The sequence below is a fragment of the Somniosus microcephalus genome, chromosome 2, assembly GCF_052327205.1.
Source record: "Somniosus microcephalus isolate GS21.2 chromosome 2, FLI_Smic_1.0, whole genome shotgun sequence".
NCBI classification, from domain to species: domain Eukaryota; kingdom Metazoa; phylum Chordata; class Chondrichthyes; order Squaliformes; family Somniosidae; genus Somniosus; species Somniosus microcephalus.
Window position 1 is genome coordinate 127,212,908 of NC_140988.1, and position 286,184 is coordinate 127,499,091.

At 47.1% G+C, this 286,184-nt stretch overlaps 2 protein-coding genes and 1 pseudogene across 3 annotated transcripts; 1 reads left to right on the plus strand and 2 right to left on the minus strand.

Moving 5' to 3' along the window:
- The first annotated feature begins 21,876 nt into the window (after nt 1-21,876).
- Nucleotides 21,877-183,801, plus strand: ap1ar (adaptor related protein complex 1 associated regulatory protein). 2 transcript variants are annotated; one of them, XM_085962221.1, is made up of 10 exons: nt 21,880-22,215; nt 78,546-78,594; nt 80,644-80,670; nt 82,918-82,943; nt 86,479-86,575; nt 91,537-91,635; nt 94,246-94,310; nt 107,130-107,206; nt 147,609-147,731; nt 181,612-183,801. In XM_085962221.1, exons 1-10 carry the CDS (start codon nt 22,082-22,084, stop codon nt 181,875-181,877), a joined length of 963 nt encoding a protein of 320 aa, XP_085818347.1. In that variant the 5' UTR covers nt 21,880-22,081; the 3' UTR covers nt 181,878-183,801. The 2 variants fall into 2 exon arrangements, with proteins under 2 accessions (XP_085818348.1, XP_085818347.1); XM_085962222.1 differs by lacking the exon at nt 91,537-91,635 and having other exon boundaries at nt 21,877-22,215.
- LOC147122941 (uncharacterized) lies at nt 159,830-166,085 on the minus strand (annotated as a pseudogene).
- A 32,814-nt stretch (nt 183,802-216,615) lies between the features above and the next one.
- Nucleotides 216,616-221,661, minus strand: LOC147122942 (TRAF-interacting protein with FHA domain-containing protein A-like). Its single transcript, XM_085962223.1, has 2 exons — nt 221,503-221,661; nt 216,616-217,858 (listed from the first exon to the last, which is right to left on the minus strand). The coding sequence occupies exon 2, from the start codon at nt 217,836-217,838 to the stop codon at nt 217,275-217,277; it is 564 nt and encodes a 187-aa protein (XP_085818349.1). The 5' UTR covers nt 217,839-217,858; nt 221,503-221,661; the 3' UTR covers nt 216,616-217,274.
- Between the last annotated feature and the right edge of the window lie 64,523 nt (nt 221,662-286,184).

Here is a 286,184-nt window from a genome sequence, read left to right on the forward strand (position 1 = left end):
GGTGGCCCGATGGACCCTGCGAAGGAAGAAGGTAAGCTCTCCCACCCCTTCACTCTTTCCCCTCCCTGTCCCACCCCTTCACTCTTTCCCTCCCTCACCCTCCTCCCATCCCCCCCCCCCTCTCCCTGCCCTCCCCCCTCTTCCTCCCCTCCCCCCCACCCTCCCTCGCTCCCCCAACCCCTCTCGCTCCCCCACCCCTCTCTCCCCCTCCCCCCACCCTCTCTCCCCCTCCCCCCACCCTCCCTCGCTCCCCCACCCCTCTCGCTCCCCCCCACCCTCTCCTCCCCCTCCCCCCACCCTCCCTCGCTCCCCCACCCTCTCGCTCCCCCCACCCTCTCTCCCTCCCCCTCTCGCTCCCCCCACCCTCTCTCCCCTCCCCCCACCCTCTCGCTCCCCCCACCCTCTCTCCCCTCCCCCCACCCTCTCCCCTCCCCCCACCCTCTCTCTCTCTCCTCCCCTCCCCCTCCCTCTCCTCCCCCACCCTCTCTCTCTCCTCCCCCACCCTCTCTCTCTCCTCCCCCACCCTCTCTCTCTCCTCCCCCACCCTCTCTCTCTCTTCTCCCTCCCCTCTCTCTCCTCCCCCACCCTCTCTCTCCTCTCCCCCACCCTCTCTCTCTCTCCTCCCCCACCCTCTCTCTCTCCTCCCCCTCTCCTCCCCCACCCTCCCTCTCTCCTCCCCCACCCTCCCTCTCCTCCCACCCTCCCTCTCCTCCCCCCCACCCTCCCTCTCCCCCCCACCTCTCTCTCCTCCCCACCCTCTCTCCTCCTCCCCCACCCCCTCTCTCCTCCCCCACCCTCTCTCACTCTCCCCCACCCTCTCTCTCTCTCCTCCCCCCCACCCTCTCTCTCTCTCTCTCCTCCCCCACCCCTCGCTCTCTCTCTCTCCCCCCGATTTCCCGAGGCTCTCTCCACCCCCCGCCCCCCCGCGATTTCCCGAGGCTCTCCCCCCCCCCCGCGATTTTCCCGAGGCTCGCACCCCCCGCGATCTCACGAGGCTGTGTGCTGGCGTCACGGGGGCCGTGCGCATGCGTGCCGGCGTCAAGGCGGCTGCGCAACGGCCCGTGCGCATGCGTGGTTGCCGTTTAAAAAAAAAGCCAGAGCGGGCTCTCGCGGGCGGGCGGCGCATGCGCGGTCAGTGCCAGCACCGCGAGGCGGCCCGCGGGAGTAGGCAGGGAAACCCCGCGGGCTGGCGGGCCGTTAGAGCGGCTCACTTCGGGCCCCGACACCGTCAAACTTGAGAGGGGGAAGTAGAGAGAGACAGAGAGGGAAGAGGAGAAGGAGAGAGAGAGAAGAGAAGGAGAGAGAGGGAAGAGGAGAAGGAGAGAGAGAGAGGGAAGAGAGAGAGATAGAGAAATTTTTGGAGCTTCAGGCCTGCCTGCAGCGGGCCTGGAGACCAGCACCGAGTCCCCCCTGCGCGAGGGTGAGGAGGAGGGAGGGGGGGTTGCTAAACACAATATAAAACTGAAATAAATTGTTAATTAACTCCCTAACACATAATTCAAATATTTACCTTAGTTCCCTAACACACAGAAAGTGGGGAAAAAAATCGTGAAAAATCAAGATGGCGGCCACTCACCTCGGTTCAGAAGGATAAGGCCCGCCCACACATGCACCGATTGGTCGACCGGTCAGGTCACCGAAGCGTAGGATTGGTCAATCGTCGAGTCACTCGACACTCAACTGTAGGAAGACCTCGACGTCACACGGTCGCTAATGAGATGCTAATGAGCGGAACGCTGAACGTTTTTGGGATACCGCGGGCGGGATTTTTGTCCGGCCGAACGTAAATAGGCGATGACCGGTCCGGAATCGCAAGCTTTCTTTTGAGGCGACGCGCGCGTCGGTACGCTCTGTAACTTCCAAACGCATCGAGACCAGGCGGACAGACAGACAGACAGACAGACAGAAGAGCCGCTTTATATATATAGATGTAATTTGTGTATGCCTTTTTCTTTAGATTCAATTTTATCCTCACCTCGTTATTTATCCATGACATCTCTTTGTTGGCTAGTTTGTTCTTTTTGCAAGTGGAATATATTCTCCTGCATTCCATTGAACTCCCCTTTCTAATATTTCCCACTGTGATTCCATCTCTTTGTCAATATTTTCTCCAGTTTACCTCCTTAGTTCCATCCTCATTCCCTCATAGTTATCTTTTCCAATCTAATTATTTGGTATTTTTACTATCTGTATCTCTCTCAATTGTTATCTTAAACCTTACCATATTAGGATCACTACTCCCTAGAAGTTCTCCCACACTTACTTCTTTTATCTGGTCTAGTTCATGTTGCATTACTAGGTCTAGCAGTGCTTCCTCCCTTTTTCTTCAGACACGACGGGCATTCTTACATATTCGATCACTTGCATAATCACGATGTAAAATGTTCCATGAACCAGTGCAATCAGGCAACATAATAGAACATAATTGTTTCTTTATTATTCCTTGCATTAAAAAATGTTTTGATGTATTTAAGAGTGTTAACCTGGTGCAGTTTTATTAAAACAGCTGAAAATAGGTTTATCACAAAAAATAAGCATTTTTTAATAAGAGTGTCAAATCCACCACCTCTGAGTAAACTGATTTTAAATAGCTGAAAATGACTTTAAAAAACTATACAGAATCATTTAATAGTTTCATACATAGATACATAGAAGATAGGAGCAGGAGTAGGCCATTCAGCCCCTCGAGCCTGCTCCGCCATGCAATGAGATCATGGCTGATCATCCAAATTCAGTACCCTGTCCCTGCGTTCTCCCCATATCCCTTGATCCCTTTAGCCTTAAAAAATATATCGAACTCCTTCTTGAATATATTTAATGAATTGGCCTCTACTGCCTTCTGTGTAGAGAATTCCACAGGTTCACCTCTCTCTGGGTGAAGAAATTCCTCCTCATCTCTGTCCTAAATGGCCTACCCATTATCCTTAGACTGTGACCCCTGGTTCTGGACTCCCTGGCCATCAGGAACATCCTTCCTGCATTTAGTCTGTCTAGTCCTGTTAGAATTTTATAAGTTTCAATGAGATCCCCTCTCATTCTTCTAAACTCCAGCGAGTATAAGCCCAATCGACCCAATCTCTCCTCATACGTCATTCCTGCCATCCCAGGTATCAGCCTGGTGAATCTTCACTGCACTCCCTCCATGGCAAGAACATCCTTCCTCAGATAAGGCGACCAAAACTGCACACAATACTCAAGGTGTGGTCTCACCAAGGCCTGTACAACTGCAGCAAGACATCCTTGTTCCTGTACTCGAACCCTCTTGCTACGGAGGCCAACATACCATTTGCCTTCTTAACCGCCTGCTGCACCTGCATGCTTACCTTCAGCGACTGGTGCACAAGGACACCCAGGTCTCATTGCACTTCCCCTTCTCCCAATCTATTGCCATTCAGATAATAATCTGCCTTCCTGTTTTTGACACCAAAGTGGATAACCTCGCATTTATCCACGTTATATTGCATCTGCCATGCTTCTGCCCAATCACCCAGCCTGTCCAAATCATATTGGGGTTTCTCGGCATCCTCCTCACAGCACACACGCCCACCCAGCTTTGTGTTGTCTGCAAACTTGGAGATATTACATCTAGTTCCCTCGTTTAGAACATTAATATATATTGTGAATAGCTGGGGTCCTAGGACCGATCCCTGCGGTACCCCACTAGTCACTCGGAAAAAGACCCGTTTATTCCAACTCTTTTCTTTCTGTCTGCCAACCAGTTCTCTATCCAAGTCAATACCTTGCCCCCAATCCCATGTGCCTTAACTTTACACGCTAATCTCTTATGCGGGACCTTATCGAAAGCCTTCTGAAAGTCCAAATACACCACATCCACTGGTTCTCCCTTATCTATTTTACCAGTTACATCCTCAAAAAATTCCAATACATTAGTCAAGCACGATTTACCTTTTGTAAATCCATGTTGAGTTTGTCCGATCCTGTCACTGTTTTCCAAGTGCTCTGCTATTACATCTTTTATAATGGACTCGAGCATTTTCCCCACTACTGATGTCAGGCTTACCGGTCTATAATTCCCCGTTTTCTCTCTACCACCTTTTTTGAATAGTGGGGTAACATTAGCTACCCTCCAATCCATTGGTATTGTTCCAGTGTCTATCGAATTTTGGAAGATGACCAGCAATGCATCTACTATTTCTAGGGCCACTTCCTTAATACCCTAGGATGTAGATTATCAGGCCCTGGGGATTTATTGGTCTTCAATCCCATCAATTTCCCCAACACCATTTCCCTACAAATACTGGTTTCTTTCAGTTCCTCCCTCTCATTAGACCCTATGTTCCCCGACATCTCTGGGAGGTTATTTGTGTCCTACTTTGTGAAGACAGAACCAAAATATGTATTTAATTGGTCAGCCATGTCTTTGTTCCCCATTATAAATTCCCCTGATTCTGACTGCAAGGGACCTACGCTTGACTTCACCAATCTTTTTCTCTTCACATATCTATAAAAGCTTTTACAGTCAGTTTTTATGTTACCTGCAAGCTTACTCTCATACTCTATTTTCCCCTTCTTAATTAATCCCTTTGTCCTCATTTGTTGAATCCTAAACTGCTCCCAATCCTCAGGTTTACTGCTTTTTCTGGCCAATTTATATGTCCTCTCCTTGGATCTTATGCTATCTCTAATTTCCCTTGTTAGCCACGGTTGAGTCACCTTTTTTGTTTTATTTTTATGCCAAACTGGGATGAACAAATTCTGTAGTTCATCCATGCGATCTTTGAATGTTTGCCATTGCCTATCTACCGTCAACCCTTTGAGTGACATTCCCCAATCAATCCTACCCAACTCGCGCCTCATACCATCGTAGTTTCCTTTATTTAACTTCAGGACCCTAGTCTCTGAGTCAACTACTTCACTCTCCATCTTAATGAAGAATTCTATCATATTATGATCGCTCCGACCCAACGGGCCTTGCACAAGAAGATTGCTAATTAATCCTTTCTCATTACACAATACCCAGTCTAAGATGGCCTGATCTTTAGTTGGTTCCTCGACATATTGGTCCAGGAAACCATCCCGTATACACTCCAGGAATTCCTCCTCCACGGTATTGTTACTAATTTGGTTAGCCCAATCTATATGTAGATTAAAGTCACCCATGATAACTGCTGTGCCCTTATTGCATGCTTCTCTAATTTCCCTTTTAATGCCATCCCCAACCTCCGCATTACTGTTTGGAGGTCTATATACCACTCCCGTTTTCTGCCCCTTGGTATTTCTCAGTTCTACCCATACAGATTCCACATCATCAGAGCTAATATCCTTCCTTACAATTGTGTTAATCCCCTCTTTAACCAACAATGCTACCCCACCTCCTTTTCCTTTTTGCCTATCTTTCCTGAATATTGAATAGCCCTGGTTGTTGACTTCCCAGCCTTGGCCACCCTGGAGCTATGTTTCCATAATCCCAATCATATCATATTCATTTACCTCTATTTGCGCAGCTAATTCATCCACCTTATTATGAATGCTCCTCACCTTAAGACACAAAGCCTTCAGGCTTGTTTTTTTAACGCTCTTAGACCTTTTAGAATTATTATTTACTGTGGCCATGTTTGATTTAAAGGCTTGATTTCTCTGACTGCCACCTTTGTTTTTCTCCTTCCTGTCTTTTGCTTCTATCCTTGTTTCCCTTTCCTCTGTCTCCCTGCTCAGGTTCCCAATCCCCTGCCATTTTAGTTTAAACCCTCCCCCAGAGCACTAGCAAACACTCCCCCTAGGACATCATTCCCGGTCCTGCCCAGGTGCAAACTGTCCGGTTTGTACTGGTCCCACCTCCCCCAGAACCGGTTCCAATGTCCCAGAATTTGAAACCCTCCCCCTTTCACCATTCCTCTAGCCACGTATTCATCTGAAATATCCTTCTATTTCTACTCTGACTAGCATGTGGCACTGGTAGCAATCCTGAGAGTACTACCTTTGAGGTCCTATTTTTTAATTTACCTCCTAACTCCCTATATTCAGCTTTTAGGACCTCATCCCGTTTTTTACCTATATCGTTGGTACCTATATGCACCACGACAACTGGCTGTTCACCCTCCCCTTCCAAAACGTTCTGCAGCTGCTCTGAGACATCCTTGACCCTTGCACCAGGGAGGCAACGCACCATCCTGGAGTCTCGTTTGCAGCCACAGAAATGCCTATCTATTCCCCTTACAATTGAATCCCCTATTACTATAGCTCTACCCCTCTTTTTCCTCCCGTCCTGTGCAGCAGAACCACCCCTGGTGCCAGGAAGTTGGCTGCTGCTGCCTTCCCCTGGTAAGCCATCCCCCCCAACAGTATCCAAAGTGTTATATCTGTTTGAGAGGGGGATGACCACAGGGGACTCGTGCACTACCTGCCTGCGCTTACTACTCTGCCTGCCGGTCACCCATTCCCTTTCTGCCTGTGCAGCCTTTACCTGCGGTGTGACCAACTGATTAAACGTGATATCCACGACCTCCTCAGCATCACGAATGCTCCAGTATGTATCCGCTCACAGCTCCCGCCGAAATGCAGTCTGCCAGTAGCTGCAGCTGGATACACTTCCTGCACACTTGGTGTACAGTAGTCAGTTTCTTAGTAAATTTAATATTTTTTAATATTTAAAACTTTTAAAACGTGCCTACTATTGCCTTTGCATTAAAAAAAAAGAGATTCATTTGAAGAGCCTTCTTGAACAGTCGCAAACAGGTGTAATTGGCGGAAACTCACCATGTTCATTATTTTGATCTGGGGTCGTGACCAGTTTTGTGAGCGGGGCCGGATTTCAGCATGATGTTTTTTAAACCAGTGTTAAAGATTGCAGAAAATCGATTTACACTCGACATAACTTGCGCTTAAAATCCTATGATCTTTTATGCTGGTTAGGCTGATTTCAGGTGAATTGCGCTGTTAAAACAGCGCAAACTGGTGGAAACTCTAGACGGATAATTTTATCTCCTTTTGTACTCTGACCTTTGCTCTCATCCCTTTTCTTATCTTTAAATTACTATTATGTCCACCACCCCCCCTTTTACTAGTTTAAAGTCCTTTCTACAGTCCAATTTATCGTTTCTGCTAGAACCTTAGTCCCAGCAGTTAGCACATGGCTGGGGTAGAAATCCAGAGATTACCAGCCACGAGGTCCTGTTTTTTAATTTAGCTCATAGCTCATTGTCCCTCAGCAGACCCTCCGCCCTGTTTTTTCCTATGTCGTTGGTTCCAACATGCACCACAACAACTGGTTCTTCCCTCTCCCCTTCCAAGTTCCTTTCCAGCCGCTTTGAAATATCCCTTACCCTAGACAACACACACTGCTGGACTCTCAATTGCAACTGCAGCGAATCCCCAAAGGCTACAACCTTTCTATTCTGCTCCCCCTCCCCCTTAATTGGCAGCATGTATTTGCAACATCAAAGTTCTGATTGGTCCCCTTGGATGACAAGACCAGATTTCTGATTGTTCCTCTTGGAGGACAAGATACACCTAACAGTTTATCTGGAAAGTGCCTGCCTGAGTAATCAAGATCTTTGCAACGTGTAATTTGATCCATTCATTGTGACAGCCAGGCCCCAGACAGAGCTCACAGTGCTAACACTACTGCTTTCAGAGAACAGACAGGGTGCACCCTCCCAGGTTAGGATCCTCTCTCCACCCCCCGGGTTAGGACCTTCTCTCCCCCCACAACAGGTTTCTGACATTCTCCCCCCCAACAAGTTCCTGACCTTCTCCCCCCCGCCGCCGCAAGTTCCTGACCTTCTCCCCTCCAGTCCCTGACCTTCTCTCTGCCCCCACAAGTTCCTGATCTTCTCCGCGCATGTTCCAGACTTTCTCCCCCCACCCCCCGAGTTCCTGACCTTATTCCCACCCCCCTCAATTAGTTCCTGACATTCTCCCCACCAATCCACTCCGAGTTCCTGACCTTCTCCCAGCATGAGCTGGGATTACAGCCTGTGAATGGGCTCCGGGGTTTGCCCTGGGCCTACAGGAAAAGTAGGTGCAAGAGTGGTTGGAACGATGGGTGCACATGTGCGGCTCTGGTGGGAGGGCAGAATGGTCTTTAGGCTCCGCCCCCATATGGTGCACATGCGCAGAATGACTCAAGTTTGTTCGTGCAAACAATCACTCCGGTTTTGGTATTGAAAAGCTGGCAAGCCAGATGTACGGGTTCCCTGGAGTGCTGTGTGACCGCTTACAGGGAACATTGCACAGAACACACTCTCATTTTTTAAAATTCATTTATTTATTGCCTATCCCTAGTTGCCCTTGAGAGGCTGGTCGAGAGCTGCCTTCTTGAACTGCTGCGGTCTGGGTGGTGGGGGGGTGGCAAGGGGGAAGGAGAGGGAGAACGTGGTGCAGGTGTAAAGGGGGTAGGGGTGGAAGAACGTGATCCAGGCCAAACAGAGGACAGAGGAACGTGATCTATCTTCCCATCTGGATCACGTTCTTGCTCTCGTGCACCCCCTGCTCCTTCAGACCTGGATCATGTTCTTTCCCCCTCTCCACTGTTCTCACCATGTTTCTCCCAACAAGTTCCTGACATTCTCTCCCTGAGTTCATGACCTTCCCCCCTTGAGCACCTGACCTTCTCCCTCCCTGAGTTCCTGACCTTCTCCCCTGAGCTCCTGGCCTTCTCTCCCTGCCCCAAGCTCCTGCCCTTCTCCCCCCTCCGATCCCCTCTACTCTCCCCTCTTTAATCCCCTCTCCTCTTTCCCCCCTTAGATCCGCTCTCCTCTCTCTCCCCAGTTCAATCCTCTTTCCTCCCTTAGATCCCCTCTCCTCTCTCTCCCCCTTCAATCTCCTCTCCTCTTTCCTCCCTTAGATCCCCTCTCCTCTCTCTCCCTCCTTCAATCTCCTCTCCTCTTTCCTCCCTTAGATCCCCTCTCCTCCTCTCTCTCCCTCCTTCAATCTCCTCTCCTCTTTCCTCCCTTAGATCCCCTCTCCTCTCTTCCCCTTCAAACTCCTCTCTTCTCCCTTAGATCCCCTCTCCCCTGTCCCTCCTTCAATCCCCTCTCCTCCCTCTCTCTCCACCCGTTCTGTCCCCCTTCGATCCCCTCCCCTTTCCCCCCTTCAATCTTCTCTCCCCTTCGATCCCTCTCCTCTCTCCTTCGATCCCCTCCCCTCTCCCCCACTCCCCCCCCAGCCACCAAATGATCCCCTGACCTTCTCTGCACGGACCCGAGGAAAGCGTGGCGGTGCAGACCGCAGTTGTTGCGTTTGGTATTGCGCAAGTGCGACCGGATCAAACGTGTGCGCATGTGCAGAAAAAAGGGGTGCAAATAATCACTCCGCCCTTAAATTGCCTCCTGCTCCACTGTGCCTTGGTTAGCAATTCAATTTTTCCTGTCCTTGTTTTGTATGATTTTTAAAAATTTGTTCATGGGATGTGGGCATCACTGGCAAGGCCAGTATTTATTGCCCATCCCTAATTGCTCTCGAGAAGGTGGTGGTAAGCCGTCGTCTTGAACCGCAGCGGGCAGTTAAGAGTCAACCACATTGCTGTGGTTCTGGGGTCATAGAAACATAGAAAAATAGGAGCAGGAGTAGGCCATTTGGCCCTTCGAGCCTGCTCCGCCATTCAATACGATCATGGCTGATCCTCTATCTCAATACCATATTCCCGCTCTCTCCCAATACCCCTTGATGCCTTTTGTGTCTAGAAATCTATCTGTCTCCTTCTTAAATATATACAGTGACTTGGCCTCCACAGCCTTCTGTGGTAGAGAATTCCACAGGTTCACCACCCTCTGAGTGAAGAAATTTCTCCTTATCTCAGTCCTAAATGTCCTACCCCATATCCTGAGACTGTGACCCCTCGTTCTAGTCCCCCCAGCCGGGGTAAACATCCTCCCTGCACCCAGTCTGTCTAGCCCTGTCAGAATTATATATGTTTCAATGAGATCCCCTCTCATTCTTCTAAACTCTAGTGAATACAGGCCTAGTCGACTCAATCTCTCCTCATACGACAGTCCTGCCAGCCCAGGAATCAGTCTGGTGAACCTTTGCTGCACTCCCTCTATGGCAAGTACAGGAAACTTTGTTATATCCTGCACCGACGGGACCGAGCTGTTGCCGATCTATCAAAACTGCCGGACATACAAAGTTAATGTTGAAGCATACGGAGGTTTTCATCTCCGTATCTGACAACAAACACTGTTGCTTAGCAACAGCTTGTAAACAGTCGGCCCGTACCTTGGAAGCGTCTCTGTAGCTTAGCAACAGCTTCAGAGAGACTTTCCAGAGCCCGACTGTTGAAAACAAAACCACGAAGAAAAAAAAACAAACAAAATGGTTCCTGATTTCTGTCGGTAGATCGAGGTTTCCGGACATACAACCTCCGGATAAACCAAAGTTTCCTGTATATCCTTTCTTAGGTAAGGAGACCAAAACTGCACACAGTACTCCAGGTGTGGTCTCACCAAGGCCCTGTACAACTGTAGTAAGACATCCTTGCTCCTGTACTCAAATCCTCTTGCAATGAAGGCCAACATATCATTTGCCTTCCTAACTGCTTGCTGCACATGCATGTTTGCTTTCAGTAATTGGTGTACAGGACACCCAGGTCACTTTGTACATCAACATTTCCCAATCTATCATCATTTAAATAATACTCTGCCTTTATATTTTTCCTACCGAAGTGGATAACTTCACATTTATCCACGTTATACTGCATCTGCCATATATTTGCCCACTCACTCAACTTGTCTAAATCGCCTTGAAGCCTCTTTGCATCCTCCTCACAACTCGGAATCCCACCTAGTTTCATGTCGTCAGCAAACTTGGAAATATTACATTTGGTTCCCTCATCCAAATCATTGATATATATTGTGAATAGCTGGGGCCCAAGCACTGATCCTTGCGGTACCCCACTAGCCACTGCCTGCCAACCCGAAAAAGACCCATTTATTCCTACTCTCTGTTTCCTGTCTGTTAACCAATTTTTAATCCATGCCAGTATATTACCCCCTATCCCATGTGCTTTAATTTTGCATACTAATCTCTTATGTGGGACTTTATCAAGGCCATATAAGCCAGGCCGGGTAAGGACGGCAGATTTCCTTCCCTAAAGGACATTAGTGAACCAGATGGGTTTTTATGACAATCCGGTAGTTTCACCATCTATGTTGAAATTCGGTGATTGATGGCTGGTGCCATCACCAATAAGACAGTAAGCAAGTGCACCCTTTTAACGGGGCACAACCAATAAACCGCAAATTAAACCAAATTTAAATGAAACTTAAATCAAATCAAAATTTTGTTTCGTGGGGTGATGAAGCACTCCAGTTCCTCCGGTGCCCACCAGTCGCGGAAGGCCTCAAGTGTACCAACAGACACCATGTGCTCCTTCTCCAGGGACACCCGGGTGTGAACATAACCATGGAAGAGAGGCAGGCAGTCGGGGCAAACGACCACCTGGACCGCCCGCTGCCTGGATCTGTTAATGGCCACTTTGGCCAGGCCCAAGAGCAGTCCTATGAGGAGATCCTCCGATCTGCCTGCTCCACCCCCGCACCGGGTGATCAAAGATCAGGAGCATGGGACTGAAGTGCAACCAAAAATCAAGGAGCAGCCCCTTCAAAAATTGGAAGAGAGGCTGCAACTTCTCACACTCAATGTATACATGGAGCATGGACTCCTCCAGGATACAGAAATTGCAGGCAGCTTTGGTAGTTTCATGGTCACCATTACTGCTACTAGCTTTTTATTCCAGATTTATTCAATTAACTGAATTTAAATTCCCCAGCTGCCGTGGTGGAATTTGATCTCATGTCCCTTGGATCATTAATCCAGGCCTCTAGATTGTTATGTTCATAAATAAATAGACGTTTTCATTATGAACAGCTAGCTTGAGCTAGTCATTTATTCAGCCATGTGGACTAGTGTACAGGCATCCATCTTGACTACTGCCTTGTGGGTAGCCCACTACTAAACATACAGCTCCACCTAGTGTACCATTCTAGAATGACATGTTACTGATCATTACACCCCCCTTCCTTAGAGGTTAAACAAAATCAATATCAATCAATCATAATGACATAAACATCTTCACAACAGTCAACACATTTTCAAAGCTTTACTTTATGAACTCTAAACTTTTCATTCTTTTATTATAGTTTTCTTTGTACTCAAAGATTAAGTCTATCAGGCTTTTTTACTTCACGTGTGGATCTTCTCAGCACAGGTAAGTCTGATGTGTTTTCATGAGAGCCTGTATGTGTGTTTGTGTTAGATTGTTCTGGTGGTGAGTGACAAGATTCAGTTGCGGCATTGTCATCGATTTGCTCTTGGATAGTTTCTTGTGTTTTCAGGAGGGAACGGCAGTTCCTCCTGAGAATCTGTCCTTCCTCAGTTCTAACAGTGTATGACCTTGGTCCTACTTCCTCAAGAACTGTAGCTTTCCTGTTCCATGCATCTGGATCCTCAATCCTGACAACATCATCCCTTGTCAATGGTTTCAGAGTTTTGGATGACTTGTCATAGTGTGATTTTTGTTTCAGCTTTAACAGTTGAAGTCTCTGTCTCAGTTCCTTACTCTGCTTTTCTTTTGCACAGCAGGGTAGCATGGTGCGCAACTTGCGACCCATTAGGAGTTCAGCAGGTGAAGAACCACAGTCTAAAGGGGAGGCTCAGTAGCTCAGCAGGGCGAGATAAGGATCAGACTTGCTTTCTGTTGCTTTCTTCAGTAGCTGTTTGAGAACTTGAACACCTTTCTCTGCCTTACCATTCGACTGAGCATACAGAGGACTGGATGTGATGTGTTGAAAGTCATAATGTGCTGCAAACTGTTGCCACTCCTTACAGTTGAAGCACGGACCATTGTCACTAAAGGCAATCCTGGGAATTCCATGTCTGGCGAAGATGGATTTAACATGCATTATGACACTGCTTGCTGATGTGCTTGAGAGCAACGCCATCTCAGGATAGTTAGAATAGTAGTCAATCACTATTAGATAGTCTTTACCATTCAAATGAAAGAGGTCCATACCAACCTTTTGCCATGGTGCTGTTGGTAAGTCAGCAACTATCATTGGTTCCTTTGCTTGTTCGTTTTGGTGTTTCTGACATGTCTCACATTTGCCTATCATGTTCTCAATGTCCTTACTTATGCCAGGCCAATAAGCAGTGTCTCTTGCTCTCCTTTTGCATTTTTCAATTCCGAGGTGTCCCTCATGAATCCTTTTGAGCATGTCTTGACGTAGAGCCTGTGGAATGACTATTCTGTTCTGTTTTAGTAATAGTCCACTTGCGACACTCAACTCTGACCTGATGTGATAGTACTTTGGACAGGAACCTTTTGGCAAACCATGATGAATGTTCTCTATTACTGTTTGTAACACTATGGCCTAGAAATTGGGTATAGGCCCGCTTGGGGTGTTAGAATTGGTGGAGCGCAAATTTTATAGCCAGACGCAACTTATCGACACCTCGTGCGATATTGGGTTGCAGCGCTCCAAAGGTGATTGAGGCGCGAGTTCAGGCATTACACGGGGCACCTAAGGCGCTAACATGCCGGCGCAACCCAATATCGGGGCGTCCAGCCGCAGCGCAGGTGCTCTCAATTACCCATGACCACGAGACTTCCAGGCACCGGCCAGCTCTTAAAGGTGTGGGTCAAGCAGCTCCAGCATCCACACTCTGCGCCTTGTAGACCTGCAAATCGGCGCAGGCCCTTCTCTGGCGCAAAAAACTTGGAGCACATGGAGAGGGTGAGGCAGAGAGCAGAGCGCTTCACCAATGAGTCTCTGGAGGAATTGATGGCCGCAGTGGAGCGCCAGCGAGATGTCCTCTACCCCGACAGTGGCAGGAGGCCTAATCATAAGGACTACCGACGAGCTTGGAGGGATGTTTCTCAGAGGGTCAACTCCAGCAGCATGGCGACCAGGAGCCCTGTGCAGTGCAGGAAGAAATTCAACGACCTCACTCGGGTCGTGAGGGTGAGTGGAGTTAATGTAAACTTATGCATCCCTCCATTAGCACCTGACTTTATGGCTACAGGGTGTGCTATGCCCCACTGGCCATCTGTCAGCAAGCACCCATGGCCCTTTCTGGACACACGCATGCACATTTGACTCAGGGCATCATGTAAGGGCTGGTCCACCATGGGGGGGCATGAGATGATAACCCAGGGCATCATGTAAGGGCTGTTCCACCATGGGGGGCATGAGATGATAACCCAGGGCATCATGTAATGGCTGTTCCACCATGGGGGGCATGAGATCATCATTCAGGGCATCATGCAACATCACTTCCCGTCCTTTGCCCTGCAGGCCAAGCTGGCGAGAAACCGCAAGGAGCAGCTTCGCACCGGAGGAGGCCGTCCTCAACTGGAGCCTCTGACGGATCTCGAGGAGAGAGTCCACCAGATTGTGGGAGGACGTCTGAGTGGTCCTGTCACCACTACAGCTGCCGTAACCCCATTGTCCACAGCGATGGTAAGGTTCTCTACTATTACAGCTGTCACCTTCCAGTTGTTTCCCCCGCCAGCATGCTTTCTCAATGTGGAGCCATGTCATAGCATTGCCGCACTGTTGCATCCCTTGCTGCCAAACTGTCCTTTTGCTAAAGCCACTCTTCAACCTCCCTGCTTTCAGATGCTGCATCACCAGCTCGGGAGCCAGCCCCTCAAGCTGCCAGTGCCAGTGCCTCCGGAGGTGACGACCAGGAGGAAGCCGGACCATCCGTGCCAGCCTCAGGGGAGCCACCGCATCTGGAGACTGGGGATAGTAGTTCCCTTGAGGGGAGCGGGGGGGCTCTGATGATGAGCCAGTTGCAGGAACCAGCGGCCTGCAGCAATGCGCGGGGGGTAGGGACGTTCGGGGGCCGTCTCCCCGGAGGGCGAGGCAGGCCACCATGACTGCTGCACAGAGTGCAGAGGAGGTGCGTAGCCTTGCCGAGATGAGCGCCCAGGCCCGGCTCAGGCACACTGAGTTGATGGCTGCAGTGGGGAGGATGCCTGAGTCGATCGACACACTGGCAAAGAGTGTGCTGGACTTTGGGGCAGCAATGGAAAGGACTGTCCAGGGCTTCGGCCCAGCAATGGAAAGGTCTGTCCAGGGCTTCGGCCCAGCAATGGAAAGGTCTGTTCAGGGCTTGTCCGATGCAGTGGAAAGGTCTGTCCAGGGCTTGTTCGAGGCAGTGGAAACATCTGTCCAGGGCTCGTCCGAGGCAGTGGAAAGGTCTGTCCATGCCTTGTCCGAGGCAGTGGAAAGGAGTGCTCCGGCCTTGTCCGAAGCAGTGGAAAGGACTGTCCATGGCTTATCCAAAGCACTGGCACCTGCCACGCAGCTCCTCACTGCTGCCACGCAGTCACTTGCTGGCCTCATCCACACGCAAATTGAGGCCACGCGAACACTCTCTGCTGCCACCCTAGCTGCATCAGGCAGGATCACCCCAGGCCCTTGCAGCACCACAGCAGGCCATGAATCTGTGGAGCAGTCGATTGTGGCGTATGATCCTGTGCGGCCCCGTCAGAGTGCTAGTGTTTCAGCCGACCACGGTGCAGGTGTCCTCTCTCTGCATGTGAGCAGTCCTGATGCCACCGCTGGCACGTCAGCAGAGCAGCTGCCACCACCTGCGCGTCAGACTGCTAGCAGACATGCCCAGTTGGAGCAGCCTGCTTGCGGGACCTCCAAGCCCAGAGGTCGTCCAGGCCGTCCCTCAGGGGCTTCAGCGCTTCCAGACACTCAGCAGGCGTCCCCCAGCCTTGACGCAGCCACTGGGGTCCAATTACGGAGGAGCTGCAGGGAGGGAAGGGGCCGACCTCGTAAGAGGAGTCGGTCTCCATCAAGGGGTCACCAGTAGAGGGAGGTGCTAAGACGTCTCTTTTTCCGGATTTAAGGCCGTCCATACCTGCTGTGTTTGTTTGTTATGGTTTGGTTAGTTTCGCCGGGTTGCCAGACAGTTATCTGTTAGTTTGTTAGTTATGATTTCTATTAGCATTACGTTGTCATGCTGGAAGGAAGCACTTGTTTGAAAATAAAGAAAACTTTTTATTTACAATCATCGAGGCCTTCATAGGCTTACAGCGAACCGGAGGGCGCTGTTCGATTCACAGCCACCATTCCGTCTGAGGGGCCTAGAACCGAGTCCTTATGAGCCTCTGACGAACGGTCCTTCCAGTTTCTGGAGCCCTCCCATCTTCCTCCTCCTCCTCCTCCTCCTGATCCTCCTCGCCCGCATGCTCCTCCTCCTCCTCCTCCTCTTCGTCCACCTGCTCTGCTGGACCTTGAGGGTCGGCTGGCATTGGCTGGGTGCGTCGAATGGCCAGGTTGTGGAGCATACAGCAGACAACAACAATGCGCGCCACATGCTCCGGCGAGTACTGTAGGGCACCCCCCGAATGGTCTAGACAACGGAAACGCTGCTTCAGCATACCAATTGTGTGCTCCACAATGTTCCTGGTGGCCTGATGGCTGTTCTTGTAATGCTCTTCTGCCGGGGTGCTGGGCAAATGGAGTGGGGTCATGAGCCATGGGCAGAGAGGATAGCCCTTGTCGCCCAGAAGCCAGCCTCGTGGGTGAGCCGGGGCCTCAAAAAGGTCAGCCACTGAGGTCTGCTGCAGGATGAACGCGTCATGGCTGCTGCCAGGGAATTGTGCGTTCACCGCCATGATCATCTGCCGGTGATCACAGACCAGCTGTACATTAAGGGAGTGGAACCCCTTTCGGTTACGGAACTCCTCCGGATTCTGTAATGGCGCCCGCAAAGCCACGTGTGTGCAATCAATGGCCCCCTGCACCATGGGGAAGTCCGCAATAGCCGCGAAGCCCTGTGCACGCTCCCCCTGCTTCTCCAGGGTCACAGGGAAGGTGATTAAATCGCGCCTCCTTTTGTAGAGGGCAGCTGTCACTTGCCGGATGCAGCAATGCACCGCAAATTGAGAAATATTTGATATGTCCCCAGCTGCTGCCTGAAACGATTCGCTGGCGTAAAAGTTGAACACAACAGTGACTTTCACGGCCACCGACAGAGAGGTCCTGCACCGTATCCACGGCTGCAGATACTCAGCAAGCAGGTGGCACAGCTCAATGACAACATCCTTACCAAATCTGAGCCTTCACAGACACTGCTCCTCCGACATGGTAAGGTAGGAGACCTGCTGCCTGAAAACCCTGGCAGCGTATGGTCGGATTCGGCGACGTCCATTGGCCCTCCTCCTTCTGGCCAATCCCGGCCCTCTCTCCCTCCATCTCTGTGCCCTTGCCAGTTGTTCAGCCAGGATGACGTTCCCCTCCAAAGCAGCTCCCATTATCCTGGCCGACGAGTAAGACGCAGTCAGCTTTCTGGATCCAACTGTTCTGGACAGGGCTGAAGGTCCCAAGGCTCCTCTGGCTCAATAAGAACAAGTCTGTGTAGCTGAAGGCCTGCAACTCTCTCCAGCAGCGAGCAGTGTGGCCAGGCCAAATGGCTGCCGCTTTTATACTAGTGCTGTCCCCTTTAAAGAGCGCCCCCTGAGTCCGAGAAGGACCTGGTAACGTTCCATCCAACTGTCACTAATAGTGCCAGGCGGAACGGAGGGGGGCGCCACTGAATTTCCGGTGCGGGGCACCAAAAAGGCGTTGCACAATGAAATGATGTCATTATCTGGCTGCGCCCGCAAGCGGGCGCAAAGACTTAGCGCCGGCACTAACAGGCTACTCAATATGGCTGGATGTGCTAGGATCACTGCGTACGTCTGAAAATTGGGTAACGCCCCAAATCTCGGGCTCTTTAGGCGCTAATCGCTGGCGCAACCAACCGAATTTCTAGGCCTGTATCTTTTACTGTTTCTTCTGCTATTTGCTTTGATTTTGTGTCTGACACGGGCAGCGCAGCAGCGACCATACTCACATGAACATCCACGTCTTCCTCAGTAGAGCTCACATGACTCATTGTGGGTGCTCGGGATAGTGCATCTGCTAACACTATGGGCTGGATTTTGCTATGGGGGCGGGTTGGAGGTGGGAAACCCACATTCGGGCTTGTTGTCCCGCCTCCATGGAGATGTGGCCAACCCACTGGATTTTCCTCTGATTGACCTTGTTGAGCCCGCCCTGTGGGCTCAGCAGGCCAATTAAGGGCCACCCGGCAACAGGTGACGTCAGAGATGGACATTTCATCTGTCAAAAGCTTTTGGCACATGAAATATCAGTGTTTAACAGCTGTTTGAAGCTGTCAAGCACTGAAAAACTGCTAATTCAGCCTCAGTCCTTTCTCAGGATAACTTTAAAATCATTTTGCTGTAGAAACAAAGAAGCTGATTTTTTTTTTAAATCGGAGCTTCTGTGGTTCTTGCAGCCGACTCCCGACATCGGAATGCAGGACTCCTGTAAAGGTAAGTAAAAGTAAGTTAAACTTATTTAAACACTTGCAAAACACTTACCTTTGCACTCCTGCACCCCTCACTCACCTGAACACTGGGCATCTCGACCCCTCCAAGACCTCAGACCCACGTCCCGCCTCGAAAACTTTTTATGGTTTGGAGCTGTCGGGAAACCCACAAACCTGCAATAAAAATCGCGAATAGGCAAAAAACTACCTGTTAACTACCTGTTAACAGGCAGTTTAATTGCCTTTAATCCCTTCCCGCCTCTGGGAGTCGGGTTCCAGCACTTGTCGGGAACCCGACTCCTATGAAATTGACATGGTGGTGGGATGGGGTCGGGACCCCCGGATCTCCGATTTTTATCGCCCGCACGCCTCCAACCCGACTCCAGGGGCTTAGGAAAATCCAGCCCTATGTGTTTGCCTGGTGTGTAGATCAGTTCAAAGTCATATCTTTGCAGCTTCATCATGAGTCGTTGAATCCTTGGAGACATCTCATTCAGATTTTTTTTTATGATGGCAACCAGTGGGCAGTGGTCTGTCTCAACTGTGAAGGTGGGAAGTCCATATATGTAGCCATGGAACTTTTCTAGTCCAACTACCAAGCCTAGACATTCCTTTTCAATCTGGGCGTATCGACACTCATAATCAGTCATAGACCTGGAGGCATAGGCAACAGGTTTCCAATCTTCACCCTCTGTTTGTAGCAAGACCGTGCCTAGGCCATCTTTTGATGCATCCGTTGACACTTTGATTCTCTTTGTTGGGTCAAAGAAAGTGAGTACAGGTGTGGTTGTCAGCACTGTTTTGAGGTTCATCCACTCTTGTTCATGTCTTTCTGTCCATGCAAACTCATTTGTTTTATGTAGCAGGTCTCGCAGACAGGCTGTCTTGGCTGACAAGTTAGGAATGAACTTTCCAATGAAGTTTATCATCCCCATGATGCGTAGCACTCCTTTTTTGTCAGTGGGTCGGGGCATTTTGAGTATGGCGTTTACTTTTTCCATATCTGGCTCTATTCCTTTACCAGATAGATTATTTCCTAGGAAAGTGACTTCCTGGACGCCAAACTGACACTTGGCTTTGTTGAGCTTCAGTCCATTCCGGCGTATGCTCTGTAGCACTTTAGTCAGTCTCTCATTGTGTTCTTTCAGTGTGGAGCCCCAGATGATGATGTCATCAACATAGACCCGATATCCTTCCAGACCTTCAATTATGTGTTCCATCGCTCTATGAAAGGTTTCAGATGCAGATATTATCCCGAAAGGCATTCTGAGGAAACAATACCTGCCAAATGGTGTGTTGAAGGTACAGTATTTGGTGCTCTCTTCATCCAGTTTTAGTTGCCAAAATCCTTGTGAGGCATCGAGCTTTGTGAAGTATCTGGCACCTGACATTTCACTGGTGATTTCTTCTCGCTTGGGAATCTGGTAGTGTTCATGTTTTATGTTTGCATTTAAGTCCTTTGGATCCATGCATACTCTTAGGTCATTGTTCTTTTTCTTTACACATACCATGGAGTTAACCCAGTATGTTGGCTCTTCGACTTTCCTGATGACTCCTAGTGTGGTCATTCTGTCCAGTTCTTTCTTGAGCCAGTCACGCAGGGGTGCTGGAACTCTCCGTGGAGCATGTACCACTGGCTGAGCATCCTCCTTTAGCTGGATCTTGTAAGTGAATGGTAGAACTCCAAATCCTTTGAACACATCCTGGAAAAATATTCACTACAGAATCCACCGAGTCATCTGGTCTGCTTATGGCACAGTTTATACGGTAGACTCTCTTGACCAGTTCTAAGTCCTCACAAGCTTTGTCACCTAGTAGTGAATCAAGTCCTTCAGCCACAACAGAAAACATGAGATGATGCACTTTGTCTTTGACTGTCACTTTGAGTGTGCATACACCTAAGCTATCTATTTTCTGTCCATTATAGTTCTTCAGTAGTACTTAGTTTTTCTGTATTTTGGGCTTTTCTTTCATATTTTTAATGTCACTCATACTGATTAAGTTTGTTTTTGCCCCAGTGTCTAGTTTCAATGTAACTAATGCTCCATTTACCTGCAGTGGCATTATCCATTTGTCCTCTTTTACTGCATTAACTTTATGTTCAGCATTGTCCATTCCTGAGGGCTGCACATTTTCTGTATCCTTTTCTGTTTGTCACATGACACCATTCCTACAAAAAATGTCTCACTTAAATCAGTGTCCTCAATCACATTGACTTGTTGCCCTTTCTTTGTTTTTACTTTTGAAAAGCATTGTTTGGCAAAGTGATTCTTTCCATTACATTTTGTGCACATTTTCCCAAACGCTGGGCATTGTCTTGACTGGTGCTGGTAACCACAGCGTTTACAATTAAAAATTCCATCCTCCAATTGCTTTGCATTTCTGTTCTGCCCATGTTTCTTCCCCTTGTAGGACACAGCACCGACAGCAGCACTATCACTTACTACAGTCGCATTATTATTAATTTAACTGAAAGTATTTGCGTGCTGTTGAGCTAGCTCACTGGCATGGCATATTTTCACAGCTTTCTCCAATGTTAGTTCAGTTTCTCTCAACAAACGTTCCCTGACCTTTTTATCATGAATACCAAACACAATCTGGTCACGAATCATGGATGATTTCAGTTCAGAGAAATTACATGTCTGTGCTTTCAGTTTCAGATCGGTCACAAAGCTACCAAAAGTCTCATTTTGCTGCTGTGTCCGTGAACGGAACATGTACCTCTCATAGGTCTCATTCTTTTTGGGAGAACAATGTGTATCAAACTTCTTTAGCACATCGTCCATTTTTTTTCTGTTCTCCTCTTCATCAAATACAAATGTATTAAATACATGATCTCATTGAATGGCGGAGCAGGCTCGAAGGGCCGAATGGCCTACTCCTGCTCCTATCTTCTATGTATCTATGTATCTATGTACCTCTATCGCCTGCGGGCCTGCAACCGTGAGCAGTAACGCTATTTTCCTTGCATCTGGCATCGTACCGAACCCGATGGCAGCAATATAGAGTTCGAATTGTTGTTTGAAAGTCCGCCAATTGCAGTCGACATTCCCCGTGAATTTCAAACCCTCCGGTGGCTTCAAATTCTCCATGTCACGTTTCACAATATTCAGCAGATATTACCAATCCTGGTACCATGTTATTTCATAAATAAATAGACGTTTTCATTATGAACAGCTAGCTTGAACTGGTCATTTATTCAGCCATGTGGACCAGTGTACAGGCATCCATCTTGACTACTGCCTTGTGGGTAGCCCAGTACTAAACATACAGCTCCACCTAGTGTACCATTCTAGAATGACATGTTACTGATCATTACACTAGATTACTAGTCCAGTGACATAACCACTGTGCTACCTATTATTTTGAACTGTAGTGAACAATATGTTTGTAACATTCTGAAACATGTGAAAGAATGCATTTGTCCGGGTCCCCCTGCCACACTTGAACTGGTGAAGAGCAATCATTGGAAGCTGTGGGGAAGGCGAGCCCACACGCTGTTGTCCCACGCACTGCCGGGAGAGGGAGCGCTGGGGCGCGACTCCAGGAGCGCGGCAGCTGCAGCGCCCTCTCCGGCCCGGAGGAGGAGTTTGGGGGCGGGGTTACTCTCACGGTGCCGGACGTGAGCCGCTGGTGTGGTGGGGCTGCCGGAAGAAGGTGCGCGAGCCAGTGACGGGCAGGTGCGCTGGGGTCCCGGGAATGCCGCCGCAGCTGCTGTCTGGCGTCCTGTGGTGCTGACTTTATTTTACGTCCCGCTGGTGGAAACCCTGGCGGATGGGCTTATCCTATGGATGCGGGTTTGCGCTTCCTTTTAGCCCAGCGTCTTGTTGATGACCGAAGAGTATGTGCCATGGGGAATTGCTGGACTCAGTGCTTTCGGTTGTTTAGGAAAGAGGCCAACAGGATCCAGCGGGGTGGAGGGTGAGTCTTTTAATCATTGTTCAGAATGCAGCAAATTCAGCTCTTGTGTTTTTTTCATGCGGCACGGTTAAAAATGAACACGCGGCCAGCTCATGAAGCACGGTCGTTTAATAGTTAAATTGTTTAGTGCATGCCTACTTAATTATTTTTAGTTCCAGTTATCAGAGATTGAAAGGTGTGCTACTACTTAAAACTACTTGTTTGTAAAAAAAGAAATGCAGTTTTTATACTTTGTCACGGAGGTCCTTGTGTTTGTAGTGCAGAATGAGGACAGATTGGATAGGCTGGGGTTGTTTTCTTTGGAACAGAGGAGGCTGAGGGGAGACCTTATTGAGGTGTATAAAATTATGAGGGGCCCAGATAGAGTGGATAGGAAGGACCTATTTCCCCTAACAGAGAGATCAATAACCAGGGCGCATAGATTCAAAGTAATTGGTAGAAGGGTTAGAGGACAGTTGAGGAGAACTTGTTTCACCTAGAGGGCGGTGGGGATCTGGAACTCACTGCCTGCGATGGTGGTAGAGACAGAAACCCTCATCACATTTAAAAAGTACTTGGATTTGCACATGCAGTGCTGTAACCTACAAGGCTACAGACCAAGAGCTGGAAAGTGGGATTAGGCTGGATAGTTCTTTTTTGACTGGCATAGACATGATGGGCTGAATGGCCTCCTCCTGTGCTGTAAATTTCTATGATTCTTTGAATGTTTGTTATATCATGTAGGGAGGGGGTGCAGGTTTTTTCCCCTTACTCTCTCCCATCATTTAAAAAGAAAGAAAGACAGTGGTGTACCCCAGGGGTCGGCTCTAGGACCACTGCTTTTCTTGATATATATTAATGACTTGGATGTGGGTGTACAGGGCACAATTTCAAAATTTGCAGATGACACAACACTTGGAAGTATAGTGAACAATGAGGAGGATAGTGATAGACTTCAAGAAGATATAGACAGGCTGGTGAAATGGGCGGACACGTGGCAGATAAAATTTAATGCAAAAAAGTATGAAGGGATACATTTTGGTAGAAAGAATGAAGGGAGGAAATATCAACTAAAGGGTACAATACTAAAGGGGGTGCATGAACAGAGAGACCTAGGGGTATGTGTGCACAGATCATTGAAGGTGGCAGGGCAGGTTGAGAAATCAGTTAAAAAAGCTTACGGGATCCTGGGCTTCAGGAATAGAGGTATAGAGTACAGAAGCGTGGAAGTTATGATGAACCTTTATAAAACACTGGTTCGGCCTCAACTGGAGCATTGTGTCCAATTCTGGACACCACACTTTAGCAAGGATGTGACGGCCTTAGAGAGGGTGCAGAAAAGATTTAAGAGAATGATTTCAGGGATGAGGAACTTCAGTTATGTGGATAGACTGGAGAAGCTGGGGTTGTTCTCCTTAGAGCAGAGAAGATTGAGAGGAGATTTGATAGAAGTGTTCAAAATCATGAGGGGTCTGGACAGAGTAGATAGAGAGAAACTGTTCCCATTGGCAGAAGGGTTGAGAACCAGAGGACACAGATTTAAGGTGATTGGCAGAAGAACCAAAGGCGACATGAGGAAAAACTTTTTTACACAGCGGGTGGTTAGAATCTGGAATGCACTGCCTGAGAGGGTCGTGGAAGCAGACTCAATCATGGCTTTCAAAATGGAATTGGATAAGTACCTGAAGGGAAAAAAAAAATTGCAGGGCTACGGGGAAAGGGCGGGGGAGTGAGACTAGCTGAAGTGCTCTTGCAGAGAGTGGCACGGGCTCGACGGGCCGTCTTCCGTGCTGTAACCATTCTATGATCCTATGACTTCCATTTATATAGCTCCTTTCACGACCACCAGACGTCCCAAAGCGCTTTACAGCCAATGAAGTACTTTTTTGAAGTGTAGTCACTGTTGTAACGTAGGAAACGCGGCCCAATTTGCACACAGCAAGTTCCCACAAATAGCAATGTAATAATGACCAGATAATCTGTTTGTGATGTTGATTGAGGGATAAATATTAGCCAGGACACAGGGGATAACTCCCCTGTTCATCTTCGAAATAGTGCCATGGGATCTTTTACGTCCACCTGAGAGCACAGAGGGGCCTTGGTTTAGCGTCTCATCCGAAAGATGGCACCTTCGACAGTGCAGCACTCCATCAGCACCAGAGTGTCAGCCTAGATTTTGTGCTCCAGTCTCAGGCTTGGGACTGGAACAAACGACCTTCTGATTCTGAGGCAAGGCTACTACCAACTAAGCCATGACTGACACAAAATAAAACTCTGCTTCAGTACAGCATGATGCCACTTTTCACATCAAATGTCTCCGCTCTATATCTCACTTTGGAAATTTACATGAACAAAAATAAAGAGAATGTCATCTGAAGCTTAGAATTAAGACTGGATAAGTTTTTTAAAAAACAAACAAATTCACCTCTTGGGTCCATTGATCAGTGGTTGTACAAGCCTGATTGAAATGTTGAGGCATTTAAAAAAAAAAAAAATTCTTAGATACATTAAGTGAAGTTGCTATGTATGTAATGTGTTACATGGTATTTTCAGGAGAATACAATAACACATTGCAGTTGTCAGTACAGTTAGAAGTAAGTTGAGGAATGTTTCAATGTGTCAGTCTGGGGAGTCGGGACTTGAAACGTTCTTCACAAAAGTAATAGCCAAAGTTCTGTTTTTAGTATCGAGGCAGCTAGGGAGGGGGTACATTTAATTTGTTATTTATAGGTAAGAACATTGGTCCAATTGTCTAGCTTAACCCTGTCTCCCCCCCCCCCCCCCCCAAAAAAAAAAGCTGAGTTTGTAACTTATATCAATATAAATGAACAACTTCTGGTATTACTAACTCATTGGTTGTTCTGGACCATGTATCCCTTACTGTATACAAATATACGGTTTGTAATGCTGCATCTGGGCAGCTCATGTGCATTCTGGACAATGGCAACGCAGTGGACTCAATGCTTGTAGTATTTCCATAACATTTTCCACATCATTTCATTTAAAAAAAAGTCATCAGTCCATTAAATGATTGCAATTTTTTGTTTAATTAGGTAATTTTAATGCTCATCAGTTCAATGATGCTATTACTGGAGAAAGGAATGAATCTGTTCCATTATCTCTCCGTAGTCTCAGTGCAGCATCAACCATGCACAGATTTAGTAGCACAGATCAGGTACAGGGTAAACCACACTCTGCACTACCATAACCTCCTGAAGGATGTTCTGTACTGTGACATTTCCATTTCTCATACAAGCCAATCTTTGAAAAAGCTACCGAATATGGCCAGGAATATTCTGTGAACTTGTCTATTAGGAGATTGCATAGCCACTACAGATGGAGTAGAATTTAAGGATCTTAATCTACACTAGATTTGAATCCAGACCCCTAAATGAATGTCGATTCAATTATATTTTTTAATGTAACCAATATGATATTTCTTCTGCGGTCAGTATAGTTCTCAATATTTTAAAGAAATTTGAGACTGGTGGAGACTCGGTAGGAAGTTTGGGGGCTTTGCTTGTTAAAGGAATCACTGGACACTGATGAAGTTCTGAAGCATTGGAAGCCAATGTATGCACCTATACTGGATTATTAAAAAATGACATCTGACCCATGGAACTACAGGTTATAACATCAATAATAATTTGTCAAATAATGGAAACTAATCTAAGGAGAAGCTGGAAGAATATCTGTACAGCAATAAGTTAGCATTAGCTAGTAAAGATTTAGGTGAAGATTCTGCCCAACAAACCTTGACTTTTTTGAGACTGACGGATAAAGTAGTAGTGGAACTCCTTGGATGTGTGTGTATAAGATTAAAAACTTCAAATGTTAGAAATCTGAAATAAAACAAAAAAATGTCAAATATAGTTCTTGGATGTTAGCACTTCATCTCCCTATGACCTGGTTTATTTGGACTTTCAGCAAACTTAAAGTTCCACATGAAAGGCATCTACAACAACAACAACTTGAATTTATATAACCCCTTTTAATGTAGTAAAACGTCCCAAGCTGCTTCACTTGGGTGATTATCAAACAACATTTGATACCAAGCCACATGAGGTATTAGGACAGTCAGAGGTAGGTTTTAAGGAGCATCTTAAAGGAGGAGAGAGGTAGAGAGGTTTAGGGAGGGGATTCCAGCACTTTGGGCCTAGGCAGCTGAAGGCATGGCTGCCAATGGTGGAGTGAATATGGAGGCCAGCCAGGAGAGCGTTGGAATAGTCAAGTCTATTGGTACCAAAGGTATGGATGAGGGTTTTAGTAGCAGATGAATTGAGGCAGGGGCAGAGTCAGGCAATATTACAGAGGTGGAAATAGGCAGTCTTGGTGGTGGCGCAGATGTGTGGTCAGAAGCTCATCTTGGGGTCAAATATGACACCAAAGTTGCAAACAGTGTGGTTCAGCCTCAGGCAGTTGCCAGGGAGAGAGATGGAGTCGGTGGCTAGGGAACGGAGTTTGTGGCGAGGACCGAAGCCTTCAAGCCTACACTTTTCTCAAGACAATAATTAACTAAAATTCATAGGAATCCGAGGTATCAGATGGGACTTGATAAGAAGTTGGTTTAAAAAAAACGTAGGAATCGTAGTACCTGTAAAAAGTGTAATGTTGATTAGAGCCTCTAGCAGGGTGGGGCAGTGTTTGGGCCCTGGTTTCTAATCTATCTCAATTGGGTAATGAAAGCAAATAAGTATAAAGTTAATGCATTTGTTGACAACATTAAAGTAGGAAAAGCAGCAGCGACTGAGGATGCAACAAAATATTACATTCAATTATGAAATTGGACAAGCACAAGGTAAATTAGATTTAGCGCTGGAAAAATTAAAATGTTACATTGGTTGGAAAAAATGTTCATCTTAAGAATACAATAAGTGGAATTTGATTGAGGATAGGGGAGAGAAAAGAATTACCTTCTAACATGTAACCTAGTTCTATACTTTTGCAATTTACATGTATCTCCCCATGTCCTCTCTAACCTATCAACCTAATTGCTTGTCTTCTTGGACTGAGTCTAATCTTTCATTATTTTAAAACCCTCAATCAAATCTTCTTGAAGTCTACACTTTTCTAAAGTACAAAGCTCCTGCTTTCTTAGCCTATACTGGTAACAGAGGGCCATTAAATTAGCTATTTATCAAGTGGCACTCCTCTGAACATTTTCCGGAGTCTCTATTATCCTCCAGCATGTGCGGAGACCAAAACTGGGCACAGTATTCTAGTTGTGTCCTGACCAAGGCCTTATACAGACCAGCTGGACGACTGATAGGATGTACTGCCACTATGATTACATCCAAACGCCTTGTGTGCTTTTACAATAGTCTTGCATCACTGGTCATGGACTTTTAATGACTCATGCACAATAACCCCCAGATCCTTCTCCCATACAGAAGTGTTGAGCATGCAACCCTGAATGGTGAACACGTGCTTGGAGTTCTCCATACCCATATCTATTTTTTTCTCTAAAGTCCGTATACCCCCACAGACCATTCCCCGATGCCGCCTTCTGGATCATTGATGCACATGGTGAAGAGCAAGGTCCTAATGCTATAGAAAAGTATATAACTCAAACTAGTAAAGAAAGAAACAACTTTCATTTATATAGTGCCTTGTCCCATTCTCACGATATCCCAAAGCTCTTCACAGCAAATTAATTACTTTTGAAGTATAATTACTTGTTACGTAAGCAAATGTGGCAGCCATTTTGTATCCATCCTGAGAGGGAAGATTGGGCCTCAGTTTACTGTCTCCATCAGAAAGATGGTACCTCCAACAGTGCAGCAATCCCTCAGTACTCCATTGAAGTGTCAGCCTAGATTATGTGCTCAAGTCTCTGGAGTGGGGCTTGAACCTACAACCTCTGACTCAGAGGTGAGCGTGTACCATTGAGTCGAGGCTGACACCTTAGTAATTGAATAAGATGAGACTGGTGGAAATGTTCCATCAACGTACATGTTTACGTACAAGTGTTTCCTCACGGGCACATATTCCAAGCTACAGGAATTACATTTTTCAGATGCTATTCCTGAAATGAGTTTAAAGTACTGGTGAGAAATCAGTATTATTATTTTTTACTATAATCGAGTGATGGTTGCATTTATGTTTAATTTTACTTAATAAATCTGACTCACTGTGTATAGCCTAAGACACGGAATGAGTCATTGTTGTTTGTCAGTTAGTTGAAGATACTAGGGAAGTACTAGGTACTTCATATTTCAAATAATCTTGGTGTCGGCATAAGGGGTTTATTGTTAGAACATAAGAAATAGGAGCAGGAGTAGGCCCTTCGAGCCTTCTCCGCTATTCAATGAGATCATGGCTGATCTTCTACCTCAACTCCACTTTCCTGGAATCCTCCAGTATGATTTGGACAGGTTGGGTGATTGGGCAGAAACATGGCAAATGCACTATAATGTGGATAAATGTGAGGTTATCCACTTTGGTGGCAAAAACAGGAAGGCAGATTATTATTTGAATGGCAATAGATTGGGAGAAGGGGAAGTGCAAAGAGACCTGGGTGTTATTGTGCACCAGTCGCTGAAGGTAAGCATGCAGGTGCAGCAGGCGGTTAAGAAGGCAAATGGTATGTTGGCCTTCGTAGTGAGAGGGTTTGAGTACAGGAACAAGGATGTCTTGCTACAGTTGTACAGGGCCTTGGTGAGGCCGCACCTTGAGTATTGTGTGCAGTTTTGGTCGCCTTACCTGAGGAAGGACGTTCTTGCCATGGAGGGAGTGCAGCGAAGATTCACCAGGCTGATACCTGGGATGGCAGGAATGACGTATGAGGAGAGATTGTGTCGATTGGGCTTACACTCACTGGAGTTTAGAAGATTGAAAGGGGATCTCATCGAAACCTATAAAATTCTGTCAGGCCTGGACAGACTAGATGCAGGAAGGATGTTTCTGATGGCCGGGGAGTCCAGAACCAGGGGTCATAGTCTAAGGATAAGGGGTAAGCCATTTAGGACTGAAATGAGGAGGAATTTCTTCACCCAGAGAGTGGTGAACCTGTGGAATTCTCTGCCACAGAGGTCGGTGGAGGCCAGTTCATTAAATATATTCAAGAAAGAGTTGGATATATTTCTTGAGGTTAAAGGGATCAAGGGATATGGGGAGAAGGCAGGGACAGGGTACTGAATTTGGATGATCAGCCATGATCTAATTGAATGGCGGAGCAGGCTCGAAGGGCCGAATGGCCTACTCCTGCTCCTATCTTCTGTGTTAACCCCATATCCCATGGTTCCCTTAGTATCTGAAAATCTATCGATCTCCGTCTTGAATATACGCAATGACTTAACATCCACAGCCCTCTGGGGTAGAGAATTCACCTGGGGGAGCTGCACTATCAACTAATTTGCATATAACAACACCAACTTGCATTTATATAGCGCCTTTAACTTAGTAAAACATCCCAAGGTGCTTCACAGAAGCATTATCAGTTAGATAAAACTTTGCATTAAATGTCAAAGCATATATACAAAGAATTGGCTCTGGAGTTGCATGATGTGTGGAAACTGGTTATAGGAGGCAAATGTAGTATTGGACAAAGAGATCAGCCAACTTATGTTGCAAGACCAATTCCTGGGGGCTGTTTCAGACTAAAGATTATGGTTGCTTGATCAGGAGTATAAGATCAACTGGACAAGCAAGATAGCCATTTTGTGGCCTCGTAATCATGGGGAAGCCATTGAGCAGGTGGGAAGACAAATACCCATGCTGATAGAATGGTGGTAAACTCGATGAGCTGGGCGATCAGCTTGTGCTAGTGCAGAGAAGCAGAGCATGGTGTCATTGCGAGGCAAGTTCCATATTTTGAATGAAGCAAGGTGAAACACAACAGCCAATTGGCATTCAAGAGAGGCTCCACAGTGCGGTTGCAGAGACAGACTTGGACCATATGTTACAAAGCTTCTGGGTGTGCAGGAAACGCGTGCATGGAATATGGAGCCATTCTTATACCTGGTGAAGGTGAACATGTGTTCAAAAGACTTGCGCGATACAGGATGTGATTTGATGTTAGTACAACCGCATATGGTGCATAAAGTGTAATACTGCGCACATTCATGGTTTATAGGGGGGGACAATAGACGTACCCGAGGCAGAGTTTGACTGGGATATCCTTTATTTTAATATGAAATAAAGGAAGTGGGAGTTTGATATCCAGGCCATTTGAGGTGTTATTAGGGAATGATTGGGATCATGTGGAAGTTATGGCCACTTGACTTGTTAGGAAGGACTGGGCTGGAAGAGGGAGCCCAGCTTGCGCTAAAGCAGCACCATCAGCTGCAGTGGCTATGTGTAGAGTCAGGTTACCAGTCCTTGTACAACAGGGGGACCTGTTCTACCTCCAAGCACAGCAGAGATGTGTGGAGCAGCAGCAAGTCCCCTGCAGTGTGTCGCTCAGTATACTGCTCTCTCGGGAAACCTGGGTAGTGCCAGTCAAGCAGGACTGGGAGAGTTATGGCATAGGGAGCTGATGTGAGAGACCACGAGGAGGGCGAGCACATTGGGCTAACATTGGGTTATTCCATCCAGGGAACATGTTATCGATTTATCAGGGATGCCCAGTGCAGCACTATAATTGAACACTACACCCGGTGCATGATGAGGTAGCTCTTTGTGCCTTGTCTCCCAAGGGGAGGATGCTGGAGGCCGCATAACTAGCACTTCAGCATGGACCAGAGTGATCTTCAGCTAGGCAGCAGTCAAATAATTGTGGGCAGCTGTTTGTGAAGCCAGTGGAGAACATTAGGCCACTGTCACTGGCAGAGTTAGCTGTACCAGGTGGTTTGTCTTTTGGGCAAAACCAAGCAATGAGGTACTGTAATAAAAAATCATTTGCTTTTGTAACGCTTTCATCACGAAGCCAGCAGCCCTACCATAGTTTGCAAGGTTTTTAATCGCCATCATAGGCTGATCAGAGAAAACTTAATACCCAGCTGCCCTCAAACTGTCTCCTGTAGTGTCAGGTTGTGTATTAAATGAAGAGCAGCTTCAAAACTTACCTCCAAATAGGTAATGCAAAGAGAAAAATGGTGGTATTTGTTCTTGACTATTGTTGGTCACCTCTAAAGATCATTTTACCAATTTAGCTCTGTAAACTAATCCTGTTGATTTACCATGCTGAAAGCTGTTGGTGTGGTGGCCTAGCAGTAGCTTTAATGAATCGATTCAAAGAATCACCAGGATAGAGTCTGAAAGGAAAGACAAAGACAAACCACTGTAATAGAACAAAAATACAGGAAGAGAAACAAACCCAAGTCATTCATTGGCAGTGAAGTCCTTTGTGACCTTCCGAGCACAGGGTAAGGCACTATGTAAACGCAAGTTTGTTTGTTCTTTCTATGTGCTGGTAGCATTTTCTGACTGAAGGATGTTGCTAATGTGACTGATACATTGGCCAGAACTTCGGGTCCCCACGGGTGAGTACGCGCTGGGTACTCACGCGTAGGCCCAACGAAAGTGCCGGTTTTGTGTGATGCCATCATGAGCTTATGTTGTCGCCATTTCTCCCTTTCCTCCATCACGTGCTTGTGTACATTGTCCATGTGCAGATCCTCCATGTGCAGGTCCAGATACTTGTTTACTTTTAAATGTAGATTTACACAGAATCTACTTACTGCTCCTCAAAGATCCAGTGAATCTCCTTTTTAAGCCTTGAACCAAAGCCATTCTTTTTTCTCCCAGTACTGGCGCTGCCTCTAGTCTAAGCATTTCTAAGCACGTTCTTTGTCCTTTTCCTCCACAGCAAGACATGCTAATTCTAGCTGGCGATCCATGACTTTCACACCTTTGTACTCATTCTCAAATACTGCTGTTTGTTTCCAGTAATTTACTTAGATTTAACTTTGAACAGCCTATTTTGGTCTACAGGTAGAATTTGATGTCACCTACGCTAACCACCAACTGTTACAATTCCGGCTTCCACCAGAAACTTTCTTTGGGCTCAGTGCAAAAGGCTGTTCCCATAAACCTTATCAACCAAAGTGTTGACATCAACCTTTCTCACTGACCTACACTGGCTCCCAGTCCGTCCATCAACGGCTTGATTTTAAAATTATCATGGGCCAGAACTTCGGGTCCCCACGGGTGAGTACACGCAGGGTACTCACGCGTAGGCCCAACGAAAGTGCCGGTTTCGTGCATTTACTGCACATGCGCGGGAAACCGGAACTTCCGTTCCCTTAAAGGAAGGGGTTCACAGGTCGAGCGCGTGCGCCGGAGAGGCAGCGCGTACGCCTGAAACTTACGTTTTTTTTGCAGGTTTCTCCGGGAGGGTAAGTCTCCAGGAGCTACGCTTTTAAAAAGCAGTCGCAAGGCCTGCTTTTAACAAGGGAAATGGTGAATTAAGTAAAATTAAAACATTTTTTCCACAGGTTTATTATTTTTAAATACTTTAAAGAAAGGTAAGTTTATTTTTAGCCCCATTAGAAACTGTAATTAATTTTTTCAAAAGTTTAAATTATTGTTTAAAATAGTTATTTTATGTAATTTATAGTTATTTTAAAAATTTGGTGTTTTTAAAAAATTTATTTGAAGTTTTAATTATGTTTTGGGGCTGAATTGTATTCATAGATTTGACAGGTCTTCCTGTCAAATCTATGAATACAGATTCCCTGCTACCATTGGCTCTCCATGGCCATGTGATCCCAGGGGACGCTTCGAACTAACTGCGCCCCTGGGATATGCAAGCACTGCGTGCCGGCAGTTGGAGCAGGCCCAGGATTGGAATCCCACGTGGGCCCACAGCACAACGGCCGGCGCGCTAGGTAAGTGCAGGTCAGAGGCTTGCACCCACGGGAAGCCTCCGACCTGAATTTCTGGGCCAATAATTTTTTCTTTCAATAGTAAGTGCTTTTCATCACATGCAGAGTTGATCTGTTTAAATTCACGACAATTAAAGAGGATGCACGTAGGGATGAAACATAATGGCCCAGAAATTCGGGTCGGGGGTTTCCCGCGGGTGCAAGCCCCCGAACTGCACTTACCTTGCGCGCTGGCAGTTGAGCTGTAGGGCCCCGTGGAATTCCGCTTCAGTGCCTGGCCCAGCTGCCGGCGCGCAGTGCTTGCGTGTCCCAGGGGCGCAGTTAGTGCGATGTGTCCCCTGGGATCACGTGGGCCATGGGCAGCCAATCGGAGGAGGGAAAAGCCCATTCATCAACACTTATAAATACTACGGGCCCCAAAATAGTAGTAAACCTTCAAATAATTTTTTTTTTTAAATCGCACTTTTTAAATAAACTATAAATTACATTAAATAACTATTTTAAACAATTTAAATTTTTGAAAAGAAGAATATAAAATTATAACGGGGCTAAAAATAAACTTACCTTGCTTTAAAGTATTTAAAAATAATAAACCTGTGGAAAAAATGTTTTAATTTTAATTAATTGACCACTTACCTTGTAAAAGCAGGCCTTACGCCTGCTTTTTAAATGTGTAAATCCTGCAGGCTTAACCTCGCATGAAAACCTGCGAAAAAAATGTAAGTTTGATGCGCACGCGCAGCCTCCCCTGCGCGCGCGTTCGACCTCTGAACCCGTTCGTTCAGAGGATCGGAAGTGCCGGTATCCCGTGCATGCGCAGTGCATGCAGAAAACCGGCACTTAATTCGGCCTACAGGTGAGTACCCCGTGCGTACTCACCCGTGGAGACCCGAATTTCTGGGCCAATAGTTTAGTCCGTGAACTTGAAAGTGGGCTATGGAATGCTTCTTCAAGATTGTAATTTTATGTTTTACGCTGTTGCCCATTGTACAAATAAGTGCGACACGTGTGAACATAAGCAGTAGAAAAATGTTTTTTTTTTAAAGTTTGTGGAAATTGCAAGTATATAAAGTACATTTGTACTTCTCAATATGTCATATGAGCTCCATCTCTCTAGATGTGATTGGTCCCTGTCTTTCAAATTGGAAAGAGTATTAAATTCAGGTGGCTATTTCTACCCCAGGTATTGCTGTTTTCACAAGTAAGCCATGAAGCTAATAGTTGCATGATCCTGTGCAAAGACACAATTATTAAGTGTTGCTGAGTTCATCGTTGGCTGCTAGGCAGAAATAAACACTTCTTGGGGTGGAATTTGCTGGATCAGGGCATCTTACGGAGTGCCCGGTTAGTTAGACCTTTTCCTGCACCCTTCAGCTCAAAATTGTTTTGCCTTGTAAGTTGCTGGAAGCGGGGCAAGGGCAACGGGGCATCTGGGATCTTGGTGAACAACGGGACCAACAGTTTATCTCCTTAACCAATGAGATTAAAGGAGTAAGAAATAAACACGGCAAGGACCGAGAAGGAGGGTGAATTGGAATGGGTGAATTCAATGTCAAATCGGGTACCAAAAGAAAAATAGAGGCAAGAAATATTGGATTCAGAGAGGAAAAAAAGGATTTAAAGGAAAAGTTAAAATTTTGTAATTTTTAAAACAAAAGATTAACATTTTTAACAACTCCAACAACAATTCACTACCTGAAGGAATGAGACTCCACAGTTTAAATTGTTCACTTTCTGGGCCAGGTAGGTTGATTGGCAGTTGTTAACATGTCATCATGTCATTAAAGGGATACTTGCATTATTAATTACTAGACCTGACATTCTGTGGCGAGTTTAATGGGCAATTGATGTGCAAATGCAGCAACTTCATGAAACGCACGGGGAGATTAAGGGTGAGATGCCGTTTTCACGAAACGTCCAGCAACTTGTGGCGATTTGCAATTCATGGGGTATCTCTTCCTCACCACAAGCTGCTGAGCAATTTTCACATTAATATAACAGCCATTATATTTTCAGCAAATTCAGGCCCATTGTTTCACTTACGTGTAATTAGCAATAAGTGTGCAGTACTGCATCTAAGTAAAACAAATTTTAGCAATATTCATCGAGTGCAAAGTCAAAATATACCTTGTACTTAAATCGTAATTTAAGCCATCTGTTGTATATTTTCTTCAGTGGTTGTATGATCTGAGATAGCCCAAGATAATATAATTGATATAAAAACAAACCCCTTCAGAGTTGCGCATTTATTAACGCACTGCTCTGTGGAGAGGTACGGCATGAGTGTCTAACTTTAGATGGGACATTGAGAATAGAATTAGGTTACACCTGCTATCTCCCGCACTTTGATACGTTCTGATTGCTTTGTCAAGCACGACAGTCAAAGCCCTGGAGGCAGGTCACTGGCCCACCATCTTGGATATAAACTGTTGTGTAGTTAGATGAACCTCACCTGAAAAAGGAAGCTGAGCCATTCAAATCTTGTGTAATTATAAAACATTGTGTTGGTCTACTTAAAAATATATCTGAGAGGTAACCAGCACCTGATATCCAGGTGTGTCTTAAGATTTGGAATGTAGATGGTGAATCCTCATTTCTGATTTTCTTGCTACCCGGTTGTAAAGGTTAAAAAATTGAGAGCTAGGGTTTTATAGCACACACTGAAGGAATCGAACTTTGCTGGTGACCCAGTTTGTTATAACCTACAGCTCAGGTTGCCTGCTGATTGCTGTCTCAGCTTGGCTTTCAGTTATAAAATTTTCATTGTTACCTGAAATGTTCTTTTTTATTCTGCCAGCCGAGCCTTGTACTTGTTCCTGTTCATAAGCTAAGACCCAGTAGCTGTACTAATCGCTGTAAAGGGCATTCAATTGTGCAAGAACAGTGGAAACAGCCACTGTGATGGACTTGTTTAGGGAAAACTTTAGCATATTAATATTGATATTATTTCAATGAGTTCTGCAGAGCTATTGGTGAGCTTCTGGTAATTTCTAATAGGATCTGGCTGTTTTGTAGATTTATCACCGTTACACACTTTCTGGTTTAGTTATTGCTGTGGAGCATTGCATTAAATAAATGCAGTGCTGCACATTCCACTGTCAGTTTGTGGTTCCCATAATACAGGTGCTGAAGATCATCTCCAGTGTTATACTTCAACAGCTACAGTACTGTGTACTGTTCAGTAAACATCTGTAAGATAAAGGTCCTCTACCAACCTGCCCCCGCCACAGTATTGCTCCCCAATTATCAAAATCCACGACAAGGCCTTGGACAACGTGGATCACTTTCCATACCTCGGGAGCCTACTGTCAACGAGGGCAGACGTTGATGACGAAGCCCAACACCGCCTTCAGTGTGCCAGTGCAGCCTTCGGTCGCCTGAGGAAGAGAGTGTTTGAAGACCAGGACCTCAAACCCAGCACCAAGCTCATGGTCTACAGAGCAGCAGTGATACCCGCCCTGCTGTATGCCTCAGAGACATGGACCATGTACAGTAGGCACCTCAAAGCACTGGAGAAGTACCACCAATGCTGCCTCCGCAAGATCCTGCAGATCCATTGGCAGGATAGGCGCACCAACGTTGGTGTTCTCGCTCAAGCCAGCATCGAAGCTTTGACCACGCATGATCAGCTCCGATGGGTGGGTCACATTGTCTGCATGCCCGATACGAGATTCCCAAAACAAGCGCTCTACTCAGAACCCCGACATGGCAAGAGAGCCCCAGGTGGGCAGAAGAAATGCTTCAAGGACACCCTCAAAGCCTCCTTGAAAAAGTGCAACATCCCCACTGACACCTGGGAATCCCTGGCCCAAGACCGCACAAAGTGGAGGAGAAGCATCTGGGAAGGCGCCGAACACCTCGAGTCTCTTCGCCGGGAGCAAGTGGAAGCCAAGCGCAAGGAGCACACGTCAACCCAAGCACCCTAACCACCCGCCCCTTCAACCACCATCTGCCCCACTTGTGACAGAGACTGTAGGTCCCACATTGGACTCATCAGTCACCTGAGAACTCATATTTTTAATGTGGAAGCAAGACACCCTCGGTTCTGAGGGACTGCCAAAGTAGAAGAAGACTGTGCACTAGTTTTGAAGACTAGCCTATAAAGAAGAAAAGGAGGGTTCTGCCAGACTCCAGATATTGGTATACATGTTATCAGAATCATTTTGGACAGTACATTACTTTTTTGGGATATGTGTAGTTTCAATTAGTGGAGGGCTCCCTTTGTCTGATATCTTACTGTCGTAAGAAGCTTTCTTATGTTGTAAGAGCTGAGATCATCTGACCAGTTCCTCCGGTTTCTCCACTGTTGGTCAGTGACGCTAATCCTCATCAAGTGCATTACTGATGGTGACTGGGGAAGACTTTTGACCAACAGTCTGCCAATCTCACTATCATTGGCCGCATGACCTCAAAGTACAGGTAAGCCACATCCCAGTTAGCACCTGCGACTCAAAAGCCATCCTGTAGCAGTGAGCGGATCATCTCTCATCGTCCTCCCCCAAGCGACCTTGCACCCGCCACGGCCCGACAGCCTGCAGCTGCAGCCGGATCCTTCCCCCACCCGCCTCACCGTCAACGCGGCACCCGCTATCGTGTGACACATCCGCTTTCAAAATAAACACAATCTTCTGCCCCCGCCAAAAGCTGACACACGATATAAAATTCTGTAATTCTTTTATTATGTATATTAATCTAAAATACCACATACATTTAAATCATATGTACAAGTTGTATAAAAAGTATTGGGGCCTATTTTTCCATAGGTTATACCCGTCACCCTGCACATAACTCCAGTGGGCAGGGAATGGTTTGGGCAGCTCCCAAAAACAATTGCATGGTTACCCGCCTGCAGTGATGTGGGGCATTCAATATGTCTGCCCAAATACAAGTGGGTATATTGTAATGTTGAGCAAATTGCGAGAATACATACTGGGTCGGATTTTGCTATAGAAATAATGGTGAGGCTAACGGCGTTCACCGTTATTTACTTTGAAATTGGGCAGCAACGTTGAACAACTGCAAATGCGCAGTTAAACGTGGAAATCTGGAAGTTGCTGTCTGAGATGCCCTTCTCCAAAGGTTTCTGAAAACGGCATCTTGCCGTCAGACTCGCCATTCAAATACATTGAACAGTGTGAAGTTGCTGTACTTACCTCCATAGATATGGACTAAACCCGCCAGAAAAAGTTGGGGCTTGTCCCCTCCAGTGTAAGTGCCCTTTTAATGGCGTGGTAAGTATTAATTACTGCCAAACAACCTCCCTGGCACTGAAAATTAACTTTCACAAGCGTGGAGTCTCATTCCTTCAGATTTTAATTATTGTTGGAGATCTGGAAAAGTTTTTTTTTTATTTTACTTTTTCTTTCTGCCTCTTTTATATATCTCTCTTAATCCAGTCATTCTTTTCCTCTTTATTTTGCTTTCTGTACCTGATTTGACATTGAATTCAATATTCTAACTTGCACTTCCTGGTACAGTCTCTGCGTTGCTCATTAACGATTCTTCAATCTGATTGGTTAAGGAGATGCACACTTGCTTGCCTTGTTCACACAGGCCCCAGATGTCCTGTAGAGGGTGACGCTCTTTTTGGATAGTCGGTTTATGGGAACTTCCAGTGCAAAAGCCCATACATAGTAAGTCTATGGGCAAGTGCAACGAACGCTGGTATCATTCGTTCGCCGCTGAGGGCAAAATCGAGCCCCATGTCTTTCCCGCTGTTCATGCCATCGCTATGCTGGACACTGGTTATACATGGGTTTGTGGCGTGTAATGCTGTTATGGTTTGCGGATTGAGATATGTAAATTTTAAGTACCCTGAAAGGAGTTGAATCAGTTTGGGGGTGGCACAATCAAATCAACTCCCCAGCCTTGCAAAACTATTTTTTAAAGAAATCCCAATGACAGAAGTTTTCCTTTCTCTCCCAAATTGGAGCCTAACCCCAGGAAATTGGCTAAGGTCAAGAACAGAGGCATGTGGTGGATGGAATAAAATTTTTGCGTTCTTTTACTTTAATTCGCTCTCCTTTTACATAAGAACATAAGGAATAGGAGTTGGATTAGGCCATTTGGCCCTTCGAGCTTGCTCCGCCATTCAATACGATCATGGCTGATCTTCTACCTCAACTCCACTTTCCTGCACTATCCCATATCCCTTGATTCCCTTAATATTTTATTAGTAACCCTATCCAATTAAAAAGAAAAGAGAAAATACAGTGTAATTTCATGTAATTATTCAAATACATTTCAATTTCTATATACATTTTCTCAACCATTTAATCTATTTTACATTAATTGCTTTCTTCTAAGCAATTTTCATTTCCAAAACATCTTAAAAATCGGCCACCACAAAATGCATTCTCCATTATTACAATATATAATCCTCCTCCACAACTTATCAAGCACACCATCCATCTTGCCTTGAGCAACGTTACGACAGATCCACTCTGTGCATGTGAATATATTAAGATCATTGGTGATATTGTCATGCCACGAGTACGTTTTGATCACTGGGTATTACCTGTCATTTTCACTTGCTGCCGAAGTGGTGCTGTAACCTCTCTCAGCTGTTAGGACAAACACAGCTAAAAGACACACCATTTCCTCTGAAGAGTGTGAACACTGCCACAGGAGATTAACACACATGCGCGTGTGTTATATTTACACTTAATATAACATTAAAATTTTTTGTCATTTTACATTCATTTCTTTTTCACTTTTCTCGATGGAAAAACCCCATGACAAGCTGCTGATATATTTCCGTTCTTTGGGCAGACGTAGCCATGACCTGCTCAGTCCATGTCCTGTCAGTTAATGGGGTAGCAGTGGTGGTTGTAGGCTCGTGTTCACCCAACCTTGTTACCAACAGTGAGAATCAGAGGTAAACAATAAATAGAGGTAAATGGCACTTTAAATGACCTTTTAAGTGGACTGTTGCTGGAGTATGATTCTATGGGAGCCAGCTGCCCTCCAGGACCTTATTCATATACCTGTTCTTTGTATGTGCTTAGGCAGTGGGTGGCAACAGGCTATTCAGCTGTGGAGGGCAGACACTAAATCCTACTCTCACTCGAGATCCCCAGTTACACACATCTCCAGCATGAATAACTTGACAGCCATCCTTTGGGTTGGGAACCCTGGTTGATTTATCTCCTTGGGCCCAAGGACACTGACATCATTTGTAGCACTGCTCTTGTCACACAGCTGAAATCAGACAACTCGGCACAGCCTGAAGACTTCCTTGATTTGTGTGACTCAGTTCACCTAGGCATGCAGTTGCCAATAGAATCTTCAGAAGTGCATATGTAGCTGTTTAGTTTAAATTACAAACACTTGGCAATGTAACAGTTAGATTTGTTTCCCAAGAAGGTTAAAAACAAGTATCTGCAGAAAGGAAGTAAAAATATGAATTGCTGTATGTCTCAAAATTAGATTCCTCTTTCAGCTACTCAGTTCACATTTTAGAGGTTGTCAACAATTTCTGTTTCCTGTAGATTTGCTGATGATTTCTCTATTTCCACAATTATTCAAAAAATATTGGGGGTTTTAGTGCAGCATATTAACTTTAATATTAAACTAGTATTTGGGAGTGTTTCAGCATTTTTCCGATCAGTTCACTTTCTGTTTCTAGAGAAATGGAACTGTCCGACAAGCTGTTACAAGATCACAAGATAATTATTAGTGAGGAAGGTCATTTAGCCCATCTTAATTCATCAATCTTGAAAGATTGAAAGATCATAAAGCCCTTTTACTGTAGCATCTAATTATTTCTTAAATTATCCCAGGATTTTCTCCTCCACAACTCTGAAAGACTGTTGCAAACATCAATCCCATTTTATGTGAAGAAGAATCTCCTGATACCAGTCCTAAAATTAACCTTTACTAGTTCTAACCTGTGTCCTTCTTCCACAATTTAATTTAAAGTAATATTAATGGGCTAAATATATTTTCACATTAATATTTTCCCTGACTTTAGTCGGTACTATACGTAGAGAGTTTGTTCTCCTCTATCTCTTCCCCCTCTCTCCACCCCCCCTCTGTCCGCCCCCCCCCTCTCTCCGTCCCCCCCCTCTCTCCGTCCCCCCCCCTCTCTCCGTCCCCCCCCCTCTCTCCGTCCCCCCCCCTCTCTCCGTCCCCCCCCCTCTCTCCGTCCCCCCCCCTCTCTCCGTCCCCCCCCCTCTCTCCGTCCCCCCCCCTCTCTCCGTCCCCCCCCCTCTCTCCGTCCCCCCCCCTCTCTCCGTCCCCCCCCCTCTCTCCGTCCCCCCCCCTCTCTCCGTCCCCCCCCCTCTCTCCGTCCCCCCCCCTCTCTCCGTCCCCCCCCCTCTCTCCGTCCCCCCCCCTCTCTCCGTCCCCCCCCCTCTCTCCGTCCCCCCCCCTCTCTCCGTCCCCCCCCCTCTCTCCGTCCCCCCCCCTCTCTCCGTCCCCCCCCTCTCTCCGTCCCCCCCCTCTCTCCGTCCCCCCCCTCTCTCCGTCCCCCCCCCTCTCTCCGTCCCCCCCTCTCTCCGTCCCCCCCCTCTCTCCGTCCCCCCCCTCTCTCCGTCCCCCCCCTCTCTCCGTCCCCCCCCTCTCTCCGTCCCCCCCCTCTCTCCGTCCCCCCCCTCTCTCCGTCCCCCCCCTCTCTCCGTCCCCCCCCTCTCTCCGTCCCCCCCCTCTCTCCGTCCCCCCCCTCTCTCCGTCCCCCCCCTCTCTCCGTCCCCCCCCTCTCTCCGTCCCCCCCCTCTCTCCGTCCCCCCCCTCTCTCCGTCCCCCCCCTCTCTCCGTCCCCCCCCTCTCTCCGTCCCCCCCCTCTCTCCGTCCCCCCCCTCTCTCCGTCCCCCCCCTCTCTCCGTCCCCCCCCTCTCTCCGTCCCCCCCCTCTCTCCGTCCCCCCCCTCTCTCCGTCCCCCCCCTCTCTCCGTCCCCCCCCTCTCTCCGTCCCCCCCCTCTCTCCGTCCCCCCCCTCTCTCCGTCCCCCCCCTCTCTCCGTCCCCCCCCTCTCTCCGTCCCCCCCCTCTCTCCGTCCCCCCCCTCTCTCCGTCCCCCCCCTCTCTCCGTCCCCCCCCTCTCTCCGTCCCCCCCCTCTCTCCGTCCCCCCCCTCTCTCCGTCCCCCCCCTCTCTCCGTCCCCCCCCTCTCTCCGTCCCCCCCCTCTCTCCGTCCCCCCCCCTCTCTCCGTCCCCCCCCTCTCTCCGTCCCCCCCCTCTCTCCGTCCCCCCCCTCTCTCCGTCCCCCCCCCTCTCTCCGTCCCCCCCCTCTCTCCGTCCCCCCCTCTCTCCGTCCCCCCCCTCTCTCCGTCCCCCCCCTCTCTCCGTCCCCCCCCTCTCTCCGTCCCCCCCCTCTCTCCGTCCCCCCCCTCTCTCCGTCCCCCCCCTCTCTCCGTCCCCCCCCTCTCTCCGTCCCCCCCCTCTCTCCGTCCCCCCCCTCTCTCCGTCCCCCCCCTCTCTCCGTCCCCCCCCTCTCTCCGTCCCCCCCCTCTCTCCGTCCCCCCCCCTCTCTCCGTCCCCCCCCCTCTCTCCGTCCCCCCCCCTCTCTCCGTCCCCCCCCCTCTCTCCGTCCCCCCCCTCTCTCCGTCCCCCCCCTCTCTCCGTCCCCCCCCTCTCTCCGTCCCCCCCCTCTCTCCGTCCCCCCCCCTCTCTCCGTCCCCCCCCTCTCTCCGTCCCCCCCCTCTCTCCGTCCCCCCCCTCTCTCCGTCCCCCCCCTCTCTCCGTCCCCCCCCCTCTCTCCGTCCCCCCCCCTCTCTCCGTCCCCCCCCTCTCTCCGTCCCCCCCCCTCTCTCCGTCCCCCCCCCTCTCTCCGTCCCCCCCCCTCTCTCCGTCCCCCCCCCTCTCTCCGTCCCCCCCCTCTCTCCGTCCCCCCCCCTCTCTCCGTCCCCCCCCCTCTCTCCGTCCCCCCCCTCTCTCCGTCCCCCCCCCTCTCTCCGTCCCCCCCCCTCTCTCCGTCCCCCCCCTCTCTCCGTCCCCCCCCCTCTCTCCGTCCCCCCCCCTCTCTCCGTCCCCCCCCCTCTCTCCGTCCCCCCCCCTCTCTCCGTCCCCCCCCCTCTCTCCGTCCCCCCCCCTCTCTCCGTCCCCCCCCCTCTCTCCGTCCCCCCCCCTCTCTCCGTCCCCCCCCCTCTCTCCGTCCCCCCCCCTCTCTCCGTCCCCCCCCCTCTCTCCGTCCCCCCCCCTCTCTCCGTCCCCCCCCCTCTCTCCGTCCCCCCCCTCTCTCCGTCCCCCCCCCTCTCTCCGTCCCCCCCCCTCTCTCCGTCCCCCCCCCTCTCTCCGTCCCCCCCCCTCTCTCCGTCCCCCCCCCTCTCTCCGTCCCCCCCCCTCTCTCCGTCCCCCCCCCTCTCTCCGTCCCCCCCCCTCTCTCCGTCCCCCCCCTCTCTCCGTCCCCCCCCCTCTCTCCGTCCCCCCCCTCTCTCCGTCCCCCCCCTCTCTCCGTCCCCCCCCCTCTCTCCGTCCCCCCCCTCTCTCCGTCCCCCCCCCTCTCTCCGTCCCCCCCCTCTCTCCGTCCCCCCCCTCTCTCCGTCCCCCCCCTCTCTCCGTCCCCCCCCTCTCTCCGTCCCCCCCCTCTCTCCGTCCCCCCCCTCTCTCCGTCCCCCCCCCTCTCTCCGTCCCCCCCCTCTCTCCGTCCCCCCCCTCTCTCCGTCCCCCCCCTCTCTCCGTCCCCCCCCTCTCTCCGTCCCCCCCCTCTCTCCGTCCCCCCCCCTCTCTCCGTCCCCCCCCCTCTCTCCGTCCCCCCCCTCTCTCCGTCCCCCCCCTCTCTCCGTCCCCCCCCTCTCTCCGTCCCCCCCCTCTCTCCGTCCCCCCCCTCTCTCCGTCCCCCCCCTCTCTCCGTCCCCCCCCTCTCTCCGTCCCCCCCCTCTCTCCGTCCCCCCCCTCTCTCCGTCCCCCCCCTCTCTCCGTCCCCCCCCTCTCTCCGTCCCCCCCCTCTCTCCGTCCCCCCCCTCTCTCCGTCCCCCCCCTCTCTCCGTCCCCCCCCTCTCTCCGTCCCCCCCCTCTCTCCGTCCCCCCCTCTCTCCGTCCCCCCCCTCTCTCCGTCCCCCCCCTCTCTCCGTCACCCCCCTCTCTCCGTCACCCCCCCTCTCTCCGTCACCCCCCTCTCTCCGTCACCCCCCTCTCTCCGTCACCCCCCTCTCTCCGTCACCCCCCTCTCTCCGTCACCCCCCTCTCTCCGTCACCCCCCTCTCTCCGTCACCCCCCTCTCTCCGTCACCCCCCTCTCTCCGTCACCCCCCTCTCTCCGTCACCCCCCTCTCTCCGTCACCCCCCTCTCTCCGTCACCCCCCTCTCTCCGTCACCCCCCTCTCTCCGTCACCCCCCTCTCTCCGTCACCCCCCTCTCTCCGTCACCCCCCTCTCTCCGTCACCCCCCTCTCTCCGTCACCCCCCTCTCTCCGTCACCCCCCTCTCTCCGTCACCCCCCTCTCTCCGTCACCCCCCTCTCTCCGTCACCCCCCTCTCTCCGTCACCCCCCTCTCTCCGTCACCCCCCTCTCTCCGTCACCCCCCTCTCTCCGTCACCCCCCTCTCTCCGTCACCCCCCCTCTCTCCGTCACCCCCCTCTCTCCGTCACCCCCCTCTCTCCGTCACCCCCCTCTCTCCGTCACCCCCCTCTCTCCGTCACCCCCCTCTCTCCGTCACCCCCCTCTCTCCGTCACCCCCCTCTCTCCGTCACCCCCCTCTCTCCGTCACCCCCCCTCTCTCCGTCACCCCCCTCTCTCCGTCACCCCCCCTCTCTCCGTCACCCCCCTCTCTCCGTCACCCCCCTCTCTCCGTCACCCCCCTCTCTCCGTCACCCCCCTCTCTCCGTCACCCCCCTCTCTCCGTCACCCCCCTCTCTCCGTCACCCCCCTCTCTCCGTCACCCCCCTCTCTCCGTCACCCCCCTCTCTCCGTCACCCCCCTCTCTCCGTCACCCCCCTCTCTCCGTCACCCCCCTCTCTCCGTCACCCCCCTCTCTCCGTCACCCCCCTCTCTCCGTCACCCCCCTCTCTCCGTCACCCCCCTCTCTCCGTCACCCCCCTCTCTCCGTCACCCCCCTCTCTCCGTCACCCCCCTCTCTCCGTCACCCCCCTCTCTCCGTCACCCCCCTCTCTCCGTCACCCCCCTCTCTCCGTCACCCCCCTCTCTCCGTCACCCCCCTCTCTCCGTCACCCCCCTCTCTCCGTCACCCCCCTCTCTCCGTCACCCCCCTCTCTCCGTCACCCCCCTCTCTCCGTCACCCCCCTCTCTCCGTCACCCCCCTCTCTCCGTCACCCCCCTCTCTCCGTCACCCCCCTCTCTCCGTCACCCCCCTCTCTCCGTCACCCCCCTCTCTCCGTCACCCCCCTCTCTCCGTCACCCCCCTCTCTCCGTCACCCCCCTCTCTCCGTCACCCCCCTCTCTCCGTCACCCCCCTCTCTCCGTCACCCCCCTCTCTCCGTCACCCCCCTCTCTCCGTCACCCCCCTCTCTCCGTCACCCCCCTCTCTCCGTCACCCCCCTCTCTCCGTCACCCCCCTCTCTCCGTCACCCCCCTCTCTCCGTCACCCCCCTCTCTCCGTCACCCCCCTCTCTCCGTCACCCCCCTCTCTCCGTCACCCCCCTCTCTCCGTCACCCCCCTCTCTCCGTCACCCCCCTCTCTCCGTCACCCCCCTCTCTCCGTCACCCCCCTCTCTCCGTCACCCCCCTCTCTCCGTCACCCCCCTCTCTCCGTCACCCCCCTCTCTCCGTCACCCCCCTCTCTCCGTCACCCCCCTCTCTCCGTCACCCCCCTCTCTCCGTCACCCCCCTCTCTCCGTCACCCCCCTCTCTCCGTCACCCCCCTCTCTCCGTCACCCCCCTCTCTCCGTCACCCCCCTCTCTCCGTCACCCCCCTCTCTCCGTCACCCCCCTCTCTCCGTCACCCCCCTCTCTCCGTCACCCCCCTCTCTCCGTCACCCCCCCTCTCTCCGTCACCCCCCTCTCTCCGTCACCCCCCTCTCTCCGTCACCCCCCTCTCTCCGTCACCCCCCTCTCTCCGTCACCCCCCTCTCTCCGTCACCCCCCTCTCTCCGTCACCCCCCTCTCTCCGTCACCCCCCTCTCTCCGTCACCCCCCTCTCTCCGTCACCCCCCTCTCTCCGTCACCCCCCTCTCTCCGTCACCCCCCTCTCTCCGTCACCCCCCTCTCTCCGTCACCCCCCTCTCTCCGTCACCCCCCTCTCTCCGTCACCCCCCTCTCTCCGTCACCCCCCTCTCTCCGTCACCCCCCTCTCTCCGTCACCCCCCTCTCTCCGTCACCCCCCTCTCTCCGTCACCCCCCTCTCTCCGTCACCCCCCTCTCTCCGTCACCCCCCTCTCTCCGTCACCCCCCTCTCTCCGTCACCCCCCCTCTCTCCGTCACCCCCCTCTCTCCGTCACCCCCCTCTCTCCGTCACCCCCCTCTCTCCGTCACCCCCCTCTCTCTCCGTCACCCCCCTCTCTCCGTCACCCCCCTCTCTCCGTCACCCCCCTCTCTCCGTCACCCCCCTCTCTCCGTCACCCCCCTCTCTCCGTCACCCCCCTCTCTCCGTCACCCCCCTCTCTCCGTCACCCCCCTCTCTCCGTCACCCCCCTCTCTCCGTCACCCCCTCCGTCCCCTCTCTCCGTCACCCCCCTCTCTCCGTCACCCCCCTCTCTCCGTCACCCCCCTCTCTCCGTCACCCCCCCTCTCTCCGTCACCCCCCTCTCTCCGTCACCCCCCTCTCTCCGTCACCCCCCCTCTCTCCGTCACCCCCCTCTCTCCGTCACCCCCCTCTCTCCGTCACCCCCCTCTCTCCGTCACCCCCCTCTCTCCGTCACCCCCCTCTCTCCGTCACCCCCCTCTCTCCGTCACCCCCCTCTCTCCGTCACCCCCCTCTCTCCGTCACCCCCCCTCTCTCCGTCACCCCCCTCTCTCCGTCACCCCCCTCTCTCCGTCACCCCCCTCTCTCCGTCACCCCCCTCTCTCCGTCACCCCCCTCTCTCCGTCACCCCCCCTCTCTCCGTCACCCCCCTCTCTCCGTCACCCCCCTCTCTCCGTCACCCCCCTCTCTCCGTCACCCCCCTCTCTCCGTCACCCCCTCTCGTCACCCCCTCTCTCCGTCACCCCCTCTCTCCGTCACCCCCCCTCTCTCCGTCACCCCCCTCTCTCCGTCACCCCCCTCTCTCCGTCACCCCCCTCTCTCCGTCACCCCCCTCTCTCCGTCACCCCCCGTCCCCTCTCTCCGTCACCCCCCTCTCTCCGTCACCCCCCTCTCTCCGTCACCCCCCTCTCTCCGTCACCCCCCTCTCTCCGTCACCCCCCTCTCTCCGTCACCCCCCTCTCTCCGTCACCCCCCTCTCTCCGTCACCCCCCTCTCTCCGTCACCCCCCTCTCTCCGTCACCCCCCCTCTCTCCGTCACCCCCCTCTCTCCGTCACCCCCCTCTCTCCGTCACCCCCCTCTCTCCGTCACCCCCCTCTCTCCGTCACCCCCCTCTCTCCGTCACCCCCCTCTCTCCGTCACCCCCCTCTCTCCGTCACCCCCCTCTCTCCGTCACCCCCCTCTCTCCGTCACCCCCCTCTCTCCGTCACCCCCCTCTCTCCGTCACCCCCCTCTCTCCGTCACCCCCCTCTCTCCGTCACCCCCTCTCTCCGTCACCCCCCTCTCTCCGTCACCCCCCTCTCTCCGTCACCCCCCTCTCTCCGTCACCCCCCTCTCTCCGTCACCCCCCTCTCTCCGTCACCCCCCTCTCTCCGTCACCCCCCTCTCTCCGTCACCCCCCTCTCTCCGTCACCCCCCTCTCTCCGTCACCCCCCTCTCTCCGTCACCCCCCTCTCTCCGTCACCCCCCTCTCTCCGTCACCCCCCTCTCTCCGTCACCCCCCTCTCTCCGTCACCCCCTCTCTCGTCACCCCCCTCTCTCCGTCACCCCCCCTCTCTCCGTCACCCCCCTCTCTCCGTCACCCCCCTCTCTCCGTCACCCCCCTCTCTCCGTCACCCCCCTCTCTCCGTCACCCCCCTCTCTCCGTCACCCCCCCTCTCTCCGTCACCCCCCTCTCTCCGTCACCCCCCCCTCTCTCCGTCACCCCCCTCTCTCCGTCACCCCCCTCTCTCCGTCACCCCCCTCTCTCCGTCACCCCCCTCTCTCCGTCACCCCCCTCTCTCCGTCACCCCCCCTCTCTCCGTCACCCCCCTCTCTCCGTCACCCCCCTCTCTCCGTCACCCCCTCTCTCCGTCACCCCCTCTCTCCGTCACCCCCCTCTCTCCGTCACCCCCCTCTCTCCGTCACCCCCCTCTCTCCGTCACCCCCCTCTCTCCGTCACCCCCCTCTCTCCGTCACCCCCCTCTCTCCGTCACCCCCCCTCTCTCCGTCACCCCCCTCTCTCCGTCACCCCCCCTCTCTCCGTCACCCCCCTCCTCTCTCTCCGTCACCCCCCTCTCTCCGTCACCCCCCTCTCTCCGTCACCCCCCTCTCTCCGTCACCCCCCTCTCTCCGTCACCCCCCCTCTCTCCGTCACCCCCCTCTCTCCGTCACCCCCCTCTCTCCGTCACCCCCCTCTCTCCGTCACCCCCCTCTCTCCGTCACCCCCCTCTCTCCGTCACCCCCCTCTCTCCGTCACCCCCCTCTCTCCGTCACCCCCCTCTCCGTCACCCCCCTCTCTCCGTCACCCCCCTCTCTCCGTCACCCCCCTCTCTCCGTCACCCCCCTCTCTCCGTCACCCCCCTCTCTCCGTCACCCCCCTCTCTCCGTCACCCCCCTCTCTCCGTCACCCCCCTCTCTCCGTCACCCCCCTCTCTCCGTCACCCCCCTCTCTCCGTCACCCCCCTCTCTCCGTCACCCCCCTCTCTCCGTCACCCCCCTCTCTCCGTCACCCCCCTCTCTCCGTCACCCCCCTCTCTCCGTCACCCCCCTCTCTCCGTCACCCCCCTCTCTCCGTCACCCCCCTCTCTCCGTCACCCCCCTCTCTCCGTCACCCCCCTCTCTCCGTCACCCCCCTCTCTCCGTCACCCCCCTCTCTCCGTCACCCCCCTCTCTCCGTCACCCCCCTCTCTCCGTCACCCCCCTCTCTCCGTCACCCCCCTCTCTCCGTCACCCCCCTCTCTCCGTCACCCCCCTCTCTCCGTCACCCCCCTCTCTCCGTCACCCCCCTCTCTCCGTCACCCCCCTCTCTCCGTCACCCCCCTCTCTCCGTCACCCCCCTCTCTCCGTCACCCCCCTCTCTCCGTCACCCCCCTCTCTCCGTCACCCCCCTCTCTCCGTCACCCCCCTCTCTCCGTCACCCCCCTCTCTCCGTCACCCCCCTCTCTCCGTCACCCCCCTCTCTCCGTCACCCCCCTCTCTCCGTCACCCCCCTCTCTCCGTCACCCCCCTCTCTCCGTCACCCCCCTCTCTCCGTCACCCCCCTCTCTCCGTCACCCCCCTCTCTCCGTCACCCCCCTCTCTCCGTCACCCCCCTCTCTCCGTCACCCCCCTCTCTCCGTCACCCCCCTCTCTCCGTCACCCCCCTCTCTCCGTCACCCCCCTCTCTCCGTCACCCCCCTCTCTCCGTCACCCCCCTCTCTCCGTCACCCCCCTCTCTCCGTCACCCCCCTCTCTCCGTCACCCCCCTCTCTCCGTCACCCCCCTCTCTCCGTCACCCCCCTCTCTCCGTCACCCCCCTCTCTCCGTCACCCCCCTCTCTCCGTCACCCCCCTCTCTCCGTCACCCCCCTCTCTCCGTCACCCCCCTCTCTCCGTCACCCCCCTCTCTCCGTCACCCCCCTCTCTCCGTCACCCCCCTCTCTCCGTCACCCCCCTCTCTCCGTCACCCCCCTCTCTCCGTCACCCCCCTCTCTCCGTCACCCCCCTCTCTCCGTCACCCCCCTCTCTCCGTCACCCCCCTCTCTCCGTCACCCCCCTCTCTCCGTCACCCCCCTCTCTCCGTCACCCCCCTCTCTCCGTCACCCCCCTCTCTCCGTCACCCCCCTCTCTCCGTCACCCCCCTCTCTCCGTCACCCCCCTCTCTCCGTCACCCCCCTCTCTCCGTCACCCCCCTCTCTCCGTCACCCCCCTCTCTCCGTCACCCCCCTCTCTCCGTCACCCCCCTCTCTCCGTCACCCCCCTCTCTCCGTCACCCCCCTCTCTCCGTCACCCCCCTCTCTCCGTCACCCCCCTCTCTCCGTCACCCCCCTCTCTCCGTCACCCCCCTCTCTCCGTCACCCCCCTCTCTCCGTCACCCCCCTCTCTCCGTCACCCCCCTCTCTCCGTCACCCCCCTCTCTCCGTCACCCCCCTCTCTCCGTCACCCCCCTCTCTCCGTCACCCCCCTCTCTCCGTCACCCCCCTCTCTCCGTCACCCCCCTCTCTCCGTCACCCCCCTCTCTCCGTCACCCCCCTCTCTCCGTCACCCCCCTCTCTCCGTCACCCCCCTCTCTCCGTCACCCCCCTCTCTCCGTCACCCCCCTCTCTCCGTCACCCCCCTCTCTCCGTCACCCCCCTCTCTCCGTCACCCCCCTCTCTCCGTCACCCCCCTCTCTCCGTCACCCCCCTCTCTCCGTCACCCCCCCTCTCTCCGTCACCCCCCTCTCTCCGTCACCCCCCTCTCTCCGTCACCCCCCTCTCTCCGTCACCCCCCTCTCTCCGTCACCCCCCTCTCTCCGTCACCCCCCTCTCTCCGTCACCCCCCTCTCTCCGTCACCCCCCTCTCTCCGTCACCCCCCTCTCTCCGTCACCCCCCTCTCTCCGTCACCCCCCTCTCTCCGTCACCCCCCTCTCTCCGTCACCCCCCTCTCTCCGTCACCCCCCTCTCTCCGTCACCCCCCTCTCTCCGTCACCCCCCTCTCTCCGTCACCCCCCTCTCTCCGTCACCCCCCTCTCTCCGTCACCCCCCTCTCTCCGTCACCCCCCTCTCTCCGTCACCCCCCTCTCTCCGTCACCCCCCTCTCTCCGTCACCCCCCTCTCTCCGTCACCCCCCTCTCTCCGTCACCCCCCTCTCTCCGTCACCCCCCTCTCTCCGTCACCCCCCTCTCTCCGTCACCCCCCTCTCTCCGTCACCCCCCTCTCTCCGTCACCCCCCTCTCTCCGTCACCCCCCTCTCTCCGTCACCCCCCTCTCTCCGTCACCCCCCTCTCTCCGTCACCCCCCTCTCTCCGTCACCCCCCCTCTCTCCGTCACCCCCCTCTCTCCGTCACCCCCCTCTCTCCGTCACCCCCCTCTCTCCGTCACCCCCCTCTCTCCGTCACCCCCCTCTCTCCGTCACCCCCCTCTCTCCGTCACCCCCCTCTCTCCGTCACCCCCCTCTCTCCGTCACCCCCCTCTCTCCGTCACCCCCCTCTCTCCGTCACCCCCCTCTCTCCGTCACCCCCCTCTCTCCGTCACCCCCCTCTCTCCGTCACCCCCCTCTCTCCGTCACCCCCCTCTCTCCGTCACCCCCCTCTCTCCGTCACCCCCCTCTCTCCGTCACCCCCCTCTCTCCGTCACCCCCCTCTCTCCGTCACCCCCCTCTCTCCGTCACCCCCCTCTCTCCGTCACCCCCCTCTCTCCGTCACCCCCCTCTCTCCGTCACCCCCCTCTCTCCGTCACCCCCCCTCTCTCCGTCACCCCCCTCTCTCCGTCACCCCCCTCTCTCCGTCACCCCCCTCTCTCCGTCACCCCCCTCTCTCCGTCACCCCCCTCTCTCCGTCACCCCCCTCTCTCCGTCACCCCCCTCTCTCCGTCACCCCCCTCTCTCCGTCACCCCCCTCTCTCCGTCCCCCCCTCTCTCCGTCCCCCCCCTCTCTCCGTCCCCCCCCTCTCTCCGTCCCCCCCCTCTCTCCGTCCCCCCCCTCTCTCCGTCCCCCCCCTCTCTCCGTCCCCCCCCTCTCTCCGTCCCCCCCCTCTCTCCGTCCCCCCCCTCTCTCCGTCCCCCCCCTCTCTCCGTCCCCCCCTCTCTCCGTCCCCCCCCTCTCTCCGTCCCCCCCCTCTCTCCGTCCCCCCCCCTCTCTCCGTCCCCCCCCTCTCTCCGTCCCCCCCCTCTCTCCGTCCCCCCCCCTCTCTCCGTCCCCCCCCCTCTCTCCGTCCCCCCCCCTCTCTCCGTCCCCCCCCCTCTCTCCGTCCCCCCCCCTCTCTCCGTCCCCCCCCCTCTCTCCGTCCCCCCCCCTCTCTCCGTCCCCCCCCCTCTCTCCGTCCCCCCCCCTCTCTCCGTCCCCCCCCCTCTCTCCGTCCCCCCCCCTCTCTCCGTCCCCCCCCCTCTCTCCGTCCCCCCCCCTCTCTCCGTCCCCCCCCCTCTCTCCGTCCCCCCCCCTCTCTCCGTCCCCCCCCCTCTCTCCGTCCCCCCCCTCTCTCCGTCCCCCCCCCTCTCTCCGTCCCCCCCCTCTCTCCGTCCCCCCCCTCTCTCCGTCCCCCCCCTCTCTCCGTCCCCCCCCCTCTCTCCGTCCCCCCCCCCTCTCTCCGTCCCCCCCCCCTCTCTCCGTCCCCCCCCCTCTCTCCGTCCCCCCCCCCTCTCTCCGTCCCCCCCCCTCTCTCCGTCCCCCCCCCTCTCTCCGTCCACCCCCTCTCTCCGTCCCCCCCCCCCTCTCTCCGTCCCCCCCCTCTCTCCGTCCCCCCCCTCTCTCTCCTTTCCCCCCCCCTCTCTCTCTCTCCCTTAAACCCCACCCCCCCCCCCCCATGGCTAGTGATTGGCCATGTTAAACTGCTGGAAATTACGTAATTTCAACACGTGACACCCCATTTTTTCTCCCCGATGTGTCAATGAATTGTCTCAAACTGATGTAATATGTGAGAAATGTCACCTTGGATAGGCACTTCGACTGAATCAAATTTTTTGTGCTATGTTCAAATTGCCATTCCCGAAAGTTGTACGTTATGGATTTAACTTCGTTCCTCATAACTCAGACCCCTGAAACTGGGGTTCAGTCTTGTGGCCGCTCTCTGCACTGCCTCCAGTGTTTGAATGTCTCCCTTGTTTCTAACTGGCTGCAGTATTTACCGTTCCCGCCGCAGCACCCTGGTCCACTCCTCAATCACTCCCATTCCCACAGCACATTCCCATGCAAGCGCAGGACATGCAACACCGGCCCCTTTACCTCCTCCCATCCCATTGTCCAGGACTTCAACATTCCTTCCAGTTGATAAGCGATTTACTTGTACTTCTTTCAATTTAGTAAACTGTATTCGCTGCTCATGATGTGGTCTCCTCTACATTGGGGAGACCAAATGCAGATTGGGTGACGGCTTTGCGGAACACCTCTGTTCAGTCCGCAAGGGTGACCCTGAGCTTCCGGTTGCCTGTCATTTCAATTCACCGCTCCACTCCCTCTCTGTCTCGGCCTTCCTACACTGTTCCAATGAAGCTCAACGTAAGCTCGAGGAGTAGCACCTCATCTTAGGCACTTTACAGCCTTCTGGACTCAACATTGAGTTCAACAATTTCAGGCCATAACCTCTGTCCCCATTTTTTCAGATGGCACCTGTTGATGATTCTGCTACAGTATTCCCATTTACACCTCCTCTAGAGTCATCTTTTGTTTCTTTACTTGTCCCATTACCACCCCCTTTTGCTTTGCACCATCATCCTTTTGTCATTTAATCTCTCCTGCCTTCCACCCTATCACAGACCTTCGCTTTTGTTCTTTCCTCCCCTCCCCCCTTTCCCTGCCCTACACTTGCTTAAAAATCTGTTGCATCTCTAACTTTTTCCAGTTCTGATGAAAGGTCATCAACCTGAAACGTTAACTCTGTTTCTCTCTCCACAGATGCTGCCTGACACGCTGAGTGTTTCCCGCATTTTCTGTTTTTATTGTATACAACTGAGGAGACCCTTTTGTTTTTAAAAAAAAAAAAAAAGTTGGTACATTTAAAAATATTTTTCAATAGTTCACTTACGAACCAGTCCTCTTGCTGGTTTTCTGTAACACAGAAATCTGCAATCCCATGTTCAACTGAAAGAGTGATACTTGATGCTATTCACAAAGATAAACTTCACTTTACTCACTCTTCCCTGCCATATGCTACTGGGAACGAGAGAAAACTAGCTTGCAGCTGTATATATGGGGGACACCATCGCTGCTCCTTAATCACGCTCTTGATAATATTTCACTGGTGCCATGGACCTCTAGTCTGCAACTTTCCTCTTGTACTTTACACATAATTTGATTTTCTAAAAATATTCTTCTTCATACCTGATAAGGATTATTATTGGACATAATTTACATCAAGGTACAAAATGTACTGAATCTGTACAAGTCATAAACTTAGCTCTGGACATTGAAGGTTGGGGGCATGAAATTGGTCGGCGGCAGTAGTGCAGGGTGGGCTCGTAGTGAATCGGCAGCCCATTTTACATAACGCCTGATTTTCTGTTCTTTGTGAAGTCAATGGAAGAGAAATTCGGGCACGCTATGAGCCTGTCGCACTACTGTCGTAGACCAATTTCACCTCTTAGCTTTTCTGGTCATCACTGTATTATCGCTATAAATTAATTACCACTCACATTAAAATAATGGCAATCAGAAAATCTATGCTTAAACATTCCTCTTCTCATTTTGTTTAGCTCCACATTCTCTAGTCGGCTTTCTTTTCTTTAAATAGACTGATTAAAATTGGATTTCTCCCTCTGATCAACTGTATTTTTCCAGAAAGAGTATTAAAGGTTTAGAGAAGCAACAGCTGTTTATCTTTACTGCCTCTGATGCCTTGCAATTGGATTTTTGTTTTACATTTTGTAATTTTAATCCAGAGTGGAACAGCTGTGCCTGGCAGGTGAAATTATAAATTATAAATTATAAATACTATTTTTTAAATTTGATCTCTGACGTGGGCAATGCTGGCAAGGCTGCATTTATTACCCATCATGTCTTGCACTGAGAAGTTGTTGAACCATCTTGAACCCTAGTGATGGTGTTAGGTAGGAAATTCCAGGATTTTGACGGAGCGACAATGAAAATTCCGCAGTATATATCCAAGTTGGATGATGTGAGATTTGGACAGGAACCTGGAGGGACTGGCATTCCCTGATCTTACTGCTTTTGTCCTTCTTGGCGGTATAGGTTATGGGGCTGGGAGGTGCTGTTGAAGTAAGTTTGATTAGTTTAAAATGTTGCTTGTATTAAAGGTCAACTGGAAAGGTTTACTGGAAACATAAAAGTAAAATAATGTATAAAGATGTCCTGAAGAGTGGTTGACTTTGTTAATGTTTTACCCCCCCAAATCATTGCTCTGATGTGATTGAACGGACTCCACTGCTTTAATAACTCTGTTTAATTGTTGTTTTAGTTTTTGCTAGTGTGAGGGATTTTTTTTTGGTAATGCCCAACTTCAAACTATCAGGCAGTGCATTTCAAATCCTAACCACTCATTGCGTAAAAACATTTTTCCTTATGTCGCCTCTGGTTCTTTGCCATTCACCTTAAATCTGTGCCCTCCCGTTATCAATCCTTCAGTCATTGGAAACAGTTTTTATTTATTCTATCTTGACCCTTCATGATTTTAAGCACCTCTATAAAATCTCCTTTTAGCCTTCTCTGCTCTAAGAAAAACAACCCCAGATTCTCCAGTCTATCCATGTAACTGTAATCCCTTATCCCTGGTACTATTCTAGTAAATCTCTTCTGTACCCTCCCCAAAGCCTTCATGTCCTTCCTAAAGTGTGGTGCCCAGAATTGGACACAATACTCCAGCTGGGGATGAACTAGTGTTTTATAGGTTAAGCATTACTTCCTGGCTTTTGTATTCTATGCCTCCATTTATAAAGCCCAGGATCCCATGTGCCCCATTCCACCAGCCTGTCTATGCCCTCTTGAAGTCTATTACTATCTTCTTCACTGTTTACTACACTTCCAAGTTTCGTGTCATCTGCAAATTTTGAAATTGTGCCCTGTATCCCAAGTCCAAATCATTAATGTATATCAAAAGCAGCAGTGGTCCTAGTACTGAACCTTCTGGAACTCCACTGTCTACCTCCCTCCAGTCCAAAAACCAGCCATTCACCACAACTCCCTGTTTTCTATCCCTTAGCCAAGCTACTGCCCCTTTTATCTCATAGGCTTGTTCGCAAAATTGAAGCCCAATATGTGGCACTTTTATCAAACGCCTTTTGAAAGTCCATATACACATCAACTGCACTGCCCTCATCCACCCGCTCTGTTACTTCATCAAAAATACTCAAATCAAGTTAGTCAAACATGATTTGCTGTTAACAAATCCATGCTGGCTCTCCTTTATTAGTCTAAGTTTATTGAAGCTTATTTATATTTAACTACCCCAACCAAAGGCCATGTTAAATTGCCCAATAGGTACAAAATAATGTCATGACACAGAACTGCCCAAATCAGAATGTGGCACTTCTTCAGTTTAATGCTGAGTGATAGTAACATAATTTCATATATTGTATAAAATGTCACCGTGTACTGCCAGCCGCACGAAGACAGTCTGTTGCTGAAATTGTCACAGTGCTGAAGTTGATGTGCATCAGACTTGGCTTCAGGCACTTCTACATCACACAAACTGGGAAATGGTTCCAGCCAGCTTAATATGCAGCTGGAAAATATTACGGTGTGAAATATTTCTTTGAAAGTAGGTTTAGACTTGATTTACATTGCGTTACCTGCCAATTTGTTAAAAAAAGCTTACAAATATAACCTTGATTACACTTGCTTGGAGTATTCATTTGATACAGTTTTATTGAGGGAATATAAACATTTAATATCACTAAATCTTTTTCATTGGGGCTGTATTTGAATTTTAATGCCAATGAAAAAATTTTTTTGAAAAGTAATGAAATTATCATCTTCATACAGGCATCGATGTAAAACTATATCTTGGCAAATGTTATTAAATAGGTCTCCTTTTGTACTGCTGGCAGTATGTAAGCTTGTTATTCACAGAACTTAAATATTTTGGTAGATAAAGTATTCTAGGCACTTGCAAGAAGCTGATATGTGAGTACGTGTTAATCAGCACCACACATTGACATTACATTGATTCTGTTCAGTATATTATTCAGAGCTTAGGTGGGTGAGGTTAAATCTGCACTGAGACAGGTACTAGAGCTAAATCCCAACAATTCAGATCTATTGCAACCATGAACAGCTTATCGGTGCTCATGAATACCATTTACTACAGGTCACTCTGCACCTTTTAGTGAACTAAGTTCAAGGTATGGTATGCCTTAATCGTGGGTGAATAAGTTTTCTCTGAAAGCTGCACCCAAATACAGGTAGACTATCCCTTATCCGCAATTCCAAAATTCGAAAACCTCTGAAAACCGAAAGTTTTTTCGTGGAGCGTAACTAGAGTATTTATGGTCTATATTTATCCCACTATTTAATTTACCAAATTATTACTGTACAAATAAACTGTAATACTATTTATAGTCTTTATTTATCCCACTCAGTGTGAATATTCATAAGGTTCGCTGCAGAAATATTAATGTGTTTGCTTACGGGGTGCTGCCCAGACCCCCGCTAGGGTGTTACATACTGATTCTGAATACCATTCTGAAATCCGAAAAATTCCGAATTCCGAAAAACATCTGGTCCCAAGGGTTTCGGATAAGGGATAGTGCACCTGTATTCAAAAATAAAGTATTTCTTAATTGCTGCTTATTCTAGGTCCACCAAAACTCGAATAATGCAGGGTGTTTTACTTTGTATGGCATTGCTGCATGCAACCGCTTAAAAGAAGGCTTAGACCTAAAGGGCTGCTTGCAGTTGTACTGTGCTACAATTGCTACTCCCTGCTTTATTATAACCAGTATGCCTGAGATAATTCTGCAGCAGAAAGTAGCCTCCAGTACCTCTGAGAATATAATGGCTACAGGTGTTGCAACTCGTACAAATTAGCAAGCACAGAATTAAATTTTTGAGTAGTTTTTTTAAATAACATGTTTTGAAGCTGTACATAATGTGTAGCTGTTGCATGTCTGGAATTGATGCTGTTCAGGCAGCTACTATTCTGCTACAGGCCAAAAGTTTGTAGTGGTCCATCACTAGCTTAAAGAAATTGTCTTTGGCCTAGAAACATATTTAAAATCTGTACAAAAGCAAAATACTGCAGGTGCTGGAAATCTGAAATAAAAACAGAAAATGCTGGAAATACTCAGCAGGTCAGGCAGCATCTGTGGAGACAGAAATAGTTAACGTTTCAGGTCGATGACCTTTTGTCAGAACAGACCAAAGGTCATCGACCTGAAACACTAACTATTTCTGTCTCCACAGAAGCTGCCTGACCTGCTGAGTATTTCCAGCATTTTCTGTTTTTATTTAAAATCTGTAACCTGATTACTTTAAAACCTATGGGGGACGATGTTCAACTGTCACTCGCCCATTTTTCACCTGATAATTGGGGGGGATGGGGGGTGGGCACCTCAGTAGTCATTGGACACCAAAGGTCCGCCTGCTTCAATTTTCAAGTGGGCTTGTAAATGGGCGCATAGTACATCCATCTAAAAGGGGTGGGAGACTGCATACATATGCATATTGGTGTTCTACGCCATATGTATGACCCCATTTGCGATTTTCAGGTACAAATGGGTGGAGTGTGCGTACTGCAATTTGTACCAGACGGTGAACGGCTCCTTAAAGGAACCACTGGAGGCTGCTCCAGAAAAGGCCCAGAAATTTTGGGGGGCAAATTTCCTCCTGCTCCTGGCCCCACAAAAATTGTGGTCACTTCCAGTTCAGTTCGTCAATGGAGCCACTGGATTGTCGCTTCTCCCCTTCCCCTCGCACTTGGCAGCTCGCCTGAATTATGCTGATGAGGCCAAAACCCAATAATGGTTTGAGCATCCTGGCATGGCCTTTACGCCGTTTTGGGCGGAAGTTGAAGGTTGCTTTGATGTTTAAAACTTACACTTTTTCCCCTTTTATTTACTCTACCCTGACACCAGATGCAATTGTGAGGATTATTGGACTGTACCATAGATAAGGGTGTAAGAGTAATAGGTCATTTTGATGTGTTGTTTTCTGCTCTCTACATGCATCCACTTTAGCCGTTGACTGATGAAAGCCTTGCAAGGCAACAGCACTTTACGTCAGAAGCAATCAACTTATGTTCCACTCTCACAATCTACATGTCTCAATGGTCAACTCTGAAATTAGAGAGAGAGAAGAACTTGCATTTATATAGCGCCTTTCATGTCCTCGGAATGCCCAAAAGTGCTTCACAGCCAATGAAGTACTTTTGAAGAATAATCACTTGTAAGGTAGGAAAACCTGGCAGCGAATTTGCACACAGCAAAATCCCACAAACAGCAATGAGATAAATGATGAGATAACCTGATTACGCTGGTGGTTGCGGGATACATGTTGGCACCTCTGACAGTGCAACATTCCCTCAGTGCTGCAATGAAGTGCGAGAGTGGTAGCACTAAACCAAGATTGACACCTGAAATTCTTCAAGTCCTGGACTTTAGCCGCACAGTGCATTGTAGAACATTCAACGTGTTTGTTTATTGGCATCTCAGCTACTGGAAGATTTAAAAATGGCTTCATAAAGTTATTTGAAATTTGTTAAGCAAAAATATGGTCTGAACTTTTGTCTCAACCATATACTACCCTGCTAGGGGGTGTGTTTTTTTTCAGTTTTGAATTTACCTATAATTTTGGAGCATAGATGATTATAATGACCATAGTCATTTCAATGCATAGAACAGCTAGCAAATTCAAAAGTAAAGTCTCAAGTATAAAGTAGAAGCTACTGAAGTAAAGGTCAAAAAACTATTCCTTTAGAGTATTGCTTTTAATTTGCTTTTTTTCTTAAATTTTTGATTCCTTATTTCGTGTCTCCATATTGGACACTATCTTTGGACAAGCATTCATGCCCAGCTTAAAGGGGCACAGGCAAACGAGTTGCGCATGAGCAATTGAGTGATGATCCTTCAATCGCGTCGCCTTGGGGCAACTTCACTGAGCCCACAGCTGTCGTACAAATAAATATTTGAAAATTGCTTGGGAAAAGTAAACCATACCATGTTATCTGTAATATATCATCTTGTCTTTAACTCTGGACCTTTTAAGCAGAGGCCTATATTCTCTAGAGTTTAGAAGAATGAGAGGTGATCTCATTGAAACATACAAAATTCTTACAGGGTTTGACAGGGTAGATGCAGGGAGGATGTGTCCCCTGGCTGGGGAGTCTAGAATCAGGGGTCACAGTCTTAGAATAAGGAGTTGGCCATTTAGGACTGAGATGAGGAGAAATTTCACTCGGAAGGTGGCGAATCTTTGGAATTCTCTACCCCCAGAGGGCTGTGGAGGCTCAGTCGTTGAGTATATTCAAGACCGAGATCGATAGATTTTTGAATATTAAGGGATATGGGGACAGTGCAGGAAAGTGGAGATGAGGTAGAAGATCAGCCATGATCCTATTGAATGGCGGAGCAGGCTTGAAGGGCCAAATGGCCTACTCCTGCTCTTATTTCTTATGTTGATCTCCTACTTTTTCTGACAACATGCCTTTAGCTATATTTATTTGAAAGATTGAGTTGAGGGAAAATTGAATTTTGCCTGAAGCTTATTAAATGTCATGCTGACATTTCAACTGTACAGAGAGCACTGCTAAATTATTTTATAGCAGTTCCATAGATCTGCAGGTTACCATTTTCCCACAAACAGGATTCTTTCTCTTCAAAGCCCAAACAAAAAATTGAGGGTAGGAGTTAAGGGAAGTTTCCCAGACATGCAGAAAGTAGGAAATGGGATCCGTGCTGGGACCACTGTTGTTCATCATATACATAACTGATTAGGATGTAGAAATTGGAGGTATGGTGTTATTTTCAGATGCTACCAAATTGAGCTATAGCTAATAAGGTGGAGGACTGCACCAAAATACAGGAAAATATAAATAGGCTTGCAGCATGGGCAAATAAATGGCAAATTAAATTCAGTATAGCAAAGTGTGACATGGTTTATTTTGGTAGAAAGAATAAGGAGACCACTTATTCCTTGGAAGGTAAGAAACTAAATGCGATAGAGGAGCAATGAGATCTGGGAATATCGATACATAAATTGCTAAAAGTAGCAATGTAAAAGTGTAAACAAAGTACTGAGGTTTGTTTCTAGAAGAACAGAATTCAAAAGTCGGGAGATAATGTTAAATTTATATGAAACCTCAGTTAGACCACACTTGGAGTACTGTGCACAGTACTGGTCTCCATACTACGAAAAGGATATTGAAGCTCCGGAGAAAGTGCAGAAAAGATTTAACGGATGTTGCCAGAATTGAGAGAATGCAACCATTAAGAAAGATTAAGCAGGCTGGGGGCTCTTTTTCTCTGGGGCCTGAGCAGAGATCTGATCGAGGGCTTTAAAATTCTGAACGTGTTCAATAGGGTGAATGTGGAGAAAATGTTTCCACTTTTGGGTGACTCCAGAACAAGGGGGCATTAATATAAAATAGCCATTAACAGATCAAATAAAGAATTTAGGAGGGATTTCTTTGCACAGAGTGGTGAGAATGTGGAACTCGCTGCCACATGAAGAGGCTGAAGCCGATAGCACTGATGCATTTAAGGAGAGGCTTGATGCATGCAAGCAAGTGAAGAGAATAGAGAGATATGGGGGCAGGGTGGAAAGAAGTAATTAGAGTGAAGTATAAACACTGGCATAGACCTACTGGGCGGAATGGCCTGTTCCTTTGCTATAGGTTCTATGTAATTCTTTGTAAGAATGTATTTTTACATTATAAACGACTAAAAATAAGGTATGGATGAGGATTTCAGTAGTAGATGGGATGAGATGGGCAGAGTCAAGCGATGTTAGTGATGGAAGTAGGTTGTCTTTGTGGTGGAGAGGATATTCAGTCAGAAGCTTAGCTCCATTGTATAGGATGCTGAGGTTACAAACAGACTGGTTTAACCTGAGACAGAGGCTGTGAAGAGAGATCTTGTTTGTGGCAAGGGTACGGAGTCTGTGACTGGAACCGAAGATGATGATTTCAGTCTTCCCAATGTTTAGCTGGCTCGTGCAAGATTAGATGTTGGACAAGTGGTGAGACAGTGGAAGGGTCGAGAGAGGTAGAGTTGGGTATTGGAAGCTAATGCCATGAGAATATCACAGCTGAGTCTTCAAACAGCAACATATGTGCTGCCTTTTAACAGTGTGGGCCACTAGATAATGATTGAAAATGGCCACCCATCTGATCATTTTTTTTCCTTTTTCCCTGCTGTCTGCTCAGGAACACTGCTGGCCTGGCTGGGATCAGCACCTGGGACCTTCAGTCTATATGGCTCAGTGCAACACCATAATGGTGAGTGAAGAGGAATCTACAGAGCCATTGAGGAAGCCCCTCAGTAGGAAAAAAATTTAAATTAATTAAGTCTGAATCCTTAAACTAGGCACTATTCCATACTAATTACAGCAAACTTTATAATCCAACTATGTAGCATTGCAGCTTTGTTACTTTGAGGGAAAGGTCCTATTGTCTTACTGTGCAATTTTCTGGATAATTTATTATATTCCGAGCATATTTATGTAGACATGTGTATAAACTCGAGGTTTAGTATTTTGGACAGCCCAGAATAAGATGAACATCTTGAAGACCTGAAAAAATTCATAGGAGCATTCCCCCCCACCGCCCCCCATTTGAGTGACATGAAAGTTGGAGCTGAAAAGGTAAACGGCGAACAAATCTCCCCTTGGGTGAACCAACTCGTAATTAAAAACCTTGACTTAAATGTGTTGTAAGCAAGAGTACAGGGTGAACTGATTTTGTCGGGTCTATTAGATTGCAAACCTTGAGTCTTGGGGCAGTTGCTGATAACAGGAGCTATGCAAGGAGAGTATGCCACTCTTTTGATGACCTTTCAGGGTGGAAGTAATTTACCAGTCTTCAAAATGTATGTCAACTCTTATATGAGCGATTTGGGATTTAATTTTTTGAGCTTCTGAAGGATTATGAAGTAAAATTACAGGTAGGGAGAAACTTAGTACATTTATGAATTTGTTTTTCTTTGAACTATTTTGATACAGAACAAACTTTAGAAAAGGCTCCTGCAGAATTGAGTGCGAATGTTCTATGTTTGAGACTACGGCCCGGAATTTGCGGTCGGGAAGACGGTGAACTGGCACCGTTCACTGTCATTCCACCTTTGAAACTGACCGCAACTACGGGATTTCCACATACGTCTTGTAGTCTGTCAATGACATCTCCAAAACAGGCTGCGCTGTGCCCCACCCCACCCACAGAGGCGGCAATCAGTGAAATCTCGTAAATCATTGAAACTGGCAAAATCATCGGCACTTTCGCAGTAAGTACACTGTTAAATTCCCCACTAAATGTTAGACCCAAAGGGTTTAGGTGTAACTGGGGTTTTAACAGCGTATTGACTGCTAAACGAATGTTAAGGGCCTGGAAAACTAATTTTAATTTTGTGCAGTGTGAAATTTGGCCATTTTAATAAAAATAAAAATTTAAGAAACTTTTCAGGTTTGCCTTTTTCCCCATATGAGAACCCCAATCTTTCATTTGCTCTCTAAGTATTTAAAAAAGTTAGAATTTTAAGGGCTTACTCACTTCCTTGTTTGCTGTCTGTGAAAATTCTGCCTTTTGATTGGTTGCTAAGACAGCCTGTTGACGTCAGAGCCATTTAACAAGGGATCCCCATTAAGTTCCATTGAATTGTAGGTTGGAAAACCTGAAGTTCTCGACGCAGGGATTATGAGATCCTTGTGTGGAGCGTACTTCGGGGCCAGCAGTGAACACCTTCGCTTCGCTGCTGACTGCAAATTCCAGGCCATTGAGATCAGATGTACTGCACAGACTGATCTCAGATCATTGCTTCTGGTGCAGCGGTTATACTGCTGATTCCCATGTCACTGTCTGCCTGGGGCAATATACCTGTGTGTATGTTCACTTCCAAATATGTCAGTGCTGTAGCATCTAAAAATGGGACTGTGGCCAAATTTTAACATTAGGAGAAGCTAATCAGTTTTCTGATCAGCTTCGTGTTTAATGTTAGCATTAACAAGTGGCACTTGGGAAATTTGTTGAGTTGGTTTTGCACTGGGCTACAGCCAGTGTGAAGCCTAAGTAATGTTTCCCTACATGCGTGTGACCTCGCTATGCGGAGAATTGTAGTCGGCCTGTTTTGTCTATGCTGTGGTTTTCAAACTGTTTCAGTATGAAGTAAATGCCAACACACTCTCAGAAACCCTCAAATTAACTTACCAAAGATGATGCCAGGTGCTAAATAGAAAGCAGTGCAATTATTGCAGAAACCTCTTTTATTAGTAGTAATCATCAATCTTGGCTCAGTCGTAGCACACTCACCTTTTGAGCTAGAAGGTTGTGGGTTTAAGCTCCACTCCAGAATCATGAGCACATAATCTAGGCTGAGACTTCAATGTAGTACTGATGGAGGGCTGCGTTATCAGAAGTGCCATCTTTCAGATGAGACATTAAATCGAGGCGCCGTCTGCCCTCTCAGGTAGGTGTAAACAGTCCCATGCCATTATTCCTGGCCAACATTTACTTCTCAACCACCACCACCAAAAACAGATTATTTGATCATCCTCATTGCTGTCTGTGGGAACTTGTGAGCAAATTGGCTGCTGCATTTCCCTACATTACAATAGTGACTACACTTCAAAAATACTTCATTGGCCGTGAAGTGCTTTGGGGCATCAAGAGGACATGAAAGGTGCTATCTGAATGCAAATTCTTTCTTTGTTAAACCAACATATATTATGTGCTAGTCAGTCAAAAAATACAGAAAATCGCATGGCAGATAAGCAAAAAACTGAGGACCACATAGACTCAAGTTTGGAAACCTATTATCGTACATTGGTATCACAACCTGATGCTTTCTTTATCCAGTTGTAACATTGCTATGAACAGCAGTCAGACGCTATAGAATCCCCAAAATGTTGGTAAAACATCATAATGGGCATCAGCACTGAGAGAGTGTTGTGTACTGCAGTTGCATTTAATTTTTTTAAAGAGTGAATACAGAAACCAAAATTCAAGTGATTATACTTTTCTGGGGTTTTTTCTTATGCATAAGATGGTATGAGTATTATAGCATGAAAGGGGAAATTTAAATTTCACCCACGAACTGTTCTGAGTGTAATCTAATCCTTCCCTTCCATGTGATGCTACCTGTGAGTGAAACAGTCAAGCTCAGAGTTTGAACCTACCAAAAGAGAGTGCAGGGCTACAAGCCAACTGGGAAACCATAACTCAAATCACCAAATGCATAAAAATACAATTGGAATATCCCTAAAATATTTGCTAGAATTTTATTTATTAGCAAGCATGGTGTGATTTGGTTTACCTTCAGGTAAGCAGGGAGTTAACTGCGTTAATCATGACAAAAGCTTCACTTTTCTAGATGGTAGCCACTCAAAGAAATACAGTTGTCCTTTTTAAAATTGAGTGAGTGAGTTTTATGTGTACGTATTTTTGCTAACTTTTAATCTTGTAGCAAAAACATCCACAATTTTTCCACTGACACAATGGTCCAGATTTTGCGGTGGTAATGAGGGCAAAACTGTCAGCGTTCAGCGTCATTACTCCTCTGAAAGTGACGACAACTTCTCAAGTCAGCGCATGTACAGATAAACGCGGAAATCTAGAAGTTGCTGTCAGTCATTCCCTACTTCTCCACTGGTTGCGCTGTGGAACTGTCCAGAGCCGGCAATCAATTCAAATGACAGTTCCTGACACAAACTTCCTCTATTACACTGGAATATCACTGTTAAACTTCGGCGCCCCCCCCCCCCAACCACCCATCCCAAAAATGTTAAACCTCGTTGAAAGAGGTGTAACTGGGTTTTTGATAACGTATTGGCTGCTGAACAGCTGTTCTGACTCTGAAAAGCTAATTTTATATTTGTGGACTGTCAAATTTTCCCATTAATATGATAAGAATTACATGGCTTTTAATATTTTTTAAAGTTTAATATTTCAGCTTCTACCTTAATCCTATGTGTATGTCCCAATCTTTAGTTCGTTGTCTGTAAAAAATTTATAGAAAGTACCTTATACTGTGCATTTTACTTCCTGGTTTGCTGTCTGTAACAATTCTTCATTGTGATTGGCTGCTTAGCCTGCTTGCTGACGTCACTGTTGCTGGTCGCTGAAGATTCGCTTGATTTGACGCCAGATTCAAACTATTGATGGGAGAGCTGAAATTCACATTACAGAGCGTGCTAGATTTTTGTGGGCAGCTTCCTTCGAGGTCAGCGACGAGTGCTGTCGCTTCCAGGTCAATAAAGAAGTATTTCACAATGAAATCCTGCAATGGCCCCATAGTTGAATATGTGTTTAAAAATCAAATCCCATTTTTTAGAACATTATTTAGTAGTAAATTTTAAAACCTTTGCCTTGCAATGGATGGCCTCTCAATTGCAGCTACCATGTTGCACCATTTCAAAGGTCTTTGGGAAGGAAACCTACACTCCTTAACTGAAGTCCCACACCAATATGCTTGACTCTTAACTGCCCTCTGAAGAGGCCTACCAAGTCATTCAATTGTAACAAACCACTACCTCCTCAGGGCAACTAGGGATCTGCAATAAATCCCTGTGGTAGCATAGTGGTATACTACTGGTCGAGTGGTCCATAAAGACCGGGACTAATAATCCAGAGAGATGAGTTCAAATCCCACCATGGCAGTGAGTGTTTTAAATTCAGTTAATTAAATAAATCTGGAATAAAAAGCTAGTATCAGTAATGGTGAACATGAAACTACTGTATTGTCATAAAAAAACAAATTTATCCTTTAGGGAAGGAAACCTGCCATCCTTACCCAGTCTGGCCTATATATGACTCGTAACTGCCCTCTGAAATGGCCTAGCAAACCGCTACAAAATCTATAATAAGAATAAAACTACCTGGCATCAACCTAGGCACTGGATTCAGACACGCCAAAGGCACACCCAGCCCAACCGACACTGCAAAGTCCTCCTCACTAACATCTGGGGACCTGTGCCAAAATTGGGAGAGCTGTTCCACAGACTAGTCAAACAACAGCCTGACATAGTCATACTCACAGAATCATACCTTTCAGCCAACTTCCCAGACTCCTCCATCACTATCTCTGGGTATGTCCTGTCTCACCGGCAGGACAGACCCACCAGAGGTGCGGCACAGTGGTATACAGTCAGGAGGGAATGGCCCTGGGAGTCCTCAGCATTGACTCTTAACCCCATGAAATCTCATGGTATCAAACTTGGGCAAGGAAGCCTCCAACTAGTTACTACCTACTGCCCTCCCTCAGCTGATGAATCGGCACTCCTCCATGTTGAACACCACTTGGAAGAAGCACTGAGAGTAGCAAGGGCACAGAATGTACTCTGGGTGGGGGACTTCAATGTCCATCACCAAGAGTGGCTCGGTAGCACCACTACTGACCGAGCTGGCCGAATCCTGAAGGACATAACTGCCAGTCTGGGCCTGCAGCAGGCGGTGAAAGAACCAACATGAGCAGAAAACCTAGGTGACCTCGTCCTCACCAATCTACCTGTCACAGATGCTTCTGTCCATGACAGTATTGGTAGCAGTGACTACCACACAGTACTTGTGGAGACGATGTCCCATCTTCACACTGAGGACACCCTCCATCGCGTTGTGTGGCATTACCACCGTGCTAAATGAGATAGATTCAGAACAGATCTAGCAGCTCAAAACTGGGCATCAGTGAAGCGCTGAGAGGCAGCAGCAGAATTGTATACCACCACAATCTGTAACCTCGTGGCCTGGCATATCCCTCAGTCTATTATTACCATCAAACCAGGTGGCCAACCCTGATTCAGTGAGGAGCGTAGAAGAGCATGCCAGGAGCATCATTGGCACCTCATTTTTAGGGAGGCCTAATGTGGTGAAGCTACAACACATGTATGCTAAAGAGCTGAAGCAGCAGGCTATAGACAGAGCTAAGCGATCCCACAACCAACGGATCAGATCAAAGCTCTGTAGTCCTGCCACATCCAGTCTGGAATGGTGGTGGGCAATTAAACGACTAACGGGAGGAGGCTCCATGAAAATCCCCATCCTCCGTGATGACGGAGCCCAGCATGTGAGTGCAAAAGTCGAGGCTGAACCGCTCGCAACCATCTTCAGCCAGAAGTGCCAAGTGGATGATCCACCTCGGCCTTCTCCTGAGGTCCCCACCATCACAGATGCCAGTCTTCAGTCAATTCCACGTAATATCGAGAAAGGGCTGAGTGCACTGGATACGACAAAGGTTGTGGACCCCGACAACATCCCGGCTGTAGTACTTAAGGCTTGTACTCCAGAACTAGCTGCGCCTCTAGTCAAGCTGTTCCAGTACAGCTACAACACTGGAATCTACCTGACAAAGTGGAAAATTGCCCAGGTATGTCCAATCCACAAAAAGCAGGACAAATCCAATCTACCCAATTACCACCCCATCAGCCTAGTCTCAATCATCAGCAGAGTGATGGAAGGTGTCGTTGACAGTGCTATCAAGTAGCACTTACTCACCACTAACCTGCTAACTGATAATCCAGTTTATGTTCCGCCAGGATGACTCGGCCCCAGACCTCGATACAGCCTTGATCCAAACATGGACAAAAGAGCTGAATTCCAGAGGTGAAGCGAGAGTGACTGCCCTTGACATCAAGGCAGCATTTGGTTGAGTGTAGCACCAAGGAGCCCCAATAAAATTTGTCAATGGGGATCAGGGGAAAACTCTTCACTGGCTGGAGTCATACCTAGCACAAAGGAAGATGGTTGTGTTTGTTGAAGGCCAATCATCTCAGCCCCAAGATAACGCTGCAGGAGTTCCTCAGGGCAGTGTCCTAGATCCAACCATCTTCAGCTACTTCATCAATGACCTCTCCATCATAATGTCAGAAGTGGGGATATTCGCTGATGATTGCACAGTGTTCAATTCGCAATTCCTCAGATAATGAACAATCTGTGCCCACGTGCAGCAAGACCCGGACAACATCCAGGCTTGGGCTAATAAGTGGCAAGTAACATTCGTGCCACACAAGTGCCAGGCAATGACCATCTCCAACGAGAAAGAGTCTAACCACCTCCCCATGACATTCACTAGCATTACCATTGTCTAATCCCCACCATCAACATCCTGGGAGTCGCCATTGACCAGAAACTTAACTGGACCAGCTACATAAATACTGTGGCTACAAAAGCAGGTCAGATGCTAGGTATTCTGCAGTGAGTGACTCACCTCCTGACTCCCCAAAGCCTTTCCACCATCTACAAGGCACAAGTCAGGAGTGTGATGGAATAATCTCCACTTGCCTAGATGGGTGCAGCTCCGACAACACTCGAGAAACTCAACACCATCCAGGACAAAGCAACCTGCTTGATCGGCACCCCATCCACCACCTTAAGCATTCATTCCCTCCACCACTGGCGCACCATATCTGCACCATCTACAAGATGCACTGCAGCAATTCGCCAAGGCTTTCTCGACAGAACCTCCCAAATCTGCGACCTCCACCACCGAGAAGGACAAGAGCAGCAGGTGCATGGGAACACCACCACCTACAAGTCACTCACCATCCTGACTTGGAAATATATTGCCGTTTCTTCATCATCACTGGGTCAAACTCCTGGCACTCCCTCCCTAACAGCACTGTGGGAGTACCTTCACCACATGGATTGCAGCAGTTCAAGGCAGCGGCTCACCACTACCTTTTCAAGGGCATTTAGGGATGGACAATAAATGCTGGCCTTGCCAGCGATGCCCACATCCCGTGGATGAATTTTTTTTTTTTAAATGCCTGCTTTGACAGTGATGCCCACATCCCTAGAATGATTTTCAGCTAAGGCTCAGAAATGATGTGCTTTTCTCAGGGCCACTGAACCAATTCTAATTGCTCAGAAATTACTTTAAGACATCAGGAAACACTTTTGTCAGAGCGACTTGACATATTTCTTTAAGAGGTGCTTTTACCCTTTAAACAGTGCAGATATCTGGTGGAAATCCCGCCTCCCAATTGGACAGGCTGCCTTCAGTAATCCCAATGCCTGGACAGCCATGCAAACACGGCCTGGACGTCAAAATCGTCCAGGACTTCCGCCCACCTGATTGGGCAGCTGGAATGATTGTTTTGCCAAAACATTGCCTGTGGTGTGGGGTGGAGGAGGGGGGAATCCACTCCATTAAATGGTGTCATGGAGAAACAGTAGGGTAGGTATTCGAGAAGAATGAGATAATGGGCTGAAGGGCTTTCTTTATCCAAACCAATCAACGCTAATGTTGAAACATCATCTTGGGGATTTGCACAAAATCAGATAGCCTTTTGGCAGAAATAATTTTGTTATTTTGAATTGAGTACTTGAATAAGACTCTCTTTTATTTGTTTATGGGATGTGGGCATCGCTGGCAAGGCCAGCATTTATTGCCCTTGAGAAGGTGGTGGTGAGCTGCCGCCTTGAACCGTCGCAGTCTGTGTGGTGAAGGTACTCCCACAGTGCTGTTGGGGCCTGATCCTTTAATTACAAGCAGAGTGTACTCTGGCTGTCAATATTTTTGCACTAGGGCAGGCTGGTCAAACTGTTCCTGATCCAGTTTCCAAGGTAACATGTGGCAGTGTGACTGATGGGATTATTTATTGCATTTTGCTGCTGTTCTAGACAGAGACCCTATTAGCTAACTAGGTATGGGATACACCAAGTGTGGAATAAAAGTAGTATTCTCCACAGTGAATTAATAGTTCCTTATAAATTTAGTGTATTTTTGTCTGAAAAAGACCTTTTTATATTCCCAATTTTTGTACCAAAATAACAAAAACTTGGGCCATTGGACACCGTTGATTTACTTTGAAATATTGGTGTTTAAGCTATACCTGTAGATACCAATTTTTTAAAATTATTGATTTGGTTACGGTTCCACTCTCTAGTGCCTGCTTTTCATATGTGAGCTGGGCCAGGAACGGCGGGCTGTTTCTTTTTTAAAAAAATAAAAAAAATAACCGGACTTCACTTCAAAAGTAATGAATAGATGTTGAAGTCTTGTAGAATGTCCTGAGGACATGAAAGATGCTATATGAATACAAATTTGTTCTTTCCTTTTAATTTGGAGGCTATCACAGCTGAGCCTAACCCTGTTCTCACTTAACATCACAGAAACCCCACAGTGCAGATAGAGGCCATTTCGGCCCATCGAGCCTGCACCGACACATATCCCACCCGATCCCCGTAACCCCTACACCAACACATATCCCACCCTATCCCCGTAACCCCACGTATTTAATCCCCCTAACACTAAGGGTCAATTTATCATAGCCAATCAACCTAACCCGCACATCTTTGGACTGTGGGAGGAAACCGGAGCACCCGGAGGAAACCCACGCAAACACGGGGAGAATGTGCAAACTCCACACAGTCACCCGAGGCCGGATTCGAACCCAGGTCCCTGGCGCTGTGAGGCAACAGTGCTAACCACTATGCCACTATGCCATCTACACATGTACATTCCAGCAGGGGCCACTGGACAGCCTGACTCTCTTTCTCGAGCTTGAAGGGTGCCTTTAACCATTAAAATCCTTGCATCCTGCTTACCTCAAATTGTCGCAAGAATCCTGTAATAAATGCTCAGAAAACCAAACTAACTAATATTTTGTGCTGACAGCAGTAAGTAATTGTGTAAAGCAATGGTTCTCAATCTTTTTTGCTTCTGAGGGCCCCCACCCCCCCCACCGTGTTATAAAAACTCCACGGGCCCCCTCTAACACAACACATGTATTTTTTCTGTTTCAAAATTCTCTCAGCACCGCTCCTATCTGCTGCTATCCCGGCACTGCAGAAAATACTGTTTTGCCACACCCATCCCACTCCCTCTTTTTCGCTCCACATGAGCCCTAATCATCTGACCGCCCCCCCCCCCCCCCCCCCCAGTCTCCCTCTTTCCCCCGCAACCCCCAACTTCATTACTGACTGTTCCCGGCACATCAGCTGGTCCTAGTTCTCTGCTTGATTGTCAGTCAAACAGCCTTTTTCCCCCCCATCTCCAATATTCTCATAACTAAAAAGTGTAAAAAGAAAATGGAAAAAAACACTTTTTTTAAGGCCTGTATGATTTTTCTCCCAAATTGCGCGCAGCAGTGTCCAGATTCGTGTTTTATTCCTGGTGATTCCTGGAAGGTTAAAATCCTAGCTGGAGGCCAACATTGGGTGTGAACAATCAGGCCTGCCTTTGATGTCCTCTTTGGTAGAACAAGACTGTTCTCGCAGGTGAAGAATGAATGAGGTTAGCCACTGTACTACAGTGAGAGTCAACAATCTTGCTAAAATCTATCAGCTAACCGGGAGTTTCCGATATTGCGCAGAATAAGTTACTGGCGCTTTTGGTCGCGAGTCTAGATGTCGAATTGGTTGGACACGTAGGTTGTTCCGGTGGCGCTGTGCCGGTTGTACTGTAACTGTTCGGCCAGCAGACCAGTTTGCCCATAAACACAATGGGACCTGGTGAGAGGAGAGTGGAGGACAGAGTGCATGAGCTGAGGGGGGATCTGCGCTCAGTGACCAACGACTGCTGCCTCCCTTCTCAGCGAGCGGGGGTCTGGGCTCAGCGGCACAGCACAGATGTTCGGGGGGGTGGGGCAGGGGAGATGGCACTGAGGGGAAACAGGTCCTTGTCAAGGCCGGAGCCGCCAGTTTGCTCAGCTCAGCTCAGCTCAACTCCGCCTTTGCACAATGGTGAATTGTTCTTTTTTAAAATCCTGGAGGTTATTTATGGCGGTTTAAAATCCTGGAGGTTACCCTCGGGGCCGCAGATCCCCGGTTGAGAACCCCTGGCGTAAAGTACGTGTGCCCATAATGAGCAGTAAGAAGAAATAAGGAAAATTAGTTTTTGACTTGAACATGTTAGTTTATCTGGAAAATGGTAAACTTGAGTGATTGGTGACCCTGTAGAGATACAGTTTACTGGAACCGGTATCTATAGCGCTATGTTTGGAGCTGCAGCCATCTACAGGGTATTTGGCTGTCTTCGTTAAAATTTTACCTCTTTATAGTAAACTTCTCTAAGGTTAACTAGCTACAATGAAACCTGTATAAACGAACACTCCCAAAAAACAGGCACCTGCAAAAAATGGAAACAGATTGACAGTGGCAAATAACGTACATTGTAACAGATACAGACTGCACCCTGAAACCATGGACACTCGCAAACTACGAACAGCCTTCAATGTGCCAAGCCTGGCATCACACTTTAAAATGTTCAAAGTACCTATTGTCTCTGAGACTGAAGACTGTGATGTTACTGAATTCCTTTTTGTTCCTGCTGGTATCGGGTTTTGAATCACCCTGCAGCTGCTGTGCTTGCCGATCCCTGCTGTAATTTTGTTGACAACGCACGCCAAAAGATGCACACGTACCCGACTGCACACGGACCCAGAAGATGCACACGTACCCGACTGCACACGGACCCCGAAGATGCACACGTACCCGACTGCACACGGACCCCGAAGATGCACACGTACCCGACTGCACACGGACCCAGAAGATGCACACGTACCCGACTGCACACTGACCCAGAAGATGCACACGTACCCGACTGCACACGGACCCAGAAGATGCACACGTACCCGACTGCACACGGACCCAGAAGATGCACACGTACCCGACTGCACACGGACCCAGAAGATGCACACGTACCCGACTGCACACGGACCCAGAAGATGCACACGTACCCGACTGCACACGGACCCAGAAGATGCACACGGACCCAGAAGATGCACACGTACCCGACTGCACACGGACCCAGAAGATGCACCCGACCTGACCCCATGCAGTATGGCTGTCTGTGGTCTGAGATTGTTGTTACGAGCAGGTTCCACTGTATGGGTACAAGCACATCCATTTTGCTGCTTCCAGACTTAAATTCTTGATATTGTTGCAAATGATTAGCTGCTGATGATTATCTCAGCTGGTTCTTCGATTGTTGGGAAACCTTTTACCAGGAAATATTTGAGAAAATGGCTGGTAAACTAAAACGTAATGAGTTATCACTGGTCCAAAAAAATCAAGCTCATTAATCAGCATGAGCATGGCAGCCAAAGCACCCATGAGTTGGAAAAAGCCTTCGACTGTGATAAAACGCAAGTTTTCAGCATCCTGCAGAGCAAACGTGAGTTTCTTGATGCCATCAATCTCACTGGTATCCTGCCAGAAAGAGCCCTGCTGCAGATCTGACCTGTCCACAGTGAATTCCACAGTGTGGGAGTGGTTCCAGCCTGCTCGGTCCAAATTCATCCCCAGCTCCAGTCCACTCCTTCAACAAAAAACCCTCCGGTATGCCCAGTCTCTAGGCATCACCATGCTCGAGGCCTCCAATGGGTGGCTGGAGTCGTTCTGCAATCGTCACGCCATCTCCTTCCAAGTCATCTCGGGTGAGAGTGCCAGCATCGACCCCAATGTTGTCAGTGACTGGGAGCAGCATCTTGCGCCCATCGTCAAGTCATATGAAACAAGGGCCATCTATAACATGGATAAGAACAGCATGCTTTTCCAGGCCTTGTCCAACATGACCCTCACCATCTCCTGTGAGTAAAGGCGGCAAAAAGCCTAAGGACCGCATCACAGCCACCCTCTGCTGCAAGGTTGTGGGGGAAATTCACCAAGCGTCCGATCATCGGCCATGCTGTTAAGCCCAGGTGTTTTTGTAACCTGCACTTATCCACCCTTCCAGTCATCTGGGAGCTCAACAAGAAGGCCTGGCTGACCAGTACGATCTTCACTTCCTGGGTTAAGGACTTCAACAGTCAAATGCGCCACCAAAAATGCAAGGTCATTATGTTTGTGGACAATGCCCCCTCGCACCCTGCTGATCACCATCTTTCCAATGTCAAGCTAGTGATCTACCCACCCAACACAACTTCCATTCTTTAACCCCGCGACCAAGACAAAATCAAGACCATCAAAACCCGCTACCACAAGCGTCTGCTGAACTCTGTCGTCCCCAAGTTCGATTCATAGTTTGCATCCACCTCAGAGCCTTCATTACCTGCCAGTGAAATTGCCGGCCATGTCAATGCGCTCAATGCCTGCCGCTGGATTGCCTCTGCAGTACAACAGGTCAGGCTGTCCACTGTCACCAAGTGCTTCGCCAACTGCATCTTCCCCGTCAGTGTAGAAGAAATTAGGTAGCCGCCTGCCATACCTGATCCCTCTCCCCTGCTGTCCTCCCTCGCCCTGCCCACCCCATGTTAGCAGAGGAGTTTGTCTCCTTTATCAATGAAGTTCCTATTGAGGATCCCTGATTGAGTCCTGGGAGCAAGATTTCATTGACTCTTGCGCTCACCCAAGTGCCACAGCCTGTGACGATGACGTTGGTCATGATGCAGAAGATGAGCAAGCAACCAACCCCACACTTGTGGAAATTCCCACATTCCAAGAAGTCTTTTCCATGATTTCCAAGATTCAGTTATTTGCCTCCCACAAGAGCTACAACACATTGTTTTCCTACATTAGCGCCATGGAATCTAAGGCAACTGACTGCTACATGATGCAACAGACCGCTACATGAAGTCAGAAGCTTATACTGTCCAGACATCAACCACTGACTATCTCGTTAAGTGACTCTTGAATGATGAATGTACAGTATGTTTTATTTGTATGAAAATAAAGATACCATTTAATAGATTGGTTTACATGAATTTATTAGTAGAGTACTGTATTTACTAGGTTAAGTTCATAAATCAGCTAAGTACCATATGAACAAGCCTATCTGGCCAACTTATAACTATCTTCGTACAACCTGGCTGAAACTACTGTACTGTACGTCCAGTGCATACAATTACCATTTTGAAAATAAGAACGCCAGCAAAAAAAGGGCAGGTGACCCTAATTTATAGGTTTCACTATTTTCATCAAATTGTTTGAATCACAAACACTTGATGAAATAGTTACCCAGATAATAAGCATTGTCATTCAGATAATGTTACATGTTACCAACGATTTTTTTTTTTTTTAATGTAATTAATTTAAAATGGATGACAGGAAATTAGCACTGAAATGGCCCTAATCAAGGTCACAAATGACATCCTGTGTGACTGGTGTATTATCCCTCCTCGACCTCTCTGCAGCCTTTGACATGTGACACCATCCTCCTCAAGTCTCTCCTCCTTTGTCTAGCTCAGTGAGGACTGCCCTTGCTTGATTCCACTCTTACCTTTCCAATTGTAGCCAAAAGCAACGGCTTCTCTTCTTGCCCCTGCACTATTACCTCTGGAGTCGCCCAATGTTCTATCCGCTTCCTCCTCTACATGCTACCTGTTGGCAACATCACCAGTCCAAAGATGTGCGGGTTAGGTTGATTGGCTATGATAAATTGACCCTTAGTGTTAGGGGGATTAAATACGTGGGGTTACGGGGATCGGGTGGGATATGTGTCGGTGCAGGCTCGATGGGCCGAAATGGCCTCTATCTGCACTGTGAGGTTTCTGTGATTCTGTGAAAACATAGGGTCAGCTTCTACATATACGTTGACAACAACCAACTCTACCTCTCCACCACTTCTCTCAACCTCTCCACTGTCTCTGTTGTCATATTGCTTAGCCAACATCCAGTGGTTTCAGTCGCAACTGCCTCCAGTTAAACATTAGGAAGACCAAAGCCACCCTCTTCGGCCCCAGCCACAAACTCTGTACACTTGCCACCGATTCCATCCACTCCCAGTCACTTTGTCAGGCTGAATCAGATTGTTCGCAATCTCGCTGTCCTTTTCGACCTCAATATTGCCCACCTCCACTCCTGCCTTAGCCCATCAATGCCTTTGTCACCTTCAGACTTAGAGTCATAGAGTTATACAGCACAGAAAGAGGCCCTTCGGCCTATCGTGTCCGCGCTGGCCATCAAGCCCTATGTATTCTAATCCCAATTTCCAGCACTTGGTCCGTAGCCTTGAATGCTATGGTGTTTCAAGTGCTCATCTAAATGCTTCTTGAATGTTGAGGGTTCCTGCCTCTACCACCCTTTCAGGCAGTGAGTTCCAGATTCCAACCACCCTCTGGGTGAAAACGTTTTTCCTCAAATCCCCTCTAAACCTCCTGCCCCTTACCTTGAAACTATGCCCCCTGGTTATTGACCCCTCTACTAAGGGGAATAGTTCCTTTCTATCTACCCTATCTATGCCCCTCCATAATTTTGTACACCTCAATCAGGTCCCCCCTCAGCCTTCTCTGCTCCAAGGAAAACAACCCCAGCCTGTCCAGTCTCTCTTCATAGCTGAAGCGCTCCAGCCCAGGTAACATCCTGGTGAATCTCCTCTGCACCCTCTCCAATGCAATCACATCCCTCTTATAGTGTGGTGACCAGAACTGCACACAGTATTCCAACTGTGGCTTAACTAGCGTTTTGTACAGCTGCATCATAATCTCCCTGCTCTTATATTCTATGCCTTGGCTAATGAAGGCAAGTATCCCATATGCCTTTTTAACCACCTTATCTACCTGTCCTGCTGCCTTTGGGGATCTATGTACATGCACACCCAATGTCCCTCTGATCCTCTGTCCTTCCTAGGTTCCTACCATCCATTGTGTATTCCCTTGCCTTGTTAGCCCTCCCAAAATGCATCACCTCACACTTTTCATGGTTAAATTCTATTTGCCACTGTTCTGCCCATTTGACCAACCCGTCTATATCGTCCTGTAGCCTGAGGCTTCCCTCCTCACTATTTACCACTCCACCAATTTTCGTGTCATTTTGACTTGATTATGCCAATGCTCTCCTAGCCAGCATTCCTTCCTTCCATGCTCTGTAAACCTCAGTTCATGCAAAACGCTGCTGCTCGTATCAAATCCCGTTCTTGGTCCCCCAGTGCCTCCAGTTTAAAATGATCAACCTTGTGTATAAATCCTTTTGTGGCCTTGACCCTCCCTATCTTTGTAACCTCCTTGAACTCTACAACCCCTGGAACAGCTTGTTGCTCTGACTCTGGCCTCTTGTGTATGCCCCACCCTTCAGCCACCTAGGCCCCATCCTCTGACATTCTCTCCCTAAATTCTCTCCTTCAGTGTCAGCAGTGGCTCAGTTGGTAGCACTCTCGCCTCTGAGTCAGAAGGTTGTGGGTTCAAGTCCCACTCCAGGGACTTTCTGCCTGTCTTTCTGCCTGCCTGCCTGTCACTCCTCTAATATCTCCGCCTCTCCACCTTAAACCCCACTTCTTTGACCAAACTTTGTCACCCCTCTAATATCTCCTTTGGCTAAGCATCTCTTTTTTGATTATGCCTTTTCTACATTAAAAGTGCTATAAAATTTCAAATTGTTGTTGAGAACATAGAGGTGTTTATACCAAGCTGGAGTGTTGATGATTACAGGTCTGTCTCCTTGTGATGGTGGTGGTAGGAGTGCTGGAAGCAGTTTGCAGTGAAGAAGAAAGACTTGCATAACATTGAAGTATATTAATGTCTAAAGTGTGATTATGTTTTTTTCCTTTTAATGAATTGGTAAGTAAGCCTAATGGTGACATTGATAAAAGTGAAATTGTGTTGGTAATCTATATAAACAGCTAGTTTACTAAGAAAATTGTTGGAGAAAACACACAATGCATCAATCAAAATAAATAACCAAAAATGTATTCTATGCATTCTGCTGCATTTCACGATGGCTATCAAGTGCCGTAATTTAGACTGACCTCATTTGAATAGTTTTTTTATTGTACCAGTCACAATGTTTATTGTTGTGTGACTGCCTAGTTAGTTTTCTGATGAGGCATCAAGATATAGTTATCAAGCAAAACTTAACAAAATCTCTTTTAATAAAATCTCTTTTTCCCCCTAGATCAAAGTATTTTAAAACAAGTTCTATTGGGGAGCACTTTACTATAGAGGTATGTGATGTGCTGTTTATTACACATCATCTGACTTGTACACCATTCACCTTATTTGACTAATACTGTGCCATAACAAAGGTGGCTGAATGAGTAAATTACTATAAATAATGGAGCTCAATAGATTTTGCATTTGGCAGAATTAACATGACCGTAGAAGACTGAATTATTTCAATTTTAACGTCGCCATTTGGAGAAGTATAAATAGCATTTCGACATGTCAAATTGATAAACCAGTATGCAGTTCACTGGTGAGACGCTTGTCTGCGCCCTCCAGTGTGCTCTCCTGCAAGCTTAAATATTGTCCTGTGCCTTGGAGGAATGGTCTCGGAATCAGTCCAGTTCTTAGTGAGCCTGACTCCTTATTGCAAAACCTTGAAATATATTGGCATAATTTTGTAATTTCCCCCCACCCAATTAGTGCACTTTTGTGCTACAAATATTTCCTTGTATCCTCATACTTGAACCCTTCAGAAAGAATATCCTAGTATGCTGAGGTGAAGGCCAGATTTTCCTCTTTTACACTTGGGTGTAAATAATCACCTGGGTACAATGCATAGAGGAAATTGAGCAGGGGCCACCCGAATTTTCCATCCATTTAAATTAATGGAAATCCAGACAGGCTTCCATTACGGGCATGCGATCTGCCCATGAAGTCGTATCTTTACCATTTCTTAAAACAGCTCCTGGAAAGATTTAATTAACTTTATTTTACTGCCAAACTTTAGTGTTGATGTAATTTGTGTTTTCATTATAGCATCCTTGCCAGTTCTTGAGGGCTACAATATATCTTAAACTTCTGATACTTAAAGTGGAAGAAAAGTTTTTGTTAAAACTCCCCTTTTTATATAGAAGAAAATAACAATCTTAATGATTTTTTTAAAAACTAGAAATCCTGAAATATTTATAACTCTGGATAGTTTTGTGATGGGGCCGAAGTCTGCCACATTCAAGCTAAAATTGCAGTATACCAGCATCCAGCACGAGCAAACATCCCACTGTTTATCCAGTAAGGACTGCCCTCCCCTTTAAGTCATTGGCTTGCAGGGTTATCTAGAGCAGAGCACAAAGAATCCCAACCCCCAGTGACTGGTTTACTCCTCCATGTACCATTAATTAATGACACAGACTAGTTGGTCAATTGTCAACTGTGCCCTTGAGTATTGCAGGCCTGTTTGGCTCAGGTATCTGATTATCCAGTCTGCCAAAGAGGGTTGACTTTGTTTCCAGCTTCCATTGTCAAGTGTATCATCTTAGAATCACCTCAGACCCAAAGAGACTCTGCTTACCCCTCCCCAACCCAAAAACAGATCAGTAACTAGTCATTAGACAACCGATGGCGAGGGCTATAAATCTCACTAGCTTTTTCGCGAATGGCATATGAGCAACACAACTCACCATAAAGTGTGACTTTATTGTCACTGTCTTCCTAACCGCAGCATGAGTGCACACCATCTCCCACCCCCCATCCAAGTGGTTCCACCAGTTGGCGGGCACAGCAACAGCAGCAGCTGTTTGTCTTTCTGCAATCCAGTCACGGTAGTCTCAGATTAAATGCAAAACCTGAATTAATATGAAGTTCCTTCACTAGAGGTCACTGTTGAGGTGTTATTACTGGATCTCGAGATGCAGATAGCTGGTGCATTGATGATGTCTCTGTTTATTTGGGGGGGTGGTCATGGGGAAAATTGATATATATATTTGATTCTTAGTATTGCAATACATTATGGTTTAAATTGCCTACATGTAGCCTCCTTATTCCTTTTGAATTGTTATTGTAACATCTATTTCTATTGTGTGAAATTATTATTGCTATATGACAAAGACTAAATTTGAGGTCTGTAAGGAAGACTTGCTTTGGTCAACTTATTTGTGCCTTTCACTAAAACTGGAGGTCTTTGACTTGGCATATTGTTCTCTTGTATACAAATTTCTCTCTGATGCCCTTTTTCCACGAAATCCCATATATCAGATTGTATAGAAAAAGCATCTCTTTGTGGTGCATGATACTAAGTTAAAATTAACCATCACTCTGTTTCTTATTTACAGTTTGAGAATTTGGTGGAGAGTGATGAGGTACGTTTACGTCAGCTCCCTTGGGGAATCTGTCAAAGTGCACTTATTGACTATTAGCATTTAACTGTATCACAGCTGTGTTCCCAGCAGACTCATGAGATCACCATTAAGTCTATCTAATGCTACAACTGAGGCTAGACAAAAGGTCTCAAGCTGTGAAACAGCACGGGAAATTCTATCATCCGTGTGTCAAATTTTGGAAGTTAAGAATCAGCATTTGCATGCTCCATGTTTCCAAACATTAATTTCTGTGATCTTTTAAATCTAGGATTTATTGTTCAGAAGAAATGGGAAAACCATTTAGAATTATTATTTTTTTTCCCTAAATATACTAAAGTGATCTTGTTTTACTTTGCTTTATTACAAAGTATTTTCCTAGTTCTCAACAAATAGCATCTATATTTGAGGTACCGTCTATCCTCCATTGATCTCGTAGTAATTGCATATAAATGTATAAGAAGATATATGGCATAAATAAAGCCTATGATAATTGCCTATCCTATTTTGGTATCATGGTAATAAAACATCATAAATAACAAACAGTGAAGACCATACCAAAATGTTTTAACTTGTATAGGATAGTATTTCCTGGACAAACGGTGAGATTAATGGTATTCTGGAATACAGTGCATGTGTTTGACAGGAAGTGCAGAGAACCATATTCTCTTATAGTGTAAATTAGGTAATTTTTGCAGGGCAAAGTATTTGCAAGAGTGAGCTTAATGGAAAAGCTTGCTTAGCTATAATTTCTCACCCTTGACCCTTGCTGTTATGTAAAATGATGTGCACAGGCAGACCTTTTAAGAATAAAGTATTGTTCTTGGGAACTTCCAGACTCGAGCATTGTGCTGCCTGAGTGAAAACAGACTGCAGTAGAAGCTATCAAGCACATGGGTGCAGTCCTTCCAGCATATTTTTTACATAAGGAGATGCCCAAGTTATGCTTATCCACTTTAAAACTGCTTCATGTCAAACTGGTGGTCACTGCATATGGCAAAGTGAAAACCAATGGGTTTTGAAAAGGTTGAGGCTAAAACTCAAACAGAAAATATTAAATCTACCCTGTTTCACGCTACTGATCGCTTGAATCAAGTTAGAGTAATGCCATTTGCTGTTCATTGATACTGCTGCACGAATAGTTACCCGAGTAACATTGCATGTCACTGTTGGTAATTTTGTATAGTGTTCATGATTTTGATTTATAGAAATACAACTACCCATACTATGCTACTTTCCAAAACATTTTTATGCAATTTTATGGTAAACATGACAGAAACAGACATAATTGTTTACTTATTAGGATGGAAGACTGATTTGAAATGTGCAAAAATAAAACTCTTGTAAACATTTTCACATTTACAGTAGTAAAAAAGTTAAGTTTCTGATATTAGTGATATCACTGTTAAATCTGGTGTAAATTTCTAAAGTTTTATGTAATCAACCACTAGAGAAAGAAAATATACTTTTCCAGTTTATACAAATCGCTTTCCACACATATGGAGCACCCTCAGAATATTTAAGTTTTATCACCTGATACAGTTCCTAGGAAAGGCTCACAAAGGGTTATAGGCCCAGGTTAATGGTAGCCAGAGGCTACGTCTGCAAAAGTGGCAGTCCATCAATGATGAACAAGAGTGCTGAGTGTAATCACCAATTGCTGGCCCTGTTGACTAATTCAATCATAAGCTTGCAGTAGGCAATAGATGCAACAAATTTGGTGTGCTTTTAATTTAGTATTTGGTCGATATTGTTTGTTAAAACAAAATGAACAGACAAAAATTGCGAAGTTTTCATGATGTAAAATGTAAAAAAAGCAATCCCCCCTTTAAGGATCTTTCCTGTGTGTAAATACAATAAAGTTACATTTTATGTCAGGCAGGTATTAGAATTAATTTCGACAGTTTGATTTTGAAGTCCTTTGATAATGCATAAACATTTTGTCTCCTATTAACAAAATATTCATAAATGAAATTATTTTCATACCTTTATTTTTACTCTCGACTGTGGCATGCTGCTTCTGAAATGCAAATCTCACAGCGTTAACACTGTCCTGTAATGCTAGTGCATACACTTACTGTGCCACAAGCTGTAAGACATGGATTCTAATACTTTACAGTACTTTACAATGTCTTGTATGTAAACTCTAAACGTTTAAACTGTATGGCACAAGATGGATGAAAAATGATTGCTTAAGCATTTTAAAAGTGTTTTTTTTTTAATATTGTGATTTTTATTTTATTTTTACAGGCTGAAAGCCCAGGATTCAACCAGAGGTAAGAAGCTTGAAAAGTGGTATAATTGAAGGAGTACATTTTGTAGCTGAATCCTGACTTATTTGTGTGTCCATAGGAGTTAGCTAAGTCATTCAGCTTAACCTTCAAATTAAAATAAAATTCTTCCTCTTTTAATCTGTACATAAAGATCATCCAAACAAACGTTCTTTCCCTCTGAGGTCCTACACGTGCAGAGGTGGAGAAACCTACTCTTTACTATATAGCCTCAAACTCGTGGAAGGTAATAATCACCTTTTTGGATGATGGCCTAGTTAGAGGGTGAATTTATTTCCCCTCTCTCAATCTTGGGCACTGCTGAGGCTACTTGCAGTACCTCTGCTGTTGCCAACTGATGATCTGTTAGGAGTTTTTTTTTTAAAAAGGGAGTCGGGCACAACGTTTGCATTGAAATGGTAACAGAGTTATGGAAAAAAAAAAAGGTTGCTGAAGCTTGCATACAAATGGATTCAAGAGACAATTGAGCATGTTTCTAGAAAGAGAGAAGGAATTAAGGGATACGTGAGAAGATGGGTAGGTAGGGTTGATCTATGAAAAAGCAATGTTTATTTTAAATGAGTTAACACTTGTGTTAAAATGGCAGACAGAAGAATATTATACAAGCGTGTTATGTTCTTCCAATAGTAATTTCTAGGCTATTCAGTCTTGAAAGCAAAACTGTAAAATTGAAAGTTCATCCAAACTGAACACACTGATTTATCTTGAATTGTTCAACAAGAATGGCACAAGAATGTTCGCAGTTCTAATCCTGATGAATAATGAAATCAGCTTTTGCTTTGATTCTGTTTGAATTATGTGGTTTTTCATATTAAGCTTTTCTAAGTTTAAAATGAGCTGCTGTGTTGGTAATTTGAGATAGAGGGAGAAAATCGCTTATTAAAAAATTAGAACATTCTAAAATCCTAGATGGTAACATATATTTCAAGTGTAAAGAAAACAAAATATGTATACCTGGAGTCTGAAATTTTCAAGGAATTACAACTGCCCCTGTTTACATGTAGCTATAATTATCTAGATTTGTCTATATACACTAGCGGCTTTAAAGGCACAGGCTATTTTAGCAACTAAACATCACAATCATACTCCAAATCTAAGACTACCTGTGCGAAAACTACATAAGATCCACTAGCATCTGCCTGTATTCTGCAAAATACATCCTGTCAGTTACACTTGATGTGTTGCATTCAAGTTTCTATGTCACACTTCAAAAGAAAAGTATTAAAATACAAAGTCAATCAGTTGGTAAGAGTCACGATGTTTACTTCAGCAGCAGAATATTACACTGTGTTAAATGGTATAACATGATCCTTGTAAAAGACTTTGAGCAATGCCATGGGATCTCCAACAGTTTAAGTAAAACTCGAGAAACATCCATCACGCTCCAAGTATCATGTATGCAAACTCCTGCACCACATTTTATATTTTAAAAAAACATTGCGATAGAAATAACGCTCAGCGTTATTATGGAGTAAATTAGACAGCAACCTTATGGCATGTGCACATGGAAATTCGGAAGTTATTGTCCGATTTGCCCTGCTCCTTCACTACACTGGTACGTCGCTGATAGATTCAGCATTGAAATCCATGTAAGGGCATGAAATTGCAGTACTTGTGCACTAGTTACCCACTAAACACTCCAGAAAAAGTTAAGGCAGGTGCATTCAGAAATTTTAATGGTGTGATAAGTAATTAAGGCTGCCAAACAACCTCTCTGGCTCTTGAAATGTAACTTTACAAGTATGGAGTCTCATTCCTTCAGAATTTAGTTACTGTTGGAGATCTAAAAAAAAATTAAATTTTTATAAACTTTTTCTTTCTGTTCCTTTTATCTCTCTCTCTCTCTCTCTCTCTGTTAATCCCATCTTTCTTTCCCTCTCTATTTCTCTTTCTGTGCATGATTTTACATTGAATTAAATATTCTAACTTGCACTTCCTGGTTTAGACTCTGCGTGCCTCTGTCCGGATTCTTCAGTCTGATTCGTTGAAGAGACACGCTGTTGCTTGATCTGCTCTCTCACGCCACATATCCTCTGTAGAGGGCGCTGTGCTAGATCAGATGCCCGATGTCAGCAAGTTGCCACGAAAAGTCTGGGGGCAGCTGTAAGCGCAATGAACGGCAAGCGCCGTTCCTTCGCCACTGTCCGCAAAATCCGGACCATTAAGAATAGAAAAAGAAAGCCAAATATTTTGAATTTACAGAGACGTTTCCTCAGTAGCAGAAAATGCCTAATTGAAATGTTAGGATGTGCCTAAGACAGTCAACCCCTAATTGACTTGAGGATGTTAGAAATTAGACCATGGGGCCTTAAAGGGACAGATTCTTTGCAGCAAAATAAAACCTTGTGCTTTATATAGGATAATGCTCTGTCTTTATAAAACAGCCTGTACTCCAACTTTCTGTGAACAATGGTATGGGAGACATGATACTAATTCTTACATTCTAAGAGTCTGTAGGCATATGACTGCTTTAAGGTAATACATTTGATTATTTGTCTTTTTAGAATATGCATTTACGTAAACCCTATAGTGCCCCTTGCATTGTGTAAAATGTAGCAGCTACAGTGCTCTACACTGCCTGGAGCTCGTTAGTACTATAATACCTTACTGTAGTAATGTGGCAATCTTTGTAATGTCATGACTGGGGCAGGCTCGATGGACCAACCGGTCTTTTTGTATGCTCGGGTGTTCTTATTAAGAGCAGGTAATTGGAGCTTAATTCATGGTCATAGAAAAAAATTCTGCTGCCTAGGCCTTAAGCTCTGGAATTCCCTCCCTAAGCCTCTCTACCTCTCTTTCCTCCTTTAAGACGCTTCTTAAAACCTACCTCCTTGACCAAGCTTTTGGTCACCTGCCCTAATATCTCCTTTATGTGGCTCAGTGTCAAATTTTGTTTTATAACACTCCTGTGAAGCGCCTTGGGACGTTTTACTACGTTAAAGGCACTGTATAAATACAAGTATTTGAATAAAAAAATTTCAAGAATCTTTTGTTACACCTACTCCTCACCTAACCTTTTATTATAAAGCTAAACTGTATTACTAGAATTGTAGTATTTTTTTTTTGAACTTGTTCCTTTGCCAGACTTTCGTTTTTTATAAACAGAAACTTGCAGTCTTGTATTGAGATTTTTGGAACTGTCAATCAGATCATGATGCTAGCTTCTCTCTAGAATGAGGTATTGACAGCACCCTGGGAAAACAAAGACTGAATAATTTTGTGGCTATGATCTTAAAGAAGTTCAAACCAAAATAAGATTTTTTTTTTTTTTTAATTCATGTTTGGGATATGGACGTCACTAGCAAGGCCAGCATTTCTTGCCCATACCTAGTTGCCCTTGCAAAAGTAGTGGTGGGCCGCCGCCTTGAACAGCTGCAGTTCACATGAAGAATTTTAAAATGTTTTTAATAAATAGCTATCGTGTGGCATAATCTTTGTTGTGTTTTGTTAATCCTAACCACAATAGTACTTTTGATGTGAATCCGGTTACTGCAGTCACTGCCTCTTCCAATTTTGACAGACCAATTAATGAAGATGAAGTCCAAATCCTTCACAATAGACAGTATGATGCTATTACTCAGAAGCAAGTGGCAATGGACACACAGCTCCAGACCGAGGTACAATGCAGATGATTTAGTTTGTTCTTTGCTGTTTAAGTGTTCAAATAATTAAAATGTTTTTAAGTTGCTGGCTTTCAAAATATTAATACCAAAAATTACCTGTGTTGGAAGCTTTGGCCTGCTGTTGTACTAGTAATGGTAGTAGTAGTATGAAAGCAGAACCCTCCTGCAGAATTGTTTGTAATGTTCCTGTCCACCATTCAGCAGTGTTTATTTTGCTTGCAACGTCAAACCCAAGGAGCACTAGATTTATTTAGCATAGTAGCTAGAGAATATAGAGAGATACAGAAGTCCAACTTGTAATTAAAGAGAGCAGATCTCCTCTGTACTGCTCTGTCAGCTGAATGGGCAGTCATGTGCACTTTTCAGCGCCAGTCTATTCTATGGGTTGACCGAGGAATGTCTACTGCAGGTGAGATAGACATACTTCTGTTGTGTAGCTCATGAGATTTCATTCACATTCTGTGTGACCACTGATTCCTGTGACATTGAAATACTAGTAGTTATATACAGCATGTCTGTAACTCTAATTCAATAGAAAGTAATGATTCGAAGGCGGACGGGCTCAAGTAGGACATTGCATTGCAGAAACTTTGATTATGAATTTATTAGAAAACAATAAATGCCTCAGCCTTCTGTGCATTGCAATGGGGAATAATTTGGTGTTATGCATGATCCCATATCAAATTAATTTCTACCACCCCTGTGGGAATTTTTCAGAAATGGTTTTATTGATTCATTTTTCACAATGCGAGCAACCTCAAGGTATTAAAATTTAGTATGGTTGTTGAAGTGGCAGTTGTGATCTAAATGGATGAGAGTTGAAGTCTTTTGCCTGGAATATCCTTAGTCCATTATCAGTTAATTTCTCCTAAACATAGATTCGAAATACGTTGGGAATTAATGGAAATTATATTCCTATAAACCACATTTTAATTAATTTATCCTCGGAGAATACTCTATTCAGTATCTTTCCTCAAACGTCTGAGTTGAAGTGTCCCATCTCTTCTCCTAGCTGACAAATGACCAGTAGCATGATGAGCAGGTTGAAGTATTGGGCAATGCATAGCTTCTTCAGCCACAAACGTGCATGATGAATACCACAGTAGCTGTGCTGCCTGGCCAGACTAGTTTTGCTTTACACTTTAACTCTCTTGAATCAATTCAATTTGTTACAGAAATACTGATATAATTGGTACTTTTGCAGACTTTAGGTGACACAGCAAATTACAAACATTATCCTTTCACCGCTTGAATATAAATTTAGCCCAACACACACTTTTTAAAAGGTATTTTCTCTTTTGCCCTTGCCACCGACTCTGCCTGAGTGAGAGGAGCAGGCAGGTATTCCCCGGCCTCTACGAGTGTCGGTCTAAAATCAACCGCTGGGGCACCAGCCAGGAGTGATTCTCTACCCTTCCTTTGTGGAAGCATGTGGTCTCTGCTCTCTGCTTTCCAACAATTGTGCACCTGAGACTGGGGGGTTACTGGTGTGAACCCACATCATACTACTCTGTGGCATATCATTCTTGTGTCCAACATTTTCAGTCAGCCTCTTATAGCTGTTAATATTTCTAAGAACTGAACAGTCTCAGTTCAATTTTCAGTGGATAGCTGAGGTTAAGCCATGTTATTAAGTGATGCAGGGTGAATTCTGCACTGTTACTTACATGGGAATGAGTAAGGTTACTGAACGAAAAAAATAAGAAAATCCATTTCTCTCTGCTGTCATTCCTCGCCTTGATGGGTAGAAAAAATTTCATACTCCAGTTGGTACCTTTTGAGCAACTGAGCAAGCAGTCTAGAAATGAAGCCCAATAATATTCCTAGCTGGTTCAACATTGTGAGTTCAAGTAAAATTTCCTTTTTCAGCTAAGGGCAATAACATGGTCGGCACCAGAAGTGAAAACAGTCAGCAATGATAAGAGACAGAGTGAAAAAATATTGTAATATCAGACCATCGAACTTTGTATTCTGGAAATAAATAATTTAAATTGTTTCCATTATTTCAGATTCTTATAATTGGATGAATAGGTGAAAGCCACTTGCACATCAGTCTATGTGTACCTGTGTAGTTTTGTTTTTTAACTCTCCTATAAAAATCAGTTTACACTTCTAAAAATCCATTAAATCATGAATATAAAACTCCAAAGATCTTCCAACATCTTGTCTTGTATGAAAGCCTTAAAATGTGAGAGAGGTTGGAACAAAGAACAGTCCAACCAAAGACTCGTATGGAAATGAAAGAGTTAACTATATTAGAAGATGTAAGAAATAAGATAAATCATCCTCTCTGTGTGTAACATGTTGTAGCCCTAAGTACCAGTTTCAAAAGATACCCAATTCCTAGTTGCACACTGCCCCAACTGATGCCTCCAGACTAATTTCAAAGATCTGATCTGAGTTTTACAACTGCTTTCGGGCATGTCCGAGACAAATCCTTTGGAAGATCACCCTCGCCAAAAGGACGGAGATGATTGGAGCAAGGAACTTGACACCATTTTATTTACCTCCTTCCTCTGGATTGTACCTGTTGAATAATTGATGTACCTGCCGACGTCAACATGTACTTTTTGTTTCACAGCATAGATATCTGATGAGGACAGGGAGAGGAATATGTTTGCAGAGCTGGTTCTGTGCTTCTCTGATACTAAAAGCCGAGCAGGGATGCCAGACTTTTGACATGGGAAATTTCCCTGTAGTTCACCTTTGCGTGCACATGCTCCTTCCTAACCCTCAGCAGCCCTGCAGGCCTCAAACCAATCAACTTCTGATTTGACATCAACACAGGATGTACAAATATCTGTGGGATGAAATGGGAATAATATCTACATTCATATTATTTTAAAAGATAGAATTGATGCTGTAGGACGTTGATGCAAGTTTTTTCTTGCACGGCTGGTTCTCATGTTTCTTTGAAATATTGGATTACAGAAGTATTAACTAGTAGTCCCTTGGGCTTAAAGAGGTTGTGAAAAGGACTTGTTAGTTGGGAAATGTAAGTGAAGTGTAGAGCTAAAAGACTACAAACATCAAATGCTGACATTTTTAAAAACTGTTTTAAAGAACTTCAGCTCTTTTGCAGTTATGTTTACTTTAAGTTACGAGGTAACCAACTGTTCAAGATATATTCACACCTGCAATGCTCCTGTTCCTCCTTGCTGTTTCCCTCCCCCTATATTCCCTCTGAACTTGCATATGCTTTGCCTACACAAAAGAGGATCTCGCTAGTGGCATAGATTATGCATTCTGCTAGTGGTGTATATGACACTGCACCCAATTTTTCCTTTCCCCCTGTAGTGAGATGATTGACCTCTGCCCAATCCGTCCCATTCAGTGTGGTTGTGATGAACTCCATAGAATGGGGAATAGGGCTTGTGCCCCTCCAGTTGATCATGTACTATGTTGTCTGCAGGAGCACCTTTTGAAATTAGGAAAACGTAGCAGAATCAAAATTAAAACAGAGGTGGACTGCTCCTCACGCCAGTTTAGTGTGTTAATTGGGCATTGTTTTTCAGTGGGCTGTCCAAAATCTGTGAAGAAATAATTAAGCATGTATTATTTACCAGGTTTTAAGAGAGGTTGCCAGACATTGTTAGTCAACTCCTTGTATGAACATCTAATAAAACATGGAAATGTATTTTGGCAATCAAATGATTAAATATTGTGCTTAAGCGACAGGACCCTTATTTTTGGCATATAATTTAATACAATCCAATGTGTTATTTAGAAAAATTATGGTTTTACATTTTTTTAAAAAGGCAGGTTTCTATATTAAAGTTAAATAATAAATTATTCCTGTTGCATATTGGCAGTTGCTCTATCTCTGATAACTGTGCAAAGAAGGACATATAGGTGGCCATTTTGATTAGAATTGTTTTCTTGGCCAATGCCAATATGAGTGGGATTGCCATTACAGTGGATACAGTTTTAGTTTTAACCATTCCCCCTCTCTTTTCCCCCCCCCCCCACAAATCTGAGGGTAACTGGCACCCATAGAACTGAACATCAACAGCTTTGAGAGAAAAAGGGGAAATTGGGAACAAAAAAAACAATTTTCCACCATGTGATTTTTAAAACTGAATTCACAGACAAATATATTTAATTGCTGCTGTGGAAAAAAACAAATAAAATACTGAGTTGTATTCAAAGAGGGTTAGAATGCAAATCAAAATACAGTAAACTCTCGTTTAAACGGCACCTAATCAACCGGAATTCTTTAATAACCGGTAAAATAGATGACCGGTAATCTTGCCGAATCCATCCATTATTTGTTTTTCCAAGGCCGAGTTAGTCACTGGTTTTTATTTTTTTATGTTAAAAATTGCCTACCTCTCTGTTATCTGGAACTTTTAATCAACCGGCACCATCCCGGTCACGTCGGTGCTGGATTCAAAAGAGTTTACTGTAGTATGATATTGTGTCGCGCAGTGGTTTACTCCATCTGGAGTAGATGTATGGAATAAGTTACCAGGGAAGGCCATTGAAACAAATAATATCATAGGCTCAAAAGACAACCACATCTTTATCTGAAAAAGAGCAAATTAGGGAATATGGTAAGAAGGTGAGAAGATGAGTTGAGATAACCAAAAAAGAATTGGGGCAAATTATTTCCCTGTTCTTAAAATACCGATGTTCCTAACCATGCTACGATCTACTTGTGCTTGAAACTAAAGGCCAAGTTTTCGTATTGACGTGAGCAATATCTCACCCAGGAGTTTTAGTAGAAATAGTAAAACTAAAAATCACCATTCTCATCCTGTTTAAGTTTGATTTTCCGCACTTTATGATTTCCTTTTCTTTTGCTTTCATTTTTAATTAAGTTGTGCATTCTTTGTTTTTGTGTTGTATTCATACATAGGAACACTAAGCTGTTGCTCAAAATGCTTGTGACGTAATTTTGTTTTTCTAGAGAGGTTTATCATTTTGTTAACACTTTTTATTTCGTTCACATGCAGTTAGCTGCACAAGAGGAGCAGTTAAGGATAGAAGAAGCAGCATTTTATGCTGCACAACGTGAAGCAGCCAGGGCAGCAAAGCAGAAAAAGCTTTTGGAGGTGAGGGCATGAAGCCCCTATTTGGTTTTGGATCTGGAAAATTCTTTATTCATCTCTTGTTAACAGGCCATATTTAAAGTGACCATACACTATTACAGTAAGCTTTGTTTGAAACAACAAAAGGTCTTCTCTAGTTTAGAATGCTGTGCTTATTTTAAATTAATTATTGCTTATAAATCCAAACCTAGACGTGTGTTCGTTTTAGGAGATCTCGTCACTGGTACTGCATTGAATCAAATAGGCCAGCAAAACTTCAGTTTCTGCATCGCTGCAGCTTGATGCATGAAGCACAGTATAACTCTAATTTGAGTTTGTCAATCTGAGTGCAATCAAAATGTTGGAAGCCTTGAGGAATCCGCCTTGGATCTCACATTGGCTGCAGTATAACAGCAACTGATGCAAGTCAACTTTTCAAAATTACACTTTTTTATGGATTATCTCTGCTAGACGACCTTTTAAGTTTTACTCATCATTAACATCAAAATTTCACTGATATTCCAATGCTGGTGAGCAGATCACTGTGTATGGGTTTAAGTACACAAGTGCAGAGCTCTGTTTTGCCTGACTACAGTGCAGGTACAAAACTGCAGGTATAATTATGCTGCCAGCTCATGCCACTCTAAATGTAAGCTAGTGTTTTATTGCAGGTGCCAGTTTAAGTAACACCAGTTCATTTAGGATTTCTGCCATCCTGACTACACATTCTTATTTGATAATCTTGACATCACCTGTAATCTGCATTGACCAATTTTTCCACTGTTATGATCAGAGCAAGTGGCAATTGCTTTATATGAAGAGGGTAACCAACCGGGTGCCATCATTTGAAATTTAATCCATTGAATTTGATATTCTATGACTACTAGGTTATTGTGAAATTTGATCTTTGATACAAAATCAACCATATAAACATCTGCATCACTGACCGACTTTTAAAACACTATGTCCAAATTGCTTAATGTTGTGGAAAGTAAAGCAGAACACATTAGAAGTTAGAAGCCTACAAAAATTGAAGTACGCTTTGTGGGGGGGGGAAATGAATTTCCAAAGAGAAACCACTTACAATTGACTAAATCCAGCCCTTGCCTGGTTCTACTCTTACCTATCCAGTCGTAGCCAGAGAATCTCCTCTAATGGCTTCTCTTTCCACCCCTGCAACATTATTTCTGGAGTCCCCCAGAGATCTAGCCTGGGCTATCCTATTTCTCAAGTACACACTGCCATTGTTTTCGGCCCCTGCCACAAACTCCGTTCTCTCGCCATCGATTCCATCCTCTTCTCTGGCCATTGTCTCAGGCTGAACCAGACTGTTCACAATCTCAGCATCTTATTTGACCCTGAGCTGAGCTTTCAACCCCATATCCTCTCCATGACAAAGACCGACTGCTTCCATCTCTGCCCCTGCCACAGCTTATCTGATGCTGGAACCCTCATACATGCTTTTTTATTACCTTCAGACTCTACTATTCCAATGCTGTCCTGGTCGGTTTTCCATCTTCCACTCTCCATAAACTTGTGACCATCCTATGCTTCCCATATCCTAACCCGCACCAGGGGGGGTCTCGCCTATCATCCCTGTGCTCGCTGACCTACATTGGCTCCCAATCCTCCACCACCTTTATTTTAAAATGCTCATCTTCATGTTCAAATCCCTCCTTGGCCTCACCCCTCCCTATCTCTGTAACCTCCTCCAGCCCTACAATTGTCCAAGAACTGTCTGTTCCTCCAACTTTAGCCTCTTGTGCATCATCCCCCCACTCCTTTCGCCCCACTATTGACTGTTGTGCCTTCAGCCTTATAGGCTCTAAGCTCTGGAATTCCCTTCCTAAACCTCTGTCTCTCTCTATCTCTCTCCTCCTTTAAGACCCTTCTTAAAACCAAGCTTTTGACCACCATTTCTAACATCTTCCTTGGCTCAGTGTCAACTTCTGTCTGAGTGTGTTCCTGTGAAGTGCCTTGGGACATTTTTTTACGTTAAAGATGCTACATAAATACAAGTTGTTGTTGAAGTATTGAACTATTTTGGGCAGACCACCTGGGCAATATTACAAAATGTAAAATCAAATGACCAATTTGAAGTCAAAAAGCAATTAAAATCATTATTTTTTAAATTTTGCTTCAGCATATGTTTCTTTTTCAAGTTGCACGTGAACCTGTTCACTTCATTGTGTATTTTACTGATTGTTTTGCTATAAATAATAGGAAATACTTGGTGAAACAACATACTCCTAAAGTAGTCATGAAACAGTAAAACCCAGGGAAAGAATTTCAAGATTAGTTCAGATTTCGACTGATAGATTCTGAAAAGCATCATTTAGTAAGACAGTTGATTCTGAGCAGAATATGAAAGTTCATTTTGTTTGGAAACTAATTACCTTACAAAGGTTTATGTTCTTAAGGTTTTTACTTAACTTTTCTTGCTCTTTTGCTTTTCGCTTTACAGCTCTCTAATGTTTAACCTATTCAAAATAACCTTGATTGCAGTCTCACCTGTAAATTAGATATGTTGTATATTTTACTGCTTCGCTCCCTCCTCTGGCTTCTGGTCTGAAAATTAAGTTATATTATACTGTATGCAAAGATGACTCCTTAACCAATCTCTGTGCTTTATAGCAACAAAGATTGCAAAAGGTGAAACAGAGGGCCAAGTCTGCTGCAAACCCTGATCAACAAAAAGGGTGAGGACTTTTTTTTTTAATATTAAAGACGTTTCCAGTGAGTTTTTATGTAGAAGTTACAATTCAGTTTTTAATTTGCAGATAATGTAAACTAATATCTTGTCATTTTTGTAACACAAGCATTAGTTGTGGTTTTTGTTTTGAATTCTAATAAATCTTTTGATGGATTGTTTGCTCTAAGACATTCAGGTGGCAGCGCACACAGGAGTTACAAACTTGTAGCATAAGATAGCTTCCCCAGTAGTGCAGATGGTGAGGGCAATGAGCAACTGAGCCAAACAAACAAAGATCTGGACTAAGTTGGCCAATCTCAGCCAGTGGCAGTAGTGGCACTATAATTGGCCTCAACGCCTGCGGATTAAGGAATGGAAAATCAGTTCTTTCCTGGTTCTGTTTGTTATCCTTGTGATGCACTCAGTAGTCAGATAGCCTGCCGACTCACACTTAAGCATGCTATTTAGGCTATCACTTCAAGGCTGTACTGAGAGAGCGTTGCATTGTTTGAGGTGCGATCGTTTAGATAAATAGAGGCTCCATCTGCTTGTTCAGGTGGATGTAAGACACCCCTTGGTACTAGAAGAGCAGGGAGTTTGCCCAGTGTCTTAGCCAACATTCCCCTTAATCATCCATATTCAAGGGAATACAAACCTAGTCTATGCAATCTGTCCTCATAATTTAACCCTTTTAGCCCTGGTATCATTCTGGCGAATCTGCGCTGCACCCCTCCAAGGCCAATATATCCTTCCTGAGGTGTGGTGCCCAGAACTGAAAGCAGTACTCCAGCTGGGGTCTGACCAGAGCTCTGTAAAGCTGTAACATAACTTCCACCCCTTAGTATTCCAGCCCTCTTGAGATAAAGGCCAACATTCCATTAGAAAATAAAAACATAAGAAATAGGAGCAGGTGTTGGCCATTTGGCCCCTCGAGCCTGCTCCACCATTCAGTAAGATCATGGCTGATCTTCCACCTCAATTCCACTTTCCTGCACTATCTCCATATCCCTTGATTCCCTTAATATTCAAAAATCTATCGATCTCTGTCTTGATATACTCAACGACTGAGCCGCCACAGCCCTCTGGGGTAGAGAATTCCAAAGATTCACCACCCTCTGAGTGAAGACATTTCTTCTCATCTCAATCCTAAATGACCAATCTCTTAATCTGAGACTGTGACCCCTGGTTCTAGACTCCCCAGCCAGGGGAAACATCCTCCCTGCATCTACCCTGTCAAACCCTGTAAGAATTTTGTATGTTTCAATGAGATCACCTCTCATTCTTCTAAACTCTAGAGAATATAGGCCTAGTCTACTCAATCTCTCCTCATAGGATAATCCCCTCATCCCATGAACCAGTCTGGTGAACCTTCGTTGCACTCCCTCTGTGGCAAGTATATCCTTCCTTAGGTAAGGAGACCAAAACTGTACACAATACTCCAGGTGTGGACTCACCAGGGCCCTATATAATTGCAGTAAGGCGTTGTTACTCTTGTACTCAAATCCTCTTGTAATAAAGGCCAACATAGCATTTGCTTTCCGAATTGCTTGCTGTACCTGCATGTTAACTTTCATTGATTCGTGTACAAGGACACCCAGGTCCCTCTGAATACCAACATTTCCCAATCTCTCTCCATTGAAAAAATACTCTGCTTTTCTATTTTTCCTACCAAAGTGGATAACTTCACATTTCTCCACATTATATTCCATTTGCCATGTTCTTGCCCACTCACTTAGCTTGTCTATATCCCCCTTGAAGCCTCTTTGCATCCTCCTCACAACTTACATTCCCATCCAGCTTTTTATCTTCTGCATATATTACAAAAGCAAAATACTGCGGATGCTGGAAATCTGAAATATTACATTTGGTCCCTCACCCAAATCATTGATATAGATTTTGAATAGCTGAGGCCCAAGCACTGATCCCTGCGGTACCCCACTAGTCACCGCCTGCCACCCCGAAAAAGAGCCATTTATTCCTACTCTGTTTTCTGTCCATTAACCAATTTTCAATCCATGCCAGTATATTACCCCCATCCCATGAGCCCTAATTTTGTTCAATAATCTCTTGTGTGGCACCTTATCGAATGCCTTCTGAAAATCCAAATACACCACATCCACTGGGTTTCCCCTTGTCTATTCTGCTAGTTACAACCTCAAAAATCTCCAACAGGTTTGTCAAACCATTTCCCTTTCATAAATCCGTGTTGACTGTGCCCCAATCCTATTATTGTTTTCTAAGGAAAAAATTTAACATAAGAACATAAGAAGCAGGAGTAGGAGTAGGCCATACAGCCCCTCGGGCCTGCTCTGCCATTCAATAGGATCATGGCTGATCCGAATCTAGACTCACGTCCACTTCCCTGCCCTCTCCCCGTAACCCCTAATTCCCTTATCTGCTAATAAACTGTATCTCCATTTTAAATTTATTTAATGTTGCAGCTTCCACAGCGCTCTGGGGTAGCAAATTCCATAGATTTACTACCCTCTGAGTGAAGAAGTTTCTCCTCCTCTCAGTTTTGAAAGGGCAGCCCCTTATTCTAAGATTATGTCCCCTAGTTCTAGTCTCACCCATCAGTGGAAACATCCTCACCGCATCCACCCGATCAAGCCCCCTCACAATCTTTTATGTTTCGATAAGATCGCCTCTCATTCTTCTGAACTCCAATGAGTAGAGGCCCAAACTACTCGACCTTTCCTAATACGTCAACCCCCTCATCTCCGGAATCAACCGAGTGAACCTTCTCTGAACCGCCTCGAGAGCAAGTATATCTTTTCTTAAATATGGAAACCAAAACTGCACGCAGTATTCCAGGTGTGGCCTCACCAATACCCTGTATAACTGAAGCAAGACTTCCCTGTTTTTATACTCCATCCCCCTTGCAATAAAAGCCAAGATTCCATTGGCCTTCCTGATCACCTGCTGCACCTGCACACTAACTTTTTATGTTTCATGCACCAGGACCCCCAGATCCCTTTGTACTGTAGCACTTTGCAGTTTCTCTCCATTTAGATAATAACTTGCTCTTTGATTTTTTCTGCCAAAGTGCATAACCTCACACTTTCCAACATTATATTGCATCTGCCAAATCTCTGCTCACTCACTTAGCCTGTCTATGTCCTTTTGCAGGTTTTTTTATGCCCTCCTCACTCACTGTTTTCCCTCCCATCTTTGTATCATCGGCAAACTTGGATATGTTGCACTCGGTCCCTTCCTCCAAATCGTTAATATAGATTGAAAAGAGTTGGGGTCCCAGCACTGACCCCTGCGGAACACCACTGGTTACTGATTGCCAACCTGAGAATGAACCATTTATCCCAACTTTGTTTTCTGTTAGATAGCCAATCTTCCACCCATGCCAGTATATTACCCCCAATCCTGTGATTTTTTTATCTTGATCAGTAATCTTTTGTGTGGAACCTTGTCAAATGCCTTTTGGAAGTCCAAATACACTACATCCACTGGTTCCTCTCTATCCACCCTGTATGTTACGTCATCAAAGAATTCGAGCAAATTTGTCAAACATGACTTCCCCTTCATAAAACCATGCTGACTCTGTCCTATTAAATTATGTTTATCCAAATGCTCTGTTACTGTTTCCTTAATAATGGACTCCAACATTTTGCCAACCACAGATGTTAGGCTAACTGGTCTATAGTTTCCGGCTTTTTGTCTACTTCCCTTCTTAAATAAGGGTGTTACATTAGCAGTTTTCCAATCTGCTGGGACCTTTCCTGAGTCCAGGGAGTTTTGGAAAATAATCACCAATGCATCCACAATCCCTACCGCCACTTCTCTCAAGACCCTAGGATGTAGGCCATCAGGTCCGGGGGATTTATCTGCCTTCAGTCCCATTATTTTACCGAGTACCATCTCCTTAGTGATTTTAATCGTGATTAGCTCCTCCTCCGCCCCCCCCCCCCCCCCCATTGCCCCCTGTTTGTTCAGTGTTGGGATATTTTTAGTGTCCTCTACTGTAAAGACTGATACAAAATATTTGTTCAGCGTCTTTGCCATCTCCATGTTCCCCACCACTAGTTTCCTGGTCCCATCCTCTAAGGGACCAACGTTCACTTTAGCCACCCTTTTTCTTTTTATATAGCTGTAGAAACTCTTGCTATCTGTTTTTATATTTTTTGCTAGTTTACTTTCATAATCTATCTTCCCTTTCTTAATTAATCTTTTAGTTATTGTTTGCTGGCTTTTAAATGCTTCCCAATCTTCTATCCTCCCACTAGATTTGGCTACTTTATATGCCCTTGTTTTCAGTCGGATACTGTCCTTTATTACTTTACTAAGCCACGGATGGCTGTCTTTTCTTTTACTCCCCTTTTTCCTCAGTGGAATATATTTTTCTTGAAAGATGTGAAATATCTCCTTGAATGTAGACCACTGCTCTTGTACCGTCTTACACTTTAATCTGTTTTCCCAGTCCACTTTAGTCAATTCTACTCTCATACCTTCATAGTCTCCTTTATTTAAGCTCAGTACGCTAGTTTGAGATCCAACTCTCTCGCCCTCAAACTGAATTTGGAATTCAACCATATTATGGTCACTCATTCCAAGGGGATCCTTTACTAGGACATTTTTTATTAATCCTGTCTCATTACACAGGACCAGATCTAAGATTGCCTGCCCCCTGGTTGGTTCAGTTACATACTGCTCAAGGAACCCATCCCTAATACACTCTGAACTCTTCCTCAAGGCTGCCATGCCCAATTTGATTAGTCCAGTCAATATGAAAGTAAAATCCCCCATGATTATAGCTGTTCCCTTATTACAAGCCCCAACTATTTCCTGATTTATACACCGACCAACAGAGTTGCAACTGTTAGGCCTATAGACTACGCCCACTAGTGACTTTTTCCCCTTATTATTCCTTATCTCCACCCAAACTGTTTCACTATCCTGATCCTTTGACCCAATATCATTTCTGACTATTGCAGTGATTCCATCCTTGATTAACATAGCAACCCCACCTCCCTTTCCTTCCTGTCTGTCCTTCCTAATTGTCAAATACCCTTGTATGTTTAGTTCCCAGTCATGATCATCTTGCAGCCATGTTTCCGTAATGGCCACCAGATCATACCCATGTGTAGTTATTTGTACTGTCAACTCGTCTATTTTGTTACGAATGCTACGTGCATTCAGATAAAGAACTTTCAAATATGTTTTGTGACAATTTATTCCTGCTTTTACCCCCTTTACTATTTTACCATTATACATTCTGTCCCTTCCTGACATGCTCTGGTTTTTAATTCCCCCACTGCTACCTTGCTCTATTGCCTTCTCCGCTGTCATTTTTATTTTTCGCTCTCTTAAAACCTCCCCCCCACTAATTAGTTTAAAGCCCTCTCTACAGCCCTAGTTATTCGATTCGCCAGGACTCTAGTCCCAGCACTGGCCAAGTGAAGTCCGTCCCAACGGAACAGCTCTCTCTTGTCCCAGTACTGATGCCAGTGTCCCAAGAAGCAAAACCCATTTTTCCCACACCAGTCTTTGAGCCACGCATTTAACTCTCTAATTTTATTTACCCTAGCCAAATTTGCACGTGGCTCAGGTAGTAATCCAGAGATTATTACCCTTGTGGTTCTGCTTTTTAATTTGGCCCCTAGCTGCTCAAACTCCCTCAGCAGAACCTCTTTCCTTGTCCTATCTATGTCGTTGGTACCAACATGGACCACGACAACTGGATCCTCCCCCTCCCACTCCAAGTTTCTCTCCAGCCCAGAGGAGATGCCCTTAACCCTGGCACCGGGCAGGCAACACAGCCTTCGGGACTCTCGCTCTCGGCTGCAAAGAACCCTATCTATCCCCCTAACGATACTATCCCCTACCACTACAACATTTCTTTTAACTCCCCCGACTTGAATGGCTCCCCGCTCCACGGTGCTGTGGCCAGGTTGCTCATCCTCCCCGCAGTCCCCGTTCCCATCCTCACAGGGAGTAAGAGCCTCAAACCTGTTGGACAAGAGCAAGGGCTGCGGCTCCTCCAACACTACCTCCTGGATCCCCGTACCTGCCTCACTTCTAGTCACACCATCCTGACCCTGGCCACGGACTGCATCTGAATTAATTAATCTAATTGGTGTGACTACTTCCTGGAACACAGAGTCCAGGTAACTCTTCCCCCTCCCTGATGTGTCTCAGTGTTTGAAGCTCGGACTCCAGCTCATCAACACGGAGCCGGAATTCCTCGAGCAGCCAACACTTACTGCAAATGTGATCACCGTGATCATCATTGGTGTCCACCAGCTCCCACATATTGCAGCAGCAACACATCACCTGATCTCCCATTCTATGTAATTAATTAAATTTATTAATATTATTTTTAAATACCCACTGCCCCGATTCTAGATGATGAATATCGCACCTTAGAAACTCTAAACCAGAGTTTAAGCTTAAAAAGAGACAAATACTCACCAACCAATCACTTACCTGCTTTCTGGTGACGTCACACTTCAATTTCTTTTTACCTCTCTCCTTCCCTCTGTGTTCTGAGTTTGGAGACTGGTAAACCTTACCTGGTCTCTGGAGCCTTTTATAGCCCCGCTGCTGCCGCTGAAATTCCCGCCGACGCTGTGAGGCATTACCTGGTCTCGGGAGCCTTTTGTAGCCCTGCTCTGCCGCTGAAACACCTGCCGACTTTTGCTTTGCGCCTCCTGTAGGGCGCTAATGGGGTGCAAAGCAACTAGCACCCGACGCGGCGCTGCCAGCACCTCCCACGAAATTCAGCGGAAGGTTAACGGCGGCGGTGGTAACCATTAGCGCCCCGTGGCGCTGACACCATCGCTATGCGCAGCACCCCGCTTGTGCCCCGGCCGTGATTTTCGGTGGGGCCCCCCAACTTACCGCCAGACGCTATGTCCAACGGGGTCAGGGGAGTCTACCTGCAGCCGGGGAGGCGCTAGTTAAAGGGGAGTTGGCGGGCGGCCATTTTTGTTGCTGGCCGCCTGCCAACACCTGCTCCCGTTGCCGTCCTCTGCCCCTGTGATGACCCCCCACGTGGTGCCGGCTGCTCTCCGTGAGCCCGGCACTCCTCTTGAGTGTCGGGCTCATTTGCCGGCACTCCCGATCACTGGTGGCCCAGCTGGGCGCTAGGACGCACAGCGCCAGGCCCCTCCCCTTTAAGAAGAAAATTATTACAGGAAGGCCTGCAGTACCGGGGCGCCACATGCCGCAGAGCGTGGCGCTGCAGCACGTAGCGCCGTGATATTCCCTCGCAGCGACCCAAGAGGGAGGCGGAGCGCTTTCAGTAGCACCCCGCTTCCCTCTTGGGGCACTACCATTCAATTTTGGCCGCAGGGGTGCTAATTTTTTCAGGGCGCTAAAAGTAGAGCCCCAACGAAGTTAGTGCCCCAAAGGGGACACGACTCAATTTTTCCCCCTAAGTGTCCTGTTACCACGTTAATAATGGATTCCAGCATTTTCCCTGATGTCAGGCTAACTGGCCTGTAGTTCCCCATTTTCTCTCCCTCCTTTCTTAAATAGTGGAGTTACATTTGCTACCTTCCAATATGCGGGAACTGTTCTAGAATCTATGGAATTTTGGAAAATGACAACCAATGCATCCACTATCTCTATAGCCACCTCTTTCAAAACCCTAGGCTGCAGGCCATCAGGTCCAGGGGATTTATCAGCTTTCGATCCCACTAATTTTTCCAGTACTATTCTTTTTACTAATACTAATTTCTTTCAGTTTCAATTTCTTGCTAGACCCTTCTGCGCCATGGTCAGCTTGCTCATCCATCCTACAGGCTTTTCCCTCATCCACACAGGCAGCAAGAACCTCATATACCTGTTGGAGAAGGGCAAAGGCTGAGGCTCCTCCAGCACTGCACCTGGGGTCCCCTTACCTGCCTGAGTTGCAGTCACGCCCTCCTGTCCCTGACCACTAACCAGACCTGCACCTGTACCACTACCTAACCTAAGGGGTGTGACTGCCTCCTGGATCAAAGTGTCCAGGTAACTCTCCCCATCCCTGATGCCCCGCAATGTCTGCACCTCAGACTCCAGCTCAACAACTCGGAGCTGAAGTTCCTCAAGATGCAGGCACGTGATTGTCCGGGATCAAAATGCTCTCCACAAACTCCCACGTGCTGCAGTTGCGGTATACCACCTGCACTGCCATCCCTATATAACCTTGTTTTATTTAATTACATTTAATTAAATTCGTAATTAGGTAACTTAGTTTACAGTTTAGTTGCTTGACTACTTACTTGATCTAGATTAAGTTTTGGGTACTGAAATTAAGGGCTGGATTTTCATTAAGCTGTCGGGAAGGAGGTGGGACTACAACTTTTGGGTTTTAGTCCCGCCTCCATCGACGTCCGGCCAATCGACACTATTTTCCCTTGATTGCCCTTGTTGAGCCCGCTCAGCAGGCCAATTAAGGGCCACCCGGCAACAGGTGACGTCACAGACTGAAATTTCATCTGTCAAGAGTTTTTGACAGATGAAATATCAGTGTTTCACAGCTGTTTGAAGCTGTCAAACACTGACAGTCTGACTTCTAACCTGAGTCCTTCTGCGCAGACTCAGTTAGAACTGTCACCGACACTGAAAGCTGAAGGCTGTCACTTTTGACAGATCACAGCCGTTCGGCTTTCAGTTCCGGCTGAGTGATGGACTCCCGCAGCCTAGAGGAAGAAAGGCTGTGAAGGTAAGTACAGGTAAGTAAAACTTCTTTATACACTTTAGACACACCAAACACACTTACCTTTGCACTCATGCACCCGACATCGCGACCCCTCCAACTCCTTCAACCCGACGGCCCGCCTGCTCTAACCTGCCGTGGTTTGGAGCCGTCGGAAATCCCACACGACACCCCTCAAAATAGGGATTAGGCTAAAAACTGCCTGTTAACTACCTGTTAACAGGCAGTTAATTGGCACTAATCCCTTCCTGCCTCGGGTCGGCGGGTCCCAGTGCGGCGCCTCCTCTGAAACTTGCGTGGAGGCAGGTTTTGGGCAAGATGGTGTCGGGACCCCCAAATTTGGGATTTTTGCCCCCCCACACGCCTAAAAGCCTGCCTCACGGCACCCTGAAAATCTGGCCCTAACTATCTACCTTTAACGCAAGTAGTGTAGGCAAAAAGCAGCAACTCCTTCCCCCTCCTCTCCGAATTCCCACTCTTTCCAAATAAAACACTCTGTTTAAGTACACTCTGTTTTAATCTGTGCAGCCTTTTTAATTATTTTTTGTACTTGTCCACTAGCTTTTAGTGATTTCTGTACTTGGGCCCTAAATCTGTCTGCTCAACCACAGTTCCTAACTTCTGACCATTTTGAAAATATTCTGATCTATCTTTCTTGTGTCCAAAGTGGATGACCTCACGCTTTCTTGCATTGAACTCCATCTGCCACAGTTTTGCCCACTCATTTAATCTATCAATGTCCCTTTGCAACTTTCTGTTCTTATCTACACTATTTACTGCGCCACCAAACTTGGTGTCGTCAGCAGACTTGGATATATGGCTCTCTCTTCCTTCATCAAAGTCATTTATACATATAGTGAAAAACCGAGGCCCCAGTACAAATCCCTGGGGGGACACCACTAGTCATATCCTGCCAATGTGAGTAGATACCCATTATCCCTACTCTGTCTCCTACCTCCTAACCAAGCTAATAGGTTGCTTCCCATTCCATGTGCTTTCATTTTTGTTAACAGTCTCTTTTGTGGAATGTTGCTGAATGCCTTCTGGAAGTCCATATAACTAACATCCATAGCTGCTCCCTTATCTACCATGTTTGTTACCTCCTCAAAAAATTCAACTAGGTTTGTTAGACATGACTTGCCCTTTACAAATCCATGCTAGCTCTCTCCAATCAGCTCATATTTGTCCAAATGCTTAGTCACTCTGTCCCGAACAACAGATTCTAGTAACTTCTCTACAACTGACATTAGACTAATGGGCATCTAATTTCCTAGTTTATATCTCCTACCTTTCTTAAATAATGGCGTGACATTGGCATTTTACTCATCCAAGGAGACGATTCCTAAATCGAGGGAGTTTTGGAAGATACTGAATAATGCATCAACAATCTCCTCACCTATTTCTTTTAATACCCTTAATGGGATGGAAACCATCAGGTCCTGGAGGTTTGTCTATCTTTAATCTCATTAGTTTCTCCATTACCATTTTTTAAAACTTGTATTGCATCTAGTTAGTGCCTCTCCTTGATTTATTTTTTAGTTTTCTTTGTATCTCTGGTCTTTATCCTCATCCTTTACTGTGAAGATCAATGCAAAGTAGCTATTTAGTAATTCTGCCATTTCCTGATTTCCAGTTCCAATAATAAGGCACTTAAGGAAGTTGTTGCTTTTCTTTGCTGATGGATATCCAATTACCTTATTGAAAAATACATGCGTGTTGATATCAAGTGTGGATAAAATCAAGCTTGGATATAAAGTCCTCCATGGCTCAGCAAGGCTCCGTACTAGGTCCCCTGCTTTTTGTGATATATATCAATGATTTAGACTTAATCATGCCCCTTACATTTAAGAAGTTTGCAGATGATACAAAAATTGACACACTGGTTGAGAATGAGGAAGAAAGCTTTAGACTGCAGGAAAATATCAATGGACTGATCAGTGGCAGACAAGTGGCAAATGGAACTCAATCCGGAGAAGTGTGAGGTAATGCATTTGGGGAGGGCTAACAAGGCAAGGGAATACACAATAAATGGTAGGATACTGAGACGTGTAGCAGAACCGAGGGATCTTGGAGTGCATGTCCACAGATCCCTGAAGGTAGCAGGACAGGTAGATAAGGCGGTTAATAAGGCATATGGGATACTTTCCTTTATTGGCCAAGGCATAGAATAGAAGAGCAGGGAGGTTATGCTGGAACTGTATAAAACACCAGTTAGGCCACAGCTAGAATACTGTGTACACCTTACAAGAATGATGTGATTGCATTAGTGAGTGCCAGGACTGAAGAATTTTATCTGAGGAAAGATTGGATAAGCTGGGGTCGTTTTCTTTGGAACAGAGGAGGCTGAGTGGAGATTTAATTGAGGTGTTTAAAATTATGAGGGGCCTAGATAGAGAGGATAGGAAGGACCTATTTCCCTTAGCAGAGAGGTCAATAGCTAGGGAGCATAGATTTAAAGTAATTGGTAGAAGGATTAGAGGGGAGTTGAGAATTTTTTTCACCGAGGGTGGTGGGAGTCTGGAACACACTGTCTGAAAGGATGGTAGAGGCAGAAACCCGCATCACATTTAAAAAGTACTTGGAGATACACTTGGAGTCGTAACCTCCAAGGCTATGGACCAAGACCTGGAAATTGGGATTAGGCTGGATAGCTCATTTTCAGCTGGCACAGACACGATTGTCCGAATGGCCTCCTGTGCTGTAAATTTCTATGATCAAATAATCTGCTGACACTTGCTATCAAGTCTCGTGCATGAAAACCAGCCTGAGATACCTGAAAATTGTCCCAATGATCAGTCTCCCAAGAAAAATTAGAACTGCTCGGCTTGGCTTTTAAGATTGCTTTGGATGGATTTTACTGTTGATACTGTCAAAATACAGATAATATCCATTTAAAATAAAACTCTCCTACCTGGGGAGCTTCCACTGTGACTTCATGAAGAGGGGATATCAAGTGAACTATGATCCAATGCCTAATTAACTTTTTCCGTCCACCAACTGCTTCCTTAAACACTATCCCCTTGCCCCCTCCACTCACACCTCGAACAACAAATGTGAGGAGCTCATGAATGTCTTGTCACCAAGGTAACAACCATCCATTCCGTTGGCTCGGCTGCTTCTCTTACCCTTAGCCGCCAATTCAAACATCCCCCAAGTTCTTCTGCCCAGCCCTCAACCCTCATCTCTCTAGTTTCTCTCCCATCTCCCCTCTCCCCCTTGTGCCCTCTTTAAGCTTATCTCATCCATGAAATCCACCTTCATCCATGAAATCCACCTTCATCCATGAGATCCACCTTCTGCTCTCTTGACCCAATTTCCACAAAGTGCTGACCCCCAACTTCCCTTCAGATGCCCAATACGAATATTTGAGGCCCAAAGAAAGCAAGAAAATCTTTCAAAGAAAACGGTGAACATCTGTGTCATGTGAATATCCTTACCTAGCCTTCCAATGTGAAAACGTGTGCCAGGACAAGTAAGTACAATTTGACAGATGTTTACAGATTTCAGTGTGTTTACTCCCTAGAGCAGAAAATAAAATAATTGTCAAGCAGCAGAGATTACCTCTGGTCAGGAAATCTGCTCCTACTCACCACATAGAAAATCCAGCATGGTAACGCCATCTTGCCTAACTTTTTAAAGTAATAAACTCAACTCAGTATTAATTTGAGATCATTTTTAGTAGTATTAATCATCTTGTTAAAGCTCACCTTATTGTCCTGGTTGCCAGTGTATTCCCAGGTAAAATTGGGAATGTATCTGTAATATTATGATTGTGACAAAGTGTAATATAAGTTTTATTTAAATATTACACTGCACCTGGTTGTCAGTGCATTGGAAGACTGAATTCTGCAGCCTACATATGGAATTTATAAGTCTTTATCAACAACACATCTTCAACTGAACAATACAGGTCAATTTTACAAATACATACACCTTGCAGGGAGCATTGCTGTCCAGGAAGGTGCATCAGAAAATCAGGCACGCTCTCATATTTTTCTGTCCATTGATTTTAATCATGGGGAACATGCCTGTGATTTCCTGATTTGCATTTGAGACTGACATGGCTCCCCAATGGGAGCACACATTCATAAAATCAGCTCTACATGTCTATAAACTGACAGTGCACATGACTAAATGGATTGTTTTATTTTTCCACCCTGTTTTGTGCAGAGAGACAGGGGAAGAAGACTTTGAATCATATCTACAGCATGCAAAATCTCAATCTGAAGCTTTCAGGAACCAATACAGTAAGTTTGCTTATTAGAAAATAAGGGCCCACTTTCTCCCAAATGCTATTTGCCACAGATATATTTGAAAACGCATAAATCACTATTTTGGCTGTCTGTAGTTGAACATGCTGGTGGGGTCATTGTGCTAGATTATGGGCCAATCAACAAAACCAGTTCAACCATTAAATGTTTTTTTTTCATTGTTCTTGGAATGTGGATGACACAGGCAAGGCTGCATTTATTGCCCATCCCTCATTGCCCTGAGAAGATGTTGGGGGCCTGCTCCTTTATCTGATGAAGCCCTTATGATGAAAGTGCTCCCATAATGGTGTTAGGAAGGGAAATCCAGGATATTGACCTAGCCATGATGAAACAGTTAGATGGGTCTAAGTCAGGATGGTGTGTGACTTGGACAGGAACTTGGAGGTGGCTACTCTTGATTCATTACAGCACCTTCAATACACAGACTTTTGATCTTTTTCAGCTGAACTGCTAATTCTTCAATTAGAAGTAGGGGGGAAGATGGCATTGTTTTGATTCCAGGGTGTGTGGCAGAATTACTGGATCTGTGCAAGGATTGCAGTTAGTCCAAACAGTACTCTCTTATCTTTTTGTTTCGCACCAATGCAATGTTTTTATCTCCCCATGCTCAACAGCATGTTTAGCCATCTAAAATCCCACTTTGGGTGTATTTAGTTCTAACAGCACCTGCTTGACAGGAGGGGTTCCAGCTTCATGGATTTGTTGAAATACAGTTTTAACCATTTTTGCCAGTGTGTCAACTTGCCTTTCTCACAAAATGTCTTCTTCACCTGCAACCTGCTGTCATTAACTAACTACATCCTTAAAATGTTCACCCTAGATTCTTCTGTCCGTTCCAAATACCACCAATCTCTAATCTCCCTCTTCAAGGTTCTCAAACACATAATTGCCATCCATCACCATGCCTATCTCTCCCACCACTGTTTATGTACCAGCTGCAACACCAAGAATGCCTTTGTCAAAATCACCAGTGATCTCCTGTATGATTGTGACCATGATGCACTATCTAAGGAAGGATATACTTGCCTTGGAGGCGGTGCAACAAAGGTTCACGAGTGATTCCTGGGATGAGAGGGCTGTCCTATGATGAGAGAGTGTGTAGAATGGGCCTATACTCTCTGGAGTTTAGAAGAATGAGAGGTGATCTCATTGAAACATACAAGATTCTGAAGAGGATTGACAGGGTAGATGCTGAGAGGTTGTTTCTCCTGGTTGACGTGTCTAGAACTAGGGGGCATAGTCTCAGGATAAGGGGTAGGCCGTTTAAGACTGAGATGAGGAGAAATTTCTTCACTCAGAGGGTTGTGAGTCTTTGGAATTCTCTGTCCCAGAGGGCTGTGAATGCTGAGTCTTTGAGTATATTCAAGGTTGAGATAGGTAAATTTTTGGACTCCAGGGGAATCAAGGGATATGGAGATCGGGCAAAAAAGTGGAGTTGAGGTCGATGATCAGCCATGATTTTATTGAATCGTGGAGCAGGCTCGAGGGGCCGTATGGCCTACTACTCCTCCTATTTCTTATGTTCTTATCTTATCCATCTTCATCTTCCTTGACCTTTCTGCAGCCTTCGATCCTCCAAAACGCCATCTTCATGGTATCACCTTCTCATGGTTCCAGTCACACTTGTTCAATGTAGCCAACCCATCTCCTGCAGTCACCTCTTCTGCCATACCCACAGTTACTTTTAGGCTACCCCAAGGCTCCATCCTTGGCCCCTCTTCCACATCTACATGGTGCCACTTGGCAACACTGTTCATTGATCAGCTTCCATCTGTATGCTAATGGAAGCCAACTTTATTTCTCTTCTACCATCCTCAACTCCACAATTGTTGCTATGCAGTCTGATCTCATATTTAACATCAAGTCATTATTGACTCAGATTTCTGCAGCTTAAAATTAAATTAAAGAGCAAAACCATCTTGTTAGGTTTCGACCAAAAGTTATGCAGCACCTCTTCCAATTCAATCCCTCTTCCCACCTGTTCACTGATGTTGAACCCAACAGTGGTCAACGTTGATTAATGCTGAGCTAAGTTTCAAATCCCACATCCTATCAACAGTACCAGCTATTTCCAGCTCGACAATACAGCCCACTTCTGTCCTTAACTCACCCACACTGCCACTGAAACTCTTATCCATACCTTTGACACTTCCACACCAGACTTTGTATGCTTTAATCTCAAGCTTCACTCTACATATACTCCAGCTCCCCAACTGCATTCTAACCCATACTACGTCTGCTCACTGATCTCCATCGGCTTTTTGCAGCCCAGTACACTGATTTCAGAATCTTGGTTTGCAAATCCTTCCATGGCCTCACTGGAACCTCCTCCAGCTCTACATCCCAGCTTTCAGCCTTTGCTATTCTGATTCTGGTCTACATGCCTCCTTCTCCTTCCTCCACCCCATCCCCTCCATTCCGATATTAGTGGCTGACCCTATAGCTACCATGCCTCTAGAATTTTCTCCCTGAATCCCTCTGCTTTGCTGTAACTCTCTGCATTTTCAGAAACATCCTCAACACGTACCTCTTGGACCATACCTTTAGTTAATTCCCCTAACTTGCATAACTTATTTTTTCCCCCTCTCTGTAGCACTTTTCCTCTGTTAAAAGTGGTATATGTGTACAAGTTGTTGTAGCCAGGATCAGGCAGTCTTGGAGATGACTTGAACACATTACCAGATTTTACAGGACCTTGACAACCGTGACATTTTTCTAATTGTATAGTGCTGTTTCAAAACTCAATGCGTGAATTTTATGGCAGATATATGTGGAGAAAAACTGTCTCCAAAATTATTTGTGTACAAATTAAGCAGTTCTACGATATTTATGCAGTACCATAAATAATTTAGACTGTTGCATACATCAGTTAAATGGGTGCTAAACTGTCCGAAATCTTTTAAACCAATACAATAGATTTAAACACCATTATCCCTTGAACTGGAGAGCTGCTTATTAGTACAGTTCCAATGCATTTTTGGGTTTGAAATGGTAAAGGGTAAAATGTGGTTTCTAGCAGTAGTTTAGTGATTTGATTGTAGATGCAGTGGAGTCCTTAACAAAGCATGGCATAAGGAGCTGCCCAGATGTCAACTGAAGCAGTGCAAGTAGGGGAAGTAAGATGCATGAATTTGAAAAGCCCATCACAGTGAAGGTCAACAATTTATAACTGCATGCATGATTGGAAGCCTCCTTAAACTTTGGATATTTTGGAAAGCATAGTACTTAGTGTTGCGATGTAGGGAAATGTGGCAAATACTTTGCGCATAGCAAAATCCCAGAAGCAGCAACGAGATAAATGACTAGCTAATCTGTTTTAATAATGTTGGTTGACAGATAAATGCTGGCAAGAAATCCCCTGCTCCTCTTCGAATAGTGGCATGGGATCTTTTACATCCACCTGAGAGGGCAGCACTCCCTCAGTACTGCACTGGAGTGTCAGCCTAGATTGAGGCTTGAAACCAGACATAACATAAGAATTCGGCCCCTCGAGCGTGCTCCGCCATTCAATGAGATCATGGCTGATCATCCAAACTCAGTACCCTGTCCCTGCCTTCTCCCCATATCCCTTGATCTCTTTAGCCTTAAGAAATATATCTAACTCCTTCTTGAATATATTTAATGAATTGGCCTCAACTGTCTTCTGTGGTAGAGAATTCCACAGGTTCACCACTCTCTGGGTGAAGAAATTCCTCCTCATCTCTGTCCTAAATGGCTTACCCCTTATCCTTAGACTGTGACCCCTGGTTCTGGACTCCACTGCCATCGGGAACATCCTTCATGCTTCTAGTCTGTCTAGTCCTGTTAGAATTTTATAAGTTTCAATGAGATCCCCTCTCATTCTTCTAAACTCTAGCAAATATAAGCCTAATCGACTCAATCTCTCCTCATACGTCATTCCTGCCATCCCAGGTATCAGTCTGGTGAATCTTCGCTGCACTCCCTCCATGGCAAGAACATCCTTCCTCAGATAAGGCGACCAAAACTGCACACAGTACTCAAGGTGTAGTCTCACCAAGGCCCTGTACAACTGCAGCAAGACATCCTTGTTTCTGTACTCAAACTCTCTCGCTACGAAGGCCAACATACCATTTGCCGCCTTAACCGCCTGCTGCACCTGCATGCTTACCTTAGCGACTGGTGCACAAGGACACCCAGGTCTCGTTGCACTTCCCCTTCTCCCAATCTATTGCCGTTCAGATAATAATCTGCCTTCCTGTTTTTGCCACCAAAGTGGAGAACCTCGCATTTATCCACATTATACGGCATCTGCCATGCATCTGCCCAATCACCCAACCTGTCTAAATCATACTGGAGTTTCTCGGCATCCTCCTCACAACACACACGCCCACCCAGCTTTGTGTCGTCTGCAAACTTGGAGATACAGGTAGACTACCCTTTATCCGGACTTCCGAAAACCGAAACCCTCTAAAAACCAAAGGTTTTTTCGTTCAGCGTACGTCGTGCGTACGACTTACGCTGAACGAAAAAACCTTCGGTTTTTAGAGGGTTCCGGTTGCGGAAGTTCGGATAAAGGGTAAGTCGTGCGCACGACCCCCCGACAACCGCCGACCCCGACAACCGCCGACCCCCCCCCGCGTACCCCGCCGGCCCCGACCCCGATTGACTTACGCTGAGCGTCAGCGTAAGTCGTGCGCACGACCCCCCGCGGACCCCCGCCGACCCACCTTCCGAAATCCGAAATTCCCCTTTATCCGAAACTCTGCTGGTCCCGAGGTTTTCGGATAAAGGATAGTCTACCTGTATTACATCTAGTTCCCTCGTCTAGATCATTAATATATATATAGGAAACTTTCGATTAACTGGCCCCTAAATAACCGGAAATATCGGTTAACCGGCAAAATTCAGGAGTAGGTTCAGGTAACTTTTATTTTTTTTACTCCCATTTGTTGCTGTGCAAGGGTGTAGCTGGAGCTGTTGCTAAGCTACAGAGACGCTTGCAACTTGTGCCGATTGTTAGGGTTTGTTATTTTATACGAAGCTCTGAGCTCCGTATCTTTTACTATAGCGTTCGGTTATCCGGAATTGTTGATGAACCGACACGACGTCGGTCCCGTCCGTGCCGGATAACAGAAAGTTTCTTGTATTGTGAATAGCTGGGGTCCAAGGACCGATCCCTACGGTACCCCACTAGTCACTGCCTGCCAATCGGAAAAAGACCCGTTTATTCCAACTCTTTGCTTCCTGTGTGCCAACCAGTTCTCTATCCAAGTCAGTACCTTGCCCCCAATCCCATGTGCCTTAACTTTACACGCTAATCTCTTATGTGGGACCTTATCGAAAGCCTTCTGAAAGTTCAAATACAGCACATCCACTGGTTCTCCCTTATCTATTCTACCAGTTACATCCTCAAAAAATTCCAGTAGATTAGTCAAGCACGATTTACCTTTTGTAAATCCATGTTGACTTTGTCCGATCCTGTCACTGTTTTCCAAGTGTTCTGCTATTACATCTTTTATAATGGACTCTAGCATTTTCCCCACTACCGATGTCAGGCTTACCAGTCTGTAATTCCCCGTTTTCTCTCTACCACCTTTTTTGAACAGTGGGGTAACATTAGCTACCCTCCAATCCATGGGAACTGTTCCAGAGTCTATTGAATTTTGGAAGAATACCAGCAATGCATCTACTATTTCTAGGGCCACTTCCTTAAGTACCCTAGGATGTAGATTATCAGACCCTGGGGATTTATCGGCTTTCAATCCCGTCAATTTCCCTAACACCATTTCCCTACAAATACTGATTTCATTCCGTTCCTCCCTCTCATTAGACCCTATGTAACCCGACATCTCTGGGAGGTTTTGTGTCCTCCTTTGTGAAGACAGAATGACCTGATCCCTCAGACAAAAGTGCTACCACTGAGCCAATGCTGACTATGGAAGCTAATTAGTTAATATTGTATGATATATTGACACAAAATATTAGCCACGTGTAAATGGAGTAGTGACACTATCTTTTACGACCCTTCCCCCACTTTCTTTTTACTTGTGTTCAAATTGGTCATCAAACAAGTATTGCCAACTTAATTTGAATGGTCTCTCGCTATTCAATAGCCTGCCAGATTTAGGGCCATAGGTGGTGCTAAAAATAAATAGGTTGTTCTTCTGAATAGCTAACACATTTTTAAAGTCAGTTGTTGGACCTTCGGCTTACATGAGCGATGTTTAAAATTTGGCTAATGCTTGAATACTTCAAGTTTAATTTTTAAATCCACATTTTCAAAATGTACTCAAGTTGCACCATTCCTCCACTCTCTGATTACATCCAGCCATAAACTTGTCTACATTGTTAAATGTAAGAAAAACCTGCAAATGCTGGAAAGTCAAATCTTGGAGAAATGGGGGAGGGGAGATGGAGCGAATGAACAGATATGCCAAGCATAGAAATGGTTAACTGGATTGAATGACTTGCAATCTGCTTAACAGATGACTATTAAATGATATCGAACGTCATCATTGAGATAATGCAGAGACATAAAAAGGGCAGAAGAATGAAAACATTGGAGGGCGCGAAGACATGAAAAGAGGCACACACAAACTAACAAGATGAGAACTTTGCGAAAATAGGGAAAGACTGGGGAAAAGAGCAAGTACAGATGCTGCAGGTCTGGAATTAGAACAAAAATTGCAAAACAAAGTGGGCCTGCCAGTCATGAGCAGAGACAAAACAGATCAACAGTATGGGCTCGGGCCCCCGCCAGTTCTGATAAAGGGTCTGCACCCCCAAAGTAAACCCATCTCCCCTGGGAGCCGACTGACACAACTCGCATCGCCAGCATCCCTAACTGTAAAGATAATTGAGGATATAACTACGGTCTCGAGCTGCGAGACGTCAGAGGAGTGTGAAAGGAGAGAAGGGTGTGAAATTTAGTCTTTGAGGTGCATTTGGACAGCAGGCTTTTTTCCCATAAATAATACTCCTGTGAAGTGAGTAAGCAGAGTTTGATTCTTCTGGAAGTTTGGTGCTAGTGGGAGTTCAGGTTAACACAATCTATATATTTTTAAGTTGGATACAAAGGGATGGCAGTGCTATGTGCGAAGTGCAATATGTGGACCATCAAGAATCTACACTCTTTCCAAGGACACACACCTGCACTAAGAGTTGGAAAATTGAGTCTCTGGAGCAGAGGATCTCTGGGCTCAGCACCAATTGGTCACACTCCACAGCACCAGAGAGGATGAGGGTTTCTGGATTATACTTCCCAGAATGTGGTCATCCAAGAGACAGTGCTGGACCATTTAGGGCTCCTAATATAGAAAGAGGGAAGTGGGTGACCATCCACAAGGGTAACAGAGGGGACAAAACTCTCGCATGCAGGGGATCCCTGAGTTATTGGAATTGTCCAATAAATAATTAACTATGGACAAATATTAGGTAAACAGTGACTGCAACGTTTTGCTGTCATGATACTGAAAGGTATGTTGCCTCCCTGGTGCCAGGGTGAAGGAAATCATGGAATAGATGGAAAAACCTCTGAGAGGGGAAGGAGAATGGCCAAAAGTCATAACATAACATAATCACATAACATTTTACAGCATAGAAATGAGCCATTTGGCCCAGCTAGTCTATGCCGGTGTTTATGCTCCACATGAGCCTCCTCCCCTCACTACTTCATCTAACCCTGTCATCATATCCTTCTGTTCCTTTCTCCCTCATGTACTTCTCTAGTTTCCCCTTAAATGCATTTATGCTATTAAATGTTTCCCCACTGCTCGACTTAACCTCTCCACAAGGACATCAGTGCTGTTTTGGTTCAAGTGTAGGCTGTCTCTTCAGTATAGCCTTCCTTTATTTGAAAAACAAAACTTTGTGTAGTAATCTTTGGATTACTTCCTATGCCACACACTGGCCAAGTTAAGCAAAAGAAGAGTACAACGGTCATCAAGTGGCTGCAGGGCAGGTGCAGGAGGGGAAGGGTACACATGTGGGGCATTGGAGTGATTTCTGGAACAAGGGAAGGCTATCCTATTGGGACAGCCTACACCTGCACCAAAATAGCACTGATGTTCTTGTAGAGAGGATAAGTAGAGAATTGAGGAAGGTTTAAACTGATGTCATTGAGGAAAGTCTAGGTTTGAGACTATTGAAAGAGCAGGAATAAGAAAACTATTGGATTAGAAGCAGAAGGCTTATCTAAAATAAATAGTGGGAAAACGTTATCAGAGGGAAAAGGAAAAAAAATCAGCCTGTGAGGTATCATGAGTAGGCAAGAGATATCAACAAAAACTAAATGAGAAAACCAAATAAAATGTTGCAAAAGATTAGAGTCAGAATTTGAGATATTTGAGCAAAAAGGATTCCAAAATTTGGAGAGTTAGAAGCATTAATAAAAATTGAAAGATATGATATCATAGCTATAACAGAGGCATGGTTTAAGTTTGGACAGGACTGGAAATGTGTTGGGCTGGAACTTGCTGGAGTGGGGCATCGCGCGGCGATGCGTTACTTAGACTTTTTCCTGCACTCTTCAGCTCGAAAATGTTGTGCTCCGTAACCTGCTGGAAGTGTGAGCTGATAATGGCATGATGAGGGCAAAGAAGTATTCTGGGACTTTTGTGAAAAGTGGGACCAACAGTGTATCTCCTTAACCAATTAGATTTAAGGATTGAGAAAGTCACAGAGGAATGACAGAGAAAGATGGTGAATTAGAGTGGGCGAATTAGAGTCAAATTAGGTACAGAGAGGGAAAAAGATTGGATTAAGAGAGAGAAAAAAAGACACACAGGAAAAATAAGAAAAAAAATAATTACATTTTTAAAAAATCTCCAACAATTTACTATGTTAGGAATGTGATTGAACAGTTTAGATTGATCAGTTTCTGGGCCAGAGAGGTTGATTGGCATTGCAATAACAATGATCACATTGTTAAAAGGGTACTTATGCTCTTAATTGCAAGACTTAACTTTCTGCGGCGAGTTTAATGGGCAATTAATGTGCAAATCCAGCAAGTTCTTAAAAATAACGGGGGAGATGCTACTTGTGTGAAGCAAACGCGGAATGGTGTAAATCGACCAGCAAGTTCTGGAGATTCGCAATTCATGGTTTATCTCTTAATCCCCTAAACTTGCTGGCCGATTTGCACATTAATAATGACATGCGTCGTCAACACAATTATTTTACCAACAAGTTGAGCAAAAGAAGAGTACAATGGTCATCGCGTGGCTGCATGGCAGGTGCAGGAGGGAAGGGTACACATGTGGGGCATTGGAGTGATTTCTGGAACGAGGGAAGGCTATCCTATTGGGACAGCCTACACCTGCACCAAAATGGCACTGATGTCCTTGTAGAGAGGATAAATAGAGAATTGAGGCCCAATATTTCTAATTGTAACAATTTCAGGAGAGATAGGGAGGAAAACTAAATGGGGATCTTGCCCAAATTTATGGGCAGAGAAGATAACCAGTAGGTCAACAGATCAGCAATGGGAAATCTTCAATTATGCGATAAATAAGAGAAAGAAAATCCTACCAGGTGAAAAGGGGGTGTATCAAAGTGTAGTGTTCCATGGAGAAGTTGAGTGATTAAACCTAACTTGAAACTTAAAAGGGAGAAATATAAAGATAGTCATGGGGAATATAGAAAGTGCAGTAAGGTGTGAGGTAGATTAGAAGAGCTAAAGTGTAATCTGAAAAAAGACTAGCAGACATTTAAAAAAAAAAAATAAGGGTCTTTGATAAGTATATTAAAAGATTAGTTAGAGTCTAGAACCACTCCGATGAAGTAGAGTCTTTAATTGTGGAGGATAAAGGTGTGACCGAGATGGTAAATAAATATTTTGTATGAGTTTTTCCACAAATGATGGTAGAAGTGACGACATAGATATACTACACAAGGATAGTAGCCAATGTAATTTCTTTTATTCATTTACAGAATGTGGGCATTGCTGGCAAGGCCAGCATTTACTGCCCATCCCTAATTGCTCTTGAGAAGGTGGTGGTGAGCCGTCTTCAGTTGCAGTCTGTGTGATGAAGGCACTCCCACAGTGCTGTTAGGTAGGGAGTGCCAGGATTTTGACCCAGCGATGATGAAGGAATGGCGATATACTCCTAAGTCAGGATGGTGTGTGATGTGGAGGGGAACTTGGAGGTGGTGGTGTTCCCATACGCCTGCTGCCCTTCCAGGTGATAGAGGTCACGGGTTTGGGAGGTGCTGTCGAAGAAGCCTTGGTGAGTTGCTGCAGTGCTTCTTGTAGATGGTACACACAGCAGCCACGGTACGCCGGTGGTGGAGGGAGTGAATGTTTAAGGTGATGGATGGGGTGCCAATCAAACTGGCTGCTTTTTCCTGGATGGTGTCGAGCTTCTTGAATGTTGTCGGAGCTGCACTCATCCGGGCAAGTGGCGAGTATTCCATCACACTCCTTACTTGTGCCTTGTAGGTGGGGGAAAGGCTTTGGGGAATCAGGAGGTGAGTCACTCACCACAGAATACCCAGCCTCTGACCTGCTCTTGTCGCCACAGTATTTATGTGGCTGGTCAAGTTAAGTTTCTGGTCAATAGTGACTCCCAGGATTTGATGGTGGGGCATTCAACGATGGTAATGCCATTGAATGTCAAGGAGGTGGTTAGACTCTCTTTTGTTGGAGATAGTCATTGCCTGGCACTTGTGTGGCACGAATGTTACTTGCCACTTATCAGCCCAAGCCTGGATGTTATCCAGGTATTGCTGCATGTGGACACTGACTGCTTCATGATCTGAGAAATTGCAAATGGAACTGAACACTTTGCAATTATCACCGAACATCCCCACTTCTGACCTTGTGATAGAGGGAAAGTCATTGAAGCAGCTGAAGATGGTTGGGTCCAGGACACTGTCATGAGGAATTCCTGCAGCAATGTCCTGGGGCTGAGATGATTGGCCTCCAACAACCACATATCCTTATTCAAGAAGGAAAAGGATAAACTGGGTAGCTATAGATCTAATGTCAGTTGTGGATAAAATCTTAGGGGAAGAAATTCGACATGTTAGCGCCTCCCATTAGCGCCGGAGGGGTCGTTAACGGGTTTGTGGCGGGGCATAGCAAATCCAACGTTGCATGCGAAATTCACCTGGGATTTAGCGCTGGCGCTAACAGTTAGCGCCTAGGCCTTTAGCGCCTGGCAGATCATGACGTCAATAAGTTTGGAACGCCCCGTTAACGGCCCAGATGCAAAATTGATTGTCGCCGCCTGGCCTTAACAATGGCAGGAAGGGGAGGCGTTATGCATTCGGATGGCCGCCGTAGGAGCGGTATTTAAAGGGATCAACATCCAGTTCCAATAAATTCTACCCCACATCCCGGTTGCTCACCACATCCCCATCATTCCATCCATTTCGCATGCCATATCAAAGCGCAAAGCTGAAATGAGAGAGAGCACAAATTTTGCAAAATTCAATTAATAAATTTATCAACATTAAGTAAACACATATATGCAACAGCAATATTAACTAATCACCCTTGTGCAAACCCTTAGTTACCCTCTTTGCAGTGCCTTTTCCTAATCTTCTGCTCCTACGTAGTCTGTCCCCAGTGGCTACAGCACGGCTGGTGGAAGGCTGATGAGCATCGGTGCCAGAGACTACAGATGGTCTTGCAGGACACCCTCAACCAACTCTGGGCCTAGAAGGCTCAACTGTACACTGCACCACCTCAGGTTGGGCGGTGGCAGTCTGGCCTGGCTGGATGACGGGCAGCGACAAGGGCAATGGCGGAGTGGCAGTGATGGGAGCAGGAATTCCACACACAAGATTACTGATCAAGATAAAAAATCACGGGATTGGGGGTAATATACTGGCATGGGTGGAAGATTGGCTATCTAACAGAAAACAGAGAGTTGGGATAAATGGTTCGTTCTCGGGCTGGCAATCAGTAACTAGTGGTGTTCCGCAGGGGTCAGTGCTGGGACCCCAACTTTTTACAATCTATATTAACGATTTGGAGGAAGGGACCGAGTGCAACATATCCAAGTTTTCTGACAATACAAAGATGGGAGGGAAAGCAGTGAGTGAGGAGGACATAAAAAACCTGCAAAAGGACATAGACAGGCTAAATGAGTGGGCAGAGATTTGGCAGATGGAATATAATGTTGGAAAGTGTGAGGTTATGCACTTTGGCAGAAAAAATCAAAGAGCAAGTTATTATCTAAATGGAGAGAAACTGCAAAGTGCTACAGTACAAAGGGATCTGGGGATCCTGGTGCATGAAACACAAAAAGTTAGTATGCAGGTGATCAGGAAGGCCAACGGAATCTTGGCTTTTATTGCAAGGGGGATGGAGTATAAAAACAGGGAAGTCTTGCTTCAGTTATACAGGGTATTGGTGAGGCCACACCTGGAATACTGCGTACAGTTTTGGTTTCTATATTTAAGAAAAGATATACTTGCTCTCGAGGCGGTTCAGAGAAGGTTCACTCGGTTGATTCCGGAGATGAGGGGGTTGACGTATGAGGAAAGGTGGAGTAGTTTGGGCCTCTACTCATTGGAGTTCAGAAGAATGAGAGGCGATCTTATCGAAACATAAAAGATTGAGAGGGGGCTTGATCGGGTGGATGCGGTGAGGATGTTTCCACTGATGGGTGAGATTAGAACTAGGGGGCATAATCTTAGAATAAGGGGCTGCCCTTTCAAAACTAAGATGAGGAGAAACTTCTTCACTCAGAGGGTAGTAAATCTATGGAATTTGCAACCCCAGAGAGCTGTGGAAGCTGCAACATTAAATAAATTTAAAACGGAGATGGACAGTTTCCTAGCAGATAAGGGAATTAGGGGTTACGGGGAGAGGGCAGGGAAGTGGACGTGAGTCTAGATTCGGATCAGCCATGATCCTATTGAATGGCGGAGCAGGCCCGAGGGGCTGTATGGCCTGCTCCTACTTCTTATGTTAGATACATAGATACATAGAAGATAGGAGCAGGAGTAGGCCATTCGGCCCTTCGTGCCTGCTCCGCCATTTAATGAGATCATGGCTGATCCTTTAATTCAGTATCCCGTCCCCGCCTTCTCTCCGTAACCCTTAACCCCTTTTGCCCGTAGAAATATATCTAATTCCCTCTTAAATATATTTAATGAGCTGGCGTACACTGCCCTCTGTGGCAATGAGTTCCACAGGTTCACCACTCTCTGAGTGAAGAAATTCCCCCTCATCTCTGTCCTAAATGGTTTAGCCCTTATCCTTAAATTATGTCCTCTAGTTCTGTTCTCACCCGCCAAGGGAAACATTCCTTCTGCATCCAGTCTGTCTAGACCTGTCAGAATTTTATACACTTCTATGAGGTCCCCTCTCAATCTTCTAAACTCCAGTGTGTACATCCCTAAACTACATAGTCTCTCCTCATAGGTCATTCCCGCCATTCCTGGTATCAGCCTGGTGAATCGCCGCTGCACCCCCTCCATGGCAAGAACATCCTTCCTCAGATGAGGCGACCAAAACTGTACACAGTACTCGAGGTGTGGTCTCACCAGTGCCCTGTACAGCTGCAGCAAGGTATCCCTGTTCCTGTATTCTAACCCTTTTGCTATGAAGGCCAGCATACCGTTTGCCTTCTTGACCGCCTGTTGCACCTGCATGCTCGCCTTCAGTGACTGGTGTACAAGAACACCCAGGTCTCTCTGTACTTCCCCCTCTCCCAATCTATTGCCATTTAAATAATAATTTGCCCTCCCGTTCCTGCACCCAAGGTGGATAACTTCGCACTTGTCCACATTATAGTGCATCTGCCATTTATCCGCCCAATCGCCCAGTCTGTCCAAATCGCTCTGGAGCTTCCTGGTCTCTTCCTCTGAGCCCACCCCACCTCCTAGTTTAGTGTCGTCTGCAAATTTGGAAATGCTGCATCCGACTCCCTGATCCAGGTCATTAATGTAAATTGTGAACAGCTGGGGGCCCAGGACAGATCCCTGTGGTACCCCACTTGTTACTGCCTGCCATTCAGAAAATGAGCCGTTTATTCCAACTCTCTGTTTTCTATCTGACAGCCAGTTCCCTATCCACGCCAAAACTTTCCCCTTTATCCCATGAGCCTCAATTTTCCATGCTAATCTTTTATGTGGGACCTTATCGAAGGCCTTTTGGAAGTCCAGGTACACCACATCTACTGGCTCTCCCCCATCTATTCTACCAGTTACTCCCTCAAAAAATTCCAATAGATTAGTCAAGCACGATTTACCCTTTGTAAATCCATGTTGACTCTGTCCTATCCTGTCCCCATTTGCTAAGTGCTCCGCTATTTCATCCTTAATGATGGACTCCAGCATTTTGCCCACAACTGATGTAAGGCTTACAGGTCTGTAATTACCTGTTTTTTCCCTACCCCCCTTTTTGAATAGTGGGGTAACGTTAGCTACCCTCCAATCCATCGGCACTGTTCCCGAGTCTAATGAATTCTGAAAAATCATCCTTAGTGCATCCGCTATCTCTAGGGCCACCTCCTTCAGTACCCTAGGATGCATGTTATCAGGCCCTGGGGATTTGTCCACCTTCAATCCCTTTAGCTTCCTTAACACCATATCCTTAGAGATATTGATTTGCGTCAGTTCCTCCTTTGCCAATGTCCCTATTTTTCCCGATATCCCAGGGAGGTTTTTTGTGTCTTCCTTCGTAAAGACTGACCCAAAGTATGCATTTAGTTGATCTGCCATTTCCTTATTTCCCATTATATATTCCCCCGTATCTGACTGCAATGGACCAACTTTGGTTTTCACCAGTCTTTTCCTTTTGATATATTTATAAAAGCTTTTGGAGTTAGTTTTTATATTTTCCGCCAGCTTGTTTTCGTAAGCTATTTTGCCCCTCTTGATCATGCCCTTTGCCCTCCTTTGCTCTATCTTAAACTGTTCCCAATCTTCCGCTCTGGCGCTTTTTTGGCTATTTTATACGCCCTATCTTTGGATTTTATGCTGTCTCTAATTTCCCCTGTTATCCACGGTTGAGTCACCTTTTTAGATTTCCTTTTATGCCAGATTGGTATAAACAATTTTTGCAATTTTGTCATTCTATCTTTAAATGTTTGCCATTGTTTATCTACCTCCAGTCCTCTCAGGAACGTTGTCCAATCAGACCTACTCAGTTCCCGTCTCATGGCATCATAATTCCCCTTGTTTAAATTCAGGACCTTATGATTGCTGTCATCCTGAGAGAGGACAGCAGGTTCCTGCCCCACTGGCACACTGCCACTCCTCAGGGCAGCACCTCAGCATCCCTGCCAATCTGCTGGAGCACAGATTGCTGGCGTGCTGCGACACCGTGATTTCCCCGGTGGACTGTGGTGGACCCAGCGAAGATAGCAGCAGTCAGAGCTTGCATGGCATCAAGCTGAGACTGCATGAGAGCAGTCTGAGACGCGATGGCAGCAATCATTGACTACATTACAGCACTAAGATGTTGCGTGGCTTCACCTGTGTTGTAACGGATGCTGAAACATCGCCCATGGCATGCAGCATGAGATCTGACCCCACGGTCTCTCGGGGAGTCCACCATCCTTAACAGATTGCCAAGGATGGGCTCCATGGTGTGTGTAGAGCTCTGTGCAATGTACCATTGCTGACAGGCTCTCTGGCATCCTTGCTACTGCACCTATCATCTTGGTGTGCATGCCCATCACCCTTCTTGTGAACACCTCTCCATCAAGGTCCTCATCTGAGTCCTGTGCAGCAGAACGCGCCCTCTGGGAAGCTGACTCTCGAGCTACTGTTTCCCTCTGGCCTTGCTGCAGCCCGCTCATCCCCGGCGCATCACCCAGTGCAGACCCCTCTACTAAACTTGCCTCTAAAGATTGCATAGTCCCAGTATCTGAGGTGGTGCCTACGGGTGAGACATGTAGTGAAGCAGTGCTTTCTTCCTCCTCCTCTTCTCCTGCCTCACTCTCACTGGGAGGCTCAGGGACAGACTGGTCAGCTGGTTGCTGATTACCTGAAAGCATAAAGGCACAAGATTCACATTAAGGTGAGAGCAGGGGGGCGGGATGTTATCTAGGTCCTGCTGTAGGCATGAGCTGCTTCATTATTGGTGGAGTTGTGGGTGGAGATGAAACTGGAATCGTCAGCGAACAACACCACTCCTGACCTTGCAAGGGAAGGAAGAGAAGCTGCTGAAAATTGTTGGGCCAAGGATGCTTCCCTCAGGAATTCCTGTAGTGATAACCTGGGATTGCGATGAGTTGGTGTTCAACAACCACAGCCATCTTCCTTTGTGTCAGGTATGACTCCACCCACTGGAAGGTTTTCCTCTCGACTCCCAATGACTTCAGTTGTACTAGGGCTCCTACTCGGCCAAGTACTGCTTTGATGTCGCGGGCAGTTACTCTCACCTTTCATCTGGCACTTGGCTCTTGTGTTCATGTCTGGTTCAAGGCTGTTACGTGGCCTGGAGCTGAGTGGTTCCAGTGAAGCACAAAACGATCACAGAGATGAGTTTATTGGTGAATAGCTGTTGCTTGATGGCACTGCTGATGACTCCATCACTTTGCTGATGTTTGGGAGGAGGCTGATAGGAGAATAATTGGCTAAGTTAGACTTGTCTTGCTTTTTGCAGATATGATGTACCTGAACACACTTCCACATTGTTGAGATGTCAGTGTTACAGCTGTACTAGAATTGCTTGGCTGGTGGCATCTGTTTGTGGTGCAGCCGGAATATTGTCAGGGTCGATTGCCCTCACTGTGTCCCGTGCACTTAGCCATACCTTAACATGACATGGGCAGAACCAACTTGGTTGGACATTGACATCTTGGAAAAGGGGCAAGTATGATTGTCCATTTGGCATTTTTGGCTGAAGACATTTGCAACAACTTCAGCCTTGTCTCTTGCACTCAAATGCCAGGTTCCACCATAGCTGAGGATGAGGTTGTTCATGGAGCCTCCTCCTTCTGTTAATTGCTTGGTTGTCCACCACTGTTCTCAAATGGATGTGGGAGAGTTAGAGCTTTTGGTCTGATGCATTGATGATGGGCTGCAGAGCGCTGTCTATAGTCTGCTGGTTTTGGTGTATAGCGATCAGGTAGCCCTGTGGTGTAGCTTTAGTTGCTTGGTACCTCATTCTAAGATATGCCTGGTGCTGTTCATTGGGCTCCCAAACGTTATGCCTTAATCCCAACCTCAGAAAAGCACTTCCACTTTCCACACCAAGTATCCATGTGCTGCTGAAGTGAGGTGCTAGTTATTGTCAAATTAAGAGTAGTTTTTCCCCCCACCAATCAACTGGATTTAAACTGCCACACTTATTTCACACATAACTGTTGCACCTGATCGAGAATTTCACCCCAACAGTCTGGTCTATATTCAAATCTAAAACTCCAAGGGAAAAGGGTAATATGTTAACTCATGATGCCACTTGGCAAGCTTCTGGTGTAAAGTTTGTTACTGATGATTAAGTTTTTTCTCTCCTTAATCCTGATGTACTTTAAAGGGAAAAATTGATGTAACTTTGATTTAAATTTCTTTAAGTTGTGTTGTTAAATTATTGTATTCTAATGATTTGTATTGTAAAAGGAGGTTGTGTGATGAAACAAAACTTAAGTATATTACACGGAAAGCTAAACTAGTTGAACAAAAGAATAAACAATAAGACATCATAGAAACTTTCGGCACAGAAGGAGGCCATTTGGCCCGTCATGCCTGTGCTGGTTCTTTGAAAGAGCGGTCATGCTTAATCCCACATCTCCGCTTTTTGTCTGTAACCCTGTAAGTTCCATATACTCAAGTAGCTGTCCAAATCTCTTTTAAAATTATTTATGAAATCAGCTTCCACCACCTTTTCAGGTAGAGCGTTCCAGATCCCGATAACTGAGTGAAAAAAATTCGCCTCATCTCCCCTCTAGATCTTTTGCCAATGATTTTAAATTTATGACCTCTAGTTATTGACCCACTCACCAGAGGGAATAGTTTTTCTCTATCTACTCTATCAAAACCTCTCATCATCTTGAAAACTTCTGTTAGGTCACCTCTTAACCTTCTCTGTTCCAAGGAGAGCAGTCCTAACTTTTCCAACCTCTCCTCGTAACTAAAGTCCCTCATCCATGGTAAACCTCCTCTGTGCCCTTTCTAAGGCCGTTCCATCTTTTCTGAAGTGTGGTGCCCAGAATTGTCCACAATACTCCAGCTGAGGCCTAACCAGTGATTTATAAAGTTCCAGCATGATCTCTTTGCTTTTATATTCTATTCCTCTATTTATAAACCCATATATGCTTTTTTAACCACCTTATCAACTTGCCCTGCCACCTTTAAGGATTTTTGTATGTGGACACCAAGGTCTCTCTGCTCATCTACACTTTTCAAAATCATGCCATTTATAGAATACTGTCTTTCCATATTAGTCCTCCCAAAGTGCATCACTTTATACTTCTCTGCATTGAACTCCATCTGCCATGCTTCTGCCTCTTTCACCATCCTATCATTCTGAAACCTATAACTATTCTCATCACTATCTACTACTTTACCAAGTTTCATATCATTTACAAACTTTATAATGCTGCTCCCTACTCCTGAGTCTTGGTCGTTAATAAAAATTGGAAAGAGTAATGGACCCAAAACTGACCCTTGCGGAACACCACTGCAAACCACCTCCGAGTATGAAAACATCCATCTACCACCGCCCTCTGCTTCCTGTCACTGAGCCAATTTTGTATCCATACTGCTACTTTCCCCTTAATTCCATGGGTTTCCATCTTCTTAATAAGCCTCCTGTGTGGCAGTTTATCAAATACTTTCTGAAAGTCCATATATACAACATCTACTGTACTACCTTACGCAACCTTCTCTGTTACCTCATCAAAGAATTCAATCAAGTTAGTCAGACACTATTTGCCTTTAACAAATCCATGCTGGCTCGATTTGATTAACCCATGTCTTTCCAAATGAAAGTTTATTTTGTCTCTGATAATGGTTTCCAATAACTTATCCACTACCGATGTTAGGCTGACTGGCCTGTAGTTTCCTGGTTTGTCCCTCTCCCCTTTCTTGAATAGTGGTATAACATTAGCTACCCTCCATTCCTCCGGCACTACACCTGCATCCAATGTGGATTAAAAGATTGTGACCAATGTCTCTGCTCTCTCTACCTTTGCTTCCATCAGCAACCAAGGATGCATTCCATTTGGACCCAGTGACTTACCATCGCTCAGTTGCTAATCTTTTTAGTACATCTTCTCTATCTATTACTATCCTGTCCATAACGTCTCTCTCTTTTAGCATAACCTTCACATCATTCGCTTCCTTTGTGAAGACAGATGCAAAGTACTCATTTAATACTTTAGCTCTGTCTCTACATGAAGATTTCCCTTTGGGTCCTGACTAGGTCCAACTTTTTCCCTAGCTAACCGCTTACACTTTATGGCCTAGAAATTCGGTGGGCTGCGCCACCAGTTAGCGCCTAAAGAGGGCACTCAGTGGCTTTAGCGCCACTGGCCACGCCTCCCGCGAAATTTAGCGGGGCGCTAATGGCGGCGTTAGCCTGTAGTGCTGCGCCACCACCGATGACGTCATCGGTGTGCGCAGCGCCCCGCTACCGCCCCAAACGCGATATTGGGTCGCGCGCCCCCCCCGCCCCCGTAGCGCCGGTCGCAAATCACGACCGGTTCAGGGGAGCCTACCTGTGGTGGTAGTGGCGCAAATTAAAGGGGAGGTGCGGCGTGGCCATTTTTTTCGGTGGCCGCCTGCCAGCACCTCCTCACGTCGCGCTGGTGCAGGCCCCTCCCCCTTAAGAAGGGGAGGAAGGCCTGCAGTGTTAGATCCGTGATTCTGAGAGTATGATGTTTTTCAATAACTACACAGATGCTGTAACTTAACAATCAACAGGTGTTTACTGGAGTAGGGTAGTCTCAAGATTGGGGTACAGAGGCATGCTCAAGGCTTATATACAGGTGTGGTCACTGCCGGTACTACAGTATATAGGAGCTGTAAAAGTAGTTCTCTCTTAAAGGTACATACACTACAATTCCTCCCCTTTTAGATTAGCAGTACCCATAATATTCAAATAACAATTAACACTTTAACATGCACATTAAACAACGATAGTCCATTTAAAGATTCAGTCTTTGGGGCGGCTTCCTGATCCTTTCGGGATAGCGCCTTTCCTGAGGTTCATGTTCTTGGTGCGGAGGCGATTCTGGCCCCTTTTCGTCGGTTAGTTCATCGGTTTCCACTGCTACTGGTTTTGAGGTAGATGTTACCGGTATGTCGGGTTCATCCCCAGGTACGCGAGACATGGGGTTGACTCGTTCCTGTGACGCTAAGATCTGATCGATGTGGCGTCTCACAATGTTCTCCCCGACATCCACTGTGTACATTAATGGCCCCTGCCTTGTGCATATCGTTCCGGGTTGCCATTTCTCTGTTCGGTAGTCACGGGCCAAGACTGGTTGTCCTACATTGAAGCTCCTTGTCGGCTTCTCATTGATGTGCTGGAATTGTTTATCCTCCACATTTCTTCGCACATTTGGTCTGAGCAAATCCAGACGAGATCTCAACCTTCGGTTAAAGAACATCATGGCTGGGGTCTGGTTGGTAACTGCATGTGTCGCATTTCTGTAGGCTGACAAGAAATTGTCCACCTTATGCTGTAGTGGAATTTCATCGTCGCACATGGCCTTTATCGCCTTTTTAAAGGTTTGTACGAACCTCTCAGCCAATCCATTTGTGGCTGGATGATACGGGGCGGATGTGTAATGCCTTACCCCATTCCTTCTCATAAATTTCCGAAACTCTTCAGACACAAACTGTGGTCCATTATCAGAGCAAATCTGCTCTGGCAAGCCGTTCCTGGCAAATATGGTCCGTAGGACTGCAATCGTTTTCTCTGTAGTGGTTGAGGACATTTTTATCACCTCAGGCCATTTCGAGTGAGCATCCACTGCAATTAAGAACATTGAGTCCATGAATGGACCAGCAAAATCAATATGCACCCGTTGCCATGGAGAGGAGGGCTACTCCCATGGGTGTAGAGGGGCATGTGGTGGTGCATTTTGGACCTTCTGGCATCCTGAGCAGCTCTTGGTTAGGTCCTCGATTTGTTGACCGATTCCCGGCCACCACACAAGCCCTCGCAAGGCTTTTCATTTTCACCCCTCCCAGATGACCTTCATGAAGCTCATTTAGCACTCTCTCCCTTAACTTGGGTGGAATCACCACTCTGGATCCACACATCACTGTCCCCTGGCATACTGACAGCTGTTCTCTTCTGGATGAGAATGCTGGCAACAGTGAGTCGCTATGTGTTGGCCAACCCCTCACCGTCAAATCATATACCAGAGACAGCGTTGGATCATTGCGGGTCTCCTTTTCTATATCCGCGTTAGTTACTGGCAATCATTCAATTATTGACGAATAAAATATCTCGATAGGGTCCACTGCTGGTGCTTCCTCCACAGTAGGCAGTGGCAGGCGTGATAGCCCATCAGCGTTCCCATACTGTTTCGTGCCTTTGTATTCTATTTCATATTGGTTCGCCCCTAGAAAAAGGGACCATCTTTGTAACCGTTGTGCAGTCATCACCGGAACGCCCTTCTTTGGATTAAAGATGGAGACAAGTGGTTGGTGGTCAGTCAGCAAGGTGAACTTCTGCCCATGCAGATAGTGGTTGAATTCTTTTACTCCCCATACTAGGCTGAGGGCCTCCCTGTCAATCTGGGCGTAGTTGCGCTCGGCTGAGGTTAGTGACCGAGACGCAAAGGCTACTGGCCTCTCCAACCCGTCTGGGAATTTGTGCGACAGCACCGCTCCAATACCACAGGGTGATGCATCACATGCCAAACGAATTGGTAGTGCTGGGTTGAAATGGGCCAACACCTCTTTCGATGTGATCAATTCTTTGCACTTCTGGAAAGCTCGTTTACGTTCGTCATTCCACTTCCATGGCACCCCTGTTTGCAGTAGGTTGTTCAGTGGGTGTAATACTGTAGACAAATTTGGTAAGAACTTATGGTAGTAGTTCACCAGCCCGAGGAACGACCTCAGTTGTGACACATTTTCCGGTGCTGGAGCCTTGACTACTGCCTCAATCTTTTCAGGAGACTTATGTAACCCCTCTTCATCGATAACGTGGCCACAATACGAGATCTGCCTCTGGAAAAACTCGCACTTGTGGCGATTATCTCGTAGTCCATATTCCTTTAATCTAGTGAGCACCTTCTCCAAGTTGGCGACGTGATCACTGTCATTTTCGCCCGTGACCAAGATGTCGTCCAAATAACACTGGGTCCCTGGAATCCCTTGCAGGACTTGACCCATCGCCCATTGCCAAATAGCCGGAGCCGATGCTACCCCGAACACCAGCCGGTTGTATTGGTAGAGACCTTTGAGTGTTGATCGTGAGGTATTGTTTCGAGGCTTCTTCTACCTCCATTTGCAAGTACGCCTGGGCTAGATCAATTTTGGTGAAGCGTTTACCTCCAGATAGCGAGGCAAAAATATCCTCAATTCGTGGAAGCGGATATTGTACCTTGTGAAGGACTGGGTTCACTGTCACCTTAAAATCCCCACAGATGCGGACCTTCTTTGGTTCCCCAGGCGTATTACTCAACAACCTCTTCATTACAGGAACGATGGGTGTAGCCCACTCGCTCCAGCCTACTTTGGACAGTACTCCTGCACGTTCCAACCCTTCCAGCTCTGCTTCGACGGCTGGTCGGATCGCATAAGGCACTGGTCTGGCCTTAAGAAATTTTGGGCTTGCGTTTTCTTCTATTTTAGTCGTTGCTGTTATGCCTTTTAGTGTTCCGAGTCCCTCCTGGAACACTTCTTTTGCGTCAGTTAGCATTTTTGACAGTCGTCCAGGTGTGACGTCGTCATCCTTTTTGGCCTCAACCTTCAGTGCCTGTATGGAATGCCAATCTAATTGTATTTTCCGGATCCATTCACGTCCTAGTAGTGGTGGTCCTCCATCTGGCAATACATATAGGTCCATTTTAGGTATTTCCTGGCCTTTGTATATCACTTTCACCCTTATTTTTCCTTTGGGGTAGACTTCAAGACAATCTCTGTAGCTTTCAAGGGTATATGTGAAAATAGCCGCTTGTAGTCCCTTTGGTTTATGACTGTTAGGGCTGATCCTGTGTCCAATTCCATTTCCACTTGGACTCCGTCTATCTTGAGTGTAACCCAGATAGTCTGGTGATCCTCCATTTTGGTTACCTTATGTAGTTTCAGACAACCCAGCTCCTTGCTTCCGGAGTCTGTATCACTTTTCTGTTCGTCTGAACTACTGTCCATCACCTTATGTACCTTTTTGTACTTCTCCTGTGGAGATTTCTTGCTGTTGGTTTTCTTCCCAGATCTGCAGACTCTTGCTATGTGTCCTGCTTTTCCACACTGTCTGCGCACTTGGTCCTTGAACCAACAATCCTTCTGGTCGTGTGTTGTTCTGCCGCAGCGATAACACTGTGGTAAACCACTGTTATAGTTATCACTGTATATTGTTCTCACTGTTCTCACTGTCACATCACTACACGAGGTCGCCTCTTGTCGCACTGTTATACCTGGGCTGACCACCTCCGACTCCGCCCATTACCTGCCCAGGTATAAAGGTAGCTGACTGGCTAGTATTCCTCCCTGTTGGATCGGATCACCCACGAGGGTGGGCTCTGTTATTTAGCCAATAAAAACCTTCAGTTACGTTCTTAACTCGTCGCCTTTTATTGGACTAATTGATAGGCATATCAATTTTATTGGCTAAATTTTAAAGATGTCTGATAATGAACAGCAACAGCAAGGAGCTCACCCAGCAGCACAGCAACAGCAGCCTCCAGACAACGGGCCACACCAGCCGGCTTGGCTGCAAGCCTTGAAACCACCATACCTGGATCTAAACCCACAGGCACCAAACGCAGCCCTCAACTTCAAACACTGGCTGGACTGCTTCGAATCCTACCTGGAAGAATCCGGCGCCCCGCAGAGATCCAAACTAAGACTTCTGAACGCCCAAGCGAGCCCGAGAGTATACGCACTCATACAGGACACGACTACGTACGAGGCCGCTATCAACCTACTGAAACAGCAGTACCGCAGCCCGGTAAATTACATGTACACCAGGCACCTCCTAAGATCCCGCCCGCAACAGCCAGGAGAGTCTGTAGCTGAATTTTTACGGGCGCTAAGAGCACTCGGCAGGAACTGTGACTTTAAAGCGGTGACGGCTGTTGAAAATACGGAAGATAATATCCGCGATGCCTTTGTGAAAGGCCTACGGTCCGACTACTCACGGCAAAGACTGCTTGAAGCTAAAGACCTCGACCTGGACAAAGCTGAAGCCCTCGCTCTCTCCCTGGAGGTGGCCCATCAGGACCAGGAGGCGTTTTCCAGGTACTGCTCGCGACCCTGGGACTCGGGCCCGACCCCTACCGCAATACCCTTCGCAGCGCCGCCCCCGGGACCTACCTCAGCGTCGGCGTCCCGGACCCGACCGGGCCCGCCACCCCCGGTACCGGCTCCGACATCGGGCACCCGCGATCGGGCCGCCGGCTGCTTCTTTTGCGGCCAGGAGAAGCACCCGAGGTCGCGCTGCCCAGCCAGGAACTCTACCTGCACAACCTGCAGGAAGAAAGGCCATTTCTCTAAGGCCTGCAGGAGCGGATCTTCAGAGGCCAGCAGTGCCTCATGCGAACTGTGGGGGCGGCCATCTTCTTTCACGGCAACTGAGGCCAGTATCCCCACACGTGAGTCATGGGGGCGGCCATCTTTGATCAAGGCAACCGACCCCAATAGTGCCTCATGTGAGTTATGGGGGCAGCCATCTTCTCCGCCATTTTGTCCTACCTCGTGGGAGACGCCATTTTACACACCACGCCCGACTGCCACCGGGCCCCCGGACCCGACGACCGCCTCGCCCGCAGACGACAACGACTCGCTTACCTACACGCTAGCCTCCGTCACTCTGGATCAAGCCCGCCCACACCACCTGTCCAAGTCGATGATGGACATCAAAGTAAACGGCCACGCCACGACCTGCCTGTTCGACAGCGGAAGCACGGAGAGCTTCATCCACCCAGACACGGTGAGCCACTACTCCCTCCCTGTCCTGCCAACGCGCAACCGAATCTCGATGGCATCGAGGTCCCACGCCACGGACATTAGCGGCTACTGTGCTGTGACCTTGTCGGTTAAGGGTACAGAGTATAAAAACTTTAAACTCCTCGTCCTCCCCCAGCTCTGCGCTGCCGTCCTACTAGGGCTGGACTTCCAATCCCACCTCCAAAGTGTAACCCTAGCATACGGTGGACCCCTCCCCCCACTCACAGTCGACAACCAGCGAAGGTTAAACCGCCCACCGCGTAACACCTGCAGCCTATCCACCCTCAAGGTGCCGCCACCTTCCCTGTTCGCTAACCTCACCCCCGACTGCAAACCCGTCGCTACCAAGAGCAGGCGGTACAGCGCTGGGGACAGAGCTTTCATTAGCTCTGAGGTGCAGCGTCTCCTGAAGGAGGGCATCATCGAGGGGAGCAACAGCCCCTGGCGTGCCCAGGTCGTGGTCGTTAAGACCGGCGATAAAAATCGCCTGGTCATCGACTACAGCCAGACCATAAACAGATACACCCAGCTGGACGCATACCCCCTTCCCCGCATATCTGACATGGTCAATCAGATTGCACAATACCGCGTATTCTCGACCATCGACCTTAAGTCGGCCTACCACCAACTCCCTATCCACCCCGAGGACCGCCAGTACACCGCCTTCGAGGCGAATGGGCGCCTATACCACTTCCTTAGGGTCCCCTTCGGTGTCACCAACGGGGTCTCGGTCTTCCAAAGGGAGATGGACCGGATGGTTGACCAGAACGGACTGCAGGCCACATTCCCCTACCTAGATAACGTCACCATCTGCGGCCGCGACCGGCAGGACCACGACGTGAATCTGGAGAAATTCCTCCGTACGGCCCAACGGCTGAACCTCACCTACAATAAGGAGAAATGCGTGTTTAACACAGCGCGCCTTGCCATCCTTGGCTGTGTAGTAGAGAACGGAGTCATCGGCCCCGACCCCGAAAGAATGCGCCCCCTCATGGAGCTACCCCTCCCCCACTGTCCAAAAGCACTTAGGAGACCCCTGGGGCTTTTCGCCTACTATGCCCAATGGGTACCCAATTATGCGGACAAAGCCAGACCCCTCCTGAAAACCACATCCTTCCCCCTCACGGAAGAGGCGTGCGCGGCCTTCTCCCTCATTAAGGGAGACATAGCCAAGGCCACAATGCACGCAGTGGATGAGTCAATCCCCTTCCAAGTGGAGAGCGATGCATCCGACTTCGCCCTAGCCGCTACCCTTAACCAGGAGGGTAGGCCGGTAGCCTTCTTCTCAAGGACCCTACAGGGCCCCGAGACCCGACACTCGTCGGTCGAGAAGGAAGCCCAGGCAATTGTGGAGGCAGTACGGCGCTGGAGGCACTACTTGGCAGGCAAACGATTTACCCTCCTCACCGACCAACGCTCGGTTGCCTTCATGTTTAATAACAAGCTGAGGGGCAAGATCAAGAACGACAAAATCTTGAGGTGGAGAATCGAGCTTTCCACCTATGATTATGAGATCTTGTACCGGCCCGGTAAACTGAACGACCCCCCTGATGCTCTTTCACGCATTACATGCGCCAGCGCGCAAAGTGATAGACTTCAGACCCTCCACAATGACCTCTGCCACCCCGGAGTCACCAGACTCTTACCATTTCATTAAGGCCCGCAACCTGCCATACTCCATCGAGGAGGTCAGGACCATGACCAGGAACTGCCAGATCTGTGCTGAGTGCAAACCGCACTTCTATAAGCCGGACAGAGCAAGCCTGATCAAGGCCACCCGCCCCTTCGAGCGTCTGAGCATCGACTTCAAGGGGCCCCTACCGTCATCCGACCGTAATGTGTACTTCCTCAACATCGTTGATGAGTACTCCCGTTTCCCCTTTGCCTTCCCCTGCCCAGACATGACCAGTAACACGGTCATTAAATGCCTGAACAAACTCTTCGCCTTGTTCGGGTTCCCGAACTATATACATAGTGACCGGGGCGCCTCCTTCATGAGCGAGGAACTCCGTCAGTTCCTATTGGAGAGGGGTATTGCAGCAAGCAGGACCACCAGCTACAACCCCCGAGGGAACGGCCAGGTGGAAAGAGAGAACGCGACGGTATGGAAGGCCACCCTCTTAGCCTTAAAGTCTAAGGGCCTCCCAACCTCCCGCTGGCAAGAGGTCCTCCCGATTGCGCTGCACTCCATCCGGTCACTACTTTGCACTGCCATTAACACCACCCCCCATGCCCGAATGTTTGTCTTCCCCAGGAAGTCGACTACGGGAACCACCCTACCAACCTGGCTGACCTCTCCGGGACCCGTCTTGCTGCGAAAGCACGTGAGGGCCCATAAAACGGACCCCCTGGTCGAGAAGGTGAACCTCCTGCACGCCAACCCCCAGTACGCCTATGTGGCTTACCCAGACGGACGGGAGGACACTGTCTCCTTACGAGACCTCGCACCCTCACCCCCCCCTCCCAACCCCCCGAGTCCAGCCGAGGTAGACGGCATGCCGGAACCCCACGAGCCTTTGCCGACTACGCAGACACCAGCTTTAACACCGGATAATGTAACACCGCCGCTGCGACGATCGGAGAGGCTAACGAAGCCTCCGGACAGACTGACATACCAGAGCTGGTAATACACTTCACCCCGCCGGACTCTAATCTAAACAAGGGGTGAATGTGGTAAACCACTGTTATAGTTATCACTGTATATTGTTCTCACTGTTCTCACTGTCACATCACTACACGAGGTCGCCTCTTGTCGCACTGTTATACCTGGGCTGACCACCTCCGACTCCGCCCATTACCTGCCCAGGTATAAAGGTAGCTGACTGGCTAGTATTCCTCCCTGTTGGATCGGATCACCCACGAGGGTGGGCTCTGTTATTTAGCCAATAAAAACCTTCAGTTACGTTCTTAACTCGTCGCCTTTTATTGGACTAATTGATAGGCATATCAAACACTTCCCTGTTCCATAGGACATTTCATTGGTGCCATATTCTTGCAGTCTCTGTTGTATCTCTGCAGTGCCCCTTGCGGCTGCTTCGTGTGATACTGCCATGCTGAAAGCCTTGTCCAGCGTAAGATCCTTTTCTGATAGAAGCCGTTTCTGGGTTCCTTGACTTTGAAGCCCACGCGCAAACTTGTCCCTTAACGTATCTGCTAGTCCCACTCCAAATTGGCAGTGTTTCGATAGCTTGCGCAGTTCTGTTAAGTACTCGGCATTGCTTTCATCTTTATGTTGGTTCATTTTATGGAACTTAAATCTTTCTGCTATCAGCAGCGGTGTGGGGTTTAAGTGGTCCTGTAGGATTTCTACTATGCTTTCGAAATTCTTATTCACGGGCTTCTCTGGGGTTATTAGGTTTCGCAGTAAACCATAAGTTTTTGCGCCCATGGAATTTAACAAAACCAGTGCTTTCCTAGCATCTGGCACTTCATTCGCCCTGCAGTACACCTCCATACGTTCCACATATGTCGCCCAATCTTCGACTTCATTGTCGAACGTAGAGATACTGCCACTCTTCGGCATCCCTGGGTGTGATTTAACTGTCAAAAATGGCGTCTCCCTTCTTCTCCGCTGGCACAAAATGGCGTCTCCCGCGCTTTCCTTTCTTTCCGCGCTCTCCCTTCTTCTCCCCGCGGACACTGTTAAGCCCTTGAGCCCTGGCTGAGCTCTGCGCGTTTTTTTTCTGTGCGCCTTTCCCGTTTCCGCCGCTCGGTCCTGAACCCGGCTGCTACTTTATCCTCTCTCCGTTTTGTTTTTCCTCGACGCCGCTCGGTTTTCAACCCCCGGCTGCTCCCTGTGCGCTTCACCCTCCCTTACCCCGTCGACGCTGCTCGGCTTTTTCTCTGCCGTCGGTCGGCTCCAGCCACCGCTGTCCGGGAAGGGTCTGCGCTGTACCTGTTGTCAGTCTGTTGCTGATCGTCGTGGCTGGGGAACCAAGCCCGGCTCTCCACAGCCTCCCCTGCGATGTTCACTCTCTGCCGGACGACTGGCCGGTTGCTCGTGGTCGACGCCCGTGCTTCTGGCCTCGACTTTCTTCTACCGCCCTCCCGGAGCGAATCCTCGAAGGGAAATGCAGAGTTGCAGGTAGATTCGAATCGACACTCGTCGCCACTGTTTGATCCGTGATTCTGAGAGTATGATGTTTTTCAATAACTACACAGATGCTGTAACTTAACAATCAACAGGTGTTTACTGGAGTAGGGTAGTCTCAAGACTGGGGGTACAGAGGCATGCTCAAGGTTTATATACAGGTGTGGTCACTGCCGGTACTACAGTATACAGGAGCTGTAAAAGTAGTTCTCTCTTAAAGGTACATACACTACATGCAGTACCATGGCGCTGCGGCACGTTGCGCTGCGATATTCAGTTTCGGCGCCCCAAGAGGGACGCGGGCGCCTCGAGCAGCGCCCCGCGTCCCTCTTGGGGCGCTCAAACTGAATATTGGGCTGGCGCTCCTGGCTCCTTCCGGGGCGGGACTTCCGGCGCCCAGGCGAGCTTGGTGCCCCAAACGCGGCGCCACTGAATTTTTAGCCCTATATGTTTATAAAATGTTTTAGGGTTCATTTTAATGTTGCCTGCTAATCTTTTCTCATAACCTCTTTTTGCCCCCCATATTTTACAATTCCCTCTTGTATTTTCCACAATCTTCCTAGTTATTAACTGAATCTTGCTTAAGCCTCCTTTTTCTGAGAACATAAGAAATAGGAGCAGGAGTAAGCCATATGGCCCTCGAGCCTGCTCTGCTATTCAATAAGATCATGGTTGATTATCGACCTCAACTTCACTTTCCCACCTGATCTCCAGATCCCTAGAGTCCAAAAATCTATCTATCTCAGCCTTGAATATACTCAAAGACTCAGCATTCACAGCCCTCTGGGACAGATAATTCCAAAGATTCTTACTGCCCACTCACAGTCTATCTATATCCCTTTGCAGACTCTTTGGGCTCAAATTTCCCTGGGCCGTGGAGGCAGAAATGGAGGCGCATGGGGTGTTAAAATTGCAGAATCGGGGGGCATGAACCCTTCTCACCCCCAACCCGCCTCCATGCCCATTTCCCAGGAGGCGGGTACCCGACCTGTGCTGGGAGCCGCCTCCCTGAGGCGGGTAGTTAACGGGCAGTTTTTGGCCTAATCCCTATTTTTAGCCCTGAAGTGCAGGCTGCCTGACGGCTCCAAACCACGCCAAGTTAGCGAGGTGGGCTGAAGGGCTTGGAGGGTTCGAGATGTCCAGTGTTTAGGTGAGTGATGGGTGCATGAGTGCAGAGGTAAGCGTGTTTGGTGTGTGTAAAGTGTTTTTAAATAAGTTTTACTTAACTTTACTTACTAATGCAGGCTTCCTTCCTTCAGGTCTTGGGAGTCCCTCATTTCACCGGCACAAAAAGCAGAATGGCCACGAGCTGTCAAAAGCTGCAGCATTCAGCTTTCTGTTCTGGAGAGATCACTAAATCAGCCTGAGAGGAAGGAATTAATTTAGAGTATAGATTGTCAGTGTTTTGACAGCTTCAAAGAGCTGTCAAACGCTGATATTTCATCTGTCAAAAGCTCTTGATAGATGAAATGTCAATCTGTGACGTCACCTGTTGCCGGGTGACCCTTAATTGACCTGCTGAGCCCGCTTGGCGGGCTCAACAAGTTCAATCGAGGGAAAATCGAGTGGGTTGGCCACAACTCGATGGAGGCGGGGCTACAACCCCAAAAGTGGGAGTCCCGCCTCCTACTCGCCTCCATTGATAAAATCCAGCCCTTTGTGTTCTCCTCAGCTTACTGTCCCACCTAGCTTTGTATTGTCAGCAAACTTGGATAAGAATATAAGAACATAAGAAATAGGAGCAGGAGTAGGCCATTTGGCCCTTTGAGCCTGCTCTGCCATTCAATGAGATCATGGCTGATCTTCTACCTCAACTCCATTCACCGGCCCTATCGCCATATCCCTTGATGCCCTTACAAGACCCTGTACAACTGCAGCAAGACATCCTTGTTCCTGCACTCAAACCCCCTCGCTACGAAGGCCAACATACCATTTGCCTTCTTAACCGCCTGCTGCACCTGCATGCTTACCTTCAGCGACTGGTGCACAAGGACACCCAGGTCTCGTTGCATTTCCCCTTCTCCCAATCTATTGCCGTTCAGATAATAATCTGCCTTCCTGTTTTTGCCACCAAAGTGGATAACCTCGCATTTATCCACATTGGGCAAATGCATGGCAGATGCAGTATAATCACCCAACCTGTCCAAATCATACTGGAGTTTCTCTGCATCCTCCTCACAGCACACACACCCACCCAGCTTTGTGTCGTCTGCAAATTTGGAGATATTACATTTTAGTTCCCTCATCTAGATCATTAATATATATTGTGAATAGCTGGGGCCCAGCACCGATCCCTGCGGTACCCCACTAGTCACTGCCTGCCACTCGGAAAAAGACCCGTTTATTCCAACTCTGCTTCCTGTCTGCCAACCAGTTCTCTATCCAAGTCAGTGCCTTACCCCTATCCCATGTGCTTTAACTTTGCACGTTAATCTCTTATGCGGGACCTTATCGATAGCCTTCTGAAAGTCCAAATACACCACATCCACTGGTTCTCCCATATCCATTCTACCAGTTACATTCTCAAAAAATTCCAGTAGATAATCAAGCACGATTTACCTTTTGTAAATCCATGTTGACTTTGTCCAATAGTGTCACTGTTTTCCAAGTGCTCTGCTATTGCTATTATATCTTTTAATAATAATGGACTCTAGCATTTTCCCCACTACCGATGTCAGGCTTACCGGTCTATAATTCCCTGTTTTCTCGCTACCACCTTTTTTGAACAGTGGGGTAACATTAGCTACCCTCCAATCCATGGGAACTGTTCGAGTCTCTAGAATTTTGGAAGATGACCAGCAATGCATCTACTATTTCTAGGGCCACTTCCTTAAGTACCCTAGGATGTAGATTATCCGTCCCTGGGGATTTATCGGCCTTCAATCCCGTCAATTTCCCCAACACCATTTCCCTACAAATACTGATTTCATTCCGTTCCTCCCTCTCATTAGACCCTATGTAACCCGACATCTCTGGGAGGTTTTGTGTCCTCCTTTGTGAAGACAGAATGACCTGATGACTCAGACAAAAGTGCTACCACTGAGCCAATGCTGACTATGGAAGCTAATTAGTTAATATTGTATGATATATTGACAAAATATTACACGTGTGATGCGCTATCAATTACTCATAAAAGACGGAGAGTTAGGAGAGTAACTAAAAGGCTTTTATTAACAAAGAACAGAGCATGCCTCTCGTGGTTGACTGGTTTCCAAGAAGGCAGGGGGCTGCAGGGCAGTCACCTTTATACCTGGGCATGTGGGTGGAGCCAGGGGCGGAGCCAGCTGAGGCATGCATAGATACAACAGTGTGCAACAACAACGGTGAACAACAATAACAGTGGTTTACCACAACGTGTAAATGGAGTAGTGACACTATCTTTTACAACCCTTCCCCCACTTTCTTTTTATTTGTGTACAAATTGGGGTCCCTCGCTATTCAATAGCCTGCCAGATTTAGAGCCATAGGTGGTGCTAAGAATAAATAGGTTGTTCTTCTGAATAACTAACACATTTTTGAAGTCAGTTGATGGACCTTCGGCTTACATGAGCGATGTTTAAAATTTGGCTAATGCTTGAATACTTCAAGTTTAATTTTTAAATCCACATTTTCAAAATGTACTCAAGTTGCACCATTCTCTCTGATTACATCCAGCCATAAACTTGTCTACATAGTAAAATATAAGAAAAACCTCCTACAAATGTTAGGCTTACCGGTCTATAATTCCCCGTTTTCTTTCTACCACCTTTTTAAAATAGTGGGGTTACATTAGCTACCCTTCAATCCATGGGAACTGTGCCCAAGTCTATAGAATTTTGGAAGATGACCAGCAAAGCATCTACTATTTCCTGGAGATTTATCGGCCTTCAATCCCGTCAATTTCCCTAACACCATTTCCTTACAAACACTGATTTCATTCAGTTCCTCCCTCTCATTAGACCCTATGTTCCCCGACATCTCTGGAAGGTTATTTGTGTCCTCCTTTGTGAAGACAGAACCACGGTATGTATTTAATTGGTCAGCCATGTCTTTGTTCCCCATTATAAATTCCCCTGATTCTGACTGCAAGGGACCTACGCTTGACTTCACCAATCTTTTTCTCTTCACATATCTATAGAAGCTTTTATAGTCAGTTTTTATGTTCCCTGTAAGCTTACTCTCATATTCTATTTTCCCCCTCTTAATTAATCCCTTTGTCCTCCTTTGCTGAATCCTAAACTGCTCCCAATCCTCAGGTTTGCTGCCTTTTCTGGCCAATTTTTATGTCCTCTCCTTGGCTCTTATGTTTTCCCTAATTTCCCTTGATAGCCACGGTTGAGTCACCTTTTTTGTTTTATTTTTATGCCAGACAGGGATGAACAAATTCTGTATTCATCCATGCGATCTTTAAATGTTTGCCATTGTCTATCTACCGTCAACCCTTTAAGTAACGTTCCCCAATCCATCCTAGCCAACTCGCGCCTCATACCATTGTAGTTTCCTTTATTTAAATTCAGGACCCTAGTCTCTGAGTCAACTACTTCACTCTCCATCTTAATGAAGAATTCGATCATATTATGATCGCTCCTCCCCAAGGGTCCTCGCACAACAAGATTGCTAATTAATCCTTTCTCATTGCATAATACCCAGTCTAAGATGGCCTGATTTCCAGTTGGTTCCTCGACATATTGGTCCAGGAAACCATCCCGTATACTTTCTAGGATTTCCTCCTCCACAGTATTATTACTGATTTTGGTAGCCCAATCTATATGTAGATTAAAGTCATCCATGATAACTGCTGTGCCCTTATTGCACATGTCTCTAAATTCCCGTTTAATGCCATCCCCAACCTCAGCATTACTGTTTGGGGGGGTCTGTATAAAATTCCCACTAACGTTTTCTGCCCCATGGTATTTCTCAGCTCTACCCATACAGATTCCACATCAGAGCTAATATCCTTCCTTACTATTGTGTTAATCTCCTCTTTAACCAGCAATGCTACCCCACCTCATTTTCCTTTTTGCCTGTCCTTTCTGAATATTGAATACCCCTGGATGTTGACTTCCCAGCCTTGGTCACCCTGGAGCCATGTCTCCGTAATCCCAATTATATCATCTCCGTTTACATCTATTTGCGCAGCTAATTCATCCACCTTATTATGAATCCGCCTCGCATTAAGACACAAAGGCCTAGGAATTCGGTGGGCTGCGCCACCAGTTAGTGCCTAAAGAGGGCACTTAGTGGGTTTAGCGCCACTGGCCACGCCTCCCGCGAAATTCAGCGGGGCACTAGTGACGGCGTTAGCCTGTAGCGCTGCGCCGCCACCGATGACATCATCGGTGTGCGCAGCGCCCCGATCACGAAATTGGGTCGCGCCCCCCGCTGTAACGCCGGTCGCAATCTGCGACCGGTTCAGGGGGGCCTACCTGCGGCGGTAGAGGCGCTAATTAAAGGGGAGGTGCGGGGCGGCCATTTTTTTTGCTGGCCGCCTGCCAGCACCACCTCCGCGCCGCCGTCCCCGGCCTCCTGAGCACCCCCCCCCCCCCCCCCCCGCGTTGTGCCGGCTTTGTCCCAAGAGCCCGGCACTACTCCTCGGTGCTGGGCTCTTTTGCCGGCACTCGTGATCGGCGATCGTGCTGCTGCACGCCCCTCCCCTTTAAGAAGGGGAGGAAGGCCTGCAGTACCGCAGCGCGCCGTGACGCAGCGTATGGCGCTGCGGCACGTTGCGCTGCAATATTCAGTTGCAGCGCCCCAAGAGGGACGCGGGGCGCCTCGAGCAGCGTCCCGCTTCCGTTTGGGGCGCTCAAACTGAATATCGGGATGGCGCAAGCGGCTCTGTCCGGAGCGGTAATTCCGGCGCCCAGGCGAGCTTGGCGCCTCAAACGGCGCCACTGAATTTCTAGGCCAAAGCCTTCAGGCTTGTTTTTTTACACTCTTAGTCCTTTTAGAATTATTATTTTCTGTGGCCGTTTGATTTACGCCCTTGATTTCTCTGCCTTCCACTTTTGCTTTTCAACTTCCTGTCTTTTGCTTCTATCCTTGCTTCCCTTTCCTCTGTTTCCCTGTACAGGTTCGCAACCCCCTGCCATTTTAGTTTAAACCCTCCCCAACAGCAGTAGCAAACACTCCCATTAGTTACAGCCTGCCAATCTGAAAAAGACCTGTTTATCCCTACTCTCTGTTTTCTGTCTGTTAACCAATCCTCTATCCATGCTATTATATTACCCCCAACCCCATGAGCCCTTATCTTGTGTAATAACCTTTTATGTGGCACCTTATCGAATGCCTTTTGGAAATCCAAATATACTACATCCACTGGTTTCCCTTTATCTACCCTGCTAGTTACATCCCCAAAAAACTCTAATAAATTTGTCAAACATGATTTCCTGTTCATAAAACCATGTTGACTCTGTCTAATCATGTTATGATTTTCTTAGTGCCCTGATACCACTTCCTTAACAATGGATTCTAGCATTTTCCCGATGACTGATGTCAAGCTAACTGACCTGTAGTTCCCTGTTTTCTCTCTCCTTCCTTTCTTGAATAGCGGTGTTACATTTGCTACCTTCCAATCCGCTGGGACCATTCTAGAATCTAGGGAATTTTGGAAGATCAAAACCAATGCATCTAGTCTCTGCAGCCACCTCTTTTAGAACCCTAGGATGTAGCCCGTCAGGTCCAGGGGATTTGTCGGCTTTTATTCCCATTAGTTTCTCAAGTACTTTTTCTGTACTTATATTAATTATGTTACATTCCTCACCCTCATTAGACCCTTGGTTCCCCACCATTTTTGGTATGCTTTTTGTGTCTTCTACTGTGAAGACAGATGCAAAATATTTGTTTAACGTTTCTGCCATTTATTTATTTCCCACAATAATTCCTCCTGTCTTAGCCTCTAAGAGACCAAAGTTTACTTTTGCTACTCTCTTCCTTTTTACATACTTGTAGAAGCTCTTACAATCTGTTTTTATATTTCTTGCTAGTTTTCTCTTTCTATTTTTTTACATTTTTATCAATTTTTTGGTCGATCTTTGCTGCTTTCTGAAACTCTCCCAATCCTCAGGCTTACTACTATTCTTTTCAACATTATAAGCTTCTTCTTTCAATCTAATACTGTCCTTAACTTCTTTTGTTAGCCATGGATGGATCACGTTTCCCGTGGAGATTTTGTTTCTCAATGGAATGTGTTTTTGTTGAGAATTATGAAATATTTCTTTAATTGCTAGCCACTGCTTATCTACCACCATACCTTTTTTAATCTATTTTTCCAACCTACCTTGGCCAACTCACCCCTCATACCTATGTAATTGGCTTTATTTAAGCTCAAGACTCTAGTTTTGGACTTGGGCAAATCACTGTCAAACATAATGTAAAATTCCATCATATTACGATCACTTCCCCAGAGGATCCTTTACTATGAGATTGCTAATTTACCCTGCCCCATTACACAATACAAGATCTAAAATAGCCTGTTCCCTGGTTGGTTCCATGATGTAATGTTCTAGGAAACTGTCCCGAATGCATTCCATGAACTCGTCCTCCAGACTACCTTTGCTAATTTGATTTGTCCAGTCTATATGAAGATTAAAGTCCCCCACGATTATTGCAGTACCTTTGTTACAAGCTTCTGCTATTTCTTGATTCATATTCTGTCCAATGGTATAGCTACTGTTAGGGGGCCTATATACTACTTCCACCAATGTTTTCTGCCCTTTGTTATTCCTTATCTCCACCCATACTGATTCTACTTCCTGATCTTCCAAGCCGAGACCCTTTCTCTCTCTACTGTCCTTATGTCATCATTTATTATCAGGGCTACCCTCCCTCCTTTTCTATTCTGCCTGTCTTTTTGAAATGTCAGGTATCCTGGAATATTTAATTCCCAACCTTGGTCACCTTGCAACCACATCTCTGTATTGGCTATTAGATCAAACCCATTTATCTCTATTTGTACCACTACTTCCTCTATCTTGTTACAAATGCTTTGTGCATTCAGATAAAGAGCCTTTAATTTAAATGTTTTACCATTATTCCTGCTTTGACCTTATTCTCTGCTGCTCTGCTCTGCTACTGTTAAACGCTCTGTCCCTTTCTGTTTTATTTTCATTTTTATTTCCTGTGTCATCCATGGGGCATTAACTTTGATGCTCTGCCTTTTCCCTTCAAACTAATATGCCAAGTTTGTACCTGAACTATCACTTCCCTGAATGCCCTCCATTGCTCCATAACTGCTTTAACCTGCAATCGCCTTTTCCAATCTACCTGTGCTAAGTCCCTTCTTAAATCACTGAGATTAACTCTTCCCCAGTTGAGCATTTTTACCTTTTGATATTTTCTGGTCTTGTTCCAGAATTACTCTAAACCGAATTATGTGTGGTCACTATTAGTTAGATCTACTGTAACACACTCCACTTGCCCTACTTCATTTCCCAGGACACTATCCAACACTGCTTCTTTCCTTAATAACAACAGAAAATGCTGGAAAAACTCAGCAAGTCAGGCAACATCCGTGGAGAGAAATTTCTCTCCACGGATGTTGCCTGACTTGCTGAGTTTTTCCAGCATTTTCTGTTGTTATTTCGGATTTCCAACATCTGCAGTATTTTGCTATCGTACTGCTTTCCTTGTTGGACTGGAGACATATTGATCGAGGAAGTTCTCCTGTACACATCAGAAATTCCTCTCCTTCCCTACCTTTAGCATTAGAGTCATAGAGTTATACAGCACAGAAAGAGGCTCTTCGGCCCATCGTGTCCGCACCGGCCATCAAGCCCTGTATTCTAATCCCATTTTCCAGCACTTGGTCCGTAGCCTTGTATGCTATGGCGTTTCAAGTGCTCATTTAAATGCTTCTTGAATGTTGTGAGGGCTCCTGCCTCTACCACCCTTTCAGGCAGTGCGTTCCCGATTCCAACCACCCTCTGGGTGGAAAAGTTTATCTTCAAATCCCCTCTAAACCTCCTGCCCCTTATCTTGAAACTATGCCCCCTGGTTATTGACCCCTCTACTAAGGGGAAAAATTCCTTTCTATCTACCCTATCAATGCCCCTCATAATTTTGTACACCTCAATCAGGTCCCCCCTCAGCCTTCTCTGCTCCAAGGAAAACAACCCCAGCCTGTCCAGTCTCTCTTCATAGCTGAAGCGCTCCAGCCCAGATAACATCCTGGTGAATCTCCTCTGCACCCTCTCCAATGCAATCACATCCTTCCTATAGTGTGGCGACCAGAACTGCACACAGCATTCCAGCTGTGGCCTAACTAGCATTTTGTACAGCTCCATCATAACCTCCCTGCTCTTATATTCTATGCCACGGCTAATGAAGGCAGGTATCCCATATGCCTTTTTAACCACCTTATCTACCTGTCCTGCTGCCTTTGGGCACACCAAGGTCCCTCTGATCCTCTGTCCTTCCTAGGGTCCTACCATTCATTGTGTATTCCCTTGCCTTGTTAGTCCTCCCAAAATGCATCACCTCATACTTTTCAGGGTTAAATTCCATTTGCCACTGTTCTGCCCATCTAACCAACCCATCTATATCGTCCTGTAGCCTGAGGCTTCCCTCCTCGCTATTTACCACTCCACCAATTTTCGTGTCATTTGCAAACTTACTGATCACACCTCCTACATTCATATCTAAATTATTAATGTACACTACAAACAGTAAAGGACCCAGCACCGATCCCTGCGGTACACCACTGGACACAGGCCTCCAGTCACAAAAACAACCTTCAACCATCACCCTCTGCCTCCTGCCACTAAGCCAATTTTGGATCCATTGTGCCAAATTGCCCTGGATCCCATGGGCTCTTACCTTCTTGACCAGTCTTCCATGTGGGACTTTGTCAAAAGCCTTACTGAAGTCCATGTAGACTACATCAACTGCACTACCCTCATCCACACACTTAGTCACCCCCTCGAAAAATTCAATCAAATTGGTTAGACACGATCTCCCCCTGACAAAGCCAAGCTGACTATCCTTGATTAATCCTTGCCTCTCCAAGTGGAGACTAATTTGTCACTTATAATTTTTTCCAATAATTTCCCTACCACTGATGTTAGGCTCACTGGCCTGTAATTCCCTGGTTTATCCCTACTACCCTTCTTGAATAATGGTACTACGTTAGCTGTCCTCCAGTCCTCTGGCACCTCCCCTGTGGCCAGAGAGGTTCTGAAAATTTGTCAGAGCCCCTGCAATCTCCTCCCTTGCCTCACACAGCAGCCTGGGATACATCCCATCAGGGCCTGGGGATTTATCCAGTTTTAAGCCCGCTAAAACCGCTAGTACCTCCTCCCCCTCAATACTAATTTGTTCAAGTATATCACAATCCCCCTGCCTGATTTATATGCCTACATCTTCCTTCTCCATAGTGAACACAGATGCAAAATATTCATTTAAAACCTCACCTACATCTTCCAGCTCTACACAAAGATTGCCACTTTGGTCCCTAATGGGCGCTACTCTTTCCCTGGTTATCCTCTTGCCCTTAATGTACTTATAAAACACCTTGGGATTTTCCTTTATTTTGCCCGCCAATGTTTTATCATGCCCCCCCCCCCCCCCCTCTTTGCTCTCCTAATTATGTTTTCCCCATTAGGGTAATTAAAGTCTCCTAATATTACTACTGCTCATCCATCTTCTTCTCACATGTTAGGAATTCAAACTAAAGCAAACAGGAAGAAAAGGAATATTGAAATACAATTACATATTTAAAGTCCAGTAATAACATATTGGATGGCATTGAGCTATAGTTTCATATTCTTTCTCAGCTACGGATTTCAGGTATAATGTTATCCTAGCTAGTTATAAATTGTGAAAGCTGTACAGTATTAATGTTGTACAGTACTAGACGAAGTGCAACGCCAAATAAAACAATTCCCTGTACCGCACAACCTTATTATGTAATAAAATATTGACACGTTAACTTACTATCTCTAGCTGCTTAGTTGATAAATCTATAATGGTAAGCTATCTTTATAGAATATTAAAATACAGAATGAGCTATTTATGGTTAATAGCACAATGTAAATATTAATGAAAAATAGTGACCAGTGGTACAAGCAACAGTTATTAAAAATATTAGATTTTTTAACCAAGCAGGTTAGAATATGGAAGTGGTGACTCGCCATATGTTATTGCTGGATCAACTATAATACTGTAAAAATGCAGTCTCTATATAGCTTTGTGTCATAACTGTAAGGAGTTTGATCAGTACAGATTTGTTAGTTGACCTAGACCCTGCATATTTTGAGAATGACTATGAAATTGTTGTTTAATCTCCTATTTTAAGAATTGTTCCTGCCTTCATGCTAGGAATCTCCTCGGAACCTACTATTCTGACACCAAACACTGAAAGCAGCTGTGACTTGACAACAAAAACCAGATCAACAAATGACGACAGTACTTCACTAGACCTCGAGTGGGAGGATGAAGAAGGTAAAACTGCTTAGATTTGTTAACTTTTCATTCCTAATCTCAGTTATATCACTGAGCAGAAGCCAGGAATCTGACAGGAAAGGAAAATCAGCCCTAGCAAAACTTGTCTAGTAATGGCTGTTAGCTACTAAACACCCATGCCGCCATAAGTTCTCACTCAAGTCTTCAAGATTAGAACAGCACGCATCAGAACTTGGTGTTGCTGGACCAGGAGCCAATATAGGTCAGCGAGCACAGGGGTGATGGGAGATCGGAACTTGGTGCGAGTCAGGATATGGGCAGCAGAGCTTTGGATGAGTTGACGTTTACTTCAGATTGAGTGAGACCCTCAATATTTGAGCAAAGTTCTGGTTAGTAAAAAGCAAATTCAATCTGGTTTTATCCTCTTGTTTCCTTTCTGTCATGTTTCTCTTGATTTGATACCTGGCTTAAAACAAAACAAAGTGAAGTCTTTTTGGAAAAAGAAGAAATAAGAAACAGGTCATTTGGTTTTGAACTTCGTGATCTCAAAGGATTGGGGGTGGGAGGGGGGAGGAAAAGCGAACTAATGATTTTACTAGTAGCTGCTTATCTGAAGCTTCAGGAAGCTAATCAATCATTCCCCTTCTGAATATTTTTTACACACGCAATTGATTACATTATTTTAAGTCAATAAGAGGTTAAAGAGTCCTTTCCACGGGCCAGATTTAGTGGTCTTGAGGGGATTGCCTGCCACAGAAGTCATCGGCAACATAAGCTGTCAGTGGATGTGTAATGTATGCAACCGATGCTTCATTTGCTTGAGCAAGGACAAACAACAACAGCATGTGAGGGATGTAAAATAATATAAGGTGCCAAAGCGTTAAAGATCGTACCCATGTAGCCATATGTGCTCCCTCATAATGCCACGACCTACAGGAATAGAAAAAGATTCCACACACTCCATGTTCAGCTTGTTTTCAACTGTCAACCAAATTCTACATGCCACTGCTCCATTCCCAAGCAGCTGTCACAGTGCCTTCATATCTAAACAGTCCAGTGTCCAACCAATTTGACTGACAAAGGTAAGTCTTGGCGTGTTTGCTGAGTGATCAAGGCTATCCTCAGGATCCATGGCTCATGTTACCTATGCATTATCCCAGAACACCAGTTGAGTGCAGGTATAGTAATTATCAAGAGCACCATTGACACGTTGAAGCAGTGCTTTAGGTATCTACAACACATCTCAAAGAAGGTTTCAAGAATTATATGCTGCACAACTTCACCCTACAGAGAGGCATTATCTTAGAGATCATGGAGGAGGAAAACCCTCAAGAGCATTGTGAAGAAGATCCTAAAAAGACTACAGAGCAGAACCCATTATCAGTTGTGAAAGCCATCTCTTAGCTTAGAAATGTGGCCACAGCATTGACCATCCTGTCTACACCTTCCCTATGCCCTCCACAAATAGACCTTCAGCTACAATATTGTACATTTTTCATGCAACTTACAAAGCTCCCATTCAATACCCTTGATAAAACATGCTAGTAAATCTTTGCAGGAAGACTTTCTGCACACATGCTAGTTTCGGGGCAACCAAACTTTTAATGAACAAACATGTCATGACCTCAGTGGGGTGCTACCAGCAGATCGATAATGAATTTCAGGTGCAATGCAATCGGGAATGATCCTTCACACTGGCTCCTTCCAGCTCTTAAAGGGGAGGTTGCATCATTGTGCAGATCCTCATTATCAGCATTGCTGGCTGTGAAGGCAACCTGCAACCAATTCAATCCCCTGATCGTGATGGCTGATCCCACTCCCAGGGAGAGAGCTCGTCGTTTCACGGACGAGGCATTGGTTGCGGGAGAGGAGCGAAGGAGGGCAGTGCTGTTCCCGGACACTGGAAGGATGCCATTGCCCCAGGTCTTCAGGGCAATATGGAGGGAAGTGGCCCAGGAGGTCTCGTCCAGTCGTGTGGTCATACACAGCCTGACACAGTGCCAGAAGAAATTCAACGACCTTGCTTGGGTGGTCAAGGTGAGTACATGCTTCAACATACCAGAAGCTGAACTTCAGTCTGTACACATTGCACAAACCACCACACCCCACCACTCACCCACCAAGCATCTGCACCTACTCAAACTCACATCCACATCTCACACGTTGCCTACAATCACAGCTATTCAGCTACAGCAGGCATATCTCTCAAACACATAGCTGGACTCTGACTCAAACACATTTGTTTCTCTTGCAGGCCAAGATAGCCCACAATAGGCGGGAGCAGCAGAGAACAGGCGGGGGCGATGTGCAGCTCCAGCAGCTTTCAGACCTGGAGGAGCAAGTGCTGCGACTCATTGGGCAGCAGATGGTGGGCGACGTCGACCCCCTTGGAGGAAACAGCAGTATGTTCATCCCCTCTTCTTCTCTCATCCCACTTCCTCCTCACACCGCAAGCCTTTCCCACTTTCCAGCTCCCGATACTGTGTCTGCATTCCTTGCTCCCCTCCTGTCCCCTGCCCTCACCTTAAATCGAGTCTTGTGTCTTTATGCTTTCAGAGAATCGGCAACCAGATGACCAGCCTGTCCCTGAGCCTGCCACTGAGTGAGGAAGAACAGGAGGAGGAGCAAAGCACCGCGTCGCTGCATCTCTCACCCGCAGTCACCACCTCAGATACTACGCGATATTTAGAGGCAAGTTTAGTAGAGGGGTCTGCACTGGGTGATGCACCAGGGACGAGCAGGCTGCAGCAAGGCCAGGGGGAAAAGGGTAGCTGGAGAGGCAGCTCCCCGGAGGGCGAGTTCGCACACGAGTTCTGCTGCACAGGACTCGGATGAGGACCTCGATGGGGAGGTGTTCACAAGGGTGATGGGCAGACACTCTGAGATGATAGGTGCAATGGTAAGGGTGCCTGAGAGCCTGTCAGCAATGGTAAGGAGCGTGGAAGAGTCCACCTCCAACATTTCACAAAGCTCTGCACACATCATGGAGCCCATCATTTCCAGTTTGCAAAGGATGGTGGACTCCCAGAGGGACCGTGCGGATCCAGACCTCATGATGCGTGTCATGGGCGATGTGGCAGCTTCCATTGCAGCAGAGGTGGAAGCGATGCAACGTCTTAGTGCTGTAATGCAGTCAATGGTTGGTTGCATCGAATCTCAGACTGCTCTCGTGCAGTCTCAGCTTGATGCTACGCAAGCTCTGACTGCTGCCATCATCGATGGGTCCACCACAGCCCACCGGGGATCTCACTGTGTCGCAGCAGGCCACCAATCTGTGCTCCAGCAGCTCGCTAGGAATGCTGAGGTGCTGCCCCGGGGGAGTGGGAGTGGTCAGTGGAGCAGGCAGCTGCTGTCCTCTCTCAGGATGACAGCACTCCTGCTCCCTCCGCTGCCACTCCGCCATTGCCCTTGTCGCTGCCTGTCATCCAGCCAGCCCAGACTGCCGCCGCCCATGCTGAGCTGGTGTAGTGTACAGCCAGGCCTTCCAGACCCAGAGCTGGTCGAGGGCGTCCTGCTAGGCCATCTGTAGCCTCTGGCACCGACACTCAGCAGCCTTCCACCATCCCTGCTGCAGCCGCTGGGGAGACACTACGTAGTGGCACTAGATTAGGAAAGGGGACTGTAAAGAGGGGAAGTAAGGGTTTTCACAAGGGTGATTAGTCAATATTGTATATATGTGGTTACTGATTTTGGATAAATTTATTATTGCAATATTGCAGAAATGGTGATGTCTCAATTCAGCTTTGGGGTGTAGCATGGAATGTGAAATTGATGGATTGATGGCTGAGCGATCAGGAAGTGGCCTTGAAAGCATTTGAACCGAAGTCTGATGAGGTGGTCATGGACCTTTCTTGCACAAGGCCAATGGAATGGCTGGGTCCTCCATTGCTGCTGTTCGTGCTCCTGCTCATCTCCCTCTCCCTCCTCCTGAGGTGGTGCAGCTATGCCTGGTGGCAATGGCTGTGCCCTCATGATGGGCAAGTTGTGGAACATGCAGCAGACAATGACAAAAAGGGACACCCGCTCCGCCGAGTACTGTGGGGAAGACCGCTATCCTGGCATAGCCACATAGACGCTCGCGCTGCTTCTCTCTGGTCATGGGGAAGGAACTGTAGTCCCTTCTCCTTCTGTACAGAGCATCTGTGACCTTGCGGATGCAGTAATGGACGGCAAACTGCGATAAGTTAGATATGTCTCCTGTTGCACACTCGAAGAATCTGCTGGAGTAGAAATAGAGGGTGATGGTGACCTTGACTGCCATGTAGAGCACCCTGGTGCACCTGATGTGAGTCTTGAGGTCTGGCTGCAGGAGGTGGCAGAGCTCTGTGACCACGTCCTTGAAGCGGAGCCTTCTAAGACACTCTTCCTCAGTGAGACTGATGTAGGAGAAATGGTGCTGGAATAATCTGGGAGGGTAAGGCCTCCTGTTGAGAACTCTGTTGGTCCTCCTCCCTCTGGCCACATTTGGCAATCTTTCTCTCTGCCTCCAATGTCAACATTGGAGGACGAGATCCAGTGCCAGTACAGCCCCCATTAAATTTGGAAATACTGCACTTTAAAATCTCACCTAATGAAACTGTGAATAATTTTTCTAAGGCAGAAAACTCCTTCAAGTGAAAACCTCTGAAATCGCTCAAAACGCCTGTTCGCCTATGTCAAACTGACAAGGCAGCATTCTTTGCCGACTTAAAAAAAAACGGATGTTGACGCCTTTATATAGCGCTTATCCGACTGCATACAGCCTCCTCTACCTGTCGTTGCTAACGGCAAGCGCTCAGGCAGTGGGCGAGAGTGAATTTCTGAGCCGGGGCGCTGTCCAGCCAGATGACGTCATGATCTCCGGGCGCAAGGGATCGTGGCGCTAGTGGTTTGGTTACTGCTGCTGCAAATCTCCACCTCAATTTCGCAGGCGTCGGTACTATCACCGCGCCCCGTCGCAAAGCCAGTAGCGCCCCCCCCGGAGGAGCTAAGGTACTGAATTTCTCCCCCTTTGTGTTTGCTTCCATGGTGCATTCCTTTGGTGATGGTGTGTGATCTATGTGCTTTTAAACCGAATCTGGTGTTTCATCCAGGTGCTACTTTGATACCACAAGTACACAAGATGGCTGGCTGTTGTGTGTGCATAACAGCCTCTTGAGATTGTGACCCTCACATCCTGACTGCAGAGTCCTGAGATGGAATTGCTGCAGGCTACAACATGTCTGCTGCTGTGTGGCAGCATGAGCTTGTGTTTTTTCTGTAAATTTCTGGGTGAAGTCTTGGTGTACGTGCACCCTGTAGGGTCAGAGCCATTCATGGTCAGGCTTGAAAGTACTTCAAGTACTTGAAAGTACTTAGATGAAATAAACATAGTGAGAGAGGAAGTATTAAGGGGTTCAGCAACTTTAAAAGTGGATAAATCCCCAGGCCGGATGAAATGTATCCCAGGCTGTTAAGCGAAGCAAAAGAGGAAATAGCAGAGGCCCTGACCATAATTTTCCAATCCTCTCTGGCTTCAGGTGTGGTGCTGGATGACTGCTAATGTGGTGCCCTTGTTTAAAAAGGGAGAAACGGATAGACCGAGTAATTACAGGCCTGTCAGCCTAACCTTGGTGGTGGGAAAATTACTGGAAAGAATTCTGAAGGACAGGCTAAATCTTCATTTGGAAAGACACAGATTAATCAAGGATAGTCAGCACGGATTTGTTAAGGGAAGGTCGTGTCTGACAAACTTGATTGAATTTTTTGAGGAGGTAACAAGGAGGGTAGATGAGGGTAGTGGGTTTGATGTAGTGTATATGGACTTTAGCAAGGCTTTTGATAAGGTTCCACATGGCAGACTGGTCACAAAGTTAAAAACCCATGGGATCCAGGGCAATGCGTCAAGTTGGATTCAAAACTGGCTCGGAGACAGGAAGCAGAGGGTAATGGTTGATGGGTGTTTTTGTGACTGGAAGGCTGTTTCCAGTGAGGTTCTGCAGGGCTCAGTACTGGGTCCCTTGCTTTTTGTGGTATATATCAATGACCTAGACTTGACTATATTTTGACTAGACTTGGGGGTATGATTAAGAAGTTTGCAGATGATACTAAAATCGGCTGTGGTTGATGCTGAAGAAGGAAGCTGTAGACTACAGGAAGATATCATTAAATTGGTCAGGTAGGCAGAACAGTGGCAAATGGAATTCACTCCGGAGAAGTGTGAGGTAATGCATTTGGGGAGGATTAACAAGGAAAGGGAATACACAGAGTAGTGTAGAGGAACAAAGGGACCTTGGAGTGCATGTCCACAGATCCCTGAAGGTAGCAGGCCAAGTAGATAAGGTGGTTAAGAAGGCATACGGAATGCTTGCCTTTATTAGCCGTGGCATAGAATACAAGAGCAGGGGGGGGTTATGCTTCAACTGTATAAAACACTAGTTAGGCCTCAGCTAGAGTACTGCATGCAGTTCTGGTCACCACATTACAGGAAAGATGTGATTGCACTAGAGAGGGTACAGAGAAGATTTACAAGGATGCTGTCGGGAGTAGAGAATCTTAGCTATGAGGAAAGACTGGATAGGCTGGGTCTGTTTTCCTTGGAACAGAGGAGGCCTTATTGAGGTGTATAAAATTATGAGGGGCATAGATAAAGTGGATAGAAAGGACCTATTTCCCTTAGCAGAGGAGTCAAAAACCAGGGGTCACAGATTTAAAGTAATTGGTGGAAGGTTTAGAGGGGATTTGAAGGGAAATTTCTTCGCCCAGAGGGTTGTGGGTGTCTGGAACTCACTGCCTGAAAGGGTGGTAGAGGCAGGCGCCCTAACCACATTTAAGAAGTACTTGGGATGCTCTAACCTGCAGGGCTGCGGACCAAGTGCTGGGAAGTGGGATTAGGTTGGATAGCTCTTTGTTGGCCGGCGCGGACACGATGGGCCGAAATGGCCTCCTTCCGTGGTGTAACTTTCTATGATTCTATGAAGACAATTTGAGGGGTAGGTATGTGTCACAGATGCTCAATGCACCACATTGTTTTTGTATCTTCACACTTCACTTGCATTTATATAGCGCCATTAACGTAATAAAATGTCCCAAGGCAGGAGCTTTATCAAACAAAATTTGACACCGAGCCACATAAGGAGATATTAGAACAGATGACCAAGTTTGGTCAAAGAGGTAGGTTTTAAGAAACATTTTAAAGGAAGAAAAAGAGGTAGTGAGCCAGAGAGGTTTAGGGAGGGAATTCCAGAGTTTAGGGCTTTGGCAGCTGAAGGCACGGCCATCAATGGTGGAGCAATTAAAATCGGGGATGCTCAAGAGGGCCAGAATTGGAGGAGTGCAGAGATCTCTGAGGTGTGTAGGACTGGAGGAGATTTGAGATAGGGAAGGGTGAGACCATGGAGGGATTTGAAAACCAGGGTGTGAATTTTAAAATCGAGGTGTTGCTTAACCAGGAACCAATGTAGGTCAGCGAGCACAGGGGTGCGAGTTAGGACACGGGCAGCAGAGTTTTGGATGACCTCAATTTTATGGAGGTTAGAACGTGAGAGGCTGGCCAGGTGTTGGAATAGTCAAGTTTAGAGGTAACAAACGCATGGATGAGCGTTTCAGCAGCAGATGAGCTGAGGCATGGGGCGAGTCGGGCGATGTTATGGAGGTGGAAATAGGCAGACTTGGTGATGGAGCAGATATGTCGTTGGAAGCTCATCTTGGGGTCAAATATGACACCAAGGTTGCAAACAGTCTGGTTCAACCACAGACAGTTGCCAGGGAGAGGGATGGAGTCGGTGGTTAGGGAACGGAGTTTGTCTTCCCAATATTTAGTTGAAGGAAATTTCTGCTCATCCAGTACTGGATGTCTGACGAGCAGTCTGACAATTTAGAGACAGTGGAGGGGTCGAGAGAAGAGGTAGTGAGGTAGAGCTGGGTGTCATCAGCGTACACGTGGAAACGCTGTATTTTCGGATGATGTCACTGAGGGGTAGCATGTAAATGAGAAATAGGAGGTGGCCAAGGATAGATCCTTCGGGGACACCAGAGGCAACGGTGCCAAGAGTGGGAAGAGAAGCCATTGCAGGTGATTCTCTGGCTATGATTAGATCGATAAGAATGGAACCAGGCGAGTGCAGGTGATTCTCAGCTGGATGACGGAGGAGGATGGAGTGGTCAACCGAGTCAAAGGCTGCAGACAAGCCAATCAGGACAAGGAGGGATAGTTTGCCTTTGTCACAGTCACATAGAATGTCATTTGTGACTTTGATGAGAGCTGTTTCGGTACTGTGGCAGGGGTGGAAACCTGATTGGAGGGATTCAAAAATGAAGTTCCAGGAAAGATGGGCACGGATTTGGGAGGTGACAGCACGTTCAAGGACTTTGGAGAGGAAAAGGAGGTTGGGTAAGGGGCTGTAGTTTGCAAGGATGGAGGGGTCAAGGGTTGGCTTTTTGAGGAGGGGGTGATGACGGTACCTGAGGAGAGAGAACCGTTAACAATATCAGCTGACGTGGGAGCCAGGAAGGGAAGTTGGGTGGTCTGCCGTTTAGTAGGAATAGGGTCGAGGGAGCAGGCGGTGGGTCTTATGGACAAGATGAGCTCGGAGAGGGCATATGGGGAGATAGGAGAGAAACTAGAGAAGGATGAGAGTTCAGGGCTATGGCAAGGAGGATCCTTAGAGGAAGTTTGGCTCCCTGGGCACAGGCAGCTGATCGAATGGTCTCAATCTTAGTGACAAAGAAGCCCATGAGCTCCTCACACTTGTTGTTGGAGGTGAGAGTGGGGGAGAGGGACTGAAGAAGATGGTTCACAATAGAGAAAAGAAGCTGGGGGTCATCTTTGCATAGTGAGCAGTTTTGGCAGATGAGAGCACAACTCGATAGTGCTTTATTTGGTCCTGCCAGATCTGGTGGTGAATGGCTAAACCAGTGTGACAGGCTGCAACATGATGCTCTTTCCATGTCTGTAACCATCTTTATACCAGCCGATAGGATGGCTAGTCTTAATTGGCGGGATGGATTTATGTGCTCCACAACCCATACAATGAGGGCAGCTACCCATACCCACCAAACATGAATATCCTGTTGGATGTGAACCCAGAATTCAGAGCCTGAACTTCAGTCTCCACTCCTTATAATTGTCTGGAGCGGGGTTTGAACCCTGCATATTCTGACTCGGAGGCAGGAATGCTACCACTAAGTCAAAGAGTCGCTCCTAATACACTACATTAATGAAAGGTCTTAATGTTGTTTCTTCCTAAAATGATTGTTTAACGACATTAAGATTTTTTTGATTCATCTTCCAGTCTGGTGGAGGTGGCATTCTCCTTGAACTGCTGCTCTTGTGGCTTGCAGCCCTCACTGCCAAAGAGATGGCTCTCTTCATTGTCTCACATTGTCCAGAAATATCTCTCTGGCCCCATCTGAGAAATGGTCGACTCCCTGACCTCCTGATGTGTCAGGTTGTGTCCAACTCTGCCTCAAATCTGAGATCTTGAGCGCAAGTTGGCGACACTTAAACTTTATTAAAGTACTGTGCTCCTCTTTCCCCCTCTAACATAGAAACATAGAAGATAGGAGCATGAGTAGGCCATTCGGCCCCTTGAGCCTGCTCCACCATTCAATGCGATCATGGCTGATCATCCAAGTTCAGTACCCGGTCCCTGCTTTCTCCCCATACCCCTTGATCCCTTTAGCCTTAAGAAATATATCCAACTCCTTCTTGAATATATTTAATGTATTGGCCTCTACTGCCTTCTGTGGTAGAGAATTCCACAGGTTCACCACTCTCTGGGTGAAGAAATTCCTCCTCATTTCTGTCCTAAATGGCCTACACCTTATCCTTAGACTGTGACCCCTGGTTCTGGACTCCCCGACCATCGGGAACATCCTCCCTGCATCTAGTCTGTCCAGTCCTGTCAGAATTTTATAAGTTTCAATGGGATCCCCTTTCATTCTACTAAACTCCAGCGAGTACAAGCCCAATTGTCCCAATCTCTCATCATACATCATTCCTGCCATCCCAGGTATCAGCCTGGTGAATCTTCGCTGAACTCCTTCCATGGCAAGAACATCCTTCCTCAGATAAGGTGACCAAAACTGCACACTCAAGGTGTGGTCTTACCAAGGCCCTGTACAACTGCAGCAAGACATCCTTGTTCCTGTACTCAAACCCTCTCGCTACAAAGGCCAACATACCATTTGCCGCCTTAACCGCCTGCTGCACCTGCATGCTTACTTTCAGCGACTGGTGCACAAGGACACCCAGGTCTCGTTGCACTTCCCCTTTTCCCAATCTATTGCCATTCAGATAATAATCTGCCATCCTGTTTTTACCACCAAAGTGGATAATCTCACATTTATCCACATTATATTGCAACTGCAATGCTTCTGCCCAATCACCCAAACTGTCCAAATCATCGTGTAGTTTCTCTGCATCCACCTCACAGCACACACGCCCACCCAGCTTTGTGTCGTCTGTAAATTTGGAGCTATTACATCTAGTTCCCTTGTCTAGATCATTAATATATATTGTGAATAGCTGGGGTCCAAGGACCAATCCCTGCAGTACCCCACTAGTCTCTGCCTGCCATTTGGAAAAAGACCCGTTTATTCCAACTCTTTGCTTTCTGTCTGCCAACCAGTTCTCTATTCAAGTCAATACCTTGCCCCCAATCCCATGCGCCTTAACTTTACACGCTAATCTCTTATGCGGGACCTTATCGAAAGCCTTCTGAAAGTCCAAATACACCACATCCACTGGTTCTCCCTTATCTATTTTACTAGTTACATCCTCAAAAAATTCCAGTAAATTAGTCAAGCACGATTTACCTTTTGTAAATCCATGTTGACTTTGTCCGATCCGGTCACTGTTTTCCAAGTGCTCTACTATTGCATCTTTCATAATGGACTCTAGCATTTTCCCCACTACCGATGTCAGGCTTACCAGTCTGTAATTCCCTGTTTTCTCTCTACCACCTTTTTTGAATAGTGGGGTAACATTAGCTACCCTCCAATCCATGGGTACTGTTCCAGATTCCATCGAATGTTGGAAGATGATCAGCAATGCATCTACTATTTCTAGGGCCACTTCCTTAAGTACCCTAGGATGTAGATTATCAGGCCCTGGGGATTTATCGGCCATCAATCCCATCAATTTCCCCATCACCATTTCCCTACAAATACTGATTTCTTTCAGTTCCTCCCTTTCATCAGAACCTATGTTCCCCGACATCTCTGGGAGGTTATTTGTGTCCTCTGTGAAGACAGAACCAAAATATGTATTTAGTTGGTTACCCATTTCTTTGTTCCCCATTATAAATTTCCCTGATTCTGACTGCAAGGGACCTACGCTTGACTTCACCAATCTTTTTCTCTTCACATATCTATAAAAGCTTTTACAGTCAGTTTTTATGTTCCCTGAAAGCTTACTCTCATATTCTATTTTTCCTTTCTTAATTAATCCCTTTGTCCTCCCTTGTTGAATCCTAAACTGCTCCCAATCCTCAGGTTTACTGCTTTTTCTGGCCAATTTATATGTCCTCTCCTTGTATCTTATGCTATCCCTAATTTCCCTTGTTAGCCACGGTTGAGTCACTTTTTTGTTTCATTTTTATGCCAAACTGGGATGAACAAATTCTGTAGTTCATCCATGCTGTCTTTGAATGTTTGCCATTGCCTATCCACCGTCAACCCTTTGAGTGACATTCCCCAATCAATCCTACCCAACTCGCGCCTCAGACCATCATAGTTTCCTTTATTTAAATTCAGGACCCTAGTCTCTGAGTCAACTACTTCATTCTGCACTTTAATGAAGAATTCAATCATATTATGATCGCTCCGACCCAAGGGGCCTCGTACAACAAGATTGCTAATTAATCCTGCTCTGAATTTACGCTTGAGCAAATTTCCAGTATAGATGTACTGTTTTCACTCTGTTCCCACCTCACTCCGTTACTTGCTCACTCTGGTATACTCTGTCTGTTCACCTCCAAGTTTAATTTGGGTCAGGAGGTTGTTGTACCCTTTTGATGCCATCCATCCTAGATTTCACAGTGTAGTTCTGCGGAGTGCATTTTGTTTACTGAGGTCAAGACTTTAGGGAGTCCTGGTGGTTGTTTATGTTGTAAGGAAAGAGGACTTTTAAGTAATTTGTTATTAAGTAGCATGAAATGTAATGGCCAAAACATTTTTTACAGTAATGAAATGTCACAGATACAATGGTGAATATCCTGAGAGATACCAACACTTCTCAATTCTGTGTTGGACAAAAAACATCTTCACATTGAGCAAACCAGTTCTTTTAAATTCAAGGGAACAATTCTGCTAGTTAAATCAAAGAAACAAATCATTCTGATCTATTGATTAAAGACCCAGTTTGATCTTTATGCAAATGAAACAAGCAATTAAAATGTTCCTGCAGTATTTTATACCAGTATAAATTAAGCAAAATTAGACTTGTTGCTTTAACATGTAATGATTACCCTTTTTCTAACTGACCCAGTGAGTTTCTTTGAATTTTGGTTTCAACATAGGAAGTGACAATCTTGAAATAACATGTACGACAATGGCTCGTTCCTTTTTCAAAAAAACAAGAACTAAACAAAGTAGTGAAGTTATTTATCGGGACGAGATTGGTCCTGCCAGTAACCCTCACCACCCCCCCATCCCCACCCCTCCGCGAGCAAGAATGAACTAATCTCAATTATTGATAGGAATGGCAATTAAGATTGCGGATCTGAACTTGCTCTGAATAAAATTTCCCACTTCTGCAGGAGTGAATTGTCTTCCTTTTTTCCCCCTACTCTCTCCTTTATGCATATTTTTCTGCAGACTATCATTGGGACTAAATAATGTTTGGTAGCAGGTTGGTAACACTGCGCCAAGACGACCACGGTTAGTAGACACTCTGAAACATTGGCCTCAATATTACCCCTCGGCGGGGGGGTTAAAGATGTAAATACGGGGACCATGTCCCCAACACGTTGCGCACGCGCCCACCGCCTTTTTTATGGTGACGGATATCTGGGCGTCCAAGTGCCCCTCCGTGGCGAGGCGGGACACTTCATTAACATATTTGAATCGGGCTCCCACATTGCAATTGGGAGCCCGCTTTAAAGTTCACTGCTGCTACGTGTGTTTCCCAGGGGTCGGAAAACCCGGCAGTGAAAGAAAGGCTGGAGCTGTCAGCTCCACAAGGTAATCCAGAAATTCGGGTCGGAGGCTTCCCGCGGGTGCAAGCCCCTGACCTGCACTTACCTAGCGCGCTGGCCGTTGTGCTGTGGACCCGCGTGGGATTCCGATCCTGGGCCTGCTCCAACTGCTGGTGCGCAATGCTTGCGTATCCCAGGGGCGCAGTTAGTTCGAAGCGTGGGCCAATTGTAGCAAGGAATCTGTCAAATCTATGATTAGAGTTCAGCCCCAAAACATAACTAAAACTTCAAATATATATTTTTTTAAATAACTATAAATTACATAAACAACTATTTTAAACAATAATTTAAGTTTTTGAAAAATTAATTACAGTTTTTAGCGGGGCTAAAAATAAACTTGCCTTTCTTTAAAGTATTTAAAAATAATAAACCTGTGGAAAAAATGTTTTAATCATAATAATCATAATCAACTTTATTGTCATTGTTAGTGCACAAGTGCAGTACAACGAAATGTAGGTACATTTAGATTGAGACATTTAAACATTCAACATTCATTTGGCTTGTAATACATTAACATAACCATAACCATAATAAAGTGCATTGGCAGATGTGCAGGCTTTAGAGTTTATTTGTGGAGTTCAGTAGGATGACAGCCCTGGGAAAGAAGCTGTTCCTAAATCTGGTCATTCGGGTGCGAATGCATCTGTAGCGTCTCCCAGATGGCAGGAGAGCGAACAGACTGTGGCTGGGGTGGGTAGGGTCTTTGATGATGGTCCGTGACCCCCGTAAACAGCGTTTCTGGTATATGTGCTCTATGGTCGGTAGCCGGGTGCCGGTAATGCGTTGGGCAGTTTTGACTACCCGCTGCAGGGCTTTCCGGTCATAGTAGCTACAGCTGCCATACCATACTGTGATACAGTTCGTCAGGATGCTCTCTATTGTGCAGCGGTAAAAGTTAAGAGAGGATTAGGGGTGACAGGTTACATCCCTTCAGCCTCCTTGGGAAATATAGGCGCTGCTGGGCCTTCTTCACCAGAGAGGAGGTATTGAGGGACCAGGAGAGGTCTTCCGTGATGTGGACTCCGAGGAATTTTACTTAATTCACCACTTACCTTGTTAAAAGCAGGCCTTGCGACTGCTTTTTAAAAGCGTAGCTCCTGGGGACTCTCCCTCCCGCAAAAAAACCAGAAGTTCCAGGTGTACGTGCTGCCTCTCCGGCGCACGCGTTCGGCCTGTGAACCCCTTCCTTTAAGGGAACGGAAGTTCCGGTTTCCCGCGCATGCGCAGTGCATGCACGAAACCGAAACTTTTGTAGGGCCTACGAGTGAGTACCCAGCGCGTACTCACCCGTGGGGACCCGAATTTCTGGTGCCTTTTTCAGCACTCCTTGAGGGGCAGGAGTGTTCCCCCTCTTTCCCCCCACCCCCTCCCCCGGATCCCTCAATGAAGCCTTCAGCCTCACCCCCTGCCGATCATGGCCTCTTTTCTCCCCCCCCCAACCCCCCAACGATTGCGAGGGGCCGTCGCCATGGATCCCCAACTGCGGCCACCTGCCGCTAGTTTTCCCTCCCACCTGCCCACCAGACTGTCAATTTCGCCAGCTGCTGGGTGAGAAACGGAACAAAAAAATGAGAGGCCCTGCCGTTAAGTGCGGCAGGACCTCCATGTCCCCGGGTTCTTCAGTCGTTTTCAGCCTTCTGCAAATATCAGGGTCATTATCTTTGGGATCCATGCTTGATCTACTGACTTTTTAATGAAGGGTGTTATTGCAGATTAAGGTCTGCCGTGACTACCACCTTGGGTGGTTCAGTGGCATCAGTTGCTCTTTTAAGCAGTCGGTGTGTCTTTTATAGAAGTTGACTCTCCTATAGGTCCTATAGATCCTTATGCAATAGCATCCCCGTGTGAACTGGATTGGATATTTGTGTCCATCGCACAAATGTTTCTTCAAATTTCCAAAGCCAAACTGAGCGAACACTTTGGAAAACCTTGATATGAATTGTTAAGTTGCTTTATTTCACGGTGAGTGAGCAATAGCTATTATCAGATTCACTTAGTTCAATCAATGCAATGTATGCTAGTTGGTGTAAAAGAGAAGTCTTCCCTCCTCTCAAGCGAACCCCCTGAAATAAGGGGTTGACGCTTGCCCAATAGCAACCACTAATTCACCAGACGAGCGCCTTGGATAAGTTTCACGATCTTTATTCAAGCATATGCAGGGGGAAAATCTCAGTCTCAGCCGCCCGAGAAAGGATTCTTCCAATGAGTATTAAATACATGCAGCAATTATACCTAACTCGGGGCATGCACCCCTCGTGCACGACTCTTCTATGATCATTGATTGGTGTATAGTTTATTAGAGGGGCTGCATTCATTCGTTGCCTCTTATCAGAGAGGTTGCTGAATGGTTCGCAGAGACCCATCTCTACAGCATGAGCATGCTAACTTATCTGTTTCTACTCTAGTAATGAGGTGATTACCTTATTCTATTAAAATCGTGTTTGTCCTGTCTTATCTATCGTTCTACATTCCTAAGCAAGGACAGGAGATGAGCTTACTTGCCTTATTCTTATTGTTTCTACTCACTTTAATTCCAGAAATCCTTTTAACCCCTTACAATCCCCCCTTATGGCCCTTGGCTGTGTGCCCAAGCCAGGCCATTACCCTATTACTTTCGAGTGGGTGAGCCCCAGGTTTGTCCCTCTGCTTGAGTAGCTGCTTCCCAAACTGCAGGATCGGCCTGTTGGCTTTCCCATCGAGGTTATATAAGATAAGTCCTTTCTGCCGGACTGTTTAAATTTGCCAGTTTTTTAATTATCGCTCTCGCTATGGCTTGTCTCTTATTCCTGCTACATTTTTGACAGGATAACAACAACAAGATCACCAATACAACGCCTTGTACGACAACCAATACATGAGATATTATCCTTATCCAGGGGTGTATTTGCACATTGAGTCCAGCATGCCAAAACTTAGTATACCAAGACCGACTAGCCAACATTTCTTCAGTGTCCTTTTGTAGCTTATCTATTTCTTCCATCAAAATAACATACTTTCGTCTCTGCTTCTGAATGTCATGCTCCTGTTGGGTCTGTTTTTTGTTCAGTTCGGGTATCGGTTTTCCTTGTGGCCTTATTGCCTTTGTATACCCTTCTCGGATAGTGTCCGTCACTGCCCCATTAATGGTTCTTTCTTTTAGTTCAGGATATATGATATACCTGTTTATATGTGTCTCTTCTTGTGGCGTAAAGCAGAAGTCAGTATCCGTGATAGCACAGGAGATGGTCCCTCCCTTATTCATAACTGTCATATTGGGTGCCTTGGTGCTCACACACCATTCTCCATTCCCTCACGGGGCGGCGGTTGTTTCGGAATCCCATGTTATTGGCGTGATACTCAGTTTGCACCCTTCCATTCAGCCATATCCACAGTCATTCTTGGTGGATCTCGGCATAAAACAACTTGATTATTTTTATAACAATCATCTATGTTAATACCCCTTGTACTGTTGTCCAGACATGTGATTAAAGAGAACAAGTCAGGGTAGCGCAAGCGAGTTTGATTCCTTATCTCCCCTATATTGTTTGTTTGCTTTAAGGGATCTCCCTTTGTTACATCATACTGCGGTGTTGATAGTACAAATCCTATTATATTTAAATGTCCGGTTATGCATCTAGCTTTTGGTATCCAAGCATGACTATTCCTCCGTACCTCACACGCATGAGTCATGTTTTTATCTAAGGTCCAATTGGTAAATACATCATTCGGTATCCAATCCGGCACTTCATTTTGGTTATGTTATACTTCACTGAGTATCCATGCTCCGTACCCTGCGCAAACTATTTACGACTGTAGTTGCCGGCTCACGTCTTCCCCCGCTTTGTTTATCAAATTTATAGTTCTGGCGTGGTCCTGTAATCTGTGGGCCACTTGTAGCAATTCTCCCTCCGCGCCATCACCTAGCTGTGCCTGCAGTCTTTGGTTATCCCCTTCCCTACCCAACAATCCTTGTAAGATTCAGATTAGGGCATCAACCCGATCGTCTATGGTATGCAGGTCTATAGTGTTCACAGTCGCAACCCCTGCTGCGTATCCCGCACCTACCATTTCTAGTATCCCTCTTTTCTCCCGGTCCCCCTTTCTACCTGTCCTCCTTTTCACATTAAATGTCATGGTTCTTGATTCAGGGCCTTCAAGTGCTCGTAGGGTCAAGTTATTGCACAGGTTTATGGTTTCCTTTCCACAAAAGCTGGGGATGGTTATAGCCGTTAGGTTTAGGAACACTGTAATTATTTGTTGGCGTACCCCAAAGTGTATTTTATCCTTGGTTTTCTTTATTACCAATCCCCCTTTTGCTCCAGATTTCACAGTTGGGCACGTAGGTGGTGCTGGGGCCGTGGTGGTGGGGACTGTTGTGGGGGACGAAGGGGTGGGTTGTTTAGTAGTAGTGGGGTCATTGCGAGGGCTAATCTTCCAACACCAATAATGTGAGTCTGGGCATTGGGAGCTTTGGGAGATTGGGCAGATTCCCCATTCATCCTCCCCTTGTTGGGGGTATCCAGAGAATTGAATGTAATCTAGCTCGCATCTTACTTGCACCCCTTTATCCGGCACACATGAGAATATCTCATCACTATTCTTCTTGAAACATATGGTGCCAACCTCTTTCCATCTCACTACCATCCCTCTTAGACCCGGCTGGCACACAGGAGATGCTGATATATCGTTGAATATGCTGATACCTGTTAGTCCGATACTACAAATTAAGTTTGGGGTTGTTCCGATTGTCATTGTTAATGTCCCTTGCTCCTGATCACAGCTAACGTCGCTCGAGTTTCTTTAATTGTTGGTTCTTTTGGCCGGCCTGCACAGCTTCTCCCGTAGCTCCCCCTATAAGGGATAAGATCCTGTAAAACATAATATTTCCCGGTCGTCACCGGTTAGTTAGGGTCCATGCCTTTTCTACTGGGTCCAGTGTTTCCATTTGCTGGTGCCCCTTATATCTACGCATGCGCACGTGTCACTTACCATTATTACCTGATGGGGGCCGGTCCATTTTGGCAAGAACTCTGGTTTCTCTGGGTTTATCTTTACCATTACCTGACTGCCTACCTGGGGTATTTGGACTTTCTGTTCCTTGGTGTCGTTCTCTAAGTCTTTAATTACTTGCTGGACTCTTAGCCTGTGCTTTCCGGTCGTGTAGTTCCTTGCAGAGTTCCGTCACAAACCTCCGTATTCTGTCTTTATATGGTCCTACGTCCTCACTTCCTGTGACCAGTACCTCGGGCAGTCTCATTGCTCTTCCTGTCATTAACTCAAAAGGCGTCAGTCCTGTAGTCCGGCTAGGGCTTGCCCTTAATTTCATCAGGACTCGGGGTAACATGTCCACCCATCCCTGTCCGGTCTCTTCAATTGCCTTGGCTAATGCTGTCTTTAAGGTCCTATTCATTCGTTCCACTAATCCGGATGTCTCCGGATGGTATGGGATATGGAATTTCTATCTAATCCCAGTAGGGTGCATGCCTGTTTCATCACCTTTCCCGTAAAATGTGTACCTTGACCTGAGTCCAACTGCAGTGGCATTCCTCACCTGGGTATTATTTCCTCAGCTAAGATTCTAGCCACCGTTTCGGCTGAGCAATTTCTAGTGGCGAAAGCTTCTATCCATCTTGTAAACTGATCTATTATAACCAAGCAGTATGATTTCCCCTTTTGGCTGGGTATCGACCCGGTAAAATCTATCTGAGTTTTCCCAGGGTCCCTTTGGTCGGGGTTGGTGTCCCATTCTGACCTTTATTTTCCCACTGGGGTTATATTTGACGCATGTCAGGCATTTTCTGCAGTAATTTTCTATATCTCTACCCATTCCTTTCCACCACCAACATCGAGACATCGAACTCGTCATACTTGTTTTACCGGTATGTGCGTACCCATGGTATATACCCAGCAGGCTTTGTCGTATGCACTCTGGGGCTGCCACATTACCGTCTTTCCTCCAAACCCCATCTATCCCTTGTTGGGCTCCCATCTGTTTCCACCCCTCCTTTTCCCACGGGGTGGCTTCTCCCTGTATCTTAAGCACGTTCACCTCTTCGGGCCCAATTGCACACGCACTGACTTGGGCTTCATTGGTCAGATTACCTTTCTCAGCTGCCCTCTTGGCTGCCTCATCTGCCCATTCATTGCTCTGTTGGTGTCGGTCAGTAATCTTATTGTGTGCTTTAATTTTTATTATTGTGCACTCTTGGGGTAGGAGGGAGGCTTCCACTAATTCCTTGGATTATATTCTCGTGTTTTATGGGCCCTCCTCCTGATGTCATGTATCCTCGCCTACTCCAGGCTACCATGTAATCATGCACCACCCCAAAGGTGTATCGACTGTCTGTATATATGTTTACCCTTTTTCCTTCGGCTAACCTTAGGGCCTTGGTGAGAGTCACCAATTCCGCTACCTGAGCCGATAGGCTTCCTTCTAGCCGACCTTCCCTTTTAACCTGTCCATTGCCATCTACCACTGCCCATCCTGTTCGTGGTGTCCCGTCTATATATCGCTGGGACCCATCTACATAGAGATCCATTTCCGCTTCCTCGAGCGGGGTTTCACTAACATGACTACTTTCCTTTTCACTTCCTGTCAGGTTACACTGATGTTCCTCTCCTTCCGTTATAATCCCCTGTGTGGGATTACTATCGTTGTCTTTTATTATTGTTACTGTGCCATTGGGGGGTATGAGCATTGCCTCCCATGTGGCCCTTTGTGCATCTGATACAGTTCTTAGCCTTCCCTTGTTAAGCAACTCTACTAGGGTATGCTGGGTATGTAGAATAATTTGTCCTGACATCACTATTGGTTCACTAACTCTGATGGCCCACATAGCGCAGTCGAGAGCAGCAACGCATCTGGACAATCCTGCAGCTACAGGTTGCTGCTTAGTGGAGTAGTACGCTACCGGCCTTTGTCTATCCCCAAGCACCTGGGTTACTACTGCATTGTAATGACCCTTACTGTGGTAGTTATAGATGGCCTATTCTGGTCTGGTAATCCCAGGGCAGGGGCACTTACGAGGGCTTGTTTTAACTTTAAAAACGCTGTTTCTTGGTCGGGGCCACAATCCACCGGCTCCTGGGATGGTTTCCCCCCTTTGATCAAATCCTGTATAGGTTGGGCCATTTCTGCATATTCTGGGATAAAGTTCCGGCAATAATTAAATAGCCCTAGTACCCGCCTGACCCCTTTGACAGTTCCTGGCCTCTGCATCATTCTAATAGTCTCCTTTCTGTCTTTGGACATTTGCCTCCTCCCTTGTGTTATTATGTATCAACGGTAGGTTACTTCATCCTTCCCTACCTGTGCCTTTCTAAGGTTTACCTTTAGTCCCACATTCTGTAGGGCTCCCAGTACTGTAGTCAAGGCTAGAATGTGCTGTTGTTCGGTACGGGAGGCGATAAGGATATCATCCACATATTGGCCCAGATATTCCAATCGCAGGCCTCCTGCGGGCAGAGGGCTACGATCTGGAAAAATCTGCGCCTGGACCGGAGGGCTCCCGGGAGGCGCAGAGTTCCGCTGCTGGGCCTCTCCAAACTGCCGGTGTGCAGGGCCCACGTATCACAGAGGCGCAGGCAGTTCGCAGCGCCCCTGGGATCACATGGACCATGGGGAGCCAATCAGAAGGGAATCTCCCTTCATATATTTGACAGGTCTTCCTGTGAAATGTATGAATAGAGATCACCCCCAAAACATAGTAAAACTTTAATTTTTTTTTTATCCCATTTTTAAAATGACTTTAAATTACAATAAATTAAGTATTTTAAACAAAAATTTTATTTTTTGAAAAAATTAATTAAAGTTTTTAACGGGGCTAAAAATAAACTTACCTTTCTTTAAAGTATTTTTAAATGATAAATCAGTGGAAAATTATTATTTTTTAAACTTTTTTCAACTCTTATCCTGGTAAAAGCAGACCTTACACCTGCTTTTACCAGGCGCAAGAATTGTAAGTGTCTCCAAAAAGCGGAACTCTCCGCCCGCAAAGGCCCTTCTCCCGGGCAGCCGGAGGATCTGTCAAGAGCTTTTTTGACAGATCGTATATGTCGGTTTCCAGCGCATACGCAGTGCATGCCTGAAACCGGCATTTCCAATGTCCCTACGGGTGAGTACACAACGCGTACCCACCCGTAGGGATCGGATATTCTGCACCATTGTAAGAGGGTGCTTCCTTCTCCTACGTTTATTGGTTCCAGGATTCCTGACAATACTCGGTGAAATATGCTCAGATTATTTTGGAATCCCTGCGGTACTCTAGTCCATGTATACTGTTTTCCCCGTACGGAGAAGTCAAATTTCCCTTGAGATCCTTCATCTAAGGGTATGGCCCAAAATCCGTTCGCTATATCAAGCACGGTGAATATCTTAAAATCTGGCTTCAGACCATTAAATATTGTAGAGGGACCTGCCACTATTGGATGTTCTCGCGGAGTTATCTTATTCAATGCGGTCTACACAAATTTACACCAACCAGAATTTCACCGTGGCCACAATGAAAGTCTGGTTTTAATAGGTTAATTAACCTCATAACTCCAATTTAATCCAGATCAATTTTTTTAAACTAACCAGTATCACTTGGAAAAGAAAGAAGCCACATTAACACAGAAACAATCACCCATGCCTTGTAAACATTCAAATTCATTTTCTTCCAGGCACATTGGCAACTGTATCTTCAAGGCTGAAGCTTATCCTTTGTAAAACAATTAACACACTTAAAACAGCACACGCTTCTCCATCATTCAAGACAAGTCTTCAAAGAGTTAAACAGCTTTTAGCTCTCTATACAAAAGAGTGGGTGGGGCTAAAACAAACCCAACAGACACTTTCAAAGACAGAAAACTTCCACACTTTTAACACACACTCTCACACAAACTGAGATTCCAGCATTCCTTTTAAGATTCCTTTCACTCAGCAAATCCTCTATCTCCCTTATTTGTTCCCGGTAACAGGCAAGTATTATTATCTGGGCCTGCTCTTTTTTTTTTTGACTGTCCCACCACTTTCTCTGCCTATCTGGTGGGTCCTCAGGCTGCCACCCCTTTTTCTTCATTGTATCTATTAGTTTCACGTTCTTTCCTGTTAGCATTTTTACTAGGGACCCCACTGGTCCCCAGTCATACCCGTTGGCCATTCTTTTAAGATCGCTGGGGTCGTTACGTTGCCCCTAGGTTACTCTTGAAATAAGGGGTCGACGCTTGCCCTATAGCGACCACGAATTCACCAGACGGACACCTTGGATAAGTTTCACGATCTTTATTCAAGCATATGCAGGGGGAACGTCTCAGTCTTGGCTGCCTGAGAGAGGATTCTTCCATCAAATACATGCAACAATTATACCTAACTTGGTGCATGCACCCCTCGTGCGTGACCCTTCTATGATCATTGATTGGTGTATAGTTTATTAGAGGGGCTGCATCCATTCGTTGCCTCTTATCAGCGAGGTTGCTGAATGGTTCGCAGAGACCCATCTCTACAGCATGAGCATGCTAACTTATCTGTTTCGACTCTAGTAATGAGGTGATTACCTTATTCTATTAAAATCTTGTTTGTCCTGTCTTATCTATCGTTCTACATTCCTAAGCAAAGACAGGAGACTCACTTTAATTCTAGAAATCCTTTTAACGCCTTACAATTCTCATAGTAAAAAGGAAAGATCACACCTTGCTTCCCCATGTCGGTGGGCTTTCTTACAAGATGTCGTCTTACATGTATCGTCAGCACTTTTCTGACTTTGAGCCTGCCTAAAGCTTTTGTGCTCTCTATTCAAAAACTGGACTGCCCTCATAGCCTTTCCAAATCTCCTAAAAAGCTTCTGACTGTCTGTCTCTTTTCCATGAAGCTAAAAAATACTTCTTGTTTAGTCTTTGGGGGAAACCAACTTCCCCCTCTCCAACAGATACACCACTTTGAGTACTGTTGGGGGGGATGGCTTATCAGAGGAAGGCAGCAGCAGCCAACTTCCTGGCACCAGGGGTGGCTCTGCTGCACAGAATGGGAGGAAAAAGAGTGGTAGAGCTATAGTAATAGGGGATTCAATTGTAAGGGGAATAGATAGGTGTTTCTGCGGCCGCAAACGAGACTGCAGGATGGTGTGTTGCCTCCCTGGTGCAAGGGTCAAGGATGTCTCCGAGCGGCTGCAGAACATCTTGGAAGGGGAGGGTGAACAGCCAGTTGTCGTGGTGCATATAGGCACCAACGATGTAGGTAAACAGCGGGATGAGGTCCTAAAAGCGGAATATAGGGAGTTAGGAGGTAAATTAAAAAACAGGACCTCAAAGGTAGTAATCTCAGGATTGCTACCAGTGCCACGTGCTAGTCAGAGTAGAAATAGAAGGATACTTCAGATGAATACGTGGCTAGAGGAATGGTGCCAGGGGGAGGGATTCAAGTTCCTGGGACATTGGAACCGGTTCTGGGGGAGGTGGGACCAGTTCAAACCGGACGGTCTGCACCTGGGCAGGGCTGGAACCGATGCCCTAGGGGATTTGCTAGTGCTGTAGGGGAGGGTTTAAACTAAAATGGAAGGGGGTTGGGAACCTGAGCAGGGAGACAGAGGAAAGGGAAACAAGGATAAAAGCAAAAGATAGGAAGGAGAAAAACAAAAGTGGCAGTCAGAGAAATCAAAGGTTTAAATCAAACGTGGCCACAGTAAATAATAATTCTAATCGGTCTAAGAGCGTTAAAAAAACAAGCCTGAAGGCTGTGTGTCTTAATGCGAGGAGCATTTGTAATAAGGTGGATGAATTGGCTGTGCAAATAAAGGTAAACGAATATGATTTGGTTGGGATTACGGAAACGTGGCTCAAGGATGGCCAAGACTGGGAACTCAACATCCAGGGGTATTCGATATTCAGGAAAGATAGGCAAAAAGGAAAGGGAGGTGGGATAGCATTACTGGTTAAAGAAGGCATTAACACAATGGTAATGAAGGATATTAGCTCTGATGATGTGGAATCTGTATGGGTAGAATTGAGAAATACTAAGGGGAAAAAAACATTAGTGGGAGTGGTATATAGACCTCCAAACAGTAAGGTGGAGGTTGGGGATGGCATTAAAAGGGAAATTAAAGAAGCGTGCAATAAGGGCACAGCAGTCATCATGGGTGACTTTAATCTACATATAGATTGGGCTAACCAAATTAGTAACAATACTGTGGAGGAGGAATTCCTGGAGTGTTTACGGGATGGTTTCCTGGACCAATATGTCGAGGAACCAACCAGAGATCAGGCCATCTTAGACTGGGTATTATGTAACGAGAAAGGATTAATTAGCAATCTTGTTGTACAAGGCCCCTTGGGTCGGAGCGATCATAATATGATCGAATTCTTCATTAAGATGGAGAATGAAGTAGTTGACTCAGAAACTAGGGTCCTCAATTTAAATAAAGGAAACTACGATGGTCTGAGGAGCGAGTTGGGTAGGATTAATTGGGGAATGGCACTCAAAGAGTTGACGGTGGATAGGCAATGGCAAACATTCAAAGACCGAATGGATGAACTACAGAAGTTGTTCATCCCAGTTTGGCATAAAAATAAAACAAGAAAGGTGACTCAACCGTGGCTAACAAGGGAAATTAGGGATAGCATAAGATCCAAGGAGAGGACATACAAATTGGCCAGAAAAAGAAATAATCCTGAGGATTGGGAGCAGTTCAGGATTCAACAAAGGAGGACAAAGGGATTAATTAAGAAAGGGAAAATAGAATATGAGAGTAAGCTTTCAGGGAACATAAAAACTGACTGTAAAAGCTTTTATAGATATGTGAAGAGAAAAAGATTGGTGAAGTCAAGCATAGGTCCCTTGCAGTCAGAATCGGGGGAATTTATAATGGGGAACAAAGAAATGGCAGACCAACTAAATACATATTTTGGTTCTGTCTTCACAAAGGAGGACACAAATAACCTCCCAGAAATACTGGGGAACATAGGGTCTGATGAAAGGGTGGAACTGAAAGAAATCAGTATTTGTAGGGAAATGGTGTTAGGAAAATTGATGGGACTGAAGGCCGATAAATCCCCAGGGCCTGATAATCTACATCCCAGGGTACTTAAGGAAGTGGCCCTAGAAATAGTAGATGCATTGCTGGTCATATTCCAGAACTCAATAAACTCTGGAACAGTACCCATGGATTGGAGGGTAGCTAATGTTACCCCACTATTCAAAAAAGGTGGCAGAGAAAAAGCGGGGAATTATAGACCGGTAAGCCTGACATCGGTAGTGGGGAAAATGCTAGAGTCCATTATAAAAGATGTAATAGCAGAGCACTTGGAAAGCAGTGACAGGATCGGACAAAGTCAACATGGATTTACAAAAGGTAAATCATACTTGACTAATCTACTGGAATTTTTTGAGGATGTAACTGGTAAAATAGATAAGGGAGAACCAGTGGATGTGGTGTATTTGGACTTTCAGAAGGCTTTCGATAAGGTCCCGCATAAGAGATTAGCGTGCAAAATTAAGGCACATGGGATTGGGGGCATGGTATTGACTTGGATAGAGAACTGGTTGGCGGACAGAAAGCAAAGAGTTGGAATAAACGGGTCGTTTTCCGAGTGGCAGGCAGTGACTAGTGGGGTACCGCAAGGATCGGTCCTAGGACCCCAGCTGTTCACAATATATATTAATGACCTGGACGAGATTTGATGTAATATCTCCAAATTTGCAGATGACACAAAGCTGGGTGGGAGGGTATGCTGTGAGGAGGATGTCATGCAACTCCAGTACGATTTGGACAGGTTAGGTGATTGGGCAGAAACATGGCAAATGCACTATAATGTGGATAAATGTGAGGTTATCCACTTTGGTGGCAAAAACAGGAAGGCAGATTATTATTTGAATGGCAATAGATTGGGAGAAGGGGAAGTGCAAAGAGACCTGGGTGTTCTTGTGCACGAGTCACTGAAGGTAAGCATGCAGGTGCAGCAGGCGGTTAAGAAGGCAAATGGTATGTTGTCCTTCGTAGCAAGAGGGTTCGAGTACAGGAACAAGGATGCCTTGCTACAGTTATACAGGGCCTTGGTGAGGCCGCACCTTGAGTATTGTGTGCAGTTTTGGTCGCCTTATCTGAGGAAGGACGTTCTTGCCATCGAAGGAGTGCAGCGAAGATTCACCAGGCTGATACCTGGGATGGCAGGAATGACGTATTAGGAGAGATTGCGTCGATTGGGCTTATACTCACTGGAGTTTAGAAGATTGAGAGGGGATCTCATCGAAACCTATAAAATTCTGTCAGGCCTGGACAGACTAGATGCTGGAAGGATGTTCCCGATGGTCGGGGAGTCCAGAACCAGGGGTCATAGTCTAAGGATAAGGGGTAGGACATTTAGGACTGAAATGAGGAGGAATTTCTTCACCCAAAGAGTGGTGAACCTGTGGAATTCTCTGCCACAGAGGGTGGTGGAGGCCAGTTCATTAAATATATTCAAGAAAGAGTTGGATATATTTCTTAAGGCTAAAGGGATCAAGGGATATGGGGAGAAGGCAGGGACAGGGTACTGAATTTGGATGATCAGCCATGATCTCATTGAATGGCGGAGCAGGCTCGAAGGGCCGAATGGCCTACTCCTGCCCATATCTTCTATGTTTCTATGTCTATGTTTCCATTTAGCACATTTGACCACCTTTCATCTAGGTGCCTTTTTTAAACATGGGAGAATGCATTGAGCTTAACAAACAAAACATTAAAAGTAGCTTTTTTCCCCCAAATACTTTCTATGGTAAATGGTCACAAAATCCTGAAATGTGACAAGTATATTTTATATTTTCTTTTAAGTAAATTGCAAACAATGGTGGTGTTGGTCAGTGCTGTGATGTGAGCCCAGTCAATAGAGGACCACAAGTTTATCCACTAACCTTGTTAGTAGGTTGCTTTTCCTCTCTAATTTAATAGTATTCCAATTGATACAAAGTGTGGTGTCATAGTATGAGAGCACAAGTAGTCGAGCTTAGCTTTATGTTGCAGCTTTTCACCAGCTGATTATAAAGCCTGGTGCTTCTCTAAATAGAGGGAGAATTGGAGGTCAAATTTGAGACAAATATTAAGTTGTTTTTTGTCTTGATTTAGCTTGGTGATATGTTTGTGCATAGAATTAAAGGAATAAGCATTTTAAAAGCCAGCTTCTGCCAGATTCTTGTACCAAGCTTACTCAATGCAAAAATTTCAACTTTTGTTCTGCCGCCTGCAAAGCTTGAGGGAGCAATCAAGTTACTTTGAGCAAACTGACTGATTCATTTATTACATTTTTTATGCTATTTACAAATATGCAGTTATTTACAAACCCTGGAAGTCCCAGTAGCTGTTTTCTGGGATCTTTAAGGAGTTGCAGCTGCTCAGATGAGATTTGGTTTGAAATTGAGCCAGCATCCATTCCCACAGTGGTAAGAAAAGAAGAAAACCAACACTGTGCATATAAAAGTATTGTACAAAAGAATAGCTTTGCATTAAGAGGCAACCTTTTATTGTTTTCCTTTTGAGAAAGTAGATTTCTGCTGTATTTATGTCACCGTTATTTGCTTAATCATCTTTTGTAAAATAAATTTGCATAATTTACATTTAAAACAAGATTTGAAGTTGTGATGCTCCATCGACGATGGGCTAATCAATAGAAAGGTTAGTCTTAGTTTTCTTGGGGCACATTGCTAAATGCATACCTAGATGGCACGACTAGTGAAGATACTCGCAAAGGCATAGGGAGTTATGGTTCACCTGTGTGAGTGATCTGAAATGTGGAGGCTGAAGAAAATTTGGAGTAAGGACAGAAAAGACCCCAAAATGGTACAGTCCAGACCAGTGGTACAACGTTAACTTTTGGCCAAGGACCACAGTTCCAAGCAGTGACTTGAGCAAGAACTGCTCTCACAAACCCATAGTAAGGTGCTGACAGGATTGAAAAGAAGCTTGCCACCTTTTGCCAAGTTCAAAACTCGATTGTACGAGGACTTGCACAACTTTTGGTGTACTGTGTCATCTAGTGAGTTGCGCAGATGTAATTTAAATGCTGTTTATCTGCACATGCCGACAACAATTTATCACTGAATTAGCCGTAAGGAAACCTGATTATTCAATTCAATTCAAATCCAGACTAGCTGTAATGGAGGCACATAAGGCCCCCAGTTGGACCGTGAGCCATACCATGAATGCTGGCAGTATAGTGCACTATTGACATTGGTCTGCAAACACATTGTCTACCGTTCTTTCAACTGGCAATGGTGTATTGGAGAGGGTTAGCAATAATATTGATACCATGTCCAACACTGCCTTCAGTGTGCCAGTGCAGCCTTCAATCGCCTGAGGAAGAGAGTGTTCGAAGACCAGGACCTCAAACCCGGCACTAAGCTCATGGTCTACAGAGCAGCAGTGGTACCCACCCTGCTGTATGCCTCAGAGACATGGACCATGTACAGCAGGCACCTCAAAGCACTGGAGAGGTACCACCAACGCTGCCTCCATAAGATCCTGCAAATCCATTGGCAGGATAGGCGCACCAACGTCAGTGTTCTTGCTCAGGCCAACATCCCCAGCATCGAAGCTTTGACCACACTCGATCAGCTCCAATGGATGGGTCACATTGTCCACATGCCCGATACGAGACTCCCAAAACAAGCGCTCTACTCTGAGCTCCGGCACGGCAAGAGAGCCACAGGTGGAATCCCTGGCCCAAGACCACACAAAGTGGAGGAGAAGCTCCCGGGAAGGCGCCAAACACCTCGAGTCTCTTCAGGAGCAAGCGGAAGCCAAGCGCAAGGAGCGCACGTCAACCCAAGCACACCACCAACCCGCCCCTTCAACCACCATCTGCCCCACCTGTGACAGAGACTGTAGGTCCTGCATTGGACTAATCAGTCACCTGCGAACTCATTTTTAATGTGGAAGCAAGTCATCCTCGGTTCCGAGGGACTGCCTAAGAAGAAGACGACCATGCTTAGCATTTTCGTAGAACGCACATAGAATTAAAAAGTCATATTACCAATTTATTTTTGAGGGTATGGTGTACCACTATTTGTGCCATGGCATGCAACACCTTGCACTTGAGAGCCCAAGCAGGCAGCCTGTTTTCTCATCTATGCTAATGTCACTCTGAACTGACCATTCCACGCACATCAGCAGCCCCTAAATGATTGTCCTCGTCCTCACACAGCAACACAACATAGAAACATAGAAGATAGGAGCAGGTGTAGGTCATTCGGCCCCTCGAACCTGCTCCGCCATTTAATGAGATCATGGCTGATCATCTAAGTTCAGTACCCTATCCCTGCCTTCTCCCCATATCCCTTGATCCCTTTAGCCTTAAGAAATATATCTAACTCCTTCTTGAATATATTTAATGAATTGGCCTCAACTGCCTTCTGTGGTAGACAATTCCACAGGTTCACCACTCTCTGGGTAAAGAAATTCCTCCTCATCTCTGTCCTAAATGGCTTACCCCTTATCCTTAGACTGTGACCCCTGGTTCTGGACTCCCCAGCCATCGGGAACATCCTTCCTGCATCTAGTCTGTCTAGTCCTGTTAGAATTTTATAAGTTTCAATTAGATCCCCTCTCATTCTTCTAAACTCCAGCAAGTATAAGCCCAATCGATCCAATCGCTCCTCATACGTCATTCCAGCCATCCCAGGTATCAGTCTGGTGAATCTTCGCTGCACTCCCTCCATGGCAAGAACATCCTTCCTCAGATAAGGCGACCAAAACTGCACACAATACTCAAGATGTGGTCTTACCAAGGCCCTGTACAACTGCAGCAAGACATCCTTGTTCCTGTACTTGAATCCTCTCGCTACGAAGGCCAACATACCATTTGCCTTCTTAACCGCCTGCTGCACCTGCATGCTTACCTTCAGCGACTGGTGCACAAGGACACCCAGGTCTCGTTGCACTTACCCTTCTCCCAATCTATTGCTGTTCAGATAATAATCTGCCTTCCTGTTTTTGCCACCAAAGTGGATAACCTCGCATTTATCCACATTATACTGCATCTGCCATGCTTCTGCCCAATCACCCAACCTGTCCAAATCATACTGGAGTTTCTCGGCATCCTCCTCACAGCACACACGCCCACCCAGCTTTGTGTCGTCTGCAAACTTGGAGATATTACATCTAGTTCCCTCATCTAGATCATTAATCTATATTGTGAATAGCTGGGGTCCTAGGACCGATCCCTGCGGTACCCCACTAGTCACTGCCTGCCACACGGAAAAAGATCCGTTTATTCCAACTCTTTGCTTCCTGACTGCCAACCAGTTCTCTATCCAAGTCAGTACCTTGCCCCCAATCCCATGTGCCTTAACATTACATGCTAATTACTTATGCGGGACCTTATCGAAAGCCTTCTGAAAGTCCAAATACACCACATCCACTGGTTCTCCCTTATCTATTTTACCAGTTACATCCTCAAAAAATTCCAGTAGATTAGTCAAGCACGATTTACCTTTTGTAACTGAGAATAGGAACTCGAGTATGGGAGTTCAAACCATGCCGGTCAACCTGTAGAATATTATGACTTTAATAAAGAAAATGTACAGGATAGATGATGAGGGAGTTGTGATTTACTGAACTGAGTAATGTTTGCCCCAATTATTCTTGATCAAGGCCTGACTGACGTGCTGGTTTAACCCAGTAGATCACTAACCCTGATACATACTTTTAATGACATATATCTATGCAGACATTTTTATATGACGAGGTTTGTTTTAATTATGGAAAACATTTTTTATACACTTCCATTGGTGGTGGTGGCTATTGTGCATGAAGATGTTTACTGTACAATTGTTTGGTGTGACTTGCTGTGCATCACCCCTGTGCTCACTGACCTACATTGGCTCCCAGTTCAGAATTTTAAAATTCTCATCCTTGTTTTCAAAAACCTACATGGCCTTACCCCTCCCTATCTCTGTAACCTCATCCAATTCCGGCCTTGTGAGCATCCCCTATTTTAATTGCTCCACCATTGGCAGCCGTGCTTTCAGCTGCCTTGGCTCTAATCTCTGGAATTCCCTCCCTAAACCTCTCCGCCTCTCTACCTCTCTCTCCTCCTTAAGATGCTCCTTAAAACCTACCTCTTTGACCAATCATCTGCCCTATATGACTTGGCAGCAAATGTTTGATAACGCTCCTGTGAAGTGCCTTGGGATGTTCTACTATGTTAAAGGTGGTATATAAATGCAGGTTGTTGTTGGAACATTTATGTTGGTTCAAGGAATAAAGCAAGTATGTGTAATTAAGGGAAATTATCCATACTTGATAAAATGTGTAGCACTGAAAATCTGAATAATAGAAAGCATTAAGTACATTAAATGCAGAGAGCAAAATGATTTTATAATTATGGATTTATGAATACTGTGTAATTTTTTAATTCAACTGTACATAAAAGATGCCCATGTTTGACAACTCTACTTTACTTTATTTGGGTCAGTAGAAATCTGCATGAAATTATTTACAGTAAATGCCTCTGGGGAATTACCCAAGTATGTAGTTTGATGCAGAAGAATGCAGTTCTGTAATCTAACCGGACAACTTCTAAGCTTCTCAGTAAACAAATTAAACTATAGCCATTTGGGAGAGATAGTTTTTGAAGAAGGGTCAAACCCGAAACGTCAACTCAAATTTCTCTCCACAGATGTTGCCTGACCTGCTGAGTTTTTCCAGCATTTTCTGTTGTTATTTGGGAGAGATAGTTGTTCATCATTAATGTATAATAAAGTGTAAGTGGCCTGTGAGTCGGTTGTAATTGAAGTAGAGACCTAGACAAAGGAACTACATCTGAACAAGCCAGTGATTAAGTAATATGCATCAGGTGAGTGACTTGGCTATTTTACCAGCATAGTGGTGGGAAACAAACAACATGGTGTAAGCCATTCCAACTTGGTGAAATACCACTTGAAACATCCTTGTTTGCTTTACCTTTGTGTGAAACGTCTTTTAAATTAATTGCTGAGCTTTTACTAAAGTTCTCTGGAATGAAGCCCAAAGATCATCTATCAAGATCAGCCTGCCTCAGGAATAAAAATATCCTTTCCCAGAAATATAGCTTGTAACGTATGCATATCTCAACCTTGTTTACAAATCCCTCCATGGCCTCGCCCCTCCCTATCTCTGTAATCTCCTCTGGCCCAACAACTCCTCCCCCTCCTCCCGAGATAGCGGAGCTTCTCTAATTCTGGCCACTTGACCAGCCCTGATTTTAATCACTCAACCATTGGTGGCCGTGCCTTCAGCTGCTTAGGCTCTGGAATTCCCTCCCTAAACCTCTCTGCCTCTCTACTTCTCTTTCCTCCTTTAAGACACTCTTTAAAACCTACCTCTCATTTCTCCTTATGTAGCTCGGTGTCAAATTTTGTTTTATAATGCTCCTGTGAAGCGCCTTGAGATGTTTTACTATGTTCAAGGCACTGTATAAATACACGTCGTTGTTATCAATGACCTCTTTGACACTGTATAATTACAGATGGTGATATTTTACTCACTGGCTGATGGGTTGTTCTGTTCGTCTGGTGTATGATGACTGTATCAATCAATAGGTGTTATATGTTAATTTATCATTTCTGGAAGTGATTGGATTCATTTAGATTAACTAATCAAAGATCTATCCTTGGCCACCTCCTATTTCTCATCTACATCCTGCCACTTGACGACATCCAAAAACACACTGCCAGATTCCACATGTATGCTGACGACGCCCAGCTCTACCTCAGCATCACCTCTCTCGACCCCCTCCACTGCTTATGATTTGTCATACTGCTTGTCCGAGTCCAGTATTGGATGAGCAGAAATTTCCTCCAATTAAATATTGGAAAGACCAAAGCTATTGTCTTTGCCCCCCCGCCACAAACTCTGTACCCTAGCCATTGATTCTATCATCCTCCCTGACCACTATCGAGGCTGAACCAGACTGTTTGCAACCTCGCCATCTTATTTGACCCAGAGCTGAGCTTCTCATCCATATCCTCTCCAAGACCACCTATTTCCAACCTGTAATATCGCCAGTTTCCACCCCTGCCTCAGCCCATCTGGTGCTGAAACCCTCATCTATGCTTTTGTTACCCCCAGACTTGACTATTCCAACGCTCTCCCGGCCAGTCTCCAATTGTCCATCTTCCATAAACTGCTCATCTGAAACTGTGTTGCCCAGAACCTCACTTGTACCAAGTCCCGTTCACCCATCATCCCTGTGCTCACTGATCTACATTGACTCCCAGTCCAGTAACCCCTCAAATTTAAAAATCGCATCCTTGTGTTCAAATCCCTCCATGGCCTCACCCCTCCCTACCTCCTCTAGCCCTAGAACCTTCCGAGAACACTGGCCTTCCTCCAATTCTGGCCTCTTGTGCATCCCTGATTTCCTTCGCCCCACCATTGACGGCTGTGCCTTCAGTTGTCTAGGCTCTAAACTCTGGAATTCCCCCCCCAAACCTCTCTACCTCTCTCTTTCCTTAATACACTCCTTAAAACCTACCAAGCTTTTGGTCACCGATTCTAATATCTCCTTATGTGGCTCGGTGTCATATTTTGTCTGATAACGCTCTTGTGAAGTGCCTTGGACATATTACTATGTTAAAAGTGCTATATAAATGTTAGTTGTTGCTGTAGACTATGTGACAAGAACACAATCATTTTCTGTCATTAAGTACTGAAATTGTAGGATTTAATCCCTACTCTGAGAATGAAGTCGGAAATAATTTCCTCACTGTACCTGCTTTACTATAAAAACTTAGAGTCTTAATCCTCGAATTTTTTACTCCCTGGGTTAAAACAAAATGCCTGTTTTTTTTTTAATTCAAGGAATTAACAGAATGATTCCGATGAGAGAGCGCTCTAGAACAGAGGAAGACATACTCCAAGCAGCATTGAGGCACAGCAGCCGTAGACCTGGGAGTAACCCCTTGTCTGCATCAGATGAGTCAACTGGACTAGAATGGGAAAATGATTTTGTCAGTGCTGAGATGGATGATAATGGGAATTCTGAATATGCAGGTTTTGTGAACCCAGTTTTAGAACTCTCTCCTAGCGATGTGAAAAATACAGACAGTGATCAGCAGGGTAGATAGTGTTCTTGCCAGGTAACGTGGATTGGTTGAGACCAAACTTTTGGAGACGTTGTAAGAATGTATTTCAACTCTATTGGGACGTTTTACCTTTTTGAGTGATGGTCTGACTACATAGACTGCAAAAGAGCACGACTGCTTTGTATCGTGCTAGCACATACAATTTATAATTAAGTGCAATTCTTGTAAACTTCCAGCTTATGAATGAATTTTTTAAGCCATTACCTTGGGTGTTGATTAAAAAGGCTGTGCTGTAAAGGGAAAAAATGTGATGTGAAGTTTAATTGATGAAACTTTCTAGCTACAAGATGCATGTTTGTAGGTATTCATTTTTATATGAGTCACTGCTGTTCTGGTTGTATAAGGAGCAACAAATAAGTGGATACACTGGATTAGTAAATTGATTTATTGATCAGGTTTGATAACTACTGTTACATTAATATGTAAATATCATGAAGCCTTATGAGATTGAATTGTTTTTCTTTGCATAACACAACTGAGCCTCGGTTTGTATTAAGTTGTACTATCATTTCTTTTATTGAGTTATTAGTTGAGTGTTAGCTCATATTTCTCCAACATATGTTTGTTACGTGTTTTTATTTCTTCAAACATAAATATTCCATTATTGCAGGTCAAGTAAAATTAGTTTGGTTCAGTGATCTATGGATATGTCAACTTCTATATTTGTTAATTATTTTGATTTCTTGCCACCGTCTCTTCCTGCTACTTCGGTATTGAGCGTTTAGTGTTCCATTCTCCAGCCCTGGCATGTTACTTTGAGCACAAGAAAATTCACCAGGAAATTGCTTCCAGTTCTGCAGTTTGATTTTAAACATGTTGTGAAATTATAATACATTAAAATAATTCTGTGTAGTTTTTATAAGGAAATAGTGAAGTTGTAAGCTAAAAATCAGTGTCCAGCTACTACAAATTGAAAAGCAAAATACTGCAAATGCTGGAAATCTGAAATAAAAACAGAAAATGCTGGAAATACTCAGCAGGTCAGGCAGCATCTGTGGAGAGAGAAAGAGTTAACGTCTCGTCAGAACTTCCACAGATGCTGCCTGATCTGCCGAGTATTTCCAGCATTTTCTGTTAACTACAAATTGAAGATCTTTTTTTGGTTCTCCAAAAGCATTTTCAACTTTTTGATTTGTTTTTAGGCAGGCTGATGGGCCTTTTATCTTGCAAATTCTCTGGTATCAAGTCTTGGGAGAGCTGCACTGTAACAGTCTCCATGCTTTTCCTGATTTGTATTTCTCATCTGACACCCATCCCCATAAGCCTGACTGAGGCTGATGTGAAAAAACTCACTGTGGACGTGGAATAAATACATGCAAAACCAATTCTGCTTGTTCAGTGGCACAGCAAAGGGAGCAGTAGCTTGCAAGACCTGTGAAAAAGAAGTGCTGTCAAAACTCCAGAAGTTTCACTCTTTACACTTGAAAGTGCAGTAGATGGTGGGAGAACCAGGGGAAGCTAATAAGTACATGAGGGAGAAAGGAATAGAAGGCTATGTTGATAGAATGACATAAAGTAAGGTGGGAGGAGGCTCAGATGGAGCAGAAACACCAACATAGTTGTGGCAAATGTGCTGTTTCTGTGCTGTAAATTATATGTAACCGCATGCCTGCAGTTGAGGGAGCTCCATCCTTTAGTTCCTAAAAACACTTGCTCAAAATCCACCAGAGCTGCTCTGTTGGCCTGAGAGTTTATCATAGTACAATATTTTTTGATACAGTTTTGTTTCATCCCTGCTGCCTTGATCATTGGCACAAATAGCATATTTACATTGCGCATTTGATTATTTCCATCATGTGTTAGTTAATAAATGTAAACAGCCTGGTGGAACACTTTTGAAATGTAATGGTGCCTCTTGTAGGCTGCAATGCATTCTTACTAAAAATGTCCACCACTTTGAATTGTTGTTTGGACTCGGTTGTATTCATTGTCTTCCATTGTCCCAGTTTCAGCAAAACCAAATGATTTTGTTTACTGTGTTTTAGCCCCGCACTGTCAAATGGCTCATCAAAAAGTGATATTGCAAAAAGTGATTTTGAATTCTTTTTAGTCTAATACACTCATCGCATTGCAAACTAATGTAGAGTAAATGTAAAGGTGCATTTAGACGAAAATACAAAAACTTTTTTTAAATGACCGCATTCCAGGAAGAAAGCTTTAATTTTGTTTTGTAATGATGTAACAATTCTCTCAAAGAAATCTATTGGTCTTATGACAATTATGAACTCATAAGGTATTGGAGTGTGCATTGCTTTTTAAATACACTGCCAGTTGTGGCAATTGGCTTTCTGTTTGCATTTTGGGTCCAGAGGTGTGTAGGGATACAGATGTTCCAGTGATTTGTGAACCTGGACAGTAGTCAGTCAAATAAAGTCACACTGCTCTGTACATTGATTAATCAAAGTTACCTTTAATGATTTAAACATTGCACACAGCATTAAAACAGTTTACACAAGCATCAAGCAAATCAATAAATGCTTACAATCTTTCATACCAAGGATCTCAGCATCAAGGCAAAAGAGTGATAATCTCTCTCGTAGCTCTTGAAGTTTCTTCTTGTTCCTAGATATCCTTCCTTTAGGCTAAGCTTCTTGAGGTTCCTCTGACTACAATAAAGAATCTGCCATGATGTCCCATTTTTGTGATTTTTGCCAGTTGGGCTGTGAATTAAAGTCAAGAGAGGTCCCATTTTGAACACTCCGTTGGATCAATTAATGATGGGTGGTTGGCTGGGCCGCCAAAACTATGTGAACACAGGTGCAGCCTTTCCACCGTGTGAACCCAGCGTGTGAAATCTGCTGTAGCCTCTTGTTTGTATGAAACCACGTGCTGGATTTTAATTGTCTTTCTCAAGGATTTCTGACTCGAACACTGTTTTTCCAAGTCAATTGTTTTGAGAACCAAAGGCCTGCTCGAAGCTTCTCGAAGTTTCTGCACATTGCTGCCTTTGCAGTATCTAAATGTAACGTCCAAAGGGGCAAAGTTAGCCCTTTCCTACAGTCGCTCCTGAAGTGACGGTCAGATCTTCCGTCTGATTCACTTCATACACTTTGAACATTGTCCTTCGTTGTTAGATTTTTATCATTGTTTCAGTTCCCGCTTATCACGGGCTTGTCGTGACCTACGCAGAAAGAATATTTCTTTCCCATGTTTTCGAATTAGAGGTTTCATTACACCTAAAAATTGTCATAAACAGTAGTATACATTCCATACATATTAAAGCCATACTAATCATTTTAACGCATGGGTGTTGTTCAACATTATAATGCTGTCTCACACCAGGATTTAGGCCCAACCTTTCTCTACTTTTTTTTTCACCAAATGCATCTAAGAGGTGAAACTTCTATCCAAGACAAGACAAAGATAAGGAGGATAAATTGGTACCCAAATTGAATCACAGCCTGCAATGCTTACCCCAATAGGTCTCTTCCCCACTCCCCCAATCTGCAAGTTGGCGATATTGTGATCAACCACAGTTACCAGGATGACCCGATGGGACCCCAGTTGAAGCTCATGGGAGGAGGTTTTTTTTCAACTTTTAGCTTTGTTTTTAGGCAGGCTGATGGGCCTTTTATCTTGCAGATCCTCTGGTATCTGCTCTTGGGAGAGCTGCACTGTAGCAGTTGCCATGAATTTCCTGATTAATATTTCTCACCTGGCACCCAAGCCCATAAGCCTGCTGGAGGCTTTTTTTAGTTCCTGGGATGTGGACGTCGCTGGCAAGGCCAGCATTTATTGCCCATTCCTAGTTGCCCTTGAGAAGGTGCTGGTGAGCCACCTTGAACCGCTGCAGTCCATGTGGTGAAGGTACTCCCACAGTGCTGTAAGGGAGGGAGTTCCAGGATTTTGACCCAGCGACAATGAAGGAACGGCGATGTATTTCCAAGTCAGGATGGTGTGTGATTTGGCGGGGAACTTGGAGGTGATGGTGTTTCCATGCACCTGCTGCCCTTGTCCTTCTAGGTGGTAGAGGTCGCGGGTTTGGGAGGTGCTGTCGAAGAAACCTTGGCGAGTTGCTGCAGTGCATCTTGTAGATGGTACACACTGCAGACACGGTGTTCTGGTGGTGGAGGGAGTGAATGTTTAAGGTGGCAGGTGGGCTGCCAATCAAGCGGGCTGTTTTGTCCTGGATGTTGTCAAACTTCTTGAGTGTTGTTAGGAGCTGCACTCATCCAGGCAAGTGGAGATTTTTGCCAGTTGTGTGAATTAACATCGAGAGGTCCCATTTTGGCTATTCCGCTGGGTTCTTTAATGATGGGCACTCAAAACAGTGTGAACCCAGGTGCAGCCTTTCCACCATGTGAAATCATTAAAATTTAGTCAAGGTAGTTCCTTCTAAACATACCACTGACTATACAGCAAATAGAGGTAGGTCAGATTGGTTGCCCAGTCTTGGGAGTACAATGAATAACCCAAAGAATTCCCAGGACCTGCACTGTTTGCCAGGCAACATGTATTTTTGCAAAGCGTTTTACTAGGCACAAGTTAGTTTGGCCGGGTAACCACTCAATCATTGTTCATCCGTTATCCTACTGGACAATGTGCCCTGAATTATGTCTTTCAGTCCTACTATGCTTTCCTGCCAATGGCTATGATACATGCTGCACATCACTGTCTTAGAGGCCTGAGATGCAGAGGTCTCTTGATTGTATATGATTTTGTTAATCATCTTATGGCTTGCATGAACCCCCTGGATTATCTCATTAAAGGACCGGAGGCCCTCGGACCCCTCGTCCATCATGTCTAAATTACCCTCATTTAACTTGGTGTGGAGATGCCGGAGTTGGACTGGGGTGGACAAATGTAAGAAGTCACACAACACCAGGTTACAGTCCAACAGCTTTATTTGAAATCACAAGCTTTCGGAGCGCTGCTCCTTCTTCAGGTGAAGTGGAGAAATGCATAAAGACACAGCTTATATAGTCAGAACCATTCACACCTTTGACTGCTGTGATTATCTCTCTGCCGAGGTGTGATTAATGGCAGTTGGAAAGGTTACCTGTAAACATCTGACATGATTCTCTGACTATATAAGCTGTGTCTTTATGCATTTCTCCACTTCACCTGAAGAAGGAGCAGCGCTCCGAAAGCTTGTGATTTCAAATAAAGCTGTTGGACTATAACCTGGTGTTGTGTGACTTCTTACATTCATTTAACTTGGTTAGTAGTTCCACTGATCAGAGAGTCGTGTTATTATTAGGAGTCATGTCACCCTCGGTAGGGATGGCATCAATGTCGTTCTCCACGACACTACTCGGTAGTTGTTCTATTTTCATATCACCTGAGAGGGTCTCCTGTCGGCAATGGCCAGTTGAATTCTGGGTTGGGAATGACACGGCATTCCAAAACCAAAGGGGTGCCATCCTTGACAGTTATTGTGCCATTGCCTGTTCCTCATGCCAAGATGACGTATTCAGCCAACAGAGATAAGTGTGTTTTGACGAGGCTGTTGGTGATGATAATTGCATACATCAACCTCATTAAGATCATCAAACAAAGGGATTTTGTTCCTTCAATGGTGGCTGTGGCTATCCTACCAAGGTTCTTTATATATCGCATCACTTTTTACTCAGCGCCTAGCATTCAAGCATTTAATCTGGATTACTCATCAATTACATAATAATCTGCATCTTTGTTAATATCTTAAGAACATTAGGAGCAGGAGTAGGCCATATGGTCCCTCGAGCCTGCTCCGCCATTCAATAAGATCATGGCTGATCATAGACCTAAACTCCACTTTCCTGCCTGATTCTCATATCCCTTGATTCCCCTAGAGTCCAAAAATCTATCTATCTCAGCCTTGAATATACTCAACGACTCAGCATCCATAGCCCTCTGGGGTAAAGAATTCCAAAGGTTCACAACCCTCAGAGTGAAGAAATTTCTCCTCATCTGTCTTAAATGGCCAACCTCTTCTCCTGAGACTATGCTCCCTAGTTCTAGACTCTCCAGCCAGGGGAAACAACCTCTCAGCATCTACCCTGTCAATGCCCCTCAGAATCTTATATGTTTCAATGAGATCACCTCTCATTCTTCTAAACTCCAGAGAATAAAGGCCTTTAGTCTTATAATAATACTAATAATCTTATGTCTTTTTACTGTATTGTGACCATCTTTTGTTCAGTCTCGTTCAACTCGGGCTTCAATCGTCACATTCTAAATTTATTTTGACATTTATGTATCATGACTTTGTAAGACACTGGGGAAGTGTACCTATCTGGTGGAGGGACTAGCCTTTGCCTTAGTTGCCTGGGACTGTCTTGCCACAGGTGGGTGTGATATGTTATCACCCTCCTTGTCCCATAGTATAGGAGAGATTTGAGTAATCCCTTCCTCCATCTGACTGACCACAGAGTATATCTACTTTAACTGATTGACATGGAACTATTTGTTTTTTCCCTTTCACGGGGTGACTCTACACAGATGGACTAGCTTCATCCACAATGGGATATGGTCCAGAAAAAGGATCCATGAATGGCCGTGCGTGTTGGTATATTTTTACCATAATTGTTTGACCCACATCCCAATCTACTGCTTTGCCTTTGGTGTCAAAATACATCTTGTTGATCTTTTTAGATTGTCCAATATTGGCAGCTGCAAAGATAATTATCTGTTGCAGTTGGTCACGTAATTGAGTGAAGGCCTGATACTGAGGTTCAGACATAGCCCCCTGATATATCAAATTTGATATGGTTCACATCACTCTTCCTGTCATTAGCTCATAGGGTGAAACCTTGGTGGTATGTGACTCAGTGGACCTCGGCCATTAATGCCAAGGGCAACACTTGGTCTCATGTTTTGCGAGATTGCCCAATCAGCTGCTTTAGCATTGTTTTTAATGTTGATTCATTCTCTCCACTACGCCTGATGAAGTAGGATTATGGGAGATGTGGAATCTTGATTTGATTCCTAGCTGCTGCATGGCATCTTGCATTACTTCCACCCACCCCCACCCAGTAAAATTACTTCCCTGATACTGTGTGTCAGCTGTGGCTCAGTAGGTAGCACACTTGCCTCTGAGAAGGTTGTGGGTTCAAGTCCCACTCCAGGGACTTGAGCACATATAGCTAGGCTGACACTCCAGTGCAGTATTGAAGGAGTACTGCACTATCGGAGGTGCCATCTTTCGGATGCTCTGTCAGGTGGACGTAAAAGATCCCATGGCACTATTTTGAAGAAGAGTAGGGGAACTATCCCTGGTGTCCTGGCCAATATTTATCCCTCAACCAACATAAAAAAACATTATCTAGTCATTATCACATTGCTGTTTGTGGGACCTTGCTGTGCGCAAATTGGCTGCCGCGTTTCCCACATTACTACAGCGACTCCACTTCGTACATCATTGACTGTAAAGCACTTTGTAAAGCGTCCGGTGGTCGTGAAAGACGCTATATAAATGTAAGTTTCTTTCTTGGTCCGAGTTGATGGACTTTGGGAGTCCCCATCTGGTGAATATGTGGTCTGTGCTGTCGCATTGGGAGTTGTAAATGCTTCTACCCACTTTGAGAATGTACTACCACCGATACGTACTGATTTCCTCGAGAGGACCGGGCAAAGGGCCCAATATAATCTATTTGTAGATCAATAAAAGGGCCGGCTGTTGACCGAGTGTGGCGTAACAGTGCCTTTTTGGTATTCGCATCCGGGTTGTGTTGTATACAAATTAAACAGTTTTGACAGTAATGCTGTACCTGATCTTGCATTCCTGGCCACCATGCCACTTGCTGGAACCTTTGTAACGTTCCCTGTGGGCCGGGGTGTCCTAAGGTGGGTGCATCATGTGTTTGGTAAAGAAAAGCATTTTGCTCGTTCTATGGTACCCATTTTTGGTTGTAACAGCAGGACCCCATCTTTCACCTCTAATTTTGGCTTATTAGCAGTCTCCCCTTGGTCTTTCTTTTCCAGCATCACCATTACTGCCTTTATTTCAGGATTCTCTTTTTTGTAACTCTTTTAAATCAACTGGATCAAGCAGTTTCTCGGGCTGAATAGTTTCCATTGGGGAAAACATCTCTACCAGATCCCAATCCGTTCCCTACTCCCCCTCCTTTCTTAGCCAATTCATCTGCTTTCTGATTTCCCTCCCAAAGAGGCTCATTTTTAGTACATGCCCTGACTTTATGAACTGCTATTTCTCCAGGTACTTCCTATTCTCTGTTAAAGATAATTTTCAAAAAAGGGGTAGAGGGTAATGTTGATATGAAGCCTCTCTTTTCCCAGATCGGAAGGTACTCCATCAGAGGGTTACACACATACCTGGAGTCCAAATGTATGGTAAAGGGAGTTGGGAACTCAGCCGGATGTGTAACCACAGACGCTACAGCTGCCAATTCAGCTGCCTGCACGAAATGGGTGCAGGCAGTTTAATAACAAATTTTATTTGTTCGTCTGGATCGTATATACTTCTGAAGCCCCTCTCCCGTGTTATAGAAATTCCACGGACCTGCTGTAACACAAGCATTTTTTCTGTATAAAAATTAGTTATACAATTAAACATTATTATTTTTGTTTTATTTAATATGAAACATCCTTCACCAGCGGGATAGATACAATGTAGTTTCTGCTGCCAACTCCTCACTACATAATCCCTACGCTGCCCTACTAATCACCATTCACAGAGTCCCTATGTCCGTTCATCTTACAGACCCGAAGCCTGCGGCTGAAGTGTTTGAGTGGGCTTGTCGTTGACTCGCTGCTGCCGGGCGTCCCCTGGTAGATTCTTCTGCAACTCCCCACGGGGAGGGTAACCATGTCACAAGATTGAATGAGGAAGGTACTGAGAGGCTGCACTAGAAGGTAGGTTGAGGCTTCTTTGCCTCAACCTACCTTCACACACGGGAAGTCCCACCTTCACCTCCTGATTTGGAGGAGGGGACCGAGTGTAACATATCAAAGTTTGCAGATGATACTAAGATGGGAGGGAAAGTAGTGAGTGAGGAGGACATAAAAAACCTGCAAGGGGACATCGACAGGCTAAGTAAGCGGGCAGAGATTTGGCAGATGGAATACAGTACTGGAAAGTGTGAGGTTATGCACTTTGGCAGGAAAAATCGTAGAGCAAGTTATTATCTTAATGGCAAGAAACTGGAAAGTACTGAAGTACAAAGGGATCTGGGGGTCCTGGTGCATGAAACTCAAAAGGTTAGTATGCAGGTGCAGCAAGTGATTAAGAAGGCCAATGGAATGTTGGCTTTCATTGCTAGGGGGATAGAATATAAAAATAGGGAGGTATTGCTTCAGTTGTACAAGGTATTGGTGAGACCGCACCTGGAATACTGCGTACAGTTTTGGTGTCCATACTTAAGAAAGGACATACTTGCTCTCGAGTCAGTACAAAGAAGGTTCACTCGGTTAATCCCGGGGATGAGGGGATGGACATATGAGGAGAGGTTGAGTAGATTGGGACTCTACTCATTGGAGTTCAGAAGAATGAGAGGCGATCTTATTGAAACATATAAGATTGTGAAGGGGTTGGATCGGGTGGATACGGGGAAGATGTTCCCGATGATGGGTGGAAACTAGAACTAGGGGGCATAGTCTTAGAATAAGGGGCTGCTCTTTCAAAACTGAGATGAGGAGGAACTACTTCACTCAGAGGGTGGTAGGTCCATGGAATATGCTGCCCCAAAAAGCTGTAGAAGCTACATCATTACAGAAATAGACAGTTTCCTAGAAGTAAAGGGAATTAAGGGTTACAGGGAGCGGGCAGGAATTTGGACATGAGTCTAGGTTCGGATCGGTCAGGGCCCTGTGGGTAGCGGAGCGGGCCCAGGGGCCGTGTAGCCTGATCCTGCTCCTATTTCGTGTGTCTAATTCTGTTAGATTCAGGAGATGGTTCTGTGATAGTGGATTGGCGGTTAGGATCAGATCAGCCATGATCTTATTGAATGGCGGAGCAGGCTCGAGGGGCCGATTGGCCTACTCCTGCTCCTATTTCTTATGTTCACCACATACCGATTGGATGATACCCGTTAGTAATGTTTCAAACAAACCAGCAACAAAGATGCTGATTGGATAACAGAACCATTTAGTTTAGCTGGCGTCAACAGTAAATGCCTCAATCGGTAAGTGAGGTACGAGGAGGAGTAAAAATACTGAAACCCAACCACCGAGCAGAGTGTTTGTTTTCAGAAACCAAACTGGTAAACGCGCAAACCACTGCACTAACCATTTAAAGTAGGGGGGGAGAGAGAAGGATAATTGGTCAATGTTTCGCAGACCCCCTGGAACGTCACTTTGAGAACCACTGATCTAGTTCACTATCACTCTCATCACCCTTCATGGTGCAGATAAATCTGTGTTTTAATTGTAGGGCTTTTTCTAATTCAGCTATCTTACATTTACAATGGGAATGAGATATTTCTGGTACCCCTTCTTTGTTTCATTTGTACTTTTACAGCTGCTTTTAGATCATCAAGTTCCATGACTACTTTTCTCAATTGCTGTCATATTTCTTGTTAGGCTGCCTAATTTTTGGTCAAATTTTCTTTAACTATTGCCTGGGTTTAAATGTTCTCTACGTGGCCTTCTAGAGACTGGATATGTTTTTCAATATTCTGTCCCTCCTGCTTCCCATTATCAAGTGTCTTCCCCAGTTGTTTCATTTCCTCTTCCAGCTCCCATTTTAGATTTGATATCTGTTTCTAATCTTTGCTTTTCCTTTTCTTTCTCAACACTTTTTGTTTACAGAGGGCTGATAGCCATATGGCTTTAGCATGTTTTTTTTTAGTTTTGGCCTTTCTTCTAACATATGTAGCCATCTATCATCGTATGCTTCGAACGGGTCTGACTCACAGTCCTCTACCAGGAACCGTTCCTCCTTGGTAACTCCTTCTCCTTGTATTTTTGAATTGCCGCTTCCATTTTACACCCGCCTCTGCCCTGTTTCTGCTCAGACATTGGAAACAGTATTTTTACCCTTTCTTTGATTGACTACATCAGGTGCCTGTATTTGGGTGCCAATTAATCTATAGAGATTCTGTAGCCTCTTGTCCATGTGAAAGCAGGTCCTGTATTTTAGTTGTCTTTCTGAAGGATTTCTGACGGATTTCTGACTGTCTCAGCACTGTTTTTCCAAGTCAGTTGTTTTAAGAACCAAAGTTGTTTTGAGAACCAAAGGCCTGTTCGAAGCATCGAGAAACTTCTGCACGTTGCTGCCTTTGCAGTTTAAATTTACAATATCCAAATGTAATGTCCAATGAAGGTAAAACATATGGGGGGGAAAATTCAGTATCACCCCATTTGGGGCGCCATTATCGGCCGTGCGCAAAGTTTAGCGCCTGGCGCTAATTATCACCTCCGACAGCAAACTTGGCTTTTATTGCCCCTGGAGGTGATTGGAGCGCTAAATCAGGTGCTTCACACCTGTCTTAAGGCGCAAAGGCCGAGGAGCGAGGCACTACCTCAGAGCGCTGGCGAAGCAAGGAAGGGCAAATCAAAATAAACCGGCAAAGTGCTGCTCAGTACTCAAAATTCCTTCACACAGCGTTGAGTCTCTCCAGAAGTCTTTCTCAGAATGCTTGGTCCAAAAATGTCACCGACAAAAAAAGGCAGGAAGCGGTCGCCTTTAAATAGCGCTCCCCTAGTCCCTTTTTGACAGCATAACGCTCCCCTCAACCTGTCGTTGCTAGCGGTAAGGCAGGGGGCGCCACTCAATATCCGGTCATGGGCGCTAACCGGGCATTGCGCACTCGACTGACGTCACAATCTGCCGGCGCAGGAGATCGTGGCGGTAGTGTTTAGCGCCGCCGCAAAATGTCTAGTTAATTTCGCGAGCAGCGGAAACATCGCCGCGCCCGGGCGCTAGTTGATTTGCGCCCCATTAGCGCCCTCTTAAGGCGCTAACGGGAGGCACAAACAACTGAATTTTTCCCCCATGCTATCTTCAGAAGTTAGAAACTTGCGCAGTAATTTAATCAGAAGCAAAAGTAAAGTGATTAAAGATGCAACAGTTCGCCTTTGAAGAATGAGAGAGAAGTTGCCAATCAGTTTGTAAACGCTGCTCACTAAATCTTAATTTCTAAAGCTCTTGGCACTGATCTGGCTCATTAAATATATAGTATTTGACCTCTAATATGGAGTTGATCTCGGATCATCCATCTTTCTGCTTCTCGTGGCTGATTTTGTTTTTGTCAAGCAATCACACCCTGATATCAGCAAAATGGGTCAAACTGTTGAAACAGGCTTGTGTCTCACATAACAGGCCCATCACAAAGACTCTGTTTTCATGCCCATCTGGAAACTGTTTTGCTGTTGATTTTTTGCTAGTGGAAGAGGGAGCCATCTATGATGCTGTGTTATAAATCCAAACATTTTTATTGCCGAAAGTACACAGTATCTTGTCTCATGATACTATTCAGCAGATAGCTTGTAAAGATAAGACTCCCTGGGCAGTTAAAGACAGTGCCAACAAAAGATTGCTCACTGCAACAGAAATGAGATTTCCCTGTTTCGTAACATTTTTAAAACTTCTCGGTTCCTCCTAATGTGCAATACTACTTTTTCCATATTTCTTGTTTCATTATTGCTTTAAAAACTAAATTGGGCTCTAGGTCCATGTTTGAGCACCCCTTTTCTGTGCTCATCAGCATATTTAGTGCAAGAGTGATGAAAAACAAGAAATATAATATGTAAAAAAAAGTGAAAAAATCAGCATCAGGGCAAAAGGTTCTGTTGTCCAAATAAGAGAGCAGGAAACTATCGGGTTGTTGTTAAAACCCATCTGGTTCACTAATGTCCTTTAGGGAAGGAAAGCTGCTGTCCTTACCCAGTCTGGGCTATATGTGACTCCAGACCCTTCTTCTTCTTAGGCAGTCCCTCGGAACTGAGGATGACTTGCTTCCACATTAAAAATGAGCTCGCAGGTGACTGATTAGTCCAATGCGGGACCTATAGTCTCTGTCACAGGTGGGGCAGATGGTGGTTGAAGGAACGGGTGGGTGGGGTGCTTGGGTTGACGTGCGCGCCTTGCGCTGCCTGCGCTTGGCGGAGACTCGAGGTGTTTGACGCCTTCCCGGATGCTTCTCCTCCACTTTGTGCGGTCTTGGGCCAGGGATTCCCAGGTGTCGGTGGGGATGTTACACTTTTTCAAGGAGGCTTTGAGGGTGTCCTTGAAGCATTTCCTCTGCCCACCTGGGGCTCTCTTCCCATGCCGGAGCTCCGAGTAGAGCGCTTGTTTTGGGAGTCTCGTATCGGGCATGCGGACAATGTGACCCGTCCATCGGAGCTGATTGAGCGTGGTCAGAGCTTCAATGCTGGGGATGTTGGCCTGAGCAAGAACACTGTTGTTGGTGCGCCTATCCTGCCAATGGATTTGCAGGATCTTGCGCAGGCAGCGTTGGTGGTACCTCTCCAGTGCTTTGAGGTGCCTGCTGTACATGGTCCATGTCTCCAGACCCACAGCTATGTGGTTGACTCTTAACTGCCCTCTAAAAATGGCCTGGCAAGCCACTCAGTTGTTTTAACCACTATGACAAAGTATAAGAATAAGAATAAACCCGCATGGACCACCCGGCATCGACCTAGGCAGCGGATTCGGACACAACCAAGGCACACCCAGCCCAATCGACCCTGCAAAGTCCTCCTCACTAAAATCTAGGGACGTGCCAAAATTGGGAGAGCTGTCCCACAGACTAGTCAAGCAACAGCGTGATATAGCCATACTCTCAGAAACATACCTTTCAGCCAATGTCCCAGACTCCTCCATCACCATCCCTGGGTATGTCCTGTCCCACCAGCAGGACAGACCCATCGGAGGTGGGGGCACAGTAGTATACAGTCGGGAGGGAGTGGCCCTGGGAGTCCTCAGCTTTGACTCTGGACCCCATGAAGTCTCATGGCTTCAGGTCAAGCATGGGCAAGGAAACCTCCTGCTGATTACCACCTACCACCCTCCCTCAGCTGATGAATCAGTACTCCATCCTGTTGAACACCACTTAGAAGAAGCACTAAGGGTAGCAAGGGCACAGAATGTGCTCTGGGTGGGGGACTTCAATGTCCATCACCAAGAGTAGCTTGGTAGTACCACAACTGATTGAGCTGGCTGAGTCCTGAAGGACATAACTGCCAGACTGGGCCTGCGGCAGGTGGTGAGAGAACAAAAATGAGGGAAAAACATATTTGACCTCATCCTCACCAATCTACCTTTCGCAGATGCATCTGTCCATGACAGTATTGCTAAGAGTGACCACTGCATAGTCCTTGTGGAGACCAAGTCCTGTCTTCACACTGAGGACATCCTCCATCATGTTGTATGGCACTAACACCCTACTAAATGGGATAGCTTCAAAACAGATCTAGCAGCTCAAAACTGGGCATCCATGAGGCACTGTGGACCATCAGCAGCAGCTTGATTGTATTTCACCACAATCTGTAACCTCATGGTTCGGCATATCCCTCACTCTTCCATTACCATCAAACCAGCCGACGAACCCTGTTTCAATGAAGAGTGTAGAAAAGCATGCCAGGAGCAGCACCAGGCGTACCTAAAAGCGAGGTGCCAACCTGGTGAAGCTACAACACAGGAGTACATGCATGCTAAACCGCAGAAGCAGCATGCTATAGAAAATTGCCCAAGTATGTCCTGTCCACAAAAGGCAGGACAAATCCAATCCGGCCCATTACTATGCCATCAGCCTATTTTCAATCATCAGCAAAGTGATGGAAGGTGTCGTTGACAATGCTACCAAGCGGCACTTACTCACTAATAACCTGCTCACTGATGCCCAGTTTGGGTTGCGTTAGGATCACTCGGCTCCAGACCTCATTACAGCCTTGGTCCAAATATGGATAAAAGAGCTGATTTCGAGAGGTGAGATGAGAGTGACTGCCCTTGACACCAAGGCAGAATTTGACCGAGTGTGGCACCAAGGAGTCCTAGTAAAATTTAAGTCAATGGGAATCAGGGGAAATCTCTTCACTGGCTGGAGCCATAACTAGCACAAAGAAAGACGGTTGTGGTTTTTGGAGGCCAATCACCTCAGCCGCAGGACATCGCTGCAGGAGTTCCTCAGGACAGTGTCTAAGGCCCAACCATCTTCAGCTGCTTCATCAATGACCTTCCCTCCAACATAAGGTCAGAAGTGGGGAGATTCACTGATGATTGCACAGTGTTCAGTTCCATTCGCAACTCCTCAGATAATGAAGCATTCCATGCCCGAATGCAGCAAGATCTGGACGACATTCAGGTTGGGTCGATTATTGGCAAGTAACATTTGCTCCACATAAGTGCAAGGCAATAACTATCTTCAACAAGAGAGAGTCTAACCACCTCCCCTTGACATTCAATGGCATTACCATCACTGAATTCCCCGCCATCAATATCCTGGGAGTAATCATTGACCAGAAATTTAATTTGACCAGCCACATAAATACTGTGGCAACAAGAGCAGGTCAGAGGTTGGGTATTCTGCAGTGAGTGGCTCACCTCCTGACTCCTTAAAGCCTTTCTACCATCTACAAGGCACAAGTAAGGAATGTGATGGAATACTCTCCACTTGCCTGGATGAGTGCAGCTCAAACAACACTCAAGAAGCTCGACACCATCCAAGACAAAGCAGCCCGATTGATCCGCACCCCATCCACCACCTTAAACATTGAGGGGGAGAAATTGAGTCGTGCTCCCTTTGGGGTGCTAACTTCACCGGGGTGCTACTTTTAGCGCCCCAGAAAAATTAGCGCCCCCGTGGCCGAAATTGAGTGCAGCGCCCCAAGAGGGAATATCGCGGCGCTACATGCCGCAGCACCATACAGCACGACCCGGGGCCCAGCTGAGCCACCGGGGATCGGAGTGCCAGCAAAAGAGCCTGGCACTCAAGAGAAGTGCCGGACACATGGAGCGCAGCCGGTACTCCGTGGGGGGGCGGGTCAGGAGGCTGGGGGCGGGTCAGGAGGCTGGGGGCGGCATGCGGCCAGCAACAAAAATGGCCGCCTGGCACCTCGCCTTTAAATAGCGCCGCCCCGGCGGTAAGTCAGGAGGCGCTACCGAAGATCGCGGCTGGGGCGCGAGCGGGTTGCTGCGCACGGCGATGACATCATCGCCGACGGCGCAGCACCACGGGGCGCTAATGGTTACCGCCGCCGCAAACCTCTCGCTGAATTTCGCGGGAGGCGTTGCCGGTGCCGCGCCTGGGTGCTAGTTGCTTTGTGCCCCGTTTGCGCCCTCTTAGAGCGCTAACGGGAGGCACAAAGCAACCGAATTTTTCCCCCTCAGTCCCTCCACTACCGGCGCAATGTGGCTGCAGTGTGTACCATCTACAAGACGCACTGCAGCAACTCACCAAGGCTTCTTCGACAGCCCCTCCCAAACCCGCGACCTCTTCCACCTAGAAGGACAAGGGCAGCAGGCGCATGGAAACACCACCACCTTCAAGTCCCTCTCCAAGTCACACACCATCCTGACTTGGAAATATATCGCCGTTCCTTCATCATCGCTGGGTCAAAATTCTGGAACTCCCTACCTAACAGCATTGTGCCAGTACCTTCACCACACGGACTGTAACGGTTCAAGAGGCTCACCACCACCTTCTCAAAGGCAATTAGGGATGGGCAATAAATTCTAGCCTGAATAAAAAAATAAGGAATAAAACATGTGATTAGAAGAGCAAATCCAGTTTAAACGGTATGACATGGTGGGCATCACTGAGACCTGGCTACAAACTGGGCATGGCTGGGAGATAGATATTCCAGGTTATAAGGACTTTAGAAAAAAGAGGGAAATTGGAAAAAAAGGAGGATTGGAATATTGATGAAGGACAATATTACAGCTTTAGAAAGTGGATATCAGTAAGCGTGAGCAGGCAGTAGAAACTCTATGGGTAAAATTGAGGAATAGCAAAAGATGTAAGACTTTGGTGGGAGTTGTCTGCAGACCTGATAGCAGGGATAAAATAGCAGGATGCATAAATACAAGGATCAGAGAAGCTTGTTGCAAAAGCAAAGTGGTTATAATGGGAGACTTCAATCTTCACATAAACTCGAGTCCCAAAGGTGGCAAATTTCTTGAGTGTATTCTTGACAGTTTTCTGGAACGATATGTTCTTGAACCAACAGGAGAACAGGCCATACTAGATTTAGTGATGAGTAACGAGCCAGAATTAGTCAACAATCTAATGGTAAGGGAACATCTAGCTAACAGTGACCATAACATGATTGAATTCGATATTAGGTTTCAATTTAGGAAAGGCTGACTTTGATGGGATGAGGCATAAATTGACCACAGTAGACTGGGCAGAACTGTTAACGGGTAAAACTACAGATGAACAGTGGGAAATGTTCAAAGTATTTGGTTCAATACAAGACGTATACATACCCCTAAAGCTTTACTTTTGTATTAAATAACCCTGGCCAACAAAAGAAGTGAGTGAAAGTACAATACCAAAGGAAAGGGCTTATACAAATTCAAAGAACATTGGAGATATCACAGACTGGGAGAGATATAAAAAAGGGATACAAAAAAAGTAGTTAGAGCTACAAAAAGGGAATACGAGAAAAAGCTTGCGAGGGATATTGAGGACAACACTAAAGGTTTTTACAAATACACAGAATTACATTGAATTTACAGCACAGAAACAGGCCATTCAACCCAACTGGTCTATGCTGGTGTTTATCCTCCACATGAGCCTCCTCCCACCCTACTTTAACTCAATCAGCATATCCTTCTATTCCTTTCTCCCTTGTGTACTTATCAAGCTTCCCCTTAAATGCATCTATGCTATTTGCTGCAACTGCTTCATGTGGTAGTGAGTTCCACATTCTAACCACTCTCTGAGTAAAGAAGTTTCTCCTGAGTTCCTTATTGGATTTATTAGTGACTATCTTATATTCATGACCTCTAGTTTTGGACTCCCACACAAGTGGAAACATCCTCTCTATGTGTAGCCTATCAAAACCATTCATAATTTTAAAGATCTCTATTAAGTCATCCATCAGCCTTCTCTTTTCTAGAGAAAAAAGCCCAACCAGTTCAATATTTCTTAATAGTTATAACCTCTAAGTTCTTGTATCATCCTTGTAAATCTTTTTTGAACTTTCTCCAGTGCTTCTATATCCCTTTTATAATATGGAGACGAGAACTGTGGTCTAACCAAGGTTCTATACAAGTTTAACATAATGGCCTCGATTTTCCTTGGGCCGTGAGGCGGGCTTTTAGGCATGCGGGGGGTTAAAATCGCAAAACCTAGGGGTCGTGACCCCCCCGCCTGGTTCCCGCCTCCACGCCATTTTAGCTTAGGTGTGTCTGACCCGAATCAATCCCACCTGCAACAGGCGGGACTGGTCTTTAGGGCCCTTAAGCAGCACTGATTGGCCTTTATAATCCCATTTTAACAGGCGCGTGCCTGTTTAACCCTTTTCCCACGCAAAACACGCCTGGTGGGGATCACGCTTGTGAAACCTGGCGTGAACACTATTGGCTTGCTGACTATCAGCTGCAGGTCCAACATTAAAGAGGATATTTGATCAGTCATCATTTGCAGGTGGCAGGACTTTGTTGTCTCAGGCCTGGGAGAACTTTTAGAAGGCATAACCACAGCTGTGGAAGTTTGGAGCCTCACACACTTCTCCAGTGTGACCTCCTGCAAGACCCCTCTCACCACCCTCACTCAGCACTTCCTCAACTGAGGCACCTACCAGAAGCATGGGAGGCCTTTTTTTCCTTCCCTTCTTGGCATTAGAGGACCTCTAGCCCCATTCGCGAAATGACACACGCCACAACTGCAGAAGTTGCCATCAGAAATGTTATTTACAATAACCAACTGATGGCATTTTAAAAATAAACACAACATTTCACCCAAGTGACTACCCTTGTGACTATTAGTGCTTTATTTTCCTCTTGCGCGTGCTCCTACGTAGTGGTTCCCCTGTGGCTTCAGCAGATGTGGAGGCCCCTTGCTCATTTTCCTGCTGCTCCTGTCTCGACACCTTTGGCGGGCGTCCTTTGGGATGGCGAGCCTGTGAGGACTTGCCAGCAGTCTGCTGCTCCTGCGGCTGTGCAGGGGTTGAGACGTCTATCTCAGTTGGGTGTGGACTCCGGCGGGGCTCTGACCGAGGGCTCTGCAGTGGCATGGAAGTGTGAGCGCTTGGCGAGGAGCCCCCACTTCCTTGAGGTCTGCCACCAACCTCCCTCTCATGGGTCAGGTCCCCCTCAATGCCTGCAAGTGGCTTGAGAGCAGCTTGCTGCACATCAGGGGGGCCATGGGGACCCGTTTCTACAATGGCAGTCCTACTCAGAGGGCCTGCCATGAAGGTCTGATTTCTCTGTTCAATAGCTGACCATTGCTCCTCCAGAGATGTCAGTCTATTCTGAACACTCACCATATTTTCAACACTCTGGCTACTTAGCTCCTCCATGGCTATAGCCATCCTCTCCTCTACTGTAGCCATCCTTTCCACAGAGGTTGCCATCCTTTCCGTGGTGATGCGTTCATGCGCCAATGACTCCACAAAGGCTCTGCTCATGCTCGCTATAGACTCCTCCGTTCGCGCCACACTCGCAGCGACCCTAGAGACAAAACCTGCCAGAGACTCCTGCATCTGTGCCTGGAGTTCCATCACCTCTGATCTTACGGATGGACCCAGAGGCAGAGGGTCGACATGCAGCTGAGCCGAACTGGCAGAGTCCTGCGCCCTCCGACGAGGACTCTCCACTGCTGTCCCTGTCTCCACAATCTGCTGATGCTCACTTGTGAGCTGTGATACACCAGGTGACAACTCTATGTCCCGAAGGTCCCACCGAGGTGTGAGTGTCTGTGCTGGTGCTGGGTGCGCATATTGCTGATGACGCTGCGCCCTCAGAGGTTGCAGATTCCTCTGAGGAGTCTGGCTGCTCAGGCTCTTCCTCCTGCACACTGGGGACGGGGGCTCTCGATGGTCCTGTGGGGGAGTCAAGGAAAAAGTTAGAGAGGTGATGCCAAGGTTACATGCACATTGCATTCTGCAGATGATCATAAGTCCATATGATGTAGCTTCAGAATCATTATCAGCGACTCATGCAATGCCAATGAGAGAGTTGGAAAACTATTCTGTCACCAGCTTGCGGGGATGCTCCTGCCTGTCCTTCCCCAATGTCCACATCTTGGTCAGCCCCGGCAATCTCCAGGATGCCTTCCTCCCAGGGGGTGAGCTGGGCTAATGAGGGCAGCCCTCCTCCTGTCCTGGCTCGCTCTCTCCTGTTGTGAGCTCTCGTTTCCTGCAATGAGGGAGACAAGTGGAGGCTGAGTGAGAATGAAAGAGTGAGTGCAGAGATTGCATAGCATAGATACTTAGAAGGAGACAAAGATGGAGTGAGGTTGCAAGACCAAGAGCCCTCCCTGTGTGTTGTCAGTTGTGTTCAAAGCATCAGAGTAAGAGGGAATGTGAGGGCTGCATGGTGGCATAGTTCTGTGAATGTGAGCATAGAGAGAGAGGGAATGGGTAAGGGTGCATGGATGTGAGTGTCTAGTGGGATGTGCAGGAAGAGATTGCTAAAGCTGAGTGCTGGTGAGGAAAGGCAATGGGGATCAGATTGAGGGTGATGGAAACATCATACAGTACTTAATTTTCCAGTGCGAAGAAGGTCATGGAATCTTTTCCTGCACTGCAACCACGTTCTTCGTGTTAGCCCCAAGGAGTTGACTTGACCTGCTACCTCTAGCCACACAGCCTTGGTCTGGCTGGGAGGCCTCTTCCTCCCTGAAGAAGGGAAGAGGACCTCCCTGTGGGCCCTAGCACCATCCAATAATGCCTGTAGTGAAGCCTCATCAAATTTGGGTGCAGATCTGGCCCTCCCACTGGCCGTTCCTCCTGCAGGCTCCTGTGCCATCTTAATGTGGAAGATTGGAAGCCTGCAGAGGAAGCAAGGCTTGCTGGGAACCTTAAAAGCAGCAGCAATGATGATGTCATATTCTGTGACTTTCTGATTGGAAATACTCAATTGCCAAGGCTTCCCACACACTGGAAATCAATTGGCCAATTGTGTTAAATTTGCATCAATCTCACAGACCCATTTACAATCATGTCGGAATCACTAAATTCGGGGAAACCGCCAATTCCCCGCACCTGAACGAAAATCGACCCCAATGTCTTTGCTTTTCAATTCTATTCCTCTAAAAATGAACCCCAGTGCTTTGTTTGCATTTTTATGGCCTTGTGTTGCTACTTTTAATGATTTATGAATCTGTACCCCTTGATCCCGTTGCTCCTCTACCCCATTTAGACTCTTATTACCCAAGCAGTATGCGGCCTCCTTATTCCTCCGACCAAAATGTAACACCTCATACTTTTCTATATTAAAATTAATTTACCAATTACATGCCCATTCTGCAAGTTTATTAATGTCTTGTATTTTGTCACAGTCTTCCTCAGTATTAACTATATCCCCCAATTTGATGTCTTCCGCAATTTTTAAAAATTGTACTTCCAATTCCTAAGTCTAAATTGTTTGTAAATGGTGAAGAGGTGGTCCCAGCATTGATCCCTGTGGAACACCACTTTCCACCAGTCTGAGTACATACATTTAACCCTTACACTATGTTTTCTGTTTTATAACCAGCTCGCTATCCATTCTGCTACTTATTCCCTGATTCCACATGCTCTGACGTTAGTCATGAATCTACTATGCGGCACCTTATCAAAGACCTTTTGAAAATCCAAGTATATTACATCTACTGCATTACTCTTATCTAAACTTTCTGTTACTTCTTCAAAGAATTCAACCAGGTTGGTCAAGCATGACCTTCCCTTTTGAAATCCATGCTGACTATTCTTTATTATATTTTCAGTTTCTTGGTGTTTTTCTCGTATACTAAGAGAAAGAGGGTGGCTAAGAGTAATGTGGGCCCCTTAAAGACGGACACAGGTGATATTGTAATTGAAAATTAGGAAATGGCAGACTTGCTAAATACTTACTGTAATGTATATACCTTTAAGGGGGGAACTATGTTTTACAGCTCATGTATACTGCAGTACCGGCAGTGACCACACCTGTATATAGCACTGAGTAGTAATCTGTACAGATCAGTTCCAGTGTGAGCCACGTTGAGTAAACACCTGTTGTACCGTTCTCCGCAGTCTGTGTCTTATTATACACGGACGCAACATTGGCAACGGGGCAGGTTCGAACCTACCTGCAACTCTGCATCACCTCCCGGGGATTCGTTCCTGGAGATCAGTGGATTGGAGGTCAAGGCCAGAGACTCGGGCGTCGACCACGGGCAACCGCCCAGTCATCCAGCAGAGACTCGAGAATTGCGGGGGAGGATGTCAAGAGCCAGGCTTGGCTTTCCAGTCGAGGTGGTCCAGCGAAACGGCTGGCAACAGGTAGTGCGCAGACCCTTCCCGGACAGCGGCGGGCTAGAGCCCGACCGAGCGGCACAGCAAAGGGCCGAGCAGCGTCGATGGGAGAGAGAGAGAGAGGGCAGAGTGCACAGGGCGCAGCCGGTGTTCAGGGGCCGAGCAACGTCGGAGAAAGGGAGAGAGAGATGCGCAGAAACCCGCGAGGCACCGCCATTGCCACGAGGACCGCCGAGAGCGGCGTTGGCAGCAGCGCAGGAGAAGTGCGCGAAACCTACAGGGCGCCGCCATTTCCACGAGAACCGCCGGGAGCGGCGTTGGCAGCAGCGGGGGAGGAAGGAAAGCGCGGGAGACGCCATTTTAAGCCATTGGGAGATGCCATTTTAAACCACACCCAAAATGCCGAAGAGTGGCAGTATCACCACATTTGACAATGAAGTCGAAGATTGGACTACATATGTCGAACGAATAGAGGTGTACTGCAAGGCAAATGAGGTGTCAGATGACAAGAAAGCGTCGGTATTATTAAATTTAATGGGTGCAAAGACGTATAGTTTATTACAAAATCTAGTAACCCCAACGAAGCCAATGGAAAAGAGTTTTGAAGACATAGTAACGATACTAAAGGAACATTTAAACCCCACACCGCTGCTGATAGCAGAAAGATTCAAGTTTCACAAACGGAACCAGCATAAGGATGAAAGCAATGCTGATTATTTAACAAAACTGCGCAAACTATCGAAACACTGCCAGTTTGGAGCGGGACTGGCAGATACCTTAAGGGACAAGTTTGTGTGTGGGCTTCAAAGTGAAGGAACCCAGAAACGGCTTTTATCTGAAAAGGACCTTACGCTGGAAAAGGCTTTCAGCATTGTGGTATCATATGAAGCAGCAGCACGGGGTGCTGCAGAGATACAACAGAGACCGCAAGAATATGGCACAAACGAAATGTCATATGGAACAGAGAAGTGCTATCGCTGCGGCAGAACAACACACGACCAGAATGATTGCTGGTTCAAAGACAAAGTGTGCAGACAGTGTGGAAAAGTAGGACACATAGCACGAGTCTGCAGGTCGGGAAAGAAAACCAGCAATAAGAAACCTACCAAAGGAAAGTACAACAAGGTACATAAGATGACGGAGAATAGTTCAGACGAACAAAAGAGTGATAACGACTCCGAAAGCAGGGAACTGAGTTGTCTGAAACTACATAATGTGATCACAACGGAGGATCACCGTACCATTTGGGTCACTCTCAAGTTAGCAGGAGTCCAGGTAAAGATGGAATTGGACACAGGATCAGCCCTAACAGTCATAAACCGATGGGACTACGAGCGGCTATTCTCACACATACCCTTGAGAGACACAAAAATTATTTTGAAGACGTACACGGGGCAAAAAGTCTACCCCAAAGGGAAAATAAGGGTGACCGTTATATATAACGGTAAGGAAACACCAAAACTAGACCTGTATGTATTGCAAGATGGAGGACCACCATTACTGGGACATGAATGGATCCGGAAAATACAACTGGATTGGCATTCCATACAGGCACTGACTGTGGCTGACAAAAAGGATGACGACGTCACACCTGGGCGACTGTCAAAGATCCTAACTGACGCGAAAGAAGTGCTCCAGCAAGGACTCGGAACACTAAAAGGCATGACAGCGACGATTAAAATTGAAGAAAATGCAAGCCCAAAATTTTTTAAGGCCAGACCAGTACCTTATGCAATCCGCCCAGCCGTCGAAGCAGAGCTGGAGAGTCTGGAATGTTCAGGTGTACTGTCCAAGGTAGACTGGAGCGAGTGGGCTACACCCATCATCCCTGTGATGAAAAAGTCATTGAGCAGCACGCCTGGGGAACCAAGGAAGGTTCGCATCTGTGGGGACTTTAAGGTAACAGTGAACCCGGTCCTTCACACCGTACAATATCCACTTCCGTGGATTGAAGATATTTTCGCCTCGCTATCTGCAGGGAAACGCTTCACTAAGGTTGATCTGGCCCAGGCGTATCTGCAAATGGAGGTAGAAGAAGCATCAAAAAAATACCTCACAATCAACACCCATAAAGGTCTCTACCAATACAACCGGCTGGTATTCGGGGTAGCATCAGCTCCAGCTATTTGGCAGAAGGCAATGGAACAAGTCCTGCAAGGGATCCCAGGGACCCAGTGTTATTTGGACGACATCCTGGTCACGGGCGAAAATGACAGTGATCACCTTGCCAACCTGGAGCAGGTGCTCACTAGATTGCAGGAATATGGGCTCCGAGCTAACCGCCCCAAATGTGAGTTTTTTTGAAAACAGATCTCGTATTGTGGCCACGTTATCGATAGGGGTTACATAAGTCCCCAGAGAAGATTGAGGCAGTAGTCAAGGCTCCAGCACCGGAAGATGTGTCACAACTGAGGTCGTTCCTCGGGCTGGTAAACTACTACCATAAGTTCTTAATACTACACCCACTGAACACCCTACTGCAAACTGGGGTGCCATGGAAGTGGAGTGACGAATGTAAACGAGCTTTCCAGAAGAGCAAAACACGAATCACATTGAAAAAAGTATTGGCCCATTACAACCCGGCATTACCAATTCGGTTGGCATGTGATGCGTCACCCTACGGCATTGGAGCGGTGCTGTCGCACAAATTCTCGGACGACTCAGAGAGGCCAATAGTCTTTGCGTCACGATCACTAACCTCAGCCGAGCGTAACTACGCCTAGATTGACAGGGAGGCCCTCAGCCTAGTGTGGGGAGTGAAAAAGTTCAATCACTATCTGCACGGGCAGAAATTCACCTTGCTGACTGATCACCAGCCTCTTGTCTCCATTTTTAATCCGAAGAAGGGTGTTCCGGTGATGACTGCGCAACGACTACAAAGATGGTCACTTTTTCTAGGGGCGCACCACTATGAGATTGAATATAAGGGCACAAAACAGCATGGAAATGCTGATGGGCTATCACGCCTGCCACTGCCTACTGTGGAGCAAGCACCAGCAGTGGATCCTGTCGAAATATTCCATTTGACTATAGTTGAATACCTACCGGTAACTAATGCTTGTATCGAAAAGGAAATCCGAAATGACCCGACACTGTCTCGGGTATATGATTTGAAGGTGAAGGGATGGCCAGCACATGGCGACTCACTGTTGCCAGCATTCTCGACAAGGAGAGAACAGCTGTCAGTGTGCCGGGGGACCTTGATGTGTGGATCCCGAGTGGTAATTCCACCCAAGTTAAGGGATAGAGTGCTCAATGAGCTTCATGAGGGTCATCTGGGAGGGGTAAAAATGAAAAGCCTAGCCAGGGCTTATGTGTGGTGGCCGGGAATCGATAAACAAATCGAGGACCTGACCAAGAGCTGCTCAGGATGCCAGAAAGTCCAAAATGCTCCACCACAGGCCCCTCTACACCCATGGGAGTGGCCCTCATCTCCATGGCAATGGGTGCCTATTGATTTTGCTGGTCCATTCATGGACTCAATGTTTTTAATAGCCGTGGATGCGCACTCGAAATGGCCTGAGGTCATCAAAATGTCCTCCACCACCATGGAGAAAACTATTGCAGTCCTACGGACCATTTTTGCCAGGAATGGCTTGCCAGAACAGATTTGCTCCGACAACGGACCACAGTTTGTGTCCGAAGAGTTCCGGAGGTTCTTGAAAAAGAATGGGGTAAGGCATTACACATCCGCCCCGTATCATCCAGCCACAAATGGATTGGCTGAGAGGTTTGTACAAACCTTTAAGAAGGCAATAAAGGCTATGTACAATGACAACATTCCGCTGCAGCACAAGGTGGACAATTTCCTGTTCGCCTACCGGAATGTGACACATGCAGTCACCAACCAGACCCCAGCCATGATGTTCTTTAACCGAAGGTTAAGATCTCGCCTGGATTTGCTCAGACCAAACGTACGAAGAGATGTTGAGAGTAAGCAATTCCAGCACATCCATGAGAAGCCAACAAGGAGCTTCAATGTAGGGTAACCAGTCTTGGCCCGCGACTACCGAACAGAAAAATGGCAGCCAGGAATGATATGCACACGGCAGGGCCCACTAATGTACACCGTGGACGTTGGGGAGAGCATCGTGAGACGCCATGCTGACCAGGTCCTAGAGTCACAGGAACAAGTCAACCCCATGCCTCGCCCATACGTACCTGGTGATGAACCCGACGTACAGGTCGCATCTACCCCAGAAACAGTAGCATCGGAAGCTGATGAACCAACCGATGACAGGGGGCCAGAATCGCCTCCGCACCAAGAGCAAGACACTCGGGAAAGGCGCTATCCAGAAAGGATCAGGAAGCCTCCCCAAAGACTGAATATATAAATAGACTATTTTCAGCTAATGTTGCATGTTAAAAGTGTTAATTGTAATTAGTTTGATATTTAATTGTTAAATGAGTGTTATGGTACTGTTAATCTAAAAGGGGAGGAATTGTAATGTATATACCTTTAAGGGGGGAACTATGTTTTACAGCTCATGTATACTGCGGTACCGGCAGTGACCACACCTGTATATAGCACTGAGTAGTAATCTGTACAGATCAGTTCCAGTGTGAGCCACGTTGAGTAAACACCTGTTGCACCATTCTCCGCAGTCTGTGTCTTATTATACACGGACGCAACACTTACATTGTATTTACTTCACAGTAGAGGAAGTGGATAAAGTACCAGAGTTATGAGGAAAACTAAAGCTAAATGATGGGGAGAAACTTACTAGATTTAAGGCAAAAAAATGATGAGAAAATAATGAGACGAAAGGTAGATAAATCTCCGGGGCCTGATAGTTTCCACCACAGGGTATTAAACGAAATAGGTGAGATAAATGTAGATACTTTAAGTCGTGATCTTCCAAAATTCTCTTGATTCAGGAATTGTCCCCTTGGATTTGGAAAATTGCCAATATCACTCCATTATTTAAGAAGCGTAGGAGAGATAAACTAGGAAATTATATGCCTATTAGTCTAACGTCTGTTGTGAGGAAGTTATTGAATCTGTTATTAGGGACAGAGTGACTGAGAACTTGGATGTATATGAACTGATCAGCGAGTCAACATGGATTTGTAAAGGGCATGTCATGCCTAAAGAACCTAGTTGAATTTTTTGAGGAGGTAACTAAAGTTGTAGATAAGGGAATGTCTATGGATGTTATTTAAATGAACTTCCATATTTACAAATACATACATAGGAAATATGGAAACAGGCCATTCAGCCTAACCAGTCTGTAGAGGTGTTTACCCTCCGTGCGAACAAATAGTTCTAATCACATTTACCCATCCTGTTCCCATATCCCTTCAAACTCAACCCTGGAAGTGAATGCAATCCTGCTCATCCTGGCCTCACAAAATGTTTTATTGGCCTTTTTGTGAGCAGCCTCCAGCAGTCCCTTTAAGGATTGCTGTTTAGGCTTTTCAAAGCTTGTGCCAAAGGATGGGGTATGCATGGTGCATGCCACACCCATTGGCACTGACAATTCCGGGCAGGGTCCTACAATCGGGGTGGGACCCCAGTTTATAGAGTCAAGTAGACCCCTGCCTGTTTCGGACCAAAACGATGCCTGCCCACTTGCAGGTTTGCCTGAATAGTGCATTGGGCGGTCGAGGAGCTGGCAAATTCTTTTTATTTTAACTGCCTGCCGCCTCAATGTCTATCGTAAAGAAGCAGGCAGCAGTTAAAAATCATCCCAGTGTGTCCAAAATAGTGTTCCCCTGCCTCATTTTTGCAATAATTTGAAGATTGTATTTCAAACAGAACATTTATTGTTGTAAGAGTCTTAACCGCTTTACTGAAGACATTGCAATTTTTAAGGATTTCAGGCCAGTCATAGGAAAAGGGCTGCACCATTGGCTCAAAGGCATCAAATGAATTAAAAATGACTGCCATGATTTACAAAATCGTCCATTGTTAGTTAACTGGAAAATTGACAAGTGTGGCAAAAGTCACGACATTGTCTTTAGGATGTAGTGGATTCTCAGCCCTACATTTGTCACTTTCTGCTTACTGACGCTATTTATTCAACAATTTTAACTTGTCACATGTCCCACTATAGTCATTCATGTACTTTGTTGTACAAAGTTTATAGTAACCTTAGCTTTCCCATAGCCACATGATGCGGGTCCGTCGTACGCTAATGTGACACTCTTAAGGTTGCACTGAAAATCCAACCCCAGTAGAACGGCAGCGCAAAGATGGGGCAGGACCAGGAGTTTAAAATGTTTGTATTCTGTGCCCCTTACTGAAAGGGTCACTACACAGTAGCCACCGACGTCCGCTGACTGGGCTTTGGAAGCCAAAGAGATCCGATGTCGCGTCGGCAGGACCGGGAGAGAGTAACTCCGCACCGTGTCGGGGTGGATAAAGCTTTCCGTGCTCCCGCTGTCAAAAAGGCAGGTAGTGGCGCGGCCGTTTACCTTAATGTCCATCATGGACCTGGACAGTTGATGAGGGAGAGATTGGTCCAGCGTCACGGAGGCCAGCGTATGGTCAAGCGAGTCGATGTGGTTGTCAGATGAGGCGGTGGTTGAGTCCGGGTCCCCCGTGGTTGAAGTTGGAGACGTCCGAGATGGCGGACAAAATGGCGGCGCCCATGGTCCCGATCCCCACGCGGCTGGGGGAGCCCAAGATGGCGGACAAGATGGCTGCCCCCACGGTTCGCACGCGGCGCTGCTGGCGTTAGCGGTTTTACCTTTGCAGGCGCTGACATAGTGTCCTTTCTTCCCGCAGCCGGAGCAGGTAGCGTTTCTCGCCGGGCAGCGTGCTCTGGGGTGTTTTGCCTGGCCACAAAAATAACATTTCTGTGCCTTGGACATCGCAGCAGCAGTTGAAGGTGGCGGTCCCATGACCCAAGGTTGTGGCGTCCACATTGCGGAGCGGTTAGGGGAGAAGGCGTCCATATTCCTGTGGGCCGCGTCGAGCGAGAGCGCGAGGGACACTGCCTTTCTCAGGTCCATTTCTCCCTTTTCCAACAGTCTCTGCCGGGAGTAGTCGGACCTTAGACCCGCAACGAAAGCATCTCGGATCAGTCCCTCCGTGTGTGCTGCGGCTGATGCTTCTTTGCAGTCGCAGTCTCGGCCGAGTATCCGTAGTGCCCGTAGGAAGGCCTCCACCGATTCCCCGGGCTGCTGTCTGCGGGATCTTAAGAGGTGCCGGGCATAGACCGTATTTACCGGGCGTGCGTATTGCCCTTTTAGCAGACCGATAGCCGCCGCGTAGGTCGTCGCGTCCTGGATTATTGTATAAACTTGGTGGCTCACCTTTGAGGCCAGGATTTCCAACTTGTTTTCGTCCAGGGTCACAGTTGAGGCTTGCAGGTAGGCCTCGAAGCAACGCAGCCAATGCGCGAATTTGGTAGCCGAACCCGCCTCTTGGGGGTCTAGGTCCAGGCATGTTGGTCTGAGGGCTCGCAGCAGCTCCTGTTGCTCAGCGTTTGGTGCAGCAGTCTGCTGTTCAGCGTTTGGTGCAGCAGCCTGCTGTTCAGCGTTTGGTGCAGCGGCCTGCTGTTCAGCAAATGTCGACATTTTGTTTTTGCTAATAAAATTGATGCGCTATCAATTACTCATAAAAGACTGAGAGTTAAGAGAGTAACTAAAGGCTTTTATTAGCAAAGAACAGAGCATGCCTCTCGTGGTTGACTGGGTTCCAAGAAGGCAGGGGGCTGCAGGTCAATCACCTTTATACCTGGGCCTGTGTGGGTGGAGCCAGCCGAGACATGTTGAGGCATGCATAGGTACAACAGTGTGTATCAACAACAACAACAACAACAACAGTGGTTTACCACACCACACAGCAGCCAATTATGTATTTTTGTGTAATTTTGTAACTTGATTTGAGTCAGCTTGAATGTCTGATGAAAACCACATCATCTTGGAGTCAAATCTTGCTTTGGTCACTTGACTCTGTTGCACGTTTTCTTTAGCTGATAACTGAAAATAGCAACTAGAAAGTACCGTGGTGGACAAATTATATTATCCACTTACAGCTAAAGAGATTTAGCACTGCAACCAACTGCATTAAGGAAATTATTCCTGTGTGCATGTAGGTAGATTACAACCCATATAAGGATTGTAAAACATGATGAGGCTAAAGTTGTCTTTGAAATTCCCTCTGGAGAAAGGATGGCTCAAAAGTTCACCTTAATTCTGACAATATAAATTTTAGCTGATACATTAAATGGCAGCATCACCTTAAGCCCAATGGTTTAATAATGTGAAAGAAAATAAAATCAGGAGTAGTGTACATTGAGCTGTAACAAACAATCCATTAGATTTACATCAGTTAAAATAGTTATTCTTTTTAATCAAAGTCACAAATGACATCCTTTGCGACTGTGACAAAGGTAAACTATCCCTCCTCATCCTTTTTTTATTATTTGTTTATGGGATGTGGGCGATACTGGCAAGGCCAGCATTTATTGCCCATCCCTAGTTGCCCTTGAGAGGGTGGTGGTGAGCCGCCTTCTTGAACCGCTGCAGTCCGTGTGGTGAAGGTACTCCCACAGTGCTGTTAGGTAGGGAGTTCCAGGATTTTGACCCAGCGACAATGAAGGATCGGCGATATACTTCTAAGTCAGGATGATGTGTGACTTGGAGGGGAACTTGTAGGTGGTGTTGTTCCCATGCGCCTGCTGCCCTTGTCCTTCTAGGTGGAAGAGGTTGCGGGTTTGGGAGGTGCTGCCGAAGTAGCCTTGGCGAGTTGCTGCAGTGCATCTTGTAGTTGGTGCACACTGCAGCCATGGTATGCCAGAGGTGGAGGGAGTGAATATTTAAGGTGGTGGATGAGCTGCCAATCAAGCGGGCTGCTTTGTCCTGGATGGTGTTGAGCTTCTTGAGTGTTGTTGGAGCTGCACTCATCCAGGCAAGTGGAGAGTATTCCATTACACTCCTTACTTGTGCCTTGTAGATGGTGGAAAGGCTTTGGGGAGTCAGGAGGTGAGACACTCGCTGCAGAATACCTAGCCTCTGACCTGCTCTTGTTACCACTGTGTTTATGTGGCTGGTCCAGTTCAATTTCTGGTCAATGGTGACACCCAGGATGTTGATGGTGGGGGATGCAGCGATGGTAAGGGGTGGTGGTTAGACTCTTGCTTGTTGGAGACAGTCATTGCCTGGCACTTGTGTGGTGCGAATGTTACTTACCACTTATCAGCCCAAGCCTGAACGTCGTCCAGGTCTTGTTGCATGCGGGCATGGACTGCTTCATTATTTGAGGAGCTGTGAATGGCACTGAATACTGTGCAGTCATCAGCGAACATCCCCATTTCTGACCTTATGTTGGAGGGAAGGTCATTGATGAAGCAGCTGAAGATGGTTGGGCCTAGGACACTGCCCTGAGGAACCCCTGCAGTGATGTCCTGGGGTTGTTATAATTGACCTTCAATCACCACAACCATCTTTCTTGAGTTGTCTGCAGCCTTTGACATGGTTGACCGCTCGATCCTCCTCCAACGCCTCTCCACCGTTGTCCAGCTGGGTGGGACTGCACTCGTCTGGTTCCATTCTTATCTAGCCAGAGAATCACCTGCAATGGCTTCTCTTCCTGCTCCGTCATCGTTACCTCTGGTGTCCCCCAAGGATCTATCCTTGGCCCTCTATTTCTCATCTACATGCTGCCCCTTGGCGACATCACAGCGTCAGTTTCAACATGTACGATGACGACACCCAGCTCTACCTCACCACCATTTCTCTCGACCTCGCCACGGTCTCTAAATTGTCAGACTGCTTATCCGACATCCAGTTCTGGATGAGTAGAAATTTTCTCCAATTAAATATTGGGAAAACTGAAACCATTGTTTTCGGTCCCCGCCACAAACTCCGTTCCCTAGTCACTGACTCCATCCCTCTCCCTAACATCTGTCTGAGGCTGAACCACACTGTACGCAACCTTGGTGTCATATTTGACCCTGAAATGAGCTTCTGACCACATACCCGCAGCATAACTAAGACCGCCTATTTCCACCTCCGTAACATCGCCCGTCTCCGCTCTTGCCTCAGCTCATCCGCTTCTGAAACCTTCATCCATGCCTTTTTTACCTCTAGACTTGACTATTCCAACGCACTCCTGGCTGGCCTCCCACGTTGTACCCTATGTAAACTTGAGGTCACCCAAAACTCAGCTGCCCATGTCCTAATTCGTACCAAGTCCCGTTCACCCATCACCCCTGTGCTCGCTGACCTAATTGGCTTCCGGTTAAGCATCGCCTCGATTTCAAAATTCTCATCCTTGTTTTCAAATTCCTCCATGGCCTCGCCCCTCCCTATTTCTGTAATCTCCTCCAGCTCCCTCCGCCCCCCCTCGATAGCTGTGCTCCTCTAATTCTGGCCTCCTGAGCATCCCTGATTATAATCGCTCAACCTTTGGTGGCTGTGCCTTCTGTTGCCTAGGCCCTAAGCTCTGGAATTCCCTCCCTAAACCTCTCTACCTCTCTTTCCTCCTTTAAGACACTCCTTAAAACCTACCTCTTTGACCAAGCTTTGCCCTAATTTCTCCTTATGTGGCTTGGTGTCAAATTTTTTGTCTTATAACACTCCTGTGAAGCACTTTGGGATGTTTTACTACATTAAAGGCACTATATAAATACAAGTTTTTGTTGTTGTTGTTAATATAATCCACCCTGAGCTTTGGAACATTTTTTTCTAACCATTCCTGTTTTCTGACTACAGGAGTCATCATAGTCACGTCTGATCCTATCTTTCCTTGATGTATACATTCTCACACTTTCTAGCACAGGTCACCGGATAGCAAAGAGAAGCAGCAACACATGATGCTTCCTTTCCCCCTTTCTCTAGCTCAGATGCACTGGATTATTTGAACCCTGTGCCAGTGCCCTTGCTGCAGTCAGCGCAGGCCAGGCCATAGAACCAGTTTGTTCCTCTTCTGTATGGGTCAGTACACGCATGATGCATCCACAGAGTCATCGAGAAGCTGCTGAAGATAAGGTTTTCTAAAAATTGACTGCTACATGTGTTTAATTTTTTTAGGATTGGACTGTTAAATGGTTATGTGGCAACATGCTTGTTATAACTTATCTTTTGATGATATGACAATCTTCTTAAAATGTTGACCAAATGCTCCTGTTCTTGTAGGCTGAGAAAGACAAGACTTCCTCCTACTTGTGAGGGCGAGATCACAGTTGCCCTACTTAATGAGTAGGAAGTAGTGAATGCTGTATTTCAGTGACAGTTTTATGGACATTTGCAAACTCACAAAATACATACACACAAGTGGAATATGTGACAAAAAGCAGAATCCAATTGGAAACCTTAATTTGCAAGTATTGTAGAATAGTACTAGTGAATCTTTAGAAGTTCACAAGCAGCTGTGGAGAACTGATGGCCCACATCAACTGGAAGAGAAAACATTATAATGGTGACTAGCAGTGGGATGATCTTCAGGAGTGGGAGAGAGGAGTCGATCTGTTTTTTAAAATATTTTTACTCGTTCCCCATTGCTGGGTCTTCTGTACTATGTGCCATCCACGCAATTCAAGAGTGGTAACTGACCATGCAGGCTGTCAGCATTAAGAGTGGTAACTAACCATGCAGGCTGTCAGCATTAAGAGTGGTAACTGACCATGCAGGTTGTCAGCATTAAGAGTGGTAACTGTACAGGTTGTCAGCATTAAGAGTGGTAACTGACCATGCAGGCTGTCAGCATTAAGAGTGGTAACTGACCATGCAGGCTGTCAGCATTAAGAGTGGTAACTGACCATGCAGGCTGTCAGCATTAAGAGTGGTAACTGACTGTACAGGTTGTCAGCATTAAGAGTGGTAACTGACCATGCAGGCTGTCAGCATTAAGAGTGGTAACTGACCATGCAGGTTGTCAGCATTAAGAGTGGTAACTGACCATGCAGGTTGTCAGCATTAAGAGTGGTAACTGACCATGCAGGTTGTCAGCATTAAGAGTGGTAACTGACCATGCAGGTTGTCAGCATTAAGAGTGGTAACTGACCATGCAGGTTGTCAGCATTAAGAGTGGTAACTGACCATGCAGGCTGTCAGCATTAAGAGTGGTAACTGACCATGCAGGCTGTCAGCATTAAGAGTGGTAACTGACCATGCAGGCTGTCAGCATTAATTTGTATTCCATCACTCCACGGCACAATGCACGGGAATTTTCACCCTTTTGTTGAAAACACACTTTTTAAAAATGGTCATTGAGATGATATTATTTTTGTGCAAATGAAACAAATTAAAAATTACAAACAAAACTATTTCCCAAAGGACCCTATTGTTTGACTGGAATAAATAATTTATAAAGTTAAAAAGGTAAATTGTGGTAGTCTAGATTGCTTTAGCAGAGCATGACAATGGGCAACACTCCACCATAAATTACTACCTACATCAATAGAAGATATTCATAGACCAGAACATTTTTAAAAAAGCTAAGAAGTTATATTCTGAGTGTTATTTTCACAAGTACTGTGTATATAGTAAAACAACAAACAGATGGAGGGTAGGTCATTTTGTTTAGCCTTTTGAAACAGAGGAAGATACACAGCTGGGGAGAGACCAAAGCGGTGGGATATTTTTGGATTGCTCCAACAAAAAGCTGACACAGACGCAATGGGCTGTAAAATGCTATAGTTGTCATTTCTGCATTTCAGATACATGCATCCAGTATAAAGGATTAATAAAATACCATACAATAATGGGATACAGTAATACGGCTAACAAATGTCATTCTTAGCAGTTGTGAATTTGCCTGTAGCATTACAGTTGTGACTGCTTCAACTTAAAATGGTTTCTAAATATTTGACATATTATACATTTGCATAGATTATACATTCCAGAATATTAGATAAAAAGGACAATATAATTATTCCACCAGTAGTAAACACTAATTTCAGCACAGGATAGACAATGTCAAGGGTGACTTGTCACAGAAACGGACACAGCTGACTGAATCAGCCAGGCTAGTTCAGAACCAACAACAATTGAGTTCATTCATTTGGCCCCGTCATCGCTGCTACAATCAAGCAAAGTATTGGTAGCTTTATACTACTGTGCCCATAAATTACAGAGAATATCTGAATAGCACGTAAAGACTGGCTCAAATTCTCTACTCATACCATGTAGTAAATGAAGTAATCTTATGGCACTAATTTATTAAGTTTCATTTTCATCAGTCTCCACTGCAATCTGAAGTTGGTGCTGAGGAACGGGAACCTTTACATTCTTCAAAATGCCACATTCAGGTACAGGGTGTGCTGGAGTCTCCACATTGACCTCTTGACAAAATGGAACTAGAGAAAGTTTGATGAAGATTTCAAAGTGTTCTCTAGCTTCTCCGTCGTCTTTTTCCAGATAGAATTGGTACTCACCGAACCGCAAAATACACTTCCTTGGTAAATCGATCTTATTAAGGTGATCCAGAATTGCATTATTGACAGACAGTTTAGTCTTCAAGCTTGTATTTTTGATTTCAAAACAGAGTTCTGAGCTTTCGTTGTGTCGGAAAGCTTGGATAGCAAACTGAATTCGTGAGGCACGCTTGTCTATTAGAGGAAAATGACATACTTTGGAGTCACGGCCGAACTTTACCAACTCCTCAGCTCGATACTTCTGTTTCTCAATGCAATTTAGGGACTTAAACACTCCTGCCTGTGGGTGGTAGACGTTGATATGGAGACAAGTTACAGTCTCTTCAGTGTCAGCATTTTCAAAAGACATTATGTTGCACGTTTATATTTCTGTAAAAACAACAATCATCATTATTGTTTCCCTCCATTACAACAGTGGCTACACTGCAAAAGTACATCATTAGCTGTGAAATGCTTTGAGAAGTTCTGAGGTTGTGAAAGGCAATATATAAATGCACATTGACATCATAAGTACACTGAACAAACTATTCATCTAAGCAATCTAATATCCTAGACGTTTAAACTCATAATGAACTCTGCACTCTTAATACAGTAAAAGCCCCTTAATGGAACTGCCAGTGGCTAGTAAAACAATTCCTTCATTTTATTGTAGCTACTAAGCAAATGCTAGATTTTTACTACCAGTTTTGTAATTTTCCACAAATTGAAATCATTAATGCACCTCTAAAAGCAGGCTTGCACCAAAAGATGAGGCTGTAAAATTAACTGTTTAAGCCTCTTCAAACTGGAATTACTGCACAGTAACAGTGGAAAGCCAAGCAAACCTACCCATGCAATAATTTTTTATTATTCGTTCATGGAATGTGGGCGTCGCTGGCAAGGCCAGCATTTATTGCCCGTCCCTAAAATATATTATACCAATAAGCCTCAGCTGGAGTATTGTGTCCAATTCTGGGCACTGCACTTTAGGAAGGGTGTCAAAGCCTTAGAGAGGGTGCAGAAGAGATTTACTAGAATGGTACCAGGGATGAGGGACTTCAGTTATGTGGAGAGACGGGAGAAGCTGGGGTTGTTCTCCTTGGAGCAGAGAAGGTTAAGAGATTTGATAGAGGTGTTGAAAATCATTAATGGTTTTGACAGAGTAAATAAGGAGAAACTGTTTCCAGTGGTAAAAGGTTCCAGAAGACACATGTTGTTAGTTCCTACTATGAAAAAAGTACATCTTTCCAGCCACATACACAACTGATTTCTCCCTCAAGGCTGCACAGTCTCAATGCACAAGTTCTCTTGGTCACTTGTGATTATTGTTGCACTTTCTGTGGCTCTGTCACTTACCACAAATTAACATTGCAGTTAGTACTGCAAAGCTACTCTTCATGCTATTGTCAATAAACTGGCCAGTTTTGAACTCGGTTGACTAGAATGTGGGTTTAAAGGGGATCTTCTCCACACAGTCGAGTAGAAAAATACAAATTCATTTTATTTTGTCTCAGAAAGGTCCAGCAATTGTGCTGTAAAGAGTTACTTCATTCCGAGCCATAGGAATGTGGTACTTATGAGTTATTTGACCCCCTTTAGTCGATAACGTCACAGTTCAATGGTTTCCAGTTAAGGATCTTGTATTTATCTTCCTGTTTTTAGACATGTCCCATATTTTAGGTGAGGCCTTGAGATAAAGCTGCAATGTTATCCAGGGCTTAAGAAAATGAATGCGTGTGTGCCTTGTGTGTTAGTTGCTAGCTGGCCTTTTGCACAGTTTCTGTTAATCTTATCTGACAGGTCATCTCATCCTTGTGCTCTTCCTCGCTTACATAGTTAAAAATTTTAATAAATATTGTTGAGTGCATTCCTGGGTTGTGAGAAGCCTGTTCCTGTTGTAATTTTACATATTTTTGGTTCCAATACCTGAACATTTTGTTTTAGTGATGTGGGTGTGTATTCTGTGCCTTTTTCCCCCTGACATTTCTGTTCTCCTTTGATCAGAGAAGGTTAAGAGGAGATTTGAGAGAGGTGTTTAAAATCATGAAGGATTTAGATAGAGTAAATAAAGAGAAACTGTTTCCAATGGCTGAAGGATTGATAACGGGAGGGCACAGATTTAAGGTGATTGGCAAAAGAACTAGAGGCGACATGAGGGGAAACCTTTTTACACTACGAGTGGTTAGGATTTGGAATGCGCTGCCTGATAGGGTGGTGGACACAGATTCAATTGTAGCCTTCAAAAGGGAATTGGATAAACACTTGAAGAAGAAAAATTGCAGGGATAGGGAGAAAGAGCGGGGGAGTGGGACTAACTGGATCGCTCTTTGAAAGAGCGGGGAGTGGGACTAACTGGATCGCTCATTGAAAGAGCGGGGAGTGGGACTAACTGGATCGTTCTTTGAAAGAGCGGGGAGTGGGACTAACTGGATCGCTCTTTGAAAGAGCGGGGAGTGGGACTAACTGGATCGCTCTTTGAAAGAGCGGGGAGTGGGACTAACTGGATCGCTCTTTGAAAGAGCGGGGAGTGGGACTAACTGGATCGCTCGTTGAAAGAGCGGGGAGTGGGACTAACTGGGTGGCTCTTTGAAAGAGCGGGGAGTGGGACTAACTGGATGGCTCTTTGAAAGAGCGGGGAGTGGGACTAACTGGATCGCTCTTTGAAAGAGCGGGGAGTGGGACTAACTGGGTGGCTCTTTGAAAGAGCGGGGAGTGGGACTAACTGGATCGCTCGTTGAAAGAGCGGGGAGTGGGACTAACTGGATCGCTCTTTGAAAGAGCGGGGAGTGGGACTAACTGGATGGCTCTTTGAAAGAGCGGGGAGTGGGACTAACTGGATCGCTCTTTGAAAGAGCGGGGAGTGGGACTAACTGGATGGCTCTTTGAAAGAGCGGGGAGTGGGACTAACTGGACCGCTCGTTGAAAGAGCGGGCCCAGACTCCGAGGGGCCGAATGGCCTCCTTCTGTGCTGTACTATTCTATGATTCTATTCTAATATTTGTTTTCTGTAAATTACAATGCATTTACACTGTAGATTAAATATTTTCTTCTACAAAATGTAATAGAATGTTGATTCCAAATTAGTACAATTTGTATATTTACTGAAATTAGTTGAACTAATGATGGAAGATGTGTATTTTTTCACATGAGAGTTGGCCAGGATCTGATGAATTTTCAGTGTTACTCACAGAAGCTGTGGAATAGATCAAACTGCTACCACGGCCACTAGAAAACTCCAGTTGCTAACCTAACTGAAGCACTCTACTGGCAGAACGTTCTGTACTTTTGCCATACGAGAAAGAACCCGGTCAGCTGCCTAGATATTTTTAACATGGACAAGCCAAATCCGAGATTCGTCTGGGATACCAAGGCTCCCCGGTAACACTGAGGTTGCTATTAGCGACTATAACCCTTACGCATTATTTTAATTACTTAGAAACCGCACAATTGCAAAGTGTGAGAAAGCCTGCCACGGCTCAGTGGGTAAGAGCACTGAGTGTTTGGTGATGAACCACATTCCCGGGTTAGGTTCCCCGGTGGCTGTTGAGCTGTTTGAGCCGGGGCAGCAGTGGAAGCCGTGCATTTGGCCTCAGCACCCCAAGACATGGGGCAGGGGGCGGCACAGTCAGCCAACATTCCTGCGATCGCAATTCTGAAACCATAAATGTAGTTCATGCCTTGGCGAAAAGCTAGGGGAGGAAGAAATTCGTGGCTTGCGTGTTTTTTGTTTGGGGGAGGGGGTTAAAACTTTTCAGTGTCTAGAAAAAAAAAGTTTAAAACTGCAGTGTAAAAGCTTGGAAAAACATCCAAAATCAGGCATGGCCGCGTCTCTGGGACTCCAGGAGTCGGACAATGTAACCGATCATAATATGCACGGAATGTCTCGTCAATCCTGCGACCGGATAAATGCAACAAAAAAGATTACAACAGGCGAACGAGTGCCTTTATCACTGAATCTAATTCAGTGACTGTAGAGATCCCATTTGACAGTGTACCCCAGCACCCTCCGCTATTCCCAGTTAGCCAGCACCAACCTTGCAGAACGTTGTGAGCCTCACAATGCTCAGATCATTCGGACAGAGAGGGACTGCGCTAACCGCTTCTCCACTGATGCCAGCAACTTACCCGCTAAAGACACAACGCAAATAATTGTCACTACAAGCTTGGTAACAACTTATTCGACCGCATTCGGATTAATATAGATCGGGGAGGGGTGGCGCCCTCTCTTTGATTAACATCTGAGTTATCAAATCAGAATAGGCTGCCTGCCTGTGATTAGCTCCTCCCTTTGTTCCTTGTCCCCGCTCTGGGGATTGGCGTCTACCTTCTTAGGCAGTCCCTCGGAACCGAGGATGACTTGCTTCCACACTAAAAATGAGTTCTCAGGTGACTGATGAGTCCAATGCGGGACCTACAGTCTCTGTCACAGGTGGGGCACACGGTGTTTGAAGGGGCGGGTGAGTGGGGTGCTTGGGTTGATGTGTGCTCCTTCGGCTGTTTGCACTTGGCTTCCGCTTGCTCCAGGGGAAGAGACTCGAGGTGTTCGGCGCCTTCCCTGCTCTTTGTGCGGTCTTGGGCCAGGGATTCCCAGGTGTTGGTGGGGATGTTGCACTTTTTCAAGGAGGCTTTGAGGGTGTCCTTGAAGCGTTTTCTCTGCCCACCTGGGGCTCTCTTGCCGTGTCGGAGCTCCGAGTAGAGCGCTTGTTTTGGGAGTCTCGTATCAGGCATGCGGACGAATTGGCCCGTCCATCGGAGCTGATCGAGCATGGTCAAAGCTTTGATGCTGGGGATGTTGGCCTGAGCCAGTACAACAACAACTTGTATTTATATAGCACCTTTAATGTAGTAAAACGTCCCACGGCATTTCATAGGAGTACTGTAAGACAAAAATTTGACACTGAGCTACATAAGGAGAAATTAGGGTAGGTAACCAAGCACTTGGTCAAAGAGGTCGGTTTTAAGGAGTGTCTTAAAGGAGAAAAGAGAGGTAGAGAGGCGGAGAGGTTTAGGCAGGGAATTCCGGAACTTAGGGCCAAGGCAGCTGAAGGCACGGCCACCAATGGTAGAGCAATTATAATCAGAATTGCTCAAGAGGGCAGAATTAGAGGAGCACAGATATCTTGGGGGGTTGTGGGGCTGAAGGAGATGACAGAGATAGGGAGGGGCGAGGCCATGGAGGGATTTGAAAACAAGGATGAGAATTTTGAAATCGAGGCATTGCTTAACTGGGAGCCAATGTAGGTCAGCGAGCACAGGGGAGATGGGTGAGCAGGACACGGGCAGCAGATGACCTCAAGTTTACGTAGGGTAGAATGTGGGAGGCCAGCCAGTACTGGGCTCAGCTCCGCACTTCTTATGAGTTATACTTTCTTTTAAATTAGCTTTCTTTGCATTGGAGAATTACTTTATATTACCTTAGACTTGACAAATTTCAGTCATCAACTCTGATTGAAACACATTTTGGTTTAGAAATGTCAATTATTTTGATACATGCCTCTTAAAAAATAACCGTTCCATATTATTATATGTATATATGTGTGTGTGTGCATCTCTTGTTGGTTGTAAATATGACTGATGGGGAGAGGGCAGGGAGGGGAGAGGGTAGGGGAGGGGGGAGAGGGGAGGGGAGGGAGGAGAGGGAAGGAAGAGGGGGAGGGGAGGAAGAGGGTGAGGGGAGGAGCAGAAGAAGGGAGGGGAGGGAGGAGAAAGGGGAGAGAAGGGGGAGAGTGGAGGGGTGAGGGGAGGGATGGGAGGGGGAGAGAGGAGGGGAGAGAGGGAGAGGAGGGGGATAGAGAGAGGAGGGAGGGGAGGGAGAGGAAGCGAGTGTAGTGAAGGAGGGAGGGTTGGGGAGGAAGGAGAGAGGGAAGTGTAGAGGAGAGGGAGGAAGAGGAGGGGAGAGAGGGGAGGGGGAGGGAGATGAGGAGCGGCGGGGAGGGAGATGGGGAGGTGAGAGAGGAAGGTAGGGTAGGGAGGGATAGAGCGGTGGGGAGAGATGAGGGGCGGGAGATGGGGAGAGAGAAGTGGGGCAGAGGGGAGGGAAGGAGGGGAGTGGGGAGGGAGGGAGGGGTGATAGGGGAAGGGGGAGTGTGGAGGGGAAGAAGGAGTAGAGAGGAGGAGAGAGGGAAGTGAAAGAGTGGAGGGGCGGGGAGGGAAGGGACGAGAGGAGGGTGAGAGGAGGGAGGGGAGAGGAGGGGAAGGGGGGAGTAGAGAGAGGAGGGGGAGAGGAGTGGAAGGAGGGAGTAGAGAGAGGAGGGGAGAGGGGGAAGGAGGGAGGGGAGAGAGGAGGGGAAGGAGGGAGGGGAGAGAAGGGGGAGGGAGAGAGGTGAGGGGGAGAAGAAAGAAAGGAGAGAGGAGGGGAGGGGGACGCAGGAGAGAGGGGAAGAGAGAGAGGAAGGGAAGGGGCGGGAGAGGAGAGGAGGGAGATGGGGAGGTGATGGGAAGAGAGATGGGGCGGGCGTTGGTCTGGAGGAGGGCTGATGTCACAGAAGAATCGGCGGACTTGTGTGAGCGGAATTCCCCGGCGGCTCCGCTCCACCTACTGTCTGTAATTGGAACAATGCGATCAGACTCTGTCCAGGCTGAGGTTCTTCCGCTTGAGTTCGCGAATTTATGACAACCCGAAATAAAATAATTGTGTCTGGGTTCAAACATTCAACACAAATTATATAGCGTCATATGAAAAACCAGACCCGGAAGGAACTTGCTCCGGGGTTTACAGAAACTGAAAGGAATCAACGCGGTTTCCGGGAAAGGTATGTCAACAGTTCAGTCTGGTTAACACTTATTTAGCAATAGCTGAGAAAGAAGACACAATCCATAACAATCGTAAAGAAAATTCATGAACACAGCGCGGTAAATCTCGTGTGTTTCATTCTCATGGTCTTGTGCAATAATAGAATGTAATTCTGTAATGGTGTTTTATGTTATCGTAGATTCCGATGGTGTGTATATCCTTTCCAAGGTGCGATGCTCAAAACTGTACACAGCACTCCAGATGTTGTCTAACCAGGGCTGTGTATAGCTGTGGCAGAACTGCCTCCCCTTTATATTCTAGCCCTCTAGTTATAAGGCTATCATTCCATTAGCCTTTTGATTGCTTTTTTAGCCATTATAGAATGTGCTGCTAATCTGCAGAAGCAAAGAACAAAACGAGAGAAAAGCGACCTGTGTTGTAGTACCTGTCAATGTTAGATGATGTATACCGACAGACCCTACTTCATTTAACAAGTTTGTGACCTTTTTATGTCGTGCTTATCAGATGTTTTTCTCCGCTAACAGGATCAGGTGAGCTTTGATGGACAGAGTGAAATATGTAATATAAACAGAAATGCTGGAAATACTCAGCAAGTCGGGTAGAATCTACGGAGAGAGAAACAGACGTTAACTCGGTTTCTCTCTCCACAGATGCTGCCTCCACAGAAGCCACTACACTTGCTTAAAAATCTGTTCCATTTCCTGCTTTTTTCCAGTTCTGTCGAAAGGTCTTCGACCTGAAACGTTAACTCTGTTTCTCTCTTCACAGATGCTACCTGACCTGCTGAGTATTTCCAGCATTTTCTGTTTCTACTCCAGTACTTGCTCACCAGCCGCTCTCCAGTTCCTTCTCCTTTGGCCCGTTGCCCATACATTCATCAGGGCACTAACATTCTGACCTTTATCAGCGATCACTCCATCACCGAAGTCTAAGGATTGCTCTCAAAACACGGGAATCTATTACACCTGGAATACCACCTTCTTGGGTGGTAAGAAAAGTCCAGGTTGGTTTTTCCTTTCCCAGGAATCAATTTGTGTTCTGGTCCCATAGGAAACTCATGAAATGGCCACTTATCATCATCTAAGGTTCCATTGTTACCAAGTAATGGAAAGGCTTATGATCCCAGATGCAACTTTTACTTGGGTGTGGGTCTGATGATTGACTGGGACATTCTTGTAGTTGCAGTTAAGGTGTCCTCAGCTAACTTCATCCAGACAAAGACATTGGCCTAGAAATTAGGTATGGCCCCGCCAGCTCAGTTGCGCCCAAAAGTTTGCGCAGCGCCCGGAGCTCGTTGCGCCCGCCAGAAATTCACTTTTAGCGCCCCAAGTCGGAACCGGGCGCTGTTCCAGGGTGTGCCCGCCTCCGCTTGGGGCGCTGAAAGTGAATTTCAGTGCTCCAGCTGCCGCTGCGCCACCCGATGCGGTGCGGCAGGCTGGGGTACTGCAGGCCTCCTTCTCTTAAGGAGGAGCTGCCTGCAGCCGTGAGATCGCCACTGGATTCTGCCGGCAAATGAGCCCGGCACCACGGAGAAGTGCCGGGCTCGCGGGAATCAGCCACCAATGCCGCGGGGGGGGGGGTGGTGTAGGAGGCCGGGGAGGGAGGTGCGGGCAGGCGGCCGCCGAAAAAGCGGCCGGCCGCACCTCCACCTTTATGCGCCCCACTAACGCTGCATGAAGGCCGTGTTTCACGAACGTTGTTTGCGGCCGCTGCGGAAGAGGCGGCCGCAACTGAATATGGGCGTCGGGCCGGCATCGGGGCGGAACCGGGGCGCTGCGCACACCGATGACGTCATCGGTGCCGGCGCAGCGCTACCGGCTACCGCCGCCATTAACGCTGCACTCAATTTCCGCGCTACCAACCCCACCGGCGCAGAAGACCTCTTTAGGCGCTAAGTGGGCGCAAGGCCCACTGAATTTCTAGGCCATTCAATATGAGATCTCGGCCTTGGCTTGTGTGACCCATGTACATTCCTCAAAAGCTGCATGGTGCTGAGTGCCAGAGAAACCTCAAGACTATACTTACGTCTCCAGATTGTCTTGAAAAATGGTTTCCTGACTGTCCAGCTCTTTATGAGTGACTGGAATATGTCAGACATGTCAAAGTTGGTATAAATCACTTCATGGTAATCAGTAGGAGGTTTCCTTGCCCATGTTTGACCTGAAGCCATGAGACTTCATGGGGTCCAAAGTCTATGCTAAGGACTCCCAGGGCCACTCCCTCCCAATTGTGCTGCCTCTGGTGGGTCTGCCCTGCCATTTTGACAGCATATACCTTGGGAGGGTGATGGAGGAGTCTGGGACGTTGGCTGATAGGTATGATTCTGTGAGTATGTCTATGTCAGTCTGTTGCTTGACTGGTCTGTGGGACAGCTCTCCCAATTTTGGCACAAGTCTCCAGATGTTAGTGAGGAGGACTTTGCAGGATCGTCTGGGCTGGGTGTGTCTTTGTTGTGTCTGAATCCAATGCCTAGGTCGTGGCAGGTGCCAGGTCACAGAATCCCCACAGTGCAGATAGAGGCCATTTCGGCCCATCGAGCCTGCACCGACACATATCCCACCCTATCCCCGTAACCCCACGTATTTAATCCCCTAACACTAAGGGTCAATTTATCATAGCCAAATCAACCTAACCCGCACATCTTTGGACTGTGGGAGGAAACCGGAGCACCTGGAGGAAACCCACGCAGACACAGGGAGAATGTGCAAACTCCACACAGACAGTCGCCCGAGGCCAGATTTGAACCCGGGTCCCTGGCGCTGTGAGGCAACAGTGCTAACCACTATGCCACCGTCCGGTTTTATTCTTATTATGCTTTTCTGTAGCTGTTTGATACAACTAGGCCATTTCAGAGGGCAGTTAAGAGTCAACCATATTGCTGTGGGTCTGGAGTCACATATAATCACATATAAGTAAGGGCGACAGGTTTCATTTCCTAAAAGACATCAGTGAACCAGTTGGGTTTTTACAACAATTCCATAGCTTCATGGTCACCATTACTGATACCAGCTTTATTTAACTGAATTCAAATTCACAAACTGCCATGGTGGTATTTGAACTCACCTCTCTGGATTATTCATCCAGGCCTCTGGATTACTAGCCCAGTGACATAACCACGATGCTACTGTACCTAGTGAGATAAATAACTAGATCATTGTTTTTTAGTGTTGTTTGAGGGAGAAATGTTGGCCAGGATACCAGGAGATGCCCCTGCCTTTTTCAAATAGTGTCGTGGAACAGGCAAATGGAACCTCAGTTTAATATCTCATCTGAAAGATGGTCCCTCAAAAAAATGCAGCACTCGCTCAGTATTGCACTGCTCTGTCAGTCTCGATTATGTGCTTAAGTCTCTTCAGTGGGCCTTGAACCCACATCCTTCTGACTCTGGTGAGTGCTACCACTGAGCCAAGGATGATATCTAAAGATCCTAACCTGGCCAATTACTGCCTTATTAGCCTCCTCCCAATAATCAGTAAAGTGAAGGAATCCCCAATAATGCCATCAAGAAACACTAACAACCTGCTCACCAAAGCTCAGCTTGGGTTGTGCCAGAGCCACTCAGCTCCAGACCTCATCACAGCCTTGATCCAGAATTTGAATGAGGGAGTCATTTAGGAGCAAAACCTAGCAAAACTGAGGTCAATGGGGGTCAAGTATTTATCCAATTCTTTTTTGAATGTTACAAATCAATCTGCTTCCGCCACCCTTTCAGGCAGTGCATTCCAGATCATAACAACTTGCTGTGTAAAAAAATGTTTCCTCATGTTACCTCTGGTCCTTTTGTCAATCACCTTAAATCTGTGTCCTCTGGTTACTGACCCCTCTGCCACTGGAAACAGTTTCTCCAAATTTACTCTATCAAAACCTTGATTTTGAACCCTTCTATCAAATCTCCTCTCAACCTTATCTACTCGAAGGAGAACAACTCCCGTTTCTCCAGTCTATCCACGTAACTGAAGTTCCTCATCCCTGGTACCATTCTAGTAAATTTCCTCTGCATTCTCTCCAAGGCCTTGACAGCCTTCCTAAAGTGCGGTGCCCAGAATTGAACACAATACTCCAGCTGAGTTCTAGCCAGTGTTTTATAAAGGTTTAGCATATCTTCTTTGCTTTTGTACTCTATTCCTCTACTAATAAAGCTAAGGATCCCATATGCTGTTTAACAGCCTTCTCAACTTGTCCTGCCACCTTCAAAGATTTGTGTACATACACCACCAGGTCTCTCTGTTCCACTTTAAAATTGTATCATTTAATTCATGTTGTCTCTCCTCATTCTTCCTACCAAAATGAATCACTTCACACTTCTCTGCATTAAATTTCATCTGCCATGTGTCTGCCCATTTCACCAGTCTGTCTATGTCCTCCTGTCTGTTACTATCCTCCTCACTGTTTACTACATTTCCGAGTTTGTGTCATCTGCAGACTTTGAAATTATGCCTTGAATACCCAAGTTCAGATCATTAATATATATCAAAAAGAGTAGTGGTCCCAACACTGACCCCTGGGGAACACCACTGCATACATCCTTCCAGTCTGAAAAACAACTGTTCACCACTGCTCTCTGCTTTCTGTTCCTTAGCTAATACCATATCCATGCAACCACTGTCTCTGTAATCCCACAGGGTTAAATTTTGCAAACAAGTCTATTCTGTGGTACTTTATCAAATGCCTTTGAAAGTCTATATATACAACATCAACTGCACTATCATAATCCACCTTCTCTTGAACTTCCTGCAAGAAACTTCATGGGGACTTTTACCTCTTTTACCACTGCAGTGATGCAAAAGATCTTGGGGTCTATTTTTAAGTCGGTGTTTTGGATTTTTCCTATCTTTGCATGATCACACCAATATGCCATTTTCCATCATGCGCCCATGTAGCCTCCCATCCCTCAGGACATTAAAAGGGTGATTTTACAAATGCCCGCTGCCGGCAGAGAGCCTTATCCACCAGCAAGGTAGGCTTGTAAAATTATCCCTTTTATGTGAAAAGGAGGGCTGGTAATCATCGCTTGATCCCAATTTTCTGCTATGTGATGAGGAACAGTGCTAAGAGCTAATCAAAGCTGCCCTGAAGTCTACACCAATAAATTAAATTAAAACAAAAATCCACATATATGGAGTTGCTGTTTTTGACATTTTTTTTTCAAATTGATTCCCATCTCCATTTTAAAACAGAAATGGTCTCCCCTTCATTAAACTTGCGCTAGACATTCATTTTTTTCCAAGCACCATTGATAATAAATTAAAATACTTAAATAAAGGCCTTATTGTTCTAAGCAGACGCTAATCTAGGTGGAAACCACAGCTTACTTCTGTTGGCTATAAGGCCACAGGGGACACTGCAAACTGTGAGGAAGAATGCAGTAGGACATAGGCAAGTTAGCTGAATGGGTAGATTACTGACAGATGCAGTTCAGGGAAGGGAACCTGCCAACCTTATCTGGTCTGGGCCTACATGTGACTTCAGTCCTACATTACATGGTTGACTCTTAATGTCCTGAAGGCAGCCAGGGATGGGCAGTAAATGCGGCCTTGCCGGTGATGCCCACATTCCGAGAACAAATATATATTAAAAAAGTAAGATACTTAACAGAATGCATATACATAGATCCTTAGGGTGGGATCACGTATAGAGGAGGCTAGAAAAAGGCAAATGGGACTCTGGGTTTTATATATAGGTGCATTGAACATTAAAGCGAGTATTGTGTGTAGTTCTGGGCACCCCATTACCCTAAATATATTAGAGCTATAGAAAGGATACAATGATTCACAAGAATGATGCAATGAATGAAAAGTTATTATATAGTCATAAATGAAAGCTTGAAAAATTGGAATTGGAGCTTTTTCAATGGAAGAGACGGAAGGTTTTGAGAAAAATAAACAGAAAATGCTCAGCAGGCCTGGCAGAATCTGTGGAGAGAGAAACAGAGGTAACATTTCAGGCCGGTGACCTTTCGTCAGAACTGGAAATGTTAGAGAAACTAAAGGGAAGGTCTGTGATAGGGTGGAAGGCAGGAGTGAATCATTACCTGCACCTGCTGTCCGAGAAAATGGGAGCAGTGTTTCTGATCTGAAATAGTTGAGTCTGGAAGGTTGTAAAGTACCTAATCGAAAAATGAGGTGCTGTACCTCGAGCTTCCATTCAGCTTCATTGGAACAGTGTAGGAGGCCGAAGACAGGGAGGTCAGAGTGGGAGTGGGATGGAGAATTAAAGTGGCAAACAACCTGAAGCTCAGGGTCATGCTTGTGAACGGAACAGAGTTGTTCAGCAAAGCAATCACCCAATCTGCGTTTGGTCTCCCCAGTGCAAAGGAGACAGCATTGTGAGCAGTGAATACAGCGTATTAAATTGAAAGAAGTATAAGTAAATTGCTGTATCATTTGGAAGGAGTGTTCGGAGCTCTGGACGGTGGGAAGGGAAGGGGTGAAAGCACAGGTGTTGCATCTCCTGCGATTGCATGGGAAGGTGCTGTGGGAAGGGGAGCGGGTGTTCGGGTGATGGGAGAGTGGACCGGGGAATCACGGAGGGAACAGTCCCTTTGGAATGCTGCAAGGGGAGGGGAGGGGAAGATACGTTTGGTGGTGGCATCTCACTGGAGGTGGCGGAAATAGCGGAGGATGATCTGAAAAATGTGGAGGCTGGTGGGCTGAAAGGTGAGGACAAGAGGAACCCTATTGTGGTTCTGGGAGGAAGAGGTGAGGGCAGGGAAATGGGTCAGACATGGTTGAGGGCCCTGTCAACCACGGTGGAGGGGAATCCTTGGTTGAGGATAAAGAAGACATATCGGAAGCACTGGTGTAGAACGTGGCATCATCAGAACAGATGCGACGGAGACAGAGTAACTGGGAGAATGGAATAGAGTCTTTACAGGAAGTAGGGTGGGAGTCAGTGGGCTTATAGTAGACATTGGTTTACAGCCTTTCCCCAAAAATGGAGATAGAGAAGTCGAGGAAGGGAAGGGAAGAGTCAGAGATGGACCATGTGAAGGCAAGGGAAGGGTGGAAATTGGAAGCAAAGTTGATGAAATTTTACAGTTCGGAGCGAGAGCAGGAAGCGACACCGATACAGTCATCAATGTACCAGAAAAAGAGGTGAGGGAGAGGACCTGAGTAGGACTGGAACAAAGGATGCTCCACGTATCCCACAACGGTTTTGAGAAGCTTAGTAGTGAAAGATTGTTTCATTAGTTGGTGAGTTGGTAACAATGTGGCATAGACTTGGGATTATCACTAAAAGAACAAAGGAAAAAGTTAGACGATTATTTTGCACAAAAAACATTATTGGAGCATGTAATGCTTTATTACAACTGGCTATTGAGATAGAGACTATGGCCTGGATATTCTAAAGGGGTCCTCCCATTCTCCTGGTGTAAGTCCAGCAGGAGACTGACAGGGTGTCTAGAGAAATTATGTATACAGCCATTTTCAGCTATTTCTCTGGGTAATGGCCTTTATGACTCTATGACTAATCCCCCAATCTCCCACTAAAGTTACAGCAGGAGATTGGGAAGACACCCATGGAATTTCAGGGCCTAAAACATTTAAAGAGGAGTTGGATTAATATTTGATAAGAAAGAATATGAAAGGATACAACAGGGACATAGAACTTGAGTAGATAGCTGCCGTCGAAAAGTTAGCATTAGCACAGGCATGATGGGTGGAATGGCCTCTCCATGTGTTGTAATTTCTATGATTCTATCATCAAATTTTTCTCCCCCCTCTCTCTCCCCTCCTCTGTCTCCCTCCTCCTCTCCCCAGTCTCTCTCCGTTCTCCTCTCTCTCCCCTCCTCTCAGTGACACTCTCTCTCCCCCTCTCTCTTCCCCCTTTCTCTCCCCCTTCTCTCTCTCCCCTCCTCTCACTGACACTCTCTCTCCCCCTCTCTCTTCCCCCTTTCTCTCCCCCCTTCGCTCTCTCCCCTCCTCTCACTGACCCTCTCTCTCCCCCTCTCTCTTCCCCCTTTCTCTCCCCCTTCTCTCTCTCCCCTCCTCTCACTGACACTCTCTCTCCCCCTCTCTCTTCCCCCTTTCTCTCCCCCTTCGCTCTCTCCCCTCCTCTCACTGACCCTCTCTCTCCCCTCCTCTCAATTTCAATTCAATTCAATTCAAATCGCTTTATTGGCATGACAAGTTACATCTTATGTTGCCAAAGCATCGAAAAACATTCATGTTTGTTCACAAAAATACAGATCTATCCATACAGTGTATAAACAGATATATCCCTGAGTGTATAAATATACTTTCATATAATTTATATATACTCTTTTCTTATATTTAGTGGTTGTCCCTCTGTTTATGGCAAGCTGTAACATAGTGTGCCGCTAGTGTTACACAATTTCTCTCTTCCCCTAGTAGGTATGGGAGTTTTTGGTCGTCATTTAAATTTCTGAATTCCGGGCATATTTTTGTGAATTTTGGGTAGAAATTCTCCCTTATGCCCTGATATTTTCTACAAGCTGTGAGGAAGTGCATCCCTGTCTCCATCTCCCTTTCTTTCCCCCTCTCTCTCCCCTCCTCTCACTGACCCTCTCTCTCCCTCCTCTCTCTCCCCCCTCTTGCCCCCTCTCTCTCCCCTCCTCTCTCTCCCCCTCTTTCCCCCTCTCCCTCCCCTCCTCTCTCCCCTCTCCCCCCTCTTTCCCCCTTCTCTCTCCCCTCCTCTCTCTCCCCCCTGTTTCCCCCTCCTCTCTCTCCCCCCTCTTTCCCCCTCCTCTCTCTCCTCTCTCTCCCCCCTCTTTCCCCCTCCTCTCTCTCCTCTCTCTCCCCCCTCTTTCCTCCCTCTCTCTCCACTCCTCTCTCTCCCCCCTCTTTCCCCTCCTATCTCTCCCCGCTCTCTCCTCCCCTCCCCCCTTTCCCCCTTCTCTCTTCCTCTCTCTACCCCACTCCCCCCACCCCTCTCTCTAGTGGTATGAAGTGCCACTGGTGATCAATGAAAATATTTAAATAAAGATCTTACTGCCCCAACGCAGAAACATCAGTTATTAACTCCCCCTTTGTTTTTCGTGTGATAATCCTGAGCTTTCTGTCCCCTTCTTACCAAAAATAGCTTTTAGGGGGCTGTGACAACAGAGAAGGAAATAGCAAGACAAAGTGATTCAGGAAGAGTGTCATAGGACAGCAGCATAAAGGCTGAAGCACATATCTAAAGGTGGAGTTGAGAGGACAGGGGACAAGCAGTAATCCAGAGTCAGAGGTTTTGAGGGTAGTGCCGAAGAGACCAGCTCATAGAGGATTTTGAAAATGTGGACAATGAACTTGAAATTGATTTGCTTGACATAGAAAGCCAATGGAACATGGTGAGGATGGGTGGTAATGGGTGTGCAGGGCTTTGTGTGTGAGAAGACCATTGATTTCTGGATTTGCTGAGGTTTGTGATATAGAAGCAGGAGGCTGGTGGGGATTATAAAAATCGATCCTCAAGGTGATAAAGGTGTAGATGAGTGTTTTAGCCGTGAAGGGAAGAGGGTGAAGTGGGTATTAGCATGAAATGTTCTGGAAGTGCAACAAGACAGTCTTGGTGATGGATCAAATGCAGCTCAGGCCAAAGAGAAGGCCGAGGTTATGCATCATTGGGCACAGCCCAAGTGAGCAGTCAGGGAGGTTGATGAAATCAGTGCTGGAGGCACTTAGGTGCCAGTGGGAGATGAACAGGATAGCAGTCCTGTGGCAATGATACTCCCACAATGGTGTCAGGTAGGGAAAGCCAGGATATTTACCCAGTGACAATGATCTCCTTAGAGCAGAGAAGATTAAGGGGAGATTTGATAGATATGTTCAAAATCTTGAAGGGATTTGATAGAGTAACTAAGAAGAAACTGTTTCCAGTGGCAGAAGAGTTGGTAATCAGAGGACACAGATTTAAGGTAATTGGCAAAAGAACCAAGGGCGACATGAGAAAAAAAATGATGCAGTGAGTTGTTATGATCTGGAATGCACTGCCTGAAAGGGTGGTGAAAGCAGACTCAATAATAACTTTCAAAAGGGAATTGGATAAATATTTGAAAAGGAAACATTTTCTGGGCTATGGGGAATAGCTAAATTGAATAGCTCTTCAAAGACCTCGAATGGTCTCCTTCTGTGCTGTATCATTCTATGATTTTAAGATGGATTAAGCTGAGATGAGCTAATCCCTGGAAATGTGTGGGATTTTATCCAAACAAAGGATCAGCTTCAACGAATTGGGAATTGCAGCAGTAACCTCTTCACATGGTAATAATCAAACACTGGTCACAGTCAGTTACAGAGATTTGCACATTTCTCCAATCATTGTCCATGTAATCATACCCCAAGGATCTATCATTGGCCCCCTCATGAACATGCTGACCCTTGGCGACACCATCTGCGAACATATGGTCAGCTTCACATGTACACTGATGATACCTAACTCACCCTCTCCACCATCTCTCTCGACCCCTGCCTGTCTGACGTCCAGTTATGGATGAGCCGTAATTTCCTCCACTTAAACACTGGGAAGACTGAAGCCGTCACTGCAAACTCTGTACTCTTTCCATTGATCCCTGAGCTTCTAGACTAGACTATTCCAATGCTCTCCTTGCTGACCTTCCATTCTCCACACAGTCCCTGTAAACCTCAGCTCATCCCTTCATGGCCTTGCCCTTCCCTAGCTCTGTAACCTCCTCCCTGAACTCTATGTGCCTTTGATGCTGGCCTCTTGTGTATTCCCCCTTCCTTCGCCCCACCATTGGCATCCATTCCTATGCTTTGAAATTCTTTATTTAAACCCCTCTGTGTCTCCATTTCTGTTTCCTCATTTAAGACCCTCCTTAAAACCTGCCTCTTTGACCAAGCTTTGGTGAAACCCCCCCCGCCCCCACCACCACCACCCCCCCTTATATTTTGTTCTCTGGCTTGGCATCAATTTTGTTTGATTATGTTTCTGTGAAGCACCTTGGGATGTTTTTCTATGTTAAAGGTGCTATATAAATGCAAGATGTTGTTACAGTATAGTACAACTGAAATGACTATGTACTGAAGAGGAATATTAGTGCTCCTGTATAATTTATTTGTCCAGAGCTAATATTCATGCCAGTTCATGTTTGTTTGTAAAACAATCAAGGTTTTGGATTGAGAGGGTATGCTCTGACATGTGCTGCCTTTTGTAAAAATTGAGTTTTCATAGCAACTAAACACTGACCCCGAAAATTAATGGGGGTTTCGCTGGTCTCCCGTCGTAACTCTGGGAGGGAAGCGATGAACCCACCTGAAAACAGCAGGGATCTGGCTGTGCCGTATCTCCAGCACTTCTGGGATTTTCTGGCTTGCCTTGTAAAAGGCGGAATGTCTGTTTAAACCTTACAAGGCAAATATCATCAGGGAGATGAAGCCAGGAGTGGGGCTCCCTACCTGGGAACCTGACATAGTATTGGAAGCTAATACGCCACGCGAGATGAGGCATACCATCCTCCAAATGGGTAGAAGTGACCACTGCAGGAGTCTAGAAAAATAAGGTGGATCCCTGAAGAAAGGTGCAGATTTTTTTTTTCATTTCTTCAGCAGCCCTCTTACACAGGGAGTCAATGGGGATATAACTGGAGTCTTGGGAGGGGCGGCTGGGCAACCCTTTCCCAATGACAGGCAGGTGCCAGGTTATCTGGCTACATTGGGTTAGTGGGTTCTGGAGATTTAGCTACAATCATAGAGTCATAACTGCACAGAAGGAGGCCATTCGGCCCATCAAGTTCGTGCCGGCTTTCTGTAGAGCAATCCAGTCAGTCCCATTCCCCCACTCTAATAGTGCCTGCTTGCCCTATCTAAATGAGGTGCCCTCACACTGACCCAGCGGGGACAGCACAAGAGGACAACGCAAATGGGCGCTGTCCTGGCATTTTTGCCGGGATTGCATCCTAAGGATTTTCATGGCCATTACGTAATATATTATTGGCAGGGACGAATGTCTAAAGTTCTCAGGTTTGTTCCAGAATTTCCAAGATTGCTCTGTAATATAATATTAGCAGAGAAAAAAAGCCCCTAAATTTTCCAGAATTCTTGCATTCTTGGAACCAATACAAGTCAAATCAATTAGTAAATGCATCATTTAGGTGTGAAAATAAGTTTTTGTCCCCGAGCTCAACAGAAAATTCATCTACATGTCCACACAAGTTGGGTATGTGCTTGTTTTCAGATTTCAGATTATGATTGAGAAATGTTGGCGTCTTTAGAAGTTTCTTGCTAGTTGGAATGCCTCCAGTGTTCAGATTCCACAAAGAATAGCAAGGGAGTAGTGATGTATTACTGTGTTTATGCCCCAACTTTGGAAGATGCATCATTTATGAGTGATATAGGCATGAATGAGCTTTGAGGTCTTTCTCATCAATAACGTCAGTTAAAGAGCAAGCACAGGCACAGGTGCAGTGGGCACAGGGCCACCTTCTGTGCTATAATTTTTATAATTCTATGGCCGGAATTTTCTGGGGTCCATGCGAGCGCGATTGGAGGCGGGTCGGGAGGGAAATTTGAAAAACCTTGGAGCAGGTTGGGAACCTGCCGTCATCTGGCCCCCACGTGCCTCTCCCTCAGGTGCGTGTGCCAGCACGGCAGCGACCCAAACGGCAGAGGTGGCTGAGGTAATTTAGATCATTATTAGGTACTTATCAGACCCTTAAACCTCTTTTTAACCCTACCTTTCAAATTTCCCTGGATGACCATGGGAATCACGCAGCTCGGGAACCATGTCTGTCAACCTGAGGCGGAACTTGAGTAGCCATTGATGCACCTCATTAGTGCACAGCATGAAAAGTACAATAAAAACTCCCACCTGACAGCTGATCACTTTCCTAAGGCAGATGTTGTTGCTGAGTTCATTGTCAGCACAGATTTAGCTTTCTAGAGGTTCCAAGGCCTAGAAATTCAGTTGCGTTCGCCAGCCGTTAACGCCATAAGAGGGGTAGATTTCCAGCGCTAGGCACTTAGCGCCCGGGCGCAGGCCGATCTGCGCCGACGCCCAACTTCAGTTGACATTTAGCGCCGGCGCAAAGTCTTTGCGCCCGCTCAGCTGCGCGCGCAGCTTATGACGTCATTTTGTCGTGCAACGCTGTTTGTGCGCCCCAAACCGGAACTTCAGTGACGCCCGCCCAATGTGGGCGTGGTGCTGTTAAGAACTGTGAACTGGAACGCAGCAGAGGCCCTGCGGGCCTCGGGGAGCGCTAATTAAAGGGCACTTAGACTGAACTATAAAGGCCAGCCATTTTGCTGCAATGACTTTAGTGCTTTGGATTTCTGGACAGAGACCAAGGAACAGACCTTACTGATTTGGGACAACATAGGAGAGGTATTTTTGGCTTCTGGCCAGAGCTTTGAAATTAGACTCATTGTGATTTCACTGTTTGCAAGTTTATTATGGGGGCTGCATGGGGTTCCAACCCTCAGTTCCAGCATTATGTGCGAAGGGCTCGCAGACGCTGTGTGAGAGGGCCAGCCATGCCTAGACGCAGAGGGGCCATCAGGCGTCAGCAACGTAGGCCTTACCCACTCAGGGAATACCGGCAGCAGGTGTCCTATCTCACCATGACTGCCGCGCATTGTGTTAAGAGGCTGCGCTTCAGAAGGGAGGTGGCTGCAGAGATCTGCCAGCTGCTTCACAGAGATCTGCGTCCACAGCTGATGTGCAGGACGTCTCTGTCGGTGGAACTGAAGGTCACGGTGGCTCTGAACTTTTATGCAAGCGGCTCCTTCCAAGCCGCTGCTGGGGACATAGCGAACATCTCCCAGTTCGCCGTGCATCGCTGCATCCGGCAGGTCACCGATGCCCTTTTCGCAAGGAGACACCAATTCATCTCCTTCCCCATGACCCTAGAGAGGCAGGAGCAGCGTGCAGTCGGATTTGCCAGGATCGCCGACTTCCCCATGGTGCAGGGCGCCATTGACTGCACACATGTGGCTATGCGGGCACCTATCGACAATGCCGAGGATTACCGCAACCGGAAGGGCTACCATTCCCTCAATGTACAGCTGGTGTGTGACCACAGGCAGCACATCCTAGCTGTCAATGCCCGCTTTCCAGGAAGCAGCCACGATGCATTTATCCTGCGCCAGACTACTGTGGCTGACATGTTCGAGGCACAGCCTCCACCAAGGGGATGCCTTATTGGGGACAAGGGCTACCCTTTGTATACATGGCTCATGACCCCGCTCCGCGCGCCCGGGACCCCTGCGGAGGAGGCATACAACGAAAGCCATCAAGCCACAAGGAACATCATAGAGCAAACGATTGGCGTCCTCAAGCAACGGTTCCGCTGCCTGGATCGTTCCGGCGGATCTCTACAGTATTCGCCAGATAGAGTCTCCCAGTTCGTCGTTGTTTGCTGCATGCTGCACAACCTGGCTATCCGCAGGACTCAGGCACTGCCACCTCGCGTTGGACCACCACCTCAGGAGGACGAGCAGGAGGACCATGAGGAGGAGGAGGAGGAGGAGGAGTACCAGCCCAGGAGGGAGCCACAAGGTCCAAGGGCCGTCCGCCGACGGCTTATTGAACGACACTTCTAGGCCCCCTGTCAGGGAATGGCTTGTGGCAATGAACGCACCTGAATGCAGCCGCTCCGCAAGCCCTCAGCCGGTTAACGCAACAACCACTTGAAACATGACACCTGGACAAGCTGAATAAATAAAAAGCTTTATTTAACAAACTCAGGGCCCTTCCCACATGAAACAGAAAAACAGACAAGACCCCCAAAAAACAGTCAAAAACATATCTCACTCCCACAACCTGGGGAGGAATAACAAAAATTGTCCTTCCAATTGGCCTTCATCCTCGGCCTTACCAAAATAAGCCCCCCCCCTCCAGAACACAAACACCCCCATATAAAAAAAACAGTTGGCAACACACTCTACTTGGTGTGCCGAGAGGGCGAGTCCTTGTGCAGGCTTCTCCGGCCCCTGCCCGACCTGTTGCTCCGCCTCAACCTGGGCCCTGTGGGTGTTGCAAGGCTGGGGGAAGGCTCCTGAGGGGCACAATGCGTGACGGCAGATGCCCTTGGGGGTCGGCCTAGACGAGGTCCGGCCTTGGAGGGGCCGGCTGCTGACTGCTGCAGCTGTGGCTGGCCAGCATCAGTCTCTCCAGCAGCTCGTCGCACCTTGGCTGGGGGAGTGGCAGTGGCGGCTGCAGCAATGGGGGCAAGCTGGCTGATGCCAGGCGCTCGCTGGTCGCCAGAGACACTGGCACTCGGCCGGCCTGGCACTGCAGCAAGCGCAGCAATCTGGTGAAGGCCAGACCGCTGTGCTGCAGCAGGGCGGCGGGTGCCCTGGCGATGCTTCCGTGACACGGCGAGTGTGGCAGAAGTGAGTGCGCGAACTGCCCTGGTCTGTGCCCGCATCAGATCAGCCAGTGTCTGGACGGCACCACTCATGAACTCACGACTCGCGTCCTGTGCTGCCGCGAGTTGGTCGACACCCCTGGCCTGTGCTGCCGCGAGTTGCTCGACACCCCTGGCCTGTGAGTCCCCGAAATTGGCCACACTATGAGCCAGGGACTCAATGGCCTGAGGCAACTGTCCCACAGCCCCCATGAACTCGTTATGGCGCCGCTCCGAGGCCGCGGACATTTCATCAAGGAGGCGCACCTCCTGGGCGAGGACCGTCTCCGGACTGGAGGGCAGACTCTCCCTCTGGGGAGAAGGCCGCCGAGCTGCCTGACCCTTCCCGCATGCCTGGACGCCACTGGGCCCAGGAGCTACACCCCCCTGCAACACTTCCCCCTGGCTCTCCTCCAGGCAAGACGTGTCCCCTCCATTGCCATCCCCTGGCGCGGATGAGGGTTCCCCCGATGTGCCGCCTTCCTCTTGGCCCTCGTCGTCCTCCTCTTCCGAGGGACTGGCACTCTCAGCTTCAGGGACCTCCTCCTCACCAGCTGAAAGCAGGAAGGCACAAGAGTAGCTTTAGAGTGAGGACAGGGCGTCAGCGAGGGAGGCATGAGTGGTGCCATGATGCGCATTGGTGGGACAGTGGCAAAGGATGTAGATCTGAAGCGCAAGGGGAACCAGAGAGGTCCAAACGGTCATGTCCTTACCATTGGGTCCCAGCACAGGGTCGGCATCTCCAATAGCAACGGGGCCAGTCACCCGGCCACGCATGAGTCGAGCCACGCTCTCCTCCAGCTGACTGAGCTGCTGGAACTGGGGACGGCCTCCCCCGGTGACAGTCTGGCGCTTCAAATTCCGCGCCAGCTTGGCCTGCAAGAGAAAGGACGGCCTCTAAGTACAGTGTGGTGCCCTGTTGTTGTGTGCACTGCCTCCCATGGTGGAATAGCTTGGCCAGTGTGGTGCCCTGTGGTTGTGTGCACTGCCTCCCATGGTTGAATAGCTTGGCCAGTGTGTTAAGTGCAGAGAGTGCTATTGATGATCATGCCAGTGCCATAGCTGCGGGAGGAGGGCTGGCCATTAGGCCTTTGAGGTCCCTTTGCCCATAATGTGAGGTGCACATGCAAGGATGAGGAGGACACTGGAAAGGGTACTCACCCTGACCAACCGACTGAGGTCGTTGTACTTCTTGCGGCATTGGTCACCAGTCCTGGGGACATCGCTGTTGGCTGACACCCTCTGGGCGATTTCCCTCCAGGCTCTCCTGTACTGCCTCCTGGGAGCCTTCTTGCCACTGTCCGGGCACAAGATCTCTCTGTTCTTTTCCAACCCCCTAAGCAGCACCCTCAAAGCATGCTCTGAGAAGCGCTGCGCTCGTTCACGGGCCTTCTGCATGGCTTCAGGCGCTATTTGGGTCCACCAGCAGTGTTCAGGCCTAGCTGCAGGGCTCCACTATCCAGGGCGTGGCTGCAGACAAAGTCGATCCTTCCCCCTTTAAGAGCTGGCCGGCGTCAGGGTGTCTGCTGTCAATCAAAACATGACCGCACCTGCGCTGCGCCCGGCCTCGGCGTTATCAGTCCGCACCGCCGGCTTAGCGCCTAAAGATAGGAGTACAACGCCAGTTTCAGCGCTCGCCCAAACTCCTTGGCCAAAGCTACTGAATTTCGGCGAAGTGGCCTCCACTTTCCGGCGGGCGCTAACTTTAGCGCCCGCCCGACTTTACCGCCCCAAAAGTGGCTATACTGAATTTCTAGGCCCAAGTCTTTTCAGCAAAGTCGGGATCCACTGTCACCTCATTGGTAGAACCTATCACACCATTGACAGATTGCTTCTCTCATCTCAACTCAACCTGCCATTTATTACATAAGCATGGGTGCCGTTTATATTGTCTCACCTTGGTCCTCAGAATTGAACCATGATGAGCCCCAACACCAGCAGCAGCAACAACACCACCAACATTCTCCTCAACCACCTGATGCTGCACAGGTAGCAGTGACCACTGCCCAGTCATTGTGGAGATGAAGTCCCGTCTTCACACTGAGGACACTCTCCATCGAATTGTGTGGCACTATAACCGTGCTAAATGGGATAGATTCAGGACAGATCTAGCTGCTCAAAACTGGGCATCCATGAGGCACTGTGGGCCATCAGCAGCAGCAGAATTATATTCCACCACAATCTCTAACCTCATGGCCCGGCATAACCCTCACTCTACCATTACCATCAAGCCAGGGGACCAACCCTGGTTCAATAAGGAGTGCAGAAGAGCATGCCAGGAGCAGCACAGGTGTACCTAAAAAGGAGGTGGCAACCTGGGGAAGCTGCAACACAGGACTACATGCATGCTAAACAGCGGAAGTAGCATGCTATAGACAGAGCTAAGAGATCCCACAATCAACGGATCAGATCAAAGCACTGCAGTCCTGCCACATCCAGTCATGAATGGTGGTGGACCATTAAACAACTAACGGGAGGAGGAGGCTCCATGAATATCCCCATCCTCAATGATGGTGGAACCCACCACGTGAGTGCAAAAGACAAGGCTGAAACGTTTGCAACCATCTTCAGCCAGAAGTGCCAAGTGGATGATCCATATCGGCCTCCTCCTGAGCTCCCCACCACCACAGAAGCCAGACTTCAGCCAATTCGATTCACTCCACATGATATCAAGGAACATCTGAGCACAAAGATACGCACACCTCGGTGGGTGCCATGCAAGATAGAGTAGTGCTGTCACCTGGTGTCTCACATGTCACAAGTGAGTAAGAGCAGATGGTGGAGATAGTGACAGCAGTGGCAACTCCTCGCCGGAGGGCGCAGGATACTCCCAGCTATGTCCTGTCCACAAAAAGCAGGACAAATCCAATCCGGTGAATTACTGCCCCATCAGTCTACTCTCAATCATCAGCAAAGTGATGGAAGGTGTCGTTGACAGTACTATCAAGCGGCACTTACTCACCAATAACCTGCTCACCTGTTCTGCCAGGCCCACTCGACTCCAGACCTCATTACAGCCTTGGTCCAAACATGGACAAAAGAGCTGAATGCCAGAGGTGAGGTGAGAGTGGCTGCCAGAGGTGAGGTGAGAGTGACTGCCCTTGACATCAAGGCAGCATTTGACTGAGTGTGGCATCAAGGAGCCCTAGTAAACCTGAAGTCAATGGGAATCAGGAGGAAAACTCTCCACTGGCTGGAGTCATACCTAGCACAAAGGAAGATGTTTGTGGTTGTTGGAGGTCAAGCCCCAGGACATTGCTGCAGGAGTTCCTCAGGGCAGTGTCCTAGGCCCAACCATCTTCAGCTGCTTCATCAAAGACCCCTCCATCATAAGGTTACAAGTGGGGATGTTCACTGATGATTGCACAGGGTTCCATTCCATTCACAGCTCCTCAGATAAAGAAGCAGTCCATGCACGCATGCAGCAAGACCTGGATGACATTCAGGCTTGGGCTGATAAGTAGCAAGTAAAATTCACACAAATGCCAGGCAATGACTATCTCCAACAAGCGAGAGTCTAACCACCACTCCTTGACATTCAACGGCATTACCATTGCCAAATCCCCCACCATCAACATCCTGGGGGGTCACCATTGACCAGAAACTTAACTGGACTAGCTACATAAACACTGTGGCAACAAGAGCAAGTCAGAGGCTGGGTATTCTGCAGTGAGTATCTCACCTCCTGACTCACCAAAACCTTTCCACCATCTACAAGGCACAAGTCAGGAGTGTGATGGAATACTCCACACTTGCCTGGATGAGTGCAGCTGCAACAACACTCAAGAAGCTCGACACCATCCAGGACAAAGCAGCCCACTTGATTGGCACCCCATCCTCCACCTTAAACATTCACTCCCTCCACCACCGGTGTACCGTGGTTGCAGTGTGTACCATTTACCAGATGCCCTGCTGCAACTCGCCAAGGCTTCTTCGACAGCACCTCTCAAACCCGCGACCTCTTCCACCTAGAAGGACAAGGGCAGCAGGTGCATGGGAACACCATCACCTCCAAGTTCCCCTCCATGTTACATATCCTGACTTGGAAGTATATCGCTGATCCTTCATCGTAGCTGGGTTAAAATCCTGGAACTCCCTCCCTAACAGCACTATGGGAGTACCTTCACCACACAGACTGCAGCGCTTCAAGAAGGCGGTTCAGCACTACCTTCTCGAGGGCAATTAGGGATGGGCAATATAGGCTGGCCTTGCCAGTGACGCCCACATCCCATAAATGAATTAAAAAAAATAACAGAAACTTTACACAAACATTTATGAAAACACCCAAGTGGCTACCCTTGTGCATCTACTTGTGTTTCATCTTTCTCTTATGTGTGCTTCTATGTGGCTTCAGCAGAGTTAGAGACAGGCTGCTCACTTGCCTGCTGTGACTGTGTAGACACTTTTGGCGGACATCCTCTGATTTTTGGAGCCTGTGAGGGCCTCACCAAAGTCTGCTCCTCCTGCGACTGTGCAGGGGCAGATTCTGCCATCGAGACCTGAGGAGCCATCATGGGCTTTGACTGAAGGGGGGGTGGGGGGGCAACGGGGGAGAAGTGTGAGTGCTTTGAGAAGAGTCCCCACTTCCATGTCCCCTCTCACCATCATCCCTCTCATGGATCACCCGCACTTCCCTGCTAGCAAGGAGCTGGAGAGAACCTTGCTGCACAGCAGTGGGGCCATGAGGACCCACATCTACGTTGACATCCCTCCTACACAAGAGGTCTATGAGCTTCTGAATCTATTCTCCATAGATAGCCATCTGTTCTCCATAGAGACCATGTGCTCCTGTAAGTGGCACATTAGCTGCTCCATGCAGGTGGCCATCCCATCCATGTAAGAGCCTACAGTCACCATTGCCTGCGACATGGTGGTGCTCATGTTGGAGATGGACTCCTCCATTCTCTGAACCTTTGCAGATATTACGCTCGCAAAACCTGTCAAAGCCTCCTGCACTTCTTGATGTACCTCCAGGATCGCCCTCTTTCTCGATGGCCCCCAAAGCTTGGCATCTGCATGCAGCTGAGCAGAGCTGGGAGCGTCCGGCGAGGAGTCTCCACTGCTGTCCCTGTCTCCACCATCTGCTCTTGCTCACTTGTGATGTATGAGATACCAGGTGACAACACTCCTCGATCTCGCGTGGCACCCACCAAGGTGTGTGTATCTGCGCTGGTGCTGGGTGCACTTATGTCTGGTGACGGTGCGCCCTCAGAAGCTGGATGTGCCTCTGAGGAGTCGTCTTCCTCTTCCTGCTGGACAGTGGTGGGGGGGGGGGGCAGGGTGGGGGCTCTTGATGGACCCATGGGACTGTAAAGAGATGAGTTAGAAATGTCATATCAAGAATGGGTCCAGATACCATTATGCACAATGTGGTAAACCACTGTTATTGTTGTTCACTGTTGTTGTTGTTGTTGCACACTGTTGTACCTATGCATGCCTCAGCATGTCTCTGCTGGCTCCGCCCCTGGCTCCACCCACAGGCCCAGGTACAAAGGTGATTGCCCTGCAGCCCTCGGCCTTCTTGGAACCCAGTCAACCACGAGAGGCATGCTCTGTTCTTTGCTAATAAAAGCCTTTAGTTACTCTCCTAACTCTCCATCTTTTATGAGTAATTGATAGCACATCAATTTTATTAGCAAAAACAAAATGTCGACAAACGCTGAGCAGCAGGCTGCTGCACCAAACGCTGAGCAGCAGGCTGCTGCACCAAACGCTGAGCAGCAGGAGCTGCTGCGAGCCCTCAGACCAACATGCCTGGACCTAGACCCCCAAGAAGCGGGTTCGGCTACCAAATTCGCGCATTGGCTGCGTTGCTTCGAGGCCTACCTGCAAGCCTCAACTGTGACCCTGGACGAAAACAAGTTGGAAATCCTGGCCTCAAAGGTGAGCCACCAAGTTTATACAATAATCCAGGACGCGACGACCTATGCGGCGGCTATCGATCTGCTAAAAGGGCAATACGCACGCCCGGTAAATACAGTCTATGCCAGGCACCTCTTAAGATCCCGCAGACAGCAGCCCGGGGAATCGGTGGAGGCCTTCCTACGGGCACTACGGATACTCGGCCGAGACTGCGATTGCAAAGAAGTATCAGCCGCAGCACACACGGAGGGACTGATCCGAGATGCTTTCGTTGCGGGTCTAAGGTCCGACTACTCCCGGCAGAGACTGTTGGAAAAGGGAGAAATGGACCTGAGAAAGGCAGTGTCCCTCGCGCTCTCGCTTGACGCGGCCCACAGGAATATGGACGCCTTCTCCCCTAACCGCTCCGCAACATGGACGCCACAACCTTGGGTCACAGGACCACCAGCTACAACCCCCGGGGGAATGGCCAGGTGGAAAGGGAGAATGCGACGGTCTGGAAGGCAGTCCTTTTAAACTTGAAATCTAAGGGCCTTCCGACCTCTCGCTGGCAGGAAGTCCTCCCTGCGGCGCTCCATTCCATTCGGTCACTGCTCTGTACAGCCACCAATGCTACCCCTCACGAGAGAATGTTCTCCTTCCCCAGGAAGTCCACATCGGGGATCTCGTTACCGACATGACTGACTTCTCCAGGACCCGTCCTACTGCGGAAGCACGTGAGGTCCCATAAGACGGACCCCCTGGTCGAGAGGGTGAGCCTCCTCCATGCCAACCCTCAGTATGCTTACGTGGTGTACCCGGACGGGCGGGAGGACACAGTCTCCATACGAGACCTCGCACCTTCGGGTGCTCCCGAAACACCTCCCTCGCCACCCACCACTACCCACGCCTACCCCCAGTACGCTTACGTAGCGTACCCGGATGGGCGGGAGGACACAGCCCCCACACGAGATCTCGCACCTTTGGGTGCCCCTGAAACACTACCATTGCCATCCACCACTACCCACAACCCAACCCCGCTAGACGGCATGCCGCAGCCCCAGGACCCGTCATTGACCACCCAACCACTCAATGAGACGCCAGATTCTACGTTGGATGCTGCACCATCACCGCCGCCACCACGACGATCAGGATGGCATACAAGGCCACCTGATAGACTTACTTACACGAACCTTTAGTACACTTCACCCCGCCGGACTCAATTTTAAACAAGGGGTGAATGTGGTAAACCACTGTTATTGTTGTTCACTGTTGTTGTTGTTGTTGCACACTGTTGTACCTATGCATGCCTCAGCATGTCTCTGCTGGCTCCGCCCCTGGCTCCACCCACAGGCCCAGGTACAAAGGTGATTGCCCTGCAGCCCTCGGCCTTCTTGGAACCCAGTCAACCACGAGAGGCATGCTCTGTTCTTTGCTAATAAAAGCCTTTAGTTACTCTCCTAACTCTCCATCTTTTATGAGTAATTGATAGCGCATCACACATGATGAACATTCACTGGCTGCTGACATCAGTCCCCATATGAGTGACTGATGTATGCCATGTGGTTGTATGAGATGTTATTCTGTCACCAGTTTGCTGAGATGTCCCCTTCTCTCCATCTCCCACCTCCAGCTGCTCTGCGACTCCTGACACTTCAAGGGTGACCGCCTCTGCTGCTGTTAAGGTGAACAATGATGGAGGGCCACCTCCGGTTCACTCACTCTCCCTCTTATTGTGGGCTCTCTTCTCCTGCAAGGAGGGAAAGAGAAGGGTGAGTGACAGTGATGGAATGCGTGTAAGGAATGGATGGGTTACATCTTTAGAGGGAGACTATGATGGAGTGGGGTGGCAATGCCAAGTGGCCTCCTTGTGTGTTGTTAGTTGGTATGATTGCATTAGGATGAGGGTGAATGTGAGGGATGGTTAGTCAGATGGGGATGTGATAATGTAGATAGAGAGAGGGGAATGGGTGGACGTGCAAGGTATGTTGGTGTGAGTAATGATGTGCAGGAGTAGGGATGGGAAGGCAGAATGATGGGAATGTGATGAGAGACACAGCAGGATGAAGTTGGGTCTGGCTTTGCACTCACCTTTCCTGATCTAATGAGATCATTGAAACATTTGCGGCACTGCATCCAAGTCCTTGTGACAACATCCCTGCTGCTGACCTCCTCTGCTATTTGGAGCCAGGCTCCTTTGCTCTGCTGGGGAGGTCTCTTCCGCCCATCGAAAGGGAAGAGGACCTCCCTGGGTGCTCTCACTCGCTCCGCAAGCATATGGAGGGAGTCATCTGAGAACCTGGGTGCAGCCCTCTGCCTCTGTGCAGTCACGTTTGCAAGTCTTTGCAACACTCCAATGGTCCAGTGCAGTGCCTGCACAATCCTAGATGAATCTTCAAATGCAATGTGGACAACCAAAACCGCCTCAGAACTGGTCACGGTTGATGCTGCCACCTTCTCCATAGATGGAAGATTAAAGCGTCCCCATCATGCGACTGTGGAGCTCCTAATCAGATCCTGGAGCACATCATTGAGCACTGCCCTCAGAGGAAATTCACAGGCAGCCTACAAGATATCTACGCTGTTACACCGGAAGCTTTCCCGGATATCTAACTTAGATACTGACATTTGATTTGCTTTGCTACTACCATATGCAAGACAAAGAATATCCCGGCTGAAAACGCGTCATCGATGACGTCATCAGACCGGCACCATTTAATAGGGACTGGTAACGCGCAGGACTGCCTTAATAGGCGCCATTAATGGAAAGTCGATCTCAGGAGCAGAATGGAATGAGGAGCGGGGTCGTGACCCACCACGGCGACCGCCCGCACCCAACCCACCCCGGTACAGAAAATTCTGGCCTATGGGTGCAGTTTAGAAATTCTTCAGTGACAAGCAACTGAACAAGCATTTCAGGTTTAAATTTATCGTAACCCTTTCCTATTTTAGCTCATTCGTGGTTAGATCTGTTGTTTGCACTTAATTTACTTCTGGGTTTTTTTGTGTTTAAGAAAAACTTTTGTTTTTTTACTCCTGCCACTTCTTCTTTGGATCCTTCTTTTGATAAAATGAAGAGCTTGCTAGTATTGCTGCCTGATCTCCTGATGAGATCTTCTGCCTTTTGCAGAATTGAGGGTGTGTTTCTCACGTGACACACTTCTGCCCACTACCAGGTTGAACCACTGACGATCTTGGAGTTTTGCTGCGAGGGACCTCAGAGGCCGATCACAGTGTGGAGCTAAGGCGGCTGAAGGATATGCAGCTGAATGCGGTGTGGAGAGAGGGAGACGTTCGAAAAGGAGGGCAGAGACACAAGAGAACTGGTATACCAGAGTGGAGGAAGTCTACATTATCACATCCCCATCTGACTAACCACCCCTCACACTCACCCTCATCCTAATGCAATCATACCAACTAACAACACACAAGGAGGCCACTTGGCATTGCCACCCCACTCCATCATAGTCACGCAGCAAATCCATTGGCCTCTAAACCACTGGTAATTTAATCTGCTGGCCTGGCCTATGGTCCTTTGAATTTAAAAAACTCACCCCCGCCACATACACAAGCTATAGCAACACTGGACACCAGGGACCAACATGATGTGTCCCTGGCATCCAGAATTGCTAAGTACATTGGATGACACATTTCCATCATTTGTACATAGCTCACCGTAAATAGGTGGGCAGATTGTTCACTGCTCATCTCGCCTGACAGGAAATGGGATGGACATAAAAATGGCTGGCAGTGTGATATTTTTATAGTTAATTGACACAATGTCATAGAGCCCACGATTCCACCCCCCCCGCCACCCCCCTCTCCAGCTGTTTGCTCAGGCTGAACCCAACAGTTCACAACCTTGGCAACCTTTTTGACCCTAAGCTGAGCTATGAAACCCTAGGTACTACCAAGACCACCTACCCTGGCAACATCGCCCATCAATGTCCCACTTCACCCTCACTGCTGCTAAAACCCTCATCCACGCCTTTATCACCTCCAGGTTCTACTCTAATGCTCCATTCTACAGAGACTTCAACTCATCCAAACTCCATTGCCTGTATCCTATCCTGATCCAAGTTCCACTCCCCATCACCCTTGTTCTCGCCAATTACCATTGGCCCCTTGTTCCCCAGTGCATTGAATACAAAATCCTAGTCCTGTCTACTCCACAGCCTATCTCTGTAACCTCCTCCACTCTGGTATACCAGTTCTCTTGTGTCTCTGCCCTCCTTTTCGAACGTCTCCCTCTCTCCACACCACATTCAGCTGCATATCCTTCAGCCGCCTTAGCTCCACACTCAGGAACACTCCTTCTCCTCCTTATCTCCTCTCTTTTGACCTTAACAAGCTCCTCAAAACTATCTCTGCGACCATATCTTTGGTCACTTGCACTAAATCCTCTTCCATCAATGGTTGGTGTTAGGTTTCACCTTTGTAAAGTGGATTTGGATGTTTTATTACATTAAAGATGCTCTGTAAGTGCAAGTTGTTGTAAAGCACTTGCAATTTTAGCATTCATCTGCTATTTGGATCAATTGGATAAATACTGTATCCCATTGGCCCTGACATTTTTATGTTGGCTCCAATGTGTTTCTGTGTACACCAAACCAAAAAAAAATGAAAATAACAAAATGTTAATGATAATAATTAATAAAAGAGAAATGGACATCTAGTGACATAATTTCAGATATATTGGGACAGATTTCCTGTTCCTGTGCTTGAGCATATTGGACTGCCTGGGCACGGTGCTTAGAAAATTGGCTGGGTAGGATTGCATGTCTGTAATAGAGCCCACGCAGTTTTTCTCCATGCACTGTAGGAAGGTGATCCAATACGCCCAAGCATAGGAAGTGGAAAATCTGCCATGTCATGTCCTCTATGGTGTGGTATCTCACCGGTGAACAATATGGCTCACAGTTTGAAAGCCTGCATGAAGATGTATGGGTAGCTATTTGGGGTCTTTGCTGGTTCAGAGCTCATACTGGACAGTCACGGGCAGCAGGCCGTGCTCACTAGGCATATGTAGATTATGAGTGTGCAATGCTCACTTGATGCCTGATCTGCGAATTTCAAATTCGCCACTCCATTTGCTGGCATGCCTTAAGTGCGACCAGCTGAACAAGCAGTGAGAAGCGGGAAGGAGGCTCCAGCAGTGGTATTTAAAGGGATCATCAGCAACTACTTGCACCTGACATGTTTCTGCAGTGTGACTCGCTCTGTGGAACTTTCTGCAACTCCAGCAGCTTTATTAACTTCATTCCAGGTTCTAAGGTAACAGGGAGTGTTGTTGCAAGTGGAGAACGCCTTCATTCTTATTTAAAGGCTTCTGCTCACAACACTTGCTGACAGTCATGGGGGCTCTTCTCACACTCGCACTCGAGTATCTTCGGGAGAGGGAGCGGAGGCAGCAAAGAAGATGAGATGATGCGTGCAGAGTGTGGAGGAGGAGGGCCAGAGGGCTCTCAACAGGAGGCTATACCCACCTAAGGTCTTCAGAGAGCACTTCTTTTACACCCACAGTGTATTTGGAGGCTAAGCTTCACCAAGGAGGTGGTCACAGAACTCTGCTCTCTCCAGCAACCAGAGAGCAGGGTGACCACGGCTCTCCCAGTCAAGGAGGAGCATGCCGGGATAGCGGGCTTCCCCGTGGCGCAGTGCAGGCCCCCTTCGACTGCATCCATGTGGCTTTGCAGTCGCTGCATAGCAATCCTGAGATCTTCTGTAACCGCAAAGGTTACCACTCACTTAATGTGCAGATGGTGTGCAACAGCGCCCAGCGCTTCCTAATGGTCAATGCCCACTATCCTGGCAGCTGCCATGATGCCTTCATCCTGCATCAATCCAGTGTGCCAGCAATCTTCCAGCCACCACAGCAAGCTCGAGTGTGGTTGCTCGGAGACAAGAGCTATCCACTCTGCACCGGGCTCATGACTCCTCTCCGCAACCCCACCACCCGTGCCCAGCACTCATATAATGAGAGCCATGCTTCCACCAGGAACATCATCGAGCAGACCATCGGGCTACTGAAGCAACGGTTCTGCTGCATTGACCACTCAGGAGGAGCCCTCCAGTACTCGCTGGAGCGGGTGTCCCATTTTGTGGTGGTCTGCTGCATGTTCCACAACTTGGCCACCATGAGGGCCCAGCCCTTGCCACCAGAGATTGTGGGACCACCTCAGGAGGAGGATGGGGGAGAGGAGGAGGGGGAGGAAGGTGAGCAAGAGGAAGAGGATAAGGAGGGAGGGAGGAGACAGAGAGCCAATTCCCCTTCTGGATGGGCTGTCCGTGAACACCTCATCAGACTCCGATTCCAATGAATAAAACCCCAGATCCCCATTGCTCACCACATCCCCATTGTACCATCTCTCTATCACTGCGTCCTCCTGGGCACAGAGCTGAAATGAAAACCACCGCAAAAGATTTCAAACGAAATTAATAAATTTATCCAAAATCAATTGACACATATTTACAATTACGATATCACCCTTGTGCAATCAACCTTGTGCAATCCCTTAGTGCCTGTCATTCGGGTGCCCTTTTCCAATCTAGTGCTCCTACGAAGTGCTCCCCCAGTGGCTGCAGCATGGCTGGTGAGTTTCCATGGGGGAGACTTCAGATGGCCTTGCAGGCCGACCTCGAGCAGCTCTGACCCTAGAAGGCCTGGCTGTAGACTGCACCACCTCGGCATGGGCAGCAGTCTGGGCTGGCTGATAGGCAACGGTAAGAGCAATGGCGGAGTGGCAGTGATAGGAACAGGAATGGTGTCATCCTGAGAGAGGACAGCAGGGTCCTGCTCCACTAACCCACTGCCACTTCCCTGGGGCGGTGCCTCAGCATTCCTAGCAATCTGTTGGAGCACAGGTTGCTGGGCTGCTGAGACATCCTACAAGCCCCAGTCGACAGTGGTAGACCCAGCCACGATGGCAGCAGTCTGAGCTTGGGTGGCACCAAGCTGAGACTTCATGAGAGTGGTCTGTGCTTCCGCTGCAGCACTAAGACATTGGGTCACTTCGACTGTGCTGTAATGGAAGCTGTGACATTGCCCATCACACGCAGCATCATGTCTGGGTCAATATGTTCTCTTTGGGAGTTTTCCATCATTTCCGGTCTGGAAATCCTGGGCTCCAACCTCTGCGCAGAGCCCCGTGCAATGTTGGAGCCGGACTCCTCCATGCTCCTTGACATTGCCATGGGGCTCTCTGGCAGGCTTGCCATTGCACCTAACAATTTGGTGTGTATGCCCATCACCCTTCTTCTGAAGGCTGCCCCATCGAGGTCCTCATCTGAGTCCTGTGCAGCAAAACTTGCGCGCGAACTCACCCTCCGGGGAGATGGCCCTGAGCTACCCTTTTCCTCTGGCCTTGCTGCAGCCCACTCATGCCCAGTGCTTCACCCTGTGCAGATCCCACTTCTACACTAGCCTCTAAAGTACACACAGTGCCAGTTTCTGAGTTGGTGTCTGTAAGTGATAAATGCAGTGACGCTGTGTCTTCTTCTTTTTCTTCTTCTTCTCCTCCCCCCTTGCTCTCCTGCATCGCCTCGGGGACAGGCTGCTCGGGCACTTGGTCTTGATTATCTGAAAGCAGAAAGACACAAGAGTTGGGTTATGGTGGTGGGGGGAGGGGGGGAAGCAAGATATAAATGCATACAGCATCAGCAGCTTGAAAGGGAGAAGAGATTGTGGGATGAGGGGGAAGTGAGATGTCAGAAGAAGGATTAGGAATGAGCATACTGTTGTTGTCCCCAAGGGCTTCAACCTCGCCGGTTGCCACGGCCTCTATGATCTGCCGCCCAATGATGTCCAGCACTCTCTCCTCCAGGTGGGTGAGGTCCTGGATGGCAGCCTACCCTCCCGCCTGTCTGCCGATGCTCTCTCCGATTATGCGTGACTTTGGCCTGCAAGAGACAGAGAAGTGTGTGAGTGTGGTGCAATGTGTTTGGGTGATGTGCCAGCCATGGTTGAATAGCTGTCTGTGTTTGAGATATCGATGTGAGTGTTGCAGCAGTGGTAAGGGTGTGAGGGTGAAGTGAAGCTATGATTGTGAGGTTTGAGCGGTGATAGGTAAAGATTGTTGGTGGGTGATTGCTGAGGGTGTGGTGCATTGAGCAGTGTGTGAGGCTTGTGGTGCAGGTGGCGGGATATGCCATTTGCTAAAGCCTTCACTCACCTTGACCTGCCGTGTAAGGCCACGAAACATCTTTTGGCTCTGGATGGCCGACTTTGGGACCACAGTGCTGGCCGTGACATAGGCAGCTATCTCCTGCCAGAGCCTTCTAGAGGTGTGTAGCAAGGGCTTCCTGCCAGTCTGCGGGAAGAGGACAGCCCACTTCCTCTCCAAGGTCGTGACCAGTGCCTCAAGAGCCACATCGGAGAATTTGCAGGGTCTCTCCCCGTGCTGAGGCTCTGCCATGTATTTCCACTGCCGTCTCTTCCAGGTGAAGTTGTAAGTAGCTTGATAATGAGGTGCTCTAGCATCAATGCACCTCCCCTTCAAGTACTGAATAAAACCTGTGCCATACATGACTTGGGAATTAGACTGGACCCACTATTGGCCCACCTGTTGAGTGTTAAGCCAATGAGCAGCGGTTTTAGCGCTGAGATCAAGACTACAATCATGTTAATGTGGACTGAGCATGAATTTTGCGTGCTACCTCAACCATTTTGACCTGGCGCAGCTTAACGGGCCTTAACACTGCCCGTTTTGTGGCCATATCCAATTTCTAGGCCTATAACATTCCTATGTTTCTGACATACTTTCTTCTTGCCACATGAGGGCATATTTTACCCACTTGAGAATCTGCCTCATTTTATCCAAATTAGACTGTGCAGGATGATCTAGATTATGTTCTTTTTCAGTTGTTTGTGCCACAAATCTAATACTGCTCCAGCTGATTTATTTCTTTTTGTGAAGTTTGTGTTTATCAGGGTAAGTGAGCTTGCTGCTTGAAATGGAGCATCTCAGTGACAACTTCAGGCACTGGCCAGGCACAGCGCGGAGACACAGAGGAAAGCTCTCTCTTCTCTACCCCAACAGCAGCCCTCAGCCTTAACTTCTGAAGAGCACCTCTACTGCACATTCTTTCATTTCCCACACTAGACTCCCTGTGGCCTCTCTAAGGGCACATGTACACTACAGTTGTAGCTTCGGTGTGAGGGGCTTTCGCTTCACACCAACACTACGGTTGTCATGCACATGGAGCCTGAATCCGGAATCAGCCTGACCTGACACTGGAAGCGGGAGTCTCACTTCCCTTCGTTTTAGAATCAGTTTGAGCCTTACATTGCGCAAATTTAGCATTAGTGTGAAAGCAAAACCATTTTGTACCAATGATAATACAAAAGCAAAATACTGCAGATGCTGGAAATCTGAAATAAAAACAGAAAATGCTGGAAATACTCAGCAGGTCAGGCAGCATCCGTAGAGAGAGAAACAGAGTTAACTTTTCAGGTCGATGACCTTTCGTCAGAACTGATGTTCATGGACTGTGTGTCTGTGCAAAAGATTTCCTACTGGAGTAAAGTGTGTTAAAGTATTCACTAGCAAGTAGAAACGAGTTCATTAAATTGCAGCTTATTTTGGAAGAATGTGGCAGAATGTAGAATCATGCAGTTTTGGTTTCCACTGTGTATGTGGATGGCTAGATGGAAGTAAGTTGAAGTGTGTAGGCTGTGTTTAAGCCCTGTCCATGGTGAAGTAATTTTGGAGGTCCTGGTGTCATGCTAACCTCACTTTTTTGAAATACAATTGGGTGCAATATTTTTTGTAGCCACAAGGTGATGTCAGATGTCAATTTGTTTCATGTACTATGGAGGAAGTTTTGTTCTGTTCACTATTTATAGAAAAATTGTATCTGGGAGTTTAAAGATCTCCCTCCTATGTTGCCAAGTTGTATTATTAATAAGTTGACACATGAAGAAGAGTCACTTGGATGAGCTACTGGGGAGCAGAATGGCCTTGGAACGGCACCCCTAGATGCGCATTCACCTTCAAAAGAAAATTGGAAGAAAAGAATTAAACAATGGCCTGGAATTTTCTGAAAACTTATGTTGAAACAACGGTGTAAGTACGGCATAATGCTAATTTTTGGTGCAAAAGATTGAGGAAATTTGGATGTAAGTGCCATACATCCGTTTTTACATTACACACAAATTTCCTCAATGTTTTGCACCGATTCTGCAAATCCTCTACCGAAACCCGCTGCCGCTCATGAACATAGCTCCGTCCCCATACAAAAGTGTAGCTCATGCAAAATTCTTGAATTTACCTCAGTTCTGAACGGACTATAAATTTATGCCTAAAATTCATATTTCTGGACCTGGAGTTTCCGCTCGTTTGTGCTTTTTTTTTGGTGCAATTCGGCTGAAATCGGCGTAACTGGTGCAAAAGATTGCGGAATTTTAATCACAATTTGTGTTCAACGCAACACGAATTTCCGCAATTTTTTGTGCTAGTTTTAAAAACATCGCGCTGGATGCAGACCCCACCCACAAAACTGGCCCCGTCCCCAGGGTGAATTAATCACCATTGGGAGTTTCCGCTAATTGTGTCGTTTGCAGGCTTTAAAAATGAAGCTGGTTCTTTTGGTGCAAGGACACTAAAAGGTAGGTTTTAATAACTTTATAATGTGATTTTTGTTTTAATTTACTGAGAAACTGATAACTCTACCTCAATATAACTAGAAAAGAGTGTTATTTTTTTTAAATTGAATTTCAGTAATTTAAAATCGGGTTGCTCACAGGTGGTGGATTGACACTGATTAAAAATGCTGATTTTTTTGTGATAAACCTATTTTCAGCTGTTTCAATCAAACCACTTTTAAATATATAATGGAACATTTTTTAAAGTAATTTTTTTTTTAATTACGTTTTAAGATGCTGCCCGATTATGCTGGTTCATAGCAGATCTTACATTTGGTGATATTCAAATGAGTTTGAGCGGAAACTTGTGGGGGAAAAAAACCACACTTTTTAAAACGGGCGTAATTTTGTGTGCAATTTGCAATCGGCAATTGCACCAAAGCGGAATCTCTATCCCTTGGTATTTTAAGGCGTTTGAAAATATATATTTCTCTTCACTAAGACCTGAAATATATTTTCTGTCTCTTTAAATGCATTTTTATGGCATCAGAATGATTTGCATTATAAATTGATAAAATTTCCACAATTGCATTTTCTTAAACATTCTTGAATAGAATTTCCGCTTTGGGCGCCATCGGGAAATAGCGCCCAAAATTCACTCGAAAATGCGGTGGTTAGGTTACAGTTCAAGTTTCCACTAAAATTTATTTGCATAATCACAAACGTAAATTCTTCAATGAACCATTCGGTTTTGCTATTCTTCAATGACTAGCAAAATATAACGTAATTGTTGCTTTATTTCTTTCCATTGTAAAATATTCCTTGATGTATTTCAGAGTGGTAAGAGTGCAGTTTTATTAATAGAGCTGAAAATGGGTTTATCACCAAAAATAAGCATTTTTGAGGGTGTACAGCCTCAGTGAGTAACCTGATTTAAAATCACTGAAAATGACTTTTAAAAATCTAAATTGAACCATTTAGTAGCTTCATTGGTGTGCAGTAGTCAGTTTCTTCGTAAATTAAATGTTTTTTGATATGAAAAATCTTTTAAAACGTGCCTACTAGTGCCTGTGCGCCTAAGAAAATGAGCGCAATTTGAGGAGCCTTCCCGAACCAGTGCAATCGGCAGAATCTCACAATTTGGACCTGGGGGGTGCGGCCAGTTTTGTGGGCGGGGCCTGATCCGGGTTAATTGAATCTTGAACCAGCATAAAAGATCACAGAAAACACAAGCGGAAGTAGTTTTGGTGCAACTCACTTACGTTTAAAATTCCCTGATCTTTTGCGCTAGTTCCACTGATACCATCCAGAGTGTGCTGATATTTGTTTCATTTGTAAATGTCAGGATGTTCCATTTAAAAACAAAAAAAAGAGAATCAGTGGAAATATTTTTAAATGGATACATAATTTTTTGACCGATAGAACCAAGAGGGTGGTGGTACAGGGATTGTCACCAGCCTGGGAGAACGTTACCCGTGGGGTCCCACAGGGGTCAGTTTTGGGGTCTCTTTTGTTTAATATCTTCATAATTGATCTGGAGCGAGGGGTTACAAGCACAGTGGCTACATTAGAAGATGATATTAAACTAATGAAGGTGGTTGACTCCAAAGCTGAATAAGATAAGCTACAGAAAGATTTGAATATACTTGGGAATTGGGCAGGCAGGTGGCAGATGAAATCCAGTGTAGAGAAATGCAAAAAATCCAGGAAGAGACTTAAATGGAAAGAAAGTAATGTGGAAAATGAAAGATCTGGGGGTCCTGATTGACAACAAATTGAAATTACCGCAACAATGTTTGGTGACAGTGAGTAAAGCAAATCAGATGTTGGGATGTATTAAAAGGTCACTATTGAGAGCCAAAATAGCGAGGAAATCCTGTCAATTTATTAATCACTGGTGCGACTGAACTTCAAATACTGTGTACAGTTCTGGTCTCCGCAGTACAAAAACAACCTCACTTTTCTCCATTAAGACGCTCCTTAAAACCTACCTCTTTGACCAAGCTTTATGTCATCTGCCATAATACCTCCACATGTGGCTCGGTGTCAAGTTTTTGATAATGCTCCTGTGAAGCACCTTGGGACGTTTTACTACGTTAAAGGCGCTATATAAATGTAAGTTGTTGTTGTTGTCGATATTGCAGTGATCGAGAGGATACAGAGATGGCAACCAGAATGAGTGATGGGATGGAGGGACTGAATTTTGAGAAGCGACTATGTAAGCTGGGCATGTTCTCAGTGGAGACAAGGAGGTTGAGGTTTGATGGCCCTGATAGTTACTAGGACGGGGTTTCAGAGCGCCGGGGAGGAGTTATGGTCAGGAAACCCAGAAGTGCAGGTTTCCCCGAGTGCTGTGGAGTCAAAAAGTGTGGGTTTTTTTCCAGGTTCACTGCTGAAAGCCAGCTTGATTGACAGGTGGAGCAGGTAGGTTTAGTGGTGGTGGGAGGGAGAGATTGCAGGGGCTCTGGGGATGATCGCAGGGGCATCAGGGGTGATCATGGGGGGTCAGGGGAAATCGCTGGGGGGGTCGGGGCAATCACTGGGGGTGTCGGGGGTGATAGTGGGTCAGGGTTGATCGCCGGGGTGACTGTGGGAGGGTCAGGAGTGATCGCGGGGGATTGGTGCTAACTGCGGGAGGGTCGGGAGTGATTGTGGGGGGTCGGTGGTAACTGTGGGAGGGTCGGGAGTGATTGTGGGGGGTCGGTGGTAACTGTGGGAGGGTCGGGAGTGATCGCGGGGGGTCGGTGGTAACTGGGAGGGTCGGGAGTGATCGCGGGGGGTCGGTGGTAACTGTGGGAGGGTGGGGAGTGATCGCGGGGGGTCGGTGGTAACTGTGGGAGGGTCGGGAGTGATCGCGGGGGGTCGGTGGTAACTGGGAGGGTCGGGAGTGATCGCGGGGGGTCGGTGCTAACTGCGGGAGGGTCAGGAGTGATCGCGGGGGGTCGGTGGTAACTGCGGGAGGGTCGGGAGTGATCGCGGGGGGTCGGTGGTAACTGCGGGAGGGTCGGGAGTGATCGCGGGGGGTCGGTGGTAACTGTGGGAGGGTCGGGAGTGATCGCGGGGGGTCGGTGGTAACTGGGAGAGTCGGGAGTGATCGCGGGGGGTTGGTGGTAACTGGGAGGGTCGGGAGTGATCGCGGGGTGTCGGTGGTAACTGCGGGAGGGTCGGGAGTGATCGCGGGGGGTCGGTGGTAACTGTGGGGAGGGTCGGGAGTGATCGCGGGGGGTCGGTGGTAACTGTGGGAGGGTCGGGAGTGATCGCGGGGGGTCGGTGGTAACTGGGAGAGTCGGGAGTGATCGCGGGGGGTTGGTGGTAACTGGGAGGGTCGGGAGTGATCGCGGGGGGTCGGTGGTAACTGCGGGAGGGTCGGGAGTGATCGCGGGGGGTCGGTGGTAACTGCGGGAGGGTCGGGAGTGATCGCGGGGGGTCGGTGGTAACTGTGGGAGGGTCGGGAGTGATCGCGGGGGGTCGGTGGTAACTGGGAGGGTCGGGAGTGATCGCGGGGGGTCGGTGGTAACTGTGGGAGGGTCGGGAGTGATCGCGGGGGGTCGGTGGTAACTGTGGGAGGGTCGGGAGTGATCGCGGGGGGTCGGTGGTAACTGCGGGAGGGTCGGGAGTGATCGCGGGGGGTCGGTGGTAACTGCGGGAGGGTCGGGAGTGATCGCGGGGGGTCGGTGGTAACTGTGGGAGGGTCGGGAGTGACCGCGGGGGGTTGGTGGTAACTGGGAGGGTCGGGAGTGATCGCGGGGGGTCGGTGGTAACTGCGGGAGGGTTGGGAGTGATCGCGGGGGGTCGGTGGTAACTGTGGGGAGGGTCGCGAGTGATCGCGGGGGGTCGGTGGTAACTGTGGGAGGGTCGGGAGTGACCGCGGGGGGTTGGTGGTAACTGGGAGGGTCGGGAGTGATCGCGGGGGGTCGGTGGTAACTGCGGGAGGGTCGGGAGTGATCGCGGGGGGTCGGTGGTAACTGTGGGGAGGGTCGGGAGTGATCGCGGGGGGTCGGTGGTAACTGGGAGGGTCGGGAGTGATTGTGGGGGGTCGGTGGTAACTGTGGGAGGGTCGGGAGTGATTGTGGGGGGTCGGTGGTAACTGTGGGAGGGTCGGGAGTGATTGTGGGGGGTCGGTGGTAACTGGGAGGGTCGGGAGTGATCGCGGGGGGTCGGTGGTAACTGTGGGAGGGTCGGGAGTGATCGCGGGGGGTCGGTGGTAACTGCGGGAGGGTCGGGAGTGATCGCGGGGGGTCGGTGGTAACTGGGAGGGTCGGGAGTGATCGCAGGGGGTCGGTGGTAACAGTGGGAGGGTCGGGAGTGATCGCGGGGGGTCGGTGGTAACTGTGGGAGGGTCGGGAGTGATCGCGGGGGGTCGGTGGTAACTGTGGGAGGGTCGGGAGTGATCGCGGGGGGTCGGTGGTAACTGCGGGAGGGTCGGGAGTGATCACGGGGGGTCGGTGGTAACTGCGGGAGGGTCGGGAGTGATCGCGGGGGGGTCGGTGGTAACTGGGAGGGTCGGGAGTGATCGCGGGGGGTCGGTGGTAACTGTGGGAGGGTCGGGAGTGATCGCGGGGGGTCGGTGGTAACTGGGAGGGTCGGGAGTGATCGCGGGGGGTCGGTGCTAACTGCGGGAGGGTCGGGAGTGATCGCGGGGGGTCGGTGGTAACTGGGAGGGTCGGGAGTGATCGCGGGGGGTCGGTGGTAACTGTGGGAGGGTCGGGAGTGATCGCGGGGGGGTCGGTGGTAACTGGGAGGGTCGGGAGTGATCGCGGGGGGTCGGTGGTAACTGGGAGGGTCGGGAGTGATCGCAGGGGGTCGGTGGTAACTGGGAGGGTCGGGAGTGATCGCGGGGGGTCGGTGGTAACTGGGAGGGTCGGGAGTGATCGCGGGGGATTGGTGGTAACTGGGAGGGTCGGGAGTGATCGCGGGGGGTCGGTGGTAACTGGGAGGGTCGGGAGTGATCGCGGGGGGTCGGTGGTAACTGTGGGAGGGTCGGGAGTGATCGCGGGGGGTCGGTGGTAACTGCGGGAGGGTCGGGAGTGATCGCGGGGGTCGGTGGTAACTGGGAGGGTCGGGAGTGATCGCGGGGGGTCGGTGGTAACTGTGGGAGGGTCGGGAGTGATCACGGGGGGTCGGTGGTAACTGCGGGAGGGTCGGGAGTGATCGCGGGGGGTCGGTGGTAACTGGGAGGGTCGGGAGTGATCGCGGGGGGTCGGTGGTATCTGTGGGAGGGTCGGGAGTGATCGCGGGGCGTCGGTGGTAACTGCGGGAGGGTCGGGAGTGATCGCGGGGGTCGGTGGTAACTGGGAGGGTCGGGAGTGATCGCGGGGGGTCGGTGGTAACAGTGGGAGGGTCGGGAGTGATCGCGGGGGGTCGGTGGTAACTGTGGGAGGGTCGGGAGTGATCGCGGGGGGTCGGTGGTAACTGGGAGGGTCGGGAGTGATCGCGGGGGGTCGGTGGTAACTGTGGGAGGGTCGGGAGTGATCGCGGGGGGGTCGGTGGTAACTGGGAGGGTCGGGAGTGATCGCGGGAGGTCGGTGGTAACTGGGAGGGTCGGGAGTGATCGCGGGGGGTCGGTGGTAACTGTGGGAGGGTCGGGAGTGATCGCGGGGGGGTCGGTGGTAACCGGGAGGGTCGGGAGTGATCGCGGGGGGTCGGTGGTAACTGCGGGAGGGTCGGGAGTGATCGCGGGGGGTCAGTGGTAACTGGGAGGGTCGGGAGTGATCGCGGGGGGTCGGTGGTAACTGTGGGAGGGTCGGGAGTGATCGCGGGGGGTCGGTGGTAACTGTGGGAGGGTCGGGAGTGATCGCGGGGGGTCAGTGGTAACTGGGGGAGGGTCGGGAGTGATCGCGGGGGGTCGGTGGTAACTGTGGGAGGGTCGGGAGTGATCGCGGGGGGTCGGTGGTAACTGTGGGAGGGTCGGGAGTGATCGCGGGGGGTCAGTGGTAACTGGGAGGGTCGGGAGTGATTGTGGGGGGTCGGTGGTAACTGGGGGAGGGTCGGGAGTGATCGCGGGGGGTCGGTGGTAACTGGGGGAGGGTCGGGAGTGATCGCGGGGGGTCGGTGGTAACTGTGGGAGGGTCGGGAGTGATCGCGGGGGGTCAGTGGTAACTGGGAGGGTCGGGAGTGATTGTGGGGGGTCGGTGGTAACTGTGGGAGGGTCGGGAGTGATCGCGGGGGGTCGGTGGTAACTGCGGGAGGGTCGGGAGTGATCGCGGGGGGTCGGTGGTAACTGGGAGGGTCGGGAGTGATCGCGGGGGGTCAGTGGTAACTGGGAGGGTCGGGACGCGGGGGGTCGGTGGTAACTGTGGGAGGGTCGGGAGTGATCGCGGGGGGGTCGGTGGTAACTGTGGTAATACCTCAGACAGAAACAATCCATTAAGAGACAATAAGCAGATGTGCAGCAGCATCTACTTCCGCCTTATGGATCAAGGAGTCATTAATAGAAAGAACTGTAACCAAATTGTATTAACTTTTGTAGACAACTGGGGTGATCTTTTTTTTCCCCACACTTAGACACGACAAACACGTACCACTCTTTAACCTATCATAGAAAAAGATAAAACTTAACATGAAATCCTTATATATTTCGACCTGGAATATCCAAGGTCTACGCTCTTCACTGCGAGAAGTGAAGAGTAGGACCCCAGAGTTCATAGAGGAAACTAAAGATCTAGATATTATCATTTTACAGGAAACTTGGTATAAAGGAAAAGGACACACCGGCTGTCCCCAAGGGTACACTGAGCTAGTGGTCCCCTCCAATAAATTACCAAGTGTAACCCAAGGCAGAGACTCCGGAGGCATACTGATCTGGTTTAAAACAGAACTTAAGAATTACATCAAATTTATAAAAAAGGGCGAAAACCATATGTGGCTCAAACTTGAGAGGGAGATTATCTCAAACACCCAAGATGTTTACATTTGCGCACTTTATATCCCTCCAATCGATTCCCCGTACTACAAAGAGGACACCTTCTCCAACATGGAGGGGGAAATTATCCAATACCAGGCCCAGGGGAACGTGTTGATATGTGGGGACCTCAATTCAAGAACGGGCGAAGAACCAGACTTCACCAATAATCAGGGAAACAATTACGTATTCGGGAATAACCACTTTGACATCCCTTCCCTTCCATACAGGCATAACTGCGACAAGCAGTCAAATACCAACGGTAAACAGCTACTACAGCTCTGTCGAAACCTGGGTCTGTACATTGTCAATGGTAGGTTCATAGGAGACCTCCTAGGAAGATCGACCTACTGCTCACCTCTTGGCTGCAGCACAGTAGACTATATGATTACAGACTTGGACCCATCCTCTTTCAGAGCATTCACAGTCAAACCACAAACAACACTGTCAGATCACAGTGAAATTACTATGTTTCTCAAAAAGACAGAAACAAACAACATAGAAACACAACCCAGTAAACTGTACAACACCAAAAAATCGTACAGATGGGCCAAAAACGACACGGAAAAATACCAGAAAACAATTAGCAATGCATCAACTCAAGCTCTCTTAGACACCTTTCTGGATAACATATACACTCACAATAAAGAAGGCGTAAACCGGGCAGTTAGTAAACTAAACAATATTTTTGATAATTTGGCAACAAATGCAAACTTGAAAGCTCGCAAGAACAAACCCAAAACAAAAAACTATGAAAAATGGTTTGACCATGATTGCCATAACATGAGGAAAAAACTTAGAAAACTATCAAACCAAAAACACAGACATCCAGAAAACGAGGAATTACGCCTTACTTATTGTCAGACGCTAACACAATACAGAAACACACTCAGGACCAAAAAAGAGCAATTTATTAAGAATACACTCAGCTCCATGGAGGAATCCATTGAGTCGAATTGTTTCTGGGACAACTTGAAAACACTACACAAAAAACAACACGACGATTTGTCCATTCAAAATGGGGACACATGGGTAAACCACTTTGAAAAATTATACCAGAAAAACACACTAGGACCAGAGCAACACCAAATACGCAAAAAACTTGAAAAGCTTGAAATGGCCATAAAAGATAACCAAAACCCGCTAGACGCCATAATAACAGAAAAAGAACTTCTTGAAAAACTCAAGGACCTGCGACCAGGAAAAGTTTGCGGGACAGACGGCATACTAAACGAGATGATTAAACACGCAGACGACAAAATGAAACTAGCTATCCTAAAACTCTTCAACTTGGTTCTGAGTGTCGGTTATTTCCCTGACATCTGGAACAAAGGACTCATAACACCCATATACAAAAGTGGGGACAAAATCGACCCAAACAACTATCGAGGCATCTGTGTAAACAGTAACCTGGGGAAGGTATTCTGTAGCATCATAAACAAAAGACTTATAAACTTCCTTGAAGAGCACAATGTCTTGAGTAAAAGCCAAATTGGATTCCTGCCAAACTATAGAACATCCGATCATATCTTCACCCTACAGACCCTAATTGACAAACACGTTCACCATAACAAAAGCAAAATCTACGCATGCTTTGTAGATTTCCAGAAGGCTTTCGACTCCATCTGGCATGACGGTTTATTCCTGAAACTTATCGAAAGCGGGGTAGGAGGTAAAACATATGATGTAATTAAATCAATGTATACAAACAATAAATGTGCAGTTAAAATTGGAGACAAACAAACAAAATACTTCCCACAGGGGCGGGGGGTGACGCAGGGCTCGCCAATCTCACCGACACTCTTTAATATTTACATTAATGGATTGGCAAAACTACTTGAACAATCTACAGCACCCGGCCTCACCCTATATGAATCCAAGGTTAAATTCCTCCTCTATGCCGACGACCTGGTTCTGCTGTCACCAACTAAGGAGGGTCTACAGCAGAACCTGGACCTGCTGGAGTCGTACTGCCAGACTTGGGCCCTGACAATAAATCCCCAAAAAACCAAAGTCCTTGTGTTCCAGCAAAGATCCAAACAACATGGACCCACAATAAATTTCACAGTAGGAACAACCAAAATTGAACAAACCACTCACTACACATACTTGGGCTTAAAAATCAGTTCTACGGGAAACTTCAAACTGGCTGTGAATGAACTGAAAGAGAAAGCAAGAAGGGCTTTCTATGCCATCAAAAAATCAATCCAAATAGAAATCCCAATTAGCATTTGGCTCAAAATTTTCAAATCAGTAATTGAACCAATTGCACTCTATGGCAGTGAGGTCTGGGGACCACTAACACAACAAGATTTTGCAAAATGGGACAAACACCCAATTGAGATCCTACATGCGGAATTCTGTAAAAGTATCCTCCGGACTCAAAGGAAAACAGTAAACAACGCATGCAGGGCGGAACTAGGCCAATACCCATTAATAATCACTATCCAAAAAAGAGCCACCAAATTTTGGAATCACCTACAAATGAGCAACCCCCAATGCTATCACTACGACGCCCTGAAATGCCAAGAGCTGACCATAAAGAAGAATACCCTCAGTCAACTAGTCCTGGGACTCAATAAAGTAACTAATAACAATACTAACAATAACCAGCCCCAGGACAGTGACAGGGTAACACAAAGAATTCGACCCAACACAATCGTCGCTAAGCAAAAGGAAAAATATCTGTCATATTGGGCAGAAACAACAAAAACCCAAAGCAAACTCAATTGCTACTTGGCCCTAAACAGACAATACAACATAGCTGATTACCTGACCATGGTAAAGGATAACAAACTGAGAAGAACCTTGACAAGGTACAGACTTAGCGAACATAGCCTAGCGATCGAAAAAGGCAGACACAGGCAGACCAGGCTGCCAAGAGAAGACAGGATATGCTCTCACTGCAGTCAGGGAGTAGTTGAGACAGAGATGCACTTCCTCACAGCCTGTGGAAAATATCAGGGCATCAGAGAGAATTTCTATCAAAAATTCTCACAAATATGCCCTGAATTCAGAAATCTGACTGACAACCAAAAACTCCCATTCCTACTGGGGGAGGAGAGAAGCTGTGTAACACTGGCGGCACACTATGTTACAGCTTGCCATGAACAGAGGGACAACCAGTAAACTAAGACAAGAGTATATATAAACAAGGCGAAAATATATTTATAAACTCAGGGATATACCTGTTTATACACTGTATGAATGGAACCGCGTTTATGTGTTCAACCATAAATGTACTTTGATGCTTTGGCAACATAAGATGTACCTTATCATGCCAATAAAGCGATTTGTATTGTAAAAAAAAAAAAACTGGGAGGGTCGGGAGTGATCGCAGGGGGTCGGTGGTAACTGGGAGGGTCGGGAGTGATCGCGGGGGGTCGGTGGTAACTGCGGGAGGGTCGGGAGTGATCGCGGGGGGTCAGTGGTAACTGCGGGAGGGTCGGGAGTGATCGCGGGGGGTCGGTGGTAACTGTGGGAGGGTCGGGAGTGATCGCGGGGGGTCGGTGGTAACTGGGAGGGTCGGGAGTGATCGCGGGGGGTCGGTGGTAACTGGAAGGGTCAGGAGTGATCGCGGGGGGTCGGTGGTAACTGCGGGAGGGTCGGGAGTGATCGCGGGGGGTCGGTGGTAACAGTGGGAGGGTCGGGAGTGATCGCGGGGGTCGGTGGTAACAGTGGGAGGGTCGGGAGTGATCGCGGGGGGTCGGTGGTAACTGGGAGGGTCGGGAGTGATCGCGGGGGGTTGGTGGTAACTGTGGGAGGGTCGGGGGTGATCGCGGGGGGTCGGTGGTAACTGCGGGAGGGTCGGGAGTGATCACGGGGGGGTCGGTGGTAACTGGGAGGGTCGGGAGTGATCGCGGGGGGTCGGTGGTAACTGTGGGGAGGGTCGGGAGTGATCGCGGGGGGTCGGTGGTAACTGGGAGGGTCGGGAGTGATCGCGGGGGGGTCGGTGGTAACTGGGAGGGTCGGGAGTGATCGCGGGGGGTCGGTGGTAACTGTGGGAGGGTCAGGAGTGATCGCGGGGGGTCGGTGGTAACTGGGAGGGCCGGGAGTGATCGCGGGGGGTCGGTGGTAACTGTGGGAGGGTCAGGAGTGATCGCGGGGGGTCGGTGGTAACTGGGAGGGTCGGGAGTGATCGCGGGGGGTCGGTGGTAACTGTGGGAGGGTCGGGAGTGATCGCGGGGGGTCGGTGGTAACTGGGAGGGTCGGGAGTGATCGCGGGGGGTCGGTGGTAACTGGGAGGGTCGGGAGTGATCGCGGGGGGTCGGTGGTAACTGGGAGGGTCGGGAGTGATCGCGGGGGGTCGGTGGTAACTGTGGGAGGGTCGGGAGTGATCGCGGGGGGGTCGGTGGTAACTGTGGGAGGGTCGGGAGTGATCGCAGGGGGTCGGTGGTAACTGCGGGAGGGTCGGGAGTGATCGCGGGGGGTCGGTGGTAACTGGGAGGGTCGGGAGTGATCGCGGGGGGTCGGTGGTAACTGGGAGGGTCGGGAGTGATCGCGGGGGGTCGGTGGTAACTGCGGGAGGGTCGGGAGTGATCGTGGGGGGTCGGTGGTAACTGGAAGGGTCGGGAGTGATCGCGGGGGGTCGGTGGTAACTGGAAGGGTCGGGAATGATCGCGGCAGGTCGGTGGTAACTGCGGGAGGGTCGGGAGTGATCGCGGGGGGGTCAGGGGTGATCGCAAGGGGTCAGGTCTGATCGGAGGAGTGTCGGGGCTGATCGCGAGGAGTCAGGGGAGTGTCGGGGCTGATCGCGAGGAGTCAGGTGTGATCGGGGGAGTGTCGAGGCTGATCGCGGGGGGTCGGGGGTGATCGCAGGGGGGTTGCGGGTGATCATGGGGGGGAGGCGCTGAGCTGCGATTGGGGGGGAGGAGCCAAAAGATCGGGCTGCGATTGGGGCTGGGGAGGCCATAGGCTTCTTTCAGAGGCCCGGAGAGAGCACTCCTGCTCCTCCGAGCCCACAAGGAGTTCTAAAATGCGCTGATCTTCAGTACTTACCTCAGACAGTTGAAGCCTCCTGTCTTGTATCTGCTGCCAGGCAGACGAAAAGGCAGGCATGCCCCCAACCTACTATTAAGTTTAATTTGCGCTGCTGGTGATGTCATCAGGCCGTGACTTTTGAATATCAACTTGGTCCCTGCCTGCCTTTTGTTGGAGCCTCGTCGATGGCCTGATTTGGGTTTGTAAAAATTAAAGAATTTAACATAAGAACATAAGGAATAGAAGCAGGTGTAGGCCATTCAGCCCTTCAAGCCTGTTCCACCATTCATGGCTGATCTTCTACCTCAACTCCACCTTCCCGCACTATCCCCATGTTCCTTGATTCCCTTAACATCCAAAAATCTATCAATCTCTGCCTTGAATATACTCAATGACTGAGCATCCACAGCTCTCTGGGGTAGAGAATTCCAAAGATTCACAACCCTTTAAGTGAAGAAATTTCTCCTCATCTCAGTCCTAAATGGCCGATCCTTATTCTGAGATTGTGACCCTGTGTTCTAGACTCCCCAGCCAGGGGAACCATCCTCCCTGCATCTACCCTGTCAAGCCCCTTAAGAGTTTTATATGTTTCAATGAGATCACCTCTTCTTCTTAATTCTAAGGAATATCCTCAATCTCTCCTCATAGGACAATCCCCCCATCCCAGGAATCAGTCTGGTGAACCTTTGTTGCACTCCCTCTTAGGCAAGTACATCCTTCCTTAGTAAGGAGACCAAAACAGTACACCAAGCATGGCCCTATATAATTGCAGTAAGATTTCTTTACACTTATACTCTAATCTTTTGTAATATAGGCTAACATACCATTTGCTTTCCTAATTGCTTGCTGTAGCTTCATGTTAACTTTCAGTGATTCGTGTACAAGGACACCCAGATCCAACATTTCCCAATCTCTCACCATTTAAAAAATATTATGCTTTTCTGTTTTTCCTACCAAAGTGGATAACTTCACATTTCTCCACATTATATTCCATCTGCCATGTTCTTGCCCACTCACTTAACCTGTCTATATCCCTTTGCAGCCTCTTTGCATCCTTCCCACAACTTACTTTCCCACCTAGCTTTGTATCATCAGCAAACTTGGATACATTACACTCGATCCCCTCATCTAAGTCATTGATATAGATTGTAAATAGCTGAGGCCCAAGCACTGATCCTTGTGGTATCCCAACAGCTACAGCCTGCCAACTGAAAAATGGCCCGTTTTTTTCCTACTGTCTGTTTTCTGTCCATTAACCAATCCTCAATCAAAGCTTTTTTTTAAATTCGCTCCTCGGATGTGGGCATCGCTGGCAAAGCCAGCATTTATTGCCCATCCCTAATTTCCCTTGAGAAGGTGGTGGTGAGCTGCCTTCTTGAAGCGCTGCAGTCCGTGTGGTGAAGATACTCCCACAGTGCTGTTAGGGAGGGAGATCCAAGATTTTGACCCAGAATGATGAAGGATCGGTGATATATTTCTAAGCCAGGATGGTGTGTGACTTGGAGGTGAACTTGCAGGTGGTGGTGTTCCCATGCGCCTGCTGCCTTTGTCCTTCTAGGTGGTAGAGGTCGTGGGTTTGGGAGGTGCTGTTGAAGAAGCCTTGGCAAGTTGCTGCAGTGCATCTTGTAGATGGTACACACTGCAGCCACGGTGCACCTGTGGTGGAGGGAGTGAATGTTTAAGGTGGTGGATGGGGTGCCAATCAAGCGGGCTGCTTTGTCCTGGATGGTGTTGAGCTTCTTGAGTGTTGTTGGAGCTGCACTCATCCAGGCAAGTGGAGAGTATTCCATCACACTCCTGACTTGTGCCTTGTAGATGGTGGAAAGGCTTTGGGGAGTCGGGAGATGAGGCACTCACCACAGAATAACTAGCCTCTGACCTGCTCTTGTAGCCACAGTATTTATGTGGCTGGTCCAGTTAAGTTTCTGGTGAATGGTAACCTCCAGGATGTTGATGGTGGGGGATTTGACGATGGTAATGGCATTGAATATCAAAGGGTGATGATTAGACTCTCCAATTCCATGAGCCCTAATTTTGTGTAATAACCTCTTTTGTGGCACCTTATCGAATGCTTCTATGAATATCCAAATACACTACATCCACTGGTTCCCCCATATCTACCCTGCTAGTTACAACCTCAATAAGCTCTAATAGATTTGTCAAACACGATTTCTGTTTCATAAATCTGTTTTGACTTTGCCCAATCATTTTATGATTTTCTAAGTGCCCTGCTACCACATCCCTAATAATAAATTGTCTACTACTGATCTCAGGCTAATTGGCCTATAGTTCCCTGTTTTCTCTCTCCCTCCTTTCTTGAATAGCGGAGTTACATTTGCTACCTTCCAATCATGGGGACCGTTTTAGAATCTAGGGAATTCTGGAAGATCAAAACGATTGCATCCACTATCTTACTAGCCACCTCTTTTAAAACCCTAGGATGTAGGCCATCAGGTCCAGGGGATTTGTCGGCTTTTACTGCCATTAATTTCTCCAGTACTATTTGTTTACTAATACTAATTTCTTTAAGTTCCTCATTCTCACTAGATCCTTGGTTCCCCACTATTTCTGGAATGTTTTTTGTGTCTTCTTCTGTGAAAACAGATACAAAGGGCTGGATTTTCATTGAGGAGGCAGGTAGGAGGCGGGACTACAACTTTCGAGGTTGTAGTCCCGTCTCCATCGAGTTGTAGCCAACCCACGTGATTTTGACTTGATTGACCTTGTTGAGCCCACCCAGCGGGCTCAGCAGGCCAATTAAGGGCCACCCGGCAACAGGTGACGTCACAGATTGATATTTCCTCTGTCAAGACCTTTTAACAGATGAAATATCAGCGTTCGACAGCTGTTGGAAGCTGTCAAACACTGACAATCTGTACTCTAAATTAATTCCTTCCTCTCAGGATGATTTAGAGATCTCCCCAAAACAGAAAGCTGAATACTGCAATTTTTGACTGATCGCGGCCATTCTGCTTTCTGTGCCGGTGAGATGAGGGACTCCCGAGACCTGAAGGAAGGAAGGCTGTAAAGGTAAGTAAAACTTCTTTAAACACTTTAAACACACCAAACACACTTACCTCTTCACTCATGCACCCATCACTCACCTGAACACTGGACATCTCGAACCCTCCAAGCCCTTCATCCTGACGGCCCGCCTCGCTAACTTGGCGTGGTTTGGAGCCGTCGGGAATACCACATATCACCAATGAAAATAGGGATTAGGCTAAAAACTGCCTGTTAACTACCTGTTAACAGGCAGTTAATTGGCACTAATCCCCTTCCCGCCTCAGGGAGGCGGGTCCCAGTGCGGGGCGGGTACCCGCCTCCTTTGAAACTGGTATGGAGGCGGGTTGGGGGCAGGATGGGTTTGTGCCCCCCGATTTTGGGATTTTAACCCCTCACACGCCTCCAATCCCGCCTCCACGACCCAATGAAAATCCTGCCCAAAGTATTTGTTTAATGTCTCTGCCATTTACTTATGCCCCATTATAATTTCTACTGCCTCTGCCTGTAAGGGACCCAAGTTTACCTTCATTAATCTCTTCCTTTTTACATACTTATAGAAGCTTTTATAATCTGTTTTTATGTCTTGCACTAGTTTACTCTCATATTCTATTTTCTCTCTATTAATTTCTCGGTCCTCCTTTGCTGAATTCTAAAATCCTCCCAATCCTCAGGTTTACTACTCTTCTTGGCCACATTATAATCTTCCTTTAATCTAATGCTATCTTTAACTTCTCTTTTAGCGACAGTTGGACCATTTTTTATTCCTTAAGGTTATGTATATTTGTTGTGTATTATGAATTGTTTCTTTAAATGTTTGCCATTGCTTATCTAGCGTCATATCTTTTAATCTAGTTTCCCAACCTACCTTAGCCAGCTCTCCTCTCATACCTACATTGTTTGCTTTGTTCAGACTTAAGACCCTAGTTTTGGATTTAACTAAATCACTCTCAAACTCAATATAACATTCTATCATATTATGATCACTGCACCCCAGAAGCTCCTTTACTACAAGGTTATTAATGAACCCTGTCTCATTACACAATACTAGATCTAAAATAGCCTGTTCCCCAGTTGGTTCCTTGACATACTGATCTAGAAATAATATAGAAACTGTGCCCCTCGTGCCTTTATATAGAGAAATATATGTATTTAAAATCAATTTAAAGTATATAACTTCATATTAATGATTGCAAACCTGGGATCATACACCAATGCAACTTAGATTTTAAATTGCAATTGGTCTTTAAATCTCAGGTGTGATTTATCCATTGCTATGATTGGTACAGTGCATATTACACTGTAGAACGCATTGTATGTTTCCTGTCCTGCTGGAATCATAAAATGCCATCTATAAACTAAAACCAGTTAGGTTGAATATTTTAGATTACAGCGTCAGACTATTATCCTGGAGTTTTGCTCGATTATGCATAAAGTTCTCGAAGTTTAATATTCTTGAAAGTTTTACCTGTGGCTATTCACCTCCTTCGAGAGATTGAATAGACTGGGGAGAGTCCATGACATTGCAGATTGTACATGAGTTCCTGGAAAGCTTTTTCTCAATCCACACTGTCTTAGCTGACTATTTTCTAAAAGAGTGTTCTGAACAGTTACCTTCCAAAAAAAATCAATATGCTTGCCTGTCCAGCCTTAGCTGGGTGGTAGAGCTGGGTGACATCAACTGACCCCATGGGCTCGAATTTCCAAGCCCCGTGGAGGCGGGTTTGGAGGCGGGAGTGGGGGGAAAATTGCAGACTCGGGGGGCACAAACCTTTCCCGCCCCCAACCCGCCTCCATGCCCGTTTCCCAGGAGGCGGGTACCCGACCTGTGCTGGGAGCCGCCTCCCCGAGGCGGGAAGGGGATTAGTGCCAATTAACTGCCTGTTAACAGGTAGTTAACAGGCAGTTTTTAGCCTAATCCCTATTTTTAGCCCTGAAGTGTGGGCTGCCCGATGGCTCCAAACCACGCCAAGAAAGCAGGCTGAAGGGCTTGGAGGGTTCGAGAAGTCCGGTGTTCAGGTGAGTGATGGGTGCATGAGTGTTTGGTGTGTGTAAAGTGTTTAAATAAGTTTTACTTACCTTTACTTACTAATGCAGGCTTCCTTTCTTCAGGTCTCGGGAGTCCATCATCTCTCCGGCACAGAAAGCAGAATGGCCGCGAGCTGTCAAAAAGTTGCAGCATTCTGCTTTCTGTTCTGGAGAGATTTCTAACTGAGTCTGTGGAGAAGGACTCAAATTAGAAGTCAGATTGTCAGTGTTAGGCAGCTTCACAGAGCTGTCAAACGCTGATATTTCATCTGTCAAAAGCTCTTGACAGATGAAATGTCAATCCCTGATGTCACCTGTAACCAGGTGCCCCTTAATTGGCCTGCTGAGCCCACTGGGCAGGCTCAACAAGGTCAATCAAGGGAAAATCATGTGGGTTGGCCACAAATCGATGGAGGCGGGATGACAACCCCAAAAGTGGGAGTCCCGCCTCCATCACGTCCCCATTGACAAAATCCAGCCCCATGTCTCTGGATGATGTCACCAAGGGTCAGCACGTAGGTGAGGAAGAGTGGGGGGGGGGAGCAAAGATAGCAATGGTGATCCAGGACTGTTTTTCACCTGCCAGCTTTTCTGGGGTTGTTTAAGCTGCAGACTTTAATGTTGGTAAACAGTGAAAGATTGTTTCCAGTGGTGGGCGAATGAGGAACGAGGGAACAGAGGCCGAGGATTCTCACTGGAAGACCCAAGGGGGAAGGGAGAAGGAAGGTTCTTGAACTGAGGGCTATTAGACCACAGGATGCTTCACCACAAGTTGCTATTAAGGTAGAGACTAGAAAATAATTTAAAAGCAAATGGGATAAATATTTCAAAAGGACTAATATAAAAGGATCTGGGGGAAATGGGGTTACAGGAGAGCCTGCCAGCACCAGCACCAGCACAGGCACTGGGAGCTGAATGGCCTCCTCCTGTGAAAAGAAAGACTTACATTTATAAAGCGCCTTTCACAGCCTCAGGACATCCCAAAGCGTTTTACAGCCAATGAAGTACTTTTGAAGTGTAGTCACTATTGTAATGTAGGAAACGTGGCAGCCAATTTGCGCACAGCAAGCTCCCACAAACAGCAAGTTGATAATGATCAGATAATCTGTTTTTTTAGTAACTCCCCTGCTCTTCATTGAAACAGTGCGATGGGATCTTTTATGTCCGCCTGAGAGGGCAGATGGGACCTCGGTTTAACATCCTATGAAAACTCTGCTTTACCAAGTCCGAGCCCAGAGAGTGTTTAGAAACATTGGTGCTGAGCTGCGTTAAGGACGCTGTTCCCTGAGTGCCCCAATACCGAGCCCACTGCCCTTTGTACTATCTCTTGGTTTGATTCAGGTGCCGGACGTAGAAGGGCTTCGACCCAAAACGTTGACTCTATTTCTCTCTCCATGGATGTTGCCTGGCCTGCTGAGTTTTTCCAGCATTTTCTGTTGTTATTTCGGATTTCCAGCATCCGCAGTATTTTGCTATTGCCTCTGTATAATATATGCAGTTTATACCATTCCTCTGTACAATGTGGTGCGAAAGCCCCAGGAAAAACCGCAGTGAAACTCAACATCAACATATTTCAAAATATACAGTAAAACAAGTCAAGTGGTAGGGTAACTCTCCAGATCAAATCATGTGATTCAATCATGGGAGCCTGCTGTCCACTATAAGAGCAATAAAAAAGGTACTGAAAAAAGAATGAAACACCGTGACAATGTTAGGTAGAATTATATAGGTTGGATAAATGGAATAACATTTGCAGTGTCCCATCGTCAGACATCACATGGTCAAACCTCCAGGAGTTGGCAACCCTATCTTGGGGGCGAACGGTGGGGGTTGCTCCGTGCCTCTTACCCAAACTGCTGTTGGTGGCAAATATAGATAGGAGCATACAGTGACACAAACATCTGATGCACCATTTCCGATCTGACGACAAACTTGTTGATCTCTCAGTCCAGCCTTACAGGGCAGAAATGTGTTTTCAACATTGCTGGCCTGTATGACACTTCCCCTGACTTTTGAAAGGGCCAGGGTACTGTTAATCTCCCATGTGACGTTACACTGTGTGCAAACTCATGCATGGTATTACATCTTTAATATCTTATCTAACTTTCTCTCTGGAATCTCAGAATGTCTCTCTAGAGTGTCAGCCGTGGCTCAGTTGGCAGCACCCTTGCCTCTGAGTCAGAAGGTTGTGGGTTCATAGTCCCACTCCAGAGACTTGAGTATAAGGTCTAGAAATTGGGTTGGGGTGCCAAAGTGGCGCCAAAGTCATCTGAGCGCAGGATTTAGCGCAGCGTTCGAGGCTTTAGCGATCGTCAGATATTCAGTTTCAATGCCCCTGGAGGGAGACGGGGCGCGGATCGAGGCGCTCCGCGTCCCTCTTAGGGCGCTGAAACTGAATATCGCAGCGCAACGTGCCGCAGCGCCACACGCTGCGGCACGGCACACTGCGGCACTGCAGGCCTTCCTCCCATTGTTAAGGGGGAGAGGCCTGCAACAGCGCAATCCCCGCTCGCGAGTGCTGGCAAACGAGCCCGGCACCAAGGAGAAGTGCCGGGCTCTCGGGAAACAGCCGGCAATGCCGCGGGGGGGGGGGGGGGAGGGGTCAGGAGGCCGGGGACGGAGGTGCTGGCAGGCGGCCGCCGAAAAAGGCGGCCGCCCCGCACCTCCACCTTAACTTGCACCGCTGCTGGCACAGCAAGGCCCCGTGAACCGGGCGCGGGTAGCGAACGGCGCAACTGCGGCGTTTGCTACCAAATATCGCGAATGGGGCGCTGCGCACACCGATGACATCATCGGTGGCGGCGCAGCGCAAGTGGCTAACACCACCATTAGCGCCCCTGCTGAATATCGCGGGAGGCGCAGCCAGTGGCGCTACAGCCACTGACTGCCTCTTTAGGCGCTAACAGGTGGCGCTACTCACCCAATTTTTCCCCCTAAAAGTCCAGGCTGACACTCCAACGCTGCAATGAGGGAGTGCTGCACTGTCGGAGTGTGCCATCTTTCAGATGAGACGTTAAACCGAGGCCCCGTCTGCCCTCTCAGGTGGATGTAAAAGATTCCATGGCACTATTTTGAAGAAGAGCAGGGGAGTTATCCCCAGTGTCCTGACCAATATTTATCCCTCAATCAATATCACTAAAACAGATTATCTGGTCATTATCATATCGCTAAATTGCTCCATTGCCTTGGCTTTTTACTTTTGATTTCTAAATTTCCCACCCCCAATCACTCACCTGCCAACAATCTGCACCAATCACAAGGCACACCTCCCATTCCTAGCCTCACCTCACCCTCTTGGAGGAGATGGTGCAGGCCTTTCTTGACAGGGGCATGGCTGAGTCCTTGGCCAGCGGCAGGGCTGAGAGGATAAAAGATGCTCATATCCTCATACGTTATCCTTCTGGCTTGCACCTTCTGCTTTCCCGCCCTCCCCTCGCCACAACTGCACCCTTGTTCCTTCCTCATTTCACACATCCAAAAAATGCAGCCTGCCCAGCCAGTGGTTGGCCAAGAAGAGGGAGAGGAGAGTGAAGGAGAACAAGAAGAAGAAGATTGATTTGACATTTCCAGCCACCAGCTCCTCAAGGTTGACCATCAAGGCCATTTGCAGTGTCCCCCACTGAAAGTCAGCAGCCTTCCACCAGCCATGGGGTAGCACTGCGTGACATCAGTAGGATAGGCAAAGGCACACACAAGACAGCCACAGAGGGAATGCATAAGGGTGATGAGTTGATTTCTTGATGTCAGGTGGATGATTCCATCCCGGATATCCCATCCACAAAGGGGTTGTCTGGGATGCACTCTCCCATCTGCTTCCTCCTCTTCTGCTTCTTCCTCTTCTGTGAAAGGAAGACACACATTTTTAAGGTAAGTTTGAATGTAAGGTTTTGGAATTTTTTTTTTTTTTTATTGAAGTGGCTTGCTGCGATAGATGTGAATTTTTTTTTAAGTGTGTAGGGAGTGCTGCTGGATGCTTGCAAGGGCTCGGATAGTAAATGAAGACTTCTGAGAAGACAGAACATGTTGCAAATACTCAGCAGGTCAAACAACATCCGTGGAGAGAAAAACAGAGTTCATGTCTCAGGTCGTGATGCTGCCTGACCAGCTGAGTATTTCCAGCATTTTATGCTGTCATTTCACATTTATAGCATCCACTTGCAGAGGGAAGAGGAAGACACAGAATAGGAGGAAGACATAGAATAGGAGGAAGCAGAAGAGGAGGAATCCACAGAGGAGGAAGCCACAGAGGAGGAAGCAGATGGAAGGATGCAGCCCAGACAGCCCCTTTGTGGCCGGGATATCCGGGATGGAATCATCCACCTCCAGTCCCAGTGACCACAACCCCAATTCCCCTTTCAACATTAGTCCCATACCTGACCTTCCATCTGTTCCTGACCATCACAGCATCCTCTTGGCCACGATGCTGAAATAAAAGCCACCAGAAAGCAAACTTTCCAATCCACCTATATACGTCTATCCATTCAATGTGACATCAAGAAATCAACTCATCACCCTTATGCATTCTCTTAGTGAGTGTCTTGTGTGTGCCTTTGCCTATCCTACTGATGTCATGCAGTGCTACCCCAGTGGCTGCAGCATGGCTGGTGGAAGGCTGCTGACTTTCAGTGGGGGACACTGCAAATGTCCTTGCTGGTTGAACTTGAGGAGCTGGTGGCTGGGAGTGTCAAATCAATTATTTTCTTCTTCTTCTTCTTCACTCTCCTCTCCCACTTCTTGATCACCCAGTGGCTGGGTAGGCTGCATTTCCTGGGTGTGTGTAATGAGGAAGGCACAAGGGTGGCATTGTGGTGAGGGAAGGGCGGGAAAGCAGGAGGGGCATGTGAGAATGAGGATAACCTATGAGGATGCCAACATCTTGTACCCATTTAGCCCCACCGCTGGCCGAGGGCTCAGCCATGCCCCTGCCAAGAATGGCTTGCACCGTCTCCTCCAAGGGGGTGAGGTGAGGCTAGGAATGGGAGATGCACCTTGTGACTGGTGCAGATTGTTGGTAGGTGAGTGATTGGGGGTCGTGCATTGAGCCGTGTGTGAGGCTAGTGGTGCAGTTGGTAGGAGATGGTTTTTGAAGATTATTCACTGACCTTGACCAGTGATCTGAGGTCATGAAGCTTCTTTGGGCACTGGAGCCAGGTGGTGGGGGGCGTCACTGCTGGCAGTGACAGCCTCAGTGATCTACTCCCACATCCTTCTTTCTGGAGGGCCTCCTGACCCTTGTGGATAGAGGGCCTGTCTTGCAGTGTTGACTCCTGCACAAAGCTGGAGTGCTGCTTGCGAGACCCTGGGTGCCCCTTCCTTGGTTTGCTTAGCCATTTGTGTTAGTGCTGAGGACATTTTCCCTTTTGTTGGAAAGGTAATTCATCTTTAAGAGCTGAATATTCACATTTGGGACTTCTTTTTAATATTGAATATTTTTAAAAGGCAGAAAGTGCTGCAAATTGCATTGTTTCACTTTATTTTATTTTGTATTGCTTCAGTGTGCATGGCCCTTTAATTCTAAGACTTCTTCATTACCCACAATTCCTTGTGTGCTCCACAGCCTCGCTTCCAGAGGCTGTGCGAAGCTCAAACGCCGCTCCTGGACACAAACTTCACCTTGGATGATTCCAGCAATGCCACCAGGATGGCGTTGCATGGAAGGTAAGTTCTGCACCACCAATCTCCATGCCCCCAGACCAATTTTGTTTCATTAGCGTTGCCGACATTTTCAGCAGCCGTTTGTAATGTATATACCTTTAAGGGGGGGAACTACTTTTTACAGCTCATGCATACTGTAGTACTGGCAGTGACCACACCTCTATATAGCACTGAGTAGTAATCTGTACAGTCAGTTCCACTGTGAGCCACGTTGAATAAACACCTGTTGTATCGTTTCTCCTGCAGTCTGTGTCTTATTATACACAGACACAACATTGACGACGAGGCAAGTTCGAACCTACCTGCAACCTCCCGGGGATTCATTCCTGGAGATCAGTGGATTGGAGGTTAAGGCCAGAGACTCGGGCGTCGACCACGGGCAACCGCCCAGTCATCCAGCAGAGACTCGAGAATTGCGGGGGAGGCTGTCAAGAGCCAGGCTTGGCTTTCCAGTCGAGGTGGTCCAGCGAAACGGGCTGGCAACAGGTAGTGCGCAGACCCTTCCCGGACAGCGGCGGGTTAGAGCCCGACCGAGCGGCACAGCAAAGGGCCGAGCAGCGTCGACGGGGGAGAGAGAGAGAGAGGGCAGAGCGCACAGGGAACAGCGTCGGAGCGAGGGAGAGAGAGGCGCAGAAACCCGCGAGGCGCCGCCATTGCCACGAGGACCACCGACAGCGGCGTTAGCAGCAGCGCAGGAGAAGCACGCGAAACCTACAGTGCACCGCCATTGCCACGAGAACTGCCGGGAGCGGCGTTGGCAGCAGTGGGGGAGGAAGGAAAGCGCGGGAGACGCCATTTTAAGCCATTGGGAGACGCCATTTTAAACCACGCCCAAAATGCCGAAGAGTGGCAGTATCACCGCATTTGATAATGAAGTCGAAGATTGGACTACATATGTCGAACGAATAGAGGTGTACTGCAAGGCAAATGAGGTGTCAGATGACAAGAAAGCGTCGGTATTGTTAAATTTAATGGGTGCAAAGACGTATGGTTTATTACGAAATCTAGTAACCCCAACGAAGCCAATAGAAAAGAGTTTTGAAGACATAGTAATGATACTAAAGGAACATTTAAACCCCACACCGCTGCTGATAGCAGAAAGATTCAAGTTTCACAAACGGAACCAGCATAAGGATGAAAGCAATGCTGATTATTTAACAGAACTGCGCAAACTATCGAAACACTGCCAGTTTGGAGCGGGACTGGCAGATACCTTAAGGGACAAGTTTGTGTGTGGGCTTCAAAGTGAAGGAACCCAGAAACGGCTTTTATCTGAAAAGGACCTTACGCTGGAAAAGGCTTTCAGCATTGCGGTATCATATGAAGCAGCAGCACGGGGCGCTGCAGAGATACAACAGAGACCGCAAGAATATGGCACAAAAGAAATGTCATATGGAACAGAGAAGTGCTATCGCTGCGGCAGAACAACACACGACAAGAATGATTGCTGGTTCAAAGACAAAGTGTGCAGACAGTGTGGAAAAGTAGGACACATAGCACGAGTCTGCAGGTCGGGAAAGAAAACCAGCAATAAGAAACCTACCAAAGGAAAGTACCAGAAGGTACATAAGATGATGGAGAATAGTTCAGATGAACAAAAGAGTGATAACGACTCCGAAAGCAGGGAACTGAGTTGTCTGAAACTACATAATGTGATCACAACGGAGGATCACTGAACCATTTGGGTCACTCTCAAGTTAGCAGGAGTCCAGGTAAAGATGGAATTGGACACAGGATCAGCCCTAACAGTCATAAACCGATGGGACTACGAGCGGCTATTCTCACACATACCCTTGAGAGACACAAAAATTATTTTGAAGACGTATATGGGGCAAAAAGTCTACCCCAAAGGAAAAATAAGGGTGACCGTTATATATAACGGGAAGGAAACACCAAAACTAGACCTGTATGTATTGCAAGATGGAGGACCACCATTACTGGGACATGAATGGATCCGGAAAATACAACTGGATTGGCATTCCATACAGGCACTGACTGTGGCTGACAAAAAGGATGACGACGTCACACCTGGGTGACTGTCAAAGATCCTAACTGACGCAAAAGAAGTGTTCCAGCAAGGACTCGGAACACTAAAAGGCATGACAGTGACGATTAAAATGGAAGAAAACGCAAGCCCAAAATTTTTTAAGGCCAGACCGGTACCTTATGCGATCCGCCCAGCCGTCGAAGCAGAGCTGGAGAGTCTGGAACGTTCAGGTGTACTGTCCAAGGTAGACTGGAGCGAGTGGGCTACACCCATCGTCCCTGTGATGAAAAAGTCGTTGAGCAGCACGCCTGGGGAACCAAGGAAGGTTCGCATCTGTGGGGACTTTAAGGTAACAGTGAACCCGGTCCTTCACGCCGTACAATATCCACTTCCGCGGATTGAAGATATTTTCGCCTCGCTATCTGGAGGGAAACGCTTCACTAAGATTGATCTGGCCCAGGCGTATCTGCAAATGGAGGTAGAAGAAGCATCAAAAAAATACCTCACAATCAACACCCATAAAGGTCTCTACCAATACAACCGGCTGGTATTCGGTGTAGCATCAGCTCCGGCTATTTGGCAGAGGGCAATGGAACAAGTCCTGCAAGGGATCCCAGGGACCCAGTGTTATTTGGACGACATCCTGGTCACGGGCGAAAATGACAGTGATCACCTTGCCAACCTGGAGCAGGTGCTCACTAGATTGCAGGAATATGGGCTCCGAGCTAACCGCCCCAAATGCGAGTTTTTTAGAAAACAGATCTCGTATTGTGGCCACGTTATCGATAAAGAGGGGTTACATAAGTCCCCAGAGAAGATTGAGGCAGTAGTCAAGGCTCCAGCACCGGAAAATGTGTCACAACTGAGGTCGTTCCTCGGGCTGGTAAACTACTACCATAAGTTCTTGCCAAATTTGTCTACAATACTACACCCACTGAACACCCTACTGCAAACTGGGGTGCCATGGAAGTGGAGTGACGAAGGTAGATGAGCTTTCCAGAAGAGCAAAACACTAATCACATCGAAAGAGGTATTGGCCCATTACAACCCAGCATTACCAATTCGGTTGGCATGTGACGCGTCACCCTACGGCATTGGAGCGGTGCTGTCGCACAAATTCTCGGACGGTTCAGAGAGGCCAATAGCCTTCGCGTCACGATCACTAACCTCAGCCGAGTGTAACTACGCCCAGATTGACAGGGAGGCCCTCAGCCTAGTGTGGGGAGTGAAAAAGTTCAATCACTATCTGCACGGGCAGAAATTCACCTTGCTGACTGATCACCAGCCTCTTGTCTCCATTTTTAATCTGAAGAAGGGCGTTCCGGTGATGACTGCGCAGCGACTACAAAGATGGTCACTTTTTCTAGGGGCGCACCACTATGAGATTGAATATAAGGGCACAAAACAGCATGGAAATGCTGATGGGCTATCACGCCTGCCACTGCCTACTGCGGAGGAAGCACCAGCAGTGGATCCTGTCGAAATATTCCATTCGACTATAGTTGAATACCTACCGGTAACTAACGCTTGTATCGAAAAGGAAACCCGAAATGACCCGACACTGTCTCGGGTATATGATTTGACGGTGAAGGGATGGCCAGCAGATGGCGACTCACTGTTGCCAGCATTCTCGACAAAGAGAGAACAGCTGTCAGTGTGCCGGGGGACCTTGATGTGTGGATCCCGAGTGGTAATTCCACCCAAGTTAAGGGATAGAGTGCTCAATGAGCTTCATGAGGGTCATCTGGGAGGGGTAAAAATGAAAAGCCTAGCCAGGGCTTATGTGTGGTGGCCGGGAATTGATAAACAAATCGAGGACCTGACCAAGAGCTGCTCAGGATGCCAGAAAGTCCAAAATGCACCACCACAGGCCCCTCTACACCCATGGGAGTGGCCCTCATCTCCATGGCAATGGGTGCATATTGATTTTGCTGGTCCATTCATGGACTCAATGTTTTTAATAGCCGTGGATGCGCACTCGAAATGGCCTGAGGTCATCAAAATGTCCTCCACCACCACGGAGAAAACGATTGCAGTCCTACGAACCATTTTTGCCAGGAATGGCTTGCCAGAACAGATTTGCTCTGACAACGTTCCACAGTTTGTGTCCGAAGAGTTCCGGAGGTTCTTGAAAAAGAATGGGGTAAGGCATTACACATCCGCCCCGTATCATCCAGCCACAAATGGATTGGCTGAGAGGTTCGTACAAACCTTTAAGAAGGCAATAAAGGCTATGTAAAATGACAACATTCCGCTGCAGCACAAGGTGGGCAATTTCCTGTTCGCCTACCGGAATGCGACACATGCAGTCACCAACCAGGCCCCAGCCATGATGTTCTTTAACCGAAGGTTAAGATCTCGCCTGGATTTGCTCAGACCAAACGTACGAAGAGATGTTGAGAGTAAGCAATTCCAGCACATCCATGAGAAGCCAACAAGGAGCTTCAATGTAGGGCAACCAGTCTTGGCCCGCGACTACCGAACAGAAAAATGGCAGCCAGGAACAATATGCACACGGCAGGGCCCACTAATGTACACAGTGGACGTTGGGGAGAGCATCGTGAGACGCCATGCTGACCAGATCCTAGAGTCACAGGAACAAGTCAACCCCATGCCTCGCCCATACGTACCTGGTGAGGAACCCGACGTACAGGTCGCATCTACCCCAGAAACAGTAGCATCGGAAGCTGATGAACCAACCTGTTGTGTATGTAATATGTGTGCTACTTTGAACCTATGGACAGGACTACTTGTTGGGCGTAGTGATACGCAGTACCACTCCTGGCCATAGGGGTATAAATAGTACTGTGGGTACTGATCCCCCTCAGTTCCCGCCTGTGGGCATGAAGTAAAGACCTACGTGTAGTCCCTACCTCCAACCAGTAAAGACCTGTTTTATTGTTACTGATTAAGTCTGAGTATTAATTACTTGAACAACTCACAGACTTAACACTGGCGACGAGTCAGGTTCTTACCCTGCGGCAGTTGAAGAGAGGTTTCAAACATCACCACCCCACTAGAAGCGACAGGCTTTAGGACTCTGAAGCCTCCATCAGCGACTGAGCACTGCAGTGCAGCAGCTATCCTGACAGCTTCCAGCGACTGACAGAAGTCTTTCTGCAGTTTCCTTGTTCAACCTAGGTGGTGGGGTAAGCCGTGCAGTGTTGGCTGCAAAGACAGGGCTGGGGAAGTTGGAGAAGATAAGGGCGATCGCAATCCCTGATAAGAGCCGCGGTGAAACGCGCGAGCGGGTAAGCCAGAGCCCGGGAGGGAGCGAGCAAGAGCCGCTTCGGTCGGGAGCCACTTCGCGATCCAGCGATCGCATCCGCTGATAAGGGCAGCACTCGGGCGATCGCGGCGAAGATAAGGGCCGCACTCGAGGGCTGAAGGGAGACGGCGTCGGGGGACGCAAAACCGCCATTTTGTGGGCGGAGGACGACGGCAAGAGCGGGAAGCCGCCATCTTTGATAACAAGTAAAGAAAAGAAAATCTGAGAAATTGCAAATCTACAATGCCTAAACACGGGAATATTAGCACCTTTGATAGTGACCTCGAAGATTGGGCCATATATGTTGAAAGAGTAAAAAATTATTGTAAGGCCAATAAAATTCGTGACCAAGATAAAGCTCTAACATTATTAAATTTAATGGGTGCGAAGACATACGGGCAATTGAAACACCTGTTATCACCAGATGAACCGGCGGATAAGACGTTCGATGAGATTGTTACTGTCCTGAAAGATCATCTAAACCCCACGCCGCTGATGCTAGCGGAACGATTTAAATTTTATGACAGAAGGCAGCTACAGCATGAAAGCAATGCTGATTATTTGCTGGAATTGCGTAAATTAGCGAAATATTGCCAGTTTGGAACGGGACTGACAGAGGCACTTCGAGACAAATTTGTGTGTGGTTTATTTAAACAGGATACACAAAAGCGACTGCTCGAGGAGAATGAGCTGACGCTGGAGAAGGCGGTCACTATGGCAGCAGCACACGAAGCTGCAGCGAGAGGCACGGCAGTAATGCAGCTACGGTCACCGGAGCTCAGTGCACACAAATTGGGTGTGAGTTCTGGCAAATGTTATCGTTGTGGAAAGACAACGCATGATCAGAACCAGTGTTGGTTTAAAAACCAAGAATGTAGAACTTGTGGTAGGCTTGGACATATAGCTAGAGTATGCAGGTCAGGGAAGAAGACCAGCAACAAGAAGTCACTGCAAGGAAAATACGCAAAGGTACACAAGGTGACCGAACAGGAGTCCGATTCAGACGCTAGCAGTAATGAACTGGCTAGCTTAAGCTGTAATGAACTGGCTAGCTTAAGAGTACTCAACGCTGGTAAGGGTGCAGACCTCCAGACAATTTGGGTCACTCTTCAGATAGAAGGAGTCCAAGTAAAACTGGAATTGGACACTGGATCGGCATTGACGGTCATAAATAAGAAAGATTACGGAAAGTTATTCCAACATATTCCCCTACAGGATACGGGGATTATATTGGAAACATACACGGGGCAAAGAGTGTACCCCATCGGGAAAATAGAGGTTGCAGTGGTCCACAAGGGCGAAGACAGTCAAATAATGGACTTATATGTGATATCTGAAGGAGGTCCTCCACTACTAGGACGGGAGTGGATTAGGAAAATGAATATGGACTGGCATTTCCTACAAACAATAACGAGTGAGAACTCGGTGAAGATAGTCGGCCCAGGCTCTGGAACGGATGATGGTAAGCCCAACTCAGGTGCAAAAGACAAAGTTTCAGCACAGAATTCCACTGAGCAACAACAACATAGTTTAACTGTGGATTCTGAGTCTGGCAAGTCTACTGATGTGCCCATTTCTGAGGGACACCGGGCTCGAACTCAACTCCATTTCAAACTACAACAGCAATTAGAACAAATGCTTCGCCGTTGTGAGCAAGAGTTGAATGCAACGAAAGAGTTCTTTGATATAGAGTTGGAGAATCTGGAAAGACAACAGAAGCAGCTGATGGAGAAAATGGAGCAGGAGCACACAAAACGTCTGATGTCAGAGGAGTTAACGGTCAGCCAACTCCTGCATATGCTGAAGGACAGGACTCTGAAATGGGAAAAACTTGAACACGAACTTCAATATTCAAACGAAAGGGGTTCGGAGCTCTCAAAGGTTATTGGAAGAGCTGAGGTGGCAACACAGACTGAGATGACTGCAACAGAGCAGCCCTTGGATGCCAAAAGTACGCTGACTCACGTCAACGTAGAACAACAGACCGCTGAAACAGCTGCTCCAGTAGAGGGATTGAATAGTCCGATCAATCAATCTCCAAAAGAAGTTGAAGTAGTAAAATCTCAAATGAGGTCATTAGTAAACGACTTGCTGAAAGCCCAGAAAAAGCTGGATGAAGAGGTACGCATGAAGAAGTCTCTTCAGGAAAGATGTCTGGACTTGGAACAAAAGCTGGCTAACGCCCAGCTGGGTATGGAGGAAATAGAAGACCCTCTCGCTGGCCTAGATCAGGACGACACCGAATATTACTATGTCCTGTCCTGCCCAACTTGTAACTTCGACTCCCACCATACAGAAATCATGGAGGAGCACCGAAAGTCTACGGAACATCGGGAGAAGGTGGCTCTACTACGGAAAAAGGAGGGAGAGAAGGAGGAACTGCGCATGCAGCTGGCAGCTGACAGTGGAG

Coding starts and splice junctions, on each gene's coding strand:
- LOC147122942 (XM_085962223.1), bottom strand. CDS start 217,838: ATGTCTTTTGAAAATGCTGACACTGAAGAGACTGTAACTTGTCTCCAT.
- ap1ar (XM_085962221.1), top strand. CDS start 22,082: ATGGATGCGGGTTTGCGCTTCCTTTTAGCCCAGCGTCTTGTTGATGAC. Junction 80,671..82,917: donor ATTTGGTGGAGAGTGATGAG/GTACGTTTACGT, acceptor TTATTTTTACAG/GCTGAAAGCCCAGGATTCAA. Junction 91,636..94,245: donor AGCAGAAAAAGCTTTTGGAG/GTGAGGGCATGA, acceptor TGTGCTTTATAG/CAACAAAGATTGCAAAAGGT.